At 45.9% G+C, this 286,600-nt stretch overlaps 3 protein-coding genes and 1 long non-coding RNA gene across 7 annotated transcripts; 2 read left to right on the plus strand and 2 right to left on the minus strand.

Moving 5' to 3' along the window:
* The first annotated feature begins 22,665 nt into the window (after positions 1-22,665).
* IGF2R (insulin like growth factor 2 receptor) lies at positions 22,666-143,446 on the plus strand. The gene is made up of 48 exons (XM_053591105.1): positions 22,666-22,991; positions 49,409-49,548; positions 60,451-60,575; positions 62,516-62,614; positions 66,942-67,074; positions 70,782-70,911; positions 73,092-73,197; positions 75,565-75,727; positions 75,941-76,106; positions 77,869-77,972; positions 86,878-87,042; positions 89,349-89,489; positions 90,691-90,834; positions 92,052-92,189; positions 92,775-92,922; positions 93,324-93,501; positions 93,948-94,063; positions 94,464-94,632; positions 95,895-96,074; positions 101,217-101,318; positions 102,562-102,663; positions 105,079-105,274; positions 106,349-106,519; positions 107,350-107,493; positions 107,607-107,782; positions 108,055-108,142; positions 108,592-108,807; positions 109,816-109,946; positions 110,203-110,300; positions 112,808-112,944; positions 114,294-114,484; positions 115,715-115,841; positions 116,257-116,376; positions 117,126-117,382; positions 117,659-117,877; positions 120,499-120,648; positions 123,163-123,324; positions 124,391-124,598; positions 124,963-125,109; positions 126,019-126,253; positions 127,208-127,344; positions 129,326-129,437; positions 130,419-130,565; positions 131,195-131,382; positions 133,860-134,046; positions 139,673-139,822; positions 140,726-140,795; positions 141,709-143,446. Exons 1-48 carry the CDS (start codon positions 22,843-22,845, stop codon positions 142,135-142,137), a joined length of 7,491 nt encoding a protein of 2,496 aa, XP_053447080.1. The 5' UTR covers positions 22,666-22,842; the 3' UTR covers positions 142,138-143,446.
* LOC128585800 (uncharacterized) lies at positions 53,698-56,257 on the minus strand. The gene is made up of 2 exons (XR_008380112.1): positions 55,555-56,257; positions 53,698-55,461 (listed from the first exon to the last, which is right to left on the minus strand). It is a non-coding gene; the product is annotated as an uncharacterized LOC128585800 (long non-coding RNA).
* Positions 143,447-149,165: 5,719 nt separating the features above from the next.
* On the plus strand, positions 149,166-181,414 carry SLC22A1 (solute carrier family 22 member 1). 3 transcript variants are annotated; one of them, XR_008380160.1, is made up of 13 exons: positions 149,166-149,685; positions 156,177-156,280; positions 157,973-158,127; positions 159,752-159,920; positions 161,361-161,475; positions 161,661-161,767; positions 164,978-165,192; positions 167,733-167,841; positions 178,752-178,864; positions 179,858-179,957; positions 180,862-180,931; positions 181,099-181,170; positions 181,271-181,414. XR_008380160.1 is itself a non-coding variant. In XM_053591430.1 (12 exons), exons 1-11 carry the CDS (start codon positions 149,275-149,277, stop codon positions 180,926-180,928), a joined length of 1,665 nt encoding a protein of 554 aa, XP_053447405.1. In that variant the 5' UTR covers positions 149,166-149,274; the 3' UTR covers positions 180,929-180,931; positions 181,271-181,414. The 3 variants fall into 3 exon arrangements, 2 of the variants coding, with proteins under 2 accessions (XP_053447405.1, XP_053447404.1); XM_053591430.1 differs by lacking the exon at positions 181,099-181,170; XM_053591429.1 differs by having other exon boundaries at positions 180,862-181,414.
* Positions 181,415-201,624: 20,210 nt separating this feature from the next.
* On the minus strand, positions 201,625-236,158 carry SLC22A2 (solute carrier family 22 member 2). Of its 2 annotated transcripts, XM_053592652.1 has the most exons (11): positions 235,231-236,129; positions 233,057-233,160; positions 228,498-228,652; positions 225,966-226,134; positions 223,679-223,793; positions 221,361-221,467; positions 219,878-220,092; positions 218,701-218,809; positions 217,518-217,630; positions 213,426-213,525; positions 201,625-203,817 (listed from the first exon to the last, which is right to left on the minus strand). In XM_053592652.1, the coding sequence occupies exons 1-11, from the start codon at positions 235,639-235,641 to the stop codon at positions 203,751-203,753; spliced, it is 1,665 nt and encodes a 554-aa protein (XP_053448627.1). In that variant the 5' UTR covers positions 235,642-236,129; the 3' UTR covers positions 201,625-203,750. The 2 variants fall into 2 exon arrangements, with proteins under 2 accessions (XP_053448627.1, XP_053448628.1); XM_053592653.1 differs by lacking the exon at positions 213,426-213,525 and having other exon boundaries at positions 235,231-236,158.
* Between the last annotated feature and the right edge of the window lie 50,442 nt (positions 236,159-286,600).

Raw genomic sequence — 286,600 nt, forward strand, 5'->3', positions numbered from 1 at the left:
CCTCATTCTTTCAAACGCATGGTTTGGCTTATAAATCTCTTTCAAAAACATTTTAGAGCAATTTTTGTGAAACCATGGATAAGTAAAAAATTCATGTTACTTTCGAATATGAGTCCATCATGGAATGAAGCACAGACAGCTTGAAGAATCAACAGAGTGTCTGGGAAGGACGTGGCCGATGAAGCACAGTACATCCACAGTTTGAGAATTTCTGTTCTTGAAAATGAGCCATGTGGGCGACCTGAGACCAAGGTGGATAATGAGTGAAAGCTGCAGTGGAAGTGAGTCCATCCCACTCTACACATCAATAGCAGGGTTGATGTTACTATTCCACAATACTGGACAATTCGAAATGTATCAGCAAGGGAAGGAAGCTGGATAGATGGGTTCCATGGGAATTAAACGAGCTCAGAAGAGAAATCATCGGAAGCTTGCCTTTATTTTCTGTCACAACATAAAGGCAAACCATTTCTACATCATATTGTTACACATAATCAAAAATGGATTCTTGGCTTGGTGCCCATAGCACAGTGGTTATGGTGTCGGCCACATACACTGAGGCTGGTGGGTTTGAACCCGGCCTGGGGCCTGCAAACAACCATGGCAACTGCAACAAAAAAATAGTCGGGCATTGTGGCGGGCGCCTGTAGTCCCAGCTATTTGGAAGGCTGACGCCACGGCACTCTACCGAGGGTGACATAGTGAAACTCTCTCTCAAACAAACAAACAAACAAACCCAAAATTTTACCCAGTGTGTTCCATGTGCAATATGCTCTAGGCCGCTAGAGGACTATTCACCCTGTTAGAGGACGAACCTGGTTTCTGTTTGGTGGGAGCTGAACCATTAGCCTACAGTTTGGACTTGGAGTGTTAGGTAGATAGTTAGGACCTCTGCTTCTAGGGGTGTACTGCCCCCACCTTGTTTCTGCCTCAAGCAGAATTGTCCCACCTTGGAAGAAAGAAAGGGAAGCCTGTCTTGTTGCTGCCCCATCTCAATCCTATCTTGAGTGACTGCCATACCCAGGTGGAGAAATTGATACCACCAACTCCAACACACCAACTCCAAAAGAATGCAGAGAACTCTCTAGCCCTCCGGCCAAACTGCATGGACACCATAGAATCTGGAAAGTTACTTAGGACAGCTTAGGAATTATCATGTCATTTTCTGTGCATTAAAGTGGTTCTATGTGACAATGATATCTGAACCAAAGGAGAGCCCATTCTGGGCACTGTAACCCAGACCATAACCAAGTCCTTTTCCTTCTGCTGCAACAAGGGGCCTGGTTATCATCTGTCATGTGTGTATCTTGCTCTGTAAACCTACATCTTGCTATTGTCTATGATCCTATCTTGTTACCCCACTCACTAAATTTCACCTCATTCTTGCCAGGCATGGTGGCTCACGCCTCTAATCCTCGCATTCTGAGAGGTTGAGGTGGAGGACTGCCTGAGTTCAGGGGTTCAAGACCAGTGTGAACACAGCAAGACTCCATTTCTATGAAAAATAGAAAAATTAGCTGGGCATTGGGGTGGGTGCCTATAGTCCCAGCTACTCAGGAGGCTGAGGGAAGAGGATTGCTGTAGCCCAGGAGTTTGAGGTTGCTATGAGCTAGGATGCCAGGGAGCTCTATCCAGGGAGAAAGAGTGAAACTCTGTGTGAAAGAAAGAAAGAGGCTCAGTGCCCATAGCTCTGCAGGTAGGGTGCCAGCCACATACACTGAGGCTGGCGGATTCGAGCCCAGCCCAGGCCTGCTAAACAATGACAACTGCAGCCAAAAATAGCTGGGCATTGTGGTGGGTGCCTGTAATCCCAGCTACTTGAGGGGCTGAGGCAAGAGAATCGCTTAAGCCCAAGAGTTTGAGGTTGCTGTGAGCTGTGACGCCATAGCACTCTACCGAGGGCGACATAGTGAGACTCTGTGAAAGAAAGAAAGAAAGAGAGAAAGAGAGAAAAAGAGAAAGAGAGAGAAACATAACTTCTGCCTCAAAACGACCTGGTAGGGAGTAATTGAGTCACTTCTAGAATCAGCACCACTGCTCGCAAACATTAGGGATGGATTTTAAAAATCCTGCCTAGGGGCTCGGCGCCTATAGCTCAAGCGGCTAAGGCACCAGCCACATACACCTGAGCTGGTGGGTTCGAATACAGCCCAGGCCCGCCAAACAACAATGATGCCTGCAACAACAACAAAAAAATAGCCGGTATTGTGGTGGGCACCTGTAGTCCCAGCCACTTGGGAGGTAGAGGCAGGAGAATCGCTTGAACTCAGAAGTTGGAGTTTGCTAAGAGCTGTGATGCCACAGTACTCTACACAGGGTAGAGTGGGTGGGCTCTGTCTCAAAAAAAAAAAAAATCCTGCCTAGGTAAATCCTTCCTTTTCTATTAGTAAGTAAAGAGCATTCTCTTAAGCTGTTACCAATTACCTGGCATTTTCATCATGAGCTATCCCTGTTCATCACACTCCCCAACTGTTTTAGAATTTTTACCCCTAATTTTAGATAATTCAGGTCATAATTCAGATAGTCACTATCTCAGTGGGATGGGAAGTTCTCAAAATGAAATTACTTTTAATTCATTTAAAATGCCACATCATGCAGCTGCTAAGAATGGAGAAGAGTAGAAAGGGAAGAGGAAAATTATCTAAACAAACAAGAGAAAGACGTCATCATTTTCAAAATATTGGGAATAATTGTAACAGGCTGCAGAGGCTAGCACTCGCTAGCACTCCTTACTTGCCCAGGCGGCATTATTTTTGCCTTTTTGACATTGTCATTTCTCTCATGCTTCTCCATTCTTTCCAGGGTGTTCACCACAACTGGGGTAGGAGGCTGGTGAATAGTAAAGGTGGATTGAATCCCTCGATTCTTCCCAGCAAGAATTTCACTGAGCACTTCCTGTATTGAGTTGAATCGATGTTTACTTTTGTAATTATATAGAGCACCCTTGACATAGTGACTCTATCCTCAAAAAGGACTCATATTTTATTTTATTTATTTTTATTTATTTTTTGAGATAGTGTCTTGCTCTGTTGCTCAGGCTGGAGTGCAATGGTGCTAACCCTGCTCGCTGTGTCCTTGATCTCTTGGGCTCACACAATCCTCTCACCTTAGTCTCCCAAGTAGCTGGGACTGCAGGTACACACACCACACTTGGCTAAATTTTTAATTATTTTCTTCCATGTGCATCTCACTAAGTTGCTCAAGCTGGTCTCAAACTCCTGCTCTCAAGCAATGTTCCCACCTTTGCCTCCCAAAGTGCTGGGTTTATAGGCCTGAGTCACAACACTCAGCCTAATGTTCAGTTTTATAATTGTAAGAAGCAACCTTGACATAAGTGACTCTATCCTAAAAAAGACTTCATCTTATATTTTAAAAGCCATCATGACAGTATGGACCTGACATTGGCCCAATTGATAAAGACTACACGTAACTAGATAAGGGTGTAACTTTTTACTGTCACCAGAGGACTCAAGGGCCATAAAAAGAGCCAGACTTCAACACTAGACAAACCATCTCCACAGCTGTCACTGTCTTGCTGTCACTTGTGATCAGCGCCCGGCATCTACCACCAAATGCTCTGCCCACATCCAGGACTCTTCCTGGTAAGATGCCAAGGGCCATGTGGATCAGCCCAGGGCACTTCAAGCCACGTCACTCTTCTTGGACTGGCTCGTCGGCCCCCTTTCCTGTCCCCTTCTCTAAAACTGATTTCATTTCGATTTAGCTGATAACTTTTCCTTTGTGCTGATGGAGGAGAACTTGATCTTGCCATGACTCAGTTGCCTCCAGTTTACACCAGGGTCTCGGGATACACTCAGTTAGCCCAGGATTCTCTCTACCCTCTCCCACTGTCGTTTCTGGTGTGGGGCAAGGTGCTTCCTCTCGTTCTCACCGCCTCCATTGAGGTACAGCAAACGAAAAATAAAATCCTCAGACCCCTGACAACTGAACAGACTCCCTCTTGGCCAAGGGGACCCCTGAGTTTTTTTATTTTTATTTATTTATTTATTTTTTTTTTGTAGAGACAGAGTCTCACTTTATGGCCCTTGGTAGAGTGCCGTGGCATCATACAGCTCACAGCAACCTCTAGCTCCTGGGCTTAAGCAATTCTCTTGCCTCAGCCTCCTGAGTAGCTGGGACTACAGGCGCCCGCCACAGCACCCGGCTATTTTTTGGTTGCAGTTTGGCCGGGGCTGGGTTTGAACCCACCACCCTCGGCATATGGGGCCGGCGCCCTACTCACTGAGCCACAGGCGCCACCGGGACCCCTGAGTTTTTAACCTTAAAACTGAACTTGAAAACAGATTCCCTTTTGAAGTCTACACAAATTGCAAACTGGACCTAAGGCCATACGAGTCATGCCTGCAAGCCATCAATTTGCTCAACAGATCACTTGAGTAAGTTGTGGCTTGCCCTCTGTTTTGTATAGACTTCCTTATCTTGAAACATTCCTTTCTACTGATTCCAAGCTTGTAAACAAAGCTTTATTTCTTCAAATCAAAGAACTCACCCACAACCTGTAAATCCCTGCTTCCAGCTATCCCACCTTTTCAAGCCAAACCAATGTATAGTTTCCATGTATTGCCTTATGTTGTTTTTTTGTTTTTTAGATAGTTTCATTTTGTTCCCCTTTGCAGAGTGCCATTGCGAAATAGTTCACAGCAACCTCAAACTCTTGGGTCTCCAACTCCTGAGCTCAGGCAATCCACCCACCTCAGACTCCCAGAGTGCTAGGATTACAAGCATGAGCCACTGTGTCCAGCCTTGACTTACGATTTTACATGAAATTCCTGTTTCTGGCTTGGCACTTGTAGCACAGTGGTTATGACACCAGCCACATGCACCAAGGCTGGCAGGTTCGGGCCCGGCCTGGGCCAGCTAAACAACAATGACAACTGCAGCAACAACAAAAAAATCCAGGCATTGCGGCTGGAGCCTGTAGCAAGTAGCTCTCCCAGGTACTTGGGAGGCTGAGGCAAGAGAATCTCTTAAGCCCAAGAGTTTGAGGTTGCTGTAAGCTGTGATGCCACAGCACTCTACTGAGGGTGACATAGTAAGACTCTGTCTCCAAAAAAAAAAAAAGAAAGAAAGAAATTCCTATTTCCCTAAAATGTATAAAACCAAACTGTAACCTGACCACCTTGGACTACTGACTGAAGGCTTTCTAGGTGTGATTCTTATAGCCACTTTTCTGTGAACAGTACCCAGTCATACAGGGCATCATTTATTGGGTCAATCTTACTGGTTTTGTCTCAGCCAGTTAGGGACCCCTGGACCCCCAGATATTTTAGGCATGTCCTTGCTGCCCTTCTCTGCCCCTTTGTAAAACTTCTCCTAAACCCAGCTACCAAGGCTCACCCTCTCAGGTTCCCAGAGGGGCACATCAATTCCTTAAGTGGGGGTCCATCAAAGTGGCTCATAGCTGTAATCCTAGCACTCTGGGAGGCCGAGGTGGGTGGATCGCCTGAATTTAGGAGTTGGAGACCAGCCTGAGCAACAGTGAGAACCCATCTCTAAAAATAGCTGGTGTCTGATTAAAATAAAATAGCTGGGCAGAGAGATGGAAGGAGGGAGGGGGGGGGGCCTTGGTGTGTGCCACACCTTTTGGGGGCAAGACACGATTGCAAGAGGGACTTTACCTAACAAATGCAATCAGTGTAACCTGGCTTATTGTACCCTCAATGAATCCCCAACAACAACAACAGCTGGGTGTTGTGGCCAGCACCTGTAGCCCTAGCTACTTGGGAGCCTGAGGCAAGAGAATTCAAGAGAATTGCTTGAACTCAAGAGTTGAGGTTGCTGTGAGTTAAGATACCATGGCACCCTACTCAGGTGAGAAAGTGGAACTCTGTCTCAAAAAAGAAAAACAAAAGAATGAAACTTTGTTGGGAAAAAAGAAGAAAGAAAGAGAGAAAGGAAATAAAGGAAAGGAAAGAGAGAGAGAGAGAGGAAGGAAGGGAGGGAGGGAAGGAAAGGAAATGAAATTCCTCAGGGATTGCAGCCTTGAGGGCCACATCTTGACAGCCTGGCTCCTCCATTCACCTGGGGTTTCCAGCAGGTGTTTCTGTTTACCAACTCGGTATTCAGCCTGGGGAGGGAGGAGGCTGGACGCTTTCCCAGGGACCCTCCTCATCAACACTCCCAATGATCTTCACTTTCCTTTTTTATGTTTATAGGATGAACCCTAACTTGTGGGTGGGAAGTATCTCTGCATCCTTATACGTTTCCACTCTGAAGGCAGTGCCCCATTCTTAGAAGTGTAACAGGCCCAGGGTATCCCAGGTGGAGTTAAACACTGGTTCCCTTGAAGCCCACCTTGGTCAAAGGTGAGTTTGTAATAGAGGTAACGGTCTGAAAGTGGAAAAAATGTTTTCTGTGCTGTCTCTTTAACCAGCCCCCTCCTTTTGGGAATCAAAACCTACATCCAAAGCCAGTAATCAGAGGGGCAGGTGGGTGTCCTTTGTATCACAAGAGATGGCTCAATAGAATTGTGTGGGCAGAGGGCCGCGCCTGTGGCTCAAAGGGGTAGGGCGCTGGCCCCATATGCCGGAGGTGGTGGGTTCAAACCCAGCCCTGGCCAAAAAAAAAAAAAGAATTGTGTGGGCAGAGCTCATGAGATCGTCTTAGCCAGAGATGGATGGATCAGAACCATAACTGTAGCAATAGCCTGAAGCTGAACCCCGCCTCCCCCTTTACAAGCTCTGTATTTCTGCTTAAAGTTAGGATGACAGCACTTTAAGACAAGAGTCTCCATCCTCATTTGCCTGCTCCCTGTCCTTCTCTGCAAACCACTTATCTTCATTCTTCGGCATCTCTGGGGACAAGGGCTGACCTTCCAGTAACAAGTTTCCCCCTCATCCTTCCCAGCCTCCCCTCCCCACCGGCACCTCTGTCTAGCTTCTTAGGCCCTTGGATAACAAATGGAAAGTTTTGAGGCATAGGCTCAGGTCAACTGAAACCAGCTGAGGGGTGGAAACACACTGCTGGGGCTCTGGCTGCCCAAGGCCTTGCTCTGTGCTTTCACGACCTCTCCCTGTCCTCTCTGAGCCACCTTCCTCCTCCACACTCTTCTGTGCCGCATAATCTCAGCTCAGGGAGCTGCAAACCTCCATAAATCTCTGTCTGGAACTTCACACCTGGCCCCAAGGCCAAAGGCTTGTGGGCCCAGCAGCCAAGCAGGAGCACTTTCTGGGGTCCGGGTGACCCCCCCAAGCCTGCTTCAGGGGAGGGACCCCAGTATAGAGTGTAGGATTCCGGCAGGGCTGGGGTGGAGAGCACAAGTCAAGGAGGAAAGCTCTGAAATCTGATTTATTTTGCAGTTTTTGGCCGGGGTCTGGTTTGAACCTGCCACCTCTGGTATATGGGGCCGGTGTCCTCCTCCTTTGAGCCATAGGCACCACCCTGATTCTTTTTTATTTTTATTTTTTTGAGACAGAGCCTCAAGCTGTTGCCCTGGGTAGAGTGCCGTGGCATCACAGCTCACAGCAACCTCCAACTCCTGGGCTTAAGCGATTCTCTTGCTTCAGCCTCCCGAGTAGCTGGGACTATAGGCACACACCACAAAGCCCAGCTATTTTTTGGTTGTAGTTGTCATTGTTGTTTGGTAGGCCCGGGCAGACCAGCTCTGGTGTATGTGGCTGGTGCCTTAGCCGCTTGAGCTACAATTACTGAGCCCTGAAATCTGATTCTAAACATGCCCAGAGGCTGTTTAGCTGGAGGGGAGAGCTGACTTCAGCCTCGGGTGGCCTTGGGGGCAGGAAGTAACAGCGCTGTGAGCTCTCTCTGACCTCCGTGTGGACTCTAGTGTCTGGGGTACCTTGTGCCACCAAGTCAGGGACTTTATTTCATCGTCCCCAGGACTGACCCTTGGAAACCAGCTCTGCATACTTGTGTCATGTATTTATCCCATTTCAGTCCATTCACCTTTTTCAACTTTTCAGCGTCATCTGCTTGTATTTCTGTTCGGTCAAAGACTAACCATGTCATATAAATCTTGATTAATGGCAACAAATAGCCAAAAAAAATAGATGTTTTATATTAATACAGTCGCACCCAGAATCCATTCATCTCCTGAACAGTCATCTCCTGGGGACGGCATCCAAGAAGGGTCCTGTTGGTAAATGATGACATGGTTAACAAAGCCTGCACAGTTAAAAGGGAAGGTGCCATTCATTCTTAAAATGTGTCCAATTTCTCTCTTCAGCCTAAAGCCAGTAAGTTCTAGGGTTGGGAAGCCCTGAGCCTGATTAGCCTCGGGAGAGGCCAGATGAGCTGTCTTCTTTATTCACTAAAATGGCAAGATTTGCTGGCAGGGTGCCAAGGGCAATGGGGGACACACTCCTGGTGCCTGGGTGCCACCTGCCTAGATTTTCTATCCCTTTGGTGGCAAAACTGCCCCTGCCGTGTGAACAATCACACCATCTGCATGGAGTCTGTGAGACAGTAAACATGAAGTAATAATCCGTATATAATTAGCACCCCTCCCCACCCCACCAGCCTTCTCTAACTTCTGTAACTGTGATCCCAACAGCATGCTCTTGGGAAACAGGAAATCATTGTAAGAACTGTTCAGTGATTGCACTGGAGTGATTTCACAAACTCTAGGATTGAATTGCTTAACAGCAAAACAAGCTTTCAAGGTGGAGATCAAAAGCAGAGCACAGGAACAGCCTTCAACTGTGGACTTTTTTTTTTTGTAGAGACAGAGTCTCACTGTGTTGCCCTTAGTAGAGTGCCATGGCATCATACAGCTCACAGCAAACTGCAGCTCTTGGGTTTAGGTGATCCTCTTGCCTCAGCCTCCTGAGTAGCTGGGACTACAGGCGCCTGACACAGCACCCAACTATTTTGTTTTTGTTGTTACAGTTTGGCCGGGGCCAGGTTTGAACCCACCACCCTTGGTATATGGGGCCAGTGCCCTACCCACTAAGCCACAGGCGCCACCCAACTTTTTACTTTTTAACCTAAAGAGATGGATTCTTTCCCGAGAGTATAGTAGGCCTGCTGTGGTGGGAGGACCATGTTCTTGCATGCTGAGCAGCTGTTGTCTTGAATAGGACTGTTGGCAGGACGTACTTAAACAGAGCCTTCAGGAAAGGGCATCATGAGACCCAAGGCACCCTCCCTGCTGATCATGGGGTTCTAATAAAGACGGCAAAAACAGTGAAGTGACTTGTGAATATGGGTGAGCTGTCAGGTGGTATCAGAAGCACGGATCAGCGGTTCTTAACCTCTGGGTCATGACCCACGGAACTGTATTAAAGGTTCGCGGCATTAGGAAGGCTGAGAACCACTGATCTAGATCCTCAGTTCCCAAACCTTTTGGTCTCGGGACCCCTTTGGACGCCTTAAGAATTACTGAGGGCGGAGACTTTACATCCTTCGTATTAACCTGGATGGACGTGGAAGACATTATTCTTAGTAAAGCATCACAAGAATGGAGAAGCATGAATCCTATGTACTCAATTTTGATATGAGGACAATTAATGACAATTAAGGTTATGGGGGGAAGCAGAAAGAGGGACGGAGGGAGGGGGTGGGGCCTTGGTGTGTGTCCCACTTTATGGGGGCAAGACATGATTGCAAGAGGGACTTTACCTAACAATTGCAATCAGTGTAACCTGGCTTATTGTACCCTCAATGAATCCCCAACAATAACAAAAAAAAAAAAAAAGAATTACTGAGGGCCCCAGAGAGCTTTGTTTTAAAAACACGTGGGTTATTCCATGTATCTATTGATATTTACCATATTGAAAAATAAAATGGAGAAGATATAAAACCACAGGAATACTCAAGCCCGCATGCCACTGGCAGAGCGATGACCTCCCCACACGTCGGGTTGCTTTGGGGAAACATCACCGTCCACACACGTGAATGAGGGTAAAGAAGGCAAAGGGAGCTCTTAAAGGCAAAGCTATAAAAATAGCTTCAACCTCACAGACACCTTGAAAGAGTCTCAGGGTGCCCCTGAGGGGTGCCTGGACCACAGTCAGAGAACAACTGACATAGGGAACTAGAAAGGACCTCTGTGTCCCTGCTGCATGTCTCGGATGACTGCGTGTTGCACACAGGGAGACCGGTCGTTTGTGCTGCATACTTTCAAATCCATAGCCTGAGGAGAGGTTCGCAGTGTCATATGGCAAAGAAGAGGAGTCCTATGGCATAGGGTTACAAACATGTCCCCCAGTGCAGGGTCACAGTAAGTTAGCAGCAAAGTTAAGGGGTAAGTTTACTTCTACTAATTGCCTACTTTTTATTTATTTAGTTTTTTGAGACGGGTCTTGCTCTATCCCCCAAGCTGGAGTACAATGGCATGATCATAGCTCACTGCAGTTTGAAGCAATCCTTCTGCTTCAGCCTCCCTGGGGACTACAGGCACATGCCACCACACTTAGCTAATTTTTTAAAATATTTGTAGAGATGGGGTTTTGCTATATTGCCCAGGCTGGCCTCAAGTGATCCTCCCACTTCAGCATCCCAAAGTGCTAGGATGACAGGCATGTGCCACCATACCTAGCATTCTTTTTTTTTTCTTTTTTTGTAGAGATAGAGTCTCACTTTACTGCCCTCGGTAGAGTGCCATGGCGTCACATGGCTCACAGCAACCTCCAGCTCTTGGGCTTATGCGATTCTCTTGCCTTAGCCTCCCCAGCAGCTGGGACTACAGGCGCCTGCCACAACGCCCGGCTATTTTTGCAGTTTGGCCAGGGCTGGGTTTGAACCCGCCACCCTCGGCATATGGGGCCAGCTCCCTACTCACTGAGCCACAGGCGCCGCCCTTTTTTTTTTTTTTTTTGAGAAAGTCTCACTTTGTTAACTTTGGCAGAGTGTTGTGGTGTCACAGGTCACAGCAACCTCAAACTCTTGGGCTCAAGTGATTCTCTTGCCTCAGCCTCCCAAGTAGCTGGGACTATAGGCACCCGCCACAACACCCGCCTATTTTTAGAGACAAGGTCTCGCTCTAACTCAGGCTGGTCTCCAACTTGTAAGCTCAGGCAATCTTCCTATCTCGGCCTCCAAAAGTGTTGGAATTATGGGTCTGAGCCACGGTGCTCTGCTCATACTTAGCATTCTTAATCTTTTTAATGTACTAAACAAATGGTCAGGTCATTGATACATAAAAAATAACAGTCACTGCCTGTGTACATTTCTCAAGCACTGCGTAGATATGGGGTGTATGAAAGTTCAGGTGCATGGCATGTGTTCAGGACAATGCTAGGTGAGTTGCATCTGTTAATTATCATTAACATTTGATAGATTAGGAAATTAGATTCTTAAGATTAGAAAATTAAGAAAGGCCTGGTACTGTGACTCACCTTTACAAAAATTAATATAATATATGGGCCCTGTCTTTGAGTTTACCAAGATAAATGCACAAAAATGGAAGATTACCTAATGATAAAAGGTGGTATACAGTAAGCGCCAAACAAAAGTTAGAGCTGAGGAGTGTCTTTGGCATCCAGAAGAGGAGACTCTGGAGCCCAAGCAGTTGAGCAGGCATTGCAGAGAAGGAGACTCTCATGCTGGGCTTCAAGGAAGGATGGACAGACTGGAGTTATAATCAGGAAACAGGATTTTGCTGTGATCTCAGTTCTGTCATTAACTGCTGTGTGAACTGGAGCCCATTACCAAACTTCCCGGAGCTGGAGGGCCACCACTCCAGCTCCGGGTGGCGGATCTCAGCTCTAGCTCACTGCCGGGCAGCTTATCCATTTGCACACTCATGATCCAAGCTGTTTTCCCGTGTTCTGCACAGCACCCCTGATGTGGGGCATGCAACCCTCAGCCACAGCACTACATCAATCAGCAAACACTTTTGGCAGGCTCCGAGTTGTCATTTTTGAGCTAAGTTGTTCTTCCTGAACCGCCCTTGAAGCCTGAAGACCTGGATCCAGCTCCAGAGCCCTCTGCTTCCTTGTACCACAGCTCCAGGCCAGTTGCTTTGGCCTCTTCTGAACCTCAGTTTGTTCATGTGTGAAGTGAAGGTAATGACACAGGGTTGCTGGGGAAGTTGACTGTCAATCACCCACTCCCATCCCTGGTGCACTGTAAGGGCTTGACAAACGAGAACTACAATTTATTTTCCATTTCTGGAATGATGTACATACGGCACAGTAGCTAGTAATACCAGTTATGAAATGTTATAGTGGCTTGGTTTATTTCTTTGTTTCAAATTTTATATCATAGAACTGGGTCACCATGGAAAGATAAAAAAGAAATAGGAAAGAATATTGGGGCCTGCTAACCTCCTCAGGGGGGCAGAGGGAGGAAGAGAGAGAGAAAATGAGACTAAGAGTGTTTTAACTTTAGACGGTATTTAGCACTTCTTGATTTTAACAAAAAACACAAGGCAGGACACAGTGGTTCACACCTGTAATCCCAGCACTTTGAGAGACTGAGGTAGGAGGATTACTTGAGGCCAGGAGTTTGAGACCTGCTTGCGCAACATAGCCAGACCTTGTCACTACAAAAAAAATTTAAAAATTAGCTAGGCTGGGTGGTGCACACCTGTCGTCCAGCTACTCAGACGGCTGAACTGGAAGGATCGCTTGAGCCTGGGAGTTGGAGGTTGCAGTGAGCTGTGATTATACCACTGCACTTCAGCCTGGATGACAGGAGACTCTGTCTCTAAAATAAATAAATAAAGGGCGGCACCTGTGGCTCAAAGGAGTAGGGTGCTGGCCCCATATACCGGAGGTGGTGGGTTCAAACCCGGCCCTGGCCAAAAAAAAAACTGCAAAAAATAAAAATAAATAAATAAATAAAATAATCGAAGAGAGAGGAAGAATTTTCACTGTCAATGGCATGTCATGTCAGAGGCACATGTATACAGGTAGTGTGATGATTGGAGAGCAGTGATCAACATTACCAAGTCCTGCTGGTAGAGCTTTCTAATTTGTGTGCTACAATCACACAGATTTTCCCATTTAGATCTCATAGCTACCATTTATTTATTTATTTTTGTTGCCCTGGATAGAGCGCTGTGGCATCATAACTCACAGCAACCTCAAACTCTTGGCCTCAAGTGATCCTCTTCCCTCAGCCTCCAGAGTAGCTGGGACTACAGGTTCCCATCAAAATGCCCAGCTAGGTTTTCTGTTTTTGGTAGAGATGGGATCCTCACTCTTGATCAGGCTGGTCTCAAACTCCTGAGCTCAGGCAATCCACCTGCCTCGGCCTCCCAGAGTGCTGGGATTACAGGCGTGAGCCATCTTGCCGGCCCAGTCATAATTACCTTTTGAATGAGGTTTTTTTTTTTTTTGAGACAGTTTCACTTTTGTTGCCCTCAGTAGAGTGCTGTGGTGTCACAGCTCACAGCAACCTCCAACTCTTGGGCTTAAGAGATTCTGTTGCCTCAGCCTCCCAAGGAGCTGAGACTATAGGCATCTGCCACAACGCCTGGCTATTTTTTGGTTGTAGTTATTATTGTTTGGCAGGCCCAGGCTGGATTCGAACCCATCAGTTCTGGTGTATGTGGCTGGCATCCTAGCTGCTGAGCTACAGGCACTAAGCCTTGAATGAGGTTTTCACTCAGTGTGTCTTTGTCTAAAATAACAGATGACCCGATTTAATCAAGAGGACCAGTAAGGCTTTTTGGCTTACATAATAAGCCCAGAGAAAGACCCCTCCTGGCCGGCCTGTCAAGTTTCTCTGAGGCTGGCAGGACAGCTGCTAGTCCTGGTGGGGCCTCTCAGCTTCCTTGTCCATGCAGGGGTCAGAGACAGGCTGGCCGGCTTCATGAGGCACAATTTTTTTTTTTTTGTAGAGACAGAGTCTCACTTTATGGCCCTCGGGTAGAGTGCTGTGGCCTCACACAGCTCACAGCAACCTCCAACTCCTGGGCTTAGGTGATTCTCTCGCCTCAGCCTCTCGAGTAGCTGGGACTACAGGCACCCGCCACAACGCCCAGCTATTTTTTTGTTGCAGTTAGGGTGGGGTTGGGTTTGAACCCACCACCTTCAGTATATGGGGCCAGCACCCTATCCACTGAGCCATAGGCACTGCCCCGAGGCAGCATTTTTTTTTCTTTTTAGAGACAGAGTCTCACTTTATCACCCTTGGTGGAGTGCTACGACAGCACAGCTCACAGCAACCTCCAACTTCTGGGTTTAGGCGATTCTCTTGCCTCAGCTTCCCCAGTAGCTGGGACTACAGGCGCCTGCCACAACGCCCGGCTATTTTTTTTCATTGCAGTTTGCCTGGGGCTGAGTTTGAACCCACCACCATCAGTATATGGGACCGGCGCCCTGCTCACTGAGCCACAGGTGCCACCCTGGAGGCAGCATTTTCTTAAGAGCAAGGATGCTGGTTTCTCAAGAGCTGTCAGTAATCCTCCAAACAGGGTTCACCCGCACAGAATGGTCTAGGGGGTACCTGTTTTTAGGCAACTTTGATTGACATGCACTAACTAAACAGTTGGGTAATGAGCAGGTGACCACAGTGTCCTCTACATAATGTCCATTTTCTAGAACAGGGGTTGGCATATTACAGCCCCTGGAACAAATCTGGCCTGCTGCCTGTCTTTGTTAAGTAAAGTTTTATTGGAACACAGCCACATAGCCATCATCTGATGTACTGTTTATAGCTATTGTCGTGCTAGGATAGCAAATTGAGTGCTTGTGACAGGCACCATGTGGCCCATAAACCCTAAAGTACCATCTACTCCTTTACAGAAAGTTGGTTGACCCTTGTTCAAGATGAAGAAAGTGAAGTTGAGGTTAAACGACCTGTCCAAAGTCAAAGAGATGGCTGAGTGTGGTGGCTCATGCCTGTAATCCCAGCCCTTTGGGAGGCTGAGACAGGTGGATCACTTGAGCTCAGGAGTTCCAAGACCAGCCTGAGCAAAAGCGAGACCTCATCTTTAATAAAAATAGACAAAAATTAGCCGAGCATGGTAGCAGGCACCTGTAGTCCAAGCTACTCAGGAGGGTGAGGGAAGAAAATTATTTGACCCATGAGTTTGAAGTTGCTGAGGGCTATGATGCCATAGAATTCAACCCTACAGCGACTGAGACTGTCTCAAAAAAAAAAAAAAAAAAAGAAAAAGTCAAAGAGATGATAGGCAGAGGCTGAATTCTCAGCCAAATGTTCACAGTTCTCTCTGTGAGCAGCAGCACTGGAAGAATTTCTTGGGATAGGCCTGTGTTTTTTGTGACATGTACCAATGCTGCCTATTATCTGGGGCAACACTGACAGGGTCTGCTGACATAAATGTCTATAATGACTAATTTAATTCTCAGGAACAACGATTCCACACACTGGTATAAAGGAATGGGGCATAAGAAAGTGGAAGGGTATTTTACAATTCATAATAAACATTTTGACACCGTATTTCTTATTTGTTTGTTTGTTTTGTTTTGAGGAGGAAGAAAGAGAAGTTGGGCTTCTTTGGGGCTCAAGTGATCCTCTTGCCTCAACCTCCTTGTAGCTGGGGCTACAAGTGCCCACCACAATGCCTGGCTAATTTTTCTTTTCTTTTTTTTTTTTTTTGAGACAGTCTTCAGTTGTTGCCCTGGGTAGAGTACTGTGGTATCACAGATCACAGCAACCTCAAACTCTTGGGCTTAAGAGTCTCTTGCCTCAGCCTTCCAAGTAGCTGGGACTACAGGTGCCCACCACAATGCCTGGCTGTTTTTTGGGTTTTATTGGTTGTAGTTGTCATTGTTGTTTGACAGGCTCTGGCTAGATTCAAACCCGCCAGCTCTGGTGTATGTGGCTGGTGTCCTAGCCACTTGAGCTATAGGCGCTGATTTTTCTTTTTTTTTTTTTTTTTTTGTGGTTTTTGGCCGGGGCTGGGTTTGAACCCGCCACCTCCGGCATATGGGACCAGCGCCCTACCCCTTTGAGCCACAGGCGCTGCCCGGCGCTGATTTTTCTACTTTTTTTTTTTTTTTTTTTGTAGAGACAGAGTCTCACTACTTTATGGCCCTCGGTAGAGTGCCTTGGCATCAAACAGCTCACAGCAACCTCCAACTCCTGGGCTTAAGTGATCCTCCTGCCTCAGCCTCCCGAGTAGCTGGGACTACAGGCACCCGCCAGTAGAGACAGGGTCTCGCTCTTGCTCAGGCTGCTCTTGAACTTCTGAGCTCCAGCAATCCACCCATTTCAGTCTCCTAGAGTGCTAAGATTACAGGCGTGAGCCACTGTGTCTGGCCTGCTATTTCATTTTAAAACCAAGTTCCCCCCACTTTTTTTTTGTTCTGGACACTCTTCCCTTTAAGACTCAGATCACCTCCTTTGGGATTCCTGTCAGATTCCTCTATCAGGTTAGAATTACAGGTGATTGTCTGTCTGCTTTAGATCCCTGCAGATAATTTCCTGCCTACTTACACCAATGAGTCATGAACCGTACATTTGTCTCTCCTCTTGACTTGTTATTCCCTCTAGCAGGAGACTTGCTTTCATTTCTTTATATTCCTTGTGCCTAGTATAGCATTGCCTCAGTCTGTTTATGCAGCTGTAACAGAATACCCAAGACTGGGTCATGTATAAAGGACAGGTGTTTGTTAGCTGACAGTTTTGGAGGCTGGGAAGTCCAAGAGCACGGTGGCAGCACCTGCTAAGGGCCCCCTTACTGCATCATCCCATGGCTGATGGCAGAACCAGAGAGAGTGGGAATCAGAGATCAGATGTGCAGCCTCTCAAGCTCTTTTTTTTTTTTGTGATTTTTTTGGCCAGGGCTGGGTTTGAACCTGCCACCTCCGGCATATGGGACCGGCGCCCTACTCCTTGAGCCACAGGTGCTGCCCTCAAGCTCTTTTATAATTGTCATTACTCCACTCATGACGGTGAAGCTCTCTTGACCAAAACACCTCCCATTAGGCCCTACCTCCCAACCCTTGCATTGAGGATTTGGTATCTAACATATGAACTTTGGGAAACATATTCAAACCATAGCAAGTGTCAATTAAAAAACAGATATTCAGCCCTCCCACACGGCCAGTTCACGAACTCTCTCTTAGGGAAGTTGTCAGCACAGAGAGCATAAAAATTTTTTAAAGAAAATATTCAGTGTATGTTTATTGAATTAACTTTACTATCTTCTCTTTGAATTATGCCTTTTGTAGAGAGCCTGTAGAGAAAGGTGGTACCCCAATAAGTCACCTTGCTTTTGTTGTAGTTTCATGAGAGAACTTACTCAAATGAAATCTTTTGCATACAAAGCTAATGTATTTTTAGTCTTGTACTCTTTGACTCAACTAATATAGAACATTACAAAATAAAGACACAGGCACATATCTTGAGTCAGATAATGGTTTGTTTAAAAGGACACTGTATATCTTTCCACTTTTCTTATTTACATGAGGTTGCCTTGCTCTCCAACTGGAGAATTTAAGCAAAGGGTGTCTCTAATTAATACGAAGATTTTCCTTCTACACTGCCAGCCTCAGACTGCCATCCCTGCTGCTGTTCCGGCCCAGCCTTCACTGTCACACGCGCTTCTCCTGACAAAACGCCACACAGTCTTCAGGAGGTAACTCATATAAACTTTCTGTTCCCTCCTGCCTCCTGTAAATCCCTTTCACTTTCTTTCTGTGTCTCTGCTGCCTTTCTGGCTTACTTTCTCTTCCCTGTAACTGTAATGCTGCCCATGGGAATTTTCCAAGATGAGGACACCTCCTTCCACACTTTCTTCTTATGATGTGAGCGGCTCTCGCCACTGAGAGCTGGGATCTAGGGTTCCTGTTTCTGACTCTGGGCAGGGCTGGTGGCTGCCCTGATCCCTGATGTATGACAAAACTAGTGTCCTGTGATGTGCTGTCACTTTTCTCACTCTTCCCTCTCTCTCCTCACCTGCCCTAGAGCCCAGCAGCCGTGTTTGAAGGAGCTTAGACCGCGTGCAGAGGCCACACGTGGAGGCTCTCTAGCCGAGGCGTCAGAAGGAGCTTAGACCGCGTGCAGAGGCCACATGTGGAGGCTCTCTAGCCGAGGCGTCAGAAGGAGCTTAGACCGCGTGCAGAGGCCACATGTGGAGGCTCTCTAACCGAGGCGTCAGAAGGAGCTTAGACCGCGTGCAGAGGCCACACGTGGAGGTTCTCTAACCGAGGCGTCAGAAGGAGCTTAGACCGCGTGCAGAGGCCACACGTGGAGGCTCTCTAACCGAGGCGTCAGAAGGAGCTTAGACCATGTGCAGAGGCCACATGTGGAGGCTCTCTAGCCGAGGCTTCAGAAGGAGCTTACACTGCGTGCAGAGGCCACACGTAGAGGTTCTCTAGCCAAGGTGTCAGCTGGCAGGAGCACCAACCAACAACCGTGGGAATGACAAAGCCTTTCCAGCCTTTGAGCTAAGGACCCAGAAGTCATGGGGCAGAAATAAGCAATTCTTACTGAGCCTTGACTAAATTTCTGACCCACAAAATCTAGTGAGAATTAATAAGAGGTGATTGCTGTTTTAAGCCATTGAATTAGGGGGTAATTTATTACACAACAATAAGTAAGGGGCCAAGAATCTCTTTTCTCTTTTGTTCTTTCCCTGGCAATTTCTTTCATCTGGCTGATGTCCAGTTACCCTCTCATCGCCTCCCTCCCAAGGTCAACTTTCCTGTCTTTGCAAGTTCCCCCGTGATTACTCTCTCTCACGTTCAGTGTTGTGTTACCACTTGCCTGCTGGGAACCTCCTCTTGGGATACTTCTCTGTCTTGCACAGAAAGACACTCAGCATCTTTCTGCTCAAACTCACTTCTCCTCTTCTGTTCTTTCTGTGCTTAGCACAGAAACTTTGATCATCACAATACCTTCTTTTCTGTCTGTCCCATCCAACATGTTTCTAAGTGTTACCCTGAGCCAGTTGATATGATTTTGGCTCCGAGTAACACAAAAAGCCAGGTCAACATGGTGTGGCAGTTTGAGTCCAATCAGGAGCTACAGACAGCGGAATGTTAATATAAGTAGTCATGACCTATGATCAAAGAGTAACAATAAGATATCAGGAAACTCTCTATACCCTTGAACTGAGGGAGAGGACTCAAGGAAGGACAGCTTAGAAGGGTTCAGATCTCATCAGACAGCAGACTGGCCAGGCTGAAGCTTCTCTGCAGTTGTGGTAGGTCACCCACTGTGGGCAGGTGTCAGTGCCTCCTGGTATGGTGTCCTGGAAGCATCAGGAGAACCTCTTCAGCAATGTTCCTCCAGAGGGTTTTATACTCAGAAAGTGTAATGTCATGCTGACATTAAAGGAGAACTATTTAAAATAATTCCTTTGTTTGTCAGAGAGCATATATTGAAGGGTGCATTTGGAGCTTAGAGGCAACAAATGAATAACATACATGGCTTAAGCAAATTTATTTATTTTGTCATAAACCAGAAATCCTATTCTAGGATTTTGATGAAGTGGTCAGCTGTGTTGTCCGTGATCCTGATTTTTCCATCTCATTCCCACTGTGTGGGCCCTGACTTCCCTCATAGTTACAAGGGGCTCTAGCAGTTGCAAAGGCCTTTTACAGACATTACTGCATCCAGTAAAAAAACAAATTAATATAAAAAAGGGAATTTCCTCCTTTGTATCTCTTTTTATTGGAGAGAAAGTATTTTGCAGAAGGTCTCAGGAAACTTCTCATCAAGTTCCATTGTCAGGGTTGGGTTGTGTGCCCTTGCCCTGGCTGGGAAAGGCTGGGAAGCATGAATCCTGCACCTGCAGCCCTGGGGTGGAGGGGAGCCCTGCCAGCACAGAAAGGCGTGGGTGCCTCGCGCCTCTGCCCCATGCCCTTCCCCATTCCTGTAGCCTTTGGTAGTCACCCAAGTGGGTGTCACAGCAACCTCAAACTTTTGGGCTTAAGCGATTCTCTTGCCTCAGCCTCCCAAAGTAGCTGGGACTACAGGCACCTGCCACAACGCCCGGCTATTTTTGTTATAGTTGTCATTGTTGTTCAGCTGGCCCAGGCTGGATTTGAACCCACCAGCCTCAGTGTATGTAGCTGGCACCATAACCACTGTGCTACAGGCACCGAGCCAGGGCTTTCTGATAATTTTAATGAAGTACCTTTCAGTCCATCCTGCAACCAGATGGATTTTCCTGAAGCGTCTCTGTGACCATCCCTCTCTCATGCTCCAAATCTCTCACTCAGGAGGCAGTGTGAGTTAGGAATATGGGCTTTGGTCTCAAATCATATAGTTCACATCTGTGCTCTGCCTCTTATTAACTGTGTGACCTTGAACAGGGTATTTAATTTCTTTTTTTCTTTTTTTGAACAGATTCTTACTTTGTGGCCCGTGGTAGAGTGCCGTGGTGTCACAGCTCATAGCAACCTCAAACTCTTGGGCTTAAGAGATTCTCTTGCCTCAGCCTCCCAAGTAGCTGGGACTACAGGTACCCACCACAATGCCCCGATATTTTTGTTGTTGTTATTGTCATTGTTGTTTACCAGGCCTGAGCCCGGTGCGAGGTTCGAACCCACCAGCCCTGGTGCATGTGGCCAGCGCCCTAACCACTGAGTTACAGGTGCTGAGCCAGGGTATTTAATTTCTTTATGCCTGAATTTTTCATCTTTTTTTTTTTTTTTTTTTTCCGTTTTTGGCTGGGGCTGGGTTCGAACCTACCACCTCCAGCATATGGGGCTGTCGCCCTACTCCTTTGAGCCACAGGCACCACCCAAATTTCTCATCTTTTAAAGAGGGTAATAAAATTACTTATCTTATGGGATTGCTCCGAAGAGTGAATGGCATAATTCCTGTGAATGGATCTGACGCATCTCGAGGATGTATCACTGCCAGCTGTTACTGTCTCCCACTTCATATCCAACCAAATCTAAGCTTCCTAGCTGATCATTTAAGATCCTCTCGGAGCTGACCACACTACTATTTTTCCACACTCACATTAGAACTGACTCTTTCCTAAACTGTGAGATCCTCGAAGGATTATATTTTACAAGCCCAGGATAAAGCACAATTCTGGGGGCAAAAGTAGGTGCTCTCTATTCCTAAATGACTTGTGCTCAGGCTAACATCCCTTGTACAGAAATACAGCTCTGTATCTTCCGACCTATGGCTTTGCAGTCGCTGGTGTTCTTGCCTGGACAGTCCTTTCTCTGGATATGCAGCTGGTTTTTGACCAATGGATACTGACCAATCTTCATCTCTTAGGCAATTTCAGTTCAGCATTCCTGATTTTATCTATGCCGGATTCTCTTTCGAACCAGTTGTAACACGTTATTAGTTCTCACACTGAGTTAAAGAATATCTTTGACACATGTTCATTTTACATCTGCATTGGAGTCACGACTGTATCCTCTTTTTAAATATTATTCCTTCGCAGTATTTTTTTGTGGCATCACTTTAGAAAGCAGAAAAATGCTAGTCTCTTCCTCCCCCCAAATTGGTACCTCTTGTATGGATCGTGTTTGGATTAAATGAGCCAAAGTCAGTGCCAGAACATGGGCAATCACCTGCTTTTTTTTGCAGTTTTTGGCTTGTGCTGGGTTTGAACCCACCACCTCCGACATATGGGGCTGGCGCCCTACCCCTTTGAGCCACAGGCGCCACCCTCGCAATCACCTGCTTAACAATAGAAAACTACTGTTGGTTCGGGGTTATTTGTAGGCATTAGTTTCCCAGCTTGGCCACATCTCAGAGATGTCCAGGCAAATTAAAGCACTGAAAACAGATGTTCCAGTTATTATTTTGTATCTTTCTCCCAAAAAAAGTTTTTTGTTTTTTTTTGGTAGAGACAGAGTCTCACTTTGTCACCCTCGGTAGAGTGCAGTGGCATCACAGCTCACAGCAACCTCCAACTCCTGGGCTTAGGCGGTTCTCTTGCCTCAGCCTCCCAAGTAGATGGGACTGCAGGCGCCTGCCACAACACCCAGCTATTTGTTGCAGTTTGCCGGGGGCCGGGTTCAAACCCGCCACCCTCGGTATATGGGGCCGGCGCCCTACCCACTGAGCCACAGGCACCGCCCAGAGTTCAAATCTTTTCAGTTTTCGGACGGGGCTGGGTTTGAACCCACCACCTTCGGTATATGGGGCCGGCGTCCTACTCCTTGAGCCACAGGCACCGCCCAAATCTTTTCATATTCATCTTTTTGCTTTCACTGAGCCTAGCACAGAGCCATTCACACAAACGGTGTGGGCTCAATGCGATCTGCAAACGGAATTAGAAACTTTGGGGACGGTCATTTGGTAGTTACCCTTGGGTCTGCTGTATACTGCGTGGGGCTATCTGTGCTGCGTTCCCCACGGTAGGAAGCTCATGCTTGGAAATAATATTCCCACGGAGGCCGTGGGAGGCTCTGACAGGCAGGATTCCGGGACCCGGCTCCACAGGGCAGGGAAGGCCTGGTCCCCTCCCCCCAACGGCCCGACGCAGCGCGGCCGCGGGAAGGCACCTACTGCCAGGCACTGGGAGCCAAGCTCCCTCTCTCCCTCCGGGCCGGCCGAGGCTGGGAAGTGCCCGTGCCACCACCCAGCCAGGTGCGGCGGGGAAACTGAGGTCGGGGATCTGCACCAAACGCAGTCTGCGTGGGGAGCCTCGGGCTTCCTCCGGCACCTGGCGCCGCTCCCCGCCAGCGCAGCGTCCCGTCCCGCGCCCGCCGCGCTCATGTGACCCGAGCCTGGGCGGGGACAGCCAGGCGGGGATCACCTGAACAAGGAAGTCACGTGAGCGGGGGGGGGTGGTTGACGAGGGGGCGGGGCCGGGCGGCGGTCACGTGACGCGGTTCCGGGGCCGCCGCTGTCGCCGCCGCGGCCGTGCCTGTCCAAGCCGCGCTCCTCTCGGTCTGCGGCTGCTGCCCGTTCCGGCTCCAGCGCCACCTCCGCCTCGGTGCTGGCGGCGCGACCCTGTCCCAGGCGCGGACCCCGCAGTCGCGCGCCGCTAGCCCAGTGCCCGCCGCGCAGCCCAGGCCCGGCGCGATGGGGGCCGCCGCCGGCCGGAGAGTCCACCTGGGGCCCGCGCCCGCCGGCCGCCCGCCGCGCTCCCTGCTGCTCCTGCAGCTGCTGCTGCTCGTCGCGGCCCCGGCAGCCGAGCAGGCCGAGGCCGGCGAGTTCCCCGAGTTGTGCAGGTGGGTGGCCCGCCTGGGCGCAGGCTTCTCTCGCGGTGGCCCGGGGCGCCCGCTGTGGTGGGGGGCAGGGAGCGCTCGGGGAGGCGCAGGGGTCCCCAGGTCGCCTCCAGTCCACGCTTGGGCCCGCCCGGTCCCGAGGGAAAGTTGCGAGCGCGCGTATTAGCCGAGAAGGGGAGAAAAGGGGTCCTGGGTGCGCTGGCTGGGGGCGCGGGAGGTCGCGCTGGCCTCCGGAGCCCCGTGCCCGGCCACTTGTGGCTGTCCCCAAGTCGGGGGCGGCTTTGTGTGCGAGCTGCTGGCCGTCCGACCCGTCCGGGGCACACGCTGCGGGCCAGCCCCGCGCCGGGTGCCGTCCGCCTCGCAGCGATGCTTCTGGGAAAGTTGGAGGAGGCAGGAACTGCAGCTTCGCTTTGTTACAACTGCGTGTCCTCGTCGAAGTGCCATCGGGGGTGCTTTGGTGAGGCCCCTCGTGTGGGAACATTCCCCAGTGGATCGGAGCCCACGGCGTGGGGTGTTTTGGTTTCTTTTGCTGATTGATTTCTTCCATGTGGGTTTTCATTTTCTCTCTAAAGTGTCTGTTGAGCAGTAGGTGACTGTCCCCTTTTTGATTGGAGGTGGGATGGCGGTCATTCTGCGTTGGCTTCAAGATTTTACTCTTTACTTATCCGAGCCCAACTTCCTTGAGTTGCTCACATGATGTCATTGTCTCCCCGGGGAGGATTATTCCAGTGGAGTCCAATGCTCTGGGAACTTGATTGTTTAATCATCACTGCCATCGAGGGCTGTTCATGTCCGACAACAGCTATGAGTCCCTGGCAGGGAACGTCCAAAACGTGGAATTTTCTGACTAACCTACGAGCCTTCTCTGGACGCATTAGGATGATGGGAAAATCTAGTTTTTATTTATTTTTTAAACTTTGGTTAAAAAAAAGCAAGATGGAAAGTTCCTTCCTTGATAATAGCATGTTACTTTTCAGAAAGAAGTGAAGTTTAGAATGCAGTGAGCTGAACTTTGAGTTCGTGGCAGAGCTTATGGGGTTCTCCTTTTCCCTTGCATCAGAGATAGCTTTCTTAGCACTTCTGTGTTCAGAACTTGGAGAAATTGTTACTCTGAGAATGAGGTTATCTCACAGTAGAAACTCTTCGCAAATACCTTATTCTTTATTTTCTTCCTTTTATCGGAAGGGAAAGGGCAGAAAGAGTTTATAACACAGTAGTTTATAGACTAGTTAGCTACTCTATGATACATGGTTACTCCACTAACTAGCACAGTGGTTCTCAACCTTCCTAATGCCACGAACCCGCTGAACTAGCATGGGGGGTGGTGGTGGGGATGTCAACAAGATCAGGTTGAGACGTTTAAAGGAGGATATTTTGTTTAATAGTTGCCACGACCAGAAGCATCCATAAGAAATTAACTCAGCTGGGCTGCTGGCGTTGAAATCATGGTCTAATTGATAAATTGAAATTCATGTCTTAATGAGGTTACAATTGGCCTCAGGGAGCTGGGTGAGGAGGCTCAAGCCCTTAACTGCAGCACTCTGGGAGGCCCAGGTGGGCAGATTGCTTGAGCTCTGGAGTTCAAGACCAGCCTCAGCAAGATCAAGAACCCCGGACTCTGCTAAAAATACAAAAATTAGCCAGGCATTGATTGTGGTGGGCACCTGTAGTCCCAGCTATTGGGCGGGGGTGGGGGTGGGGGAAGGAGAGGTGGCTGAGGCCTGAGAACCACTTGAGCCCAGGAGTTTGAGGTTGCGTGAGCTAGGCTGACACCATGGTACTCTTGCCCAGGGGACAGAGCAAGACTGTCTCAAAAAAAAAAAAAGTTGGCCTCAAGGGCAGACTGATATTCTGGCTGATTCAAGGGGCTCTGAACGTTCATGTTAGGTTAGTCACCTCAGCAGCTTGACCCTGTTCACTAACCTCATCTCCAGGTGGAACACAGCCTCTTGATCCAGTAGGAATTTCCTTAGTATCTTAACATATTTCTGGTGCAGACACGTGGTCATAGCTTAGCAAATCCTGAAGAGGGCTCTTAGGTTGATATGCATTGTTAGTATGATAAGATGTGCCCTCAGTAGTCTTAGATGATTTTTGATGTTGGTGTGTTTAGTTTTTCTGCCAGATTTCCTTGGGGCAGAAAGCTCACTGTCACTTCAGAGGTGGGTTTTGATACACCTCTTTTCTCTACCTGTGACTGTGCTGCGGTTGTAGACTTCTCTGGAGTCACGTGCATTCTCTACTTTAAACACAACTCCTGCAAAGTGAAGTTCTTTCTGTTTTTTCCTGTTTTAAATTGATACTTCTCCTTAAATACTTTTAAAGACTTCTCTTTCTTGGGAGGGGTCAATAATCTGTGTACTTTCAGGAGATAAAGCTGGCTAAAAGTACCTTAACTCTAGCACTGTGGGGCTCGGACTCGGGTGAGGGTCAGCAGGGAAGCTGCCTCTGTGTGGCCCACCAGCTGAGCTTCGTCTGTTGCTTTATTCAGCAGTGGCATTAGATTATGTCATAGGGATGTGAACTCTACTATAAACTGCGGGTACGAGGGATCTAGGTTGTGTGCTCCTTATGAGAATCTTATCTCCCCCACCCCATCTGAAAAATTGTCTTCCATAAAACTGGTCTCCGGTGCCAAAAAGGTTGGGGATCAATGCTCAAGCACATATTTGAGGAATGGGAACGTGAGCTGATCTTTTTCTTAATATGGTTTTGGCAAATAATCGCCAAAGCATGATGTATTAAGCTGTATTTTTATTCTATTCCTGGGCATCCATTTGCTGAAATGCCAATAACTTACCCACTACAACTATGAAAAGTGCACTCCTACAAGCCTTACCGTTTGTTTTCACATCTTGGTCACCTGGAAGCTGTCCTTAATGGACAGAAGGATCACTTTGCAAATGTCTGTAAGTTGGGTGTTTGAAATGCGGGAACACACTTTCCTGTTTTAAACTGTCTTGTTCATTGTGGTGCCTAGGGCCGTCTTCAGAAACCCATTATCCTTGCAAAGGTTTTGGAGTGCCCAGACACCATACAGCTTTAACTAGCACGTAAGCAATGAATTCTCACTGCTCTGAAAGATCCTTATTGCTCTGAGAGTTGGATTTCTGGGGGAACAACCTCTCCTCCCAAGTCTGTCTCCCTACAACTTAGGATACTGCAGGCCCTTAGGGCCAACAGGGGGAAGTCTGTACCTGCTTCTGGGGTGCCTACCAGGCACCTTGTGAACAAAGCTTCAGGGTGGCTCTGAGCGCCTCTGGATGGGCACAGTTCTTGGTGGCACTAGTTTTGGAGGGTGAAGGGCACAGAACCACTGCAGCACAGCTCTGACTGTGACATTGTGCATGGAGAGGCCTGCTCTCCACAAGTTGCACCTTGAACAGCAAGTACTACAAAGGTAAGTTTCCCAAAGTGTATCTGGCTTGAAGCAGCATTTCATTTTTTATTTTTCTGGGGGGAGACAGGCTCTTACTTTTTCACTCTGGGTAGAGTGCCGTGGCTTCATCATAGCTCACAGGAACTTCAAACTCCTGGGCTTAAGCAATGGCTCAGCCTCCTACACACACACAGTACCCTGCTAATTTTTTTATTTTAGTAGAGAGGTGGTCTCACTCTTGCTCACACTGTCATGGACTCCTGAGCTTAAGTGACCCTTCCACCTCGGCTTCCCAGAGTGCTAGGGTTACAGGCATGAGCCACTGGACCTGTCCTTGAAGCAGTGTGTTAAATAAACGCTTGTTTTTTAGGACCGACTCAGTAATATGTTTTTTAAGTGTTAAGTAGATTGCTGTGCTGGATGAGCCCTGTGCTATGGGAGAAGTTAGTGATTCTTACTCAGATAGTTCTCAGGAGATGATAAGCTAGTAGGAAGAATGTGTTTCCTGAGGCCAGTGTGATAGGCTGGGAGATGGGCTTGTCCAGAGGTCCTGGGGCGGAAAGGAGTGTCTGAAGGTCAGTGGGTCAGGACCAGTGAGAGCAAGAAGAGAGGGGATCCCCAGGGACAGGGATAGAGACCAGGGCATGCAAAACCATCACAAGTGACCAAAATACTCTTAGCGAGTCAGTAGCTTTACTTATTATTATAAGTTTCAAACTTAGTAAAAAGTACATATTACATGTTTTACATGCAAGTTTCTACCCTTACATAGGTGTTAACAAGATCCTTAATGGATTGGGTCTTAACAATTTATACCAATTATAAAAATAGTGCATTGGGCTGACTAGTTTTAGGCAGTTAAGCACTTTCAAATTTATACAGAACAAGTTTCCCCGAATTGTTTGAGTATAAATGCTGGAAAGTTTTTATTATATTGAGGACAAGAGAATAATGAAGGCAGCTGGGAGTTGAGGTTGGTTTAGTTACTTCTCAAAGGAGATTTTTTTCCTCCTGCAGTTTTTCCAAAGGAACAAGGCTTATGTGCCTAATTTGGGCCACATGTTCAACCTGGATCACAGGGTGAAAATGCACATCCATTTGTGTGTGCATTTCTTTCAACACTAAGTGTGTGTAGAAGCCCAAGATTGTTAATTACAGTTACTTTAGGCCTCATGCATTAATTCTTAGAAAAGCATCCTGACAAATTCCCCCGAAATGAATGCCTGATTGGGTTTCACATCTTTAATCAATGTTTTATGGAGAGAGGGATTTTTAAAAATGGGCCTGAGAAAAATAGTTTAGATGTTCTCTTCTCTGCTTTGATCTTGGCATGTGAACTGTTGTACTGGCAGAAAGAACTCCACGGGGTTCCAAATGGCCTCTCGTGGCAGGGAACAGCTCACCACTTCTCAGGGGCTGTTCTTTTTCTTCTTTGTATTGTCCCAGCTGTGAGATCTCTTGGGAATCCCCCAGCTGGTCATGGGTGGTTTATGGAGAGATGAAAATAGCTGCTGACTTTATGTGAATAACTGCCAAACTGTAACCCAACGTGGTTGCGCTGTCTCGCAGCCCCACCAGCATGGTGTGAGAGTCCCAGTAGTTCCACGTATTTGTCAACACTTGGTCTTGCCAGCCTTGGTTTTAGCCATCTTAGTGGGCTTGTAACGGTATCTCAGTATGGTTTAATCTTCATCTCCCTGCTGACTCGTGTTGCTGAACATGAAGGAACATCTTGTATTTATTGCAATGGCTGGTGGCAGTGAACCTCATCATGGACTTATTGACCATTTGGATATTTTCTGCTTTGTCTTTCAAAGATAATATTTTGCCTCTTGCACTTCGTAACATTTTTTTTGCTTTCCTTATTGAGCTTTAAAATAGTTCCTTATTTCTCTTGATACAAGTACTTTCTTGGATATGTAATATGCATTAATGAATATTTTCTTTCAGTCTTTCTTTGCCTTGTCCGTTCATTTTATTAGTGATATCCTTTTTTTTTTTTTTTTTTGGCCGGGGCTGGGTTTGAACCCGCCACCTCCGGCATATGGGACCGGCGCCCTACCTGCTGAGCCACAGGCGCCGCCCTAGTGATATCCTTTGAAGAACATATAGATGGATTTTTTTTTTTTTTTTTTTTGGATAGAAACAGGGCTGGTATGTTGCCCAGGCTGCTTGTCAAATCCTGGGCTCCAATGATTCTTGCATACTGGCCTCTCAGAGTGGTGGCTTATAGATGTGAGCCACTCTGCTCAGCCAAGAACAGATACTTTTTAAATCTGATGTACTTCAACTTACCATTTTTTTTAATGGCTTAATGGCTAAGAAATTTTAATGGCTTTTGTAGGCTAAGAAATTTTTTTTTTTTTTTTTTGAGACAGAGTCTCATTTTGTTGCCCTTGGTAGAGTGCTGTGGCGTTACAGCTCACAGCAACCTCCAACTCTTGGATTTAAGCAATTGTCTTGACTCAGCCTGCCAAGTAGCTGAGATTACAGGCCCCTGCCACAACACCCGGCTATTTTTTTGTTGCAGTTATCATTGTTGTTTAGCTGGCTCAGGCTGGGTTCGAACCCACCCGCCTTCGTGTATGTGGCCTGGCTAAGCAATTTTTGCTAAGAAATTTGCCCTAGAATTTCTCAACCTAAGCACTGTTGATATTCAGGCTGTATTATTTTTTGTTGTGGGGGCTGGTTGTCCCGTGCATTGAAAGATATTAATTAGCATTCCTGGCCTCTACCCATTAGATGCCAAAAGAACTCTCTAACCCCTCCACCTCAGTTGTAACAAATAAAAATTTCTCTAGATATTTCAAATGATGGTAGGTGGGGGAGCAAAATCTCGAGAACTACTGGCCTACCCCAAGGTCAGAATGATTTTCACTTGTGTTTGCTTCTCAAAGTTTTATATCTTTAGGGTGGCGCCTGTGGCTCAGTGAATAGGGTGCCAGCCCCATATACCGAGGGTGGCGGGTTCAAACCCAGCCCCAGCTGAACTGCAACAAAAAAATAGCCGGGCGTGGTGGCGCCTGTAGTCCCAGCTGCTTGGGAGGCTGAGGCAGGAGACTCACAGAAGCCCAAGAGCTGGAGGTTGCTGTGAGTCCTGTGACATCATGGCACTCTACCGAGGGCAGTAAAGTAAGACTCTATCTCTACAAAAAAAAAAAAAAAAGTTTTATAGCTTTAACTTTTATGTTTAGCCCTATGACCAGTTTTTTTAAATTTAATTTTTATGTTTGATGTGAAAAAAGTGAAAGTTTATTTTTTCTATGGGTATGTCTAGTTCTTTTTACTAATATTTTTATGTAATATTTTTGCAGTTTTTTGAGATTGGGCTGTGCTGTTCTTGACTGATTTTAACATAAAAAATGTTTGCCTTGTGGAAAGAGCTAATTAGTTTGCTTTTAATATTATTGTATGTGGTGGATATTTTCTGTTCCTTAAATTTTGGTAGAATGCACCAGTAAAACTGTCTTGGCCTGATGCCTTTGAGGAGGTAGAGTACTGTGGGAGAGGAGTTTTGATTATGGGTTTCAGTTTTATCTACTTTGTCTATTCAGATTTTCAATTGAGTCAATTTTGGTAATCTATGTTTTTCCTGGTAAATTATTATTTTAATTACACATTCATACTTAAATATATAACATGCTTCTATTTTATATTTCTGAGAATACTCTTTGTAGGTAAATAAAAATAATCCTGATATTTAATTTTGTACTTTTCTCCTTAATTATATTTACCAAAGATTTATTTACCTTTGATTAGTCTTTTCAAAAGAACTAGCGTTTTGTTTTGTTCACCATTTCTATCACCACTTTTTATTAATTTCTGCTGTCTTAGTAAATAGAAAAAGGGAAGGCCGAAGAGCCCAATAATATATCAATTTTCTGTTTCTAGTTTGAATAGAAACAGAAATCTTCTATCTTTTATTTTAAATTATTTTATACATATATAAGAGATGTCTTTTTTTTGAGACAGAGTCTCACTATGCAGCCCTGGGTACAGTGCTGTGGTGTCACAGCTCTTAGCAACCTCAAACTCTTGGGCTTAAGTGATTCTCTTGCTTCAGCCTGCCAAGTAACTGGGCCTACAGGTGCCCGCCACGATGCCCGGCTATTTTTTTTGTTGCAGTTGTCATTGTCGTTTAGCAGGTTTGAACCTGCCAGCCTCTGTACGTGGCCGGTACCCTAACTACTGAGCACAGGCACCAAGCCAAGAAATGTATTTAAAGCTATATGCTGCTTTCTTCTGAGTATTTTGCCACTGTTACAAGTTTGGACACATAGTTTTTTCATCTTTCAATTCTGTTTATTTCATTTTGGACCTAAAAGTTCTATTCATTTCAACTTCCTGGACCCTTAAGTGTTTAGACTCTTTTTCTTCCAGATAAATGGATTTTTTTCAGGTTATTTATTTTTTTCCACTGAGGCCAGTAAACGTGGTGGCATTTACTGACATTTCCTTTGTGGCCTAACACCTAGTCAAGTTGGGAGACTTCTGCGAAAAAATGATCTCTGTTTGGGTCAGAGTTTTTTTTTTTTTTGAGACAGGGTCTCATTCTGTCATCAGGCTAGTATGCTGTGGTGTCAACTTAGCTCACTGCAACCTCAGACTCTGGGGCTCAAGTGATCCTCCCACCTCAGCCCTGAGAACCGGGGACTAGAGGTGCCCGCCACTCCACCTGGCTTCTTTTTCTATTTTTCTGTAGTCAGGTCTTGCTCTTGCTCAGGCTCTGTCAAATGCATTCACTATGCGGCTGCTCAGCTTTTCTTTGTCCTCATTTGTTCTTTGTTCTGCTTGATTTGTTTATTGCTTTTATTCTTTGTGTCTGTGTTTTAGGAAGGCTTGCAGAAGGGGTCCTCTGCCCTGCCTCCCAGGTACCCGATGGCCCACTGTTCATAGGCTCTGCAGCTTCTCTGGTGTGTTTCCACAAGGTCTCTAGATGCTGTATAGTCACGGCCACTTGTTCTTTCTAGAGCTTTCCTTGTTTCTCTGAAGATATGTTGTACAGTTCTGCCCCTTCTTCCTGGGGCCCGGGTTCTTCTGTTGAGCATATCGTCTGGAGACCCTGGGCGTGTGTTTCCATGCGCACATACGGCGCCTCTTGTGCAGCTGTGCAGGGCAGGGTGGGAAGCTGCTGTTGGAACTTGCCTATAAATAATTTTGGGAGAGACTAGGGGACGGGCAGGGCATGCTCTGTGGCTGGACTTTGCCTCCTTGGTCCTTTCTGTCCTCCTGTACGTCACCCGAGTGTGTTTCTGCCAGGAGACGGCTGTTGGCAGCACGTGCCTGAGGCGGGAGGTCTGGATCATTGAGCTGGCTGGGTCATGTCTCTTCCTTGCTGTGGTTCTCATTTTCTTGTCCGAAACTGAGGAGAGGTGGTAGTTGGGTTTGGAAGTCACTGTCCTGGTTTTGAATCTGAACTCCAACCCTCCCAGGGCTCGAGCAAGTTACAGAACGACAAGGAACTCAATGATGGGAGGTATGGCATGGACCCCATGTCCTCCACCCTCCTTCCTGTGATGCATTCGGCCGAACCGTGAGCAAGAATGCTTCTCACCATCCCTGGGAAGCAAAGGGTGCCTCCTTGTTAATCTCCTGTAGGCATCAGGAAGACCTAGCCCACTTCTGGGGTGTCGGCAGTCCAGGCCTGTCCTCACTTAGGCCTTACCAGGCTTCCCTGGAGGGTGGGAAGGTGCTGGGTCCCAGGGTGTCTGTTGCAGGTGGGAATGAGGAATGAGAACACAGGCTGTATAACTTAAAAAAACACCATAAAACAAAAAACAGTCTGACTCCTGCTAGCAGGCTTTGAGGTCTCCAAAGCCATGCGGGCATCGGATGCCTGTTCTTGTGTCTGAGTTACCAGCAGGAAGGGGTGAGTCTGTGTGAGTCCTCTGCGTGGGCTGGGGGTGGGGGATTCCATTTCTCTGGTTCCTGTTGATGTGGAACGCGCCCCTCAGATCGGCTAGAGACCTCTGTGGCCTTTTCATCTTCCTTCTGTGAGCTTTGGGATCCCTTGGGGCAGCCATCGTTCAATGGGGTATGGAGGGCAAGTTCCTCTGGAGGAGAAGCAGACTCCTGCGAGTGGTGGCGAAGGTTAAGGAACATGTCAACAGTGAGGAGTGGCCTTTGCGGTTGGGGCGTTTAGGAGGTGTTCTTTCAGTCAGTGCTGTTCCCCCACGTCACTCTGGCCGTGCGTGGTGAGGAAACACGCCCCAGGAGTGTGAAGAGCGCCAGGAGCAGACTGGCCATTGGGTTTTGGGTATAAAATTAGTTTGTTGCCATCTGTATGGTCTCTGTAGTTATGAATTTTAAAACAGCAGTTTTGTACTTAAAAAACTCCCCCAACACTCCCAGCCTATAAATATAACAGCAAGCCGCCAGAATAGAAGTGCTAAAGAAGTGGGTTTCCTAGAAGTGCCAAGGGTGTGACTCTGGTGAGTCAGCCACAGTCTTCCTCTGAGGTTCCCTCCCACCTGGTGTCTGCAGAGGGAGAAGTTAGCACATGTCCTTGTTCTGTCTTTGTAGAGACGCCCTTTAAGGAGGCTGTGGGAGTTAGTGGCTTAGTGCACCTTACAGCCTGACTGAGGGACGGAACAGGGTCCAAGGGGTGGGGGGTATATGTGTGCTGTGAATCCTGTCCCCAGGCCTCTCTGTAAGAGTACTCCTCTCCTCACCTCCCCTTTCCCTCCCTTCCTCCCCACTCCTACTCTTTCCCCTCCCCTCCCCTCCCCTCCCCTCCTCCTCCCCTCCTCTTCCTTCTCCTTCCCTTCCCTTTTTCCTTTCTCACTCTCTTGCCCAGGCTGGAGTACCTTGGCATCAGCTTAGCTCACAGCAACCTCAAACTCTTGGGCTCAAGTGATACTCCTGCCTCAGCCTTCCAAGGAGCTGGGACTACAGGAGCCCACCACCATGCCTGGCTAATTTTTCCATTTTTAGTAGAGACAGGGTCTTGCTCTTGCTCAGGCTGGTCTCACTGCAACCTCAAACTCCTGAGCTCAAGCAGTCCTCCCACTTCGGCCTCCCAGAGTCTTAAGATTATAGGCATGAGCCATCTCACCTGGCCCTTTCTTTCTTTCTTGAGACAGTTTCTTGCTCTGTTGCTCAGGCTGGAGGGCATTGGTACAGTGGAGTGCAACCTTGAACTCCTGGGCTCAAGTGATCCTCCTGCCTCACCCTCCCAGGTAGCTGGGACTACAGGCACGTGCCACCATGAGTGGCTAATTTAAGAAATTTGCTTTGTAGAGGTGAGGTCTTGCTATGTTGGCCAGGCTGCTCTTGAACTCCTGGCCTGAGAGAACATTTTTAATAGGAGATCAGAGGAGATGAGTGAGTGACCCATGGACCCTGGTGGGGAGTGTGCCTGACCTGTGTGTGAGAAATGGCAGATGGAGGCCCTGGGAGGATGGAGGGAGGAGACGAGTGGCAGGGTACTAGCTGGGGGTTGGGCCTCAGAGGCCTTGGGCCTTTGGCTTTTACCCAGAGAGAGCCTGGGATTTCAACAGATTGAAGGGAATGTGGAAAATCTGATGGCTTAGATCTCCTCAGTGAACTAGGAAGCAAGATCATTAGTTAAGACAATTTAATACCCAGCTTTTTCTTTACAAGTCCCCTTGAAGTAGGTGACCTTTCACTGTGGCAATGTAGTGGAGATAGCACATGCCCTTGGGTAGGACGGGCCTCCTTCAAACACTGGCTTGGCCACTTGCTGAGGCAAGGTCACTGACCTCAGGAGGCTGTAGTTTCCGTGTCTGTGGGAGGTGGAGGGGTGTGCCGACCTTGAGAGTTGGCTGAGGTTGAGGGGAACGGTGTTCACGGAAGGGCATTCACACATTGACATTTTTATTTTATTTTATTTTATTTATTATTTTTTTTATTAAATCATAACTGTATACATTGATATGATCATGGGGCATCATACACTTGCTTCATAGACCATTTGACACATTTTTATCACAGTGGTTAACATAGCCTTTCCGGTGTTATCTCAGTTACTGTGCCAAAACCTTTACATTCTACATCTACCAAGTTTCGCAAATACCCCTGTTAAGATGCACCACGGGTGTGATCCCACCGATCCCCCTCACTCTACCCACCCATCCCTTTCCCACTTCCCCCTATTGTTAAGTTGTAACTGGGTTATAGCTTTCATGTGAGAGCCCCAAATTAGTTTCATAGTAGGGCTGAGTACATTGGGTACTTTTTCTTCCATTCTTGAGATACTTTACTAAGAAGAATATGTTCCAGCTCCATCCATGTAAACATGAAAGAGGTAAAGTCTCCATCTTTAAGGCTGCATAGTATTCCATGGTATACATATACCACAATTTATTAATCCATTCGTGGATCCATGGGCACTTGGGCTTTTTCCATGACTTAGCTATTATGAATTGGGCTGCAATAAACATTCTGGTACAAATATCTTTGTTATGTTGTGATTTTTTGGTCTTCTGGGTATATGCCCAGCAGAGGAATTACAGGATTGAATGGCAGATCTATTTTTAGATCTCTGAGTGTTCTCCATATATCTTTCCAGAAGGAATGTATTAATTTGCATTCCCACCAGCAGTGCAGAAGTGTTCCCTTTTCTCCGCATCCACGCCAACATCTCTGGTCTTGAGATTTTGTGATATAGGCTAGTCTCATTGGAGTTAGATGATATCTCAAAGTAGTTTTGATTTGCATTTCTCTGATGATTAAAGATGCTGAGCATTTTTTCATATGTCTGAAGGCCGTGCGCCTGTCTTCTTCAGAGAAGTTTCTCTTCAAATCCCTTGCCCAGCCTGCGATGGGATCCCTTGTTTTTTTCTTGCTGATGCATTTGAGTTCTCTGTGGATTCTGGTTATTAAACCTTTGTCAGAGATATACCCTGCAAATATCTTCTCCCATTCTGAGAGAGAATGCTTGCTTTGCTGTCTGCTTGCTTTGCTTACTGTGTTCTTAGCTGTGCAGAAGCTTTTTAGTTTGATAAGTCCCAGTAGTGTATTTTTGAAGCTGCTTCAATTGCCCGGGGGGTTCTCCTCATGAAATACTCACCCAGACCAATTTCTTCAAGGGTTTTCCCTGCATTCTCCTCTAGTATTTTTATAGTTTCATGTCTTAAGTTTAAATCTTTAATCCAATGAGAGTCTATCTTAGTTAATGGTGAAAGGTGTGGGTCCAATTTCAGTCTTCTGCAGGTTGCCAGCCAGTTCAGCCAGCACCATTTGTTAAATAGGGAATCTTTTCTCCACTGAATGTTTTTAATTGGCTTGTCAAAAATCAAATAGCGGTAAGTAGCTGGATTCATCTCTTGGTTCTCTATTCTGTTCCAGATATCTACTTCTCTGTTTTTGTGCCAATACCATGCTGTTTTGATCACTATCGATTTGTAGTAAAGTCTGAGGTCTGGTAGTGTGATTCTTCCTGTTTTGTTTTTATTTCTGAGTAATGTCTTGGCTATTCGAGGTTTTTTCTGATTCCATATAAAACGAAGTAATGTTTTTTCAAGATCTTTAAAATATGACAGTGGAGCTTTAATAGGGAGTGCGTTGAAATTATTATATTGCTTTGGGTAGTATGGACATTTTGATAATGTTGATTCTTCCTAGCCATGAGCATGGTATGTTTTTCCATTTGTTAACATTTTCAGCTATTTCTTTTCTTAGAGTTTCATAGTTCTCTTTATAGAGATCTTTCACGTCTTTTGTTAGGTAAATTCCCAAATATTTCATCTTCTTTACATTGACATGTTTAATCAGAGATCACAGGAGGTGAGTGAGTGACCCATGGACCCTGGTGGGAAACATGCCTGACCTGTGTGTGTGAGCAGTGTAAGCGCTGGGCACGTGGTCCCTCAAAGTCTGCGTTCCTTACTCTTGGACTGGAGGGAACAGGTTTGGCCCTGATGGACGGAGCCTTCTCTGTGTTTGCTTTTCCCATCTGGGCGGTGGGTTTTGCAGGGCTGCGTGTGTCTGTCCCACATTCGCCCCCAGTGTCTTCAGAGCAGAGACTTTCTCCTGTGTTACCTAATTGGCCTTTATGAAGAACGTGGCCTCATTGGCTGGCAGTCCAGACTTTAGAGGTCCATCTTTCCTGCAGTTAGAGCACTCAGTGGGGGGTTTTCTGGGACTTTGGCGGCTGGTGGCCGGGCAGAGTCAGGCACTGAATGTTAGGGTGACTGTTGAGCTAGGCTGACTTTTAAGGCGCTGAGACATCCACGTGGGGAGGAAGGGGTGTAGCCTGTATTATAATCCTTCCTTGTACATATGAGGAACACACGTGCTTCATAAAGTGTGAGAAATACAGATAGTTATTCTGATATTTAAAAAATCATCATGGAGCAGGCCTGCAGTCATCCGTCCTAGGGAGTCCTAGGAAGTAGCTGAGTGTGCGTGTGTGTCTGTCTGTCTGTCGGTGTGGCTCGGCCTCCCTGGTGGCCTTGCCCCACTGGCTCTGAGAAGACGCCCCAGGACTGGAGTCTGCCTCACTTTACCTTCCCAGTGCCTCCCTTCGTTATGTGACGTGTCTTTGCATGGGCCCAAGCCAATTCACCTTTTTGTTCTAAACTTAATTTTTAAGCAGTACCAATCCTTTTATCTATTCAGAGGAAAGCCTTAGACCATAGTCTCTCAATAGCTGTACTTTTCTGGGCGTTTCTTTTCCTCATGGTGACCTTGCCAGTTAGTTCAGTTTTATGTACAAGGAAGTTGGGGCAGAGAGACTGTGTGTGTCTCATAGTCTGTTGATCCATGGTGGGTGGATTCAGGCGTAGGCCTGTGGCTCTTTGCGGCTCCTTTCACAGGGAAGCCCTCTCCTCACCCCCTGTTCACAGGGCCCCTGTCGAACTCGCTCGGATGTAGCTCTAGGAACGTTGTGGAGCCCTGCTCTGGGACCTCAGGCTCTTGATGGCAACTTAGATGTCAAGATCATCTCAACTTCCAGACCCCGTATAACTATTGGGGAGAAACAGAGACTGAAGCTTGGCATGTCCACGCTTCTTCTTTCTTTTTTGCAGACCTGGTATCTTTGTCCACAGCTCTGTGGGTTTGTGAGAATAGGAAGTGAAGTACTTCCTATATAAGCTTTGTCAAGCTCATGTGCTCTCCTGGCTTCACGTTGGGGCACAGTCATCATGCCAAATCAAATGGTTTCTCTTTTAGAATCAGCAGCAGAAAGTTGTGGGCAGCAGTGCTTACATTGTGCGCTGACATCCGCTGCGTGTGTCCCCGTGGGAATCCTGCTTCCTCCGTGCTCTTCTTCCCTGCTGGCTGCTGCTTATTATTTTTAATGTCTTAGTTTAGGAGATTGGCCCAGATTTTTGAAGGTTAGTGGGCTGGATATATGAGCTGAGACTGTCTGATAAGGGACAGAGCGAGCCAGGAATTTGGGGAATATTCTGTCAGAGGACCTGGATGCATGCCCAAAGTAGGAAAATCTTGTTTAGATGATGAGGTTGGAAAGACTTCCATTCCCTCTCTCTCTCCAAAGTATTAGATTGGTTGCTTTATACACAGTCAGAAAAATATTCCTCTAGTTAGTGACCATGCACTGTACTTTGCTGTGTAACTTTAGCTCGTATATTCCCTATTGGTTTTTTTCAAGGAAAACAAATAACAGACTCATACATGCGTGCTTATTAATTTTATTATCAATTTCGTTTGTTCCTTTATCCTGCTTTATATGCTGGTAATCGTAGGCCAGTAGTACAATGTTTTATAACTGTGTGATGACGACCATCACCCCAAGACTCACAGAGAGTGAGGGAACTAAAATATATTACAAAAGAGGATGAGTGTGTATCAGTAGATGCAAAGGGACAGAATGATAGTCCTTGGAAATATTTTGTGTTGGAGGGAAGGAGCCCTATTTCCTAAGATATTTTTCTTTAAGGGATTGGGCGTATCTTTTTTTGAGAGAGTTTCACTCTGTTGTCCCAGTGTCGTCACAGCTCACAGCAACCTCAAACTCCTAGGCTAAAGTGATCTTCTTGCCTCAGCTTCCTGAATAGCTGGGACTACAGGTGCTTGCCACAGTGCCTGACTATTTTTTATGTTTTTAGTTGAGACAGAGTCTCAATCTTGCTCAGGCTGGTCTCAAACTCCTGAGTTCAAGCAGTCCACCCACCTTCACCTCCAAGCTAGGATTATAGGCGTGAGCCATCATGCCTGAACTATACCATACATTTTGATTCTAGAATTTTACAGACTTTAGTTCAGGTGTTAGCTATTTTTAAAATGAAAGAACTCCAAACTACATTTTGGAAGGCATTGTAGTTTTGCAGGCATTTGGTGATGACCTATAGAAAAACTTTTGAGAGGTGTGTCACCTTAAGATATTAGTGTCAGATAGTTTAAGAGTATTATATAGCTGTGTCCCTATGACTTTTTCTTTTGGACCAGCGTTTAGAACTAACGCAGTGGAGGTTGCTCTGCACTTCTCTCTGTTAGGCTCCGGGAATGCCAGGAGGTTGTGTTGGCTGGTTAGATTTGTGGCCTCATTGCTGCCCCTTGATTGGCTTCATCTTGACCAAGGGAGGTTTTAAATGTGGCGATCACGGGGACGGTGCTGGGAAAGCAGACACACCTTCCTGTCTCGGGCAGGGGACGGCCTGTTACTCGTGTGCCTCCTCCTGATTGGTAGTCTGCCAACACCTTGCAGGATATTATGAAATTTAAACCAAATGAGGTTAAAAATGGAGCCTCTGTGCTGCTGAACAGACGCGGACTGACGGCCGGACTTTAGGAGAGTTTCAGCAGAAGCAGTGAGATCACAGCCAGGAGCAAAATGGTATTAAGCCCTCTGTAAGGGCCGCGTTCAGACTGTGTGTTTAGTTTATGTGGTTAAATTGGTCATGTCTAGGGTGTATTTCAGCCACAGAATTCACTTTATTTATTTATTTTTATTACATCATAAACACGTAGATCATGTATAGATTAATGCGTTTATTTATTCTCAAGTCCTTCGGCTGGGCTGGTACTCCTGCCCCTCCCCCCTTCCCCACCAGGCCTGGACATTTTGGTTGTAGTAAGTGTCTGAGTTACCCAGGCCACTTGCAGTTGGGCTCTGCTGAGCTCAGTAGTCCGTTTGAAGGAGAGTGTGCATCTGCGGTGGGTGGGTAGGACACAGTTGCTGTGCTCCTTAGGGAACCTGCAGCCAGTTTGGGTACCATTGCGAGGCGGAGGCCGCGGTGGGCAGGATCAGGTGAGGGAGCTGACAGGCGTTCCCTGGAGACCAGGGTGTGGGGAACAGGGACTGCTGCACAAGGCCGTGCCACTGATCTTTGGCATTTCAGACTGTGCAAAGGGGAAAGCAGAACTGGCCTGAGAGTATAAAGCAGAAGTTTAAAATGCAGGGAAGAGCTCGAGCTGGGCAAAGCCTATGATCTGTTGTTCGGCAGGACTCGGTGTTGTCTGAATCTTCAAGCCGTTCCTGGCTTTCCTCGGCAGGGGTCCTCAGATGGGTCCAGCCACCCTGGGGAGTCTGCCTTTCTGTCTAAGTAGTGACCCAGTGACCCATGTAAGCTGTGACATTAAAAATGAGAAGGGAATTTCTACAGATACATCCATGGTTAGTGTAATGACATTGCGGTTAGTGACAGAGGGCATGTACATACCGCGGTGCTCCGGTCAGGTCAGAGTGGACCCAGAAATCCCTGTAGCCCAGTGATGTGTGGTGGTCACTGAGGCCAGGGCCGGGATAATGCTGTGGTGTGTGGCATTAGTCACGTGTTTTGGTGGTGTTGCTGATGACAAACCTGCTCTGCTAGTCATGGAAATGCCCAGCAACGGCCCAGCCTTCACCTTCCCTCGCCATTTGCTCACTGACCCGCAGAGCAGCCCCCAGTCCTGCAGGCTCCGCTCTCGGTGCCCACACACAGGGCATGTTCTCCGTGTGGTACCATTTGTTATCTTTCCTACCATATTTTTGCGGTACCTTTTCCATGTTTAGATACACAGACACTTCACACTGTGCTGCAGTACTCAGCACAGCAACAGGCTGTCCAGGTGTGTAGCCTGGGAGCAGCGGGCTAGACGTGCAGCCTGTGTGGGTGGTGGCTGTCCCATCCAGGTCTGTGTGAGCTCCGTGATGATAACACAGCTGTGAAATCACCTAATGACACCTGTCCCAGAATGTATCCGCATGTGACTGTCCAAAATTTTAGTTACCTGCAGTTACCTGCTGCCTGAAAATATTAACATGTTGCTGACCGGTCATGAGTTACCCTGAAAAATGAATAGTTTCTACGTAAAATTGCCAGTCAACAACGTGTTAAGATATTTTGAGAGAGAGGACACATTCACATAACTTAGTATGTTGTTATAATTGTTCTATTTTATTATTAGTTATTGTTTTTTTTTTTTTTTTTTGTAGAGACAGAGTCTCACTGTACTGCCCTCGGGTAGAGTGCCATGGCGTCACACGGCTCACAGCAACCTCTAACTCTTGGGCTCATGCGATTCTCTTGCCTCAGCCTCCCGAGCAGCTGGGACTACAGGCGCCCGCCACAACGCCTGGCTATTTTTTGGTTGCAGTTTGGCCGTGGCTGGGTTTGAACCCGCCACCCTCGGCATATGGGGCTGGCGCCCTACTCACTGAGCCACAGGCGCCGCCCAGTTATTATTGTTAATCTCTTACTGTGCTTAATTTATAAGTTAAACTTTTTTTTTTTGAGACAGAGTCTCACTATGTTGCCCCAGGTACAGTGCTGTGGCATCACAGCTCACAGCAACCTCCAACTTTTGGTCTTAAAAGTTGCCTCAGCCTCCCAAGCAGCTGGGACTACAGGTGCCCACCACAACACCTGGCTTTTTTTTGGCAGTTTTGGCCGGGGCTGGGTTTAACCCCCCGCCCCCAATGTGTGGGGTCAGCGCCCTACTCCTTGAGCCACAGGCGCCACCCTTGGCTATTGTTTTTGTTGTTGTTGTTGCATTTGTCGTTGTTTTAGCTGGCCTGGGCTGGATTAGAACCACCAGCCTCGGTGTATGTGGCTGGTGCCCTACCCACTGAGCAGTGGGCACCGCCCTGTAAGTTAAGCTTTATCATAGATAGGTATCCATAGGAAAACACATAGTATGTACCATGTGGAGTGTACGTGCTATCTGGTTTCAGACATCCACTGTGTCTGTTATTACAAGGAGCTATAAAGGAATGGCTTTATTTTTCTGTCTCATTACCATTTTTATCGACTCATCTTGTACTGTAGATGTTAGTAACACAGTATAAAGGAACTTGGAAATCTTTATGCCATATGGAATCTGTCATCCTACTGGAATTTATTGTGACAAAATTTAAACTCTAAGGTTTTGTGGGATGTTTTGCTAGTTTCAGTGTTGTAGTTGAAACTAAATATTTTCTGAAAAGTTAAAAACAATTTTTTAAATGGAAAATAAAGCACTTGATTTTAGGGTTCAGACTGACCTAACTTTATTCCTGCTTTTGTCACCTCATAATTGTGTGATGTTGGGCAGGATCTTAATCTTTCTGAGCCTTGGGATCTTGGGCTGCACAGGTGAGGTACGCGGTGGGGGGAGTTGAGACATGGCATCAAGCACTTGGCGGATTTGTCTTGGACGTCAGATCTGTGAGTTGTGCTGTGACTCCTTCTTAGTCCACGGCCCGTGTCTTCCTCAGCCCACCAGTAAATACACACACACACATTTTTTTTTTTTTTTAGAGACGGTCTCACTCTTTTGCCCAGGCTAGAGTGCCAAAGTGTCAGCCTAGCTCACAGCATTTCAAACTTCTGGGTTCAGGGGACCTTCCTGCCTCAGCCTTCTGAGTAGCAGAGACTACAGGCGGGTACCACAATACATGGCTAATTTTTGTGTTTTTAGTAGACACAGGGTCTCACTCTTGCTCAGGCTGTTGTCCAACTCCAGAGCTCGAAGATTTCTTCTTCCCCAAGCCCAGCACGCTGGGAATACAGGTGTAAGCCAGCAGGCCTTGGCCCGTCAATAAGCATTGATTCTGCACGTGCCAGCCCTTCTGGGAGGGAGGGCACGACTGTCCCACCTGAGAAGATGCTACCATGGGGTTGCCTGGAGTGTGGGGGACCCCGTGCCAGAGTTTGCAGCCTTGGCAGGCACCCGGTGTGTGTGCCTGGAATCCTCTGGTTTGCTTTGGGATGAATTTGGATCTTTTGAGAGTGGGAGAGGGACGTCCGGCTAACTGTGTTTTATGTTCTGAAAAACAAGGTAGAGTAACAAGGATTTTGCTTGCTTTTGCTACTTTGGAAACCAAGGTTCTTGCACAGTTTTACAACCAGAAGAGCATTTCTGTGATGGGGCTGTCTCCTTTGAGAATATTCATTGGATTTTACAAGGCTGGGACAATGAGCAGGGGTTCTGGGGGTGCTCTCCAGTTGACAGACTGCCTCCTTGAGTCTTTGCAGATCTCCCTTCTCTGGCTCTGTGTGTCCTGTCTGCTTCCTCCCAGGGAGACAGAATGAAGCAGGGAGCCAGTGGTTTTTAGCAGACCTGACAGAGGTAGGAGCGTTAAAGAAAATGCCTCCTGGCCCTCCTTACCTCCCAGGGAACCTGTGCGGAAGTTCCTTGTTATATAGCAGATATATTTCAGATATTTTGTGTGTGTGTGTGTGTTTTGGCAAGGACTTCATTTCCATGCAACTTGCAGATGGCTTCTCCTAGAGGCTTGTTTCTTGCTAAAATTTTAATATCAGTGCTTAGTTTTCTCTTGGGTCTACTATGTTGATCTCATTTTTTACTGGTCTTTTTTTTTTTTTTTCTTCTCTAAGTCTTGAGTCCTAAACTCAAAGGACTTAGTCTAGAATGTATCCTTGCCTGAACGGGCTCACTTGCCTGTCTGTTAAATGAGCCGTACTGTTGTGGAGAGTTTCCTGATTTTGGCCATATGTCTTCACTTCAGATAGAGAACTTTTAGTGGACAGACTTTGAGACAAACGTTTTATTCTTCCTCAAAGATTACGTTTTATTTAGTCTTTAATACTTTTATTGCTTCTGAAACCGTTCTCTGGTTCTCTAATATGATCATGGTGCTTTTAAACTTTACCCAGTTTTAAGAGTGATTTTAGCCTAGGCCATTCTGGTAGCTTGGCCTTTAATCTGGAAAGAAATCAAGAAATTATCTATTCAAACGTGTAATTTCTTAAAAAGTGCTATCAGATATTTATGAGTCTATTATGAAATAGTCTTTAAAAAATATTTGCTACTGGCAGAAGCACATCTAGGTGGTAATTTAACTGAGGTGCATGCCAAAGTACACACTAGTTTCTAGAATATGCTTCATGGATTTTCAGAGGGATTATTTCAACTGAATGACTGTTCCTTAACTGCTAATGGTACTAGATGCTGGATATGTTCATTTTAAAGCAAACGTAATGTGCATTGCTATCAGCATTTTTCAGGTACTGACAGCTCACCAGATGCCTCAGTAGTGCAGTTTGGAAACCTGCTATGATCACATCTTCATTTTTAAGAGATGTAAGAACTCTGAGATTCCGGGTTTGTGAGTGGCACTGGAGCCGCAGGCCTGGTGCCGTGTCTGTGCTAAGTGGTGAAATGTCAGCAGGCAGGTCCTTGTCCTCCCAACTCCTGTCACCACTTACATTTTGATGGATCTTGACAAGTATGAAATGCAAATACAGGCAAGACTACAGTCAAAGAGAGTGATTTTTCTCCCCCTGGGAATCCTGATTTCTAGATAATCAGGACAGGAGGACAGGGTCCCTCATTTTACTCTTTAGGTGTCTCTTTTTTTTGAGACAGAGCCTCAAGCTGTTGCCCTGGGTAGAGTGCGGTAGCATCACAGCTCACAGCAACCTCCAACTCCTGGGCTCAAGCGATTCTCCTGCCTCTGCCTCCCAAGTAGCTGGGACTACAGGCGCCCGCCACAACCCCCGGCTGTTTTTTGGTTGCAGCCGTCGTTGTTGTTTGGCGGGCCCGGGCTGGATTCGGACCCGCCAGCTCAGGTGTATGTGGCTGGCGCCTTAGCCGCTTGAGCCACGGGCGCCGAGCCTCTTTACGTGTCTTTTCTGCTCCTCAAACATGTATGCTCTTTATAGTCACCTTATTTAAATATCACCTGTGCAGAATCAGCGGTGGATTTTTGTTTCTAAGAAAAGCGTAGCATTTAGGTGCTGTGTGGGTTTCTTTAGCGTTGATTCCTACCAAGTTGAATCATTTTTAATGATTGTCTTTATCTGCCTCTATTACGTACTTAGGCTTGTGAAATACTTTGACAATGTGCTGCTGTGGTTTTAGGTTTGCTGTCTGGTGTCCTGGTTCTGAATAAGAGATGAACATTGTTCCTGAGTTGACCATAATTAGTAACAGAAAGGCTTTTTTTTTTTTCTTTTTAAGAAGGGAAGAGGAAAGTAAAGGAGAAGGGAAGGCAGTAACAGAGAAGCTTTAATAGTGCTCTGCAAATAAAAACACCGGCATAACATTTTGGAGAGAGGGTCATAGTAATCTTGAGTTCCCTTCATTTGCTTCAGGTATAAAATCAGAACTGTTGCCCTAATGCAGTGCCACTCACAAACCCAGTGCGGTGCCCCGCTGACCAGTCACTCCTCCGGCCACCGTGCCCTCCCCGATCTGAGAATGCGCCAGGTTCACTCCCACCTCCTGGAGCTTCTCCCTGCCGTGTTTTCCCCGGGGTGGCTCCTGTTTGTTGTTGACGTCTGAGGGAAGATACCCTGTTAGAAGCCTCCCCAACCTGCAGTCACTAGGCAATCATTTCCTATTGCGTTACGCTATTTTTCCATCAGAGCAGTTATATTTCAGTGGGGGGATTAACTGTGTTCCTGTCTATTTATTGTCTGTCTGCTCCACTGGAATACACACTCCAGGAGGGCGTAGGGACTGTCTGTCTGTCCTGTTGGTTGTTGTACTCTCCTGTGCCTTTCACAGAAATATTTTGCAACAAATGGAGGTTAATGAAGGGCACAGGAAACAAGCCTTCATTGATGATTTTTCTCTGTGCGTGTAATACTTGTATTTTCTCCTGTTGTTTGATCATCTTGACTGTAGGAAGTAAGTCAAGATGATCAAACAACACCGGGGCTGTCACCCTAAGGCCTGGCACTCCAGTACCCCAGCCTGTTTTTCAGGTTTGTACGAGTCAAGTGCCACCTTGCTTGACCGAGTATGTGTGCTTGTGTCTCTTGCATCTTGGCAGGTGGGGTCTGATTGGTCCCCAGAGTGAGGACTTTGTGGCTTCATTGCTGGATGGGGCTACCGGCCACTGGGAAGTGGGTTCTGGGTGGGGAGGGTGTGTTGTCTGATAGTTTTGTGCTGAGTCAGTGCCCCACGCCCATGGACAGCGTGCTGGGCAGCGGACTGCCAACGTCTGTAGGGGACGCTTTCTGTAGCTGGGTGAACTCAGATAAGCTTAAGCTGAGCACTCTCACCCAGGCCCTCCACAGCTCCAGCAGGCTTAGCCTCCCTGTTCTTGAATGAATGTTAATAAAGCATTTTTTTTCTTTCTTTGTCTTTTCTTTTTTTTTTTTTTTTGACAGAGTCTATCTCTCAGTCGCCTTGGGTAGAGTGCCTTGTTGTCATAGCTCACAGCAGCCTTAAACTCCTGGGCTCAGGTGATCCTCTTTATTTCAGCCTCCCTAGTAGCTGGGACTACAGGCACTTGCCAAAAGGCTTGGCTAGTTTTTCTATTTTTAGTAGAGATGGGGATCACCCTGTTGCTCAGTTAGTTCTGGAACTCCTGAGCTCAGGCAGTCCACCCACCTTGGACTCCCAGAGTCCTAGGGTTATAGGTGTGAGCCACCATGTTTGGCTGCCTTTTTTCCTTCCTTTCTTTTCTTTTCTTTTTTTTTTTTGAGACACAGTCTCACTTTGTCGCCCCTGGTAGAGTGCTCTCACATCATAGCTCACAGCAACCTCTAACTCTTTTTTTATTTTTGGGACAGAGTCTCACTATGTTACTCATGGTAGGGTGCTGTGGCACCACAGCTCACAGCAACTTCCAACTCTTGGGCTTAATTGATTCTCTTGCCTTAGACGCCTCAGACTCCAAGTAGCTGGGACTACAGGCGCTTGCCGCAATGCTCAGCTATTTTTTTGTTGCATTTGTCATTGTTGTTTAGCAGGCCTGGGCCAGGTTCAAACCCACCAGCCTTGGTGTATGTGGCTGGTGCCCTAGCTATGGGTGCTGAGCCAAGCAACCTCTAACTCTTGGGCTCAAGTGATTCTCTTGCCTCAGCCTCCCAAGTAGCTGGGATTATAGGTGCCCACCACAACGCCTGGCTATTTTTAGAGATGGGGGAACTCACTCTAACTCAGGCTGGTCTCAAACTCTTGAGCTCAGGTGATCCACCCACTTCGGCCTCCCAAAGTACTGGGATTACAGGCATGAGCCACCATGCCTGGCCCGATTTTTTTCATTTTAAAGGGACTTTTAGTTACTTTTCTCCTTTTACTGTTTCTGCTCTTGCTGAGGAAATGCTCCCCATTGTACAATGGACAGAGCATTTTCCCAGGTAAGAGTAGAGAGTCGAGAATAATTGCTTTGACAGAACCGATACTATTTTTCCTTAAGATTATGGATTGATTCGTTAGCACTTACTGCTTTCATTGTCAGAAATTTGAACAGTGAGTCTTTTTTTTGAGACAGTCTCACTTTCTCACCGTCTGTAGAGTGCTGTGGTGTCACAGCTCACAGCAACCTCAAACTCTTGGGCTTAAGCGATTCTTTTGCCTCAGCTTTCCAAGTAGTTGGGACCACAGGTGTCCGCTGCAATGCCTGGCTATTTTTTGGTTGTAGTTGTTATTGTTGTTTGGCAGGCCCAGGCTGGACTCGAACACGCCAGCTCTGGTGTATGTGGCTGGTGCCCTAGCTGCTGAGCTACAGGTGCCAAGCTGAACAGTGAGTTTTGATGCTTGATCTAGTGAATCAACCTAAAGTAAATTTTGGACTCACTGCACAGCCTTATCTTGTCAGTTCAGATCTCAACTGTGGTTGTAAAAGGTAAAACCAGACGTAGAACTGCCTTTGATGTCATAGCTAGTTTTGTTTTTTTTTTAATAAAATAGTTAAAAATTCTTTGACTTTTCAGTGTTTTATTGTGATTGGAAAGGTTATTATTATCTTATATGCAATATGATTCTTTTCTTTTCTTTTTTTTTTTTTTGAGATAAAGTCTCAAGCTGTTGCCCTGGGTAGAGTGCTGTGGTGTCACAGCTCACATCAACCTCCAATTCTTGGGCTTAAGTGATTCTCTTGCCTCAGCCTCTCAAGTAGCTGGGACTACAGGCGCCTGCCACAATGCTTGGCTATTTTTTGTGCCAGGCTGGATTTGAACCTGCCAGCTCCAATGTACGTGGCTGACACCCTAGCAGGTGCTGAGCCTGCAATATGATTCTTTTTTTTTTTTTTTTTTTCCACCCATTCCCTCCCTCCCCCCTCACTTCCCCCCTCCCTTTCCCTTCCTTGGCCCTTTCCTCATAGTCTTGTGCCATGGTTGGGTTATAGCCTTCATGTGAAAGCTATAATTTAGCTTCATAGTAGGGCTGAGTACATTGAATACTTTTTCTTCCATTCCTGAGATACTTTGCTAAGAAGAATATGTTCCAGCTCCATCCATGTAAACATGAAAGAGGTAAAGTCTCCATCTTTCTTTAAGGCTGCATAATGTTCCGTGGTATACATGTACCACAGTTTGCTCGTCCATTCGTGGGTCGATGGGCACTTGGGCTTCTTCCATGACTTAGCAATTATGAATTGGGCTGCAATAAACATTCTGATATAGATGTCCTTGTTATATTGTGATTTTTTTTTGGTCTTCTGGGTATAAACCTAATAAAGGAATTATAGGATTGAATGGCAGGTCTATTTTTAGGTCTCTAAGTGTTCTCCAAACATCCTTCCAGAATGAACGTATTAGTGGGCATTCCCACCAGCAGTGTAGAAGTGTGCCCTTTCCTCCACATCCACGCCAACATCTCTGGTTTTGGGATTTTGTCATATGGGCTACTCTTACTGGGGTTAGGTGATATCTCAAAGTAGTTTTGATTTGCATTTCTCTGATGATTAAGGATGATGAGCTTTTTTTCATGTGTCTGTAGATCGTGCGTCTGTCTTCCTTTGTCACTCTAGGGTGCTGTGGCATTACAGCTCACAGCAACCTTAAACTCTAGGGCTTGAGCCAGCGGTTTTCAACCTGTGGGTCGCAACCCCTTTGTAATAATGAAAATACATCCTACATATCGGATATTTACATTACGATTCATAACAGTAGCAAAATTATAGTTATGAAGTAGCAACAAAAATTATTTTATGATTGGTGGTCACTACAACATGAACTGTATTAAAGAATCGCGGCATTAGGAAGGTTTAGAACCACTGGCTGAAGCGATTCTTTTGCCTCAGTCTCCCAAGTAGCTGGGACTACAGGTGCTTGCCACAATGCCCAGCTGATTTTTTTTTTTTTTTTTGGTTGTAGTTGTCATTGTTGCTTGGCAGGCCCGGACTGGGTTCGAACCCGCCAGCTGCAGTGTATGTGGCTGGCGGCCTAGCCACTGAGCTATACGCGCCCAGCCTGAATTGATATTCTGAAATTAACGGTAGGCTTGTATATATTTTTTATAGACAGGAGTATTGCGATCATAGCTCACGTTTTTTCTTTCTTTTTTTTTGTAGAGACAGAGTTTCACGTTATTGCCCTCGGTAGAGTGCCGTGGTGTCACACAGCTCACAGCAACCTCTAACTCCTGGGCTTAGGCAATTCTCCTGCCTCAGCCTCCCGAGTAGCTGGGACTACAGGCGCCTGCCACAACACCCGGCTATTTTTTTGTTGCAGTTTGGCCGGGGCTGGGTTATATTTTGATGATCATTGAGTCCTGAGGTGGCTTTAGAGTGGCTTTGACTGGGTGTGTGTGTGGGGGGGTCATATTTAGTCGTTTCTATGTTGAGTTCTTATCAACTTAATATAACTGACTTTAGTGGTTTTGGCTAAAGAAAGTGTTTTCTAGTTTGTGGTAGTTTTAAACAAATGTCATTAGAATATAAAATTTGAGAGAGGTTTAATTACTGGCAAATCAGTGACAGTGAAAAGCTCTTCTTCTTCCTTTCTAGTTATACATGGGAAGCTGTTGATACCCAAAATAACATACTTTATAAAATCAGCGTCTGTGGAAGTGTGAATATTACCCAGTGTGGACCATCAAGTGCCGTTTGTATGCACAATGTGAAGACAGACGTCTACCATTCAGTGGGTAAGTAGTAACTTAAGTTACTGGGTGGGTGAAGTGGTCCCCAACTTTGCAAAAATGACTTTGTGTATAGCTGTATGTATGTAGCTATATTTGTGTACTCAATTATATACATTTATGATACATAATATACATGTCTATTTTGTGTTTCATAATAGTTGAAAATGGTAACAATTTGAATGTCCAACATGACATAAAATTAGGTTACTTCCATCCCATGGATACTATGCAGCGGGTCATTGTGAAGAATTATGTAGAGGTGTATGTGATGTAGAAAGATGTTCCCCGGGTGGTTCTACCTCCTCTCCCACGTTTTTCTGAAACCCCCTTTCCCCCTATTTCCTTGGTGTCCCCTCCCCCATCTCCCTTGTACCTTCTGTGGTCGTTTGATTCTCAGGCTGTGTATCTTTGCAAATGATCCCTCGTGTTAGGCTCTTATTAACAGTTAAATAACCTGAGAAGAATCTCAGGGAGGAAAGTGCAACCTTTCTTTTCCTAGGTTTCATCTCATTTCCCCAAGTGTACCCCTTCTGGTCAGGATCCCTCTGCCGTGTCCTTTGGTGAGGAAGGTGTGTCCAAGTAGGTCGGCAGCCTTGCTGGGTTATGGGGAGAGGGGTAGGGCAGGTGCCTGGAGGAGGACAGAGCAGAGGTGGAGGCAGCGCCGTGGTCCTTGGTGACTTGTGACCCAGGCACTTGGAACGGTGAGGTTTGCTCTTGGTGGATAGTCACAAGGTGGAGAGAGTGTGTGACCAGGGCAGGTATGGAACCTAGAAGAGGACGCTGGATAGGGGGGATGTGGCAGGGGCAGCTTCCTGTAGTGGTTCCGTCTCTAGTTTCGACTGGAAATTCCTATACCCAGTGTAGAGGGCTATTTAGAAAGCAGCACTATTTATACAGCAGTGCTGGCTCTTGACAGTTGAGGCCCAGCCCCAGTCTGATCTTCTATCCACACAGAGACTGTCCAGACTGAAAACACTGGCCAAGAACATTTGAGGCCCAGGATAGAGACCTGAGAAAGCACCAGCTCGTTCTGAATTCTCAAGTTGGACAAATGCTATTATTTGGTAATAATATACTTAGGGAATTTATAGGTGAGATCGCCAGTGACCTCATTGTTATCATTTAACAATTCAGACAGAGAGTGGCCATGAGTGAGGGTGTTGGCCAGTATTACTCAGGTTTTTAGAAAGAGGAAAAGGTTTTCTTCTTGACAAAGGAAGTGTGTCTTATAGCGTGTGGTAATAGCGCAGTATAGTGTAGTTAATAGAACATAGACTAATGCCACATACAGGCCAGTTACTAGGAGGAGGAGCTGGAAGATCGGCCTCACTGGACACAATTTGAGTATAACCAAGTTCTGTAGACTTTGAAAACAAGGAAGGAGAGTCAGTATTTTCTGATAAGTAGCGGATCCATCACAGATTTTTTTTTTTGGTGGTCATGTGGGAGGTGTTAATGTGATGGAAGGTGTCTTTAGAAAGTTGACTCCGTGGAATAGGAAAGGTTTTTTCAAAGAGAGAAACCAAAGGTAACTAGATGAGTCAAGGCTAAGTTACAGTTTAAGTTGATGATAATATAAATTGGCAGTTTCCAATCTCAGTTTTACTCCTGGACACACAGCAGGTACCTTTCCTAGAGCTTCAGGCTTCCAGGAGTGATGATACTTTCAGAACTACCAGTAACACTCCATTTCGTCATCAAGAAAGCAAATTGTATGAGTGAATGAGAGTGATGTTAACATTCGCATAGGGATAATCTTGAATCACATCTAATTTTGCTGATTTATATATACGGTAAAAATAAGTTTGTTGTGCATTTGTGTGCCAGGTTTAATGTTTTTAAGTAAAATATCTCACATAATTTATTCAGTTGCCTTACCTTATAAATGAAGAAACTAAAGCATAGGCTGGGCGCCCATCGCACAGTGGTTATGGCACCAGCCACATACACCGAGGCTGGCAGGTTCGAATCTGGCCCAGGCCAGTAAACAATGACAACTGCAACGAAAAATAGCCAGGTGTTGTGGTGGGCACCTGTAGTCCCAGCTACTTGGGAGGCTGAGGCAAGAGAATTGCTTAAGTCTAAGAGTTTGAAGTTGCTGTGAGCTGTGATACCACGGCACTCTACAAAGGGTGAGATAGTGAGACTCTGTCTCAAAAAAAAAAAAAAAAAGAAAGAAACTAAAGCATAAAATGGGTAAGCATCTTTCCAGAGGTTATGTGGCTGTGGATTTGAATGCTGACAGGCCATCTCCAGAGCCTGTATACTTATTCATGGCTGTGTATGAGCATCTGGGTCACATCTGACAGGTAGAGAGCTAAAGTAGGAATGAGGATGGGAAATCTGAGTGTGTGGCCCTTAGAGGACAATTGAGAAACTAACTTCTTATAAACTTGCTAGAAAGGAAAAAATGTGGCCTGGTATGGTGATTCATGCCTATAATCCCAGCACTCTGGGCTGTTGTGGTAGCTGGATCGCTTGAGCTCAGGAGTTTGAGACTAGCTTGAGCAAAAACGAGACCCCGTCTCTACTTAAAAGAAAAAAAAAGGAAAAATAGCTGGGCCTGGGTGTGGTGGCTCATGCCTATAATCTTAGCATTCTGGGAGGCCAAGGCAGGTAGATCCATTGAGCTGAGGAGTTCGAGACCAGGCCGAGCAAGAGTGAGACCCCACCTTTAATAAAAAAATGAAAAAAACTGAGACAAGAGGATTGCTTGAGCCCAGGAATTTAAGGTTGCTGTGAGCTGTCATGCCACAGCATTCTACCAACAGTGACAGAGTGAGACTCTGTCTCACAAAAAAAAAAAAAAGTAGCTGGGCTTTGTGGCGGGCATCTGTAGTCCCAGCTACTTAGGAGGCTGAAGCAAGGGGATCACTGGAGCCCAACAATTTGAGGTTTCTGTGAGCTATGCTGCCATGGTACTCTTTCCAGGGAACAGAGTGAGGTTGTCTCAAAAAAAAAAAAAAAAAAAAAAAGAAAAAGGAAAAAAATGTGAACTTTCAAGATAACCACAAAAACTGGAGCTCCCAATAAATAGAGGAAATGGAGAACTGGTATAGAAATAGCTCCAAATACGTGTACATGTGGGAACGTGAGCAGAAACAAAAATGTTGAGTGTAATTAGCTATTGTCTGTTAGAAAACAAAATTAGACCGTTCCTTCCTATCATATACGGAAATAACAGATCAGTTAAAATTTGGCAGTAAAAAGACAATAGAACATTGGGGAAAATGTAGTAAAATGTCATCTGGAGACTTCCTTAGAGAAATAGGGAAACCATAAGTAAGAATGGGAATATTTCTGCCTGAGTACATGTTAATGACAAAAGGCCGTCCCAATGACAAAAGACATCTGCTAGACTGAGAAAAACCATTTCCAGCATATGTGCCAATATGGTATTATGGTTAGAGCTTTCCTTGAAAATTGATAAGAAAGAAAAACAACCTGGGAGACTCTAAGAACAGGCAATTCACAAAAAAAGAAATGCAGCTGGTCAGTACAACTTCACTAGTAAGCCAGGGGCTAAGGCAAATCAAATAAAGATGCTATCTCGTTTTTCTTTGATTGAATTGGCAGAAATTTAAGTGTTTGAATCATAGAATGTCGGCTTAGAGCCTGGAAATGGGCACATTTATATATATTGCCAGAGGAAGGGGAATTGTCCTTGTGAATTTTTTATAGTGCCCTCAAAGGCAGTTTTTGTGCTAAGAAAAATATTCCCGGAGTGCTGGTATTACAGGTGTGAGCTGCTACTACACCCAGCCCCTTATGATTTTCTTAATAACATTTTATTTTTCCTTGATTTATTGTAAGAATATAGTATACAATGCATATAAACATATAAAACGTGTTAATCAAGTGTTTAGATTATCAGCAAGGATTCTGGCCAACAATAGGCTACTGATAGTTAAATTTTAGAGGAATAAAAGTTATACTCAGAGATTTGACAGTATGAGTATGACTAAGGGTCAACTATTTATAAAATGTATGAATCATTTTAAAATGTGTTCAAGATAAGATTAAGTTATAAATGGGACCAAATACGCACAGACTCCATAAAAATGGTTGCTAAAATGTGTGAGATTCATATATATAATATTATTTGCCTAAGTAGAAACTAATGCATGATTTTTAAAATTTAAAATAATGTACTTGTTTTTGACACAGAGTCTCACTATGTCACCCTTGGTGGAGTGCTGTGTTGTCACAGCTCACAGCAACCTCCAGCTCTTGGGCTTAAGTGATTCTCTTGCCTCAGCTTCCTGAATATCTGGGACCACAGGCGCCCACCACAATGCCCGGCTATTTTTTGTTGCAATTCTCATTGCTGTTTTAGTTGGCCGGGGTTGGGTTCAAACCCCTCATCCTCAATATATGGGGCTGGCACCCTATCTACTGAGCCATAGGGGCCCAGTAATGTACTTTTTTTTTTTGTATAGACAGAGTCTCACTTTATCGCTCTCGGTAGAGTGCCGTGGTGTCACACAGCTCACAGCAACCTCCAACTCCTGGGCTTAGGCGATTCTCTTGCCTCAGCCTCTGGGGTAGCTGGGACTACAGGCACCTACCACAATGCCCGACTATTTCCTTGTTGCAGTTTGGCTGGGGCCGGGCTTGAACCCGCCACCCTCGGTATATGGGTCCGGCGTCCTACCCACTGAGCCACAGGTGCCGCCCCAGTAATGTACTATTTTTTAAACCTAATTTAAGGTGTGAAAAAAACCCCCAAAAAACCACATGGCGCCTGTGGCTCAAAGAGTAGGTAGGGCACCGACCCCATATACCGGAGGTGGTGGATTCAAACTGCAAAACAACAACAAACAATCAAATAATCATAAGGAAGAGAAAATACATTTACTAAGTGCAAATGGAAGACATCATAACAGTTTCCACCATTGTCTTCACATTGAGTAGGCTGAGGAAAGGGAGAGGAGAGGTTGGTTTTTCTGTCTCCAGGGGTTGGAGAAGAGAAAGAAAATCTGTGACCGAGAGGACTCCGGTCGATGGTCAGCCATATTTGATTTGCCTTTTTTGAGTCCTTCAGATGTCTGAATTAACAACTGAAAAACTTTAGTATGGCAATAATTCTTATAAATGTAACAGTTTAACATTGTAAATATGATAAACTTAACATTTTCTTAGTCTAATACTATGTCACAAGATTAAATCAGTATAAACTTTGGAGTTCATATTAAACATTGCAATATACCTACCAAATATGTTGATATTCCTTCTAACATCCCAAATATCAGTTCTTTGGTTTTAGACTTCTTTTTTGATACCGTCTCACTCTGTCACCCAGAGTAGAGTACAGTTGCATCCATTAGCCTATCTCATAGCAACCTCAAACTCCTGGGTTCAAGTAATCTTCCTTCTTTAGCCTCCCAAATAGCTGAGAGTACAGGTTGCCGAGGTCTCTAACTCAGGCTGGTCTTGAATTTCTGAGCTCCAAGCGATCTTTCCGCTTCAGCCTTGCAGAGTGCTAGGATTACAGGCATGAGCACTGTGCCTGGCCAGTCCTATAGTTTTAATGTGATCTGAAGATAGGCCCTGTGAGTTACGAGGGACCCTGGGGAGTTTTTATAGAAGGAGTCATCCTGTGGGAGGACAGGAGGAGCGTTACCGGATCCCACAGGTTGAGAGAGCTGTGGCCTGCGAAGCTGTCTGGTCTCAGTCCTGCGGAGGTCTCCCATCTCAGTTGAGCACGCTGGCTGGTTTTCCAACGCAGTTGAGGGCTGGCTCCCAGCTCAGTTGATGAGCACCCGCATCGTCTCCCAGCACATTGGAGTGTTCTGCGCAGTCTCCTAGCGCATTTGAGCTCCAGCTCGCCTGGTCTCCCAGCCCATTTGAGCGCCCCCGCGTTGTCTGCCAGAGCATTGGAGCGCCCCTGTGCGGTGCACCAGCGCATTTGAGCACCTCGGGCCGTCTCCCAGTTCATTTGAGCTCCCTCTGGCGTGAACTCCTAGCGCATTTGAGCGCCCAGCACGGTCCACCAGCGCATTTGAGCACCTCGGGCGGTCTCCCAGTTCATTTGAGCTCCAGCTGGCGCGGCCTCCCAGCGCATTTGAGCGCCCAGCGCGGTCCACCAGCGCCTTTGAGCGCCTCCGGAGGTCCACCAGCGCATGTTGAGCCCCTCGCGCAGTCTCCCAGTTCATTTGACCTCCAGCTGGCGCGGCCTCCCAGCGCATTTGAGCCTCCAGCGTGGTCCACCAGCGCATTTGAGCGCCTCGGAAGGTCCACCAGCGCATTTTTAGCCCCTCGCGCAGTCTCCCAGTTCATTTGAGCTCCAGCTGGCGCGGCCTCCCAGCGCATTTGAGCGCCCAGCGCGGTCCACCAGCGCCTTTGAGCCCCTCGCGCGGTCTCCCAGTTCATTTGAGCTCCAGTTCGTATGGTCTCTTAGTGCATTTGAACCCCCCGTGTTGTCTCCCAGCGCATTTGAGCTCCCCCATGGCGTCCGCCAGCGCATTTGGGCGCCTCGCGTGGTCTCCCAGCCCATTTGCGCGCCCCCTGTAGTCTCCCAGCGTTGCCTTGTGCCTTCTGCCAGTGCATTTGAGCGTCTTGCATGGTCTCCCAGTGTATTTTGAGTGCCATGCACAGTGTCCAAATGCATTTGAGCTCTAGCTTGCGCGGTCTCCCAGTGCTGTCTCCTAGTGTAGCCTCGTAGGGTGTCTCTGCGCATTTGAGCGTAGCCTTTGTAGAGCAGTTCAGTGCTGCCTGGCGGTATTTCCCAGTACAACTGAGTGCAGCTTAGCGCTGCTTAGTATACTGCAGTGGGGGTGGGGAGGGCAGGGGCCACGCCCCTGTGGGCGGGGCTGCAGGGAGCTGTTAACTGTTCTCTGTCTGTGGGGTGCTGTCTGTGGGCAGCTGTCCACGGTTCACTCTCCATGGGGCACTGTCTACGGGCAGCTGTCTACTGTCTGCTCTCCGGGAGTGCGGTCCATAGGACGCAGTCCACAGGGTTCTGTGTTTGGTCACAGAGCCTCAGCAGTGCTTCTGTGCACTTTTGGCCAAACAGGTTAGGGAAAAGATTTTAGTAAAAGACCTTGCGTGTTTGAGGAAGAGAAGGAAGGTCCAGGCAGACCATGGTGCGTTCAGGCAGGTAGGAAAGAGGAGCCACTGTACTTAGTGTCAGCCTGGTGCCCTGAGGCAGCCCTGAGCATGGTCCCCTCTCACTGGCTTCTCATTTTCATCCTCTGTCATTCTTCTCCACCCCCCACCTGTAGGACTTGAGGTGTAATGATGGACGTCATCATTAGTCTGCGGACTAATCTTTTTTCGTTTTTCTTGACAATAACCACCGTCTGACCGTGTGTTTCCTCTTCGCCCTTTCACATTTTAAACTCTAATCCTCCCCTTCAAAATCTATGTATGTAATTAACTTTACAAAGACGTACATCGTAATATGTGTAACTTTTTAGGACTTCAGTAATAACAGTGATGTTGCTAAAAATCAACCATATTTTTGCCTTTTACTGTGGTTTATTTCTAACTGTTACAGTACATTATTGTATGGATTTACCAAAGTTAACTTCTCTCTTCTTTTGATGGGCCTTTATGTTGTTTCCAGCGTTTTGCTATTATGAAGAGTGTTCAGTACTTGTTCATGTTTTCATGTTTTCTGTTGTGTGTGTTCTAGATGTGTGTGATTTTCTCTTGTGTGTGTATCTAAAAGTGGAATAGGTGGTCATAGAGTACATGAATATACAATTGTAGCACATAATGTCATGCTGACTTAAATAGCCAACACAGGAGAGCTCTGACCCATCTGAGCTCCAACACTTGGTATTTAGATGGTATACCATATAATTCTTCGATCACCAATGATATCAAACATCTCTTTTATATTTATTCTTCTATTTGATCACGTCTTGTCCATTGAATTATCTATTGCATTGTACCTTTTTTAACCTAACCCTTTCTGGAAGTTTTAGAATTTTCTCTTTGCCTTTGATATTAAAATTCAGCATAATGTAGCCAGACTCGGTGGCTCACAACTGTAATCCTGCTACTCTGGAAGGCCGAGGTGGGTGGATTGCCTGAGCCCAGGAGTTTGAGATCAGCCTGAGCAAGATCAAGACCCTTTCTCTACTAAAAATAGAAAAACTAGCCAGGTGTAGTGGCAGGTGCATGTAGTCCCAGCTACTTGGGAGGCTGAGGCAACGAGATAACTTGAGCCCAAGAGGTTGAGGTTGGTGGGAGCTGTGATGATGCCGCAGCACTCTACCAAGGTTGACAGAGTGAGACTCAGCCTAAAAAAAAGAAAAAAAATCAACATAATGTGACTAGATGTGAGTTTTTCTTTATCTCTTTGTGTGGTATGCTGTATGCCCTTTCAGAGAGGTCATTCATCTTCCTTTATTTCCTGGAATTACATGTAAATTGTTTTTTGTCCTTGTATAAATGTGTGAAGATGTTCTTGATGTCTGTTCTTTGTATCTCCCGGTTTATATATATTTTTTTCCTTTAAACTGTTTTTGTATGAATATAAAATTTTTTTTTTTTTTTTAGAGACAGAGTCTCACTTTATCGCCCTCGGTAGAGTGCTGTGGTGTCACAGCTCACAGCAACCTCCAACTCCTGGGCTTAGGTGATTCTCTTGCCTCAGCCTCCCGAGTAGCTGGGACCACAGGTGCCCGCCATACCGCCCAGCTATTTTTTGTTGCAGTTTTGGCTGGGGCCAGGTTCAAACTTGCCATCCTCGGTATATGGGGCCAGAGCCCTACCCACTGAGCAACAGGCACTACCCGGAATATAAAATTGTAAATAGAGCTAGTAAACCTTATAATCTTCCCTGCCCCCAAATTAGTAGAAGTCTTTTATTGCCTTATAATAAAAGTGGCACACCTCTTGTTTGGGCAGCTGGATGACTCTTAGGTCTTTTTCTTCACTGTGGTGAACTGTTTCTTCTTCAGATACCAACCAATAATTTTCTGATTTTTTTTTTTTTTTTTTGAGACAGTTTCACTTTGTCACTCTTGATAGAGTGCCAGCAACCTCAAACTCTTGGGCTCAAGTGATTCTCTAGCCTCAGCCTCCCCAAGTAGCTGGGGCTATAGTAGGAGCCTGCCATAATGCCCAGCTATTTTTGGAGATGAAGTCTCTCTCTGGCTCAGACTGGTCAGGCAATCCACCTGCCTCGGCCTCCCAAGTGCTAGGATTACAGGCGTGAGCCACCATGCCCATCCCTTCTGATATATATATTTTTAAACTGTTGTGACTTACTGACTTTGAAACAAACTGAATGTTAATTCCTTCAAGAATTTAGCTCATCATCCTGGGCTCAATATACTCAGCAAGCAACACTTGGCCTCCTGTAAACCCTTCGGATGTATTTTTCACCCAAGAAATTTCAGATTTTTAACCAGCGACCCATTCTCTTGGGTAATGATATTGATGGGAAGTGAACATACACGGACCTCGAGGATCTTGTCATGGAAGCTCAGCAGAATACCCTTGTCCATGTTCAGCATGTGCCTGCAGACATCATAAATCATAGCTGGTTCCTTTGAGTTTTTCCACCATTTATCAACTCCAGACCTCTTTGTTTTCTTCCCAAGGAGACTGAGTTCTGCATTGACGTGATTGAAGTCCTTCCGCAAGTTTCCTCTGGGGCCCTTCACAATAACTGTGTGTCCTCTCAGAACCCTGTCCTTGTTTCCTGGAACGTCAACAGTTGGCTTGTCGAGAGCCGCCCTCTTCTCACAGTCGATACAGCAGAGAGCTCAGTCTTTCCTTGTAGTTAAGGTTTTTGTAAGAGATTTTTTTTTTTTTTTTTTTGTAGAGACAGAGTCTCACTGCACCGCCCTCGGGCAGAGTGCCGTTGTGTCACACGGCTCACAGCAACCTCCAACTCCTGGGCTTACGCAATTCTCTTGCCTCAGCCTCCCCAGCAGCTGGGACTACAGGTGCCTGCCACAAAACAATTTTTTTGTTGCAGTTTGGCCGGGGCTGGGTTTGAACCCGCCACCCTCGGCATATGGGGCCGGCGCCCTACTCACTGAGCCACAGGCGCCGCCCTGAGACTTTTTTTTTTTTTTTTTAACGTTAAGATTTCTGCCATGTAAAAGTTTGGATTTTGATGTTTATATCTTTAATCTATTGAAAGTTGATTTTTGTGTACAGTGACAGGTGGAGGTCCAATTTATCTTTGCCCACGTGGGCGATCATTTTGTTTCCAGTTCCATTTACTTGATGGCTTTTTCTTTTCCCACCCATCTGTTACTACTACGTGAATCAAAAGTTTGACGCACCTAGGTGTCTCTGTGCTCAGTCCTTTAGTCTGTTGGTCTCAGTTCTGGTCTGTCAGTTTATTCCAGGGCCAACCCCCATCATAATAATTTTATATAGCCTTTTTAGTCTGGATTATTAATGTTCCAGACAAACCAAGATATCACTCTACTTACGGTCATTTCTAAAGAATTTTGCTTTTATGCCTTGTGTGATGGTACGTATTAAAGAGTTTTAGGAGCTAAATTAATACATTCTGGTTAATGTTTTTGAAGATCATACTGGTGCAAGGTGGATGGGGTAGGGGATTCTGAGAGATGAGACTAGAGTGGGGCAAAAGGGACCAATGCAGAGGCTAGAGCCCGAGTGCAGGCGGGGATGGTGGTGGCTTTGGTGGTGGTAGAGAAATGTGGATGGATGGAGCTTCCTGATGTACGTTCTGAAGGTAACAGTCCAGGGAAAGACCGTACTCAAGGTGAGGCAGTGGGTCGGGCTTGAATAGCTGGGTAGGTGGGGAGGCCGCGTCTGAGATAATGAATTCTGGGTAGGGACAATTTTGTAAGGTTATAAACTTTCAGATAAATTATAGTGTCACTTTCACTTTGCTTTTTCTTGGAAATAGCTGTACGGTTATGTATATTTTATAGTTTTTGTTCATTGTCTTCATTCTCCAAATAGGTGACTCTCATCTGAGAAGTGCGACTACATCTATTCTGGAATTCAACACAACAGAGAACTGTGAGCCGCTACGCGCAAATCACAAACTCCAGAGTAGCATCACTTTCCTGTGTGGGAAAACCTTGGTGAGTCCACAGTTGCTTTCTGTTTTTCTTTTGTTAAAAATGTTTGCCCCTTGGGTGTTGTTGCTTTAGCGGTGTTTCAGGAATAAGTGAGAAAAATTAAAAACACAAACAGAAACCTCAACCAAATTACTATCACCCTCAAGAACCAAAAAGTAAACAAATCCCAAATTTAGTTACAACTTCTAACTGTAACTGAGCCACATGCTGCGTAAGACTATAATTTAGAGTGATTAGTGTGTAAAAACTCAGTGTATTTTTTAATGTTTATGTACAGGCATAGTTGTTTTTTCTTTTTTTTTCCTTTCTTGCCGGGCATGTCCAGCTCATGCCTCTAATCTCAGTGACTTAGGAGGCTAAGGCAGGAGGATTGCTTGAACTATTGCACTCCAGTTTGGGCAGTGGAGCAAGATACCGTCTCTTAAAAACAACAACAACAAATCCTCCTAGCATTCCATTTTGATAGTTTTGAAGTCAATGTGTTAGTTTTTTTTAAAAAGTATTTTTTAAATTGAAAAAATAAAAAGAGGGCGGTGCCTGTGGCTCAAAGGAGTAGGGTGTGGGCCCCGTATGCTGGAGGTGGCGGGTTCAAACCCGGCTCTGGCCAAAAACTGCAAAATAAATAAATAAATAAATAAAATAAAAAATAAATAAAAAGGTATTTTTTCTTTTCCCATTTACAGTGAATTGGAGAGATCCAAATCTAAGCTTTTAGGACATTACTTGGTTTTTTTTTTGAGGGACATCATTGTGTCAACTGTAAAGGATTATGTTTGTTCTGATGTTAAGTATATTGTGTGTGATTTGTTGATCTTAATCTTTAGTTTTTAGAAAGAGATGTGCAGTAAATAATTGCTAGCTTTTAGGAGAAGCAATTGTTACACAAGTCGAATGTTCTTGAATCACAGTAAGAACCCAAGTGTTTAGGAAAGTCAGGGTGCTGCCAAATTCCTTAAAAACATCATTTTAGAATTTGGGCCTGTGGCCTTTGCATCTTCAGGTCTATAAGGTCTCATGAGAAGAACTTTGGAAATAGAACTAATATTGTTCATTTTGGATCAGCTTATTAATTACACTGTCATACACTTTGAAATCGTAAAAAAAGTCTGTTTGCAGCAGCATGAAATTGAAAGGTTCATGCTATATAGCTGCTGTTGTAACTAATTCCTTGAAGAATTCTGTGTTTGCCATGCAAGAAACAGACCTGAAGGAGAGTTCCCTAGATTTGCTCGTGGAAATGCAGAGGTTAATTTCTGCTGTGCTGTGAGTCACCCGTTGATGCTATGACTGACCAGCTTGGAGTCTACTCTGGGGGAGGATAGCAGGAGGCATTGCCCTCGAGGGTGGGCCCCTGCAGTGAGGCTGGTACTTTAATCCTGTGATCTGGTGGGGGCATTTACTGGGTTGGGTGCAGATGGGCTGCTCCTGAGGCCTCTTCACATGAAGGATGAGGTCACATTTTCTGGATTGGATTTTTTTTTTTTTGCAGTTTTGGCTGGGGCCGGGCCTGAACCCACCACCCCTGGTATATGGGGCCAGTGCCCTACTCCTTGAGCCACAGGGACCGCCCTCTGGATTGGATTTTGTTGGAATTTGGTTAAGAGAACATTTAGAGTGTGAGAGTAGAGTGACTCTGAGGATCACTTCCTGTGAACTTACCGTTCTTAAGTAGTTGGGCAGTGGAACAGTTTTGGACTAGTTGCACTAAAATTCCAACATGATTTCATGAAGTTTTGTCTCAAAATTTTTGGTCTGGGAACCTCTCGACGGCCTCCTTTAACTAACACAGCTGTGTTCCTCTGCCCCTCTCCCTGCCCCACCCTTCTTGTAGCTGCCTTTTTTTTTTTTTTTTAAATTTCAGTAGTCTTTACTGTGTCTTAATTTTAAAAAGAAACTTTACAATATGCAGTATGGTAACTTATCTTAAATTTTCTTTTAAATAGGGAACTCCTGAATTTGTAACTGCAACAGAATGCGTGCACTACTTTGAGTGGAGGACCTCTGCAGCCTGCAAGAAAGATATATTTAAAGCTAATAAGGAGGTAACAAGGAAACTTGAAGGTTTTGTGCTTACGAGGTAAACGATGGACCTTTTAGATTTGAAAGACACAGCCTGACCTTTTGGAATGAAAATCTTTTTTAGTTTTCAAACTCCATTTGAGTAGAGATGCCATGTGATTTAATTGTTAAAACTTTTCTGGGTGTTGTTTTTTTTTTTTTTTTTTTACAGAGTCTTACTTTATCGCCCTCAGTAGAGAGCTGTGATGTCACAGCTCACAGCAACCTCCAACTCCTGGGCTTAGGCGATTCTCTTGCCTCAGCCTCCCAAGTAGCTGGGACTACAGGTGCCCGCCACAACGCCCAGCTATTTTTTTGTTGCAGTTTGGCCAGGGCTGGGTTTGAACCTACCACCCTTGGTATATGGGGCTGGCACCTTGCCCAATGAACCACAGGTGCCACCGGTGGTTCTTATTTTTAGGACAGGGCCTTTAAAATATCACAAGATACAATTTTTGGTCAGATTGGAAATAAGAGTTGCTCACCTATATAAGGCAAGTTGGTTCTTCTTGGTTTCTGGTGGTGGGTGATTCAGTAAAGGAGCTGAATGACATGATGGGACTTGGGTTTAGATTATTCTCCCTGTCTTTGGAATCCATCGGTTTCTGACCTTGACTGTGTTATCTTCCCCTGCACCTGGCTTCCTGCCTGTGGCAGCCTGCTCTGATAAGTCTCCTCTGCCTCCCTCCCTGTTTTTAATTGTTTGATGTCTCTCCTCAGTCCCGAGTGGCTTCTGGCTGAATTGTGAACCCAGGCGACACACACGCATATAGAACATGTGTACAAACACACCTGTTTATTGTGTACAATGTGATGTTTTGAAATGTGTAGACATTGTAGAATGGCTAAATCGAGCTAATTAACATGCATTAGTTTTGTGTTTTGAGAACACTTAAAATCTGCTTTCTTGGTGATTTTCAGGAATGCAGTACATTCTTAGTAGCTGTGGACCCCATGTTGTGTAACGGAGCTCCTGGTCAGTCCTTCCCAGCCTGGACCTCTGTGGTTGCTCTATCCCTGGCTGTCTCTGGTCTGGGGCAGAGCGACAGTACTCCGGCTTTTCCCCTGCTACTCCCCAGATCTCAGAGGTGGTCTTTGTGTTCACAGTCTTGGTTGGTTGATTATTCTCTTTTCTCCATTACTTTTCTGCTGTTAAGGATTGAGTTGAAAGATTCTCCCAGGATACAGGAACTCACAAACAATAGCGTTACTGGTGGCCTAATACCATGTAGTTTAAGAAAGGCAAAGAGAGGATGTTTGTTCTTTAAAAATCCAATCAAATCAACTTAGGAATAATTGTCCTTGATTTTTTTTTTTTTTTTAAGAGACAGAGTCTCACTGTGTTGCCCTCCGTAGAGTGTGGTGGCATCGCAGTCCACAGCAACCGCCAGCTCTTGGGCTTAGGTGATTCTCTTGCTTCAGCCTCCGGAGTAGCTGGGACTACAGGTGCCCGTCATAATGCCCGGCTTTTTTTTTTTTTGTTGCAGTTTTGGCTGGGGCCAGGTTCCAACCCACCACCCTTGGTATATGGGGATAGCGCCCTACTCACTGAGCCACAGGCACCACCCTGTTCCTGATTTTTCAAACATGGTCATCTATAAACAAGACGGTCTCATGTGAAAGTGGTGGAGTCAAGTGTCGCCTTAGGGAAAAGAGCAAAAGGACTGCTCTGTGAGAGCAGAGTGCAGCATGGAGAGTTAAGCCTGGTAATTAGGAGGCGGCGTCCAGTTTAAACTGTTTGAAGACATTCTGTTAGTGATGGGGAAGCATCTGAGCTGGAGCCCTCCCGTGACCCCCTCCGCTGAGTCTGAGTTGCTTCCTGTGGGGGAGGCTGGCGCCCGTCCCTGGCTCTCCTGTTATTAGACCCCCGACCTCCTTCCCTTGGCCCTGTAGCTCACGGGCCAATTCCTGCCTGCGGGCTTTTTTTTCTTGGTTCTGCCAGAACCAAGAATGGTTTTGACATTTTTTCCCCTAGGTTGTTTTATTAAAAAGAAATGAATATGCAGCAGAGACCAGTGTGATCCACAAAGTCTGAAATATATACCGGTGGGGTCCCTTACAGGGAACCTGTGCTGATCTCTGTTCTAGATTGTGTTTTGGGGTGGGAGATGGAGGTACAGTCTGTTTTTCTCAAAACAGGGACATTTAATTTCTCTCAGTAGCTGATCTAAAGATGCGTGAGGCGTGTTTAATTTGTCCTCAGCGTCTCTTCAGGTGTGGATGGCAGCTGGGCTCCTTTGTTCAGTTGTCTTTCATTGAGACCTCATTGAGGATTAAGCAGGAGGAATTGCATAAGTTTGAAGTGATTCTTGATTTCTGGAGTCCCTGGCTTCTGTTAGGTTCTGGACCTTGTCCTAACTTGGTTAGTCCTGCCCTGGTGACGAAGCTGTTGTTTTGTTTATTTTTGTCAGTGGGGGGCATCGCAGCCTGACATTCACATTCAGGGGCTCAGTTTTTTTCTGCCTCAGGGATACATGAATTAGATGGAAAAGAACTTACGAGCATAATGACTAGGAAAAATGTAGTGTGTCACCACCGCAGATCTTAGTAAAGCGTGTGAACTTTCTGTATGATTTGTTGTCTCCTTATAAGCTGTGGGATGGTAACTTTTAAAGATGTATTGAACGTTTTACGTACAATGCTCATCATTCCTTAAAAAAAGAAATCCAGTTCTTGTTTAGTTTAGTATCAATGTGGTCTTAATTTCCACACCTCACTGATGTTTCCTCATTTCTTTTATTAGTTTCGCTCTGTCAAATTTAGAATGATTTTGGGGGGTAAATTTAACTTGGTTGTCCTGATCAACACCTTTAAAACTGTGTTGTAATGCTGTTCAGTGGATGATGGTAAGGGATTTTAGGACAATTGCTTTATTAAAGCACCGTATAAATGCAATGGGAGGTTGCACAGTTCAAAGCTGGCCTGTTCGTGGTCTCACCGGAGTTGTGTAAGTCCGATTAACGGACACAAAATGCTGTCCGCCCCTTCCTCACCGGCTGCTGGATTCCTGGCCTGGTTCATGTCCCCAGAGCTGTGCGGGAAGTGGGAGGACAGGCTCTCGGAGCCTGGACTGTTTCTCAGGCCATGACTGCAGTTCCCAAGGCCAGGAAGATGGCCGGGACTTGGCTGTCCCGGGCTGGTGCGCTGGCCTTGCCGTCTCAGTGTCTTGGTGGCTCTGTCCCCTCTTGCTCCTTTTTCTGCCACAGGCTTGTGTGTGGCCGGCTCGAGAGCCGATCCTCATCCTACCCAGTCAGCTTGCGCCCCTCTTGAGTTCGTGTTTTTATACAGTCTTGCTGTGGGATGACAAGCTCTTTTGATTTGTGGATTATGGACATGTGTGGTTGTAGCCCAGCTGCAGTCCTCCTCTTCCTTGGATTGCCTTTCTGTGGGAATGTGGCAGGAGGCTTGTGCTGCGAGCCCTGGAGGCCACCCCCGCCCTTCCTAGAAGAGAGGCTCTGGTGACGGAGAAGCATCTTAGGCCAGGGCTGATTTTGCCTTGAGGACACGGCTGAAATGAATTTAAGGCTATAAGAGACGTGTAAGTGGTTTGATCGACTCTGTTAGCTCTCTGTGAAAAAGGTTAGTGGGTGAGAGCATTTCCGCAGTTTTGATAAACATCTTTCTAAGAAAAATTGAAAGCTAAATATTAAGCAGTTCACTTTTATATGTAGACTCACCTGTGAATTGCTTCATTCTAAAAAAAGAGACAATTTTTAGGAAATAGATCTGTGGAAAGTAATAAAATTACATTGAAATGATAGAAAACACAGATGTTTAGAATATTCATTGGAAGGGGTTGCTATTGTGTCATTTTGGAAATAAAATTTATGGGGGTGTTCCAAATAAAGTCAGGACAGGAGTTGATGTTCACTCGGCGACCTGGATCTTTTTCCTCTCGGGTACATCTTTGATCTTGAATACTTTGCCTTCAGAACTGGCAGAACTCTTAAAGCATCAACTGTAATGACAGGTTCCTTGACATTTGTAAAAGAGACTCCTGGGGATGAGAGAGTGGCTGTAGAAGGATTGACTGGTAAGGACGGATTAAGAGTCTGTCTTAAGAAGAACTCATCTTCTCATTAGGATTTGCTGTGACTGAGCTTCTGTTAGGTTCTGGACCTTGTCCTAAGCCTTGGTTAGTCCTGCCATGGTGACAAAGCTGTGGCTTTATTTTTGTCACTGGGGGGCATCGTGGCCTGATAGGCCCTAAGGAATGGAGACCAGTGTTGTATGACCTTGGTCCTGGGCTTTTTGATCCGCCAGTCCTAGGACGTATGTTGAAGCCTAGCCTTTCCTCTTGTTCTCTTCCAGGTGCCGTGCTATGCATTTGATGAGAAGTTGAGGAAGCATGACCTAAACCCACTCATCAAGCTGAGCGGGGGCTACTTGGTGGATGACTCCGACCCGGACTCTTCTCTGTTTATCAACATCTGCAGAAACATAGGTAGGAGCCTGTGAGAGGTAGGGGATGGTGGTGGTGAAGGATTCTTACAAGGCTTCACTATCTTTGTCCTTCTGCCCTTTTGTGTCTTGGGACATCCATTGCATGGATGGGGCTGGCTCAGAAAGTGTTTGTCCTGAAAGATGTTCTGTTTGGACAGCCCACTCCTCAACCGCCTGTAAATTCTGATTCCATGTCTGTGCTCCCTGTCCCCATCCCCCCTTAAATTCCATCCAAACTATTGGTCCATGATGAGAGTTTCTCTGCCACACATTCCAGGTTTCAGAGCATGCGGAAGGGTTGGTCCAGCCTCCTGTGTGTACAGAATTCTGTGGCTTTAAGTTACAGGCTTGGTCCTTGGTCATGATGCATATTTTGGCTGAAGTCAGCTTCTTCCCTGGCTTTCTCTATAGATGCCAGAGGAAGTGCAAGAAGCTTTAGACTCCTTGGTAAATTAACGAAAGGCTGTACATAAACAGGGCCATGGTAAGTTTCACTAAGCCTTTAAGCTAGCTTTTAGCTAGTTAGGTTTCTGTTATTTATTTATTTTTTTTTTTTTTGAGGCAGAGTCATTTAGTCACCCTGGGGGTTAGTGCTGTGGCGTCACAGCTCACAGCAACCTCAAACTCTTGGGCTCAAGGGATCCTCTTCCTTTAGCTTCCCAAGTAGCTGGGACTACAGATGACGCCACAGTGCCCAGCTACTTTTGGAGCTGGGGTCTCTCTTCCCTTAGCCTCCCAAGTAGCTGGGACTACAGGTGCTGCCACAATGACCAGCTACTTTTGGAGCTGGGGTCTCCCTCTAGCTCAGGCTGGTCTCAAACACCTTAGGCAATCCATCTGCCTTGGCCTCCCAGCTAAGCTACCCTGTTTCCCCGAAAATAAAACATCCTCCGAAAATAAGACCTACTTACAGGAAAGATAAGACGTCCCCTGAAAATAAGACCTAGCGCATCTTTGGGAGCACACCTTAAAATAAGACACTGTCTTATTTTCGGGGAAACAGGGTAGGTTTCTAAAAACTAACTTCACAGTTCCTTAAGGGCTGTGGATTGTTAGTCCTGTTGACTAGGACTTGTCTTTTTGTAGTACTAGCCACGAGTAAATTTTGCTGGTGCTAAACTAATACAAAGATCATTTTTAGTGTTTTCCTTATATTTCTAATAGTACCTAATGCTTGTATTTATTTATTTAAGTCTTGTTTTATTTATTTATTTATTTTTTTGCATGACAGAATCTTTTTTTTTTTTTGTAGAGACAGTCTCACTTTATGGCCCTCGGTAGAGTGCCGTGGCCTCACACAGCTCACAGCCACCTCCAACTCCTGGGCTTAAGCGATTCTCTTGCCTCAGCCTCCCAAGTAGCTGGGACTACAGGTGCCCGCCACAACGCCCGGCTATTTTTTGGTTGCAGTTCAGCCGGGGCTGGGTTTGAACCCGCCACCCTCGGTATATGGGGCCGGCGCCTTACCGACTGAGCCACAGGCGCCGCGCGCGACAGAATCTTAAAGCTGCTGCCCTGGGTAGAGTGCCCTGGCATCACAGCTCACAGCAACCTCCAACCGTTGGGCTCAAGTGACCCTCTTATCTCAGTTTTTCTATTTTTAGTAAAGATGGGGTCTTGCTTTTGTTCAGGCTGATCTTGAACCTGTGAAATCAATCTACCCGCCTTGGCCTACCAGAGTGCTAGGATTACAGGTGTGAGTCACCATGCCTGCCAGTACCTAATGCTTTGTCTTTAGAAAAGTTTAGAAAAAAATCTTTTTTTTTTTTTTTTTTTTAAGACAGAGCCTCAAGCTGTCGCCCTGGGTAGAGTGCCATAGCACCATAGCTCACAGCAACTCAAACTCCTGGGCTCAAGTGATTCTCCTGCCTCTGCCTCCCAAGTAGCTGAGACTACAGGCACCTGCCACAATGCCCAACTATTTTTTTGGTTGTAGCCATTGTTGTTTGGCAGGTCCGGACTGGATTTGAACCCGCCACCTCAGGTGAATGTGGCTGGCACCTTAGCCGCTTGAGCCACAGGTGCCGAGCCAAAAAAAAAATCTTAAGAATAAACCCAAGGCAGGGTGGTATTGCTGGGTATGTAAATTATTCTTTAAACTGTACTGATACATTATGTATCATCTTGTTTGTGTATTTCTGTTTTTTCTTTTTTTTCCCAGACTATTCTATCTCTGCATAGTATATTATTTCTAAATAGTTAAACATAGTAATTATACCCCACACATGGCTCAGCAGAAGTGACTGGTGATAATTGTAGGTTTTTTTGTGTGTCAGGATACTGTGTTATTCTTTTATTCTCCAAGGGCAGCCTTCCTTGTTCTTTTGGGAAGAGACTGATATTATAGATAAAATCTTTGTCTTAAATTGGTCTATAACTCAGGCTTGGTTATAAAGTTGAAATATCTTGTAGATTATTAAATTCTGAAATAATAAGCTATTTTGATTTGGAAAACATTTAGACTTCTGGTCTTTTATTATTTTGAAGATTATCTGAATTTGCTGGCTGTATAAGCATTTTTCTTTCAAATTTACTGGCAATTGGAGTTGAATTGCATGATTTTGATTCATGCTAGAAGTGTCCCAGGTTTTGCTTATTCTCCATCACCAGGAAATTGCTCTGAACCTCAATCCGAGTTTGAATGGGACTCGCAGAACCTCACGTGCGGTCTTAGGTTTGCTGCCATGTGCTTACCTCCGACACTCAGCGCACTTGCGTTATGTTTTGCCTTCAGTAGAGCAGACAGTTGTCCTGTTTAACACTGTGTCCCCGTGAGGGTACAGTAGATGTTAATTGTGGAACAAACAGCCCATTAAGTGAAAGGTCATAATACTACCTCACGTGTGAGGACTGGGGCGTCCAAGGTTTGCTTCCCTGTTGGTTAGCTCATGACTCCTCACCATAGAAGGTATAATAACCCAACCTTCTCCCCCGTTGATGCGGCAGTTAAATCCCAAGGTGGGGTGGCATTATTCAGTCACTCATTCATGGAGAAAAAGTTTTTGAATCCCTTCTCTGTGCAAGGCTCTAATTTAGGTGCTGGATTCTCGCGTTGGAGTCAAGTAGGTGAGGATTCATAGTGAGCAAGCAAACCCATGGTGTCCCATGTCAGTGATCGGGCCTGGTAAACACACCACAGGTGCAGAGCCCTGCTGGAGCCCTTGGCTGCGGGCAGTCTGTGATGCCTGGGTGTGTTCTAGGCTTGTTGGTGAGTGCTCTTCTTTAATCCTTACCCAAACCTATGAGGCTGCACACTGGCAACTGGGTAGCGTTGTAGTTAGACCAAAGTTATGGAGGTGGTAAGTGGTCCGTCTGGGGTGATAACCCAGAACTGTGGGTTTATTCCACTAATATTCTGATCTTTCCACTGCTCTGCAGAGCATTTTCTGTTCTCTTTGTATCTTGAAAGGTGATAGTGCTAAGGTTAGTGCACGTTAAGAAGGTGGGTTCATTCCTCAACTGCAGCTGACGTAAAAATCTCTGTTTACGTCAAGGGCACCCCTTCTACACCAGTGCAGAGCTGGCACTTTGCATTCTGTGACCCTGACCTTGGTTTGGAGGTTAATTGCTTACCCAGGGTATCAGAATGGTTACATACAGAGACTTTTAAAAATTTAATCATTTGTTTAAGGGAACCCCAGACCTGAGGTATGTGATTACCATTCCTGACACTTAGTCTGACTTAATGCAATGTATGATGTTTTACAGACTTACTACGGGACCCAAGTTCACAGCTGCATGCCTGTCCGCTTGGCACTGCCGCCTGCTTGGTGAGAGGAGACCAGGCTTTTGACGTTGGCCAACCCAAGGAGGGGCTGAAGCTAGTGGGCAAGGACAGGTCAGTTGGAGACCTCACTGCTGTTGGAATTTTTTTTTTTTCTTTTGAGACAGAGTCTCACTTTGTTGCCCTCGGTAAGGTGCCATGGTGTCACAGCTCACAGCAACCTCCATCTCTTGGGCTTAGGTGATTCTCTGGCTTCAGCCTCCCGAGTAGCTGGAACCACAGGCACCCACCACAATGCCTGGCTATTTTTTGTTGCAATTTGGCTGGGGCCAGGTTTGAACCCACTACCCTCGGGATATGGGGCCAGCACCCTACTCACTGAGCCACAGGCGCCACCGTGCTGTTGGAATTTTTAATCCTCAACAAGAAACTGACTTCTAGGGAGTCGCAACAGCATCTTTTTCCAGCAGGGTTCAGATGGTCACTGTAAAATGCCTACTTTCCATGTGCTTGTAAGATCATTGGTCAGTCTGCTCACTTTCTAGTCACTTGTCTCTTTAGCAATAAAAATATCTGCCATGACCCAGTCCCTAGTGCACATATAATTGCCTCTGATAGTTGTCATTCTGTGGCACCCGTGAAAATGATTTTCTGTCTTTGGGGACAGGAAGAGGCAGTTTGTCAGTAACCTTCCAGGGTGCAGAGTTACCTCCTGCGTTGGGTGTGGTGGGCACCCTGGTCCCCAGTGGGGCTAGCATGCTTCTCCTCTGAGCTGTACTGTCTACGTCCATCTTCCTTTTCTCCAGCACGTTGTACGTGATCTTGTCCTGAGCGTAGAGCAAGGACTCTGATTTCCAACCCATCCTAGGGGCCTTTGGTAGATGTCTTGTTGGGCTTTGCTCTAGTCTGGAGCTAGTGTCGTGTGTGGCTGGTTGTAGAAAATGGTATGCAATTATAGATTGCCCTTTGCCCTCTGCCCAGGAAAGCACAGGAGCATAATGTAAATTGAGAAGCGCTTGGAATCTTCTGTGTTGTGTTCCGTAAGGAATACTAGAGACTAGTGCCTTAAATCACAGAAGTTCGTTTCCTCGTGGTCTGTGAGACTAGAGGTCTGAGATCTCGGTGTTGCCAGAGTTGGTTTCTTCTGAGAGCTCTCTCCTTGACTTGTTAGTCAGCCATCTGCACCCTGGCTGTTCCCACGGCCTTCCCCCTGTGTGGGTCTGTGTCCTAATCTCCTCTGATAAGGGCTTCAGTCCTATGGCTTAATTGTCCACTCATGTGACTTCACAGTATTATTATTTATTTTACTTATCTCTTTAAAGGCCTTATGTCCACATAAGTCACATGCTGAAGAACGGCTTAGGGCAGGGGTCCTCAAACTGCGGCCCGTGGGCCACATGAGGCGGTGTGATTGTATTTATTCCTGTTTTGTTTTTTTACTTCAAAATAAGATATGTTCAGTGTGCGTAGGAATTTGTTCATAGTTTTTTTTTTAAAACTATAGTCTGGCCCTCCAGTGGTCTGAGGGACAGTGAACTGGCCCCCTGTTTAAAAAGTTTGAGGACGCCTGGCTTAGGGTTTCAACGTCTAAGTTAAAAAATGGAAAGGGGGTGATGCTAAAGTTAGCGTATTTCAAGGAGAAGGTAAAACAATTCAGTCTATCCCAGTGTCCTAATAAGTGACAGATGGGTAATTCTTAATACCAATGATTGAATGAGTAAAGATTCAGTAAAATGTGGGGTACTGACTGAACAAAGCCTGAGCTTGGGCTGGGAGAAAACGCAGGTCATCTGTTTTCAGCTGTCCTGTCTGGGCAGCCAAGGAGCAGGGCGCCTCCCACAGTGAGCGAGGTAGGCCCTGTGGCTGGTGCCTGGGGGTGAAGGAGGACCCTGGTCTGTGACTGCTGTGTATCTTTAGGTTAAATGAAAAGACCTTTGGCTTGCCCTTAGAAAGTGTTGTTTAAGGAGGGAAATGACCTTATAGCCTCTTGAGCAAAAGTGGGCCTCGCCTGTCCATCTGTGTTTGTTTTGTTAGCTTATTTACAACCCTTTTGTTTGTTTTACTCAAACAGCCTTTCTTCGTCTTTCAAATAGAATGTTCACTGAAGTTTACTTTAAAATTTTTTTTTTTTTATTTAAATCAAAATAAAGGTGTTTTATTCTGAAACTGCTTTTATATTTAAGTGTTTCTTCTGTTACCTTTCTCTCTGAATGTGCTGTAAGCTCAGGGCAGCATCCCCCGTGGAATACCATTTTTACCATTGTGACGCTCTTTTCTCAATGCGGATCTCACAGGCTTGTTCTGAGTTATGCGAAGGAAGAGGCAGAAAAGCCTGACTTTTGTGATGGCCACAGCCCAGCGGTGACTGTTACGTTTGTTTGCCCATCAGAGCGGAGAGAAGTAAGTGACTTGTCTCCTGGAACTTGGTCGTAGGGGAGTTCACCAAGGGTTGCCAGGGTCAGGAGGGTGGGCCTGGACTTGGGAATGGGGGTGCTGTTAAGAGGGCCACCAGTGGGCTCTCTGGAGGAGGCTGGCTGCGGGAGGGCAGTTTGATTCTTGCTTTTTGCTTTTTTCCACCAACCTTGAGGGGCCTCTGTACATACTATGGTGGTGTAGGACAGTGTCCTAGCCTGCCTGCAATGATTTTATTTTTGTAGTTAGGTTGATTTTAGCAAATAGGATATAGTTGGGAGACCCTGAGTATAATTTCTCAAGCTAAGCCAGTCCCTTCCTCCCTGCCTGCCTTCGTCCTGCAGGCCGGCACTGGCACTCAGGGCAGATTTATTGCTCTGTCTCTGACTGTTTATTAAATCTCCAGCACTGTTGTAAACTCCCTGAGGAGAGCTGCTAAGTCTTCTGGTTCTTGACGGATCATGACCCAGTCTGTTTGCCCTTTGGTGGAGTCTGTTTGCTGTTGAAGGGTTTTTTTCAGGGGGCATCCTCCTGGGGAAGGAAGGGGCCCTCTTTCCTTTAATTTACCTCTGCTCTTGGTAACAGAATGAAGTGGGTGGGACTGAATTCTTTTCCCAGAGAACCACACTTCCCTCCTCCAAAACAAATGTGGAATTTGCTCTGATTTCAGGCTGGCAGTGAGCCAGTGGTGGGGGGGTGCGGGATACGGGGACAGCAGTGCAGTGGAGGTTCAGCGTCCCTTTCTGTGTCCGTGGGTGGCCAGCTTAGTGAAGCCCTGACGAGCTGATACTGCTTCTGAATAAGAATGTTGAGGAATATTTATGCTCTGCATGTACCTACACATGTGAATTGGAATCTTTTTAGTCTAGTGAGATGTTCTAAATTGATAGTGGTTTTAGTAGTTTCCTCTTATTTTCAGTTCTATATTTGGTAAGAATCACTTTACACTATGATGATTAAGAGAATGGAGAGTGTCCCTCCTATTTTTCTCCAAGGGGTGTGAGACACTTCTTGGTGTTAGAAGGGGAGGCTGATTTGTTATTAGTGAGCTAATAACAAATTGTTACTGGGTTGTTTCCTGTGGAGCATGAGTGTTCACTGGGCAGAACTCGTGCAGCGCGTGCTGGGAGCCCTGTGATACATTTATTTAAGCATTTATGTCAGTTCATTCAGTGCTTTTAGGAGCTGATATTTAGTAAATATTCAGCTCGTTATATAGATCTTTTTAAAAAAGCTTTATTGAATTTACATACTGTAAAATTTACCTCTTTTAGAGTTCACTGTTTATTAGTGTCTTTACAGAATTGTGCAGCCATAGCCACCATCTGGTTTTAGAACATCCCTCACCCCAGAAGGAAACCTCATGCCCATTAACAGTCTCTTCCCATTCCAACCACGAGTCTTCTCTCTGCCTCTCTGGATTTGCCTGTTCATGTGAATGGAATCCTACAGCCTGTGGCTGTCTGTGCCTGGCTTCTCTCACTGAGCACTCTGCTCTGCTCCCAGTCTGTCGGCCTGCGCTGAGCCAGGGTTAGAAGCCTTGATTTTGAGTCAGACAGAACAGTCAGAGCTGGGCTTGCAGCTCTGCAGCATATAATTGTGTGTGACCTATTTGTAAACCTGGCACTTTGTACTATGCCTGGCACGTGGCAGGTGCCCAGTCAATGCTGATGGGATGAACGGTGCCCAGAGGCGGCACAGAGAGCCATTTCTCCCGAGGATGATCAACACCCTCTGCAGTTCCCACACAGATGAGTGTCAGGACTGTGGCTTGTGAAGGCAGCTCTCTGCAGCAAGTGGCACAGTCTATGCTTATGGTTGGACGATGCCCTGGCTTCACCCAGGAGCAGATTTGGGTACAGTGGTGGCACCTTGGGACTCTGTTGACATGTAACTCTTAGGAAAAGAGTTCTGTGTGGACTTACAGGGTGATCTTCACCTAGCGCTGGTTAAAGTACTTAACTTTCGTGGAAGGGAGCAAATGAACCATGCACCCAATGACCCAGGTCACTTGTTGGGGTCATAATGATTGTCAGATGCTGCGGACTCCAGGGTATGCTGCCTACTAAAACTTGTCTCCCTAGAGATGACTGAAAGGACCTGGAGTTATAAGTCAAGTGTAAGAAAGTAAAAGTTAAGAAAAAATTAAAAATGATTAAAATAAAAGGAAGCAAAAGCAAATGCAGTTGTTGTAAGTCAAATAATCTTAAAGTATTATGGGAAATTATGATTCAGAAAAACAGGAATAGCCCAATATAGAGCAACCTCTCTTTGAGCTTTCTAGAAGCCTGGAAAATCTGCATTTCCACCGCATTTACAAAGTTTACTTTGTTCCTTTCAAATCGTTCTTCATAGGGCACCATTCCCAAACTCACTGCTAAATCCAATTGCCGCTACGAAGTTGAGTGGATTACTGAGTACGCCTGCCACAGAGACTATCTGGAAAGTAAAACCTGCTCCCTGAGCAGTGAGCAGCAGGACGTGGCCATTGACCTGAGGCCCCTGGTCCTGGGCAAAGGTGAGCGGGCTCCTCCTGCTCTGCACCCTCCCTGCACAGCCCGGGAGGCTGGGGGCGGGACAGTGGGGCTGAGTGACCCATGCTGCCTGGTGAGGACCGCCACTGGGGCTGGTGCTGCACAAACAGGATCCCGCATGGACTCAAGTGACTGTCGATTCTAACATCTGTTCACCTAATAAGGGAGCCTCTTCTCGTTTGTTTCCCTTTCTTTAGGTTTATACTATGATTCAGATGGAAAAGAATACACGTTTTATTTGAACATCTGTGGAGAAAATGAAACACACATCTGCAATAAGAAAGATGCTGCGGTTTGCCAAATTAAGAAGACCGATTCCACTCAAGTCAAAGTAGCAGGACGCTACCAGCACCAAACCCTCCGGTGGGTAGCAAGCCCCACATGACTTCACGTGCAGTGACAGTGTCTCAAAAGTGTGGCTGCGTGCTAGCAGCCCTGGCCTCCCCCAGAAGCACGTTAACACATACATGTCCTTAGATGCTGAACACGTTCTTGTCAAGCACCGCTCCCTCCCCTCCTCCGCTTCCTCTTCCCATTTTCCATAGAGCACTGGGCACTTGGGAGCCGCATTCCTTCCCATTTCTCTTAGCAAGTTGCCCTTTGTTGCTAAATGGTTGGTGGGCTGTTTTTCCTAACCTTACAATAATAGTGCTTCTGTTAGAACCATTCGCTTTACAAACTATTGTTTGTAAGAACTATACTGTAGGAAACCTGTTTAATTAATTTACAGTCAATATGGTTTTATATTTTAAAATTTGTTTTTGAGGAGTTTTGATTTTTCTCTGGCAATCTGAGAATCTGAAATGCCATTAATATTATATAAATATAAGTTTTATTTGTTTTGTAGTTTTTGGCTGGGGCTGGGTTTGAACCCACCACCTCTGGCATATGGGGTCGGCGCCCTACTCTGTTGAGCTGCAGGCGCCACCCTATATAAAAGTTTTTTTTTTTTTTTGTAGAGACAGAGTCTCACTTTATTGCCCTCTGTAGAGTGCAATGGCCTCACACAGCTCACAGCAACCTCCAACTCCTGGGCTTAAGCGATTCTCTTGCCTCAGCCTCCTGAGTAGCTGGGACTACAGGCGCCCGCCACAATGCCTGGCTATTTTTTGGTTGCAGTTTGGCCGGGGCCGGGTTTGAACCCACCACCCTCAGTATGTGGGGCTGGCGCCTTACCGATTGAGCCACAGGCGCTGCGCTATATAAAAGTTTCAAACAACTTAACTACCTTACCTTGGTAGTTAACCTTCTTAAGAGCAGCAGTATGGAAATGCATTTTTTTTTGTTTTTTTTTTTTTTTTTTTGAGACAGAGTCTCACCCAGTCACCTGGGTTGGATACAGTGGCATCATAGCTCATAGAAACCTCAAACTCTTAGGCTCAACAGCTCCTCTTGCTTCAGCCTTCTGAGTAGCTGGGACTACAGGTGCCCACTACCACGCCTGGGTATTTTTTCTATTTTTAGTACAGACAGGGTCTCGCTTTTGCTTAGGCTGGTCTTCAACTCCTGAGCTCAAGCAATCCACTTGCCTCAGCCTCCGAAAGTTCTAGGATTACTGCCGTGAGCCACTCTGCCCGGCTGGAAATTCGATTTTCTGAAAATGTGTTATCGACACATTTTATGTGTTATGATTCAAAAAACAGGAACAGAAAAATGTAAAAACCCAACAGCCTATCTTGAGCTTTCAGAAGTGTGGAATATCTACAGTTAAGCTGTATTTAAAAATTTTTTCCTTCACTCCTTTCATAGTGTGTGGGATTAGTACTGTCCTGGATCCCTCGGTAAGATTGTTTTTATGACTGCTGATAGAAGGGCGAATTCTTGGGTATTTATTTTGTACAAAATTTAAAAGTAAGAGCAAGAGAGAAGTCTCCGTGCCCACAGCCAAACTTTTGGCATTTTCTTCCAGCCAGTTATACTTTGAAGCCAGAGGATGACAAGTCCGTACATTTGGAACTCATTTCCTCTAGATGTTTTCTCCCAGCTGGCTAGAGAGAGCTTGCTGTTTTATGTCAGTAGTGATTTTTTGATAGTATGTGAAAGGCTTAATGCAGACTTTAAAAAAAAATTTAAAGTTTCTTTCTTAGTTCTACCAATGTTTGTATATGTCATCACAAACATCTAGATACTCTGATGGAGACCTCACCTTGATATATTCCGGAGGCGACGAGTGCAGCTCAGGCTTTCAGCGGATGAGCGTCATCAACTTTGAGTGCAGCGAGACTGCAGGTGAGTGTGCACTGGAGTTCATCTCCCGTTTGCCTTGGTGTGTGTGTACGCACACATTCTTGGAGTGGACTACTCATTTGAGAAGGCAGATGTCCTCAGACCAGCTACCTCTAGTCCCCAGGCTAGCTTTTTCTGCTGGAGTAACCCCCCCCCCCCCCACCCCGCCCCAACGACACACACATCCTGTTTCCATTTTCCTCTGCTGCTGTGTTAGTTTTGGGAATGGGCCCAGCACTAAGCTTGCTGGGAAGGAGTTTCTGTGTTGAATTTTGACACACACTGAAGCAAGGATGGGTCTGCAGAGATGGAGTGGCCCCTTCTTTTATGTACCAAGTATCAAGATAATTTTTTCACAAAGTGGTAGCCTGCAGAGAGTCAGATCTGGGGATCGTAAGATGTTATGGGCACACTGATATTAAAGGTGGCCTGTGCTTCTCTAAGTGATTAGGAGAATTGTCCTTGAACCAGCATGGCACTGGGATTTCCAATCGTAGTGATGCCCTCTGTGTCTTGACGATTTTAGACACAGTTGCGCCTGTAGAGGGATTCTGTCGTCATCAGAGACACATCTCATCCTTTGCTCCCCAGACTGTGACCCAGGCAGCCTTGCATGCTGCCCAGCCTCTGCACAGAGATCTTGTTCCTGAGCTGGGCCTGGTTCTCAGCCCCCGGCTGTGTGTAAGAGGCCCACACGCACATGGCTGCCCCGCTGCTGAGAGTCTTTCCTTCTGTTTGTTTTTCAGTTTCTGTGTGGCAGCACTCTGGATGGTTTGGTCAGGGGGCTGGTTCTTATGTGGCTCACTATAGGGTTGTGATGCTTCCTGAGCTCCGTCTGCTTCGGGGAGACGGCAGGGGCTGGTGTGATTGCAGCATCTGGCTCTAGTGCACTTCCTAGCAAGCAAGCAAATCTGCGCCCAGGGTGATGCAGCCAGGAAGGCCCTTCCCCAGTGACTGACCCTGGCGCACCTGTCCCTAGGGTGCTGTCATTCTTGGGGTCCACTATTGCTGTCTTCTGCAGGTGGACGCTGCTCTTCTGCCGAAATCCGTTTGCTGGCTTCTTGCCACTTTCACAATACACACACTTACTACCTATTTGCTTAGGGCCTGTGAGGTCTGAGGGTGCCATATGACAAGGTACTCTGGATATTCATAGTCTGGAGACAGGTTGTGAGAAGGAGTGGGGTGGTCAAAGCTCAGGGCCATGAGTGTTGGAATAGAGCTACTGCTTGGTGTTGCCCTGCCCACCCTTTTCCTAGGAGGGGCCCAAGGTCAGCTGGGCTGGGGCAGTTAGTGTGGAGGAGGTGCGGCTTGAGCCACAGGTTGCACAGGGGTGATCCAGGGTGACTGTGGCCTCCTGGACTGGAGGTGCTCAAAGATGAAAACCACAGTGGCTGAAGGTAGGTCAGAGGCGGGGCGTTTGTCCTGCAGAAGGGCTGGACACTGTATGGAAATCAGAGTGAAGTCCCAAGGGTTTTAGCAGGGGTGTGATGTGTTCTGATCTGTGAATGAGAAAAACCAGTTTGGCCTCCGGATACGGCTCTTGTGTGGTTTGAACATTCCCTGCCCCACCCCACTGGGGTTCTCCATTGCACCCCTTGTCTTGGTCTCAGCCTGTTTTTAGGGGACAGCCTCTGAATTACACCCCTCCTGCTCGTGTTCCCTGTTCTGGGAAGTGCGGCCGCAGGCCCCCCGTTGTTCTGGCTTCGTGCTCCCCAGCTGGCTCTTCTGTGCCCCCTGCTGACTCTGTTGCCCTGTTGCAGCCTGAGTCTCCCTCCAACCTTGTCATGACCCGCTTTGGCCCTGTTCTGTTCAGGGCTTTTTATAAATGATTTGGCTGACATCTGTGTGAGTGTGCTGATCTCATTTCGGGATGCTGGGAAGATAGAGTAATAATCCAAAAAGATCGCAATGGATGAGGAGGCTAAGAGAAGGGTGTACAAGTCCTGGGCTCATGGGGGAGAGGTTCAGGCATTTGAAGGGTTGTGCCCAGGACCAGGCAGCTAAAGCCCAAATAAACTGAGCCTTGAAAAAATGCTGAAAGCACCCCAACCCCCCCCCCAAACTTTTAATATTATAAAAAATTTTGAAACATACAAGTAGAAAGAACATTACAGTGAAAAATGTATATATGTGTATATGCCCACTCAGAAGCTAGATTTGTTTCATATAAACTGTACATCATCGATGGATCAAAACCCCACACCCTAATGCCAAAAAAGATGTAAATTCAGAACTGTTCCTGTACCTCACAGAGTTGACAATATACTCTAATGTCAAAAAAGAATCTGTGTTTTACTATGATCGTAACAAGGAGCCTAGACAGATAGATGTGGGGGTTTTACGGCAGGTTTTGGAGGCTACTGTCAGGCAGGCATTGAATTTTAAAATATTTATGATCCCTTCCAACTCTGTGATTCAGTACGCCATCTTAGGGAGCAAACTGTATGCTATAAAATTAGTTTTGTTCAAATAAAAATTTAAGAGTTTTTAGAGAAAATCCCTTGGTGGATTCTATGTATTTGATAGATGTAATGTGTTTTTTTTTTTTTTTTTTTTTTTTTTTGAGACAGAGTCTCATTATTTCACCCTCTGCAGAGTGCCATGACGTCACAGCTCACAGCAACCTCTGACACTTGGGCTTTAGCGATTCTCTTACCTCAGCCTCCCAAGTAGCTGGGACTACAGTCATTCGCCACAATGCCCAGCTATTTTTTGTTGCAGTTGTCATTGTTGTTTAGCTGTCCTAGGCCAAGTTTGAACCTGCCACCCTTGGTGTATGTGGCTGGTGCCACGGGCATCGAGCCGATGTATTGTACTTTTGAATGTCAGCCGGTATTAGTATGGTGTGTAATACAATGTAACATGGTTTATAGGTAAGTTGGGTTGCTAGGAATTATTTATGTCTATGAATCTAAAGTTCACGCATTTTTAAGACACCAAAGTCCATATGTTATTTTGGCTATAATATTTTTTACTATTTGTTTCAATAACTTAAATCTAGTTTGTTTTGAAGTGACGCCTTATTATTGGTGATCCTTTCAAATAAAGACATTAGATAATTTTAGGGGGAAGAGTAAAATATATTAGTGTAGGTTAGTAAAAAGGCTACCCACAAAATTTTTTTTTTTTTTTTTTTTTTGAGACAGAGTCTCAAGCTGTTGCCCTGGGTAGAGTGCTGTGGCGTCACAGCTCACAGCAACATCAAACTCTTAGGCTTAAGCCATTCTCTTCCCTCAGCCTCCCAAGTAGTTGGGCCTACAGGTCCCCGCCACAATGCCTGGCTATTTTTTTTGTTGCAGTTGTCGTTGTTTAGCAGGCCCGGTTCGGGTTTGAACCCCCCAGCCTTGGTGTATGTGGCCGGCACTCTACTCACTGAGCTATGGTCACCGCCTAACCACAGATTCAAACCTTTTTTTTTTTTTTTTTTTTTTAAATTTTATTTGTTTTATTTTTTATTTTTATTTTTTTTTTTATTGTTGGGGATTCATTGAGGGTACAATAAGCCAGTTACACTGATTGCAATTGTTAGGTAAAGTCCCTCTTGCAATCGTGTCTTGTCCCCATAAAGTGTGACACACACTAAGGCCCCACCCCCCTCCCTCCATCCCTCTTTCTGCTTCCCCCCATAACCTTAATTGTCATTAATTGTCCTCATATCAAGATTGAGTACATAGGATTCATGCTTCTCCATTCTTGTGATGCTTTACTAAGAATAATGTCTTCCACTTCCATCCAGGTTAATACGAAGGATGTAAAGTCTCCATTTTTTTTAATGGCTGAATAGTATTCCATGGTATACATATACCACAGCTTGTTAATCCATTCCTGGGTTGGTAGGCATTTAGGCTGTTTCCACATTTTGGCGATTGTAAATTGAGCTGCAATAAACAGTCTAGCACAAGTGTCCTTATGATAAAAGGATTTTTTTCCTTCTGGGTAGATGCCCAGTAATGGGATTGCAGGATCAAATGGGAGGTCTAGCTTGAGTGCTTTGAGGTTTCTCCATACTTCCTTCCAGAAAGGTTGTACTAGTTTGCAGTCCCACCAGCAGTATAAAAGTGTTCCCTTCTCTCCACATCCACGCCAGCATCTGCAGTTTTGAGATTTTGTGATGTGGGCCATTCTCACTGGGGTTAGATGATATCTCAGGGTTGTTTTGATTTGCATTTCTCTAATATATAGAGATGATGAACATTTTTTCATGTGTTTGTTAGCCATTCGTCTGTCATCTTTAGAAAAGGTTCTATTCATGTCTCTTGCCCATTGATATATGGGATTGTTGGCTTTTTTCATGTGGATTAATTTGAGTTCTCTATAGATCCTAGTTATCAAGCTTTTGTCTGATTGAAAATATGCAAATGTCCTTTCCCATTGTGTAGGTTGTCTCTTTGCTTTGGTTATTGTCTCCTTAGCTGTACAGAAGCTTTTCAGTTTAATGAAGTCCCATTTGTTTATTTTTGTTGTTGTTGCAATTGCCATGGCAGTCTTCTTCATGAAGTCTTCCCCCAGGCCAATATCTTCCAGTGTTTTTCCTATGCTTTCTTGGAGGATTTTTATTGTTTCATGCCTTAAATTTAAGTCCTTTATCCATCTTGAATCAATTTTTGTGAGTGGGGAAAGGTGTGGGTCCAGTTTCAGTCTTTTACATGTAGACATCCAGTTCTCCCAACACCATTTATTGAATAGGGAGTCTTTCCCCCAAGGTAAGTTCTTGTTTGGTTTATCGAAGATTAGGTGGTTGTAAGATGTTAGTTTCATTTCTTGGTGTTCAATTCGATTCCAAGTGTCTATGTCTCTGTTTTTGTGCCAGTACCATGCTGTCTTGAGCACTATGGCTTTGTAGTACAGACTAAAATCTGGTATGCTGATGCCCCCAGCTTTATTTTTGTTACAGAGAAATGCCTTAGCTATACGGGGTTTTTTCCGGTTCCATACAAAATGCAGAATCATTTTTTCCAAATCTTGAAAGTACGATGTAGGTACTTTAATAGGAATGGTATTGAATAGGTAGATTGCTTTGGGAAGTATAGACATTTTAACAATGTTGATTCTTCCCATCCATGAGCATGGTATGTTCTTCCATTTGTTAATATCCTCTGCTATTTCCTTTCTGAGGATTTCATAGTTTTCTTTATAGAGGTCCTTCACCTCCTTCGTTAAGTATATTCCTAGGTATTTCATTTTCTTTGAAACTATGGTGAAGGGAGTTGGTGTCCTTAATTAGCTTCTCATCTTGACTGTTATTGGTGTATACAAAGGCTACTGACTTGTGGACATTGATTTTATATCCTGAAACATTACTGTATTTTTTGATGACTTCTAGGAGTCTTGTGGTTGAGTCTTTGGGGTTCTCTAAGTATAAGATCATGTCATCAGCAAAGAGGGAGAGTTTGACCTCCTCTGCTCCCATTTGGATTCCCTTTATTTCCTTGTCTTGCCTAATTGTATTGGCTAGAACTTCCAGCACTATGTTGAATAGTAAAGGTGACAGAGGACCAGCTTGTCTGGTTCCAGTTCTAAGAGGAAAAGCTTTCAGTTTTACTCCATTCAGTAAAATATTGGCTGTGGGTTTGTCATAGATAGCTTCAATCAGTTTTAGAAATGTGCCACCTATGCCTATACTCTTCAGTGTTCTAATTAGAAAAGGATGCTGGATTTTATCAAATGCTTTTTCTGCATCTATTGAGAGGATCATGTGATCTTTATTTTTGCCTCTGTTAATATGGTGGATAACGTTTATGGACTTGCGTATGTTAAACCAGCCTTGCATCCCTGGGATGACACAGATTCAAACCTTGAATGGCTCAGTCCATTAAAAGTTTATTTTCTTCAGTTCAGTGCAAGTCCTCGGCTAGAGGTGGGCGACTCTGCTCCATGTGGTCTTTCGGGGACTTAAGCTCTTTCCATCCTGTGTTCTTCCACCTATTGGCTTGGCCTCCAAGGGCTCTGCAGAATGGAAACAGCAATTATTATTTTTATTTTTTAAATGGGCCGGAACTAAATCACTTAGCTCAGCCTGAAAGGCAGGGGAGGCTGGGAAATGGAGCTTAGCTATGTGCCTAGAGAGGGCGAGTGAAGCCAGTTTGGTAATAGGCAGCATTGTCTTCAGCACAGAGTAGTGGAGGGGTGGGTGCTGCTGCCTGCTCCGTAGGCATAGAGCTTCTTGGTGCCTTGCCCTTTAGTTGGGCCATGAGGCCAGGTAGGAAAGCAGTGTGTGGGGGATAAACTGGAGGCTGGGGAGCCAGGCTGGTGCCTCGGGGATTGTGTGAGGGAGAGTTTGTGCAGACCTCATACTGGTGGTGTTGATGGATGGAGAGATACCACAGGCCCCAGGAATCCTTTCTGAAGGCAGAGTCCCTTTGGGAGAGGGGAGTGTATCTGACTCCTCTGAGGAATTAAATAAGAATACATGTAGGGTGCATGCGCATGGTTATTTACAGCAGACTCCGCCTCAGATGCAAAGCCAGCTCAAAAGGAGGGATGAGTATCCAGGATCATTCATGGTATTACTTAGTTGTAAATAATTCAAATTTATCTGGTAAAAGAAAAACAGTTACTTCAAGTTTGCTAAAACACCTATCTTGTCTTGGTAGTGAAGCAGGAATCTGATAGGACTAAACTAGTTGGGTGGGTTGAAAAGAGGTGGATGGTACTGAGCTGCTGCAGCACAAGCTCTCGGGCTCAGCAGAGGGAGGTGAAGTTAAGGTATTCTTAAAGCAAATAGCTTGGACTGCTTATTTAAAACAAACCCACCAATCAAAAAACAGAGGGAAAAAAAATAGAAAACCTGCTCGCTACAATGTAGCAGGGAGGTTTTGCCTTGTGGTTATGAGCATGGCTGAGGCCAGACTATCTGGGTTTGATTCGTAGATACTCTACTTTTTTAGTAATGAAACCATAGACAAATTATTTAGCTGCCCTAAATCTATAAAATAAGGCTAAAATTGTACTTGTGTCATAGGGTTTTGAGGATCAAATATGTCACTTAGGGATATGTTCTGAGAGGTGCGTCTATAGGTAATTTTGTCATTGCATGGACATTACTGAAGGTGCTTCTGCAAACCCAGGTGGCACAGCCCGCTGCGCCAGACCGTGTGATATCACATGCTGTTCTTAAGCTACAGGGCTGTATGGCATGTGACTGTACCCAAATCTGTAGGCAGTTGGAACACAGCTGTGAGTTTTGAGTGTCTAAACTTATCTGAATTTAGAAAAGGCACAGCAAAAATACAGCTTTATACTCTTACAGACCAACATCGTGTGTGTGGTTTATCATTGATGAAATGTTAGCTCTGTGCACGCATGGCCGTATCTGTCCTTAACATACCTAAAACAGAGCCTGTTCTCTGCAGCCCTCACGTAGCTGAGATGCTTAGTGTAGTGCCTGGCTCAGACGGTGCTTGGTCTAAGTCAGCTACTGTTGCTGGCATTATAATATTAAAGATTTAGTAGAAATTACAGTTAATCACTTGCTGTTGGTACGAAGTCTCACTTCCCTTTCCCTTAGACAGTGGTTCTCAACCTTTTGTTTTGTGGCAACGAAAATAAATTTTATGATTGGGGATCACCACAACGTGAGGAACTGTAATTGAAGGGCCGTGGCATTAGGAAGGTTGAGAACCGCTGCCTTCGAACATTTAACAACTCAGGACATCAAACCGCAAGGAGGTCCCTCACGTGGGAGGTCCAGACAAGGATTATTAAACCATCAAGGGTGGGAAAAGGTTCTTTGTGGAAAGGCGAGGAGACAGGATTTCCAGCAGGGGAAAGTCAGCCAAGTCTGCCAAATCCCAGGCTGGGTGGGAGGGCAGGAGGCCCTGAAGAGCTGGTTTTCAGAGGGGAGCTGAGCTGTTCCAGCAGAGGATGGGATGTCTGTGGATCTCATTCTAGGTCAGTGGTTCTCAACCTTCCTAATGCTGCGAGCCTTTAATACAGTTCCTGTGAGTCGCGACCTACAGGTTGAGAACCGCTGTTCAGGTGGAAAAGAGGATGGTTGATGTGAGGAGGGTGTTACAACCAGATGCACTGAGTAGTCATGAGAATGCCATTGCCATTTGGAGGTGTGTCACCACATCGCAGGGCTGGAACAGGACCTTGGCACATCAGCTGGGCTGACTGGAGATGTTCTTGCTCTTTTGCTTTCACTTTAGGGGTATGTCTTGCTAAGGGTCACATCTTAAGTCAGTGATACTCTTGGAACTCTGCCCTCCTCTCTGTGAATCCCTGTTCCCACCCAGACATGTCTTTGATCCTCCTGGGCCCCGACTACAGAGTCCTGCTGGCCGCTGGCACGTTCCCTTGTGCCTGCTCTTTTCTTATCGGGGAGTGAGTTCTAAGCAGCTTTCCATCCAGCCTACTTGACGCGGCTCTGCCAAGATGAAAAGGATGCAGGCCCTGCCATTCAGGGCTTATGTCTTAGCATCTGAAACTCAGTAAAAGCCCTTATAAATCCCTGACCCCAAGGGCTTCTGAGAAATCCGGATTGAATTCTTACTATTTATTTTTTTAAGACAGAGTCTTACTCTGTGGCCTAGGCTAGAGTGCTGTGGCATTAGCCTAGCTCATGGCAACCTCAAATTCCTGGGTTCAAGCGATCCTCCTTCCTCAGCCTCCTGAGTAGCTGGAATTACAGGCACCCACCACAATGCCTGGCTAGTTTTTCTGTTTTTTTTTTTTTTTTTTTTTTTTAATAGAGACAGGGTCTTGCTCAGGCTGGTCTCAAACTCCTGAGCTCAGTTAATCCATCTGCCTCAGTCTCAGCGAGTACTAGGATTACAGGTGTGAGCCACTGTACCCTGCCGACTTGGCAGTCTTAGCAGAACAGTGAGTCGGCCCTGTTGATTGATTTTTTCCCTTGGGTTTGGTCATGTAATGGAGTTTTTTTTTTTCCTGTTGAATTGTACAGATCACGATGGGAAAGGGTCTCCTGTGTTCACTGGAGAGGTCGACTGCACCTACTTCTTCACGTGGGACACGAAACATGCTTGTGTCAAAGAGAAGGAAGACCTCCTCTGCAGTGCCACCGACGGCAGACAGCGCTACGACCTGTCTGTGCTGGCCCGACACTCAGGTAGTGCTCTCCTTGACAGGGGCCTCTGTGTGTTCACGGGACACTTTCTCATGAATGAGATGCTTTTGGAGATGCTGTTTCTTTGGCTGTCAGCTAGTTGGGTTACAGCCCCCACTCCTCTTTCCCCTTTCCACGGGGTTGAATGAAGTATTAGAAGAGCATGTCATTGGGTAGTGGAATACTTGAACTTGATACCAGCATTACCATTTTCTAGTTGTGTTTCCTTGGGCTAATCTTACCACAATTTAGTGAAAACTACCTCAGCACTTTCTTTCTTTTTTTTTTTAAATAGAGTCTCACTATGTCACCCTTGGTAGCGTGCTATGGTGTCACAACTCAGAGAGTTTGAACTCTTGGACTCAAATGATTCTCCTGCCTCAGCCTCCCAGGTAGCTGGGACTACAGGCGCCCGTCATAACACCTGGCTATTTTTTGTTGTAGTTCTCATTCTTGGTTAGCTGGCCTGGGCCAGGTTGGAACCCGCCAACTTCAGTGTATGTGGCTGACAGGTGCCAAGCCAACTTTATTTATTTTTTAAACTTCAGCTCGTACGTCAGCCTTCCAGGAGGTGGTATTCCCATTTAACACCTGTCAGGCTGAGGTGGAGCTGGGGTTCAGCTCAAATCTTTTGTCTTTGTCTTGCTACCTTTTTCGCATCTGTGAAATGAGGTCCGCATTCCCTGCCCCTCATTGTTCTGTGAGGACCGCGCACCCTTGGGCTGCTGTTCAGGGCTGCCAGGTGGAGGCTACCTGCAGTGACCTTGGCAGCAGGAGGTGCTGCCCTCAGGTGCTTGGAATTTAGCAGGAAACAGAGAAGATGGAATAAGAAGTAAGAATGGGAACTTCTGACAAGGATAGCTCATCTTGGAGGGAGGGTCTGGTTTTACCCTTTCAGCAGCCCTGGAATTAGGTGTTTAGGGGCCAGTTACCTCTCCGTAAGGTGAACTTGTCCCCAAGGCAGAGAGACTGTGACAGGGTTGCTGCTCATGTCCCCTTAGTCCCATGTAGTTTGGAAAGGACAGTGTTGAGAGGAGGAATCCCTCAGATTTTTCTGAGCCCTATCCACAGGAACTCTCCTGAGAATTCTCACCCCCTGGTTAAATTCTGATGCATGTGCTGATGAAGAAATTGGTTGGTTTTCTGTGAAGTGGGCAGAACTCTGGCCTGGGAATCAGAGCCCTTTCAAGGACTATGCATCCCTTGATGTGGGCTACCCATGTGGGCTGCCCTCCAAGCCTGAGCACCAGCAGCAGGCCCAGCAGTCATAGTAGGACCCCTCGGTCAACTTTTTTTTTTTTTAAATGTCACTGTGCACAAGACATAACTTAAGATCTGTGAGTGACTAAGAGATGTTTATTCACTCAAAGACCTTTGACCCAAATCTGGTTCTCTGGGAATCTGAAATATTTTGTAGCATTTGCGTGTAGATAACCCCAGCCCCAAGGAAGCCCTGAGAGGGGAGATAAAGCCCTTTCCTACTTCCTAGACAAGTCCCATTTTAGGACTTTACTCCCTGCCCCCCAGTGCTGGCCCACGCTTTCCACATCTAGGGCCAGTCCCTGTTAGATGCATTGTCTTGCATGGTCTCGTGTAGGCTGTTCACATTCGAATATAGTTCTCTGTAAGTGTGGTCTCGCCGCTCAGGAGTTTTGGGGGTTTTGCCTTCCAAACCCCAGTCTCAACATGCACAGGAGCATTTTCACATGAGGACATGTACGTTTATCTCTTCACGTCCTCCCCCACAAAGTCCTGGTTCCTGCCATGGCCCCAACAGGGTGTGTGTGAGGGTGTGGCTCCCTCACCTCGCCCAGCACCTGCGCACCTTGACTGGCCTCGTGAGCTCAGTGACCTTCCGTGGTACCAGGTGTCGCCCCGCAGTCCCTCTGCATCTGTGCACGGGTTGAAGGGGTCGAAGCCTGTGTGTTGTCTGTGACCTGCTTCTCTGCCGGGTCCCGGGACATGGGCTGGCTTCCTTGTGGTTGTTAGGTTCTGATTTTATGTTATGGGACCTGGGAGAATTCTGCTGTTCAATTCTCTATCCCCCCATTGAGACTACTTTTCTGATGAAGTACTGGGGTGTTGTTTCTGTCACATTAAATGAGAAATCTGAGAATCTCCGAATTTCTGGGCCTTCAGCCTGCCCCAGTTCCAGAAGCCTGTTTGCTGGGGGTTGAGTCTCCAGCCCGTGGAGCTCTAAGCCCTTGACCTTGGGCTTCCACCATTTAAGTGTGACTCACAGAGAAGTCATCATCGCCTTTGGCTAAAAGAAACTTTTTTTCTTTTTTTTTTTTTTTTTTTTGTCGCAGAACCAGAACAGAATTGGGAAGCCGTGGATGGCAGCCAGACGGAAACAGAAAAGAAGCATTTTTTCATTAATATCTGTCACAGAGTGCTGCAGGAGGGCAAGGCAAGAGGCTGTCCCGAGGAGGCAGCGGTGTGTGCAGTAGGTGAGTGGTGCCTGAGGGAAGGTCTGGGGGAGACTCTCCGGGAAGCATGCAGTGCCCTGTTTGGAGTGAGCTAGAAAATTCTCCCGTGGTTTTTCTATTATGTGGGTTCAGCATAGAAAGGTTAAAGGATTTTTTAAATGACTTAAATGTTGGTGACTGCTTGATGCACTCTGCAGTTGGCCGAAGTCTCCTGCATTTGGCTAAAGCCATAACTGGGAGCAGGAAGGGCCATGTTGGAAAGTACTTTGTCATCTTTTCAGTTTCTGGCCTGACAAATAACATTGCCAGTCCTTGTGAAGCCGATTTTGATTCTTTAAACGTTACTGCCTGGAGTTGTTCACAAGTGGACTCTCTGCTGTAGCCTTTGTGAAAGAGTGCTTGATCCCCAGGCCCCTTTGCTCTGTCTAACTGCTTGGGTCCCATAGATGTCTTATGGAGACTTCTCGAAGACTTAGCATGTTTGTTGTTTTTCATTTAAGACACACCTTGAAAATGCCAGGCAGTGAGAGTATTGAGAATGTTATGTTACAAACATTCAATAAGGAATTATGAGCCTGGGCTGGATATTTAGGGATTATCCCAATATTCAAAGCAGGTTCAGACATGCCCTTGTCTTTACTTAAGAGTTTTGGAAGAGGGTTTTAATACTTCATAGTAAAGATCAACTGAACCAAGAGGTAAGCGGCCACTTTGCTCAGGCTGCTGACCAGGTTTAGTTTCCGCTTTGGTCATGAGACAAACTCTGACCTTGGCTTTCAAAGGACTCTGTGTCCCAGGGTAGCCGAGGCCCTGAAAGTGGGGCATCGTGTCACTGCACAATGGCGATGATGCATGGGTGGCTTTTGGGTCCCTTGGAGGGCCTTGGATATTATTCATGGCACTTTCCTGCTAAACCTACAGATGACCTTGAAGGCCTCAGTGCATCTGTCACTGCCCATATGTGACACTCAGGGAAACTCACACCTATAATCCCAGCAATTTAGGACTGAGTTTGAGACCAGCCTTGGCAACAAAGTGAGACGGCTCCTGTCCCCCATCTCTACAAAAGTAATAATAAGCAAAAGAAAACCCAGTGATGGCTGCAGTGGGCTAGGTGGCTGGAGAGGGCTGTGGAGCATCAGTCTGGGCTGGTGTTCCCCCACGGTTCGTGTCATTTTTAACCATGTCTTCTACTTCCCTTCCTTCACTTTGTCTTTTACAGATAAGAATGGAAGTAAAAATCTGGGAAAATTTATTTCTTCTCCTATAAAAGAGAAAGGAAACATTCATCTTTCTTATTCAGATGGCGATGATTGTGGTCATGGCAAGAAAATAAAAACTAATATCTTACTTGTGTGCAAGCCAGGTAAAAATTAGAAGGATGGAATCTTCCAGTGGGTTTGCCAGGGGTCCTGCGTTCTCCACTTGCACGTTCCTCATGCGTCACTGCAAGGTCATGGGCTGGCTGGGGAGCTGCTGAGATTCGCTGGTTCCTCAGCATTTTGGGTTCCATACTGTCTGGTGGTAGAGATGTATCAGTTGGATTCCCCCCCCCCCCCCCATCTCCCACCCCAAATCAACCCTGAGACGCAGAAACCAGGTGGGTCCAAAGGAAGCTGGGAATCTTGGTGTGGTATCCTCTTCCTAAGGAGTGATGCGGGGTCACTCACGTGGCTTGCTTCACTTCCTCCAAAAAAAGGGGAAAAAAATCATAAATGGTTTCAAAATTTTGCCCGTGATCTTGTCATTTAAACACAATGCTAATTCTCGTTTCCCATATTTTAGGCATATGGTGTTATTACTAAGTCAACATTGTGTGTATTCACCCATTTATAATGTTCCTCAAAATGTGGTATTTCGTTAACGCTCTTCTGTGTTTCAGAGTTCTATTTATAATGTTTGGAGACTTCCTTGTTGGTCGCAGTGTGGTTTTAATGTTTTTAAATATTTTTCCCTATTGTTGGATTGCTGGTGTGTTTCCAGCATTGGTATTGTGTTTTCACAGACCCTCTCTCTGCCTCTTCTTGCGATAATTTCCTTTGGATAAGTTCCCACTCTAAGGTCAAAGGCTCGGAGCATTTCTATTTTGCTTTTTTTTACTCATGGTAAAATATATATAACATTTGCTATTTTTAAAAATCATGATAAAATACACATAACATAAAATTCACTGTTGCAGTTGTTTCTCAAGTCCACAGTTCAGTGGCATTAAAAACCCTCCGGTTGGGGCGGCACATGTGGCTCAAAGGAGTAGGGCGCTGGCCCCATAGGCCAGAGGCGGCGGGTTCAAACCCAGCTCTGGCCAAAAACTGCAAAAAAACCCAAAAAACCCTCCCGTTGTGCAGTCACTACCACCGTCTGTCTCCAGACCTTTTCCATCTTCCTAAACTGACGCTCTCAGCCCCCATCACACGCTAACTCCTCGCTGCCCCTGAATCCACCATCCCATTGTCTATCTCCACAGATAAGTGGACCGTCCTGGTATTTATTTGTAGGACCATTTTTTGACCTTCCTTGTGTTTCCTGCTGCCCCTTTTTAAGAACTGATTGAGTCGTGATTTCTTTTTTCTTCTCCATTGACAGGTGATCTAGAAAGTGCTCCAGTGTTGAGAACTTCTGCGGCCGATGGCTGCTTCTATGAGTTTGAGTGGCACACGGCTGCCGCCTGTGCGCTGGCGAAGGTGGAAGGAGAGAATTGCACCGTCTTCGACTCCCAGGCAGGTGTGTGTCTGAGCAGCCCCTCTGTGGGGTGGTGTGGCTTGCAACCACTGGAGGTGTTTTTCCTAAACATTCTCTGTGAGGGTTTAGTATTTTATGAATGCCAGTTTACCAAAATTTTGAAAATCTGATGCTTGGGTTTATTTGAGATATTGAAAATACTATCTTGATCACTGTTGATGTAGGTTTGCTGAATGCCAAACCTTACCAGCACAAGGGAATAAATCACGTCTGAAAAGGCTTGTTGTATGAACTCTAGCCATGAAAGCTACCTTGGAGGGACTTTATAGGAAAGACATTACATGGTGGTCATCCTACTTTGAACACACAGGTGGTTTATTCGACTGGCAATTCGGGGCTTGGCATAGGGTTTTAGACTAAGGCAGTAAAAGGGAACGGCAGTGTTGACTCTGCCTCCCAGGGAAACATTGGTAATTGTGGCTTTGGTGGCCTGCAGAGGACAGTGTCTTCCTGCCAGTGTGAAGCTTTCGGGAAGAATTGTTCTCTTTGAAACTGTGGGGCAAGGTCACCCTGTTGGTTGAGTTCTGACCGACATTATCTACTTCTGTTGTTTGTGTTCTCACTCAGGGTTTTCTTTTGATTTGTCACCTCTCACAAAGAAAACTGGTGCCTATAAAGTTGAGACCAAGCAGTATGAATATTACATAAACGTTTGTGGTGCCTTATCTGTGGACTCCTGTCAGCCGGACTCTGGGGCCTGTCAGATATCCAAAAGGCAAGTCGGTTTTCAGTTTGGGGTTTGTTATTAGGTGTTTTGTGTTAACTAATATTTTATTCAGGAATAGGTGTGTTCTCTTCTAAGGTCATTGCCTTATGACAAGCATTGAAACATTGATAAAACCTGACCTAAAAACTGGTAGAGTTCAATTTCCCAGAAAAGGAGCAAGCTGCATCCTTGGGACGGAAGAGTTGGTTTGTGTCCTACCTTACTTGGATGGGCGGTGCCCTCCCCCGCAGCTGGAGAGCAGAGGGGCCCCTGGGGTCTGCACCCAGGTGTCTGGGCGCGGCCTGGTGACTACGCACACCGCTCACTGGCCCTCCGGTCAGAGCCACAGCCTCGGAATGTTCGTGCTCATCTGGGCTTTGCTGAGAGAAATTTGTGTGTGTTTATTTTAGTGATAAGAGGACCTGGAACTTGGGCCTGAGTAATGGCAAACTCTCGTATTATGACGGGATGATCCAGTTGAACTACAAAGACGGCACGCCCTATAACAATGAAAGGCGCACGCCGAGATCCACCCTGATCACTTTCCTTTGTGATCGAGAGGCTGGAGTAGGCTTCCCTGAGTATCAGGTAGGAAGCCGGACACCATCACCACCCCACCACCCGCTGTGAGCCCCTGTAGACCCTTCATTTAGATACAGAGCTATTTTTATTCTGGGTTTCTGGCCAAATCATCACCATAATTAGTCCTTTTTAGACTTGCCAGGGCTTAGAGGCAGTGTTTGCCTTTTAGCTGCTTATTTGGTAGGCTGTACGCCTCAACAATAGCCCACAAGCCTGCTGGTTTGGGTACAAAGATGCAAAGGCATCAAGCATCCTTTATCCCCACATAACAAAGACTAAATCTCCATCTTAATTTGTTACTGGGCAATCTGCCTTTCCATAGAGGCTTACTTTAGCTTTCCTTCACATGGTTTTTGTTTGAAACAACACCCTTGTTGTTCTGAGTGCCCAGGGTGTGTGAAGTGTCTGCCGCTAGTTGCACAAGTCCCCATTCTCTCCTGTCTTGTGATTAGGAAGAGGATAACTCTACCTACAACTTCCGGTGGTACACCAGCTATGCCTGCCCAGAGGAGCCGCTGGAGTGCGTGGTGACTGACCCCTCCACGCTGGAGCAGTATGACCTCTCCAGGTGAGGGGTCAGCTGTTCTGATCTCTGGTTCTTTGCAGGTGCTGAGGTCGTGGACAGTTTCAGTGAGCACGTGGCTGAGCTGGTGATGGAGGCGCAGGGCTGAGACAGATGCTTTAAGCAGCATGAATTCTAATAATGGCCTGCTGGCCTTTGTCGCATCAGCTGTCTTTGCCATGGCAAAGCTTCTGTCTTCAGCTTTGTCATTTACTGTTAGTATAGAGATGTGGGGGCAGGTTTAGGGACCGCTGCGCGCTGAGGGTAGTGAAGGTCAGGCCAGCCACACTCTCAGAGTTTCACTGGGGGGAACGTGTTTCTTCTGGTATCTTCCCTACGTAGAAATTAATTTTCATACTGAAATGTGTAAGTCCTTCAAGGCATACATTTTGCTTTGAAATTTTAGTCTAGCACGATCTGAAGGTGGGCGTGGAGGAAACTGGTTCGCCATGGACACCTCAGGGGAGCATGTCACCTGGAGGAAGTACTACCTAAACGTGTGTCGGCCGCTGAGCCCGGTGCCTGGCTGTGACCGGTACGCGTCGGCGTGCCAGATGAAGTACAGAAAAGATCAGGTGAGCCGTCTGCCCTGCCCATCTCGTCTCATCCGCCCTCCTCAGTACCTGGTTACTGGGTGGAGGCAGCTAGCTACTCTTGGATGCCCAGATCAAAGCTGGCCTGGCCTCCCCAGAGAAAGCCCTCCGAGCAAGGGGGTGGGGCCTCCCTGAAAACTGATCTGCCTTCCAGGCAGATGTATATGATAGTCAAATCATTGTTCAGATTTAAAACTTGGGAATCGCCCTGGTTTTAGTGACCTCTAATCACGTGAAAGGTGAAGAAGCGTGATGGCTGTCTCTAGCCTGAATCCAAAAGTGTTTTTGAGTGCTTTAGCAGGTAGATAAATTAGGGGAAGAACCTGCTTCAGGTGAGTTCCTGTGAGTGGGCGAGCCCTGTGCGTGAGTTCTCACTTAGGGAGCTGGGCCACACTTCCCCACTGCTCTGATGCAGTCGCTGCCAGGCCTGTGCTGTCTTGTGGCTGTTGCACACAGTGGATTTTACACATGTCCATGTGCTCCAGATGTTGGCTTCTGTAAAACAGCATGTGAGAAATGTACTTTTCCTGGCATATGTTAATTGTGGCTTGGGAATTTTTTTAAAGGCAGATGGCAAGATCACTCTGGGGTTAAGAATTGAGCTTCTGGTTGGGTGCACCTGTATGCAAGTGTTGTTCTCGGAGCAATGGCCTCAAAGTATAGCCAGTCCTCACTTCTCACAGAATCTGTATCTGTGAAGGTGCCTACTTGCTAACATTTGCAGCCCCCATATTGGTACGTGGAGTGCTTGCCGAGTCATTCTTGGATGTGCATAGCAGCCCAGTACGTGTGTTCCTAGTTGAGGCTGAACAAGGCAATGCTCTGCCCTATCATTTTGGCCTCACGGCAAGGTGACCAGAGGATGGAGAGGGTGGGGCCAGGCAGTGCAGGGCAGAGCTTTGCTTCTGGGACCAGTGGGATGGGTTCTGAATTCCTACTCTGGCTCCAGTTAGTGGGGTGGCCTCAGGTGAGTTACTTAACACTTCTGAGCCTTTTTTTCCCTACTGTAAAATAAAGAAAATAGAATCTGTCAGCATGAGTTGTTTCTAGGATTGAGGATGATAGCCTTCAGGAGATTGTGTGTGTTACACAGTCCCCACTGAAATAGTGGTTCAGTGTTTGACAGTTTTTTGCTGCAGCTTCTGCTGCAGATCGTAACTACCATCAACGATGACTCAACTATTAGTAATGAAAAAGTCAGTTGTTTTCAGAGAGAAAAGACTAACAAAGCAATTTTGGTGCAGGATTCCTTTGCCGAAACAGTCTCCATCAGTAACCTGGGAATGGCCAAGACAGGCCCTGTGATTGAGGATAGCGGCAGCCTCCTTCTGGAGTACGTGAACGGCTCTGCCTGCACCACCAGCGACGGCAGGCTGACCACCTACACCACCAGGATCCACCTCGTCTGCTCCCGGGGCAGCCTGGTAAGGCACTGCTGGCCACGGCCGCAGTTGCTCTGGGTTCTCTTTTGATTGGGCACCACCTAGTAGGTCTCCTCACAGTGGTGACCGTCTCCTGGGGTGGATGGAGGAGTTATGTTGGTCTTTATTCTGCTTACGGCCAATGCGTGGTGAGAACGGCAGCAGGCAGGTGGGGTGTAAGTGGCAGCTCTGTGGCTGTGGTTTCTGAAGTGCAAACCTCATCTGCCACCAGAGGAGTTTGAGCCTTTGGTGTGCTATACACTGTTTGTATATATGTCCTTTAGATGTGGGTTTTCTCTTTGAGGTGGACAGACACCGTCTTGCTCTTAGTTCTTGTGAGTGGATGATCTGAGGATGGTAGTGAAACAGGTCTGAGAAGGTGGTTTGGTCCTGGGGGTGTCAAGGGAAAACTTCCCCTTTGTCTTCTGGAAGTTTGCTGAAGACTGACCGACAGAAGGTAGATTAGGAGGAGACGAGGCGTACATGGTGTTATTTTAATGTAGCTGTGTGCGTAGCTCAGGGGAGTGACCACCCGGTAACCCAGCACAGCACAGAAGCTTATAGAGAGAGTGGGGACGTGGAGAACTTAGATAATTCTTTTGAGGGGCCACAGATGATTACTAGGGACTTGTCAGTGATTTGCTTTGGAATTTGAGTGAGGTCAAGATGCAGGTATTATCTTGTGAGAAAGTCCCTCCACATGTGGTTGGGACTTTTCTTCCTGTTTTCTGTAATGTGACAGACAAAATGAGGTTTGGGACAGGGAGCTGCGCCCACACTTCCCAGGCCGTCAAGGGCCCGATGCCTGGAAGCCAAGCCCTCCCCCAACCCCCTCCAATATGGGTTCAAGCAGAACAGGCACCATTGAGGCCACCGGAGAAGGCCTACAGCTAACTGCCTTTGTGGACTCGGGCAGGGGAGAGCCCCACCCCTAGGCTCCCCGCTGCTGCCTGGCCATGCCCCCAGTGGTCTCCCTGGAGACCTGAGACCTCCCCCACCCTCTAAGCTTCACTGGGAACATGCCAGCTATGAGCTGCTGTTGCACCTGGATCTGGGTGGAGCCCCTGCAGCCCCAGTACCTATGACCATGACCCAGATAGCTTTGCCCAGCTCCCACTGCCACTGCCATGGGGAGACCCAGGCAGAGAGGTCCCCCACAATGCCAGCCTCCGTGAGAGGGACTCACCCAACAACTCTGCCTCCTACCCCTGGCTTTCAACATTGGACTGGGAGCAACACACCACTCTACGCAAAGATTATCCAGCATAGTCCACAGGCTAGACTGTGACAAGCACAGGGGAATGGGATGAAACAGAGCAGCTGCATTACAGGCTCTCAGTGCATCCGCCCCTCACCTTCTGGGTACGTCTTCTGGGGTAGGACACTGAAGCGCCACCCAGAGACCTTGCTGCCTCTTCCTCACTAAGAGCTCCAGCAAAGAAGAAGGTACCCTGCAAACCTATTGCCCTGAGCTGAGAGAAGAGGTTTTAGATGAAAAGAAATTAGCAAAATAATTCTAACAACATGAAAAAACGAGCTAGTTTAACATCAACAAAAGATCATAACAGAGCTACAGTAATAGACCCCAGCCAAAAGAAAATTGTGGAAATGTCAGCAATGGAATTCAGACTATGAATGGGACCAAAGAGAAAGTTCTATCAGCTGCAAGATGAAAGGGACAACTAACCTACCCGGAACACCCAGCAGGCTGACAGCAGACTTCCCGGCTAGGGACTGAGCCCCATTTTTAGTCCTTTCTTTTAAACCTCCCTCTAAGTTGTCTGCAAGCATTTTTAGTCATCTTAAACAGAAGAATTGCCAGCCAAGAATTTTGTATCTTGCAAAATTATGTTTCATAAATGATGGAGAAACAAGGACTTTCCCAGCCAGGCTCATTTCTCTCCATGTCTGATCTTCCTGGCATCAATAATGAGAAAATATAACGTAACATTGAGTGTGATTTAACTACAGGATAAATCATTGCTTATGTATCCTACTCATTGACTACTTATAATTGGATCAACCAGAAATAGAAGAGAAAGGACTCAAATAAGTTTGATCAGAAAGGAGAAAGATAGGACAACTGATAACACTGAAATACAAGGTACAATCTGCGGATACTACAAAAACTTCAACTAGGAAATATGGAGGAAATGGACCAATTCCTGGCAATGCACAATCTCCCACGCCTGAGTCAGGAAGAAACAGAAATCCTGAATAGACTGATAACAAGCAGCGAGGTTGAAGCAGTAATAAAAAATAAAACCAAGTTTCAGGAATGGGATGGAAGGCAATTGTGTTGTTTTGGAAAGCAATATTTTTGGTCAGGTGAGGAAAGTCCAGAGAGAGTCCCTCCCGGTGCTTGGGGTAAGGGGGAAGGAACACGGTGGGGTTCAGAGGACCCAGAGGCAGCGCCTCAAGCCTCTCAGCAACGTGCCAGTCTTTGGGGTATCACTTTCTGAGCCCCAGTAGCCTAAACCCTGAGGTCCATAGATGAGGAAGCTGAAGGTTTTTGTGGCTCCGGCCATGGGTGAAAATGAAGGACGTGTATAAAATGAAATAGGAATAAAATAGGACTAAGAAATGGAGGCTGAGAAGTAGAGGAAGTGATCGGGCCACTCTTGGCCCTGAGATCCTCAGCCTGCCTGGGGAGCAAACTGCATAAAAATGCTTTGGGCTCGTTCTGTACGGACTCAATTGCTTCTCTTTTTAAGCCATGTTAAAATATATACGACATAAAATTGACCACTTTTGGCTTAGAGACATGAAGCACATTTATAGTGTTATACATCGATCACCAGTATCCATTTCCAGAACTTTTTTATTATCTCAAAACCAATTGCTTTATTACATGGAGTTTTAGGTTTATACAAGGGTCATGCATTTTTGGGAAACTACCAAATGGTGAGGGAAATCTAGAGTGGAACTACTGGAAGTCACATTCGTTAGCAGCTAAATCATTCACAGCCCACTTGGTTAAGGGTTTGTCTCAGCCTCCTCCAGCTTCCCTGAAGTCAACTGGCTGAGTCCCTCTGGAACCAGCTTGCAGCCCCCAGCTACTGTGTCATTTGGTGACATACTATTTTTAATAAGAGCTGCTTTCTTTAGAGTCCAAAAAGAGCTCTCTTGTCCACTGAAGAATCACGAGGTCCCTGGATTTGGAAAGGGAGCCTTACTTGTCACGGGGGCTGCATCTTGCAGGCTGGGAAGTCACAGACAGAAGCTGAGAGTGAGTCCTTGGAGGGAGGGGTAAAGAGACAGGAATTTGTAATTTGTGCTAAGTGGGGTGGGGCCGAGAGTCTGTCAGTTGCAGGTGGAGTCCTGAGTATTTATGGAAGGAGAAGCAAGCCCATGGGTACTTGGGCTTCATACCACCTCACAGGTCTCATGCTCAAAAAACAGTGGTATTTCCATGATCCGCAGGCGAAGATTTTGTCCCCGTGATGTGAAAGGTGACATGGAGGACCCAGAGGCCTCTGTGTGCAGCAGCTTCAGTAGACTGGTCAGAGCCAGTCTGTGGTCTCTTATTAGGAAGGAATGCTGGTCAGTTGTGTCAAAACTGCAAAAGTCTAGTATATTGGGGGACAGGGGAACAAAAACCTCAAAAGTCAGGAGGCAGTCAGAGATTATTATCTGTTTAGGCCTCGGGGAGGAAAGGCTGAGGGCAGTTAACCATGTGCGTACCTCCCATCCCGGCGTGGCCAGGAACTAAAGTTTTAAGGTTTCTCTGGGGTCCCCTTGGCCAAGAGGGGGTCTGGTCTGTTCAATCAGGTGTATTGAATTAGGGTTTTATTTTTATTTCTCTTGGGCAGGGGAGTGAGATGATGAGCTGGCCGAGCAGGGTCTGTGCTCTGTCAGGGCGGTGCGCTGGCCTGAGTTTGTGCACACAGGTCTTCGGCTCCCCTGAGCTTGGGCTGCCCTCTCTTCTCAGCCCCAGGAAGGGAATCCTGGGTTCTTTAGTTCCACAGCTGTGTGCCCAGGTTACCCCTTTCAGCCTCTGCTTCCTGGAACATCCTGGGACCACTGCCTCTGGGCAGCCTCTTACCTCTCTCTGGGTTTTTGTTGCCTCTGGGTACTGGGTATTTCCAGAAAGTTCTTGGACCCTTAGTTTTGGTTTTCTTGGCTTATCTATTTATTTTTTTGCTTTTCTGTGATACTTTAGTTTTCAGAGTAATGTCACATTGTTACTGTATCTCTGAGGGTTTATGGGGAGTGGCGCAGGGCGTGGATCTAAGACATACTGAGGGACTTGCTCATAGTTTTGCAAATCACAGAACTTTGGCAGGTTAGAGCTTGGTTACTGACAAGAGCGTTGTCCGGTGGAAGGAGCAGGTGTGTTTTTATTCTGGGAAGTGCTGCTGAAGCTGGCAAATGGGGCCTTCAGGTCAGAGATCCCTGGTGAATAAGGGTCTGGGCTCAGGCCATATGACTGTCGTTCCTTAACCTGTGACCCTGGGCACGTGTCTGGTCTTCCCTGTGCCTCAGTTTTTTCATCTGTAGGTTGTGGGTGCCTATCGGACCTGGTTCATGGGATGGCAGGAGGCGTAGTTAAGAGAAGCCCTAACAGAACTGTCAGGGTGGTGAACACTCCTGCTGTGTGACCTGCGTCCCCATAATGGGTGGTGCTGCACAGAAAGGGGGCACAGTGCACTGGGGGTGGAACTGGACAGATTGTGACTTGGAACAGAGCTGTGCAACCTGAACCCGGTCAGTGAGGAAGACAAGAGCGCCACCCAGACGTCCTCCTGTCACTTGTTATTTTCAGCACCTCTCCTGATGGCTGGCATCATAGGTCAGATTGCCTGATTCTGAGCTGATGTCAGCAGAGTCACACATACTGTAGCCCTTTTACATCTGGCATAGAGTGTTTCTCGAAAGCATGAGCAAGTCTGGACCCCAGGACTACCATTTACTGCTGGCACCATCTCTGAATTTCCTAACATTCACGCCTAAGAGATGATGCCTCCTGGGGATGATGAGAACTTTAGGTTATAATTAGATGGTGCGCATTAAGCGCTCAGCTTATTAGACAGACCCACGCTAAACACTCAGTAGACTTCAGCTGCTTGTTTCTCAGACTGGCATTCTTCTGGCTAGACCAGGCTCTGTTAGCATGTTAACTCTTCTCCGGATTTGACCTTTCAGAACAGCCATCCCATCTTTTCTATCAACTGGGAGTGTGTGGTCAGTTTCCTGTGGAATACAGAAGCTGCCTGTCCTGTTCGGACGACGACAGATACAAACCAGGTGTGTGTGTCCTGGCCCAGCCCTCTCCGGCCCGGTGTCCCAGCCCTGAACTGAGCCCCACCTCTGCTTCCGGAGCCAGTTACTGTGTCACTGTCCCCTGTACCCTCTCCCCATTTCTCTCCCCAACCCCCTCTGAGATAGATCCTGGGGCTGAGAAGCAGGCCTCTCAGTTTACACCCTTCCCACCTCACTGTGGTTTTCTTTCTTTTACATACTATGTCCCTTCCTTGGGGTCGTGGCATCTGGTGGGCTCTGGGGGTTCTGGAACACTGCAAGGGTCTGCCGGGCTGGTGGGTCACTCTACACCTAGACCCCTTCAGTGCCTGGCAACTAGTGGTAAAGCCTGCAGGTGTCGATGTTGTCCTGCCTACAGGATAAGGCCTTTGTGCTCTAACACGACCTACCCAGAGGCTAGAACCCGCAGGTTTAATGTGCTACTCGAGACTCGGTGCTCTACTGTGCCTGGAGCCTGCTGCAGCCGCAGCTCCAGCCCCTGCTCTCAGCCTGGCCCACGCCCTTCCCTGGGGGTGCCCCCTGCAGAGCGTGGCACCATGCTGCTCTGCCATGCTCTCTGACTCCCCAGGGGGCGAGTGGTGGCACCTGCTTCCCTCCCTCCTGCTTCGCCCCTGCTAGGCTGAGAGCTCTTTGCAGCAGAGTACGTGGCTCATGCATAGGCATGACCTCTGCGTGGGGTCAGTGAGGGCGGTAGGATGCCGGCCGCCGCTCCCTGGACAGTGCTGCTGGGGCTACTGCCTGCAGCTGGTGGATGCAGGAGGCCCGGGGCAGAATTAAGCACACGGAGAAGAGCAGGGATCATGCCAGTTACCTGATCGCATTTCGTTAGGAATTATTTCCTTTAAGTGAATAACTGAGGCCCAAAACAGAACACGAGATTTCTTAAGATGTTCGTTTTCTTTAAAAAATTAATTACGGGTCTCTTGGTTCCCACCTCACTTTCTCCTTAGGGGTTAGCACGGCTTCTTGTTGAGGTACTAACAGTATCCTGACAAGGTGAGGTAAATTCAGGTAACTTCAGTGTCTTTGAGTCAGGAATTACACTTGGTGTGTTCAGATGCTGTGTTGGAAAGGGCTGCTGAGCACTCGTGGAGCCGCATTTTTGATGGAGATTTCTAAAGTAAATGGGGAAGCCTCTCTTGTGTAGCACATGTGTGTGGGTCTCTGGAGGTGCCTGTGTCTGTGGAATTGCTTGACCATGTCTCTTCCCCCTTCTTGTCTCCTGTAGACTTGCTCCATCAGGGATCCCAACAGTGGATTTGTGTTTAATCTTAACCCGCTAAACAGCTCGCAAGGATACGTGGTCTGGGGCATTGGGAAGATGTTTGTGGTAAGAACAATACAGTGAATTTCCAATTTGCTTTGAGACAAGGAGAGAGAGCACTAAAGCCACCTGCAGTGGTGACAGGGGAGGCAGGTGTCCTCGGGACTTGCCTGGGGCACTGCAATGGCGGCTTTCACTTGGGAGGAGGCCAGCAAATCCAGATTTAGGGGGGAAATAAAGTAAAACCATCACCCCCATCTTGGTACAATTCCTACCTGGGCACTGTCATTCTTTGAATAGTCAGTTATTTTTGATCTGTTGCTATATGTGAAGCAGTTGTCCCCAGAGCAGCAGCATCGGTGTCACCTGGGAACTTATTAGAAATACAGATTCTTGGGCCTCTTTCTGGACCTCATGAGTCAGAAGCTGAACCTCTAGTCAAGAGGAGATGAGAATTGCATTACTCTGTAAAAGGGAAATGGCCTGGATGGCTGTGCTCTAGAATTTCTTTCTCAGCACTTGCTTCATGCGATGGCGTGTCTGGAGCTATAAGGCAGAAAAATCTCCAAATTAATGCCATTCTGTTACAAACTAAGCACCACTAGAAAGAGAAAACTTTCTTTTAAAAAAATCTTGATTTAAGTGTGTTTAAATTTTTGTAACAAAATTCACGTTGGAACAAGAGATTAAGCTTTGAAAATAGGAGGATGGGATGAGAATGTCTCACAAAAATTTGACACACAAGAGAACTGTGTAGGTAAAATAACTGCAGAGGGGCATACGGCTCGTCCCCAGCCCAGGCGAACATCCAAGCAGACCTGACCCTTTGCAGCACTTGGGCCGTGTCCCCCTTCCCTGAAGTCCTCCAGTGTCTTTTTCAGGGATTTTTCCATTTCATAATGTGTTTGATAAGGGTCTCTGTGTTGAAGTTAATGGTAGTACTGTTCTGTCTACCAGATAGAGACTGCAGAGCTTGCTTTACGCCAGGTGTGTATGACAGGTGTGCAACAGCTGGAGCATGTTTGGCTGCCTAGACTAGTATAGAGGCAGGAACCTCCCTGAGGCCTGCAGAGAACGCAGTAGGAGAGATGACCATGAACCCCATAGAGAACATTCTGGAAGCAGGCACTAGCAGGGCAGTTAGGAGATGGCATGTTGTAGACACGAGAGACCAGCTCTGGGTAGCAAAAGTAGAAACAGAGTTGATGGGAAGGGGTACAGGCTCCCAGGAGGGGGGCCACCAGTGTGCTGCTGGGCATTTCCCCCCACACCGTCCCTCTGGGCTTGGCTACCCCTGGATACTCCCTGGTGCCCCCCCATGCTGCTGGAGCTGCGAGGTGGGACACCCCCAGGGGGCCTGAACCAACCAGATTGCAGTGGGTGCCCTGCTGGGCAGGGCACAGTCCAGGCCCCTCTCAATTTGTTCTCAGTGTGCAGGCAGGATCTTGAAGGAGGGAACCGGAATCTGCTTTTGATTTCCAGGGTCAAGGACCCCAGACGCAGCCAGGCAACCGTAGGAGCACTTGGGTGGGTCTAGTTCTCATTGACCATTTCTTAAGTAGGAAACCTTAGTCTTTAAGAAAAAAAACTTTCTGTTTTATTTATTGGTTTATTTTTTAAGTCTCCCTGGGTAGAGTGTGGTGGCGTTATAGCTTATAGCAACTTCAAACTCCTGAGCTAAAGAGGTTCTCTTGCCTCCGCCTCCTAAGTAGCTGGGACTACAGGCACCTGCCACAATGCCCAGCTAGTTTTTCTAGTTTTAGTAGAGATGGGGTCTCACTCTTGGCTTAGGCTGGTCTTGAACCCCTGACCTGGAACAATCCACCCACCTCAGCCTCCCAGAGTGCTAGGATTACAGGCGTGAGCTACGTCACCTGGCAGAAAATACTTTTTGTATATAGTCCTGAACTCCTCTCATAGTCCATTAACACTGAACGGATGGAAGTCTCGCTTTTCTGTATCTGCCTAACAAAAAGCACGTTTTGCTTCATTTTCACAACTACAGTAAACTCCCTTGCTTCTTAATGGAATGATAGATACCAAGACCTTTCAGAAATACTGGAGCACCACTTTGTATTTACCTATGATTAGTATGATTTTCATTGTATGTGCTTTCTCTAATATTAAAGTAAAATTATTTTAAAATTATGGCCTATATACCGTATATTCTCTCTATTATATATGGCACATTATTTTATGCATTTGTAGATGCAGGACTGTGCTCGCTTCTGCCAGCACATATACTAACATTGTAGGTGCAGGACTGTATAAATAAACTGATGTACGCTGAACCTCAGGGGCCGTTTATTATAGGTATTGCTATTAGGACTTTGGGTTTGGGCCTTAGCTGTCCAGACGTGGGAAGGTGGCAGGCTGACTAATAAACGTGTAAGCTGGTGGGGTTTTGAGTTGCTGGGGATTTTGTGTGTGGTGGGCCCTGCGCCTAAAGTCATTTGTGTGGCTCTTGCTATCTGGCCGCAGTTCAACGTCTGTGGCACGATGCCCACGTGTGGGGCCATCAATGGGAAGCCAGCTTCTGGCTGTGAGGTGGACACCCAGACGGAAGACCTGAAGAACCTGAAGCCCGAGAGGCCAGTGGGATTTGAGAAAAGCCTCCAGGTGTCCACTGAGGGCTTCATAACACTGACCTACAAAGGGCCTCGTCCTGCTGTCCCAGGTGAGCTCAGAGCCACGTTGTTTCTACGGCTAGAGGGCGTCTGGGCGGTTCTTTGGCTGACAGCTGCCCCCTTTCTGACCACATGGCGTGAATTTCCCCACTGCGGTCTGTGCCACCCACCTGGGTGCAGGAGCCGCCTCTGGGTCTTCCTGCTTTTGCCCTCGAGGGACACAGGAGTCCCGGTTATCTGTAGCTTCACTTTCCAAGGTCAAATGTGGTCTGAAAGTATTAAGTTACTGTGAGAGACTGAGAGAGACCACATTCACATTTTACTATAACATATTATGATTTTTGTATTTTATTATTGGTTAACGTCTTGCTTTGCCTAATTTATAAATTAAACTTCATCACAGATATGTATGTATATGAAAGACATAGTCTGTGTAGGGTTTGTGATTTTAGGCACCCACTGGGACGCTTGGACCGTGTCCTCCACAGATAACGGGAGGTTACTATTATCTGTACTCAACAAGTGATATTTTTAAGTGTTAGATTATGTCACTTCTCAGCTCAAAGCCTTCTGGTGGCTCCATGGCATGCCTAGAGTAGAAGCCAGCTCTCGCCAGGTGGCTGAAGGACTCCTTGAAGGCTCTGGTGGGGTCACTGCTGTGCCTCCTGCTCCCTCCTGTAGGCCTCCCACTTCTGAAATGTTCGAAGCCTGCCCTCCCCTCCTGAGCTTTTGAGCTCGTATCCACTGTAACCAACACACCTGAGGGCAAGGGTTCTTTTTCTTTCACTCCTATAGGGAGTAGGAACTTAGTAGGTATTTGTTGAATTAACCAGTGAGTGAGAGTTACAGTTACATTGTTTTCTAATGTGTGGATTGATAAACTGACGGGGGATTTAAATATGTTCTGGAAGAGTGAGAATGCCAAGACGTCAGGTGTGTGGTACAAACCCACCCTGACAGGTTGCCATTGCAGTGAGCGTGGCCCCTCTGGCCCCTGACCCAGACCTCACACCCCAGTGTGTTGGTGTCAGTGGGTGCCCGTGAAGCTGTCCCTGTGGTGGTGGGGGTGGGTTGGGCTGTGAAAACTGCTCTGTCTCTTAAAATTGGGCCTTTTTGCTCCACAGGTGCCACGAATGCTTTTATCATCCGCTTTATTTGCAATGATGATGTTTACCCAGGAACCCCTAAGTTCCTGCATCAAGACATTGACTCTGGACGAGGGATCCGAAACACTTACTTTGAGTTTGAAACTGCGTTGGCCTGTGTTCCTTCACGAGTGGACTGCCAAGTCACCGGTAGGGCCATCCGGTCTAAGACGTAATGGGCTGGTCAAAAGAAGTGTGTGTGTGAATGTCTGTGCAGGTTGTATATGTGTGTTGTACGTTTTGTTTTATAGGGAGCATGGTGTTTGGGTTATGTATTTTCTTTGAATGATGCCTAGAACTGTAATGTTTTTCTTGAAAAGACTCTGGGTATACAGTCGAGAGTTGTAAGGTGTGTTTTTTTTTTTGTATGTTTTTTTATTGTTGGGGTACAGAGAACCAGGTCATACTGATCGCGTTTGTTAGGTAAAGTCCCTCTTAGAATTGTGTCCTTCCTCCAAAGCTGTTAGTTATGTTTGGGGATCAGATGCTCCTTAAGAATGGAAAAGAAAACTCACAGGGGGAAACATGCTCATGACATGGCAAGAGCTATTTATTTGAGGAGAAAAATAAGAAAAAGGCATTGGAACGCCATAAGCCATTCCCCTGAAGCTGAACAGTGTCCCCAGGACCACTGATATCTGTGGGTTGGCTCTGCTCTTCCATGGCAGTGGGGCTTCCTTGTGAAGGGCAGGTTTTTTTTCTTCTTCCTATTTCAAAGAGACGTGGAGTCTTGCTGTGATGCCCAGGCTGGCTTGAACTCCTGGACTTTAGGTGATCCTTCTGCCCCAGCCTGTCAAGCAGCTGGGACTGAGGGCGCACACCACCTTGCCTGGCTGTGATGGCAGTTTTGAAGGCAAAGCCTGTCTGCCTCCTGTGGGTTTGCAGTTAGGAAGGTCAAGATCACGCCCCAGCAGCCTTCACTGAAAGCCTCCAGAGCTTACAAGGAGGTGGGTTTCCAGCATGTTTGTCTTGTATTTCAGACCTGGCTGGAAATGAGTATGATCTGAGTGGCCTGAGCTCCATCAGGAAGCCTTGGACTGCTGTGGACACCACAGCTGATGGGAAGAAGAGAACTTTCTACCTGAGTGTTTGCAATTCTCTCCCTTACATCCCCGGATGCCACGGTGAGCTCTCTTTTTACGTTTACGTTTACGTTTCTTCATACTGTTTTTGGCTCCAGGCCCCCCTCCTTTCCCTCACATGCCTCACCCCAAAACCATGTCTCCTGTTCTTCCAGGCAGCGCTGTGGGGTCTTGTTTAGTATCAGAAGACAATAGCTGGAACCTGGGTGTGGTACAGATCAGTCCTCAAGTGGCAGCGAATGGATCCTTGAGTGTTGTGTATGTCAACGGTGACAAGTGCGGGACCCAGCGCTTCTCCACCAGGATAATGTTTGAGTGTGCTCAGATATCGGTGTGTGTTCAGACCAGCAATGAGTTTTTTGGCTATCGGCCATTTCCATTTTTGGTTTTCTTAAATCTCTGCGTAAACCTTGCTTTGTTTTTCTCTGACTTTCTGACCATCCCTGGGATTTGACCAGAATGTGCTTGTTTCCCCAAGTCTTTGATGTTTCAGAACTGCTCTATATTTTGCTTGTGGAGGTTGAAGATTAGATAATTAATTATGGCTATAATTAAAAAAAAAAAAGAATGGGAAACAAAGCAAGCCGTCGGTGTCTGTTCCAGGGCTCACCGATATTTCAGCTTCTGGATGACTGTGAGTTCGTGTTTGTCTGGAGGACCGTGGAAGCCTGCCCGGTGGTCAGAGTGGAAGGTGAGACCTGGGTGACCCATCTGTGAGTCTTCATGGGTATTTTCATCCCAGATTGGAAGCCTATGATAACGGCACAGGTGGGATCATGAAACACTTTGTAGAGGCTGGGTAAATTCTTATCCTTGAGTTCTTTGCAGTCTAGTATGTTTCTTATTTTACCAGTAACATTTTCCTTGTGCAGCTCAATTGATGTGATTTTGGCTTTTCATGCTTGAAAACACTGATACGGAAGATTTCGTTTTGTTTGACGAAGTGGGTCGTTGTCCTGGGACTGAGTCTTTTCTAAAAAGCTATTTGCCAGACCAATTGTATTACATATAAATAAAATCACATGGAAACGGTTTATAATGCCCATTTGAGGACAGTCCCTACCAGATTAAAAACTATACAGCTTCTTGCCTGGAAGTGTGTTGTGGGTGTAACTGCTGGCACCCGTGGTGTTCTTGAAGGAGACAACTGCCAGGTGAAGGACCCCAGGCACCGCAGCCTGTATGACCTGAAGCCCCTGGCCCTCAGTGACAACATCGTGAGTGCCGGCGAGTACAACTATTACTTCCGGGTCTGCGGGCAGCTTTCCTCGGGCGTCTGCCCCACCAGCGACAGGTCTAAGGTGGTCTCCTCGTGCCAGGAAAAGCCCGGACCACAAGGATTTCAGAAAGTGGCAGGTACCATTGTTTTTCTTTCTACTTTTTAAATTAAAAATTTTAAATGGTATGCTGAAGATGTCTTTTCTCTTGAGTAGAAAGAATGAGCCTTCTAGTAAAACAACACATTTCTGAGTTCACTTTTTGTTTTTTTCTTTCTTACTGTTTGAGGCAGAGTCTCACTCTTCCTCCCTCTTTTGCCCAGGCATCGTGAGTGCGGTGGCATCAGCCTAGCTCACAGCACCCTCCAACTCCGGGGCTTGAGCCATCCCTTGGCCTCAGCCTCCTGAGGAGCTGGGACACAGTAGCCTAATCTTTCTATTTTTTTTTTTTTTTTTTTTTTTTTTGTAGAGATGAGGGTCTCGCTCTTGCTTAGGCTGTTCTCAAACTCCTTAGCTCAAGTGACCGTCCCACCTCAGCCTCCCAGAGTGCTAGGATTACAGGTGTGAGCCCCCACACCTGGCCTTCACTTGCTTTTCTTGAGCAGAATGCGTACTGAAGAATTTTGTTAAGAGTGTGTTTATTTTATTTTTAGGTAGCCATACCAGTTGCTGATTCTAAGGCTGCACTTCTTTTCTTTATGGCAATATTAGGACATGCTAAACTAGCCAGTGACAGGTATTTTGAGGTAGCACTTTGCTAGTGCCTTTGGCTGTAAAAGTTCCGGGGCAGACTATTGCTCATTGATACTACCTCAGCAGCTGGGCAGGATTTTAATGCATTTCATAACTTACTTGAAATGGAGTTGAAGTTGCTGAGGTGAGTAACATGGGTGGCCTCATTAGCCACAGAGGAAGTGATATGCCCTTAGCTACTCAGGCTGAGAGTGCTGATACGCCATTATGCCCCTGGTTAGCCTGTCACCGTGCAACCTTGATCAAGGGAGGCCTGGCTGTATCCTCTCTGTAGTGTAGCAGTGTGACCAGGAGGGAGCTCAGTGCTGAGAGGCTGGGATGTGTCTTAGAGTAATGCTCGGCCACCCGGGGCCCCTTGAACTAAACTTAGTTTAATGTGCTTCTTCCGTAACAGGTCTCTTCACTCAGAAGCTGACTTACGTAAATGGGTTGTTAAAAATAAACTACACCGGGGGCGACACGTGCCATAAGGTATACCAGCGCTCCACGACCATCTTTTTCTACTGTGACCGCAGCACCCAGAAGGTGAGTGGATGCGGCCACCCTGCCTCCGGCTGCTGTTGTCTTTGTGAAATCAGCCTGCCCTCAGATCTCAAGAAATCTCCTGGTTAATTTAGTTTAAAATGCATTATAGATGTAAAATATGTTGAAACTTTTATCAGTTTGTATCGATTTCACTGGACAGAACTATTCCTGTCTTCATCCTTAAAATTGAAAGTATAAACTAACCAAAGTCTCCCATTCTCGTTTTTATGTGGATTTTCCATCTTAACTTTTTTAGCCAGTATTTCTGAAGGAGACTTCAGATTGTTCCTACTTGTTTGAGTGGCGGACGCAGTATGCCTGCCCACCCTTCGATCTGACCGAGTGTTCTTTCAAGTAAGTTGGTGTATACGTTGCCTTTTTGGGGCAGCCTGCCTCGTCGGGATGTTGCTTTAGTAATTAGTGATCAGGGGATTAGATCAATCAGTCTGGTTCCCTAATGTTAAAATGAGGAGTTAGGTCAGTTGACCTCCAGGCCCTTCACAGCTTGGAGATGCCCTGGTTGTTTTGCATTGAGATATAAAGTAGGTGGGCAGTGATTGGAGCTGGCACGTAACCCAGGAGCTCCCATGCGTGTGTGCTTCACACGTGCAGACAGGGCCACTGGGCCCAGCATGGCGTGTAGCTCCTGTGATGGGGGGTTCTCTCGGAACTCTGCATCTATGGGGATTCGTAGCTCTGAGGGTCTGCATTTTGCAGGAACACACTGACAGTTCCAACGTGTGACGAGCCACACAAACAGCCACTTAGCCTCTATGTAAAATGCATCCTTTCTGTGTCTCCGTCCAGTCTTTGTCCTGCTATGTCTATTCTTTATGTGGGTGAAATCTTAATTTAAGTTTTAGTAACATGTGTATGAGTAAGTGTGTACATTTAAAAATGTGTGCTTACTTGCCGTCATCATTGCAGCATTTCCTTCTCCAGTGAATGTTCCCTAAACACTTCACCTGAGACAGATCCGTGCCCCACTCCCCAGCAGGGACCTGGCCCCCCTCCTCCTCCCGCTGCCTTTGGAGGCTGCATTTGGTTTTCTGATTCTTACATACAAGGGGTAAAATTTTGATTTCCTTTACATAGAAAGCTTTTTGCCTGTAAGTATTTTTGTGCCAAATTTTTAAAAGTAGAATTAAATCTAAGAAGACTTTTCATCATCAGTTACATTAAAAGGTAGCACACATGAATGTAATTAATGGAGAGCACAAAAATGTGTGATGTGAAATTTCCCCTCCCGACTGCTCACCTCAGCCGCCTCCTGCTTCTTACCACATCTTCTTGGGGCGCTTTGTGGGGCACTCTGTAAGGCTCAGGGGTACATACCTACCACCTGTCAGCCCTGGCATCTGCCGACTGCTTTAGAAGGTGAAGACTGACCTTCAGTGAGCAGTGTAATTTCATATTAATCTGGGGGGAAAAAAGGTGAAAGTGGTGACCCTCAGAAGGGGCCGGCCTCCTGCTGGGTGAGCTGAGGGCATCGGCTTGTGTGCGCCAAAGCTGTTTTCTTATTCTGTCATCTCTTGGTGTCCCTTCTTTTCTCTCTGCCCGCCCCAGTCTGGGCACCCTTCTTCCTGCTCCTGCCATCTCCCCGATCTCTCCCCACACATTCAACTGGTTCCTCACGCTAACTGGAGCAGCCCTGTTCAGATAGGAGCCTGGCCCTGTCAGCCTTTGGCTGAAACCTTCAATGCGGTGATCACCCATCTCATTGGGAACTACAGGCTGATGTTCCTGCTGTGACCAGAGGCCCTGTTCACCTCTGCCCCCACCCTCTATCTGCCCCCTGTTGCTCTAAACGGTCCAGGCTGGAGTCGCAGAGATAAGATCAGCAGTCAGAATTGTGGAGAAGCAGAGAGCTGTAGCTCGCTCAGGCAAACGGCCCTTAATTTTATTTCTTGCCAGCTTATATACTTTTAACAACACTAAGTTCTGCACGTACACACACATACACATTCTAATAATAAAACTAGTTGGCAGTAAATGGTCTGTACGATAAGACGGCAAAGAAACCGTACAGAGCAACCACAAAAACTTAGTCGTTTGTGAAAACAGGTGCACCCTGCAACTGAGATGCACATTAACTTATCTTGTTTTTCACTTCCAAGGTCCCTTTTAGGACATTCCAGAGACATCCAGACTCTGCCTTTAGGGCCTGCCTCCTACATGATTTAGCTTTCTAATCACTTTGGAGGGTCTTAAAGGAACATCCCTTCATATGGACTCTGAGAAAGCTTCTTCAAACATAAGTCAAAGGCACTCGAAGTCACATTGAGGTTATACTCCTTGCTCCTGGGAAGGCGCCCCGCCCCGCCCCGCCCCAGGCCCTCTGCTGGCTCTGTTCTTCCAGGATGCTCTGGGTGGTTAGCCGTTCCATCCCTCTCAGAGTGCGTTCACCTGCTCCCCATTAATGTTGTAACTGGTACATGGTTGGTTCTCAGTCACTGATCCGTGTATGGGGTTTTGTTTAGTTAGTGAACCATTAGCTAGAGCAGAAAGGCCACCACAAGCCCATTGTTTTTTTCCAGTGACCATGGGTGGCCTCAGGGCTGGACAGCAGGGGCCTGTGGTGGGGCGTGCCTGAGTGTCTGCGCTGCTCACACCTGCCACCACACTGAGCACGGACAGCACACACCTTTCAGATCTGGTTTCTTGTTAAGACTTAACTTTGTTAAAGTGAGTCTTAGAGTTTCTGACCTGGAAGTTGTGTTGTTGCTGACTCTGGATGTGTGTGTGTGAGAGAAAGGAGCCTAAAGTTCTGTCGTGGGGTAAGACCTGGTTCACGAAGCCAGAGCACGCTCAGCACACCTGGCACGTGGCCAGGGCTGACCACAGTATCCTCCTCCCTCCAGAGATGCGGCTGGCAACTCTTTTGACCTCTCGTCCCTGTCACAGTACAGTGACAACTGGGAAGCCATCACCAGTACGGGGTCCTCGGAGCACTACCTCATCAACGTCTGCAAGTCTCTGTCCCCACAGCCTGGCACTGGTGAGAGGGGCGCTGAGGGTAACATGGTTCTGAACTTACCAGGGAAGGTGAAGGATGGAGTAGGAAGCGCGTTCTTCATGGGCGCTTCACTCTCTGCACCATGTCAGGGGTTTGGCCGAGGAGCAGCAGGAGGAGGAGGGACTTGAGGGGTTTTTTTGTTTGTTTGTTAGTTTTTTGAGACAGAGTCTCACTATGTAGGCCTCAGTAGAGTGCCGTGGCGTCACAGCTCACAGCAACCTCAAAACTCTTGGGCTTAAGTGATTCTCTTGCCTCAGCCTCCCAAGTAGCTGGGACTACAGGCACCAGCCACCACACCCGGCTATTTTTTGTTGTTGTTGTTGTCATCATTGTTGTTTAGCAGGTCCGGGCTGGGCTTGCACCCACCACCCCCAGTATATGTGGCTGGTGCCCTAACCACTGAACTATGGGCACCGAGCCTATTTTTTTTTTTTTTTAATTAATTTGTTTTTAAATTTCAGGCTAATTTCAGCTTAACAACCAGGTCAACTATTTGAATTTGTTAGGTAGAGTCCTTCTGACTTGAGAGTCTTAATGATCGGTCCCTGGTGTGGCCCGGGACTCCACTGGGAACATCATAACCATTTCTGAACATGGAGGGTGGAGGTAGATGGAAATTACAGTGGTGGGAAATAACCCTCTGGAGCAGGTAGGATGTCCTGGTGCACGCCTCGGTGTTTGTTTAGAGTAGTGTTGGTGGCCCTTTCATGACACGGGGACAGCAGGCTCAGACCCTTAGTGCCAGACTAGAGGCCCGTTGTGGGCCGAGAGCAGTCCTCAGTGATCTTGGTGCCCCTCGTGGCCTCTCAGAGTCCTGAACATGAGACATCCCATTTTTGTTACCCACCCACATCCTGTGTTGTGTGCGTCCTGTGTGGGTTCAGATTGTGGGCCCACTTCCCCTTGCTTGCTGAATCTTGCTGGGTAAATTATGACACTGTGGTTTACACCAGTGGTGTGGGACTGTGTCTTTCCATGGGGCAGATGACACAGATGGTTCAGGGACTGGGAAATGGGCAGAGTATTTGGTGACTTCTCTAGTAAAGAGGGTATAGGAATGTGGGCCGTTTAAATGGTCCCATTGGCTTACTCTAGGAATTTCAGCTCCATCAGGTGTGGGGCTCTGGAATGATTTTAAACTGTCACATCTTAGATTCCCCACCACACTCAAGGCCTGTCCTCAATCTGCTGTGGTAGAGTGACCTTTAAATGAGTGAGAACTAATAGATGTGTCATTGTCATCTGACTTGTGTGAAAGAAATAGTGGATGTTTTGGGGCCACAGACAGAAGCGCTGTGGCCAGTTTGACATCTCACCTTGCTGTATTGCAGCGCCCTGCCCTCCAGAAGCCGCTGCATGTTTCCAGGGTGGCGCCCAGCCTGTGAACCTGGGCAGGGTGAGAGATGGACCTCAGTGGACAGATGGCGTGATTGTCCTGAAGTATGTCGATGGTGACTTGTGCCCAGACGGTATTCGGAAAAAGTCAACCACCATCCGATTCACCTGCAGCGAGAGCCAAGTGGTAAGGGGCAGCCCTGCTGCAGCTGTGGGAGTGGCACAAACCCGGCAGTCAGAGAGACCCATGTCCTCATGAGAGAGTTTGAGAGGTTGCGGTGACCCGGCTTAACAGAGGCTGAGAGCCCAGAGTCACACCTCAGCCTGTTGCTCCCGGGACACTTCCTCTCTGGCTTCTTAGAGGCTCCATGGGGTGGTTCTAGCCTCAGAATTACTCAGATTCCCAAAGGCTGTAGAGGACACTGATGCTGGATAGCACGTCCTCTGTCTTCAGGGAGGCAGCTTGGGAAGAGTGAGAAGGTCAGACAGACCTGGGCAGAGGGAGCACCTCCATTCCCTGGCCCTGTAACCTGGTTACTCACGCACTCCTCATTGGTCACTGTCGTGCCAGTTGTGGGGTATCCAGAGAAGAGGTAGGGGTGCCAGGTGTCACCGTGGCAGGTGGACAGTCAGTGGGCGTGAATCTTCCCTGCTGGGTTGGGGTGTGGAAAGCAGGTGCTAATGGTGTCCGTGCGGTGAGATTGAGTGAGCCCTGTGTACAGGTGTGATTGGGATAGTAGCTTTCTTCTTGGGAGGAGCGTGCAGAGAGCCCTGGCCCACATGTGGAGCCCTTGGGCCCTGGCACCTCAGCCCCTGTGGCTCTCGTCCCTGGCTGAGCAGGCAGGATCATGCTGAGGACAGAGGGCTGCCCCACCACTTGGGGTTTGTGGGGCAGTGTGGGGTGCTCTGTACCGGGGCCCAGGCTTATTGGTGGGGGCGCAGAGCTGTTTGGGTTTACCTGGGAAGGAGGGTGCCACTGAGCGAATCGTACTGATCGATAGCATTCTTGGCCCGAGAAGTAGAGGGATGCATACGGCTGCGAACGAGGAGCTCTGCTAGCGTGGCTTTGTGTCGTGACCACATAGTATATGTTAGCTCGTGAGTTTTCAGAATCCTCTCTGCCATCTTCCCTCTCCTGTCTCCCAGGAACCTTCCACCTGGCCACCTCTCTCCACCTGCCCCGTGCCTCAGTCTGAGGGGCCTTCCTGGGCCCTGTGGGGGCTGCACCCCCGGTGGTACCCTAGGAGCACATCCTCACCCTTTGCTGTCCTCATCTGTATCTGGTCCCCAGAATACACTGAGTCAGAAATAATCTCCCGTGCTCATGGCTTCCCACAGAGCAGCTTCCCTCTGTGGAGGGAGGTTAGGAGAGATGCCAGGTTGCCATCCCCTGAGACCGGTCTGTGCTTGATTGCAGAACTCCAGGCCCATGTTCATCAGCGCTGTGGAAGACTGTGAGTACACCTTCTCCTGGCCCACAGCCGCTGCCTGTCCTGTGAGGAGCAATGCACATGATGACTGCCAGGTCACTAACCCCAGCACAGGTGAGAGTCGGTGCCCTGGTCAAGCCCAGCTCAGGTGAGGGGACGGCAGGCATCCTGGGCAGAAGTGTGTGGTGGGACTGGCGTTTCTCTGAATGGGCTGGGACACTTCTGTCCTCTCTGCTAGGTGCCCAGAAAGGCCCGTGGAACATTCCTGTACTAGAGGGGTGTTTTTGGGGAGTCCTAGTAGCTGCAGCACTGTGTTCCCAGTAGAGGAGGTGCTGTGAGCCACCATCTTTGGTGGGGAGGTCCACTGTCTTATGAATTAATTTGGGGACACTCGTGAGACACACTAGCTGGTTAGACATGGCAGCGTCAGTGAGTCAGGCAATGAGTCGTGGCAAGACTCAGAAGTCCTGACACTGATGGAATCCACGTGTGGGCCCACTGGGGTCACTGTGTTCCCTCAACCCTATAGGACACCTGTTTGATCTGAGCTCCTTAAGTGGCAGAACAGGATTCACAGCCGCCTACAGTGAGAAGGGACTTGTCTACATGAGTGTCTGTGGGGAGAATGAAAAGTGCTCTCCTGGCGTGGGTGAGTACCTGGGTTTCTGGAGTAGTGTCTGGCTGTCTCTTCCCTGGGCTGCCCTTGGCCTGACCATGTGGTGAGCAGAGCTAGAATCAGACTCCTTCATCTCCTGCAGCAGTCAGCTGGTGTCAGGGATACTCGGCTGGACATGTGATGAAATTTTAAAGGTGTAATGTTGGCCAAAACCATCTTGGACATGTGAAACTACAAGTGTTAGCTGTGAAATCGATAGTCTGGATTCTCAGAAAGTTCTCACCAGCGGATTCGCCATTGAGTCCATGACGGCTCTTTTCTCCACTGGTCCTTGTTGGCCATTGAGTCCTTGACGGCTCTTTTCTCCACTGGTCCTTGTTGGCCATTGAGTCCTTGACGGCTCATTTCTCCACTGGTCCTTGTTGGCCATTGAGTCCATGACGGCTCTTTTCTCCACTGGTCCTTGTTGGCCATTGAGTCCTTGACGGCTCATTTCTCCACTGGTCCTTGTTTGCCATTGAGTCCTTGACGGCTCTTTTCTCCACTTGTCCTTTTTGGCCATTGAGTCCTTGACGGCTCTTTTCTCCACTGGTCCTTTTTGGCCATTGAGTCCTTGACGGCTCTTTTCTCCACTGGTCCTTGTTGGCCATTGAGTCCTTGACGGCTCTTTTCTCCACTGGTCCTTGTATGCCATTGAGTCCTTGACGGCTCTTTTCTCTACTTGTCCTTTTTGGCCATTGAGTTCTTGACGGCTCTTTTCTCCACTCTTCCTTGTGGTGCAGGGGCCTGCTTCGGTCAGACCAGGATCAGCGTGGGCAAGGCCAGCAAGCGGCTGACCTATGTGGACCAGGTCCTACAGCTGGTATATGAGGATGGATCCCCTTGTCCCTCCAAATCTGGCCTGAGCTACAAGAGTGTGATCAGCTTTGTGTGCAGACCCGAGGCTGGGCCCACCAATAGACCCATGCTCATCTCCCTAGATAAGCAGACGTGCACACTCTTCTTCTCCTGGCACACACCGCTGGCGTGCGAGCGTCCAGTGAGTCCGAAGATGGTGTGGGTGGCATCAGTGGCACCATGCCCTGCCGCTGGGTTCATCAGTGGACCTTGTCCACTCCTCTTGTCCACTCCTCTTGTCCCAGTGTCTAAAGCTGACCAGCAGTGCCTGGTACCCTGTGATGAAGCATTTTGAGACATTAACCTACCCTTAGTGCTGTGTTGTTTTTGTTGTTCGGCTTTTAAATTCTTATATGACTTAGTGGTGATTAAGAAAATTTTTTTGGCAACTTTAATGCAGCTTTTTTCTATGTAACAGACAGAATGTTCCGTGAGGAATGGAAGCTCTATCATTGACTTGTCGCCTCTCATTCACCGCACTGGTGGCTATGAAGCTTATGACGAGAGTGAGGATGATGCCTCCGATACCGCCCCTGATTTTTACATCAACATATGCCAGCCGCTGAACCCCATGAATGGGGTGCCATGTCCTGCTGGAGCTGCTGTGTGCAAAGTTCCTATCAACGGTCCCCCCATAGTAAGTGCGGGCAATCCAGGGCAGAGATGATTTTTGTAAGACTTTCAACGGTAACCTCAGATTGTGCTGCTTTCTTTCAAAGGAGAGTTGCTCAGGTAGAGAGAAAATGGAGAAATGAGCAAGGACTGGGCACTCTGGACACTTCCAGGAAGAGGGTAACATAAAGGTTTGTGCATGGAACCACCAGGTGGTAATGGCAGCCAGAAAGTTTGTGTGTGGTAACCATCACCAGGTGGTAATGGCAGCCAGAGCGTCTCTGAGCCGTGTCGAAGATGAGAACACATGTGTAGACACTTCTTTTGTGTGACCCATTAGAAGCCTCAGGGCTGATTCTAATCAAGAGAAATTTTTAGGTAAAGTGGCAAGAAAGCACATTGGCATATCCCAGTTTCTCTGTCTGAAGGCTTGTCTTGTGCAATTAAAACACTTATGAAACACAAGCTCTTTCCTTGGTCATACACCATAACGAAGGGCAAAAGCCGCTTTGCTGATAGCTGAATATTCTGCAAATATGGAAAGCTTTGGCTTTTTGCTGCCATATTTTGATGTAGATTTGGATCTTTAAACATTATCTCCATGAGTTTTTATTAGTATTTTGTTAAATCTTTGGTGTGTTTTAGTACTTGGAAACATATCTTGAAAGTTGTCTGTGTTCATATCTATGGTTATGGTATGAGTTTTTTTCCTTTCTTTTTCTTTTTTTTTTTTTTTTTTTTGAGACAGAGCTTCAAGCTGTCACCCTGGGTAGAGTGCTATGGCATCACAGCTCACAGCAACCTCCAGCTCCTGGGCTCCAAGCGATTCTTCTGCCTCTGCCTCCCAAGTGGCTGGGACTACAGGCACCTGCCACAATGCCCGACTATTTTTGGTTGCGGCCATCATTGTTGTTTGGCGGGCCTGGGCTGGATTCGACCCACCAGCTCAGGTGTATGTGGCTGGTGCCTTAGAGGCTTGAGCCACAGGCGCTGAGCCAGTTTTGTTTTTTCTTTTTATAATTTTTTTTTGTTTGTTTTTTTTTGAGACAGAGTCTCACTCTGTGCCCTGAGTAGAGTGGCATGGCGCCATAGCTCATCGCAACCTCAAACTATTGGGCTTCAACAATCCTCTTGCCTTAGCCTCCCAACTAGCAGTGACTACAGGCGTACAGCGCTAGGTTGGCCAATTTTTTCTGTTTTTAGTAGAGACTTGGTCTCGGTTTTGCTCAGGCTGGTTTCACCCTCCACTCAACCAATCCACTTACCTTGGCCTCCCAGAATGCTAGGATTACAGGGATGAGCCACCATGCTTGGCCTTATGATTTTCCTTTTTTTAAAGACAGAGTTTTGCTCTGTTGCTCAGGCTAGAGGGCAATGGCCTGTCATACCTCATTGTAATCTGGAATTCCTAGACTCAAGCCATCCTCCCTCCTCAGCCTCCATGTAGCTGGGGCCACAGGTGTGAGCCACCGTGTAGCCACGGTGTGCCTTTGACAGAGATGGGAAGCCTCTGGTAACGTCCTCTCCAGCAGTAGGGGTTGGGGACCTCCATTGCGAGTCCTTTTCTGGGAGGTCTGATCTGTATTTTCCTACTTAGCCAACTCTGATCGGGTTTGAGAAATTGTGGTAAGTTCTTTATTGGAGAGGGTGTTGTGTGTCCTGTGCTCTGCATGTGCCCCATGCTGATGAGTGCAGAGGACTCTGCTGAGGGCACAGTCATGGGGAAGACACTTGTGTGTGAGCACTCATCACACACGCCCTTCCTGGCTACCCGCCTTTCTTCCATTTGTTTACTCAGAAGTATTTACTGACCTAGCTACCATGTGTCAGATGCTGCCCTAAGCAATGAAAACCAACAGCGAGCACCACCTGTCCCTGTCCCTGAGGACACACCCAGCAGCACCAGGAGGTGGGGGGCTAGTGGGAGGGGCTGGGGTAGCATGTTTCTCGGGTTCCTGCCTTCTACCTTCCACCAGCAGTTGATAAAGGACTGGGTAGCCTGGTTTTGATTTTTTTTTTTTTTTTTTTTTTGAGAGAGAGTCTCACTAGCCCTTGGTAGAGTGCCGTGGCATCACAGCTTGGTGTCACAGCTCACAGCAACCTCAAACTCTTGGGCTTAAGCGATTCTCTTGCCTCAGCCTCCCAAGTAGCTGTGACTACAGGTGCCTGTCACAACACCCGGCTATTTTTTTGTTGCAGTTGTCATTGTTGTTTAGCAGGCCCGGGCTGGGTTTGAACCTGGCAGCCTTGGTGTATGTGGCTGACGCCATAACCACTGTGCTCCCCCGCCGAGCCTGTCTTTTTGCTTTAAGAGACAGGGTCTTACTATGTTAACACAGATAAGAGAGAAAGTCCTAGTGCCTGGAATCTTTGAAAATTGAATACGTGTAGAAATAGAACCACCTTACTTAGAACTAACTATAATCTAAGGGTCAAAACTAATAGACAAAGTAGGGAGGAAGTTCTTTTGTAGTATCTTAATGTCCAGAAGTTTTACTTGAGTTGGTATTAAGTCAATTTTTTGGATGCTGCTCATTTTTAGAATCGATTCGGTTTGGATTTCACAATTCTGTATTAGCTCTTATTCCGATAATCATGGGAATAGCTAATTTCCTGAAACACTCTTTGTTCTTGTTCTTTACTTAGGATATTGGCCGAGTCTCAGGACCTCCAATACTCAATCCGATAGCAAAAGAAGTTTACTTGAATTTTGAAAGCAACACTCCCTGCCTAGCAGACAAGCATTTCAACTATACCTCACTCATCGCTTTTCACTGCAAGAGAGGCGTGAGCATGGTGAGTGCCCTGCCCGTGGCGGTCTGGGGTCTGGGTGCTGGAATGCAGCCGCGTGAGCCAAGGCTGGAAAACCAGGCAGCACACTTCAGGTCCAGGAAGTCCTCATTCACACCTCTGCTCACATAGCGTGGGATATCGAGGTGTGTTTCAGCAGTTTAGGACTCCGTTCTGTAGAGGACTGAGTGGGCTTACCCTGAGTGAGCAGCACTCGGAGTCTTGTTACAACTTAAAACTAGGGAGCACTGGAGCGCAGAAATGGCTTTCAGCTTTGCTGCCATGTGCAAGTGTCAGGACTTTCTTTTTTTCCTGTGATATTGCAGATTTTATTCTTACTGGGAAATCAGTCAGGCTTATGGGCAGCTATAATCATTCAGGACATAGCCCGATATTCAGAAGTTAGCAAGGACCTCTGGAATCAAAATAACTTTGACAAAGTAGTACTTTTATTTGTAAGAAGCTTATTGACTTCTAATTTATGTGCACTTTATGTATAATGTGAGTGCCCATTGTAACGAGCACCATTTTGCTATAAAGAGCTTTTGCATGTGTTACCTCATTACCCTCTCTGAATAGGAGATGAATTACAGGCGTCCTCAAACTGCGGCCCGCGGGCCACATGAAGCGATGTGAATTGTATTTGTTCCTGTTTTGTTTTTTACTTCAAAATAAGATATGTGCAGTGTGCATAGGAATTTGTTCTTTTTTTTTTTAAACTATAGCCCGGCCCTTGAATGGTCTGAGGGACAGTGAATTTGCCCCCTGTTTAAAAAGTTTGAGGACGCCTGAATTAGTAGGTTATGGCCCCCACCCAACAGTGACTCAGAGCAACTGGGTGGCGGGGGGAGTCCCTTGCTCCACAGCCCCTCTCTGTGCTTCTGACGTCTCTGAAGCTTGGAAACTCGTAAATCCTTTGACGTGAAGGAGGCTGTTTATGCTGCTATTTGTCCTACTTAACGTGCATATTCATGTATCTTGTTGTAGAAATACTGATGTGCTTTGATTACAGGGTCTGGGGTGCCTGTGTTTTACATAGTAGAAATGATACACCCTATATTGCCTCTTAAAATCCTAAAGATGGATTCCAAGGCCCATCTGCCCCAAGGAATTCAGGAGATGGATTATGATCCATTATGTCTTATAATTCCAGTGAAGACAACTTTCTTTTTTATTATTATCATTATTATTATTATTAAATCATAGCTGTGTACATTAATGCGATCATGAGACACCATACACTGGTTTTATAGACCGTTTGACACATTTTCATCACACTGGTTAACATAGCCTTCCTGGCATTTTCTTAGTTATTGTGTTAAGACATTTACCTTCTACATTTACTAAGTTTCACATATACCCTTGTAAGATGCACCGCAGGTGTAATCCCACCAATCACCCTCCCTCTGCCCCCCCTTCCCCCTTCTCCCTTCCCTTAGGTTAGACAACTTTCTTGATATTTTGGCCTGCAGCAGGTTTGTAGAGCCAGCCCCCAAGCCTGCTTGACATGGGTCTGTGGACAGTGTCACAAAGTGACCTGGCAGCTAACTGGCAGTGAGAAAAGCATAGTAACAGGAAAGGAAAAAACCGCTGCCATCTAGGAGCTCCGTACAGAGGCCGGAGGCCCCGCAGAGCCCTTGGACACTGCCGGTTCTGAAAATTTGTGTGTAATGATAATCTGAGTTGTCGAGGACAGGTGGAACTGTGTTGTCAGCTCCCTGTGTTCCTGTGCACATCCGCACTTTCATATGGGCGCGTCTGTGCTTTTGCGCACACCCAGGATGAGGCCATTTGGACTTGGCCTTTGGAAGAGCTTCTGTTTCCAGCAGCACTTCATTCTTTCAAGCAGATTCTTCAGTTCTCCTGAACACCTGCCTCTGTGTGTCCCGCTCATGCGGCCAGGGAAAGACCACCAAGCCCAGCGTGGGGCAAGTTAACTACACTGAGTTTAGTTAATTCTCTGCAGCTCTGCATTGAGGGTGACCAGTATTTACTTGATTTTGGAAATGAGGCATCTCGCACTGAATGTGAGTTCTGGTTGTAGGAGTGTTGGACAGGTTTCCTCCCTGTGGTCTTCAATGGAAGTACTTTTACCACTTGTATCACAGAAAAACAGCTGCTCAGTATATTTCTGTGCAGCCACCTTGCGGCTTTGCTGCTGTTGCAGAGGGAGGGAGCAGATACATTGATTGGCCTGAGGAGCATCTGGCCATGTGGCACCTGGCCCCTTAAATGCCCCAGGTTATAGAAACAGCAGCGTGACAACCCTGGCTGTGCTGGGAGCGCCTGCTTCCTTCCTTTGAACCTGCAGCACAGATGTCGCAGGCCTCTCTATTTCTTCTTAAGTAAAGGAGTTCACCAGGGGGTCCCTGAGGCATGGGGCAGGGTCCTAGGGGCCATTTGTGCCACCAGGACAGTGCCGCTGTTGAGTGTCCCTCCCCTGCCGTGGGGGGAGTACAGTGGGTGGCTGCTGTCCCTGTGCTGTGGGGTTTTTGAAGCCCATGCTCTTCTGAACAACAGGGGATGCCTAAGCTGTTAAGGACCAGTGAGTGTGACTTTGTGTTCGAGTGGGAGACGCCAGTCGTCTGTCCTGATGAAGTGAGGACTGAGGGCTGCTCTGTAACAGACGAGCAGCTGCTGTACAGCTTCAACCTGTCCAGCCTTTCCAAGAACACCTTTAAGGTAGGTAAGGCTGTGCCCAAGCCTCGCCATCACTGGTGTGCTCCAGCACCCCTGTGACCTGGTGAGCACCACCATGGGGCTGCCGGGAGCATTTCAGGTGATGTGGCATCTGTGGCCATCAGAGTGGCCACCTTGGCAGCCCCGTGGGTGGTGGCTCTCGTGTGGGTTGTACAGGGTGACCTGTCAGGAAGGTTTCTGCCCTGGGGGGGCATAGCAGTACTTGGTGTTGGGCTCACAGGTCAGCACGTTTCTGTGCTTCAGACTTTGTGAGGATCAAGTGATCCAATGAAGCATCATGCAGACTCTTCATATCAGATGAGAACAGACAGGGTGGCTCAGGGACACTTGTGTAACACACCCATCACATCAGAGCCAGGTGGAGGATGGCCAGCAGAAATCCACAATCCTTTTGTCTCCAGCCCACAGAGGTGTGCACCCCATACTCAAGAAGCATCTGGATGTGTCACTTGGTGTTATGCTGGAGCCCCAGCACTCATGTCTGTGGACTGTGGGTCACGTCAAGGTCATGGTCTCTGTGGCTGGAGCCTCTGACTCCCTGAGCCTGGGGATCCAGATGTGGTCAGGTCGTGCCAGTGTCTGGACCAGGCCGCGTGATCCCAGTGCCAGTCTGCGTGTGGCAGCTCTGAGTTTCTGGCTCTTGTGAAGGAGACCCCTGCCCAGTAGATGCCCTCCCGACAGGTGTACAGCAGATGGTGGCCTGCAGAGGGTAGAGTGGGTGAGGAGGGCAAGGTCCTTGTGGGGGCGTGTCCTCGTGGAGCATCTGCTCTGGTCCCTGAGGCACTCAGTCTCACAATGCCCCATTGCACAGGCAAGGAAATGTGGGCCTCAGGATGGACAGGACAGCCAGGGCAGTGTGGGCTGCCTGGGCTGCTGGGCAGAGGAGGAGGGGCGGAAGGGGTGAGTGAGCATGGCTCTGGTGAGACACAGGAGCCTCTGCTTTGCCACAGGAGACTCCTGCATGAACTGCGGTGACAGTTCTCTTTCCACCTGGAGATCCAGGTGCTGTCACCCTGCTTGCAGCCACGCGTGATATTTGTCTGTCCAGGTGACTCAAGACTCCCGCACATATAGCGTGGGGGTATGTACCCCAGCAGCTGGGCCGGACCAAGGAGGCTGTAAGGACGGTGGCGTCTGCCTGCTTTCGGGGAGCAAGGGGGTGTCGTTTGGACGGGTGGCGTCCATGAAGCTGGACTACAGGCACCAGGACGAGGCGGTCATTTTAAATTACATGAATGGTGATAACTGCCCTCCAGGTAAATATCTGCAGTGGGATAAGTTTTAAATTCCTAGTAAATGTGAAATTAGACTAGCAGCAGAAGGAAACTGAGGAACCACGCTGCAAACTCCCTGAATGCCGAAACCTTGGATCTGATGCTAAGCGTTACATGACCCTCCCGGTGGGGACACTTGTGCTTTTACTCATGCTCTGCTCTGCCAGTTGTTTGTTAACTTGAGCAGGCGAGTCTCATTTGCCACTTAGATAGGTGAGTCCTGGTTGTCACGTGGGTGGTATAGGACAGACAGCTTCCTTTGGGAACATGTTAGGTGGCTGTGGCTGGGAAGCACTGCTGGGGCAGCGCCAGTACCCAGGTTACTTAGATCATGTTCTTCTTTCAGAAACTGAGCAGGGGGACCCCTGTGTCTTCCCCTTCGTATTCAACGGAAAGAGCTACGACCAGTGTGTTGTGGAAGGAAGGTCGAGGCTGTGGTGCAGCACCACTGCCAACTACGACAGGGACCACGAGTGGGGGTTCTGCAGACACTGTGAGTAGGACAGCTCTGTGTCCAGGGTGGTCTGGTGCGGTAGACCCTGCATCTTCTCTAGGCTGGATTCATACGGAGACCTTTGAGGATGTCCACGTCAAGGGCAGGTGTCCTATGCCATAAAACCTTCTCCTGTGAGGGCTCTTTCCCACAGAGAAGCGCTGTAATCGCTCAAACCATATCTATAGACCGGCCCGGCCACTCAGTAGCTGGTGGGACCTGTGTCCATATATTGGCTTTCAGCCCTGGTGGTTCAAATTCATGTCTCAGCAAAGTGACTGCCCACTGTGGGTCTGCAGGGTGGCTGGTGAGTGTCCAGGAGAACCAGGGGACCCGCTCATGACTGCTCTGTGGCAGGTGGGGAGGGCTGAACTTGGTGCCTTTGCTCCTGTGGTGCTGAGAGAGGAGCAGCGTGAGAATCAGCTAGCACATGGTACAAGATGAGACTAGAGCGTGAAAGACCACGCGATCCCTGTAAACAACCAGGAACCAAAGTGGGACGGTTTAAGGAACTATAGGCAGCAGATTTACAAGACTGACTGTGATTGTCTGGGCAAAACTATTTTGATATTGTTCCTGGTTCATTGAATGGCACTCAGGTTTTTAGATAATTATAGGTATTGGGTTGTTATTGGTACATTGATGGAGCATTGGTACCTGTCTACGGGGAACTGTGCCAATACCATGGGGTTATTCAAATGTACAGGGAGAGGTCATGACCCAGGGGGCTGAATCTATTTGGAGTTGAGGTATCCGTGAATGGCACAGAGTGTTAGGTGGCGAGGGCTGTGCATGGGAACGGGAAGGTGCTGAGTCGAGTCAGCGGTGCCCACCGGGCAGAGTGGGGGACAGGACTGGGAGATGAGGCTCAGACATAGGTGGGGCTAACCCTTACTGCGCCTTCTTCAGCAAATAGCCACCGGACATCAACGATCATATTTAAGTGTGACGAAGATGAGGACATTGGGAGGCCACAAGTCTTCAGTGAAGTTCGTGGCTGTGAGGTGACATTTGAGTGGAAGACAAAAGTTGTCTGCCCTCCAAAGAAGATGGAGTGCAAATTCATTCGGAAGCACAAGACCTATGACTTACGGCAGCTGTCCTCCCTCACCGGGTCCTGGTCCTTGGCCCATGAGGGGGCCGTGTGAGTACCCTTCCCACACATTAGACGTAGGGCTGGGGGCTGGCAGTGGCTTTTATCGAAATGTCTGTCGTGGTACGTGAGGAGTGGTCTGACGTTGGCGGAGGTGAGGGGAGTTTGGGTGAACAGAAATGGAGGCTTCAGGGCGGCGCCTGTGGCTCAGTGAGTAAGGCGCCGGCCCCATATGCTGAGGGTGGCGGGTTCAAACCCAGCCCCAGCCAAACTGCAACAAAAAAATAGCTGGGTATTGTGGCGGGCGCCTGTAGTCCCAGCTACCCGGGAGGCTGAGGCAAGAGAATCGCGTAAGCCCAAGAGTTAGAGGTTGCTGTGAACCGTGTGACGCCACGGCACTCTACCCGAGGGCGGTGCAGTGAGACTCTGTCTCTACAAAAAAAAAAAAAAAGAAGAAATGGAGGCTTCAGAACCAGAAGCTGCTGGGTTGGCTGGCTGAGGCAGGTTTTCCCTCTGTGTGTCATAGCTTGGATGTGTGGGAAGGTGTGTTGGTTTTCTTTGGCAAGAATTCCTTAGGTGTTGCTGGCTGGGGCAGTTACTTGTCCTGACTGCCCTATGTGGGAAGAGCCCACTCTGCCAGGCACTCCCAAAGGGCATCACTGCAGAGCAGGGGGGTGAACTTGGAGGGTTACATAGCTCTAAGTCAGGTAGACAGCTAGCCAGGATTGGGGTCATGCCTGCCAGGACTCCAGAGCCCTCTTTCTGCTGCAATGTGGAACGGGCACACACCCTCCCCTCCACCCTACCCCCGACCTGGTTAGGGAGCCACTTCCTTAGTGATTACTTACTCTTCGTCCTTTTCTTATTGGGAAAGCTATTTTAGTGCTATGTTCAAGGATGGGATGGAGCACTTGGTTATTAGAACTGTTAAACTTTTTCCTAAAAGAGCCACACCTCAAGACTTAACTTGCATTCCTCTCCCTGTCCCTTTCTGTCATTTTATAGGTACTATATAAATTTGTGCCAGAAAGTATATAAAGGGCCCCTTGAGTGTTCTGAAAGAGCCAGCATTTGCAGAAAGAGCCCCACTGGTGAGGTCCAGGTCTTGGGACTTGTTCACACGCAGAAGTTGGATGTCGTAGGTAAGGCCTTTGGGTCCTTCTCCTTGGTGCACAGAGCCGTTTGAATTGGGAAGGTGAGGGTGTTCTGGTGAGCTCTACGCAGGTTTTGGTGGAAATCTCAAGATAGTACTGATACTCCCAGTTACCATCTCTCAGGTATTTTGACAGCTCCTGGAACATTAGGGTAAGTGCTGCCTTGTGTTGTCTGAGACCAGGGTTCCCACCCGGTTTGCAGGAGCTGAGCTGTCTTGCGAAGGCATTTCTATCTAGGAGAAGGCTAGAACATTCAGAGCCCTGTGAGGTGCGTGTTCTAGCTGTAGATCCAGTGCCTAAATTGACCCATACAGAAGTTTGTTTGAAAGCCAGACGGGCACAAGGACTTGGTGAAGGGGTACATTCTTGTAATATCTTAACAATTTCAAAAATGATAATGATCCTTTTTAATAATTTTAATACAAAATTCATCTTATACTTCATTGTTAAGTGAAAGATATTCTTTTTCATTACTTAAAGTAGGAAAACAGAATTTTCTCAGCTTAAGGACAACTAGGCTGTGTTGGAGGGACCAATAAAAGAAGAAGTTCACCTTTGCCTACTAGGCTGGAGTGGGATTGCCCAAGTTATCCTGATGTAACCACAGGATGACTTCAGTAGGTTGAGATGTTGAAATAGAGAAGGGGGATTCTGAGGAATCTACTGTCATCCTTGATAAAGAGCAAACCCAGAACCTGTGGGTATATAGCAGGCAAGCATCCTCATAAGGCTGGAGGTAGTGGCCAGACCCCCAGCCTGAGATCGGCCGTGCCTTTGGACGTTTGGAGGTTGGTTACTGGGGCCATTCCCCGCTTCACCCAAGAAGGGTTGAGGTCACCGAGGATGTGGCTACTTCCCCTGTGATCTCAGAGTTGTATATGGACATCTGGCCAGTCTTCACCCCCATTTCTCATAGCCAGCTGTAAAAGAGTAAAATATTTAAGGCTCCACTAACAGTTTGAGGCAGGAGGAGCACGGGATAACCTGGAACTGGGTAATCTGACTTACTGGTGGTGACTTGGCAGCCTCCTTTTCTGCTCTGAGTACCATCCTGTGAGTTAGGTGTGCCCAGTAGGAAGAGTTTGTAGTTTTACCCGGGACCAGCATTTGACATCCTGAGTTCCTGGTGACTAGAACTAGAAACAATCTTTTTACTCTTAAGCTTCAGTGGGACACCATCTGAGGACAGCCACTGGGACCCTAGCATTCATTTAGGGAACAGCAGCCCACCCTGGGGGTGAGGAGATAGACTGCTGTAGGAACTAACATTTCGAGCAATTGTGCTTTATCCCTGTTTCATCCTGGTCTGTTTCACAGCCGAGGCATAGCAGGCCAGCCTGTCACCTGGACAGGCCTCGCAGTCTCTTGGCAGTGGCACAGAGTCAAAGCCTGGGGCCACACTGCCCCTGTGATACACGCATATTGAAGAGTGTGCCACTTTTCTCTTAGGCCCTGCATGGTGGAGGGCTTAGGTTTTTTTTTTTTGTTTGTTTGTTTTTTTAATGCGACCCCCTCAAAAGCCGACGGAGCTTGACCTAGGGCCAGAAGACCTGAGAACGCCAGAGTTGGCCTCCACCTCTGGCTTTTCACTTTTTCCAGTCCCTGCCTGTTGCTATTGGGATGCTCGTGTGAGGGGCCCTGTCTGGAAAGCACTTGAAGTGGTATAGAACTTGTGTGGGATTGGAGCAGTGCTGCCTGCTGCCATTGGCTACGGTGCTGCACCCTGTGCTATGCTTGGGGCACTGTCCTTGTTCTGCACATCTGGGCTGTGCAATTTGGCCGCCCCGAGTTGCAGAGTGGGAGGTACAGGTCTGACCCCAAGTCTTGCTGTTGTCCTGAGGGTGCTGAGAGCAAGTCGATAGCCTTTGGAGAGTCCAGAGCTCCTGGCCCTTCAAGTGGATTTTTACTCCAACATTGAGGCCTTTAATGCACAAAAAGTGACGTCCGTGCACCTGTTTGTGTGTTTCAGATGACAAAGTGATTGTCACTTACTCCAAAGGTTATCCATGTGGTGACAAGAACGCATCCACTGTGATAGAACTGACCTGCTCGAAGACGGTGGGCATGCCTGCCTTCAAGAGGTCAGGGGGCTGGGGCTCAGGGTGGGGCTGTGCAGGGGCCCCTCCGAGGGGGGTGTGGCACCAGGTTTTCACAGTGCGGAGGTGGGGGAGAGTGGCTGCTCACACGAGAGCGGTTCCCTGGTAAGGTGCTGTTGTGTGGGTCACTACAAAAGTTCTGATACTGTGTTTTGGTGCGTTATTTTACTTTCAAGAAACACAGTTGATGGCATCCTTTCTGATTTTACCCGGGCAGTTTTCGACTTGCTCAGCTTCCTGGTGTTGCTGGGAAGGTTTCATTTGTTTCCATCCTTGTAGATTTAGATTTTACTTTTCTTGATTTCTGTGTATCTCACAACTTTTGTAATGACTTGTTCTGGGCTAATGCAACTTGCAGCCTTGCCTGCCTTAGAAAGCCCTCTCTTGGTCCAGGTATAGCACTGTCAGTGCTGGCTGGGAAGCACTCAGCTGCCCTCAGCTGCCCTCTGGCTTTGAGTGTCATAACAGAACCGAAGGTGTGTGATTGGCCACCCAAGGCCAGGTGTTTAAGCAGACTGGGACCTGCTTGGCAGTAGAATTCTCCAGGCAAATTTGTCTCAGCCCATGCCAGTGGGCTTTGGCCAACAGGGGGAGCACTCGAGCTGGGAACAAATGGATTCCTTCCCGAAGCTGGACTTGGAAAGGGGGAAACCCAGAAACTGTCAAAGGATTTATTGATGTAGGAGTCTGGGAAGCTTATTAAAAAAAAAAATCTGAAAATCTAGGATCAAAATTCTTCAGGTATTAAATGTTGCAGTATCTAAATCTTTAAAAATTTGTCCTAAATGCTTACTCGTTGCTTTTTCATATCACTGAGGTCTGAAACAGAGTGACATCACCGTGCTAGCCCAAGTGCGGCGTCTGGAAGCTCTGACCAGCCCTGGGGCCGTCAGGGAGGTCACTTTAGCCGTGCTGCGGCCCTCTGGCATCAGCTGGCAGGTGACTAAGTACCACTTCTCTCTCCAGATTTGACATCGACAGCTGCACTTACTACTTCAGCTGGGACTCCCGGGCCGCCTGCGCCGTGAAGCCCCAGGAGGTGCACATGGTAAATGGTACGATCGTCAACCCTGCGGATGGCAGGAGCATCAGCCTCGGGGATATTTATTTTAAGTAAGTGAAACATTTTCCGTTTGAGCATGGAAATACTGAAAATTAAACCCACAGTTCAGAGCTTTCCGTGTCGCGGGTATCACGAGAAAAACAGGTCTGTGTGTTTTAGTTACTGTTGCTGGGGCGAGCATCCTATTTTGCCTAAATTGAGGAAAAACATTTTAACACCAAAGATGGTGAATTCTCCCAAGTGTAAAAATAAAGTCCCCCCTCCTCCCTCCCTTCACGATAAGCCCAGGGCCTGAAGCCAAAGCTTTCTGAACATGTGTTTGAGCAGGAATCTTTTGGGCTTATCAGAAAAAAACATTTTTTCTTACCAGTGTCATTAGGGCTGATCTTGGGGTCTGGTGGCCAAGGTTGACTGGGTGTGCCTGCCTGGTCACACATAGGTGGTGTGAGGGCCATGTGGTGCTGGACACAGCATCTCCAGAAAGGGGCAGGAATGGTCAGAGAACAGAACCACGGGGGGTGAAGGTTGCGATGGAAGTTGGTGCCCTTGGAGTCCCTGGGAAAATAGCTGTCCCTGCTTGGGAGAGGGAACATCTGGAGTTATTTTTAAGGACTGGGTTTATGTAACAAAATGCCTTCTTAAAGGGTTCGAGTGAGTGTGATCTCTTCTATCTCTTCAGGCTATTCAGAGCCTCTGGGGACATGAGAAGCAACGGGGACAACTACCTATATGAAATCCAGCTTTCCACCATCACGAGCTCCCGGAACCCGGCGTGCTCTGGGGCCAACATATGCCAGGTTAAGCCCAATGATCAGCGCTTTAGTCGGAAAGTTGGGACCTCTGATCAAACCAAGTACTACATTCAAGGTAACTGTTTCTTCCCATTAATATTCCACATTTAACTTCTTTTAAAAATTTCACCAACACACTCCTATTCAGATCAATTTTAAAACAAAAACCTGGTCTCATTCTGTGCCGTTTCGATGTGCATTTCGTTAAGACAGATCAGACAGTGAACATCAGACTTGGGTATTTCACTGCTGGCAAATTACACCTCAGTGAACACATGCGCACACAACATTAGAACTGGTTTCAACCGAAGGTTCTGAGGTTGGGGTGGAGTCAGGTATGCTCGGTCAGAATTACCTTTGCTTTGGTCTTGGACATGACACTTCCTTATTTGAATCTTCAAATAATATTAGAGAAGGGTAAGAGATTTCATATTCCTCAAAAGGATGAGAGGAGCACGTTGTGAGACCGCAGCCTACGTGGAGGAATAGTAGGGGACGAAGGTTTCCTGCTGCTGCTGATAGAGTGTGGCCTCCTGTTCCTCCTTGTTCCAAAAGGCAGTTTTTGTTTTAAACCCAACTAGCTTTTCGCTGTAAATGAGCACCACTTGAAATTTGATTTTGAACCATGTAAATATAGTAACTTTATCTTAGTAATAAGCTAAGCGTGTCTGAAAATCCCCCCAGCCAAGTTTGATGTAAGAGGGCTGCTGGGAGGGTCCTGCGGGGGCAGGAGGAGGCCGCTTCCTGCCCAAAGTTGCGGCCAAGAAGCAGCATGTGCCCCCGGGCTCTGGAGACGATGTTGCCGCAGTGCCCAGCGGAGGGGCAGCGGGAGGTGGTCAGCGTCACCGCTCCCTGCCCGGCTCTGTGCTGGCCGTGGCAGATCTGCTCATAACACCCACAGCCTGTGTCACCTTGCGGGAGTGCATTCCGCTTTCCGTGCCTGGAATGGCCTCCTTCACTTTCAAATCCCATGTGGAGGAGTGAGCACCTTGTGCTAGAGTCACATGCTGCTCGTCACTTGCTGTTGTGGTCTTGCTGCTGCCTCAGGGTCTGGCCTGGAGGAAATGCTGGGTGATGTTTGTTGACTGACTAAAGCATGGCTTTAAAAGCCTTCAGGGTGCCCTGCCATGCAGAGAAGGAGAGTCTGAGTTCTGCTCACACAGAGGATGGTTGACGGGCCCCAGCTGCTGGTCCTGCCAGTGCATGTGGCTCCAGCCATCCAGTGATTCATGGACCCCAAAGTCATCCTGTAGCCTGGTGGCTTTATACATGCTGTTCCTTGCACAGAGGGCCTCTTCCTCCCCCCTTCCCTACACTGCCTCATGTGTCTGCAGTAGCGTTCGGGCTCCACAGCATGGCTCTGCTGCATTGTCTGGTTAGGAGTAAGAAGCTCCTCGTCCACAGGTGTGTGATGAGGAGACCTTCTAGAATCCCCACTTCCAGGATGCCTGCCTGCACACATGTGCACACGTACATCTATTTATGCTTAATAAAATCTTTTCACTTTCTTCATTCACCAGCTCCAGGAAGTAGGTTTAATTTGAAGATCTCTTGGCTCGTTTTGAAGAAATGTGGTTTAAATCTCTTTATGAGTCTCACCATCGTTCCTCTGACAGGGCAGGAACAGAGAGCCGAGAAGCCCTGTCTCTAGCCATGGGGTGGAGCTGCCACAGTGGCCCTCACGAGCTTAGCGATTTGCTCCTCCACAACAGTTCCACAGAAGGGTCCGGTTCCTGCCTTGGCCCATCCCAAGCCCGAACTTGGGCCTGTTCCCAGGCTGAGCTGTGCTTCTCTGTCTCTGGACTCTCCTCTGTTTGTGGTCACGGCCGTCCACGCTGCTGTCTGTGTTCCTGGCACCTGGGGTGGTGGCTGACCACAAAGAGTTCAAGCCAACTACCATGTCTGATGGCAGCAAGTCCGTGCAAGGCTCAGCTCCAAGTTCAAGGCCTTCCCCTCCCTAAAGCCTCCTCAGATTCACTGGACTCAACAGAACTCACTAGAAGCTGTTATACTCAATGGTTATGATTTATTACACCAGAAAAACATAGATTAAAATCAACCAAGGGGAGATGCATGTAGGGCAGAGTCTAGGAGGAACTTGAACGCAGAGCCTCTGTTGGCCTGTTCCCGTGGAGCCAGGACGTGTTCTATTCCCAGCACTGATGTGAGACAGTGCGCACGGAGTGTTCAGCCACAGGGGCTGCTCACTGGAGCCCCGGTGTCCAGGGTTTTATTGGGGCTCAATTGCAGAGATGTTATTGGCTGGTCCCAAGTATTACATGTCCTATCAGCTGAGGACAAGGGCCAGACTCCTTTTACGACAAGGTTAAATTCTTTACTACACTTTGACTTAGCCAGGAGCTCTGCAAATGGGCATCGAGTGGCCTTTTTAAGCAGTAAAGACAGCGCATGTGGGATAGCTGATAAGGCTTCCTTACCTCTGACGTTAAGTCTTTGCAAACTTTTTTACCAACGATGTAGAAGTGACCTCAGGCTGTCGTTAAAGTCAATGGCAACTGTGGTTGTGTGTGTGTGTTCTTTCCTTTTTGACAGATGGTGATCTGGATGTTGTGTTTGCCTCTTCCTCTAAATGTGGAAAAGATAAGACAAAGTCTGTCTCGTCCACCATCTTCTTCCACTGTGACCCACTGGTGAAGGACGGAGTCCCCGAGTTCAGCCACGAGACCGCCGACTGCCAGTACCTGTTCTCCTGGTACACTTCGGCTGTGTGTCCTCTGAGGTGAGTGCAGCCTGCCGGCACATCGCCTCAGGAGCGTGTGTGTAGGTGTGTGGCCTCTCCCCCACAGCGTCTTACCGCGAGATACTCAAACCTGCCCAAAAAGGAGAGAAAATTATAGTCAGACCCCACACAGCCAGCTCCCAGGGCCAGGGACGGTCGATACCCTGCTCTTTGTTTGTCCACCCCCGTGTCACCACTGCCTAGCACCCCCAGCAGGTTGGCTGGGCTCCTCTGTGTGCGTGGTGACCCGGGCAGGGTCCAGTTGGGGCCCCTCCTGCTCCAGCCTCCCCGCCCTCTCCCCACCCCCTCCTTCACTGGGGTCAGCTGGTTCTCATCTGTGTATTCCCAGAATACCTTTTCTGTCCTAATATAAACTATTCGTGAGGTAAACCTCACTTTGATTTGAGTGAACTATTTTCTGTGTTTGAGTGAATGAGAAACTTACCCTACAGATCCTGAAAATCAGCAGCAGGCCAGGGCTCCTGGGCAGCAGCTCAGCTCTGCTCTGCAGGAAGGTGGCAGCTCCGCGTGGCCGAGTCTCCCAGCCATTCCCTCCTCTGCCCAGCTCTGTGCTGTTGGCTCCTGCCATGTCACACAGACTTTTCGTTCTCTGTCCTAAGACTTTAATATCAAGAGAAAAACAAATTCCTAACACGCGGTTGGTTCCTTCATTTTCTGAAAAAGGGATCCTAAGGTCAGCATACCATACTGGCTGGGATAATGGGGAGATTCAGTTCACATATTTTAGGTCTTAAATGACTGTTCATTTTCTTTTACCTATAGGTACTAGCTCAATAAGAAACACTCAGCTTTGTCCCAGTTTTCCAGGGCTGGGGGTGTAAGGAGCTGAGCTGCACAGTCACAGAAAGAGAGTTTTGGGAATGGTACCAAAATGGTGAAAAGAGACTTTTCACCGATGTTTTTTTCTGCTTTTGAATACCAGGGGTGCCAAAAAAAAAAAAAAAAAAAAAAGCATGCATTGTAAGAGATACTGTCTCTGTGTTCCTTCTCCATTGCCTTGTTCAGCGTGTCTGGATGCAGAGGGTGACCACTTGGAGCACCTTTTTGTAATTGTGGAAGTCAAATGTAACTTGTATTCATCCTTTGTTACCAGTGTATATTGAGTATTAACAGTTTTAATACAGTCTTTTTCCTTTCTTAAATTGTGTATACATTTTTGGCACCCGCTGTTATTTGTGGAGTTCTGGTGAGGCCATTACAAAATAAGTTTTAAAAGTGCAGTTCTTCGCGGAAGAAGCAAAATGTGAATTTTAACCCTGCCTCCCACCTCAGCAGCTGGTTTTCTGTGTCTGTTCGGAGGAAACCAGACCAGCCTGAGATTTTGTCTGTGTTGGAAATTTGGGAGTCAGACTTTATGTGAATAGGAAAGGCACAGTTGGGGACCAGTGTATGGGACTTGGGGGTTTTCCTTTTCCTCTAAAACCAGAAAAGAGGTTGTATAGGAGACCTTGCTTTTCATGACATTCAAATGTCAGAAATGGGAGGTGCTTAAATGCCTTAATGTGTTGATAAAGCAATAAAGATTTTTTAAAAGGAAAACAAGTTAAAACAAGCAGCAAAACCTCCACCCATTAGGGGCAGTGACAGATTGCCTACTTCATGTTGGGACGGATGAGGGGAGGATTCTGCTGGGCGCGGCCACTCACGAGCACGGCATGGGATAGTGCCTGCGATGACTCTTCTTTATCAAAGTCTTGCACGTTTTAAAATACAGTAGAACCTCCACAGCTGACCACTGCCTAAAGTTGCCCCTTTTCATAGACTGGACATGTACTACGCACACATCAGCACAGCAGGCCTGGTGCCTTACGACGACCACCTCTCTGTGTTAACCAGCTTCCTACGGTCCCTTGGGTGGTCAATTCACAGAGGTTCTACTGTAATATAAATATAGCAGATTAGTAGTAATTGTCACCCTAATAGATGACCATTTTTAGTTCTTTGGGCTGTTTTTACTGGAATTTACTTCACTATTTTAAATTAAGGTTTTATATTCCATCTGTTGCTCTTTGATGCTAGAGAGCTCTCCTACCCCACCCCCCTTCTGCTTCCCAACCGTGGTTACTTCACAATTTTTGGTTAAAGCAATAATCAGTGTTTATATACTTCTGATTACGTAAAATAATGAAACAACTTCCACAAAGTTAAAAAACATACATTTCTAGATGGAATGGGCCTGCCACGTGCCCGGCAGAGTTACCGCCAGGACAAAAATGACATTCGTGGTCGTGAAATACCAGAATAGCCCCGCCTACTGAGAAGACAGTCAGAGGGAAGCTAGTTTGTTGCATTAAAAAATAAGAAAAAGTAAAACATTACATTTTCACTTAATGTCCATAGGTTCTCTCAGTGTGTGCTGCACCTTTTGGGGGCAAGACACAATTGTAAGAGTGACTTTACCTAACAAATGCAATCAGTGCAACCTGGTTTCTTGTACCCTCAATGAATCTCCAACAATTATTAAAAAAAAAAATGTTGTCCATAGGTTCTTGGAAACTGCGACTTTAAGAGAACCTTTTTTTCCCTCATCAACATTGTAACAAAACCCTGGAAGGAAAGGAAAGCCATTACAAAGGAAATCACCCTGATTTAGTTTGGAGTTGCAGTTTCCAAGAACCTGTGGACATTAGGCGGGCGCGGACTGTGCTGGGTGACATCCGTGTGCCTGTAGGCTTAGTGGGTGGGAATCAGAGGCTCTGTTTCTTAGGATAACAGCATTATATGAAAATGAGATTATTTTCTTGAAAGAAAGAAAGGATGGAAGAAAAAGGTAAACTTCCTTATTGTTTGGAAAACATTAATTACAGACCTTTTGTCTTAGTACCGCATGCCAAAATTTCAAGAATAACCACTGAAATAATGAAACATAGTATACACCTTCCAGAACAGTACAGAAGAAGAGAAATTAAAAAACCTGAAGTCTCAAAGACGTCAAAAAGGATAGAGCCTAACAAAATCAATGTGAGGTGGTGGAAATAGATCTAAATATATCAATAATTGTAAACGTAAATGGACTAAGCCTGCCAATGATAAGACAGATGGTCAAATTGGATTTTAAAAACAGCTTACTTGGAACATGCCTTAAACAAGAACACAGAAAAGATCAAAGGTCAAAGGAGAAGAAAAGGTACGCCTGGCAAGTAAAGCAGAAGAAAGCTGCACTTACATTAATACCAGGTAAGACGTTAAGGAAAAACTCTGGGGATAAAGAAGGTCATTATACTTTATAAAAGGGTCAATTTACTAGGAAGACAGCAAGAATCCTAAAGTTATGTCAATCTAATAAAAAAAGCTTCAATGTGGAAAGCAGAAATTGGCAAACCACACACCGGAGGAAATGATAAAAATCTCCATCTCTTAATGATTGCTGGGTCAAGGAGACAAAAAGGAAAGGTTTTTGCAGAGTTGGGACAACACAGGGAAAGGCTGGATTTAATAGACACACTCAGAACACTGTTTCCAGCTACTAGGAACTATTTTCTCAAGCTCACATGGAGCCTTTACAAAACTTTGTCAAAATTAACCATGAAATAGTCAAGTCTCAACAACTTCCTAAACATTGATACCAAATTAATTATGTGACTGGTGCAATTAAGTTAGGAACAGGGAACATGATCCCGGAATTTCAGTATGGTCTTGGTCTCTGCGATAGGAAGAATGAATCCACAGACCACAGGATCAGTGCTAAGTCAGGATTTATTTATAGAAATCAAAAATTACAACAACTACAAAAACCAAGAGAACCCAGGAGGGGAACAAGCTTTCCTGCTCCTTCCTGGAGGTCTGCCTTTGGGCTCTCTGCTCAGGGGTTTATATAGTGGCAGGGAGGGAGGTTGTTCTGTTGGGGGTGTGAGTCCTGTCAGTTACAGCCAGCTGTCCAGTGAACTCTCAGGCCTTGGAAACTGATAGGAAATCCACCAGTCAGAAGTGGGAGTGGAGGAGACAGTAAGGCACCATCCATGAAACTGACCAGTCAGAAGCCACTGGAGGAGACAGCAAGGCCCCATCTGCTCAGAAGTACAAGTGGAGGAGACAGCATGGCACCAGCATCTCCCCCGCCACCGGTGTCCCGCCCTTGCAGCAAACTGGTTCCTGCTCCTCTGTCCCCAGGAGCATCAACACCTCCAGGGCTAAGGCAGCAGGTCATGGTGCTGCCTTGTCCTGCATCAAACAGATGATAGCTGTAAAGTATAGGCACATTTGGAAACTTAAAACATGTTTCTAAATAATCCATGGTTTAAAGAAGAAATCAAAGGTACAAGTTAAAATACACTGAGAAGCGGGTCATGGTGAGGATCTCTTGGGATGCATCTGAGGTGTTCGTGAGTGGCCCAAGCTGGTTCTGGGTGCCTTGGTTCCTGGCTTGGAGGGGAGAGGGTCTGCAGAACCTGCAGCACATCTGTGTGGCTTGGGAGCGTGTCCCCCAGCAAAGGTCAGCAGTGTGAGCCGAGGTAGCCCCGAACACCCAGCACTGTTGTTAATCATCTTTCTCACGCTGTAAACAAGATCACTTAGCAGACTTCTGACTCAGTTCCCCTTACATGCCCAAGTTGCTGGTTGGTTGGTTGGTTACCCTCTGATCCAATTGCCTGGAGTCAGGCCTGTCCTAAATAAGTACGTTTCTAGATGCGCAGCCAGCAGCCTCGGTGTCCGGCGTCATTATGGTGAGGCTTGTTGGGGTGGCCTCTCTTTATCCTGAGCAGCATGTTTGTATTTTTCTCATCGCTGTTCTCTGCCTTCTCTGGGTGGGGAAGAATTTCTGTTACATGATTTTGTTTTTGTGCATGTGTGGCTCCAAATGACAGAGGGCTGAAAAGATCAGAAGTGTCAAGTCATGTCATGTGCGTGGTCCTCTGGGCAGAAAGGGAAGTCTGTCCGGTTGTTTCTCATTTTGTGTTATTTTCACAACTGTCCTTGACCGTTAAATGTCATGAAAATATACTGTTATCCCCTAAGTATACAGTCCAGTGCTTCGGGGTTGGAGGGAAGGGAATTGTGAACTGGTCCTATATTCCAGAGTTGGTGTGTTCCCACTAGTGCCCACCCGGGACATAACAGGCTTGGAGAAAAGTGGCATGGTGGGGTCTAGGCCCAGGGTTGTCCTGGGTTGTCCTGTGGCCATACCCTCAGCCCCTGTAGGGTGTTGAGGCTGTGTCTCAAATGGAGTAGCTGGCACCTGGGCTGTGTTCACTGCCTCTTCCCAGAGTAAGTTCAGAGAGAAGAAGGGGGTCTTGGCAGCCAGAGAGGAGTGTGGCCAGCAGGTTCCTCAGAGTTTTCACTCCAGAAAGGCCTTTGCCCACCCTGGAGAGTCCCAGACCGAGGGGCTGTCTCTCAGGCTCATCATGTCCCAAATGTAACAGCTTTCCATGACTTGTGAAGTGTGTTTTCTAGTCTGTCTTCCAATACCCCTGCCTTCAGACTCATCAGGAGGTTTTGTTCCCCTTTTCCATGTCAAGCTGATCTCATTTTACCGGGCTGGACTGAGAGTCTCGTGTCTGTAAAGGCAAAGCTCTCCAAGTTCCTGGGGACTTCGTTCCTGGGGGACGTGGCTGTGGCAGTAATACTGCCCAGTGACATGGCGTCCTTTCTTGTGACTTCCTTCCAGGATGGGTTTCGATGGCGAGAATTCTGGGGATTCTCAGGGGCACAAGGGGCTCTCAGAGCGGAGCCAGGCCGTCGGTGCGGTCCTCAGCCTGCTCCTGGTGGCGCTCACCGGCTGCCTGCTGGCCCTGCTGCTGTATAAGAAGGAAAGAAGGTGAGGAGGGACGTGCTGAGGCCAGGGTGGGTGTCAGGACACGTGTTGCAAAGTCACACCTTGGGCTCAGAATTTTTTCTTTTTGAGCCCAACAGCAGCAAAAGTCTTAAGGATCTTAGTTTGAAATGCTGTATGGAAGCATTTTCAGAAGTTTTTTTTTTTTTATTGTTGGGGATTCATTGAGGGTACAATAAGCCAGTTACACTGATTGCAATTGTTAGGTAAAGTCCCTCTTGCAATCATGCGAAGTTTTGTTTTTTAAATGTCTGCTTTTCTGTGACAAGGGTGCACTGCTTGACAGAGGCTAAGGTGCAGCACGCACACCATGTGGTGGAGTCTTGTGCCTGAGGATTGGTAGAACAACACACACTGCCGTTCACTGGCAGGGTTCCTGCTGCTCTGCTGACCCCTCTTCCTTTCCCACATCATAAAAGCAAGCATTTATTAAAGTGCTGGCCGAGTGTTGGGTGTGTGCTGCCCTTTTTTCTCTACTTCACCTGGTGGAAGACTCACCACACATCATGGGACGGTCAAGTAGATTTTCATGTTCCCTCCCCATGGTGGCTCTGGAGCCAGGTGCCCCGTGTCGGTGGCTCTGGCCTGGGAGCAGGAGCTGGCCAGATGAGCCATGGGCAGGTGAGAGAGGTGGCTGAGAGAGGTGGCTGAGAAGAACTGGCCCTGGCCATCCACACCCAAAAACACAGACTCGGGGCAGAGGGTCTGGGGTGCAGGGAAGGACATGTCACACACATCTGTTGTCACTGTTATTCATAACGCCTGTTAACTTGCAGGGCTGTGTTTGTAGGACACATGTCACCATTGCCACTGGCCCCTTGGAGGAGGTCACAGCTCGCGGGGTGGGTTCTGTCCCCCACGCAGTAATTATGTAGTCCTCTGTTACAGGGAAACGGTGATGAATAAACTGACCATCTGCTGCAGAAGAAGTTCAAACGTGTCCTACAAATACTCAAAGGTAATTTTCTCGAAGGCTGTGTTAACCAGTTTGATGAAAACATTTCAAATTGTGTATAAAACAAGCACATTGTACCCCATGATTGCATTAATGTGCACGGCTATGATTTTTTTTTCTCCTGCATCTCTGGGTGCCTGTCTCCTGCTCCACCAGCGCTGTCTGTGTCAGGCTAGCATCAGTGGAGCTGAGAACAGTGGACCAGTGACTGGAAATCTAGAAGGGAAAATATTACCTGCATCTTTGATTGTGCTTGCAACTGCATTTCATTGGAGTATTTAATGTTTAGGTTGTTTCCACTGTTTTTGGGCTATTTACAAAAAAACAAAGTAATGAAGATGTTTGTGCATCTAGCCTTTCATGATCTTTTTCAGATACATTTCTGGGAAAAAAGGTATTATGTAGGTCAAAGGACATAAATACGTTGGTGACACTTGATAGGTATTGCCAGATTGCTTTCTAAAATTAGACTTTTTGGCATGAGTGTGTCTTCCCTCCACACTGTGTGTCCCACCCCTGTGGGCACCTTGAGAGTGATGAGTAAGTCAGAGGAGCCCCTTCTCCCCTGGTACTGCTGGCTTGTCATCGGCCCACTCTCCCGGTTCCGGCTGTTCTGAACACCACCTGTGTGGCCCTGCCCCTGGCTGTGAGGACCCTGCTGAAGGGCCCCGCTGCTGCAACCCTCCTGCTTGGTTCAGTCCTAGTCACAACAAGCAGGAGTTGCCAGCCCTCACCTTTCTCCCCTGATGGGGACCTGGGAACCAGAGACAGTGACGGTGGTGGGCAGTCGGTCAGTTCCCCAGCTTCCACCAGTGGAGAGGGTCCTTTCCTTAGGAAGAGTTGTGCCTGGAGCTGACATGAGCAGAATGGGGATCTGTAATAGGGCTCACATGGTCTCTGCTGTCATCCCTGGCAGGTGAACAAAGAAGAAGAGACAGATGAGAATGAGACGGAGTGGCTGATGGAAGAGATCCAGCTGCCAACGCCAAGACCAGGGAAGGACGGGCAGGAAAACGGCCATCTTACCACCAAGTCTGTGAAGGCCGAGGCCCTCAGCTCCCTGCATGGGGATGACCAGGACAGCGAGGATGAGGTTCTGACCATCCCAGAGGTGAAAGTTCACTCGGGCAGGGGTGCTGGGGCAGAAAACTCCCATCTAGCAAGCAATGCACAGAGGAAGGACCCTGGAGAGTGGGTGGACGATCGGGCAGACGATCGGGCAGGGTTGATCAAGGGAGAGAAGGCGAGAAGAGGCAAGCCCAAGTCTGCCCAGCAGACAGCCACGGCCCCCGCCAAGCTGGTGTCCTTCCATGACGACAGCGACGAGGACCTCTTACACATCTGACTCCGCAGTGCCTGCAGGACGTGGAGCCGGGGACAGCCAAGCACACCTCCAACCAAATAAGACTTCAACTCGATGATGCTTCAGTAATTTTGCCTTTAACAAAAACTGTCTCAAAAGGGAAGAGTTTTCGTGCTGGAGGAGAGGGTGAGGGAGGTCAGGCCCTGCTCCTGCTCGAGTGTTTACAGTCATTGGAGTAAGGTCTGGCTCAGCTGGCACCGGGCGGCGCCTCGTCCCCGGGGTTCTGCCTCAAGTCCTCATTTGAAAGCATAAGGCCAGACACATCTCAGAACAGAGCTGTACTTGGGAAAAAAACTCTTGCTGCTTTAGGCCCTATAGGGTATTTGACCATTATATTTAGCATTTTAATTCTCTCTCCCTATTTATTGACTTTGACAATTACTCAGGTTTGAGAAAAAGGAAAAACACTTAGCAACAGTTTCTTCCTGCCGGCAGGGTGTCACGTGCCAGGTTTCCCACTCTGAGAAGGGAGGCTGTCAGTGTGCTGAGTTCTCATCTGTCTCTCTTCTCTTGCTGTCTGTATCTTAGGGCACACGCGTGTGCGTGCACAGGGTCCCCGAGTGCCTAGGTTTGGAGGGTTCACCTGCTCTGTGTTTTCAGTCGGGAATGGCTGCAGCTTCGCAGGGCACCGGCAGCCCGAGGTGTACGGAGCAGCTTTGTCAGTATTGCTTTCACCGGCTGGTGAATTCAGACAACCCACCCAAAGATTGATTTTTTTTTGTGTGTGTGTGTGAGGGTCGAGTTCAGATGTCAGAGAAAATAACTTTTTTTCCATATTTGGGGTATAGGTCTCATCTCTTTAGGTTCTCATGATACCACCTTTACTGTGCTTATGTTTTTAAGAAACAAGTGTTTATCGACCATTCGACCTATACGAAGCCTTAATTTGCACAGTGTGTGACTTACAGAAATTGCATGAGTAAGGATGGGCCGAATTTCGCCCCTGGCGTTGCACTTGGATTTGTGCGTGGAGGGAGGCCAAGGTGGCCACTCAGAGTGTTGCAAGAGGGGAAGGCCGTGCTGGGGTTCTGCCACAAGCTGCCCGCTCCCTTCTTGAAGTGTTTAATGAGTGACTTTTCTCACATTATGGAATTGTATATAGACGCGATGGTATTCATATACTGAAAAGCAAACCGCACTACAGAATCACTTGGTTTGTAACGGTTTGGCTGGCTTATTTGATTGCAACATGAGTGTATTTTCTAAAATTGATTTTTCTCTTCATTTTTTTCCAATCAACTTTACTGTAATATAAATTATTCAACAATTTCAATAAAAGATAAATTATTAACTGAGTGTTGGAGTGTTTTCTCCCCCCTTCCCCCACCCCTGGATAGTGAGAAGTTTTAAAGCTAGTTGCCAGAATCCCTGCCTGGCTTTTGTCCCTGTTATGTTACAAAAGTGTTTGAATTTGGTGTTGAGGCTGACCCATTATAAAATGGCACTTCAGTTTTTCTCTGGAGACGTCCCACTTGCAGGTATTAACTCTGTGTCCAGTCTTCCTCCCCTCAGCTTTACCTACATCTGACTTCTTAACTCCAAGCAGACCTTGGGGTATGTCCTGTTTCCCAAAACAATGGCCAAGGATTCCAGAGACACGACAAAGCATCCTTGTGTGCAACCGGATCTATCATGGAGGAGGGTTGTGTTTTTTGAGTGAGTTAAATGGAGTCTTCTATCTTAAATTACTGTTTAGAAACTGGGAGCCTCCCTGAAAGCAGAAAGTGACTAGAATATTAAACCCAGACTTTTTAGAGGAGTCAGTATTCTTTCCTCCACCTCATTTTTAATTATCCAACTGGGAGTTTTTTTTTTTTTTTTCTAAAGTAAAGATTTTATAAGATTGCCTTGAGGTAGAGGTTCTGAGGTCTTGTTAAGTTTACATTATAACCAAAGTCACTGGTCCTTAGCCATTGTATTGGGGGCTGATCTCTAAGCCATGCGCACCTCCAGAGAAGGTCAGGGAGACCCCTACTGGTAAAAAGAGACCTTCACAGGGACCTGCTGGCCCCCTGGGTGAGCTGAGCTCCGTGTCAGGGGGTGTGTTCTTTAGGGCTAGCTTGTGTCTGGCCCTCAGAGGGGAAGAAGCAATGACAGGCCATGTGAGCACATTTGCTTTGATTCCTTCCTTAAGACCCTACATAGTTTCTAGCTTCTGGGGAAAAAAAAAATAGGGTCATCGTCCTTGCCAGCTATTGTTACAGGTATTTTTAGGAAAACATATCCTAACAGCAAATAGAAATTAGAATCTTTTCAAAGAAATAATTTTATTGATAAGAGTATACCCCTAAAAAAGTGTACCTTTGACATTTAGTTTCCTTTTAACCAAGTTTCCTGTGCCCCTTGAATTTTGAAACTGTCCACTGAATGGCAGAGACACAGAATAAGAAAGGGGGTGTGTCTCAGGACCATGCAGGAAAATCCATGCCAAGGAGAGCCACCTTGAAGAGGAAACCTGTCTCTTGACTGTGAAGGTATTCCTGTGTTTCATCAACTACAGAAATAATACATCACCCAACACAATTCCTTTTGGAAGGATGACTGCCATCTTGGTCTTAAAAGGAACTATTTCGGGCTAGTCAGCCTGTCGCTCTCTGTACTAGTTAAAGGACTGTGGACACGCTGATCTCACCTCTCACATGGCCTGGATCACAAGGGGCCCATCTGTGTGGTATGGACAAGACTGACTCTTTTTTTTTGGAGACAGAGCCTCAAGCTATCGGCCTGAGTAGAGTGCCGTGGCATCACAGCTCACAGCAACCTCCAGCTCCTGGGCTTAAGCGATTCTCTTACCTCAGCCTCCCAAGTAGCTAGGACTTACAGGCGCCCATCACAACACCTGGCTCTTTTTTGATTAGTTGTCGTCATTTGGCAGGCCCAGGCTGGATTTGAACCCACCAGCTCTGGTGTATGTGGCGGGTGCCTGTGGCACCACCAGAGACCCGCTTTCCTAAAATCCCTTTACACATCTCTGAAGACTCCCCCTGGCTCCCTGAGCTGCACTCCTGCCTTTCTTGTTCTTCCAGCTCTACTCTGCTGACTTGGAATTAGTTGGTTAGCCTCTCTCGCCCTCCACATTTACTTGCGGTTTGTTCCGGATGCTCTTCTGTGAGAACCGAGTGAACAGCCAGTCAGGTAATGCCCTTTTCAGCACAGATCTGGAGGATGGTGGATTGCATACAGTACCATCCCACCTTGGCTTGCTCGCTCTGAAAGTCTCTTCCTTTAGCCTCCGTGACCTTGATGTACGGCGTTACCCTCATCGCCCCACTCAGACACGCCCTCCTCACCTGCCCACTGCTCTGCTTTACCTGGTGGCTGTGGACTCTGCTGTTCAGTAGTTACTGGGAGAAGACCCTCAGGGCTTGGTGGAAATCATCCTTGAACTTCTTGTTGGCACAGTTAAGGATTGTCATATAGCAGCGCTTCCCAAAGTGTGCCCCATGGCATACTTGTTCTGTATGATTTTAACAGATGTTCTGCGAAAGTGAAAAGGCCCTAAGTTTGGGAAATGCTGGATTGAAGTGAAAGGGCCTTTCCTGCTAAGAGACCTCTCAAACTCTTTAAAAAAGAGACTGCTAAGTACACATGGAACAGTAGGGATGTGGCCAGGGAGCCTCCTGATGATATAATCACATTTCCTAAACATTGGCCCGTGTCCCTCGGGAACTTAGTGGATTGAGGGCCATTGCCAGAAATGCTGATGGGTGGCAAGAGCCTGTTGCCTTTCTCCGAGTCCTGGGCAAGCAGCCCTCCGCTCTTTGAGATACTCTCCTCCTTTCTCCCTTTTATATGTGAGATGCAAATGCGTCAACGCTTGCTAATGTATCTTGTTTTCACAGGGTTTCCAGCCCAGAATGGAAGAAATCCAACCATAAGTCTTTTCCTATCACAGTTGTCAATATCCAGATATGGGGCCTAAAGTAGACTTTCAGGACCGTTTTTTGGAGCACATGACGGCGTAAAAAAAGAATGAATTTTCTGCATCACATTTTTAATAACTCCCTGGAATGGCTGGTGAAGGGAGGATGTAGGGGAAACCAAGAAGTTCCTCCACCGGGCCCCTCCTGGAGGCTGTGCATCCTGAGGGCAGGCCCTGGGCCTTTGGTCTGTGGACTTGTTCAGGAGGCTGCCCAGACGAAGTACCACAGACTGCCACTCCCAGCTCTGGAGGCCAGAAGAACAAAACCGAGACCTGGGCAGGGCTGGGTCCCTCTGCAGCTGTGAGAGAGAATCTATTCCAGCTTGCTGGACCGTGGTGATCCCCTCCTGGCAGGCACGGAGGTTCTAAATGGGCCTCCTAGGGGCCTGGTGAGGAAGGCTTTTCCAGCCTGCAGGGGCCTGAGTGCAGCCCCACTGAGGTGGGAAGGGTGCCCAGGCTGCTGGCCCCTCACACCCAGGTTTCCGGTGGGTGGTCGGCCCAGCCTCCAGTAACTAATTTGAAGAACCACTGCTGATTTTTTTCAAGTATGCATTTCTCACAGCCCTGCTGTCATGATCCTTAGAACAGGGACTTCCAGCCCTGTGTGCTGATGGCCCCCTCGCTGGGAACATCCTCTGGAATATCTGGGTAGCACGGTGGTCTTGCCCTCGAGCCGGGTTCTTCCTCCATATTTCCCACTCGCCTCACCTGTGCTCCAGCTCCTGTGGCTGGCTTGGTCCCCATCTCCACCCTGGTGGCCTGGGGAGGTCTTGAGGCCTGGAACAGACAAGGGATAGCCACTGGAATTTGCATCTAGTTGGACATTTGGTGAATCGGGTTCCAGATGAGTTTTGGAAAACTAATCAGTAGTGATGGGCTTTGAGTGACGTGAGGGCCTGAGACCTGGCCTGGAGCCAGCATCGTGACCTTGGCAAGCAACCCTCTTCTTGGGTCTTAGTTTCTCATCTGCCATGTGTGGGAACTCACGACGTCCATCAGGTCATGAGTGGCTCAGCGAGGCACCTGGTCCGCTGTTCCAGAGGCTCAGAGAGGACGGTGGGAGTGGCCACCTAGCAGTATTGATTGCCTGACATGTGCAGCCATCCCTCTGTGGACCTGAGCCATGGGACTGGGAGGGCAAAGGAGGGGTGCAGGGGCAAGAGGGCCTTCTGTTCCCCAGTCCAGTAAAACAAGAGGGTCCAAGCCTCCAGGCAACTCCTGCCCAGAGCAGGGGCAACTGCTTTTCTCCAGAGTATGCGAGCAGCGGGCACCGGGCCTGGCCGCTTGGGGGTGGGGCCAGGGAGGGAGCCTGATTTCTCCACAGCATGTGTTGAGAGCAGGACCTTTGCCCTGGCTGCTTTGCAAACACAAGCAGGGCACTCGTGTTGGGGGTGGGCTGACTCTGGGTGTGCTCCACGACCTTCCTTTGGGGAGCGCTTCACACCCCCCTCTGGGGCCATGCTCAGTCCCCTGGGAAGCAACTGAGCATTTCCAGAGAAGAAAACCCACAAGGAGGGTTTGGGGAGATGCAGCATCCTTGGGTGGGGTGTGCTTTGGAGCTCATTAACCCATGGGCCGCTGGGCTGGGGCCCCAGCTGCCAGTGCCCACCAAGCAGGGAGATGAGAATCTCTGCAGCAAAGGGGACACCTGGCACTTGGGCCCCTGTTCACCTGTCCTCCTAGTGTCACAAGACTTCTTAGGGCTAAGGCCAAGGGCAGGGCACCCTTGGCTGCTTTCTGTCATAGCCCACTGGGTCTTTCACCTGTGCAGAGGTGGCTCCCTGGCTTACCTCCTGAGAACTGAGGCTAGTTCAGAGTCAGGCCAGGAGAGGCCTGCCCAGGGTGGCACTGGCACCAGCTAAAGTCCGGGGGTTCTGGAAAGCCTGGCTGTCCAGAAGTGAGCAGAAGATTGGGTTAGCACTGGATAGCTCTGTGTAGGGGCATGGACAGGCCTCAGGTCTCCAGGAAGCTGCCATTGTATAGCTGGGCACATAGGGCGGACATCACCTGCCCAGACCCTGCAGAGAGGGCTGCAGCACAAACAAACACAGCAGTACCACAGCCACCCCCTGGGCCCTGCCACTGCTCTGTGACTCCCAGGAGCCCCAGGCCTTCCTGTTCACTGCGGCAGAACCATGTCACCAAGAACTGAGCAGCAGTTCAGCATGAGCATTCCTAGTCTCCCGGCCCCGTGGACAGGAGGGTAGCTGCAGTACAGCTGAGTGCTGTCATCTGGATGTCATGCCTGCGGCCTCATGGCAGGGCTTGTCTGGAGAAAGATACACTCCTGAGCTAGAATAATGTTGGCAGGATTCAGTCCCTGCTGTTGTAGGACTGAGGGTCTCAGTTCCCACTGGGTAGTCATATGGAGCTGCCCAGCTCCCTGCCATGTAGGCCTTCCCCCTGGGGTTGCTGGTTCCATTGAACTGATCAAGGGAAAGAAACTCCCAGCAAGGTAGACGTTATAATCTGTGACATAATCACAATATGTCGTCCACGATACTGGCTGTTCACAAGCAAGTCACAGAAACTGCCACATTGAGCTGAGCGGCGGGGTCAGAGGTCGGCCTGCCTTTCTTCTTGCCCCCTTCACCTTGGAAGGTGCATGTTGAACTGAGGGGCCAGTTTGGGGTCCTTGGGGCCCTGTGCTCACTGCTGTCACAGCCCAGGTGATTGATCCTTTGCACGTCTGTCTCCTCCACTGGACGGTAAGGTGCTTGGAGCTGAGGACTGTCACATTTCTATGTCCCAGGGACAGGAGTGTGGGTCGTCGGGGCTTGAGGAGCCTGTGACTGCCAAGCAACCTGTTTGCCCTTCTTTGTTTGTCTGGCGTTTGAGTTCCTCAGTAGATAATCTCCCAGGGGAGCCCTGAAGAGACTGCGGGGTGGGGTGGGAGGCTGCCACCCTGCTCTCGGCCCTGGCCCTGCGGGGGACTCTGGCTTTCTCAGGGTTTGGGCCTTGCCGGTGGGCTCTCCTGGCAAAGCACAGAGAAGGCAGGCGGCCTCATGCCTTCCACCCCCGCTCTGAGGCCGGTGCTGCGGGTGAAAGATTATTTCTAGTTGGATATATTCCAGCCTTATCGTACTTGGCCAGCCATTTGATTTCAAAACACCCCTTTTCAAAGATCTTTAAGTGAGACGTTGCACCGGCCACTGTAGCCAGAGCAGGGCTGGCCCCGCTGAGGCTGCTGACCCATCATGCCTACCGTGGATGACATTCTGCAGCAGGTTGGGGAATTTGGCCGGTTCCAGAAGCAAGCCTTCCTGACCCTATGTCCACTCTCGGCGGCCTTGGCACCCATCTATGTGGGCATCGTCTTCCTGGGCTTCACCCCTGACCACCACTGTCGCAGCCCTGGAGTGGCCGAGCTGAGCCAGCGCTGCGGCTGGAGCCCCGCGGAGGAGCTGAACTACACGGTGCCTGGCCCGGGAGCCGTGGGTGAGGCCTTCCCTGGCCAGTGCAGGCGCTACCAGGTGGACTGGAACCAGAGCACCCTGGGCTGCGTAGACCCCCTGGCCGGCCTGGCTGCCAACAGGAGCCTCCTGCCGCTGGGCCCCTGTGAGCACGGCTGGGTGTACGACACGCCCGGCTCCTCCATCGTTACAGAGGTGAGAGCCCATCAATGAGATGAGAACAGGCTCTGCATTTTGAGTAACATGGGGGTTCAGCACAGACGAAATGGACAGCAAACCCTACATGACTCAGTGTCTCATCAGGGAGGAGGGAGGAGGGCCGTGCTTGTCCTGCGCGTGGCGGTGTCTGGCTGTGCCATGCATGCTCTGCATTCTTGTCTGGTTTGATCTTCCACAAACTCTGGGGGTTTGAGGAGGACCCTGAGGCCCAGAGGGTCCAGGAGACACCATCCTGCAGGGAGGCTAGGGGTCCTCTCCTCCCGCCCCTTGGGCCTCTCCTACATGCCAAACCCACATTGCACTGGCTACCCACTCTTAATATTGTGGGGCCCCCCATCCTACACTTGAGAGTGATGCTGGGTGAGCTTAACGGTGGTTCTAGGGGGCTGGGAATCGCCCTGGCTTTGAAGTCAGACCGTCCGATCCCAGCCATGCCCCTCCCTCACTGAGCGACACCAGGTAGCTGCTGTGCTTCTCTGAGCCCCTGGTGTCCTTGTAGGTGGGGGAAGATGTAACCTCCCATGGGCTGGGGGTGCTCGGCCAAGGCCTGTGAATCTTCACACAGCATGCGGTTCCCTTTGGCCTGTGGGACAGATCAATGGCATTGAAGGGGCCTTGCTTGGGAGGTTAATTGGTTATTAGAGCCTTTTGCTTTGAGAATCCTTTAGGAAGAAGTGCTGCCAGGGTTTTTTCCATCATGCGGCCTTGTGAAAGTGTTGTACTGTGACCAATGTGGGCGCCTGATCAACTAGCGAAGCCACCGGCCAAAGCAGCTTGGGTTTGGTGTGGGCGCCCCCAAACTGAAACACCAGGCCGCGGGCCCTCCCCCATCCTTCCCAACTGTCCACCACCCCATGCTCCCCCAGGCTTGGGGGGGTCTCGTGGGTTTCCTTGCATCCTCTTTTCCCTTTCCTTAGTGGCTTCAAGTGGTGACATGTCTAGGGCTATTTCTGGAGGAAAGCCCAAGGTCCTCTCCCACTCCTGGCCCAATCAGTGCTCTTGGTGGGCAGATGAGGTAGTGGTGTGACCTGATTTACATGCTGCTGAACAGACATCTGCTCAGGGCATCCTCCAATGACAGACAACAAATTCGGTGACTCACCTTCCGGCATTCCCACTGGACAGGTGAATATTCTTGAAAGCAGGGCAAGAAGGGGATGTATTTGTTCTCTGGGACAGAAACTTCATGAAAGGATAAGATGACAATGTTCACCCCTCCACTCACCACCAATGCACTCAGCAAGCATGTTCTAAGCCTCCCTCTGTCCAGCAAGCGTGATGCTGCAAGGGAAGGAGGCCATGAGGTTCCTCCCAGAGGTTCTCAAACTTTTTAAACAGGGGGCCAGTTCACTGTCCCTCAGACCGTTGGAGGGCCAGACTATAGTTTAAAAAACAAAGCTATGAACAAATTCCTATGCACACTGCACATATCTTATTTTGAAGTAAAAAAACAAAACAGGAACAAATACAGTCACACCGCCTCATGTGGCCTGCGGGCCGTAGTTTGAGGACCCCTGCTTCAAGGCAGTCTCACGAGTGGGAGTGCGGTGGTGAGAGTGAGCCCAGCGTCCAGTTAATGTGGTGAGTGCTGTGAGCAGGGTGCGGAGGGACCAGTGGGAGGGAAAGATCTCAGCTGTTGAGCTGCTCCTGGGTGTCTTCCTGGAGGAGGTGGCATTTGAGCTGAGCCTTAGGTGGTATTTTGACAGGCAAGGAGAGGAAACAGGTGGTGGTGGGGAAATTCTAGGTCTGGGGAGAGTTTGAACTGAGGTTCAAGGTAGAGGCGCTTTTGTTCCACTCAGGAACAGGGAGTTGTCAAACTGATTGGAATCGGGGTCCTGTAGAGAAGTCACAGGTAGAGGGTTGATGGCATCTCACCTGGGGCCAGCCCACAGAGTCCTTAGTACAGGACTGCCAGATAAAATGCAAGATGCCCAGCCACACTTGAATTTCAGATAATACCGTTTTATAGGATAATCGCATCCCAGCTGTTGCATCACATTTAATGCTGGTCACTGTGACTAGGGATGCAAATATTGCATGGAACATACAGTTTAAAAAAACCCTTGTTTATCTGAAGTTCAGATTTAACTGGCCACCCTGTTTTTATTTGCTAACTCTGGAAAAGACCTTAGTCTTATTTAGGCAGAGGAGGAAGACTCTCCCTGCTGGGTCTCATGAATGGGGAAGGCAGGGCAGTGGGGAACTGGAGCTTCAGGACAGGTAGGGAGGCTTGTGAGGAGGCCATGAAAAGAGCCCTCCTGGGAATGTGGATGTCAAGGTTGTCATGAGCATAAAAGGAAGAAATGGCGTAAAAGGTGCAGACATTGCCCAGGCTAGGGAGAAGGACCGGCTTGGTGGAGGGCTCTGGCCTGGGGGTGGGGGATGGGAGAGCAGAGTGCTGAGAGCCGGGCTGGGAACCCAGCAGAGGCAGTCATGTGGGCAGGTGGAGGAGCCTGAAGAGGTGACCAGCAGTGGCAGCAGGAATGGGGGTAGGGACAGCCTCAAGGAACCCAAGAAGGTCTTAGGATGGCTTGGATGTGACAGCTAAAGAGGAGGCTTTATTTTTTTATTTTATTTTTTTAAATTTCGGGTTATTATGAAGGTACAATGAGATCATGATATTTATTTATTTATTTTTTTTTTGTAGAGGCAGAGTCTCACTTTATGGCCCTCGGTAGAGTGCCGTGGCCTCACACAGCTCACAGCAACCTCCAACTCCTGGGCTTAAGTGATTCTCTTGCCTCAGCCTCCCGAGCAGCTGGAACTACAGGCGCCCGCCACAACGCCCGGCTATTTTTTGGTTGCAGTTTGGCCGGGGCCGGGTTTGAACCCGCCACCCTCGGTATATGGGGCCGGCGCCCTACCGACTGAGCCACAGGCGCCGCCCTAGGTCATGATATTTAAATTTGTTAGGTAGAGTGCCTCTTGTAGTTGTGTCCTGCACCCCAAAGGTGTGCCACACATCCCTGCCTGTGTTCCTTAGGTGGGAGCACACCAATAAACCACACGCCCCAAGGAGGGGACTTTACATGACCCCAAGGCGTAGAGCCTTGCTGAGGATTTTGAGGATCCTGGTTTCATTGACAGAGATCTTGAAGAGGTTTTAGGAGAGAGTTCACTCTGGGCCATGCTGAGTTTGCGGGGTGGCGGTACTCAAAGGCGATCAGAAGCTTGGGTCGGTGGGCAGGAGGGCAGCAGGTGGGAATTGCCCCCCACTCCAGTTGCCTCTTCCCACTGCTTCCCGGCTCCTCAACCCAAAATGAATATTAATGTAGGAGAATTAATATTTGTGATTTGTTTATTGCTGCAGAACTAATTTTTAACTTGGCTTTCCTTTGGACATTGGAACTGGCTTAAAGGCGAATGCGCTAACTTGTTTGAACACCAACTTTTACTCCCAGCCCAAAGTTTAGGAGCTGAGGTCATGAGGTCCATTGGGAGGGACTGTGGATGTCCCCTGACTTCTGACTCACCTATCAAGAGGTTGGGGGCTATCGGCTTTGCACACAGTCCTGGGGCTAGTTGGCAGTCGGGGCATTTCAGGGAGAGTGGCAGGAACACCTTATAGAGACACTTGCAGATGTTAGAAAGAAAACCGAAGAACTAAAAACAAATACAATATTGGCCAAGGAGGGAATAAGCTGAGGCCCAGGGGTGACGGGTTCATGCCTCTCCCTGTGCCTCTCCTGCAGCAGACACAGATCATTGTCTTGGTGATGTGGGTGGAGCCTGCAAAGAAACAGTTGGGCAGTCGGACATATGGCCCTTGGCACAGCCAGATAACCCCAGGAAAGAGCTGTCCCCACACGCTCTGATGCTGAGCACCAGTGAAGCAGACCCAAGCAAGCCCAGGCTAAGGAATTGTACCTGGGCCTGGGCACCTGGGAGAAGCACCGTGGAGCAGGTGTGTTTGAAGCTGGATTTTAAAGGAAATAAATATTGGGATTGGTGGAGAGAATGAGAGTGACACTGAGCAGCAGCTTGTCACCCACCCCCACAGCTGAACCACCCAAGGGCACAAGTCTGAATTAGTGCAGGAGACAGTTAACAGGAGTTGACACACCAGTCTTTGACAACCAGGAGGCAATGCAGACTTTTACCTGTATTTCAGGGTAAAAGCACTCATGTCAAGGAACTAAGCCTCTGATCAGACAGAACCCAGCCTGGCCGAGGTCAGAGTCCCTGAGGCTCTGAGGAGTTGGCCCCAGAGTGGGGACAGGGGTGTGGCTCAAACTGGCAACTTTAAGAGTTTTGGGGGAGCAGATAACAAACCTCAGTCTTTTTAAATGAAATGGTTGATGATTTACCAAAGTAGTTTTCAGATGATGGATCACCTTTGATGTTCACAGAGCCCTTGAGTGTGATGGAAAATCAGGGGCCGTGTGCTATTTCAGATTGGGAAACTGAGGCCCAGAACTGCTAGGGGACTGGTGGCCGTCACAGCCCACATAGGTGCAGCTATGAATCCGAAGTAGATAGAGCCGTGCAGAGAGGTGGGGCAGGGAAGAAAAGATGTGTCCCTGACACCACCCAGAAGGGGCCTCAGTCCGTCCCCTCCAGCCTCTGCTCTGTCTGCAGTGCAGCCTTCTTTCTGCTCCGTCAGCTCTGATGAGAGCCTCTCCTATAAGAACAGGTGTGTGCCTGATGCTCTGTCCCAGGGAAGGGGGGGCTCTCCAGATACCCCTCCCTGCTCTTCTTCCTCAAAGGCCTCTAACCCCATGAGCACCTGCCTTCTCCAAAACCCCAGACAGAGCAGGCCCTTCCCCAGCAGGCCACAACCTGTCTTTCCCTCTGTTTTCTCCCCTGGGTCCCTCCCCTATCCTGTCTCTTGGCCCATGGGACTGCCAAGTCTCTTTCTACCCACATACCATGCAGGGATGCCAGCTGCCTTCAAGACACCCTGACTGTCTCTGCTCCCCTCTTTTCGAGTTGTCACAGCTCCAACAGTGGCAATGGCATGTTTGTAATTATTGGCAGAATTTATTTAATTAAATATATAATAATTAATATGATGAAGGATCTTTGATCAATTCTGGAAAACACATTTCTTTTGCTACATTTCTGTTTTTGGAACATTGCTTGGCTCTATTCCTTGTTAGAAAACTTAACTAGCAGCCACGTCTCTTTTGAGGATGGGTTCACGCCCCTCCCCTGTGCCTCATTCCCTTTACCAAAGACATTTTGTCCTTTGATAACCAACTATCAAGGGCAAGGCACTTGACAACAACCTCCTTAATTAATACATGATAAAACGATACAAGGCTTTAGGAATACAGTCACCCTTGCACAACATGGGGGGTGGGGTGCCAGGCACCTGTTTCTCATGTGGTTGAAAATCCACGTGTAACTTTGACCCTCCAAATTCTTAACTGCAAATAGCCGGCTGTGTGCCTTACTGATAACATCAATTAAACATACATGGATTATATGCTGTATTATGAAAGTACACTAAAGAAAAGAAAATGTAGCCAGGTGCAGAGGCTCACTCCTGTAATCCCAGCACTCTGGGAGGCAGGTGGATGACTTGAGCTCAGGCGTTCATGATCAGCCTCAGCAAGAGCAACACTTGTCTCTATTAAAAATAGAAAACTAGGCTCGGCACCCGTGGCTCAAGCGGCTAAGGCGCCAGCCACATACACCTGAGCTGGCGGGTTTGAATCCAGCCTGGGGCCCGCCAAACAACAATGACAGCTGCAACCAAAAAATAGCTGGGCGTTGTGGTGGGTGCCTGTAGTCCCAGCTACTTGGGAGGCGGAGGCAGGAGAATCGCTTAAGCCCAGGAGTTGGAGGTTATTGTGAGCCGTGTGATGCCACGGCACTCTACTCAGGGCAACAGCCTGAGGCTCTGTCTCAAAAAAAAAAAAAAAATAGAAAAATAGCTGGGCATTGTGGCTGGTGCCTATAGTCCCAACTACGTGAGAGGCTGAGGCAAGAGGATTGCTTGGGCCCAAGAATTTGAGGTTGCTGTGAGCTGTGACGCCACAGCACTCTACCCAGGGTGACAGAGTGACTCTGTTTCAAAAAAAAGAAGAAGAAAGGAAAAAAAGACTGTGCAAGAAAATCATAAGAAGAAAAAATAGACTCGCTGTTGATGAAGTGGAAGTGTGCGCCACAGAGGTCTTCATCGCCTTCGCCTTCGTGTTGAGAGGGCTAGAGAGGAGGAGGCAGGGGAGGGGCGATGTTGCTGTTTCAGGGGCAGCAGAAGAGGTTGGAAGAGATGGAAGGAGCCGGGCACGCTCGGAGAAAACACTCCACACCTCAGTGGCCTGTGCAGTCAGACCTGTGTTGTCCAAGGCTCAACCGTATGTTGATATTTACAAAGTGATTCTCCAGAGAAAGCTCCTTGAGAGCCCCGGGATGCCAAGTTTGGTGAAAGGCATCCCCTTGGCCTGGAGGAGGATGGAGAGGTGTGGCACTGACTCACACTCTCTTCTCTTTGTGGTTCCTCCCGCATGGTGTGACTGCAGTTCAACATGGTGTGTGCTGACGCCTGGAAGCTGGACCTCTTCCAGGCCTGCGTGAACCTGGGCTTCTTCCTCGGCTCCCTGGCCATGGGCTACATTGCAGACCGGTATGTAAAGGCTGGTCTCATGAGATGTGCCCTCAGTGCCCTGAGGAGAGGGGGCTCTGGAGGACAGTGGTGCGAGAACATGGCCAGCTGGAGCTCCTTGCAGACACAAGCAGGGATGGGTGATAGCAGCTCACGCTCTGGGCCACTGGAGGATTCAGGAGGGAGGAAGGAACCCTGCTGAGCTCAGAGGGCAGGGGGAGTGCTCAGAGCTGCCTGCAGGTTGGACAGGTGGGGGAGGCTGAGAGGAGGGTGGGCAAAGCCAGGCTTTATGCTTCGAGCAAGTGTAGGGTTGGGGTGGGAGCATGTGGGTTGGGAGTGGGATTTCTGCTGCTGCTGTTTGGAGGGGAACGGGGTAGGGGGCAGGAGTCCAGCTCAGCTGTGTGAGGTGATGTGTTGGGAGTGGCCCGCAGCGTGCATGTGCAGAGATACCTGGGCGGTGGTTGGGTGTGTGAGTTGAGCTCAGGAGAGAGCTCTGGGCTGGGACTTGCCATCAATAGCTGGTGTTTAAGGTGATGTGTGGTGTCTGAGACAGGCTAGGAGTGGGGGTGGGGGGAGCTTCAGCTTGTGGCAGCCGGTAGGGAAGAAGGTGCCAGCAAAGGACACTTAGATGAAATGGCAGCAAGACGGAAGGGCAGCTCTTCTCTGGGGGCTGTGAACATGAGGAGGGGTGCTCAGACTCTGGGGATGTGGAGGCCATGGGTGCCCGATACAATAGAAAAACGGAGATGAGAAGTGGATTCGTGTGTGTGGCCAGCTCTTTACTCAAGCTGGCTGTGGGGGACAGCAGAGTGGGCACAGCTGGGGTGTCCAGGGTGGGGACAAGCCGTGGTGGAGGGAACTGGAGGATTCAGGAGGGGGGAAGGAACCCTGCTGAGCTCAGAGGGCAGGGCGGTCTCCATGGGAGACAAGGGTAGCTGAGGGCAGCACATCTTGGTCAGGACTGGACACTCGGGGGAGCAGTTTCCCTGTGTCCATAGGCGATGAGGGCCCTTACAGGCCGGTGTGGGGCGGTGCTGGGAAGTGGGGAAGGCCTGAGGCAAGAGAACAAGAAGCAGATGAGTGAAGCGGGTTTGGGGACAGGCAGAGAGGACAGGGCAGGCCCTGCCAGGCCAGCCAGGAGATGAGTTCGCCCGGTTTCCTCATGACTTTCCAAGAACGTGGGATGTCTTTGAAAAGGTGAAGCCCACATTGTGTGATGCTGGTGTGGGACTTCAGCAAACAAACTGTCCATTTCATTGAGGCAAAAAGGAGGAGAAAGACGATCTTTGTTCATTGCACTAGTGGGGCTGAATATTTTCACAGAAAGGCTTCTATGACCTTGTAAGAGAAACTGTGTGAGGGAAGAACTGTTTTTTTGCATGCCCCGTTTACTCCAGTTACGAATAACATGATCTATTAAATAGTAAGGTCCAGGAGAGGACAGAGTGGGGACAGGAGAGGCTGCAGGCCAACCTCCTCCTGAGAGCAGCCAGGACTCCTCACAGGGACTGGCAGGAGCTGCAGAGATTTGGGGGAACACTGGCCGGGGTAGTGCTGTCCCGACAGCCCCCTCGGGACAACAGTTGTCCCTCAAAACCTCAGTTGTCCCCCAGGACAGCAGTGATCCCTCGGACAGCTGTGTGATGGGCCTCCCACAGGGACCCTCGGCATCCCATCGTGCCTCTGACCCCTTCCCATCTCCTGTCTCTGTAGTTTCGGCCGCAAGCTGTGTCTCCTGAGCACTGTGCTGGTGAATGCCATCGCGGGGGTGCTCATGGCCCTGGCGCCCAACTACGTGTCCATGCTGCTCTTCCGTCTGCTGCAGGGGCTGGTCAGCAAGGGCAGCTGGATGGCTGGCTACACTCTGAGTAACTATGCCCGGGCCCCAGGCTGCCTGGATTTTAGTGAATGGCAGAGGTCAGGTGGCAGGTGGAGTGGGAGGGGCTTCTGGGGAATCCCTCAGTAGCACTGGTAACTGGGACGCTGCTGTGTGATTCGGGCAGAGAGGTGATCACTTAGTTTGGCGCTTCCACCTCAACTAATCTGTTTGGGAAATGAAACATTGGTGGTGGGAGGGGGTGCAGGAAGCAGAGACAGGTGGGAAAACATTTTATCACCTTAAATTCTTAAAAGAAATTTCTCACAAGAAATAAAACAAACTCCATTGGTCTGAACGGTATTCCAGGGTTAGGAAAGAAAACCTAAGATGAAATAAGAGGAGAGATAAACATTGTGATTTTTTAAAAGGTTGAAATGTAAGTAGTTCTATTATCCTCTTTTTTTTCTTTTCCCTTTCCCTTTCTTTTTCTTTTCTTTTCTTTCTTTTTTTTTTTTTTTGAGGCAGAGTCTCACTCTGTTGCCCCAGGCTAGAGTGCTGGGGCGTCACAACTCACAGAAACCTCAAACTCCTGGATTCATGTGATCCTTTTGCCGCAGCCTCCCTAGTAGCTGGGACTACAAGTGCCTGCCATGATGCCTGACTAATTGTTCTATTTCTGGTAGAGACAGGGTCTCCCTCTTTCTCAGGCTGGTCTTGAACTCCTGAGCTCAAGCAATCCACCTGCCTCAGCCTCCCAGATGGCTAGGATTACAGGTGTGAGCCACTGGGCCCAGCCTGTTAGCCTATTTCCCCTTTCAAATATTCCATGAAGGGTGATAGGAAACAAAACATCCTTCTTGGAGGAAAGTTGTTCTCTCCTAAGTCACCTGTACTCCCCCAAGCCCAGGGATGGGGACCCAGACAGCAGTGAGGATGATCCATGTTCCTGTTCATTTGCGGAAAAGAGAAAAGCAACAGCCATGTCTCATCACCTTTGAAGACAACATCCTCGCACTTGGCATCACTTTTCTGAGACATAGTTTGCTAGGGACAAGAGAACACACAGTTCCTGCCTTTAGAAGCTGTGAGCTCACTGGCTCGGTCCAGTGGGTTGAGCCTATACACAGAGGCGGGCTGGGATTCACCTGGCTCAGAGCAACCCCTCCACCCTCAGCTCTCCTATCCCCTCCCTGTGTCACTTTCTGTCCCCCACAGCACACATCCCATCATCACACAGCACAGAGTTCACCCACCGTGATACAGATCGCCTGCCCTTTCTCTCCTATGTCTGAAGCATTTGCACACCTAGAACAGGGCCAGGACCTGACCCAGCTCTCAAAGACATTTGCTAAATTAGTGAACACCGGGGTCCTAAAAGGTTTCCTTGCTCAGTCTGGAGCTTCTGGAGACAGGCTCTGGGGGACAGGGGCAGTGGGCTGAGTCCTGAGGAATGGGGAGAAGACAGAAGGGGCAAGTCAAGAACTGCCAGGGGACAGAGCAGGCTGGGGAGCCCTTGGAGCCTCCAGCCGACTGGGGAGGGGACACAGGGAAGACAGTGGCACTTGAGCATGGCGTAGTTTAGGGAAGGACACAGGACACAGGAGAGAATTCTGAGGGCAGGTGGGCAGGGGTGAGACGTGAGGCCCACATGACGACCCTATGTCCTGTTGCAGTCACAGAGTTTGTTGGCTTGGGCTACAGAAGGACAGTGGCAATCCTGTACCAGATGAACTTCACGGTGGGGCTGGTGCTCCTGGCGGGACTGGCCTACGCCATCCGTCACTGGCGCTGGCTGCAGCTGGCCGTCTCCCTGCCCACCTTCCTCTTCCTGCTCTACTACTGGTAAGGCCTTTCCTCCGGCCAGTGGCCACTCTCTGCTCCACTCTGCGTCCTCGCACGGCGCCAGGCATGAGGCCTAGGGCTGCCCCGGAGCCCAGTGCTTCTCCTGCTTCCCTTGTGCCAGTTGGGTTTTTCCTCCTTATGTGGGGAGCTCACCTCAGACAGAGGCTCTTTAAACTCATGTTTTCTATAGGTAAAGGCAAGCCATGCTAAAAGCTGCACAAAAATTCTGAAAAATGCAGGCTGGCTGTGCATCGTGGGGCCTCAGAATGTGCACCTTCTGGACACACTTGGCCAAGCTGAACGCGAGAGATGGGCCTGGGTGGGTCAGCCTTGCTCCCGGCGGGTCAGCTTTGCTCCTGGTGAAGGAGGCAGCTTTCCTGTGTTCAGTGGCCTGAGGATATCTGGGGATAATCTATGAAAAAAGTGGCCAGGAGGTTGAGAAGTTGGGAGGAGTTTTACCCCTGACAGCCCCTGGAGTGTCCCGCAGTGCTGCTGACCTTAGGTCACCCCGTGGTCCTCTCTGTCCTCTTCCTTTTCCCCTGCTCTCTGTCTTCCCCTCCCACGTTTTTATTATTATAGTAAAATTGGTATTATCATCACAGTCCTGAAATACTCTCACCTAGCCACATATTCATATTAATAGCAGGCATTTGACTTTGGTTGAATGAATGAATGTCAGGACTACTGGATATAGTGTCCTCCGCATAATGGGCACCCTGGGCCATCGCAGCTCAGAGCCAGAACAAATGAGGTGTTATCTCACTAACTGTTGACACAGATCTGCTTCTCTTGGGGGGAGGAAGGCGGGACCACAGACAGAAAGCTCTCATCCTGGTACCTTTTGTCACTGTTGTGCTGAGAGCTAATCTCATCTGTGGGTAACGCTGGAGTTAACCCAATCTCTCTAAACAAAATCTGGCCTCTAAGAGTTGTACTTGACAGAGGAGCCTGTGCCCTCCTTGTCAGGGTGAAACAAGCCCCCCGCGCCCCTCAGTGGGAAGTGAACCCCCTGCCAGGTGAAGTCTTGATGGTCAGGCAGGATGAGGCCATGTCTGTGAGTTTTCAGAAGACCTTTATGCCAGAGTCCCAGTCTTTTCAGTCCTGACAGTCTTGTTCCATTTGAAATAAATAGCGTGGCATTGATCTGATTTTAAAAGAAAGTAAATTCATCTTATTTTGTATGCAGGGCGCACAGTGCTTCCCTTGTGGTCTTTAAATCTTATCAGTAAGGCCCTAAGATAGGAGTGACCCACAGAGCTCCCCCATGGGCCATGTGGCCAGCGCACAACAGCCTTGGATGTTCACCCACCGGCTGCTTGAGGAATTTCAGTCCTGCGTGAGGATGGCAGGCCACCCTGACCAATAGCATCACTCTCCTCAGGGCTTAAAGTCAGGTGAATTCTGGCAAAAAAGCCACGTAGTGCTGAACCGTGTCTGCAGGTGCGTACCGGAATCCCCTCGATGGCTGTTATCACAAAAGAGAAACACTCAAGCGATAAAGATAATGGAACACATCGCCCAAAAGAATGGGAGACTGCCTCCTGATGACTTAAAGGTGACAAAGGCAGGAAGGGGCTTCCTCATGCCACTGAATCTGGGGGGTGGGTTCATGATTCAGAAGATGCCTCTGGGGCCAGCTGGGAGGCAGTAGGGTCCTTGGCTCTGGTGCTCCTGGAGGTTCCCAGGGACACTCCACTCACTGCATCTGGGACGGTGTTAATGCTCTGGCCACCCCGCCAGGTGCTCTCTCTTGAAGAGGATGTCACAGAGAAGCTGAGCCCCTCCTTTGCAGACCTGTTCCGCACCCCTGGCCTGAGGAAGCACACCTTCATCCTGATGTACCTATGGTGAGCCCATCCCCTGCACACTTCCCAGGGCTGTGGCGGGTTTTCCCAGACAGCGGGGTGCAAATTCAAGACAGTGGAATAATTCAAATGGGAAAAGAGAAGGGTGAAAGGGGATTTTAATATGCTGTTGAATAGCCAAAGAATTATTTCTTCCTGGGCGGTGCCTGTGGCTCAATGAGTAGGGTGCCAGCCCCATATGCCGAGGGTGGCGGGTTCAAACCCAGCCCCGGCCAAACTGCAACAACAACAAAAATAAATAAATAAAAGAAAAATCTTTAAAAAAAAGAAATTTCTTTAAAAAAAAAAAAGAATTATTTCTTCCTTGAGAATTGGCTAATGGGGAAAAGGCTTCTTTTTAGTAAGAAGGAGGGGAGGTCAACAGTGAGATGGGCGAAAGATGATAAAGGGGTTCTGAGGCTGGTTCAGCCCACGCCGTCTCACTGCTGGAAACAGCCAAGCTGTGACTCGCTGTCAGAAGACGAGTGACAGCTCAGTGGCTCCTGGTGCTTTCAAGGAGGACGTTTCTTCCTTCACCTCTAAAGACCAATGGCCCCTACCTGTGCATTTATCACCCACCAGTCAAAAACTCACCCACATACCCCTGTGTGCTCTGGGTTCTGCGTCCTCTCCCAGAATCCTCCTCTGTGCCCTCAGGAGACACTGGGTCAGCTCCTCAACAGAAGGGCTTTCTCCTTAACCTGCACCCTGGACCTTCTCTCTCCCACAACACTGGTCTGCACTTGCACAGAAGGTTTGACTGGAACAGAGCTGGAGCTAGTAGGGCATGCCCGGCATGTAGCAGCCCCTCGGTAAATGTTTGCTGGAAGTTGAATGGAGAACCAGTGCTCCACAGACTCCATCCAGACTGGTTGCCAGGCTCCCTGGGCCCTGTCCTGACTCCCCGTCCCCCACCTGCCTCAGTATTTGTCCAGGGGTCCTGGGCCCATCGGCATGCTGGCCCCGAGCCTTTGCAGACAGCCCCTTACCTGGCAGATTTTCACAGACACTCAGTATTCCATTCAGTGACACCCTTGGGGTGGAGGCCCGGACCATAACTGAGGAAATATCATTTGCTGGGGGACCCTGCTTAGTCCCTGCCTCTCCAAGAGACTCCTCTGTGCTCTAACCACCCACCACGGACCTTTGGTGAATTCCGTCAGCTCTGTCTTGATGACATCTCCTGATCTGCCCACAGCTCGGCGCCCTTGTGGGGCCTGGTGTATCATCTCCTGCCCACGTGTCTGCAGGTGCCTTCCAGCGAGTCCCTGGCTGTCACCCTGCCCCTCAGGCAACACTGCACAAAGGTGGCATAGCAGGCCCTTGCTGCTAGACAGACCTACCTCTCCCCTGCTCATGCCCCCATGGGCTTCCTAATCCACCAAGGACAAAGCCAAATGCTTTTTGGTGCCTATAAGCCCTTCCCCAGGTCTGTCCCTGGACACCTTTCCTGCCATCCTACCACTTTCCTCGCTGCAACTCCAAGGCCTGTGTGACCTCCAAAAAGGCCTTAATCTCTCTGTGACTCGGTTTCCTTGTCAGCAGTGGGAGTCATAGTACACATCTCCTGGGTGTGCTGGGAGAATTAGTGAGGTCATCTGTGTGAGGACTCAGACCGGGGTCTGGGGACAGTACAGGAGATGCTCAAGCACCAGTTGTCACCTTCCTTTATTTTAATATGTGCGTGCAATTCAGGGATCTGCCCAGAGGTGGCAGTCCTGCACATTCGTAACCTGGTCTGTGGCCAGGACAAACGGACGCCTTCCTCTTACCGCAGTCTCGCTCCCTGTAGTAGGTGAGTGTTTCTGTTTAATTGGCTAAGCGGCCTGGTTGGGGGTGGGGGCTACTCAGGTTTCGCTAAACCCACTAAGCTGCAGGCAAGTGCCCTCCTTCTTGTTCTCTTGACCCTTTGGGCTAGTCAGGAATTATTTAGAACTAGAGATTCCCAGGGCTTCTCTGTGCAAGGAGGACTATTAGTTAGAAATAGCACCTGTGATCTCAGCTTTGACGCTCATAGGCAGCTTGCATGCTGGGGTAAGAATAACTTATTATCCAACAAAATCTTTTCTCACAGTATAAACACCAATATGATTATGAAAGGTTTTATGCTTCCAAAGTGTCCCCAAAAAGTGACACATGGATGCTCTACATTTTGGCTGGAGTGAGAGTGGTTTAGCTGGGCCTCACTGAGCAGGGCTGCACGGTCTGTGATGTTGCTGGGTTTTCTTCCAATGTGCGTTTCCGGGGCGGGATTGGGTGCACGAAGAGCACCCACCTACCATGTGGGGGAGGGAGCGCTCTGTGCACTTGGAAAGACTCAGCTCTGTGGGGCTCTGGATGACTTTGAAAGGTGGTGCTGATGATGATGACGATGGTGACGGTGACAGTAAGAGCTCGTCTTTACTGAGCATGTACCATGGGGCGCAACTACTGTAGGCACTTTTGTCCACGAACTCAGTGAGTATTCATGACGAACTGATGTGGTAGGTGCTATGTTGTTACTATTCCACGGAAGGATGAGGGAACTGGCTTGGTGCCCGTAGCTCAGTGAGTAGGGCTTCGGCCACATACACTGAGGCTGGCGTGTTTGAGCCCGGCCTGGGCCTGCTAAACAACAATGACAACTGCAACCAAAAAAATAGCCAGACATTGTGGCAGGTGCCTATAGTCCCAGCTACTCGGGAGGCTAAGGCAAGAGAATAGCTTAAGCCCAAGAGTTTGAGGTTGCTGTGAGCTGTAATGCCACAGCACTCTGCTGAGGGAGGGTGACTTAGTGAGACTCTGTCTCAAAAAAAAAAAAAGGATGACGGAACTGAGGCCCAGAGAAGTTAGTTAACCTGCTCAAGGTCACACAGCTCACCAAGCAGTCTTACATCTGAACCTTCTCTCTGACCTACTGCCACCTCCCTCTACCTCCTGTGGCGCTAGGTGAGGTTGTGTGTGAAGTGCCTGGTGCAGGGCCAGACACCTAAGCATACAGCAAACAGCAGGAGATGTGGGGGTGTCTCCTAGTAGTCACACTCTCACATCTGTCATGAAGGACATTTCCCGTCTAGGACACTCTTCCCGACTTGCGGTCCCCCCTCCTCATATCGCTCTAGGACATTCTGTACCACGTGACACACTGCTTCTCTCCAGCTGGTGGGAGAATTCTTGGTAACTCTCTGCTCTTCCGCAGACCTTGCCTTTGACTGGAACTCCCTGTTTGCTCAGGTTCTCCTGCTCTGTGGTCTATCAGGGCCTCATCATATACATGGGTGCCACCAGTGGGAACCTCTACCTGGATTTCTTTTACTCTGCTCTGGTTGAATTCCCTGCAGCCTTCGTCATTCTCGTCACCATTGACCGTGTCGGCCGTCGCTACCCGTTGGCTGTGTCACATCTGGTGGCAGGCGCAGCTTGCACCATCATGATTTTCATCCCACATGGTGAGTTGTCCACGTTCATCATTTTCCAAGAATTCAAATCCTGGAAATGGTGTTGTCGCTCTTTAATAAGCCTTAGTCTTCAACTCTTTTTTAAATTTTAAACTGAGGTGTAACATACATGTGATGAACAAATTAGAAGCGTCCAACTCAGTCGATGTTGGTATGTGTACACACCTGGGCAGCACGCCCTGGGCAAAGACACAGACCACGTCCAGCACCTCAGAAGGCTCTGTCCTTCCCCTTCACCATCAGTAGTCCCCAGCCCCAGCCCTTGCTAACATCACTACTATCCTGACCTCTGTCTCTGCAGATCATTTATGACTGTTCTTGAACTTCAGATAAATGGAACCATAGCAAATGTACATTTTTTGGTCTCTAATCGCTCCTCATTGCACCTGTGAGATTCATCTATGTTTTCACATGAGAGTGTAGTTTGTACTTTTTAGAAATTATTATGTGACTCGGCACCTGTAGCTCAAGCAGCTAAGGCGCCAGCCACATACACCTGAGCTGGCGGGTTCAAATGCAGCCCAGGACTGCCAAACAACAATGACGGCTGCAACCAAAAAAATAGCCGGGTGTTGTGGTGGGCATCTGTAGTCCCAGCTACTCGGGAGGTGGAGGCAGGACAATGGCTTGAGCCCAGGAGTTGGAGGTTGCTGTGAGCTGTGATGCCACGGCACTCTACCTAGGGCAACAGCTTGAGGCTCTGTCTCCAAAAAAAATATTATTATGCCACATTCATCATGGTGTGAATATCCTACTTTGTAACCATTCCACTGTTGACTGTCACTTGCACAGTTTCCAGCATGTGCCGCCCCTTGGAATTGGATCCATTCCCGCACTTGTCTCTTTGGTCGGTAGACACCTTCCTTTCTTGGGTACACGTCCGTGAGCGCGTTTGCCTGTCAGAGGGAGGCAGAGGTTCAGCTGTAGCAGACAGCGCCATTTCCCACTCCCCAGTAACATGGGAGAGTTTCGATTGCCCGACGTCTTCCCTGACCCTTCTCTTGGCAATGGTGGCCATTTTGGTGGGTGTATACTTTTGTCTGTGGTTCTTACAAACCCAGATAAACCAGGCTGAATTTAAAGAGGTTAACTCTCTTCAGTTTTCATTTGGGTACACACATTTCCTTTCACATTCATTGTTTCTGGAAATGTTGCTAAATAAATACAAAGGCAGATTTGCTACTATCTCAGTTCTTATTGCCTGTGCAGGGACCGCCCTTGTGGTTCAGTGAGTCACTCTGGCAGGCTCTCGAGCAGGGCCTGGTGGAAATGTCCCGGGGAACCTGTGTTCTCAAGACCGAGGCTGTACAGAACAGGCTGGAAATACAGAGGTAGGGAAAGAACCGAGAGGATAGGAAAGGGGGCAGAGTGGATCAGAAACAGATTTTTCTCGTTTTCTCTCCCATCTCCCTATTTCTGGAATCTAGGGCAAGATGTGTCAAATGGGAAGACTTTAAAAAGGGGACAGCAGTAGGGCGATGCCTGTGGCTCAAAGGAGTAGGGCGCTGGCCCCATATGCTGGAGGTGGCGGGTTCAGACCCAGCCCCGGCCAGAAACTGCAAAAAAAAAAAAAAGTGACAGCAGTGAGTACCAATAAAGGGGGTGACGGAGGTCTGAGCCTGTTCAGTCCTTACCTGGGCAGTACTCAGGCATCGTCCCCTCCCCCAGGAGCTCCACTAGCCTCTCAGTCCTATCCCGTCACACAAAGTCATTCGCACTCCCCAGGGAGTGCCCTAGGACCTTTTATACTTCTGGGTTCTAAGATCTCAGCAGTGGGCAAAGCAGAAAAAGATCCTGCCCCACGGAGCTAACATTCTAGAGAGAAAGAGAGAAAAAAGAGAAGGATCAGGAGTGACAGGTGTGAATTCTTTCTCCAGTGGGTAGGGGAGGCCTCAGGAGACCTAAGTGAAGTAGGAATGAGCTGTGTACAAATCCAGGCAGTGTTCCAGGTGTGAGGACGTCAGGGTGGGGGAGACTGTAGCACTGGAGGAACAACTTGGAATCCTTGGGATTAGCTGGCAGGGAGTGGGCAGGGTGTGGAGTTAGCTGGGAGAGAGCCAGGCATGGACTTTATTCTTTGGAAATCACTGCTCTGAGCAGGGGGCTGACTTGACCTGACTTCAGTTTTAAATGGACACCACTGACTGCTGTAACAAGTGGCTCCAGGGGTGCAGAGGGGAGACAGGGCCAGTTCTCTGGGGTCAGGGGTGCTAAGGACACTACTACATAATAATCAAAAAGCCACTTGTTAATAAATTCCATGGTACCAGTGGACATTGGACATATATCATTTCTAAGTCTCATGTATAGTTATTTCCACTCTACAACTAAGGAAACCAAGCTGAGATGAAAAATCTTGTTCTTTCCTCTGCATGGTGGAGTCCTCTCAAATATGTCCAGAGTCTCTCAGTTTACTGATTCTAAGATAAAAGGTCAGCTAAGGCAGCTTCTGGGACTAGCAGCTTAGCAATCAGGTCCTACCCACATGGCATGGTCTCCCACTGACACACTCTCTCCATGCTCCCTTCCAGACCTACACTGGTTAAATGTCATTGTAGCCTGCATTGGCCGAATGGGAATCACCATTGTGGTCCAAATGATCTGCCTAGTGAACGCGGAGCTGTACCCCACCTTCATCAGGTGAGTACTTGGAAGGGCTCTCCTGGGAGCTGTGTACCGGCCAGGCTTTGTGAGGATCAGCATTCCTCCCAAGACACCCCTGAGGGTTGGCTGATCAGTCTACAAGCCACATGGCATTGATAGTTAGGAATTCATGCTCAGATAGAGGGGCTGGACATCAAAGACGGGTCCACCCCTAAACAGCAGAAAATATGAAATGACAGAGAAGTCAGGTTGTGCTCAGTCGAGAGGGCATGTGCAGGAAAAGAGGTCACTAACACAGAGAAAGGAGCCCTGGGCGGAGAGGTAGGAGGCTGGAGGCCTGAGTTCTAACCCTGTCCTTAGAGCTAACTCGTCACGCAAACTCCAGAAGCTTCATCAACACCTGGAACCTCATTTTCTTCCACGGCACACGTGGGAGTGAGGCACACAGTGTTTCTAGACCTGAGAATCGGTTTAGCTCTTATCTTTGTTCCTGAGCATTATGTGAATTATCCCACTTAGCATACGGGGCAGCTGAGGTGTAGCAAGGCAGAGAGATAATTCAATGGTCATACCGCTAGAAAGCAACAGAGCTGGATTCAGAACAACATGTTTGTGGCCCGAGGGCCTGTGTTTTTGGCATCACAGCACATTACTGCTCTGTAAACTAAGGAACTTAAACACAAATTATAGTAAAATACATACTACAACATAATATTTGAAGCATGCACTCCAGCAGTTAAGGCCATTCACACCATGTGCTGCCAATCTCCAGAGCTCTTCACTGTGCAGAAACAAAACTCTGTACCCCAAACAACTTCCCATATGCTCCACCCTTTGTCTGACTACAGCCTCTGGAAAGTACGTATTTCTGTCCCTATAGTTTTACCTTTCCCAGAGTGGCTTGTAAATGAAATAAAATGTCGCGTAGTGTTCTGTGTCTGGCTTCTTTCCCTGAGCACAATGGGAGTCACCCACCTTGTCCCACTTGTCAATATTTTGCTACTGCTGAGGACTATATTTCAATGTGTGAATGGACCACAATTTGTTTATCCCAGGGGTGAGGAACCTGTGGCTTTAAGGCCCTCAAGTGCAGCCTTTTGACTGAATCTCAATTACACAAAACAAATTCTTTCATTTTTATTAATACATTTTTGTTTATCTTTTATCTTTTTATTTAATTTTTAAAGTGAACATATTTAAAATATCAAAGAATAAAATAATTGTCCATGAAATAATCCTCCCAGATTGACCAGCATGATTAGAACATTAGTGAGTGTGAAGGGCTAAAGTGATGGTTGCTATGCTCATGATTTAGTCCTAACTTCCCCCACCTCATGGGCCCCATTACAGCCTGAGGCTGGTTGGTTGGCAAGAGTTTATGGGGCAAAGTACACCAGTCAGTTACCGGCTTTTGACAACAGTACACTGTGTTTATGTTTGAAGCGGAATTTGTGAATAGTTGCACAATGTTTTTTAACTCTGTCTGCTTAACTGTCCATCATGTCAATGATGACCAAGAGAACACTGAAGTAAGAAAATAGATATTTTAACAAGGATTGGGAATAACAATATTATCTTGTTTCTGCTAAAGATAAGATGATTTGCTTGCTTTATGATTCTGCAATATCAACATTAAAGAAATTCGATGCTCATCAACATCTTTATGCTCATAAAGACCACACATAATACAAGTTGCAGAGGGGCGAAAGCTTGTATCACAGAAATTAAAAGATGAAAAGCAGAAGGAAAGACAATTCTTTCAAGCAGCAATAGACTTGGAATAATGCCACTGACGCAACTTATAAAGTAGCTTATATACAACAACAACAAAAAAGTAGCTTATATACTTGGAGAAAAAGGAAAGCTGTTAAGTGGTGTAGAAATTGTGAAAGAATGCATTGTTAAAGTTGGAGGATGCTTAGACGCTGTTAATGTTTCGGGGTACAAACAACTGCTTTTTTCAAGGAGAACCATACCAGATGGGCAGCATGAATTAGCCTTCAACTTAATGGAACAACTGATGCAGTACTTCAAAATGAAAATACATATTACACAGTTGTTTTGGATAAATTGACTGATACTACTGATTCGGCCCAGGTTGTTTTTTTTTTTTTGCAGTTTTTGGCTGGGGCTGGGGGTGCCGCCCAACAATGTACCTTTTTAAGTATACCTAATTGAAGTTTCTTGAATGTGGCCTTATTTGATTACAGCTAAATTAATGTGGCTTCCAACATGGTTTGACCACACACCAGTTGAGGTACATTTTTCCAGGTTGGAGTGATCACAGAGCTGTCATAACGTTCAGGTACAAGTCTTTGAGTGGACACACGTTTTCATTTCTGTTGGGTAGAAACTTAAGAGTAGGGTTGCCGAGCCACATGGTAAGGGAGTGTTTTTGAGAAAAGTCAAACTGTTTTCAAAGTGGCTGCTGTATTCCGGCTCCCGCACCTGCCAGGTGGGAGAGCTCCAGTTGCTCCACGTCCTCAGTGGTGGTTGGGATCATCAGCTTTCTAAAAGTTGTTCTGGGAGGCAGTGGTATTATCGGGACTTCACTCGTTCATAATTACTAAGAATGTTGAGTGTTTTGCATGCACTTACTGCCTTCTGTATTTTATTTATTTATTTATTTATTTATGACAGAGTCTCACTATGTTGCCTTCAGTAAAGTGCTGTGGTGTCACAGCTCACAGCAACCTCAAACTCTTAGACTTAAGCAATTCTCTTGCTTCAGCCTCCCAAGTGACTGGGACTACAGGTACCCGCCAAAACTTAGTTTTATTTATTTATTTTTTTTTGAGACAGAGCCTCAAGCTATCACCCTGGGTAGAGTGCCCTGATGTCACTGCTCACAGCAACCTCAAACTCCTGGGCTTAAGCTATTCTCTTGCCTCAGCCACCCAAGTAGCTGGGATTACAAGTGCCTTCCACAACGCCCGTCAATTTTTTGGTTGTAGTTATTGTTTGGCAGGCCTGGGCCGGATTTGAACCCACCAGCTCTGGCGTACGTGGCTGGTGCCTTAGCCGCTTGAGCTACAGGCACTACCCCAAAACTTAGTTTTAAATGAAGATAATTTTAATTATAAAAGTAACCACTTTATTTAAATTTTAAAAATAGCCATTATTTTAACTTGGCCCTTGTTAGAATTTGGCATATCACCGTAAACTCGTTTTTTCCTCCGTTTAAACTGTTTCTTCTTCCTTTCTCATCACACCTCACACCTGCAGGAGGCCAGAAGATGTGAGCATAACCCCAATTTTCTCTTTCCTGCCAGTTCTGCCTAATGGCCTTAGATTCTCATTTGTAAAAAATTACTTGGACTGAGTACAAGGAGATGAAAGCAAATTAAAACAAAAACTCTATATTTGGCAGTTCTGAGCCTGGAGTCTAAAACAGCTGGGCCAAATAATTCCATTGTCTTGGCCACTGGACCCAAGAGACTGACTCAAAATGTAAACCGCCAATGGTACTGAGCGCCTGGCTCTCTATGGAGAAAGGCTAAGTAACCCACTCCGAGGAGCCCTGCACCACTCACTGTATACAGTGCCGGCGAAACAAGGTTCCCCGTGACAGAGAGGGAAGCTGGACATCCAGGGAGAGCTCAGGTGAGGCAGTCATGCAAGTCCCAGTGTTTTTAATCGATTGACTAAATCCTAATCCACAAGAAGGGACGATTTCTATTATTTTGTTACTCTTTTTTTTTTGTAGAGACAAAGTCTCACTTTATCACCCTTGGTAGAGTGCCGTGGCGTCACAGCTCACAGCAACCGCCAGCTCTAGGGCTTAGGTGATTCTCTTATCTCAGCCTCCCGAGTAGCTGGGACTACAGGCGCCCACCACAACACCCAGCTATATTTTGTTACTTTTTAATCACTCCAAATTCAAACGATTTCTATTTCAACCCTTTTGGCCTTGGGAAGGTTCATGGGAAGCTTCAGTGTTGGATAACTAGCCTCCTCTGACATGAGCAGCTTGTGCTGTAAGAGCATTCACTAGGTGTCAATACCTGCTGCCTGGTTTAAAAATGATTTCTTTTTTATCTCCTCACTATATTTGAGTGTCTTTTTTTAATGGTAAATGAATTTTATTTATTTTTATTTGAACCAGGAAAACTATTATTGATATTATTATTTAGCCAACTATAACACATTTTTCTACAAATTTCTGCATGATGAGCTTCTTGAAAACAGGGACCACGTTATTCTTCTCTGCATCTTATGAAACTGCTCTCTAACTGTACTGATCAATCGCTGAATGAGTAAAGTACAGTAAACCTCCATTGTTGACCACCTCCCTACACTGACCACCTCCCTAAGTTGACCTAATTTTCATACTGGAATGCAGCACATGTACTCAATGGAAGTTACTTATGTTTGTCACCTTTGCATGTTGACCGTTTTGTTACAGAGGTTCTGCTGTGTTACAAAAACCTGCATTTTAAATCTGGGACCAAGTTACCTACTTCTCCCAGCTTCTTTGTGTTTATTGATATTTCTTCCTTTTTAATATTTATTTTCTTAAAAGAGTAAAAAATAATGGTGTCTTTTCTTGCTTCTCTAGCTAGTAGGAGAATGAGAAAAAAATGCAAATGCCATTTTTAAAACTAGGTTAACCCGCAAAGACAACATACAAGAAGAAGGGCTGCCTAATGCCATGAGGTCTACAGGGGCCTGAGAAGATTCCAGAAAAGGCACCTCTGACAGCAAGTTGTAGACCAGGCCAGTAGTTTTCCTAAGTAGAGAGCACACCTTGAAGGGGGCAGTCAACTATCTCCTATTTGGAGGAACAGAATGGGTGTGTGGGCTAGAGGTGTAAGTTCCCTCCCCTGACATCACGTGGCTGGAGGTGAAGTGGACAGCCCAGGCTGTAAGAGAAAACAGGAAGGGAGGTCCAGACAGCCGCCACTGAGAGTCGGGAGGAGAGCAGTTCCACACTGTCAGCCCCTGTCCAGACAGCCGCCACTGAGAGTGGGGGCGGAGAGCAGTTCCACACCTATCAGCCCCTGGTACATCCTGAATGAGGAAGCTTAAAGCACCTAACCGTGTACAACCTTGGTCACAAAGAGAATTTCTATAAGCCCAGAACATGGTCTGGCCCCTTCTTCACAAACCCTTCTGAAAATGGTTGATATAGGAAGAAATCACAGTATTAAAAGATGAATTACAAACAAACAACACCTCACTCAGGAGCTGTAGAACCATAAAAACAAAAAAGGAGGAAAGAGCAGGAAAAGCAAAAGGCAAATGTCGTCCCAGAGCAGATGAGCCTTGTAACCAAACAAACCACCGAAGAATGAAAAATATTAATAATACGTCATCTCTATAAAATAAGAGTCTGGAGCAGAGACGTAAGTTCCTGGGGGATTATGTGGCAAGAAAATAGAAGTTGAAATTGGCTCAGGAAGGAAACAAAAAAGAAAACTTAACTTGAGAAATAAAAATTCTTGCATTTAAGAAATGAAAACCAATTTGAAAGCAGTACAGAGGAGAGTATAGTGAGGGAACACCCAGACCAGGCTAAGAGCTGCAAAGCAAAAAGAAAACAAGGAAAGGGTTTATAAGAGAATATACACAGAGGGTGCAAAAAAATGTATACACATTTTAAGAAAGGAAAAATTGTATTAAAATTGTAATAGTCATCGTGTTTGACTTCTACAATTAAAAGAGATGTAAGATACAATATATACAATAACAAACATTATTGGTATATATTGAGTATTACAATAGTAATAGTTTTTTCTTTCTTAAAATGTATATAAATTTTTTTGGCATGGTGTGTGTGTGTATATATATATGTATATGTATATATGTTCACCAATATACAATATATATCCCAAAGAAGAGAATTGAAAACTTAAAGAAAACATCTGAAAATAAAAGATTGCTTGAATCTATAAATTAAAAGGACATGTGTAACAGGAAAATGTTACCCAGTGAACAAAATTGACATGTTTTCACTAAGTTACTAAACTTCAAAGATATGAAAAGACTAATCAGGCAATCAGGCTGAAAGTTACAGTCATTCATATACAGAGAAAATCAAATTAGTATCATTCAGTGAAGACAGTAAAACAATGCCTGCAATGACCTCAAGAAAATAAAGCGCAACACAGTGAATTCTATTGAGCCAAACTCTTATTCCTATAGAAAAGCAATTGTTAATTATTTAAAAATATTGCAAAGGCTGTTTCCTATGAACCTTTCCCAAAATAGTTGTCCTAAAATAACCTAGAAAAATACTCAGTTAACATAGTTAATACAGTGAATGGAATAATATGTCAAAATTATTGATGATAATCATTGAATTTTAGACTAAAAGAAATGCTCTTTTGACTATAAAACAGAATGTAAGTTTCATAAATCTGACAATAAAGAAATGTTATAACTAACCAAGATTGAAAATAGAAGGAAGAGGGAATGCTGGAGATGGTGTAATATACTGATTTCCTCAAATAAGTATGCCATCAGAAACTGACAATTTAAGTAATATTATAGGTATATTTGAAGATATAGAGGCAAACACTAAAAATAATGATATTAAGCAGGGCATGGAAGAATTGGTTTGAGGAGGAAGTAGAAATATGCTAATTTTATAATTATTTCATCACAGGAAATTAATATCTAAAGGAATAAAATATTAATTGTGGGTGGCGCCTGTGGCTCAAGGAGTGGGGCCCCAGTCCCATATGCCGGAGGTGGCAGGTTCAAACCCAGCCCCAGCCAAAAACCACAAAAAAAAAAAATATATATTAATTGTATTACATGAAGTTATAAAGGTAATCATTTGAATAAAAATATAACCTTTCCAAATTATCAGGAAAAAATATACCTAACTAACACATTGCAAAAGAAAAGAAACCAGAAACAATAAAAAGCAAGACATAAAAACTAAGGATAGAACTAAGACCAAATATTTCTGACATTTCTTAGCTCCTCTGGTGGAAAAGAAGAAGACAGTTCCCTAACTTGATTACAAAGCAAAACCCAGAATATGCTGCATATTTGAAGTACAACTTTTCCTCAGAGAGATTAAAAAAATGAAGAAGGCACAAAAGTATACTAGTCAAATGCAAACAAAAAATATGAGTCAAAATCTTATTTAAATTGAATTTATGGAAAAAAATGTAAGGAATAAAACAAAGAAATCCTTAAATAATAATAATAATAATAAAAGAAATCTGTGCTGCACCTGTGGCTCAGTGGGTAGGGCCCCAGCCCCATATACCAAGGGCGGTGGGTTTAAACCCAGCCCCAGCCAGCTAAAACAGCAGTGGCAACTGCAACAAAAAATAGCCAGGCGTCGTGGCAGGTGCCTATAGTCCCAGCTTCTCAGGAGGCTGAGGCAAAAGAATGGCTTAAGCCCAAGAATTGGAGGTTGCTGTGAGCTCTGATGCCATGGCTGGCACTCTACAGAGGGCAACACAGTAAGACTATGTCTCAAAAAAAAAAAAAGGAAATCTATCATGGTTTCAAAGGGGAATTTTACAGAACATTTAATAAAAAGAAAATGCCAATGGTAGTCAAACTGCTCTAAATCATAGGCAAAGGAGGATATTTTCCAAAATTTTAAAATAAAGTTAGCATAGTATCAGTACCAAATAACAACAAAGACAAAGGAAATAAGGAAACCGTAGACAAATATTATCTAAGAATATTAATTTTTAAATTCTAAATAATATCAATCAGTGGAGCACATTAAAATAATAATATACCATGTCTAAGATGAGTTCTCCAGGAGTATAAAGATGGCTCAATATTAGAAAATTCAATAGTGTAATTCATGCTAATAAATCAGAAGAGAAAAATCATACTATTATCTTCATAGATATCAAAAGACATTCAATAACATTCAAATTCTATTCTTGTTTTAATATTGTCTAAGAGATGATATAGCCAATTAAAATGAGGTCATTGAGGAAGGGGTTGGGAAAGAAATATAAATTTAGTAATTTTATAAGCATTTATTGTAGGGAGTAAGAAAAATACACAAATGGTTGTAACAGTAGAACCTTAAGAGTAAGACCTTTAAGATATTTTCTGATTTATTGTTCCTCATTTAACCATGTTTTTGAAATAAAGCTCAAGATTATTTTTAGAAATACGAAATCCAGCACTATATAAGATAAAATTTACAATGGCTGGCTTGCAATCAAAAATTACCAGGAATATGAAGAAGCAGGAAAAGAGAACCTATCTCAAGAGAAATGAATCAATTCAACTGACCCAGAAGTGACACAGAATAAGTGTGCAAGAAACATTAGAACAGTTATTATAGGTATATTCTGTATGTTCAAGAACCTAGAAGAAAGATCAAACAAACATGTTAAATAAAGACATGGAAATATATTAAGCTGCTAGAGGTGAAGATACAACGTTTGAGATGAAAACTGTACCACGTGAGTTAACAGCAGATTCAACATTATAAAAGAGATTAGTAAACTTGAATACAGCTATAGAAACTATCAAGAATAAAACACAGAGAGAATCAATGAGCTGTGAGATAATCCCAGTACATGTAATTGGAGTCTGTAAAGGAGAACAGACATTAACAAGGAGACAGAAAAAATATTTGAAGAAATAATGGCCAAAATTTCTGCAAATTTGATAAAAAAAACATGTGCACAGATTGAAGAATCTCAATAGTTTCCAAATATAAAAATCATAAAAAAAGGCACATTATAAAACCATTAAGCATTCTGACAAAAAAGACCTATCACCAACAGGAGGAAAGACAAGAAATGACAGCAAATTTTTCATTAGAAACAATGCAAACAAGAAGATGGTGGAACAACTTTTTGTAGGTACTGAAAGAAAAAAACAAAAACCTACCAACTTAGAATTCTTGACCCCACAAAAATATCTTTCAAAAACAGATAGAAAATGAAGACTTTTTCAAACATATAAAACCTGAATTTATTACCAGCAGATCTACATTCCAGGCAGTATCAGTCTTTAAAGTCATTTAGAAAGAAGGAAAACTATTAGATGAAAATATGTGTCTATACTCTTAAAAATATGAAGAACACTAAAAATGGTAACTACATTGGGCAAATAGAAATAGTTATTTTTTCTGTTTATTTACTTTAAAAGACAATTAACTGTTTTAAGCAAAGTTAAGCAAACTTTTTCTGTTATGAGCCAGATAGCAAATGTTTAATTTCATGGGTCACATATGGTCTCTGTTGCATATTCTTCTTTATTTATAAGAAAACCTTTAAACATGTAAAAACCATTCTTAATTTAAAGTCCATAACAATGCTGGATTTGACCTGTGGGCTGTAGCATGCCAAACAAAGCAAAAATAATGTGTTATACAAAGGCTGGGAGGGAAGAAATGTTGTGAACTATTGTAAGGTTCACATACAATCCATGAATGTTGTAATATCATTTGAAGGTAGACTGTGATGAGTTAAAGGTGTGTGCTTTAAACCTAAAGCAAAAGTTAAAAAACATAATAGTTATAGGTATTAAATCAACAAAGCAGATAAAATGGAATCACTTATAACACTCAATTTATAAGGAGGCAGAAAAAGAGGAAAAGGGTAACAAAAGACAAAGGGACCAAGAAGAAAATAAATAGCAAGATGATATATTTAAACCCAATCATATCAGCAACAATAAGAAATATAAATGGTCTAAATACCCCAGTCAAAAAGGCAGAGATTGTCAGATTGGACAAAAAAGGTAAGACCCAACTATATGCTCTCTACAAGTAACTCACTTTAAATACAAGGGGAAAGATAGTTTAAAAGTAAAAGAAAGGAAAAGGATATTCCATACTAACATGAATCAAAAGAAAGTTAAAGAGGCTATACTCTTATCAGACAGAATAGATTTCAGAGTAAAGAATATTCCTAGGGATGAAGAGGGTCATTTTCTGTAGATGGTTTCTCTACATGTTTCCCTTCTAGCTGTCTTTGTCCTCCATTCCTTAATGCCTCCTATTAACACTTCCTGATCTCTTCATGAATATCTGGTCCCTTAGTGAAGTTCTTTCCCTTCCAGCTCTTAACATCTGCTCTGAGCAATTTATCAGTGGAAAGAGTGACTGATCAGAGTTTAAATCTCATCCTCCCAGGAACATTCTCCTCTCAGCAGAGACCAAAGCTTTCACAGGAAAGAAACTTAAAGTTAGAATTTCAATAATCAGCCTTGTCTTCTTCAACAATTCCCAATTTAGCACCAGACTGTCTTTATCAACACTGTAAATCCCCCACCCCCCTAAAGATGTCAGTGCTAGAAGCTAGAATCCACTCCCCACCCTCCTTGGGAAGCTATGCTTAAGGACTATTACCCTGCACAAAGCATCTTTTCTCTGGATCACATGAACAAGGAACCACATTCATTGACACACTAGCTTAACCAAGAGCTTCAGTGGGTCCTTCATTATAATTAGTCCCCCTTCCTTTCCTTTCTTCCCACATATCGCCCCTAAGGTTCATTTCCTGGCCATCAAGGTGATGACTTAGTCAGTCAGTCTCTGGTACAGATTAGTTAAAAGATCCCTCCTGGCTTGACTGTACTCCCAGGCTCCTAGGGCTGGGATGAGCCCTGATCCTACTAGAGCCAGTCACCCCTAGACATTGTGCTTTCCTCACAGGTGATAACAGGTCATGGCCCTGGGACAGGAGTGAGGTAAGAGTGAGATGTAGAGCAGGTCACACAGGTTATTGTTATCTTCCTCTGACTTGTGGCATTTTTTCCAAAATTACATACTGAGAGCTCAAATTTTGGATATGTAAAGTGGAAGGCTCTCTTTTTCAGTTGCAAGGGCAATGGGTGGCTCAGGCCAACTTTCACTCTAGCCCCAATGGCCCTCTGGGTTCCTAAGCCCTGGACACCCAACAGCTAGCTGTGGTTTGGGGCATTGTGTCTGCCCTAGGATCAGGTTAACATCTGGAAAAGTGAATCACAGACATGTAATCATTTTTGTCTCTGTATTTTATCAGGAATCTCGGAGTGATGGTGTGTTCCTCCCTGTGTGACGTGGGTGGGATCATAACCCCCTTCCTAGTCTTTAGGCTGATGGTGGTGTGGCAGGCCTTGCCCCTTACTTTGTTTGGTAAGACTTTGTGGATCGTTTTTTATTTCTCCTTTCCTGCCTGGCAGTGAGCTCAGTGGGTGGCACAGCATGAGTACTCAGTAGCTGTTTGCTGAGTGAAAGGAATGGTGCCCACAGCAAGTTTACAGAAGGCAAGGATGGTGTGTGCTCTTCACTTGTTTCCTGGCTCATTCTGTCTTGCTTTATGGGAAAGATAAAATGCCATTCCTAGGAAGTGGGTCAGAAATTTACATCCTATACCTCTGGAATCCAACAATTCATCCTAAGAACAGAATTTGAGAGACCTTTTGATTTAATCTCCTGCTTTCTTATAAATTTGATCACCAATTCTTACACATTTAACATATAATTGCCGGGATCTTGAAGGTACTAAATTTTCACCGTTCTTCTGCATCTGGATCTTAACAACTGAGAACAGACACAATGAGACAAATGTGAAGCAATGTTCTGTATTTGCTTGGTTATTGATGGAGATGGACTAGAAAAGGAAGAGGGGACTCTCTCCCCAGACTCAGGCCAGGGGACCTCCAAGACCTTCCCTCCACACTTGGTGGAAGACAAAAATGGCTGGTCATGTGCAGAGACCTGCCATTTCTGGGCACAGGTGAATGAAAGGGGGAGATAAGAGGAGGAGAGAGAAAGGGTGGTGAGAAAAAGGGAAATAGAGAGAGTAACAAAAGGGGCTCGCACTGGTCACGTGCGCGTGTTGACTGCCTCTGTACGTTATCCTATGTATCTGTGCCTGCATCAGCAAGTCCCCCACTACTTACACATCACTCACATCTATAGAAGTAACATGAAGGCCTTTTCTTACTCTGGCATTTCCTCAGTTATTCTATTGTTTTAATTTTCTTTTCTAAATGTTCCTGAGAACTATTTTTTTAAATAGTGTCTTTCCCACCTGTGTTGTCTAGCAGTAATCACTTCTGTAGATGATATTGGCTATGTTGGCTGTGTTCTAATGGCTCCATTTGCAATCCGTTTCCTCTGAAGGGGTATTAGGCTTGGCTGCCGGGGGAATGACGCTGCTTCTTCCAGAGACCAAGGGGGTCGCTTTGCCAGAGACCATCAAGGATGCTGAGAACCTCCAGAGGTGAGGCCTCATCACTCCCCTGTCATCCTCGCTCTTACTGCCCTGCTGGGGGAGGCACAGTGCTCTGGCTCCAAGCCCTACACCCTCATTCATCCTCTGTTCTCGACAATCCTCTTTGCACTTTACAATAATTACCTATCTCCTAGGCAGTCTTCTCCACTATACTAATTCTATAAACAGCAGCACAGTTTGCTGCCGGAGAGACTTTCAGCAGGAGACGTCAGGGAAAGTCAGGGAATGGGTGCAGTCATACCCTAGCTTCGTAGAGTCTTCACCGTGTGTAGGTATTCTCGCCCACTCTTCCCAAAACATTGTGTGGCAGCTACTGTGGTTATCATAACCCTTCTACAGGTGAAGGGAATAATGACAGGTGCCCTCAAGTCACCAGACTCCAAGCAGATTGCTGACCAGAAGGCGGCTTTGTCAGGTAGCAGCAGAACCGTGCCGTACCCCAGGGCTTGCAGATGTGTCCTGTGCAGGCCCGGACGGGAACATCCCAGGCCCTGAGGCCACGGCTCAGTCCTGCCCCTGACTCAGAGAAGCAGCAGACAGTACATAAAGAAAGGGGTGTGTCTGGAGTCCAGTAAAATTTCATTTGTAAACACTGAAATTTGAATTTCATCTAACTTTTTAAAGTGTCCTAACATTTTTCATTTTGATTTTTTTCAGCTATTTCAAAATATAGAAAAGCATTCTTAGGCTCGTGGGCTGTACACAAATAAGTTGTAAGCCCAATCTGGGCCCAGGCTGTAGCGTGCAAGCCCCTTTTCTTCTTTAGTCCTGCTAACCTTGCTTTCTTTTTGTTTTGAGACTTAGTCCTGCATAAGATTTTGTAACAGTTTATCAACATATTGGTTCCTTATTTACTTATTTTAACTTCGACTTTTGATTTTGGTTGCTACAGGAAAGCAAAGCCCAAAGAAAACACGATTTACCTTGAGATTCAAACGTCAGAGCATCCGGGCAAATGAGAGGTACTTTGCTGGGGACAGAGTGTCAGAGGATGGAAACGGAGTGACCCTCTGCAGAGACCCTTAGAAGCCCTTACTCCTCTGTTTCCAGCCTCTGACTTGCCTACCAACAACAACCCTGAAGAATTGTTTAAATGGGCTTTGTCTTAATTCAGTTTCTTACTTTTAAGTCCTCCAAAGCCCTGGCGATCCTTCATCTGTTCGTCCACTCTAGTGAGAGTGGTTTGTACTCTTGGGATCAGGTACTTAATTATCTAATGTATTTTGAAGAATCACTACTGGTTTTCAAGAAAAAGTATTGTTTCCTTTACTCCCTGAAAGAGAATGCCTTTGCATTTGAAGGTGTCTGCATTGGCAAAAGCACGTTGGCCTGTGGATGGCTTGGACAGTAGCTGCCCTCCACGTCTGTGGGTCCCACAGTTGTTGATTCAACCAACCACAGACGGAAAATGTTCAGAATAAAAAGGATGATTACACCTGCACTGACCATGTCCGGGTTTTGTTCCTTGTCATTATTCCCCAAACAACACAACAGCTATTTACATAATGTTTACATTATATCAGGTGTCATAAATAATCTAGTGTGATTTAAGGTATGTGGATGATGTGAGTAGCTATGGTAATATGCAAATACTACACCATTTTATATAAGGGGCTTGAGTATCTGATGATTTTAGTACTTGAGGGGGCTACTGGGACCAAGCTCTAAAATGGTGGCTCTGCCAGCAAACTGTGTCCTGGTCACATTTACACACACGTGGTGGAATAAGACATGATCGTCTTTCAAAGACCAGAGCACTATGGTCATTTTAGGGAAGAAGTTTCTGCCACCTGTGTTCCAGGAATATTGTTCCCTTTCTCAGTCATGGTTTTGATACTTGTTGGTCCTAGAAGGTGAACGCATGTGCCAGCTGTGAGATATCACAGTAAACACATCAGAAAGAGTTCATTTTACGATCAGCTATGTGCTTCTTGAACCCTATGCAGTGATTTTGTTACTGAACAACACACAAAAAATTATTTTAAAATTTCTTTACTTGTGAAACAAACCACAAGATAACATCATATCCAGTCTTCAAAGTACATCTAGGGGGAAAAAAGTCTCTCATGCGAATTGGAGGCATGATGAAGCACACGTGGTCATTATCTCAACACTTCTGGCCTGATCTAGCTAAGGTCAGCAATGGCCACAGGCCACAGAGACTTGAGGTCATGGAATCTTATACTGAGCAGCACTTTGAGAAACCTGTCTTTGCTTTTGGTCAAAAAACGAGGGTGTGGGACAGAGAGGCCTTGTCTTCCTAACTTGCGGTCGAGCAGACTGGAGCTAGCACTTCATTCCAGCTTCTTTGAAGCAAAGCCCTTACCCTGTACCTACACTTTCTGACTATAATGATATGTTCTTTACTGGTAAGAAATATGAAAAGTGTAAGCTTTGAGTCATTGAGTCATACTTTTGAAATGTGTTTGAAAAATGTCTTCTTAGAATCCTTCTGAGGAAGGCTTTAAACAAAGAAGGAACATCATTAAAAACAGCGGCGACTGCCCCAGATTCTCGCTGCCCTGTGGATATGGGAAGAGGCTAGAGCTCTTCGCAGGATGTACCCTTTCTCACTCATGGTTTTGATTCTTGTTGGGAGGCTGTGCTTCCTCGCAGGATGCGGCCCAGCTCCGTGGCAGCTCAGAACACACCGTGGTGTGGGTCCCAGTATGGTTTGTAGGAACAGCCAGGGAGTGGGTCTGAGGAGCACTTGCTCCCAGGGGTGTCTGCTGGTGCTCTCCCAAAGGAGGGAGGCTTATTCCAGAGAACCAGTTCTCACAGAGCCCACTGGACAGTAAGTGTATTTTACTGTCTCCTGCTGTGTCATGAAGGTGACTGTGGCGAACCCACAGGGGATGGGGTTCTTGTGGCTCGCTGCGCATGAGACCCATTATTGAGACAAGGGTTTGCTGCAGGAGATGCGTCTGTGGGAGGAGCAGCAGGACTGCCTCGATCTGCCTCCCTAGGTCAGGGGCTTTCTGGAGGTGAAATGAATAATGCTTGAGGGGACTGACAGGGGTGAACCTTATTACAGGTGTTTGGGGTGCATGCAGGGCACCCCAGCGCAGTGCAGAATCATGCAGGAACATTATATCCCATGAACAAAAAATAGTGATTAAGTCTCCCAGGGAGGGATTTTAGCATTCCAGTGAGCTAGGGGTTAAGACTGTCACTCAGCCTGTGTGCAAGTTCAGTGTGTCCTTGGGCACAACCTATGGGGGCCTGTTGCTTGTCTTCTCGGGACACACAGGTGGTGTAAGGCTCCGCAGTTATTTCATGGCCACAAGGGGATTCCACCATTCCTGGGAAAGAAACTCAGAAGGGAAAGCATCAGTGTGACAGGAAGTTCCAACCTTCTGGTTAACAATTCTTTTCTGGAGGGGGTGGTGAGGAGAAAGAGTCACACTTTCCACTCCTCGTATTTATATCAAGGCAAGGAATTTCTACCTTGCTCCCAAGAAGGAAAAGTTCTGAAAGAATTATACTAGCTTCCTTGACCATCTCATTTCCTTACATGTATGTGCTAAGCAGAGAGCCTAGATATTCTGATAGAAACTTACCTACTATTCTGATAAACTTACCTTCGTCTTCCGTTGGTTGATCCGTGTTTTGGTTTCTGATGTCAGTGCGAAGTTAGCAAAAATAGTTGCAAATTCACTTTGATAAGATCTGAATCTAAATTTCTTTCCATACCAAGTTTGCAGCCAATCTAAGTTTTTGTTCTTAAAAGTTTTTTGCTCGTTCGTGTAATGTACTCCTTCACTATTCATAGGTTCAACTATGTTTGGTTGTAGATGACTAAAATGTATTGGAGTTGTGGGTCAGAAGCAGTTTTGGAATTTTTAGCTTCAACATTTCCGTCTTATTCCTGGACATCACAGCCAGTACCTAGTCTGAGTCTTCCCTGCACCCTTGAATTGTTTGTGGCCTCTGTCTGGCTGAATGAAAGAGAGGAAAATGAAGATACTAAAGCTTTAGTTAATAATAGAATTTAGACATGTGGTTTGATGGAATGAATTCAAGCATGATATACCAAAGTTAACAAAAGGATCATTTGATAAGAAAATGTCATAGATGAGAAGGTAAGTTGATCGTTAAGATAAAGAAACAAATTTATTTTCACATAAGAACATGATACCCAAGGGTTTATGAGATCAGTCTAAAGAGAGATATCAGCATCCTGACTTTAAAGGTCCCCGGGTCCCCACTCAGGGGCTGTGGCTGCCTCTGGGGAGAGCACCTGTTCCAGTGCCCGCACTCCTGGAACCCAGATTTTACTGTCCAACACATAATTCTTTAAAAAAAAAAAATTAGGATTCCAAGAAGGGTTGCTGTGACTCGGCCTAATGACAAGAAACATGCAAAGTTCAGAAAAGGCAGGGCAATGTTTTTGCCAAAGAGGAAGAAGGAAGGACTCACAGCAGCATCTGAGTAGTGCTAAGAAACAGAGAGGACTAAACATGGGCGGCTCCCAGGGGTCACGCAGAGGCACGGTCAACGTCTCACGGACAGTGATCACAGTCAGTCAGAACAAGCTGAGCCTCGTAAAAATTCACAAGCCCATGATAATACTCAGAAGGAACCAATAATAGGAAGGACACCAAGAAATAAGCACACATGAGTTTCCAATAAAACGCACACGTGTTCTGTTAATTGAGCAGCACAACTTATGTGAGTCCTCCACTTAAGGATAGACAGGCCCACAGGCCACATGTGGCGGTGTGATTGTATTTGTTCCCATTTTGTTTTTTTACTTCAAAATAAGACATGTGCACTGTGCATAGGAATTTGTTCATAGTTTTTTTTTTTTATAACTATAGTCCGGCCCTCCAACGGTCTGAGGGACAGTGAACTGGCCCCCTGTTTAAAAAGTTTGAGGACGCCTGGATTAACAACATAAGTAAGAAACAGATATAGAAAGGGAAACAAAGTGTTTATCATGTGGTTCGATAATTTTAAATTAAAATATGTTGGCTGCCCAGAATGAGGGTAACCTGAAAACCACAGTCAAATCTTTCAGAGGCTCAGTCCAAATCAAAGATGACAGACTTGGAATAGAGGAAGTGGACCTGCGTGGTTCCACCTGGGAAAAGTGACCTGCAGGGTGTGAGGTTGGCTGATAGCAGGGACAGAGGGACCCACGGACCTCCCCACCATGACTCTCAGACTCAGGTTCAACCATTGCCCAGCTAGCCATGAAGAGTGTCTTGGGCAGAAGTACTCACAGAACTGTAGCACTTTGAAATATTTAAAAATCAATCAAAACGGTATTTATTTATTTATTTTTTATTGTTAAATCATAGCTGTGTACATTAGTGCAATCAAGGGGTACAGTGTGCTGGTTTCATATACAATCTGAAATATTCTCATCAAAGTGTTCAACGTAGCCTTCATGGCATTTTCTTAGTTATTGTATGTAGACATTTGTACTCTGCCTTCAGTAAGTTTTGCCTGTACCCATTCTAAGATGCGCCATAGGTGTGGCCCCACCCATTACCTCCCTCCACCCTAACCTCCCCCTCCCTTCCCCTTCCTTGGCTCTTTCCTTTTAAGACAGAGTGTTACTTTGCCCCCCTCAGTAGAGTGCCGTGGTGTCACAGTTTACAGCAACCTCAAACTGTTGGGCTCAGGCGATTCTCCTGCCTCAGCCTCCTGAGTAGCTGGGACTACAGATGCCCACCACGATGCCCGGCTAGTTTTTCTATTTTTAGTAGAGATGGGGTCTCAGTCTTGCTCAGCGTGGTCTCCTCAGGTCAAGCAATCTCCCCTCCTCAGCCTCCCAGAGTGCTGATGTTTCCTCAGGGTGGCCGTCAGCTCCCAGGCTCCTTGTGATGCTCATTCCCCTTCAGGGCTGCCCGCTGTGAAGTGCCTTCTTGTCTCCCTCTTTGCTGTAGAGGAGTGTGTTCAATTAGTTTCTGCTACAGTGTGAACTCTGAGGCTCAGGAATAGACTCTGCCTGGTTCTCCGCGGTATCCTCATGCCCAGGACAGAGCTTGCACATGTTAGGCACTCACTGAGCATTGGTCAAATCAACACTGCTGAGAATGTCCATAAAAGATCTGTTTTGCTTTTACCCAGCACATTTTCATAATTTTTCTCATACATTGCAAATGGCAAAGGTTTATCTGTAAGAAACATTGACACTATGGTTGGAAAACCAGAAACTTTCAAGTCCCATTTACCCACTCGTGCGGGCTGCCAGAATCCCCCCTTCATCTCTAACAGGTTCTCATGTTTTGAGACGACGAGAAGGAAATACAAGGGAAATATTTCAAGGCATTGGACTGGGAAAAGATTCTATGAGTATGGTCTCAAAAACATAGGCAACAAAAGCCAAAATAAACAAATGGGATTATATCAAACTACAAAGCTTCTGCACATCAAAGGAAACAATCAACGGAGTGAAAAGGAATGGGAGGAAATCTGGGCAAGCCATGCAGCTAATAAAGGGTTAATGTTCAAAATGTATAAGGAACTCAAACAACTCTTTCCGCAGCAAGAAAACAACTTGATTTAAAAATGGGCAAAGGACCTGAACAGACATTTCTCAAAAGGAGACACACACCAGCCTAACAGGTATAGAAAAAATGCTCAACATCACTAATCAAGGAAGAAGTGGGAAGCAAACCCACGATGAAGCGCGGCTTTATCACATCAGCTTCTCTTAGCTTCCACGGTTGGGGTGGCTGTTATCAAACAGACAACAAATAACCAATGTTGGTGAGGGTGTGGTGGACAGGGAATGGTTGCAGGCTATGGGAATGTAAACTAGTACGGCTGCTATGGAGGACAGCCAGGGGCCCTCACAAAACTGCAGAGAAACTCAGTGTGATCTGGAAATCTCACCACAGGGGACGTATCCAAAGGAAAGGAAACCAGTTTACTGAAGAGACATCGGCATCCCCATACTTACTGCTGAACTATTTACAAAAACCAGGACATGGAATTAACCTAGGTGTTTAACAACAGATGAATGAATAAACACGATGTGATAGGCATGTGTGCACACGTGCGTGCATACACAATGAAATACTACTCAGCTATAAAAAAGTGAAATCCTGTCATTCATGCTATGGATGGAACTGGAGGACATTGTTAGGTGAAATGAGCCAGGGACGCACCATGTTCTCACTTGGATGTGGAAGCTAAGAAAAGTGATCTGACAGAAATAAAAAGCAGAACAGAGGGGACTAGAGGCTGGGAAGGGGAAAGGCAAGAAATTTGTGAGGGCCACTAAATTACAGCTGGGAACAGTACGTTCTAGTGTTCGCCACCACTGTAGGATGGCTAAACAATAATAGATTACACAGTTTTAGTAAATAGTAGAAGGAACATATTGAATGTTCCCAACACAAAGAAATATGTTTAAAAAGATGGACATGCTAATTACCCTGATGTGATCACTACACATATGTATTGAAACATCATTATGTACCCCATGAACACTACAATTAATATATATCAATTTAAAAAATTTTATAGCTGGGCATTGTGGCAGGTGCCTGTAGTCCCAGCTACTCAGGAGGCTGAGGCAAGAGAATCGCCTAAGCCCAAGAGCTGGAGGTTGATGCCACGGCACTCTACTGGGGGACAAAGTGAGAGTCTGTCTCTAAAAAAAGAAAAAAAAAAGTTTTTTAAAAAAGAAACTTAACAACTTAATTGTTATTGTAATAGGCCAAAACACTTAAGCAGGCATTTCACAGAAATGAGACTACAATGGCAAATATGCAGGTGAAAAAATGTTCAACCTCCTTAGTAATCAAGGAAATGCAAATGAAGACCACAAGGAGATACAAATGTTACACTCACTAATTGGCAAAAAGCAAGAAGCATGATAATACCCAACTGGTACAATGATACCAAATATTAGTGAAGATGTGAATTGACAGAGAATTTTTGATACTGTGGGTGGGAATGTAAATTGATACACTTTCAAAAATACTTGAGAATTCTATTATATGGTGAACATTTCCACAGCTTATGACCAAATAATTCTATTTCCAGGTGTGTTCTCTACAGAAACCTGTCCAGAGGCCCTGGGACATACCCGGAAATGTTTAGAGGTGCCTTGTTTATAAAGCACACAAAAAAGGAAACAACCCCAGTTTCAATCACAGGAGGGTGGGCATGTAAATTGCACTGAAATGAATCTTGTGATGGCCCTGGGATGGCACATTACATGTTAGTATAAGAGAGTGTCTGGCGCGCTCTGCAACAGAGCAGAGGAAACACAGACTGTGCTTGGTCTCAGGAGCAGAACTGGACACCACTGTAGCCTGTTCTGCAGGTGGACAATTCGGGAAGTCTCTGCTCCCCACGGTGGAATTTAGCAACCAGTGATCAAAAGGTGCTTCAGAGAAGACCACACACAATACACTATTTTTACAAATTTCAAAAATATGTTTATTCTGGAGGAGACGGGTGTGAACCATTGTCATATGCAATAATGTACATAACAAATCTCAAAATAATTATGCTGAGTCAAAGAAAAAAGAATCTTCATTCAGAGATACATAGATGAGTGTGCTTGTGCAATGGGTGTGGGGCAATGCTTGGTTCCATTGTATTTTCTAGAAAATGCCAGTTTTCCAACGAAGGTCAGATATCTTTATATTCAGAGGGGGCATTGAGGAGTATCAGGCATAGACAGTCCCTAGGGAGGTTGGTGGGAGGATGAGTGGATGGGGGGCAGAAATAGATTGGCTCGTAGTTGAGATAACAGGAAGGAGGAAGGGGAGTCGGTCCTGCCAGGCCAGTCAGCAGATGGAGAGAAGCCTCCTTTGTGTCTCTTGACCTTGAATGTCCTTCAATTCAAAATATTCTTTATACCAGGGACTCATATTTTGGGGTGAAATTTCCTTAGCTCCTTTCGTGGGTAGGATTACCAGGGGGCACGAGAAGGAAACTTTCTGGGATGGTGGACAAGTTCATCATCTTGACTTGGTAAGGGTGGTAAGGCATTCAGAAGTACACACATGTGTCTCGCCTATCAAAGCACAGGCTTTAAGTGTGTGCAGTTTATGATTGTACCTGAATTTCACCTGAGAAAAGCTGTTTAAAAAGCTAAGTAAACTAAAGAGTATTTTCATTCAGAGATACATAGATGGGTGTGCTTGTGCAATGGGTGTGTGACAAAAATCAAGAGCAAGGACACAGTATAGACAAAGTCTGCAAGTGTTATTCCCTTTCAAGTGGTGGGAGGGTGGAGGACGACGATGAACAAAGGACTAACCCGTTTGTTTGCCACGTACATGCTTTCCTGTGCATTGAATGTTACCTAACAAGTTTTTTTAAATTCATATATTACTGCAAATTGGAAAAATGCCAAAATTATAAAGAAGAAAATTAAAAATGATCCCTACCTGCAATCTTAAATCTATTTCCATTTTTACCTTTTTGAACAAACTGCTTCCAAAATGCCATACGCTTTTTTCTTTCTTTCTGAAAGTATTTTTAATGTCCTTGTGTTAGTCACCTAAATGGGGCTCGACCACCTGTCACTGCAGCCAAATACAGAGACAGAGAAAGATCCAAACAAACTTTATAAGCAGAAAAGTCAGCAATTCCGGATAACAGTGAGAGTAGCCCCTCAAATCTGTTCTGCCTTGGTTAAACTCACAGCAGTTTTTATACGAAAATACGAGAACAAAGGCATCTGGAGAATTGCGATCTGATCTGAAGTGATGCCAAAGCGACTTGCTCTCTACCAACACTTGCACCTGCTTTAATGTTTTGTGAATATGTTATGTACAGTAGTGATCGTATCTTGCTCTAAGACATGGAGGATCTCAGGACCTGCAGAGCTGTCTCTGGACATCTGTCCTCATACTAAATGTCCCCAGGCTGCTGAGCATGCTGGATTGGTTTCTGGTTTGTTTTATGTTAGGTGGTTATGGAATCATTCTCATTGCTAGACTTGTCTTAAATTCCTCATTTAACTTCTGTCCCTCAGCCACACAGGGGCTTCCTCCCCAGCCCACCGCCCTGCTGACTCCCCTCTGGGGCTGCTGTCTCTGAGAGGCACACTTTCTCCTCCCCAGCCCACTGCCCTGCTGACTCCCCTCTGAGGCTGCTGTCTCTTGACACACTTTCTCCCTTGTCTGCTAAAAGCTAAATATCAGCTCCCCAGAGACGCGTGTCCCCACTAAGCAGGCAGGACTGGGCTCTGACTCTGGGAACCCAGAACTCTTTCCTCCTGTTCCCAGGGCACACTGATTGCACTGTGCTGTCACCACCGGGCTCCCTGCCTCGGTTCTCTCTGTGGAAACAAAACCCACATCCATCATGTTTGTCCTGTCCCAGTGCCCAGTGCAACACTGGAGTTGTTATTCAACAGACAACGCCCACGGCGCGGTGCGGTGGCTGCAGTCTGACTGTAGCAACACCACGCAGTGCTGTTCCAGTTAAGCGTCATAGTTTGTTGTTTTGGAATTGTGGCTCTGCAGGATTATGAACTCCAGGAGGTCAGGGCCTCTGCTTCACTCCTGGTGTCTGTGAGCCTGACATAAAATAGTTGCCAAACATCCATTTTTTGGAGTAAATACCTTATGATTTTCCTGGGGATGAGAGATGGCTTACTGACAATGGGTAAGCAAAGTGCAAATGCAAATTTTTTCAGAATTCTTCTTACCAAGATCTAAAGATAATATATGTTTTCCTCATTGGCAGTCAAATCCATAAGAAAGCATGTCTGGGACTGAGCCATCAGTGTGGGACTCACAGCAGGTGCCTGGCCTTGACACTCACTGCTTTTTAGGAGCCTCTGGGCACACAAGTGCTTGGGTTCTGGACAGTGACCACCAGTTTCCATAACACAGGCAGATTAGCTTATGGAATAATGTCCGCTGCCCCCACATATCACTCCACAGCAGAGTTCTTGGATTCTGGGTCAGGCTGAAGGGTCTGAAGGGAGATTGCTTGTTGTCACAGAAGAACGGCCATAGACCCCAGGGGACGGGTTGTGGGGAGGGAGGAAGGCAGCCTGGAACATGGGAACCTGGAAGATGGGTACCTCAGTCTCCCCAGGACTAGTCCTGGTGGAAGGGGTGTCCTTGGGTGTGCTGTGATTCAGGAAAAGCATTCATGGCACAAGACTCGTTACAGTCTAGACTAGCCAGGGAAGGTGTAGAGTGAGGTGACATTTAAACCACACAGACCTGAAAATTACAGCAGCTGGAGAGGACTGGACAGAGGCAGCCTCTCATTCCACATCTCCTTGCCTTGAAGAAATTGTTGCCAATGACATCAAAATGTCATCTTGGGCCCAACACTCATTTATCTGATGACAAAAAGTGGAGTCAAATTGTTTTGGAAAAGATGTCTTTGCCAAGTCACTTTTGATTCCAGAACTTAATGGAGGTCACTCGGGTTGGCTGGAGTCCTTGTTAATCATGGGTCTCATGCTACGATTTACCAAACAAGGACAGGGGAAGAGAGTTTTATTCTTGGGGTTTAGTCGGATGGTGTTTTATCCTACACTATCCTCTTCAGTGAGGCTTGTGGGAGAGAAATAAAGACAATTCTGTTTTATTTAAACATCAGAACCGGCCAAGGAGAAGCTCACAAAACCAGTCCGTACTTGGGCCACTCATGGGACCCCCCAACCCCTGCCATGTCTCCCTGAGTGAGAACATTCCAGAAACTCTCCCACCCTCTGTGTTATAGGCTGACCAGGGGTCAGTTGGATTTTCTCCCAAATCTGTTTTTCCTCATTTAACTTGGCATTGTAATTACCAAATCTGCTTAGTTATTATGTAATATAAATGTGAAAATGAGTTACATTTTATAATTAGTGCAAATTAAATGCTTTCTTAGTAGTCAATAAATCATTTAAAATGTTACCTAACTAAACATGGGTGAATCAAATGTAAAGAAAAATGTACTATAAAAATCCAGGATTTTGACTCAGCGCCTGTAGCTCAGTAGCTAGGATGCCAGCCACATACACTGGAGCTGGTGGGTTCATATCCAGCTTAGGCCTGCCAAAAAACAATGACAACTACAACCAAAAAATAGATGGGCATTGTGGCAGGCTCCTGTAGTCCCAGCTTCTTGGGAGGCCGAGGCAAGAGAATCGCTTAAGTTTGAGATTGCTGTGAGCTGTAATGCCATGGCATTTTACCAAGGGCAACAAAGTGAGACACTGTCTCAAAAAAAAAAAAAAAAATCCAGGATTTGGATTCAGAACGTTTCAGAATGTTTTAAGCTCTAGCTCTACTTAAAAAAAAAATTAAATTACAAGTCATAACTAGTGAATTGTGAATGTGGTATATTCAAAAAGCAGCTTGGAGAACTTCTGTTTGAAGAACTATTTTTATAGATCTTTATTCCTCATCAAAGGCTAATAATTATTTGTTTTAGGTTAAATTAAAATAATGCTAATTTTGATAAATGGCCGTTGGCTGTAAGGGATTCTCCCGAGCTTGTCTTGTACACTACGGGTAGTCTCCTGGATTTCCATTCACAAGTCACCTCCCAGACTCTCAGGAGTGGGGACCTGCTGGGATTACCTTGCTTTGGATACACCCCGAGGCCTGGGGTCCTAGGTAGATGGTAACCCCAGCCCCATCTTGGGCTGTGGGTGGCAGCCCCTGGGCCACATTCACAGACACCACAGCCTACACAAAAGACATTCCATAAATGTTAGTTTTTTTATCCTTCTTTCTAAATTGCCACTTTTTTATCTAACTATTTGCCTGTTTGTCTGCCTATAAAAATTGAGATTTGATTCCAGGCACACAGACAGTGAAATTCAGACTTTAGAAAGTTGATGATACTGTGTTCTCTACTCTTATCTTTTTTTATTCCAATGCTTCTTCGGGTTATAGAGGTAGAATTATTCTAGGGGCTCAGCATACTTTCTCCATGAAGGGCCAGGTGGTTAAATATTTCAGGATTCATAGTTCAGAGTGTTTCTGCAGTGACTACTCGAGTCTACTGCTATAGCTTGAACAAAGCCATAAATGACACAGAAATGATAGCTGTGGCTGTGTTCCAGTAAAACTTTACTTAAATAGGGGCAGGCTGGATTTTACCTATAGGCTGTAGTTTGCCAACCTCTGTGTTTATAGCAACAGTTCTTTTTTTTTTTTTATATTTTATTTTATTTTTATTGTTGGGGATTCATTGAGGGTACAATAAGCCAGGTTACTCTGATTGCAATTGTTAGGTAAAGTCCCTCTTGCAATCATGTCTTGCCCCCATAAAGTGTGACACACACCAAGGCCCCACCCCCCTCCCTCCGTCCCTCTTTCTGCTTCCCCCCCCATAACCTTAATTGTCATTAATTGTCCTCATATCAAAATTGAGTACATAGGATTCATGCTTCTCCATTCTTGTGATGTTTTACTAAGAATAATGTCTTCCACTTCCATCCAGGTTAATATGAAGGATGTAAAGTCTCCATTTTTTTTAATGGCTGAATAGTATTCCATGGTATACATATAGCACAGCTTGTTAATCCATTCCTGGGTTGGTGGGCATTTAGGCTGTTTCCACATTTTGGCGATTGTAAATTGAGCTGCAATAAACAGTCTAGTACAAGTGTCCTTATGATAAAAGGATTTTTTTCCTTCTGGGTAGATGCCCAGTAATGGGATTGCAGGATCAAATGGGAGGTCAGGCTTGAGTGCTTTGAGGTTTCTCCAGACTTCCTTCCAAAAAGGTTGTACTAGTTTGCAGTCCCACCAGCAGTGTAAAAGTGTTCCCGTCTCTCCACATCCACGCCAGCATCTGCAGTTTTGAGATTTTGTGATGTGGGCCATTCTCACTGGGGTTAGATGATATCTCAGGGTTGTTTTGATTTGCATTTCTCTAATATATAGAGATGATGAACATTTTTTCATGTGTTTGTTAGCCATTCGTCTGTCATCTTTAGAGAAGGTTCTATTCATGTCTCTTGCCCATTGATATATGGGATTGTTGGCTTTTTTCATGTGGATTAATTTGAGTTCTCTATAGATCCTAGTTATCAAGCTTTTGTCTGATTGAAAATATGCAAATATCCTTTCCCATTGTGTAGGTTGTCTCTTTGCTTTGGTTATTGTTTCCTTAGCTGTACAGAAGCTTTTCAGTTTAATGAAGTCCCATTTGTTTATTTTTGTTGTTGCAATTGCCATGGCAGTCTTCTTCATGAAGTCTTTCCCCAGGCCAATATCTTCCAGTGTTTTTCCTATGCTTTCTTTGAGGATTTTTATTGTTTCATGCCTTAAATTTAAGTCCTTTATCCATCTTGAATCAATTTTTGTGAATGGGGAAAGGTGTGGGTCCAGTTTCAGTCTTTTACATGTAGACATCCAGTTCTCCCAACACCATTTATTGAATAGGGAGTCTTTCCCCCAATGTATGTTCTTGTTTGTTTATCGAAGATTAGGTGGTTGTAAGATGTTAGTTTCATTTCTTGGTGTTCAATTCGATTCCAAGTGTCTATGTCTCTGTTTTTGTGCCAGTACCATGCTGTCTTGAGCACTATGGCTTTGTAAAACAGACTAAAATCTGGTATGCTGATGCCCCCAGCTTTATTTTTATTACTAAGAACTGCCTTAGGTATATGGGGTTTTTTCCGGTTCCATACAAAACGCAGAATCATTTTTTCCAAATCTTGAAAGTATGATGTTGGTATTTTGATAGGAATGGCATTGAATAGGTAGATTGCTTTGGGAAGTATAGACATTTTAACAATGTTGGTTCTTCCCATCCATGAGCATGGTATGTTCTTCCATTTGTTAATATCCTCTGCTATTTCCTTTCTGAGGATTTCATAGTTTTCTTTATAGAGGTCCTTCACCTCCTTCGTTAGGTATATTCCTAGGTATTTCATTTTCTTTGAAACTATGGTGAAGGGAGTTGTGTCCTTAATTAGCTTCTCATCTTGACTGTTATTGGTGTATACAAAGGCTACTGCCTTGTGGACATTGATTTTATATCCTGAGACATTACTGTATTTTTTGATGACTTCTAGGAGTCTGTGGTTGAGTCTTTGGGGTTCTCTAAGTATAAGATCATGTCGTCAGCAAAGAGGGAGAGTTTGACCTCCTCTGCTCCCATTAGGATTCCCTTTATTTCCTTGTCTTGCCTAATTGTATTGGCTAGAACTTCCAGCACTACGTTCAATAGTAAAGGTGACAGAGGACAACCTTGTCTGGTTCCAGTTCTAAGAGGAAAAGCTTTCAGTTTTACTCCATTCAGTAAAATATTGGCTGCGGGTTTGTCATAGATAGCTTCAATCAGTTTTAGAAATGTACCACCTATGCCTATACTCTTCAGTGTTCTAATTAGAAAAGGATGCTGGATTTTATCAAATGCTTTTTCTGCATCTATTGAGAGGATCATGTGGTCTTTATTTTTGCCTCTGTTAATATGGTGGATAACGTTTATGGACTTGCGTATGTTAAACCAGCCTTGCATCCCTGGGATGAAGCCTACTTGATCATGATGAATGACTTTTTTGATGATAAGCTGTAATCTATTGGCTAGGATTTTGTTGAGAATTTTTGCATCTGTATTCATGAGTGAGATTGGTCTGAAATTCTCCTTTTTGTTTGGGTCTTTTCCTGGTTTTGGTATCAGGGTGATGTTTGCTTCATAGAATGTGTTGGGGAAGATTCCTTCTTCCTCAATTTTTTCGAATAATTTCTGCAGTACAGGAATAAGCTCTTCCTTGAAGGTTTGATAGAATTCTGGTGTGAAGCCATCTGGACCAGGGCATTTTTTGGTTGGAAGATTTTTTTATTGTTTCTTTGATCTCAGTGCTTGAAATTGGTCTGTTCAGGAGCTCTATTTCTTCCTGGCTGAGTCTAGGGAGAGGGTGTGATTCCAAATATTGATCCATTTCCTTCACATTGTCAAATTTCTGGGCAGAGAGTTTCTGGTAGTATTCAGAGATGATCTCTTGTATCTCTGTGGGATCAGTTGTTATTTCCCCTTTATCATTTCTGATTGAGGTTACTAGAGATTTTACTTTTCTATTCCTCGTTAGTCTGGCCAATGGTTTATCTATTTTATTTATTTTTTCAAAAAACCAACTCCTTGTTTCATTAATTTTCTGAATGATTCTTTTGTTTTCAATTTCATTGATCTCTGATTTGATTTTGGATATTTCTTTTCTTGTACTGAGTTTAGGCTTAGATTGTTCTTCTTTTTCCAATTCCATAAGATCTCTTGTGAGATTGTTGATGTGCTCTCTTTCTGTTTTTCGAATGTAGGCATCTAAAGTGATGAATTTTCCTCTCAAAACTGGTTTTGCAGTATCCCACAGGTTTTGGTAGCTTGTGTCTTCATTGTTGTTATGCTCAAGGAAGTTAATGATTTCCTGTTTTATTTCTTCCTGCACCCATCTGTTATTCAACAGAAGATTGTTTAATTTCCATGCCTTTGGGTGGGGTCGAGCGTTTTTGTTAGAGTTGAGTTCCACCTTTAGTGCCTTATGGTCTGAGAAGATACAAGGTAAAATTTCAATTCTTTTGATTCTGTTGATATTTGTTTTGTGTCCCAGGATATGATCAATTTTGGAGAATGTTCCATGGGGTGATGAGAAGAATGTATATTCTTTATCTTTGGGGTGGAATGTTCTATATGCATCTATCAAGCACAGTTGTTCTAGGGTCTCATTTAAATCTCTTATATCTCTGTTTAATTTCTGTTTAGAGGATCTGTCCAGCTCTGTAAGAGGAGTGTTAAAGTCCCCTGTTATGATGGTATTATCAGATATCATATTGCTAAGACTGAGTAAGGTCTGTTTCAAGAATCTGGGAGCATTTGAATTGGGTGCATAAATATTTAGAATTGAAATGTCTTCTTGTTGTAGTTTTCCCTTGACCAATATAAAGTGACCATCTTTGTCTTTTTTGACTTTAGTTGCTTTAAATCCACATGTATCTGAAAATAAGATTGCAACTCCTCTTTTCTTCTGAATTCCATTTGCCTGAAAAATTGTCTTCCAACCCTTGACTCGGAGCTTTAATTTGTCTTTTGAAGCCAGGTGTGTTTCTTGCAGACAGCAAATGGATGGCTTGTGTTTTTTAATCCAGTCAGCCAATCTATGTTTCTTCAGTGGGGAATTTAAGCCATTAACATTTATTGAGATAATTGATAAGTGTGGTAGTATTCTATTCGTCTTATTTTGTGAGAGTCCATTGCTTAGTTTTATCTTTTGCATCAGTGTGGAGGTTAGGTTCTGTCCTTTAATTTCTGTGTTCTTACTTTGGTGCTGATCCATTGTGGTGGTCAGTGTGCAGAACAGGTTGAAGTATTTCCTGTAGAGCTGGTCTTGTTGTGGCGAATTTCCTCAATGTTTGTATATCCGTAAATGATTTGATTTCTCCGTCAATTTTGAAGCTTAGCTTAGCAGGGTACAGAATTTTCGGCTGACAATTGTTCTGTTTAAGTAGATTAAAGGTAGATAACCATTGTCTTCTTGCTTGGAAAGTTTCATTAGAGAAGTCTGTGGTCACTCTGATGGATTTGCCCCTGTAGGTCAACTGGTGCTTCCTCCTGGCAGCTTGCAGAATCTTTTCTTTTGTCTTGACTTTGGACAGGTTCATCACAATGTGTCTTGGGGGAGCTTGGTTAGAGTTGAGGCAACCTGGGGTCCGATAGCCCTCTGAAAGCAGTGTGTCAGAATCTTTGGTGATATTTGGGAAATTTTCTTTTATAATATTCTCTAGTATGGCTTCCATTCCTCTGGGGCATTCTTCTTCCCCTTCTGGAATTCCTATAACTCGTATGTTGGAACGCTTCATAAAGTCCCATAATTCTGACAGTGAACGTTCTGCTTTCTCTCTCTTCTTTTCTGCCTCTTTTACTATCTGAGTTATCTCAAGAACTTTGTCTTCTACCTCTGAAATTCTTTCTTCTGCATGGTCTAACCTGTTGCTGATACTTTCCATTGCATCTTTAAGTTCCCTAATTGTTTCAGTTCCTTCAGGTCTGCTATATCCTTTTTATATTCTTCATATCGTTCATCTCTTATTTGATTCTGTTTTTGGATTTCCTTTTGGTTATTTTCCACTTTATTAGCAGTTTCCTTCATTGTTTCCATCATTTCTTTCATTGTTTTCAACATGTGTATTCTAAATTCCCTTTCTGTCATTCCTAACATTTCTTTACAGGTGGAATCCTCTGCAGTAGCTACCTCATGGTCCCTTGGCGGGGTTGTTCTGGACTGGTTCTTCATGTTGCCTGGAGTTTTCTGCTGATTCTTCCTCATGAGTGATTTCTTTTATTTGTTTCCTTGCCCTAATTTTCCTTTCACTTCCTCTTGCTCTTTAAGTTCTTGTGCCTGTGGACTAAGAGTTACAGGACCAGAAGGGTGAGAAGGTTGAAGAGCAAAAAAGGGATGAAAGAAAGGAGGACCGAGTGATAAGAAAAACAAAGAAAAATAGAGAAAGGAGAGGGGGTGGGTAAAAGGAATATTGAGAAAAAGAAGAGAGGCACAGAAAGAGGGAGACAGAGCAATATAGGTGTACAGTAGGGTACTTTGACACAACCTTAAAAAAAACCTACCTTCTGGGGGTGCCCAGTTGGGTGGTTACCTTGAGGTTAGCAGCTCTTTGCTAACCTGATAAGACACAGTACCCCACCTCCACTAAGTAGAGAGGAAAGACAAAAATGCTATAAATCAAACCAAAACAAGCAAACAGAAAACTTTACGGGATAAAATTGGGTGAAAAACCAAATAATAGCAGTAGAAACACTAGCAAAAATGAAGTTCTAATTATTGAAAAAGACAGCAATGGGAAATTATGACTAAACTAGAAAAATTGAGAAAGAAAAAGATCTGTATGGAAAAGGTTGAACTTAAAAAACAAAACAACATCAACAATATCAAAATAAAAAAACCAACCAAACCAAAAAAAAAAAAAAAAACAAAAACAAAAGCAAAAACACAACCAAAAACAAAGCAGTTTGTATATGTTACTGAATATTGACTGGGCAACACGTGGTCTTCTGGGGTATGAGATGCTAATCACAGTCTGATACGACTGGAGGCTGCTGATTTCTCAAACCCCAGCAGGTAGACACCCTAAATCTCTCTTCAGCCCACTTAAAAGGCACTTTGAACTTGTAAACTTGCTGAGCAGAAGCTTTCCCAGGGAAGTACTTGTCGCTGGAATCACTGCTGAAGTGGCTATCCACTTACCCAGTGTGCCAAAACTGGTCTCACTCTGCCACTGAGGGTTAGGGCTGCAAGGCGGCTCAGACCCTGCCCTCAGGCTACTTGGTCGCTGGGTTACCAGTTCCCACACAATTCTAGCTCTGCGACCCTGAGGGCAGAGCTTGCCAGGGCAGATCGCTCACAATGGCTCCCTGTGACCCACAGCCAAACACTATTAGCTCCGTCTGGCTCAGCGGCTCAGACTGGGGCCCTAGACAACAGCCAAAGTTCTCCGCACTCCCGCTCAGGCTCTCCCCAAGGCAGTTCAACTGAGTGCCAAGTCCAAAGACACCAAAATTGTTCACAGGTAAGGCCTTTCTGGTTTGCAGTCTCGCTGCTACTGAACTTACAGTTGCGGGCGGGTTTAGACGGATTGAACACACGCGACCACTTGCCGGTTTTCCACTGTTTTAGTCCTCCTCTTGGGGTCCAGAAGTCTCTCGCTGACTCACTGTGTCCTCGCAGGGGTGATGATAGGCAGATCCCACCAGCCAGAGATGCCTGGAGTCCTATCTCCCCAGACTCACGGTGCCCAGATGTAAGGAAGCTGTTACACGGCCCATAGCAACAGTTCTTAAATGGGTGACAGATTGGCAAGGTCTGTTAAAGTGTGTACAAATTTTGGCTATGTATTTTTCTGGGGAGAAGAACCCTAGTTTTCTTCAGATTTCAAAGGTAACATGATTAATAGCTTTAAGTCATTTTGCTATAGAGAAATAGCTTTTCCTGGGCTCTTATGGCATTTAATTTTTTTAAATATTACATTTATTTTTAATTTTTTATCTCTTAAAAGTTTATCTTGAAATAATTATAGGTTCTATAGAGAGGTGCTGGGCACCCTTCACATAGGTACCCCTAGTGGTTACAGCTTACGTAATTATAGTACAATATCCAAATCTGGAAACTGACATTGGTGAAGTATGTGAATCTAGTTCTATGTTATTTTATCATGTGTAGATTTGTGTAATCACTACCATAACCAACTAGTAATCTGTTTTCCATATCTACAGTTTTTTGTTTCAAGAATGACATTTTTTTCCTCTTAATTTTTTTTATTAAATCATAACTGCATACATTAATGCATTTATGGGGTACAGTGTGCTGATTTTATATATAATTTGGAATGCTTACATCAAACTGGTTAACAGCCTTCAACTCACTCACTCACTTCTTGTGTTAAGACATTTATATTCTTAATTAAGACATTTATCCTCTTAATAGATTTGACATATACCCTTGCAATGTGCACCATAAAAAGAATGACCTTTTGAGATTAGCTTTTGTCACTCAGCATAATGCTCTTGCAATTCGTGTACGCTACGCTATCAAAACTATGTATTGATAGTTTGTTCATTTTTCTTGCTGAGTAGTATTCCTTGATGTATGTGTACCACAATTTGCTTAACCATTTATCTCTTGTGGGGTGATGTGGTTTGCATGTTTGGTCTTTCTAAACCTCATGTTGAAATTTATCCCCAGTGTTGAAGGTGGAGCCTGGGTGAAAGGTGCTTGGGTTGTGGGGACGGATCCCTCATAAATGGCGTGGGGCCTTCCTCTCATTTTCATTAGCTTGTGTGACTGCTGATGAAAAGAATCTCACATCCCTCCTCTCTCTCTTTGTTCCTCTCTGGCTGTGTGACATGCCTGCTCCCCCTTCAGCTTCTGTTTTGATTGGAAGCTCCCTGAAGTCCTCACCAGAAGCAAATTCTGGGGCCATGCTTCTTGTTCAGCCTGCAGAACCATGAGCCAAATAAACGTCTTTTCTTTATAATTAACCCAGCGTTAGGCATTCCTTTCCAGCAGTTTAAAACAAACTAACACAAGAGGCATTTAATTTGAGGGTCAAGAATTTCAGATTCATTTGCGTGGACTCTGTATCTCCATCTCAATTCTCAGAGTTTCCTCCTTCCCACCAGTTGTGTGACTTTCATTTAAAAGACACAACTAGGCTATGCATTCACCTATGCTCCAAGTCTATAACCCACAGCATCAATTTATGAGTTTGCTTTCCCCTGGTGTTTGCCCTTGCCTCCATAAATCTGATGAATTTCTTCTAGGGCCATTATAGGGATCTCTCTCCTTTTCTGAGAATGCCTCCACTTGATATTTTAAAGACTTCAAGTTCTTATTTTGTTTTTGCAATTTCTGGAGTAGAATCAGAACAAGCCAGCCTTATCCTAGAGTTTTTGTGATTATAATTTCCAGAGCAGTGGTAGTGATGGAATTAAACCATCACTTGGCCCTCCAAAGTCTTGCTTTGAACAGGCACTTCATGTCAAGTAATCACAGCTTATACATTAAGTAACTGTTTGGCCACTGCATACCATGGATAGATACTATCAATATCCCATCCTCACTGACAACAAAGTTATCAGTGTGTTTGATCCTGCTTCCCTCATTTAACAAACCCCAGATCCCCACTTTTTGGGCATCTAGTCTCTGCATCTACTCACAGTACCAAGCAGAGTATTAATTGGTAATGAATCAGTAAAACAGAAACAATTCTAGGTGTTTCAAATAGAGGCAATTTAATGTAGGCACTTGTTTACAAAATCATTGATAGAGTAGAAAAGATGAAAATACGCTAGAGAGAGAAAATGGTTTATGCATAAAGACCAAGATGTGGTAGTTGGTCCTGCTGGAGCCCAAGAGCTGTTGGTGCAGTGCACTGTAGCTGTTAGAACAACACCAGTGCCATTGAGCAGGACCAGGCCTCCATCCTCTGATTCTAGACACCAGCTGCTATAACTGCAGTTGCTTGACACCTCTTCAAGATACTAGGAAAATGGCTTCTGCCCTTCCTATCTCTGGCCAGTGCTACTCATTGGTGGAGGCTTAAGGGAAGTCAGGTGGTAAAGCGCCTGGGAAATGTAGTTTTTCAGGTTTTACCACTTTGTGCCAAAGAAGAGAACAAAGAAGGATAGGCAGGCATTCTTTCTCAGGAAGCCATTGGAAGATGTGCTTCTTGAAAATAAGAGAAAAAAAACAGGAAAGAGATGACCTTGGAAGTAGGAGGCAGGGGATTCAACACAAGAGGAGGCACTGGGAATGATCAGGAAGGTGGAAAATATGAGAAGGGAACCCAAGAGTGATGTTTTTTAATGTGCTGAGACTTACTGCTCTGTCAGTTTTGGGGAAAATTAATGGTGAATATATGGGGAGAAAACCAAAGCAATAAAAACCAAGGTTCTGGAGAAAGAAATGTTGTGAATGAAAGGCCACATAATCATGGTACACTATATGGCTCATTGTGATAACAGCCATAATGAGCTGATCGTTCAGTGTCTGACTTAATAAAAATGTGACAACACAAAGTTTAAAGGGAAGAGAAAAGCCATATGTTAGGATACGGGGAAAGGTGAAGAGAGCTAAATTTTCATCTTTTATATTAAAAATTCAATAGACAGATAATATTTAAAACTAAAATATAAAAAAATGTCAACATAAAGAAGTTATATAGATATGTAGAAAAATCTCAGAAAAAGAAAGTTAAATAGTTAAAAAATTTCTCCGAGGAATTGGTAGATGTGGATAGGGCAAGGAAATTTTGTTTTCCTTATAAGCCTTATAGTATTTAGCTTTTAAAAATGTATTTACTACAGGGGCTGGGCCCAGTGGCTCGCGTCTGTAATCCTAACACTCTGAGAGGCCAAGGTGGGTGGATTGCCTGAGCTCACAGCTTTGAGACCAGCCTGAGCCAGAGTGAGATCCTGTCTCTGAAAATAACCAGGGGTTGTGGCAGGCACCTGTAGTCCCAGCTACTTGGGAGACTGAGACAAGAGAATAGCTTGAGCCCAAGCATTTGAGGTTGCATTGAGCTGTGACAACACAGCACTCTACCAAGGTTGACTAAGTGAGACTCTGTCTCAAAAAAAAAAAATGTATTTACTATTTTACTTTGATAAAATGTTAACATAATTTTAAAGTCCACAAATGTTGAGATATTTTTTCCAGACTAAAAAATTATCATCTATGATTTATATTGCCACCAATGTTCTTTTGACCTCTTCTGAAGCTACGTTGTCAAAATCACACATTTGTACTTATCCAGTCTCAACACAGAAGGACTTGTGATTATTCAAGTTGTATTCGTAATTCTTCCATTTGAGGTTCCCTTCAGGTCTAATTCAGATAATAATCAATGTATTTTAAAATTTCCTCACCTATGATACTGAAAGGCCTATTTAAAGTTCTTTATATACATTCTGAATGACTCAATATTGTGCTGGGTGTTTTATTTCTTTAAGAAAAAAAGACTCTGTCTCCCAACTTTATTGTTTGTCAGATATTTTCTATTCTGTTTCACTAGCCACAGTTCCCCTGTGTATTCTGGTTTGATATCACTGTGGGAAAAGAAATCAAATTAAAGAACACAAATATGGCAAAAAATTCCAGCAAACAAATGGCCATTGTCCTAGGAATGCTGAGAATAGAGTGAGCTGGAAGAGCTTGGCAGGATCCGGCCCCATAGGAGTATTCTTACACAGCAGGACAACAAACTCCACTGGCGTTGGTCTCCTGGGTAAGGAAGATTGGATAGAACGGGCTTTGTGATGAGTGAAGAAAACTCTGTTTACAACCACAGTGTCACCAAAGCAAGGCCATGGCATGAGGAATGGTCTCTCTTCTTAGTTTAATGGAATGTCTACCGTCTTAACTTGGAGGTAAATCATCTTTTCTTTATTTTTCCTTGGTCTGCAATAAGAAATAAAAATAGAGGGGAGAGAAAGAAATTATGAGGAGGCTGAAAACTGAAGTAAAGTGGGTAATAAATAACATCATCTCATCCAGGATTCATCTTATAATGTGCTCTGGGTGGTGCTGCTCATAAGAAAGTGGGCAGAGCTTGTTGAATAACTAAAGTGGTTGAGGTCATTCCTATAATTCTCTTCTAGAATTGGAATTGGCCTAAATAAGTTCCTTTTTTTAGGGCATTCCACCCTTCTATTGTAATAGAGAATATAAATAAAGTCTAAATTTAATTCTATACCATCAGTACAAGATGATGATTTTAAAATCTAGACATTGCTATCATCAGGTCTGCCAATAGAATCTGAGAAATAACTTTTGCCTATGTTTATTTACTTTTCTTTCTTTCTTTCTTTTTTTTTTTTTTATAGAGACAGAGTCTCACTTTATGGCCCTGGGTAGAGTGCCGTGGCATCACACAGCTCACAGCAACCTCCAACTCCTGGGCTTAAGCGATTCTCTTGCCTCAGCCTCCCAAGTAGCTGGGACTACAGGCGCCCGTCACAACGCCTGGCTATTTTTTGGTTGCAGTTCAGCCGGGGCTGGGTTTGAACCTGCCACCCTTGGTATATGGGGCCGGCGCCTTACCGACTGAGCCACAGGTGCTGCCCCTGTTTATTTACTTTTCAACAGTTTAGGAAGTGAAGATCGCAACTAAAGCATTCGTGCAATTTGTATGTTTTCTCTACACCTTGTTTTTGTGAATGCCAAGATATTGCTGATAGTCATTGTAGAAATACTACTTCCTTCATTTTGTTGTTCCCAACCACGTCCTCTGGACCTGTTCCTATTTATAGTAATATTGGATCAGGCATAGGCTGCTTCTGGACACCTAGCTCCTCAAGGTTTCTCCTCCACCTGGAGGTGGCTGGTTCTGCCTAAGCTTCTGGACCAGTCCAGTCTGAGATGTGGTACAGCAGAGGCTCACACAAGTCATCCTGTGACTTGGGGGTTCCCTCAGACTCCAGGTGGAGGGGTACAGTCAAGTCAGCTGAGCTCTCACGTTCCCTACAACAACAGCAGCAGCAACCATAGCAGTAACAGAAGTAACAGCGATAACAACAGCAACAGCTACGGCAGCATCAGTGACAGCAAAAGCTGTAACAATAACAAAAGCAACAGCATCATAATCAACAGTAACACCAGCAGAAGCAACAACAGTAACTGCAATAGCAACAGCAGCAACAGTAACAACAGCAGTAGCCTCAAGAGGAGCAACAACAAAGCCAGCAACAGTGACAATGATAGCAATAGCAAGAGCCGCAGGAACAACTCGGGACAGCGTCATAGTCAGTAACAGTGACAACAGCAGCAGTAGCAGCAGCATCAACGATGTCAGCAATAGTAACAGCAGTAAGAGCAGCAACGATGTCATCCATAGCAACAGCAACAACAGCAACATCAGGAACAGCAGTAGCAACAACAGCAGTAATGACAGTAATAGTAAGAGCAGCAACAATGTCACCAGTAGCAGCAGCAACAGCAATAGCAACAGCATCATGATCAAGAACAGCAGCAACAGCATCAACACCCATAGCAATAGCAACAGCAGCAGCAACAGCAGCAATAGCAACAGCAGCAGCAACCACAGCAATAGCAACAGCAGCAACAACCACAGCAATAGCAACAGCAGCAACAGCAGCAACAACCACAGCAGCAGCAACAGCAGCAACAACCACAGCAATAGCAACAGCAGCAACAACCGCAGCAATAGCAACAGCAGCAACAACCGCAGCAATAGCAACAGCAGCAACAACCGCAGCAATAGCAACAGCAGCAACAACCGCAGCAATAGCAACAGCAGCAGCAACCGCAGCAATAGCAACAGCAGCAGCAACCACAGCAATAGCAACAGCAGCAGCAACAGCAGCAACAACCACAGCAATAGCAACAGCAGCAACAACCACAGCAATAGCAACAGCAGCAACAACCACAGCAATAGCAACAGCAGCAACAACCACAGCAACAGCAACAGCAACAGCAATAGCAACAGCAGCAACAACCACAGCAATAGCAACAGCAGCAACAACCACAGCAATAGCAACAGCAGCAGCAACAGCAGCAACAACCACAGCAATAGCAACAGCAGCAACAACCACAGCAATAGCAACAGCAGCAACAACCACAGCAGCAGCAACAGCAGCAACAACCACAGCAATAGCAACAGCAGCAGCAACCGCAGCAATAGTAACAGCAGCAACAACCACAGCAACAGCAACAGCAATAGCAACAGCAGCAACAACCACAGCAATAGCAACAGCAGCAACAACCACAGCAATAGCAACAGCAGCAGCAACAGCAGCAACAACCACAGCAATAGCAACAGCAGCAACAACCGCAGCAATAGCAACAGCAGCAACAACCGCAGCAATAGCAACAGCAGCAACAACCGCAGCAACAACCGCAGCAATAGCAACAGCAGCAGCAACAACCACAGCAATAGCAACAGCAGCAACAACCACAGCAATAGCAACAGCAGCAACAACCACAGCAATAGCAACAGCAGCAACAACCACAGCAACAGCAACAGCAATAGCAACAGCAGCAACAACCACAGCAATAGCAATAGCAGCAACAACCACAGCAATAGCAACAGCAGCAGCAACAGCAGCAACAACCACAGCAATAGCAACAGCAGCAGCAACCGCAGCAATAGCAACAGCAGCAACAACCGCAGCAATAGCAACAGCAGCAACAACCGCAGCAATAGCAACAGCAGCAGCAACAGCAGCAACAACCACAGCAATAGCAACAGCAGCAACAACCACAGCAACAGCAACAGCAACAGCAATAGCAACAGCAGCAACAACCACAGCAATAGCAACAGCAGCAACAACCACAGCAATAGCAACAGCAGCAACAACCGCAGCAATAGCAACAGCAGCAGCAACCGCAGCAATAGCAACAGCAGCAACAACCACAGCAATAGCAACAGCAGCAGCAACAACCACAGCAATAGCAACAGCAGCAACAACCACAGCAATAGCAACAGCAGCAGCAACAGCAGCAACAACCACAGCAATAGCAACAGCAGCAACAACCACAGCAATAGCAACAGCAGCAGCAACAACCACAGCAATAGCAACAGCAGCAACAACCAGAGCAATAGCAACAGCAGCAGCAACAACCACAGCAATAGCAACAGCAGCAACAACCACAGCAATAGCAACAGCAGCAACAACCACAGCAATAGCAACAGCAGCAGCAACAGCAGCAACAACAGCAGCAACAACCGCAGCAATAGCAACAGCAGCAGCAACAGCAGCAACAACCGCAGCAACAGCAACAGCAGCAGCAACCACAGCAATAGCAGCAACAGCAACAGCAGCAGCAACCGCAGCAATAGCAACAGCAGCAGCAACAGCAGCAACAACAGCAGCAACAACCGCAGCAATAGCAACAATAGCAACAGCAGCAGCAATAGCAACAGCAGCAACAACCGCAGCAACAGCAACAGCAGCAGCAACCGCAGCAATAGCAACAGCAGCAACAACCGCAGCAATGGCAACAGCAGCAACCGCAGCAATAGCAACAGCAGCAACAACCGCAGCAACAGCAACAGCAGCAGCAACAGCAGTAACAACCGCAGCAATGGCAACAGCAGCAACCGCAGCAATAGCAACAGCAGCAACAACCACAGCAACAGCAACAGCAGTAACAACCGCAGCAATGGCAACAGCAGCAACCACAGCAACAGCAACAGCAGCAACAACCGCAGCAATGGCAACAGCAGCAACAACCGCAGCAATGGAACAGCAGCAACAACCACAGCAACAGCAACAGCAACAGCAGTAACAACCGCAGCAATGGCAACAGCAGCAACCGCAGCAACAGCAACAGCAGCAACAACCGCAGCAATGGCAACAGCAGCAACCGCAGCAATAGCAACAGCAGCAACAACCACAGCAACAGCAACAGCAACAGCAGTAACAACCGCAGCAATGGCAACAGCAGCAACCGCAGCAACAGCAACAGCAGCAACAACCACAGCAATAGCAACAGCAGCAACAACCACAGCAATAGCAACAGCAGCAACAACCACAGCAACAGCAACAGCAGCAACAACCGCAGCAACAACCGCAGCAATAGCAACAGCAGCAACAACCACAGCAATAGCAACAGCAGCAACAACCACAGCAACAGCAACAGCAGCAACAACCGCAGCAACAACCGCAGCAATAGCAACAGCAGCAGCAACAGCAGCAACAACCACAGCAATAGCAATGGCAATAGTAACATCAGCCACAACAACAGCGGCAGCAACAACAGCAATAGCAGAAGCAACAATGTCAGCAACAGCAGCAATAGGATTAGCGACAACATCATGATCAACAGCAGTCATAGTGGTAACAGCAGTAGCAGTAACAACACCTGCACTAGCAACAACAGCAGCAACAGTAGCCATAGCAACAGCAACATCAGCAGCAGCAGCAGCAGCAGCAGCAGCAGCGATACAGTGGGTCAGCAAGAGCAGCGACAGCAGCCAGCCAGCATTAGCAGCAACAGTAACAGCAGCAATGAAAACATTAGCAACAACAGTTACAAGAACAGCAGCAGCAACAGTACCAACAATAACAATGGCAACAACAATAGCACAGCAAAGTCAGCAGCCTCACCGGCCACTGCAGACTGACTATTGACTAAATGCTTGGCTCTGCACTGGGGGATTCACTGCATTTTCCCATGTGAGAGCCCAGCCCTCTGCCGGTGAGGAAGCACGTGAGCCGTGGAATCTGGCTGCCAGGAATGAAACCTGGGCTTTGTCACTTACTACGTGGCTTTAAGCAAGTCCTCTCATATTTCTGGCCTGGATTTTTTTTTTTTCAGTTGCCATGGGATTAATAATAATACATATTTTACAGGGCCATTTCAAGGATTCTGTGAGGGAATACAGGCATACCTTGGAAATATTTCAGATCTGATTTCAGACCACCACAATAAAGCAAATTTTGCGATAGAGTCACCCAAAATTTGATTTCCCAGTGCATATTATAAAAGGTGTGTTTACATTACACAATAGTCTATTAAGTGTACAACAGCATAATGTCTTTAAATGTGTCTACCTTAGCTTTTGAATCCTTTGTTGTTAAAGAGCGCAAACAATCATCAGTTTTTAGCAAGTCATCTTTTTGCTGCTGGGGATTTTGTCTTGATGTTGATGGCTAGTGGCAAACTATGGTGGTGGTTGCTAAAGGTTGAGGTAGCTGTGGCAATTTCTTAAGACAAAATGAGAAGACAACAACATCCATCGACTCTTCCTTTCATGAAAGACTTCTCTGTAGCATGCAACGCTGTTTGACAGCAACTTACTCATTGTAGAACTTCTTTCAAAACTGGAGTCAGTCCTCTCAGACTGTACCACTTTTTATCAACAAAGTTTGTGCAACACTCATGATCCTTTATGGTCATTTCTACAGTGCTCACGGCATGTTTATCCTGTTTCTTTGCTCATCCATACGAAGCAACTCCTCATCTGTTCAAGTTTTATCCTAACACCGCAACAATTCAGTCACATCTTCAGGCTCCACTTCAATTCTGGTTCTCTTGCTATTTCCTCCACATCTGCAGTTACTTCCTTCACTGAAGTCTAGAACACCTCGAAGTCATCCAAGTCATGAGGCTTGGGATCAACTCCTGCCAAACTCCTGTAAATATTGATATTTTGACTCCTCCCACAAATCATGAACATTCTTAATGCATCTAGAGTGGTGAATCCGTGCCAGAAGCCTTCAATTTGCCTGGCCCAGATCCATCAGAGGAATCACCATCGATGGCAGCTATAGTCTTATGGAATGTATTTCTAAAATAATAAGACTTGAAAGTTGAAATTAAAGCATTGCTAGATCCATGGGCTGCAGAGTGGATGTTGTATAAGTATATTGCCAGTGAACAGTAATATTTTGAAAAGAATCTTTTTTTCTGAGCAGTAGGTCTCAACACTGGGCTTGAAATATTCAGTAAACCATGCTATAAACTAATGTGCTGTCATCTAGGCTTTCCTGTTCCATTTACAGAACACAGGCAACGTTGATTTAGCATAATATATAAGGGCCCTAGGATTTTCAGAATGGCAAAAGAACATTGGCTTCAACATGAAGTCACTGGCTGCATTAGCTCTTAACAGGAGAGTCAGCCTGTCTTTTGAAGCTTTGAAGCCAGGAGTTGACTTCTCTCTAGCTATGAAAGTCCTAAATGGCATCTTCTTCCCATAGAAGCCTGTTTTGTCTACAGTGAACATCTATTATTTCACGTGGCCATTATCTTAGTTAGAACTTCTATCAGGGTTCTCAACGACCATGTTGGGGATCGAACGACCCTTTCCCCTTTCTTAGATCTAAGACCATCGGAAAACACAGAGACACTGCTCCTCCTGTGTGGGGGTCACCACTACATGAGGAGCTGAATTAAAGGGTCACAGCTGAGAACCACTGTGATGATAACTTGCAGTGGCTTCTCCGCCAGCACCTCACCTTCACCTTGCACTTCTATATAAGGGAGTCGGCTTCTTTCCTTCAACCTCATGAACCAACCTCTGCAAGCTCAGATTTTTCTTCTGCAGCTTCTTTACCTCTCTCAGCTTTCATAGAATTGAAGAGAGTCCGGGCCTTGTTCAGGGTTAGGTTTTGTCTTAAAGAAATGGTGTGGCTGGTTTGATCTACTCAGCACACTGAAAGTCTCTCCACGTCAGCAAGAAGGCTGGTTTGCTCTCTTACCGTTTGTATGTTTATTCACTAGAGTGGCACTTTCAATTTCCTCAAGACCCTTTCCTGTACATTCTGAGCTTGGCTCACTTTGGCACACGTGGTCTAGCTCTCGGCCTATCTCACCTTTCAATGTGTCTTCCTCCCTGAGCTTAATCGTTTCTAGCTTTTGATTTGAAGTGAGAGATGTGTGACCCTTCCTTTCACTTGAACATTAGGATGCCATTGTAGGGTTAATAATTGGCCTAATTATCGTTACATTTCAGGGATTAGGGAGGCTGAGGAGTGGGAGAGAGATGGGGCGCGGCCGGCAGTGAGAACACAGGCCACATTCATAGTGTGCTTGCCCTTTTATGTTGGACGTGGTTTGCGATGCCCCAAAAGATTATAAAAGTAACATCACAGATCACTGTAACAAATACAGTAATAGTGGGAAAGCTTGATACACTGTGAGCATTACGATGCGGGGCTGCCATAAGCCTTCGCTTTACAAAGCACAGTAAAGGAGTCGTGCCTGTGAGCGGGAGGGCTGGACGGCGCCAGCTGAGCGCTGGTGGCGAGTGTGGGCTGCTCTATCCTCATTTCACAGAGAAGGAAAGGGGCTCAGGAGGCGAGAGTGGCATAGGGTGTGAGCCACACAGGTGCTGCTCATCACTAGGATAGGCCGGGCCCCCTCAGGGACCCCCAGGCTCTCGGCCCGCCCCGTCCTTTTCTGCCGGCTCTTGCCGGTGTCCACTCTGTTGTAACGGGTCAGCTCTCCGTGCCAACTGTGGTCTGCCAGACAGCCTCGCATCCCCCAGGCTGCACCTCCGCCCTCCGTCTGCAGCAGGCCCCTCTCCCCACCGTCCCCACCCGCCCTGTCTGAGTCTCGCCTCCCGCCATCCTCCAGCCTCACTCACACCGGTCTTCTACCTGAGAACGATGAACTGGGTTATGTAATACAAAAAAAAAAAAAAAGTGCAGCTCTTCATAGGACCATCTGTAGATCACATGAACAGGAAGAATATAGAAGAAGAAGAGGGACGCTCTTTGAACTACCTCTTTAGCCTGCTTTGAACCATTCTGACGAGAATGTAGGACTCTGCCAACTATCGGGGCATGTGTGTGTCCCTGAGCTACACTTCTCTGTCTTAAATCAACTCAGATCGTATTTTATTTTATTTTTATTTATTTATTTATTTATTTTTGAGACAGAGCCTCAAGCTGTCACCCTGGGTAGAGTGCTGTGGCATCACAGCTCACAGCAACATCCAACTCCTGGGCTCAAGTGAGTCTCTTGCCTCTGCCTCTCAAGTAGCTGGGACTACAGGCTCCCGCCACAACACCCGGCTATTTTTTTTCAGGTGCAGCCATCATCATTGTTTGATGGGCCCGGGCTGGATTCAAACCCGTCAGCTCAGGTATATGTAGCTGGCTCCTTAGCCGCTTGAGCCACAGGCGCCGAGCCTCAGATCATATTTTAAAATTTGAATTTCAATAAATAGTGTACATATTTATTTCTCTGTTTTCTAGAACAACTATAAAAGCTTCTATGAACAATAACAGTGGCTCTTGGACACTTATTGTCAAGCATTTTATACATGTGACCTTATTAATGTGTTTAAAAAATCCCGTGATTGGATACAGTTGTACCCATTTATGGGTGAAGAAACTGAGGCTTGGAGGCCTTATGGCCACCCAGATGGTGAATGTGAGGACATCTGTCAGTCTCTACAGCCCTGCTCCTCACCAGGCTGTTACTGCTTGATGCTGGAGCTGCCTGGGGAAGGAACTTGAATTAGGATGCTGCTGCAGGAAGCCCAGCATTTATTCCACAAATGTTTGGTAAGCTCCTCCTGTGTGTGCCAGGTCTTGTGTTAAACTGGGGATGTAACAGTGAATAGAATTTCATCTCTTATCTTGGAGGGGGGGGGTGTCCATGTGCGTGGGAAGCCGCGCTGAGATGGGGCATGGGCTGGGGGATGGTTGGGCTAGATATGGGGTCTCAAACTCAAATGTCTGTGTGCACCAAGGAGACCATAGGATGTGCCAGACACAATCGGCAACAGTGGGGACTGTGGCCTGCACAGAGGGCATGCCCTCCAGAAAGCCGACCCTCACTCAACTCCTAAAAATCACCAAGAGGAAATACCTGCTCCGTGTTATCAAATCTTCTAACTTTTTAAGCAGATCCTGGAAACCCAGTTTATGTGGAATTTCCCACTTAAAAAAAAAATACTGTGTGAGCCAAACAAAGCATTTGAGAACTTGGTGTCCTGCAGGCTGCCAATGTGTGACCTCCGGCCAGATTCCAAGGCCTCTTCCAATCTAAAGCTCAAGTTCTAGGAAAAGCCCCAGACCACTGCAATTCAGCAACATTTTGCCCCAAAACTGAATATGAAAGTTTTGTAGAATGGATAAAATTCAGCTCAGCTTATGGCATCAATAGCTCCAAAATAGTGTAAGGACAAAATAAATAAAAACATCCAACCAAGCACAATTCCCAAACAAGCTGGGGTGGGTGGGTGTGTCACATAGGTTGTCTCTCTCTCTCTTTTTTTTTTAATATTTCCTTTCTGAAAAGGTTCATATGCTTGAAAAGTCAGAAATAACAAAAAGGGTATTGATCTTTTCTGTATGGGTTCCGGATTTGGGGAGTCTTATTTAGAAAGACCTTCTTCACTACAAAAGTATGAAGGAATTCTCCCGTAGCGTCTTCATTAATTTTTATTCTCTTGAATCTTTGATATAGTTTGCATTGACCTGGATGTGCTGTGTGAGGCGTGGAATCAATGTCATCTTTCTTTTCAACTGGCTACAGAGTTATTTCAAAACCTTTATCAAATAGTTCATTTTGGAATTTCAACCGCCTACCTCTGCATGTTTTCAGCTTCCTCTATGGTCTCAGGCAAAGCCATACCCCTGGTCTCTGGTAACAAGAGCACCAGTCCTCCAGCAACCAAGCCAACTACAGCTGAAAGGCAAACAGATGCAAATCCCATTAAGAGCTGAAGTACAGGTTCTATAATTAGAGCTCCCCTTATTTCTATTTTGAAAAATTGGGGGGGGGGGTGTTTCTATACTTATTTACAGATTCCTTTGCCATCTCCTTCCATCATAAATATTATACCAATTCCAAACTACAATGAATTATAATTCCTTATAGGGAAATGAAATACTTAACGTTTTGAGTCAAGGTTATTCCAGGCTAGAGGAAGGACATTGCCACCATATTAAGATACTTCAGAGTTAGAAAATAACTTTGAAAAAATTTAGCTGTATGAAAAGGAAGAACGTAGCCCTGCCAATATAAAGCAACTTAGTAATGAAAATAAGTCATAAACTTGGATCATTACCAGCAAATAAAAGTAATGAATCATGCGTTAGTACATAATGGCACTAAATAGTATATAGCCAGGCCTTTAGTTCAAACTCAGGTGTTCACTAAATTCTTGTTAATCCTTCTATCTGGCTATTATTTTTAATAATAAACACTTTAATGTTGTTTTTGTTTCTTTAAAATCCAATAAAAGTGTTGGTCTTTTAAAGGTATATTTTTATATGTTTTCTCTGTTACAATGCAGTGGTTTGGGGGCTTCAAAACGAGCATACAGGCCTCTATTTTTGCACCATTAAAACATGGCCTTAATGGAAGCCACAGAGCACAGTGGCTCAGAGCACAAGCTCGGGATGCTGGGGTCCCAGTCTGCCTCCCCCACATTACTGGTTTTAGGGCCATGGGGAGTTCTGCAATCTCCGTGCTGCTCCAGATTCCCCTGTGGAAAGTGGAATAACACAGGCTTGTTATGAGGCAGAAAGGAACTGATATTTGTCAAGCACTTAGAATAGTGCTGGCACACAGTATGAACTATGGAAGTGTTTGCTAAAATAATAACCTCTTAAAATCTCTCTAAACCTTCCAAGATTCACTTAACTTAAGCAAACAAGATGCACATTCAGCAAGCATCTAAACTCTGAAGTACAGGGATTACAACAAGTACAATAGATTAATCAAATTATCATTCATTGGATTTTCATATTTACAAAGCTGGGCCTAATTAACCAGGACAATCCTTATCCATTTTTTCCAGTGTTCTTTCCACCAGGGTTTTCCAATGGGTTAATTTTTAGATTTCTTCATGTTTAGGTTATATCAAGACCATAATATTAGTACACCAGAATTGTGTAGAAAGAAAAGGAAAGAAGTTAAAAAGCAAAACTAGCAGCTTTGATTTCTGCCAGCTACTCAGATTATAGGTTGGTGAGAGATGAAATTACCCACAAAAATAAAATTAGGATTGTCTTTGATTTTGTGATGTAGTTATAATCCTAAGAAATAGGATTTTTTTCCAGAGAAAGCTGAGGCCTGAACAAGGGTCCGCCCTGGTTCCTCTGGGTCTGGACTTTGCACTGATTTGTTAAGCAGTACTTAGACCAATGTGAGGTATCTATTTGCTTCCCAGAAGTGTCCCCCTGACTCACCTGTCACCCATTGTCCACCCAAGGGATGTAGCTGATATTGAGGTATCTCTGTGTCCTTGGTTCTCGGGGTGCTCTTGGCCAAAGAATGACCAGAGATCCCAAAGTAAGGCCAGTGTGAAACGAAGTTTATTGCGAAAGAGGAAGATAGGTTTATAGACTAAAAACACGAAATAGGTTTACAGAGAAAGATGTGTGTTGTTATAAAAAATGAATGAACCTCCATTGTTGCAACAAGTAAGGCTTTCGTTATGGCTGGAGGTTCAGTTTTATGCTGCTTGGGTTGGCCCTACTTCTTGGTTCAGAGATCTTTTTTAAACAGAGTCTTACTGCCCTTAGGGACCTCCCATTAGCTTCCCTGAGAGCCCATTATGGGGGTGTAGACCACAATGTAGATTTACGCTAATAACATGGTAATTAGCTGTAAGGCTGTTCCAGGTCACCTTCCAGACTCTGTTGGACCTGTTGCCTCTGCATCCATTTGCAGTTGGCAGTTTAATTCTGACTGGTAGTTGGCAGGGGGTTCCCTGCTCCCAAGGTGTAATAATCAATCAAGACAGGACTAAGGTAAAACAGGGCCTGGGGACCCTGCCCTTGCCCTTTTTCCCCAGGAGACCTGGATTTCTAGGTATCCTCTAACCTCTTCCTGGCAGAAAGGAGCCCAATGGCACCTCCTTAACCTGAAAAGGGGACTCTGGGGACAGACTCCTCAGCCAGTGTTAGGGGAGGAAGGAATCTGGGGCACGTACATCTTGTCAGCAGAGCCACTGTGGCCAAACCATGGTCATCACAGGATAAAGAGCTTGTGTTCTGACCACTCTGTCCATCTTGTTGATATTCGGCTGGAATGTGGAGGAATTCACTGGGGTGGTTTCAAGGTGTGTTCTCCCGTGGTTTGGAACTTTGGCAGATGTACAGCCCTGGAAAGTTCTCCCCTTGCAAATCCCCTGAGAAGAGGGAAGGAAGGCGCAGGAAGTGTTCCTGCTTGTGAGCACCCACACCAGGAGCGACGTGATGGGCTTCCCTGGGGGTGCATCTGGAGTGGGGTCTTTTCCTCTCCTCCCCCAGATTGAATGTCATGTGCCCAAGGGAAAGAGGGTTACATATTCCAAGTAAAAGCTGCTAAGAATGAGTCTTAATGGAGACTTGAAATGGATGTACTGACGGCTGGTTAACCAGGGAAGGTGAATATTGTACCCGTGAATCTGCAAAGAGCAGGTGCCCGTGGGGGCACACAGATGAATGGCTCTGTCTCAGGCCTGCAGCTGCAAGAACAGGCCACGGACATTGTCAGAAGTGCACAGGGTCCCCAGTGCCCTGTCACGGTTGCAGATGTCGTATTTAGTGCCCAGGGTCCCCAGTGCCCTGTCACGGTTGCAGATGTCGTATTTAGTGCCCAGGGTCCCCAGTGCCCTGTCACGGTTGCAGATGTCGTATTTAGTGCCCAGGGTCCCCAGTGCCCTGTCACGGTTGCAGATGTCGTATTTAGTGCCCAGGGTCCCCAGTGCCCTGTCACGGTTGCAGATTTCATGTTTATTGAGTGCCCCTGTGTGTCACCTGCTGATGACTAGCCTTGTCTCTGTCACCTTCTGTCCTCCTGGAAGGGAGGGAGGAAAGGAAGAGAGGCTCAATGCCACTTCCTTTCCCTTTGTCCCCTGGCTCCGCTGGCAGGGGCAGAGGGGAAATCAGTGCTGATGCTCCAGAGATCCACCTGCCCCCGGGGCCTACATGCAGGGGCCCCACTGCGCTGATGCATTTTTAAAATTAATGTGGGTCTTTGTTTCCTCTGGATCTTGAAATTGCCCTCTGAAAAACTGAAACTGCCTTTCTTTGAAGGAAGAAGTCAAGGGACACCATGTTTCACCACTTCTGGACACAGAGGAGGCAGAAGAGTCAGCTCTGTGGTGGAGACAGAGGAGAGGTGGCAATCGGTGTGGGGAGCGGTGGGGCCTGCGGAGAGTCCCGCCTTCTCAGTCTCTGACTTTTGTGCCTCTAAGGCAAGAGTCCCACACTTGAGTGTTAGCAATGACCAATAATATTGGGAATCCCGTACTGGTATTACTGGTCCGTATTATCAATACTAATAATATTACTAATGACTAGTAGTAATTGGTATTTACTAAGGGGTATGATGCATATTTTGAGGTGGAGAAATGAAGGTCCCCAGAAAATAGATTTTAGTTTAAAAATGTCTATGAGGATTTCTTTTTTTTTTTTTGTAGAGACAGAGTCTCACTGTACCACCCTCGGTAGAGTGCCGTGGCGTCACACGGCTCACAGCAACCTCTAACTCTTGGGCTTAGAGCAATTCTCCTGCCTCAGCCTCCCAAGCAGCTGGGACTACAGGCGCCCGCCACAACGCCCAGCTATTTTTTTTTTTTGTTGCAGTTTGGCCGGGGTTGGGTTTGAACCCGCCACCCTCGGCATATGGGGCTGGCGCCCTACTCACTGAGCCACAGGCGCTGCCCGTCTATGAGGATTTCTTACCAAAAACCACCAGTGGGAGCTCAAGCCAGATGTCGGTGAGCCGGTAGACAAGGAACGGCGTGATGATGCCAGCGATGTCACACACTGAGGAACAGACGAGGACGCCAAGATTCCTAAAATGCAGGGAACTGACTTAACTTGTTTATTTATCAAAGTGCAGTAGTTATGGAAACTACTAAAATCATGTAAGGCTATAATATAGGAACAGTAATAAAAGTGATTTCTATATAGATGTTTAGATTTTGCTGAAACTTAACCAGCCATTGTCCCCGAACTTCCTGCTGCTAACTGCTTTCTGCTCATCTCTGTGACCCAGGCAGGCTTTGTGACACCCCCCACTGCTTCCCCAGACGGCAGCCCTACTGCCACTCCCAGAACTGGAAACTTGCATTCTGTCCAGGGGCTGATCCTTTACTGATCCAAGGAGCCCCTCTGCAGGGACTCCTACTTACCAAGAAGACAATTTCTGTCTCCCAACTCTGTAAGTTCATCCCCAGCCAGTCAACAGGCTCCCTTCCCTAGCCTTCATTCACCAGACCTCCTTTAAAAATCTCAGTCTGCAAATTCTCAAGGAGATGGCTTTGAGAAATTCATCCCATCTCCTGTCACTGAGATATTACACTCCCCATCCTCTGGAGCTCCTGCTCTCTCAGTGTATCGGCCTTTATCTGGGTGGTGGGCAAGAGACCTGGGGGGGGGGTAGCATCATCTCCCACCGTGTCTCCAAATAAAGGATTCCCCAAATCATTAATACGTCTGAGATCTGAAAGACATTATTTACAGTATTTTCAATGTTTAAAAATGCTCTATGCACTCAATTCCATTCATTTTCTGGTTGTTCTTGTTTTACATAAACTTTAAGATTTTTAAGTGTGGGGAGAAGTGCAATTTTTTCTTTTTGCTTCTTTTGCTTGGTTTCCCTGGGCTGTCTCCATGGACCTGTCAGTGTGTTAGAATTGCTCTCTGCTGTAGCCATTTGGTAACCCCTATCTGTAGTTCAGCGTTTTCTGTTCTCAGCTCAGCTTCTGTATTTCACCCCAGCCTGTAAGTGGGACAGTGCTGGGCTCGGGGCTGCCTTTCTACCTTCTCACCTTCCCTTACACTGCGTTTTGGGGCGTAAGTGTCCTCTGACCACACCAGTTCTAGCCAGCCTCCCTCTTCATCCTGAGGAAAACACACTCACCGAATGAAAGTGGGGTACAGCTCAGCATTGACCAGGCAAACCATTTCGAAGGCCATGGTAATCCCCATTCTGCCCAGGCACGAGGCAGCGATTCTGAGCCACTGCAGATCTGAGGGGGAAAGCACACCTCCAACATGTGCCGACTGCAGGCGGCCCTTGCTTCTCAGCAGGGCTCCAGAGTGGGGCCACATTCCAGAATGGGACAAGAAAGCACAACCAGTAGGTCAATGCCAGCAAATCCTCGCGTTTGCTCTAACTTCACACAATTCTAATACTTGCTCTCTCTTGCTTTTTCAGAGCAGTTTTAGGTTCATAGCAAAATGGAAAGGAAGTCACCGAGATGTCCCATATGTTCTCTCCCCCAACATAGGCACAGTCCCCCCTCATTTTGTGCACCCCCAAGTGGTACATTTGTTACCATTGATAAGCCTGCACTAATCCATCCCAATAACCCCCAATCCACAGTTTGCACTAGGGTTTACTTGTGGTGTTATACATCCTGTGGATCAACAAACATATAATGACCTGTGTCTACTATTATAGGACCACATGGAATAGTTTCATTGCCCTAAAAATCCTCTGTGCTCTCTTAACTTCAGATCTCAATTGGTAATGACAACTGGTATAGACAACTTTACTCTATAGAGGTCACTCCAAAGAAATAGCAAAATGTGGGCACTTTTTAAAAAAATTACTAATCATGGCAGGACTGGAACAAATCCATATTGCCAAAGGGATTCTGTTATATAGGCTTTTGCTCCCTTTCATTGAGAAAGCATTTTTTTTTTTTGAAGGAAAGAAAGGAACTGAATAATTTTTTATTGATGACATTTACTTAAGTTTTCTCATTTATCCTGTAGGATGATGTAGGGAGGTCAAGGAAGCTGCTAAATAATATCTAGGAAGTACAAAGTGAGACTTTGACCCTGGGTCTGCTCGACCTGCAAGCCCAGCTCTGCTAGGCTGGCTCGATGGACTGAGCATGGGTCTCCAGAGATTTCAGATCACATCATAGAACAAGGGATGTAACTGTTCCTAAAGGTAGGTGGGCCATGTGGGTCTGCTCAGAAAGGTCCCAGACACTATCCTCTGACCTTCAGCTTGATCTGAATGATACATCACATGGTCTTCCCATCTAAGGGCCGTAGACAAGACCCTAGGTTGACCTGAAACTTACCATCAGGGATAAAAACTGAGGCCAGACAGGCCGCACCTGCCACCACATTTGATGCGGCCCAAGGATAACGGCGGCCAATGCGGTCAATGGTAAGGATGATGATAAAGGCGGATGGGAATTCAACCAAGGCAGAGTAGAAGAACTCCAGGTAGATATTGCCTCCTGCAAGCCCTATGTGCATAATGAGGCCCTGGTAGAGGGCAGAGCTTGTGAACCTGAGCAAAGAGAGGAGTTCAAGTCAAGCTGGGCACCAAGCACAAGCCACCAGAAGGAAGAAGCTTCTGGAGAAAGAGGAGTTGATTGAAGTTAACCTTTCCCATCGATTCACCCCCTATCCCACTAGCATTACAATATCTGACCCATCTCGGTGCTTGGCTGTGACCAAAGGACCTTGGGGAAAAATTAGGGTATCATTCCCTGACCAGACTGAAAGCAAAGAAGAACATCTTAATAGAGCAGTTCATTCAGTAAAACCATGCTGAGGTATCAGTGGTTAGGAATTACTTCTGTCTTTGAGGCCTTCTAATGCAGGTGAGACCACAAGGATCACCTACCTGATTCAAATTTCAGGAAACTACAAGACCAGCTCCTCGCTCCATGATTTCTCTTTCAACACAGTACAAGCAGCGTTTGGACAATATTGTTAACTTTGTTGACTAAAAATTATCATTATACATAGTAAAAAATACGAAGATAATCAACGAGGGTCACAGTTATTCAGCAAAGAAAAGAAGGAGAATGAGGCCAATGTCAACGCTTCCTTTTCCCTGGGTATTGTGAAGGCTGCTCACTTGACTGCTGGTGAGCTTGGCGTTTGTCAGCAATTGTAAATCTCCATTTCGTGGGTGCGAGTTGCAGCCTCGCTAAAGGCATGCCTTCCTCACTAGAGAAGCCAGGACTCAAAGAACAAAGGGCTCAAAGCTCTGAAAGCAACCTCTAGACAGCCACCCCAGTAAACACCACGTTGCTGGGTTGTGGAGCCAGTGGATTATTCTTGTTCTTTAATTACTTTATTTTTTTCTCCAGGTAAAAAATGAAAAAAGAAAGAAAAATCCCTGGCTTGTCAGTCTTGTACTACTGTAGAGATCTACACTCATCATTAATTAATCTCTACCAATAGCTCTTGATATGTTAGAATCACCTGAAGAATTGAAACTGTACTGGTCCCTGGGCCCTACCTTAGACCAATTAAATCAGTATTTCTGGAGATGGGAGTTTGACCTTGGTATGTTATAATCTCCAGGTGATTCTAGTGTGAAGTCAAGGCTGAGAATACCCTGATCTCTGCTCAGGGACTGTAAGTTGATTTCAACATTTGTCTGAGAAAAACTCGCTATATGTGAGTGGACAGACTGCTGTCCCCTGTTGGCACTAATAGTGGGATGAGGTCACGTGTGGAAAATGGTCTTTTCCCCTTCCTTAATGTGGCTGATTGTGATGAAAAGAATTTGGAAATATTTTTAAAGTGAAGAATATTCCTTACCAGTTGTACATCAAGATCAAAGTGCGTTTCCTAATCTGAGGGGTTCTGACCAAGTCAAAAAAGGAAGGATTCAACTTCTCCTCCACTTCCTCATCAGGTCTCAGGCTCTAAGGAAAGACATGGTAAGAACAGCTGTGTATTTAGTGACAGTGTCCCTTGGTGACGCAGGGAGTAACAATAATCTCTTACACCTATTGAGAATGTACCATGAGCCCAGCACTACACTAAGCCATTTACAGACTTTGTCTTATTTAATCTCTAAAAAAAATTCTAGAAGTTCTATTTCTTTCACTCTATTTTAGAGATGAGGAAGCTGGGACATGGAGAAATTAGATCATTCCTGGGGCCTGTCTGAAATGACGCTATGTGATGCACCATGGGGTAGAATCAGTACCCAGTCTCAGGCCAGCCTTGTGGGTTGAGGCTGAAGCAATACATCTGCCCACCTGGCAGGAGGCTGTGCCCTGGGACCTTGGCATTCATCACCTGGAGCTTGTTAGAAATAAGGCAGGAATAGAGTGATCTGAATTCGCATGTTTACAAGGTTCTCAGGTGGTTCCTGTGCATGAATGGTGATGACTGAGAACCCTGCTCGAGAAGAATGCAGGTAGGGGGAGGTGCGGCTGAGAGTTGCCACCCTTCCTCCCTCCTGAAGGGAAGGTATGAGAGTGTGAAATGATGGGGTGCTGAGGGGAGAAACCTTCAGCAAGACTTTGGCAATGACCAATTTGCCATCATCACCTGGACGTCATCTCTTTTGTGATGATGACCTGTGTGTGATTTATCTCCTGGCCGGTTGATGCAGGAATCTAACATCTGTGACTCAGGTGCTATGCGGTCAGTAGCAGGAAAGGACAGATGCCTCACCCACCCGGGAACCAGGGAGAAAGTGCAGGAAAAGGCCTCGGCGTCAAAAAGTCTCATTCTAAGTGTCATGAAATCTCAAGTTCTCACAGGTGACCTATCACAGATCCTCATTCAGAAATGAGTGACTCTTATTTTGACATAATTTTCTTTAAAATTTCAGAATATTACTAGGATGCATGTGTTTTGGTTACATAACGTGTTTGCTTTTGTACAATTTAAGTCAAAGCACAAGTGTGTCCTTCACCCAGAACATGCACACCACCTGTCGCGTGTGAATTAACCCGACCCTTCCACCTGACAGAATTTTCTTTCTTTTTTTCTGACATAATTTTCTAATCAGTTTGATTTTTTCTTTTCCAGCCCCTGTTAGATGAAAAGGCTTGAGGCCAAAGTGGCAAGGTCTACTAAAGGCAAACTCTAAACGCACCGCGAACGCCTCCGTAACTTGATTCTATTTCAGAAGGTACGGAATTGCTTAAAATCTTTTGGGATAATTTCCATCCAAACGTTCAAAATTCTAAGAAACTGCTTGTGTTTAAATAACTGTTCTCTCTTCCTGTTCTCCGTAACGGCAGATCAAGGTGAAAGGAGACCCCACGTGGGAACTTGACATCCGCAAGCCCTGCCTCGGCATCTGTGTGGCAGACAGTGAAACTGACTGGCCCTGGTGGCCAGGCACTGGGCAGCTCGCAGGCCAGACCCTGTGTTCTCCAAAGTGAGATTTACTGTCAGATCCTTTGGCATTGGCAGAAATGAAAGGACTGCTGTCCCCTGCCCAGAGGGGCCAGGCAGGAGAAATCCTGGAGCAAGGCTTAAAAGTGTAGAGTAGGAGTTAAGGAAAAATAACTTCTCAGACACTGGAAACTCTGGTTTGGGATTCAGGAATGTATTGATCTGCACATCGACTACGCTCAGGCGTCAGTCTGTTCAGCTTGGACCCTCTGGGGTGCAGGGGGGCCAGGTGCCAGCACCGCAGGCAAGAAGCCCAGGACAGGCTGCACCGGGGCCCACACACAATCGGCACGGAGGAGGCCACCCACGGGCTCCTGCGGAATTGTGGTGGGATCATCCTTCCTGAGAAATAAGTTCCTATTTCTATCCAAAAGACCAGTAAAAAAGAACTGCCCTGCTGATCTAAGAACTGACCGGAGGGTGCCGGACACACAGGTGAGCACGTCCTGAGTGGACAGGGCAGGGAGGGGTGGGCTGCGTGAGATAGAAACTCCTTGTTTGCCCCTTGGGGGAATTCTGGTTCCCTGTTAGTTTGACGTCCCACACCTGCTTCAAATATTCTCTCAGGGACCCACGAGTCTTAGTATATAAAATACTCTGTTGCATTTCCCTACACATTAGGCCAACATGCAAGCTGGTAGCAGCTCCTGTGGCTCGCCCGAGAACACTGTGTCCCCATGTCAACCCAGAGCTGCCCTTCTCACTGTCCCCTGGCTCACCTGAAGTGAGGCAGGCAGAGATTTTCCATTTTTCTTGGCGATGTGTTTAATGATCCTCATGGCTTTAGCATTTTTGTTCTGGGAGATCAGCCACCTTGGAGACTCGGGTATGCACCTAGGGAACCAGGTCAGTAGAGGTGAAAGTCTTACCTCCCACCCCCATTTTCACAGTCAGATTGCTCTGAGGATCTTACGCAGTGAAGTTCAGTTGGATCTACAAAGAGTAACGATCACCCAGGGGGACGGGGTTCTTTCCTTCCTCAAATGCCAACTTGCAGGCAGCCTTGTCCAGGAGGCCTTCAGGCCCCCTCCTCAGAGATCTCCAAGCAATGCGGCTGCCCACCTGGCGGGAGGCTGTGCCCGACCACAGGAAGCAGCTGCAGAGCAGGGTACAGCTGTGCCCTTGATGTTGTGCTCCACGCAGGAGACTCAGGGCAGCCAGAGTGGCCCTGGGCTTTGCAAAGGCTCAAGAATTGATGGAAGGTCGAGGAGTGGTGTTGGGAGTGTGCAGAACACCCTGGGAGCTCCTGCGTGCAGCTTGTCACCACACTCCGTCACTGCTGCCTCAATAGAATTTTGCTTATGAGTTTTCCTCTTGCTACCCACGAGTTCTGCCTTAATTCGGGCCCTTGTCCTGTTTTGCAAGGGTAACTGGGACAGTCTCTTCTCTGGTCTCCCTGCCTCCATTCTTCCTCTACTCACTTGCTTTCTACTCTGTGATCTTTCAGAAATGGAAAGCTCATGATGGGGCTTGTAAGATTGCAAATAAATTTGATTTGATTCTATTCAGTGAAAGTGGCAAGAGGGAGTGCCTCAGAGGTAGCAGAACTTGGGTAACAGCTGGCCTGTCTGTCATGCTGAAGCAGTAGGTCTTTACACTGCAGGGGAAAAGCATGGGAAGACTTTTACGCAGGACAGTGACCTGGTGGAGCTGGATGTCTGGAATGCAGCAGGAAGCACAGAGTAGAGGACAGTGAAGCGAATGTCAAGGAGACCAGTCCGGAGTTTATCACAGTAACCCACGCAGGAAATGAACGGTTTTCTAATGGGAAAATGAGATATGGGGTGGATTCGGAGGTATGGAGGAGGTGCAGATGGGTAGAAGGAGATGAGAGAGGGGAGATATAGGTCACTGTCAGAGTATTATGGGCTGAATGTTCTGTCCCCCAAAGTCATATGTTAATGTTTCCACCCCAACGTGTAATTTGGAGGCAGGACCCTAAGAAGGTAATTAGGTGAGGCTTTAAGGGTGGGCCCCATGATGTAATTAGTGTCCTTGTAAGAACAGGAAAAGAGGCCAGAGGGTTCTCCCTCTCCCTCCGCCATGCAAGTCCGCAGCCACAGCCCGGAAGCTGGCCTTTGCCAGGGGTGGACTCTGCCAGCACCTGCATCTCGGACTTTCCAGCCTCCGGACTGTGAGCAGTGCTTGTTTATAAGCACACAGTCTATGGTATTTTGTGATAGTAGCCCGGGCTGACTCAGACACAGAGTTTTATGGCCTTTGGACTAGGAAACGAGCTTCCTGGGGAGGGTTGCCACATTTAATTCTTAGGCAACACAATCCTGGGGAGAACAAGTGGCTATATCCAGGAGAAAGTAAGTAAATGGGTTTATTGCATGGGAGAGAGATTTGGTCTGATAATCCAGCATCCCACTTACTTTATTTCAGGCAAATTAGGGGTTTCAAATGGTTTTTGCTATTTTCTATATGCTTCCATTAGGCTGGGATGACAAATACTGTGTGTATTTTTCTTGCCTTGGTAACTCAGATTGATTGATATGGTCTGTCTGGAGGGCCAAGTTGGCCTTATCTGAGATGAGACTACTGTGATTGATTGGAGATGTCTGCCTCAGCCATGGGTATTGGAAAGTGGTGACACAAGGGCCATATTTTGCCTTCTCCATCCTAAGGGTTCCTCTTAGGAAGGATAGAACAGCAATAATGGTACCGTCAATCTTTTCAAAGGGTCTACTGTCCACATTGCACCACGGCTGCTAGACGCTAATTTAAACACCAAATAAAATGACATGGAAATGTAAGATCCAGGTCACAAAACCTTTAAGTCCAAAGAGAAAGGACATTTGATTTCTGGGGGCCGAGGGTGGGGGGTGGTGGAGACAGATCACAGCTTATGATTTTTGTCCCTGAAACATGGAATTAGGATTTCTGTGAAAAAGCCTGGAAAGCAAGCTAAACCTCAGAATCAGAAGAAAAGATCATCAAGGCAGCCTTTTTGGGAACATAAAATGTTTCCGTTTCCCTCCTTTTTGTTCCAAATGGACTTACCAGTAATAGAGTAAGAAGCAGAGGTTAGGCAGAGTAACTGCGAGCTGCAGCCACCTCCAGTGAGGGAGCACGTACGCCACCCCGGTTAGCACCAGGAGCCCAATGGTGTAGGCAACTTGGTAAAAAATCCCCACTGTTCTCCGATAGCTCAGCCCAACAAATTCTGTAACTGCAGAGAGACTCCGAATGGTCAATGCAATTCAGTATAACAGTGAATTGGCTAACATCAGGAAACTAGAATGCCAACTTTGAAAATCTAGTTCAAATGCTAGAATTTGCTATACAGCTTTCTGAATATTTTAAAATGTTCTTTGGTTCTTAACAAAGGTCAGAGAGTTAAGTTTGTGAGCTTATCCTAGAAAAAGTGCCACATACTCATTACTGAATTTCATGATGCTCACCAGTTGGTCAAGGGGAATACTTTAAAGGTGACCATAGTCATATTCAGCAATGAGGTATGATATACTTTTACTAGGATGAGTTCACGAACTTAATTGCCAGACCATGTATGACAACAACGCTGATGATTGTAAAAGAGTTCCTTGCTTTGAAAGATGGACTAGGTACTGGTGTCTGAGCATTGCATCTCAAGGGGAGTACCTTAAAGGTGACCGTGGTGATATTCAACAATGAGGCAGGCAGCACTTTTTCTAGGATGAGTTCGTTTTGTTATGATAATTGCTGTTGTATTCATTAACAAAATTTTACAATCCCATATTAGATAAGGTGAAAGGCCTGTCCATACAAGCAAAAACATTTGATTTATAGAATAATTTCAAAGACAAATGCAATTGTGTTTGCACATGCTAAATTTTGATGTAGCGTAAAAAGGCAGTGATAACTCAAGACCTGTATAAATGAATCAAACATTGAATTTAGATTGAAGGTATTTTTATGTACATGAAGACCTGAATTTTCTCTTACATTTTCTTTGCAATCCTATTTATGTAAATGGTTTGGAAACTTAGCAGAGGATTGGAATCAGATAGTACTACATTATAGGAACTGGCTTTTAAATTTCTAGGAATTTTGCAACCTGGTTGTTCAACCCATTGGTATCTTAAAATCAGACATGGTGGGAATATTTACACCTTGTAAACTTAAAAATTCTACAAATCAGGGATTTTTATTCTCAAAAAGCCAATTTGCCAGCATACTATTGCACATGGTCCAATGATCAACTTTATCTCATCCCCTGACTACCTCATGACAGACACGAGGCCCATGTATGTGGAATTAGGGGATAGTTGTCTTTATATGACAGACACACTAGAATTGAAGTTCATAATATTCTATAAGCCACAGTTTTTGCTTTAAATATTTGAAAAACATGTTAAAGACGTCAATTATTTATAAACCAAATGGAAATGCACCCTAAAGATATTTCCATTAATTACTGTGAATTATCCAAAGGTATTTTAAAGCACAGTTAATGATGTAAGTGCTCTATAAATAGAAATGTCTGTCTTTGAGTGGTGTTAGGGTCCAGGATAAGGTTCAGGTGGGAGAGTAGGAAGACGTGGAGCTGTGAGGTTTACATGGATATTCGGAGGGACAGGAGAAGAAATTAATTGGAGGAGGCTGACATTAACTGTTGTTGAGATTCACATTTACAAAATTAAATTCTACGTAATTCCCCATGCTATATTTCCTAGAAACCAAGTTAGTGTTTGAATAACTGCACATATTAATATCTTCTTTGACCAAACATTTATGAAATGCCTACTCTGGCAGGAGTGGTAGGTATTAAGCAGCTCTTTCTCTTATGGAATTTCCCAAATCAACTTTCCTCAGTAAAAAGCACCCATATTCTAGTTATCTCATGTGTAATGCGAGTTTTATTGTCCTTATTTTGATTTCAAAATGTCTGTTTCTCTGTGTATAGATTCTGTCTGAATGTAGTCAAAGGGAAAGTAATAGAGGTTAATTCCCAAAATGATGATTTTCCTTAATATTGCTATAAGCATGCTATGCTGTTAGAATTCAAATATTCTCTTATACTCCACAGAGCTTAACCAAAACTCTGGCTACTAATGAACAGGATGTAAATTATATTCCTAGTCCTACAAACAGGCTGGCTGAGTAATCTGTTGTCCACAGTATTTGCATCCTTGGTGTCTTTGTACATAAATTGAGGATAATCACAGTTTACCAACATAGATTTATGCAAAAATACTAAAGTCCTGCATAAATCTATGATTATCTCTCATAAAAGGATCTTCTTTATGAATAGGCCTGGTAGGTTAGATTTTTTTGTCTACAAAATCGACAAAACAAAAATTCCAAAAGAGTTGTATAAGAATCTGGGTGGCAAGATGTTTATCCTTGTTTCTGCCTTCATTGTTTTCTTTACAAGAGGAAGGCAGAATAGGTTGACTGAAATAATTTTAGAAATTCTTTTGATATGGAAAAAAAGATCTCTCCACACTGTCTTGAAGCTGGGTCTGTTTTCCCACAGAGCTGTCCTCCACCTGACTATTTTGGCAGCCTTTGCTCCTTTGCTCACATAGTTGCGGTCACGCACATTCTTACCCAGGATGTAGCCCATTAACCAGCCTGCCTTGCTGACCAGTCCTTGGATCAATCGAAAAATTAACATCCATGTATAGGTTGGGGAAACAGCCATGAGAACTCCAGATATAGCATTGATGAGGATTGTGATGAAGAGGCAGAGTTTACGGCCAAACCTGCAGGGAGAAAAACAAAGAGAGGGAACCAAATTAAAGTTGATTCATGAAGGGTGGAGAAAATTCATGGAAGTTATGGAAATCGAGACAAAAATCAGAGATTAACTCTAAATCATGGAAATACAGGAGCCACAGACTGGTAAAGACAGGAAGATCCGGCCTTCAGTCCCATTAGGACCTTACGTCAACATGCTACGTATAGATGTTAAGCCAGATGAGCCCCCTTCACTTCAGGGTTAAAGTCTTTTCTTAGTCCCACACTGTGGCAGGTATTCAGGGAGGGGGTAATTCTTCCAGGCCACCAGTGCTGTATGCCCCCTGGGCCTACCTAGGTCCAACATTGTCATTGGAGTGGCCGCCTTTGCACTAACAGTCTCAACCAACTGCCCACCCAAGAGAGATTTTACTCCAGAAAAAACAAAATTCAGTGTTCACTATTCATCCCTGTGTCCCTTCCCTTCCTTTCCTTCCTTCCTTCCCTCCCTCCCTTCCTCCCTCTCTCCCTTCCTCCCTCTCTCCCTTCCTTCCTTCCTTCCTTCCTTCCTTCCTTCCTTCCTTCCTTCCTTCCTTCCTTCCTTCCTTCCTTCCTTCCTTCCTTCCTTCCTTCCGTCTGTTTTGACAGAGTCTTACTCTGTTGCCCTGGGTAGAGTGCCACAGTGTCATCATAGTTCACAGCAACCTCAAACCCTTGGCTTCAAGTGATCCTCTTGCCTTAGCCTCCAGAGTAGCTGGGACTACAGGTGCCCACCATCACACCCCATTACGTTTTTAGTAGAGACAGGGTCTCTCACTGGCTCAGGCTGGTCTCGAAGTCCTGAGCTCAAACCATCCATCCGCCTCAGCCTCCCAGAGTGCTAGGATTATAGGTGTGAGCCACCGAGCCCGCCACACCCTCATGCCTTTTTAACACTGCTTTGAGACTTGGTGTGTCTCCATGGAAACCGTCTTGGGCGTCACATGTTACCATTCTCCGGGGCCTGTGTCTGGAGCCTGCCGGGAGACAGCCTGCACATATTTGATTTGAGGGAATTAGGTCAGACTCAGAGAGTTGTTCCAATACATAGAATAAAGGAAAAAAATTGGCAACCTGAGTTGAATTGTGGCTTTACTACTTACTGTGATGATGGGCAAGTTATTTGACTTCATTTAATTTCTTTATCTGAAAAAGACCCCATTGACCCAGCTGAAAAGAGCATTCAGTGAGATGGGACAGGTAAGGAGCTCGGCACCCAGCTCCTCTCTCCTCTCCTTCTTCCACTGTTTACTAAGGCGGCTTAGCTCAGAGATCTCACCTGGGGTACATTTACTTTCACATTTTCATCATGTCCTGGTTTTTTCCCTAAAAGACACTCAAATCTACTCTTAGTAGATATTTTTAAAATTTTCATGAACAGCAGTGTTTTATTTAATCTTATTTTCCCACTTTAATCTGAATTAGTACCTTTTGTCATTAGCATTGCTCATTCTAATAGTGGCTAAGCAGTTTTAATTGATGCTCTTATTATTAGGCCATTATATTCTAGTGAAGATTTCAAACACTAACCATTCCAAAAATAATCTACAACATGATTAATAATTATTTTGGAGTATCAGTTTTAAATCTGAAATTTAAAGATCAGTCACATTAAACTGCTAAACTTCTTCAAAGCCTTAAAATTCTGTTTTAATCATGTAATTGTCAGTCAATGACTTCCCATCTTAAATATATAACCCCTGTGCCTTTAATTCAAAGCCTTCCAAGGTCACATCTCAAGTTAACTTTCTAGTCTTTCTTCCTACATTCTCCCACCAAATCCTCTTCCTTCACCTTCTATAAACATGTGCTCAGGTGGTAATGCTTCAGCTTTCAGAGCTGATTCAGGCACCCAATAAAGCACCACAGTGATGCTCCCGCCCATAGGTGGACAAAAATCCTTTAGGTGATGAGAGGGAATATTGATCATTTGAAACACAGAGGAAGAAAACCAAATCCATCATGCAGAAAACCTTTATGGGGGACATGACCCAAATAAGGACACAGCGCTATATATATATACATTTTTTTTTTTTTTACATAAGGCATTGCTGAAGAAATTTGGGAGATGGAGGGTTACTGGTTTGAAAGTCTTCCTCTCCCCAATAGAGGCACTGCAGTGGTTGAATGAAAAACTGTTGGAAAGGAGAGAGGGACGGGCTTGGGGCTGCCACTTCCTTGTCCTTCAGCTACTTGCTACTCAGAACATGGTCCAGGACTGTCAGTGGGCGACCAGAGGGACGAACCAGCATCAGCTGGGAGCTGGTTAGAAATGCAGAGCCTCAGGCCCACCCCAGACCTGCCAGATCAGAGTTTTTCATAATATCCTCGTGGCTTTCCTTGAAAAGACAACCCCATCAGCTGTTAGAGCATAACATTCTTCATGGAAGGTTATGTGTTTTATTTCATATAAGTTTAATTTGTGGCTAAAATGGGTTTCCATGAAATTCTTGTCCCATTTTATAAAATCTGAAAATGGTAGGTGTAAGATATGCAAAGAAAATACCTGTATTTGAACCATATGGTGGTTGTCTTATAGAAGTAAGGGCAACAGACAGGCCAGCAAACTTCAGGCATTTAAGAAAATGGCATAGAGGTATGTAGACAGCCTTGTAGGAGGAACAGTGAATAATCAACTTTATAGAGATTTTAATAACAGGAACAAGACAGTGAAGTCATATGAGAAGGAGGATAATTGGAGATTATAACTCAGGAATGCACTGTCAAGGGGAAGTTATCACCGGTCTCCTACTCATTGAGTGGGACGGGAATAATTAATTTCTTTATCCCCCTGTGCACTGCTCAGTCCTCTGTGTGCACACATCCTTCCTGGTGATGTGGGCGTTAGGATCTCCACCTGATGGTGAAGGAGGGGGCCAGAGGGGAGCTGGGACTCTGGGCTGCCCTTGTTGATGTGTCTCTCTTGACTCAATGGTCCATCTCCAGACAGCCTTCCTCAAAGCTGCAGCAATAAAAATAAAGACAAATGACCTTCCTCTTCACCCAAGGGCCTCCCAGGGACGGCACTGGGAAGAGCCCTGGTGGGGAGGCTGAGCAGACTGCAGCACATGTGGGTGATGCCACTTTCACCCCTCTCCCGCCTGTGGCCAGAGCCTGATAGTAATTGTTAACACATTTGCAAGTTTTAACTCAGCCTGACAATGTAATCAGAGAAAATATTCTACTTAACATGTAATATTAACACTCAGAGGTTTGGGTCACACCAGAGGTGCAGTTGGGGCAACAGGCATAAAGTGTCTTTACCATTTATTTCAGATCTGTGTATTATACTTAAGCTTCATATAATTTGTATAGTTATATGTCACTATCTCACTAGGTGGCTGACGACGAAGGAGAGTAATACTGTCCAAAACGTTGAGCCTGGCACTCAATAAACCATGGGTGTCACAAAGCAAGCATGGGATTCCAAAGCACTGGATAAATAAATATAAGAAGAGCCTGGCTCAGCACCCACAGCTCAACGAGTAGGGCTCCAGTCACATACACTGAAGGTGGTGGGTTCGAGCCCAGCCTGGGCCTGCTAAACAACAATGACAACTGCAACCTAAAAATAGCTGGGTGCTGTGGCGGGTGCCTGTAGTCCCAGCTACTCAGTAGGCTGAGGCAAGGGAATTGCATAAGCCCAAGAGTTGGAGGTTGCTGTGAGCTGTGATGCCACAGCACTCTACCGAGGGCAACATAGACTCTATCTCCAAAAAAAGAAAAAAAAAAGAATCTGATCAGTATGAGTATTGGTCAGTACTGAATATTAGCCAGCTAAAGACAGACTCACAGCGAGGCCTTTCATCCGCTTTCTCTCTCCAGGAACACTGACCCTGTGGAGGTGGATGCGGCCTCCTTTGCTATAGACAGATCCAGGTTTACTTTCATTAGATGGCAGCTTAGGTTCTACACATGTAGTCACATCTGACTCCAGGATCCCAATTCAGGAATCCTCCAGTCCCATGGGCAATAGGGACATTGGGCACGGGACCTGGTGCCAGTGACTCCCAGGATCTGAGAGACAAGCAGGTGATGGGACAGAGCCCAGAACCGCCTGAAAGCCTATGAACAGGTGCCTAAGCTGGGAATTACAAAAGGGATTAGATCACCTGTTCCTCTGCCCTCTGACCCTAAGCTGCTGGACAGCCCACAGGAAAGTCACTGCTTGTTACCGAAACAGCTATGGTTTCAGAGAATTGGACGATAAAGACATGAGGTGTGATGGCCAAAGTGGCAAAAGAAATCTAAGATTGTAAAAACAGTTGACGTGAAGGCCAGGAGTTTGCGACGTGTGTTTTGGGAAAGTGGTATTCAGGCAGGGGCAGGTACATCTGAGTTTTTCCAAACCTGTGGGGTGGTTTAAATCCCAGCACAGACGCTTCACCCACCTGTCTGCTATGTAGCCGATACCCATAGAGCCGATAAAAAATCCTATGTTCACTGATGACTGAAACAGGTCCAGCATCCAGGAATTGGCACACACCAGGTCAAACTGCCGGCGTGTGAGATGTGTTCCGAGTGAGGAGAAAGAGGGAAAAAAATCCTGTTAGGGTCCTGTTGGACACAGCTCAGCCCAGGGAAACATGTTAAATATTACTTGAGTGGCTAAGTGGCAATAAACCAAGCACTTTTTGTCCATGTTAATTATTTTCTTTACCTAACCAAAAAATTTGCCCTCCATCTGGTGGTTTGTCATTAGGCTAAAGTATTGTGTTGGCTAAATCAGCTGGAATTGAATCATTACTCCACTTCAGACAAATTCATTTTTTTCCCTTTCTAACTTGGATATCAGAGGCAAATAAGGGTGCTGACAGATACAGAGGCTGCCATGCGGAAGTTGGGCTGGGTAGCGTCTCTTTGCTGTTAACAGCAGGAGGATTAAGAGTGCCCCACCGGGCGGCGCCTGTGGCTCAGTCGGTAAGGCGCCGGCCCCATATACCGAGGGTGGTGGGTTCAAACCCGGCCCCGGCCAAACTGCAACCAAAAAATAGCCGGGCGTTGTGGCGGGCGCCTGTAGTCCCAGCTGCTTGGGAGGCTGAGGCAAGAGAATCGCTTAAGCCCAGGAGTTGGAGGTTGCTGTGAGCCGTGTGACGCCACGGCACTCTACCGAGGGCCATAAAGTGAGACTCTGTCTCTACAAAAAAAAAAAAAAAAGAGTGCCCCACCAACAGCTCTCATTTGCTACCATCTGGACTAAGCGGAGGTGGTCAGGGGAGCAGGTACCAGCCACATCCAGCCTCCAGGGCTAACTCTGCTAAGTGACTCCCATGTGGCCTAGGGCAGAACTTTCTCTGCTCTGGGCCTCCAGCTCCCTCATCTCTGCATGAAGGGATGACATTAGCTGTGTCAAGAGCCTCCTAAATTTAGGTGGTGTGAGTGTCCACATTCCCCATATCTATCTATCTACTTTAGATCCTCCAAACAGGCTCCTTTAAATGTCTGTCCACGCAAAACATCCGAGCTTGTTAGACTAAGCTTGTTAAACTAAGCGAAGCAACTGGATTTCTCAGTATTTTCAAATAATTTCATCCTCCTGTTTGGCTCTGCTTTCAATAAAAGCAAGCCTTCATTTAAAAAAAAAAATTCTATTTATTGGCTGAGCAGGGTGGCTCACGCCTGTAATCTTAGCACTCTGGAAGGCTGAGATGGGTGGATTGCCTAAGCTCAGGAGTTCAAGACCAACCTGAGCAAAAGCGAGACCCTGTCTCTACTAAAAATAGAAAAAATCAGCCAGGCGATGTGGTGGGCACCTGTAGTCCTAGCTACTTGAAAGGCTAAGACAAGAGGAATCACTTGATCCCAGGAGTTTGAGGTTGCTGTGTGTCATGACACCATGGTTCTCTACCCAGCGCAACAGAGTAAGACTCTGTCTCTGAAAAAGCAAAAACATCATATTTATTGAAATAGACTTCACAATTAGTTTTTAATATAAAAATAATAATAGTGCCATAGCATAAATCCAGTCCCCAAATGGTTTAATATGGACTTTTGATCATGGTAAGGAGAAAAAAGATAGCCACTGAGGTACAAGGACATGGCGCCATACAGTAAGGTGCAATTCTTGAAACTTCCGCCCCTTGGTGGGGGTGGGGGGAGGAGCAGAGGGACAGGGAGGGCTTCCAGGAAAAGAAGAGGCTTGGTTGTGTGCCCTTTCCTGGAGCCCTTTCCGGGACTTCTGAATGCACTTTTGCTCATTTCTTCTACCCTGTTTCCCCGAAAATAAGACGTCCCCTGAAAATAAGACCTAGCGCATCTTTGGGAGCACACCTTAAAATAAGACACCGTCTTATTTTCAGGGAAACAGGGTAGTTTATGCTGAGACATGCATAAACTAGAATCATTGCTGTCAGAATTTGAGGAACCTAATTTTTACTTGTAACTAATCCACACACTCTCCAGACCAAGGAGAAGCTGCATGCTTTCCTTGAGAAACCAGGATTTTGTAAGCTCCCTAGAGTCCAAGAAGCGTGTCCAGGCACAGCCATAAGTAAGAGCCAGGCCTTCCTGGGTTTTCCTGGAAGCTCAATTATCTGCTCTGCGTGGGAGGCCCAAGCTCACTCACCTCGGTGACGATGGAGGAGCCGGGCGTGTCGTACACCCAGCCGTGCTCACAGGGGCCCAGCGGCAGGTGGCTCCTGTTGGTGGCCAGGCTGGCCAGGGGGTCCAGGCAGCCCAGGGTGCTCTGGTTCCAGTCTACCTGGTAGCGCCTGCACTGGCCGGGGAAGGCCTCGCCCGCGGCCCCAGGGCCAGGCACCGTGTAGTTCAGCTCCTCCGCGGGGCTCCAGCCACAGCGCTGGCTCAGCTCGGCTACCCCAGGGCTGTGACAGTGGTGGTCGGGGGTGAAGCCCAGGAAGACGACGCCCACGTAGATGGGTGCAAAGGCTGCAGAGAGCAGAGACAGGAGGAAAAATGTTTGTTTCTGGAAAAAGTGGAATCCCCCTATGTGCTCCAGCACGTCGTCCACGGAGGGCATGGTTTCCCAGGCTGGTAGTCCCCTGCTATCCCCTGAGCCGTCCCGAGTGCTGCTGAGAGCGGCTGCAGCCAGTTCAGCACAGATCGTGGCCAAAAGTCGACAGGTGAGAGTTGACCTCAGGAGGAGCCCTTGCTCAGGCTTCAAAGGGTGCAGCTGTCCAGCGGTGAGTGTCTTGCTCTGCTCCCAAAGTGTCCTGAGCACGCTTCCAGGCAGGATGTCGCTTTTATTGTAACGTTTTCTTCCCTGAGCTTGTGGTCAGCTCACACCGACACCACAAATAGCTCTTTCTCTGTGTCACGGGGGTGGGGGAATCTGAGCACTTTCACGCATCACAGCTGGTTAATCTTGCCCTGTGCCCCAAGTGTCCGGGAACCTAATATACTCCTATCTGCCTGCCCCGCCCCATGTCTCAAGGACACCGAGCAGAAAGCCCACGTGTTGGGCTGCCCAGGGGGGTGAGGCAGGGACTGAGGTCAGAGCCCTTGTCAAGCCTCAAACTGGTCTGCAAGGGCCACCGCTGGGCTCATTCTCCAAATGTCCAGAGTGCTCAGCATGAGTGCCGTGACTGTTTGTTTTGATTTCTCCTGGCTTTTAAAATTCTGCTTTTCAAAAGTGTTCTTGCTTTGATCTGACATTTTTGCCTTGCAAGCCTTAAGCTTCCTTCTCCCTGACCCATTTGTGAGGAAAGTATAAAGTCTCACCTTCAAGACAGGTCAGGTGTAAATGCAAGCAGGGTGTGTGCACGCTACTATCTTTCTGTTCTAGATTTTTCCATCTGTGCTCTGTTGGGGCTCAGAAAATGATACCCCCAAGTGAAGGCCTCAGCAGCAAAGTCCCTCTCTGACCTTCTGCCCTCCTGTCTCTAGCCCCTCACTCTCCCTGAGTCCAGCCACAGAAATAGAGTCCTTCCCCAAAGTGGTCATAAAACCAGAAGCCCCTTTCCCAAAGCCAGCCATGGAGGCTACAAGTATCCCTGTAACCTGCCCTTCTGTGTCCCAGCCGGGAGGAAGGAGTGCTGTGCAGGGCGTCCAGGAGGGATCTGCTCGCACAGGCCCGCTGCCTGCCCTCTGTCTGGCAGGGTTAGCTCATGCCCTTTTTGTCCAATCACAGCTCTGCGGCTGTCCATTCCTCACTGAACCTGAGCTTAGAAATGAACAGTCTTCGCTGCGCCTTTCGGTTCTTCATGCTGAAGGCTTGTGCATCACAGAAAGTTATAAGCAAGTCAATTTGCTGTGCTTTCCTCTTGTTAACCAGCCATTTGTCATGACAGCGTTGCTGGTCATAACCCTTATGATGAGGAGGGAAGGGCTCACCCCTTTCTACCCTCACAGAATTTCTTTTTGGGAAGGTGTTGGGAGTGTCTGCATTCAAGGGCAACAGGTGGTCTGTCTTTTCTTGTGGACAAAAGGACCCTCAGTGCCTTGTGACTGCCAAGGAGAGAGGGTGACCTGCTGGCACATCTGTGTAACACAGCGCTGGAAATTCAATCCAGGTTTTTTCTTCTTCTGTTTCCTATTACATAGTCAGTGGGCACAATAGTCTGGTCTAAAAGCAGTGACTCCTAGGAGGCTTCCTCCTTGCTGCAGCTGCAAGCTTTTGTTTTTCTTAAAAAAGCAAAAAGCAGGGCCCCAGTGAGACCATCTGCTAACCTGTACCACCACTGAGTCGGGCTGCAGAGGCCACTGCCAGCACTGTTAGCCATGACTGAGTGAGGGGATGAGAGCAGTCTGGGGACTTCTTGCTCACAGCCAGGGTTGTGAGTGACCCAGCAGAAGCTGGGGCTGGTCTGTGTGTCAACAGGCCCCTGCATAGCCCCGCCCCTCCTCCATGCTCAGGGAGGGGCTCTTGACTAGTTCAAAAGAGACTGAAGATGTCAAACCTTTCTGCACCCTTGGTGCCTGGGGACGTTCTGACTGCCTCTTGCTGGGAAATGTATAGAAACTGCCCTCACGTCTGAGTTATGGACACGCTGTCTCACATGGTGAATTGGGGCCAGAGGGGCTTCACTGGTGGAGGGGAAGTGATGTTGGAATTCTTGTGATGAATGATCTGCTAAGGACGCATTCAGACCTCAGCTCGCTTATAGCCATTTGCTTGCGGTCATTCCATGGACACACAGAGAACCCACCACACACCTGCCACAAAATTCAATCCCGTTAGGTGACAGACGTGCATCTACAGCCCAAGAGAACCTTCAGAGAGTAGGAGTGTAGGGGCAGAGCTAACTCAACGCTTAGGATCGAGTCCTGACTGTCTCCGAGGAATTGTCCCTTCATTTGTGGGAGTGTACACATGCTCAGAAGTGTGCCCCGAGGATATCCGACCCAGTGCCAAATGATCATTTAATCCATATAATCTGATAATTCTTGTAATTAATGTCGGAAATATTTCTCAATCTTTTATCAGGTTCTTTTACAATGTAAATAAACACTTTCACCTGCAGAAACCCACCTTCTGGACTGGGCTGCTTTCTTCACAGAGTGTGGGAAGCCAGTGGAGACAGGAAGAAGGCCCTGTAAATGTTTCATGGGGAACTATTAGAGAATGAAAGAGAAAAATCTTTTCTTTAAAACTTTTATTGCCACAGTTCTAAGCAATTGTAAGGAATTAGCGATCAATTTCCTCCTTGATCAAGTTATTATTTCTTAAGACTTTATTCAGGGCATTAAGGAAAACAGCATTTGTCACCCCCTATCTGCTTATGATAAGGGATATCAGCACAGGTGTGTGTGAGCCAGAGGCAAAGGGAACATGTCGGGCTAACATTAATTAATTCCAAACTGATTTAAAAACACCAAACAGGTATCTGAAACAGATCTTTTGATTCACAGCAAAGCTGTGAGCACACCACCAGAAGTGGTGATCTGATTAAAGAGGAGAGTCCATCACGTTCACATTTCTTTGTGACTTCAGACCGGAGTAGGGTGCAGTGGAGGAAAGAGAAGGGAAACTCCTTAGAAAATTTGATGATTTCAGATCAAGAAAAGGAAATTAGCAGAATAAGCCTGAGATATTCCATTGGGCCGGAAAACAAGAAAGCTGAGACTACTGGTCACATCAACAGGATAAGGGAGTCACCTGAGGATGGTTCCACTGGCCTAAGGTATGATGATTTGGATATAAAAAAGGATGGATATAAAAAAACACATAAATCTATTTTTAAAAATCTATGATCCTCGGGGGACAGTATCTCATGAAAAAAAAAAGTATGAGTTCATGTGTTTTTTAAATCCCATGAAATAATCTCAGTGTCATTCTTCAATGGATGTTAAATGAAGTGGGTGAAATGCTGATGAGGAATTTCATACTGGAGGGCCAGGCTGACATTGTCACTGAGAGTGGGATGGCCTGACTCTGGCCACATGCTGCAGTGCCATCAATAGTGCAGAGCACACACCCTCTTTTTTTTCTTTTTTTGAGACAGAGTCTCATTATGTTGCCCTCGGTAGAGTGCTGTGTCTTCACAGCTCATAGCAACCTCAAACTCTTGGGCTTAAGCGATTCTCTTGCATCAGCCACCAAGTAGCTGGGACTACAGGCACCCACCACAGTGCCTGGCTATTTTTTTGTTGTAGTTGTCATTGTTGTTTGGCAGGCTCGGGCTGGTTTCTAACTCTCCAGCCTCGGTATATGTGGCTGGCGCCCTAACCGCTGAGCTACAGGCCCCGAGCCAGCACATACCTTCTTACGTGAGCCTGACTCCAATCAAGCCTTGAAATTCTGTCAGTTTACAGGTTGTGCCAGAGACAAAGTAGTAAATGATCATGTAAGGAAGCAATCAGCCAAACCCAGAATTCAAGATATTCCTTGAATGACTCGGTTTCTCCAAGGAATCAGTGAGACTTCAGAGCCATGAAGCCAAACACAGTGTGTGAACTGTTTAGATCTAACTGTAAAATTGATCTTTGAGATAATCAGGGAAATTTTAATGTGGACTGTATTTTAGAGAATTATTTATAATTTTGTTAGGTGTGATCATAGTAGTATGGTCGTGCTTTGGAAAACGAGGTCTAATGAATTAGAATGCATCATACTGAAGTATTGATGGATGAAATGGCACATTGCTATCTTTTTAGAAATGCTTCTTCAAAGAATAGATACAGATGGTGAAAACCAGAATGGAAAAATTAAAGCTACGAAATTGTATCTGCCACTTGCTCCAAAGGTCCTAGCAGTGAACCTCCCTGGGCCTCCTGATTCTGCTGCTTCGGGTGGCACCCTTGGCTGGCTTTCAAGTGCTTTTCTTACTTTATTACTTTCAAAACACCTTCCAAAGTCTAGCCACTCGTTTTTTTTTTTTTTTTTTTTCTGCCTAATTATTTTTTACTGGACAAGTTGGTGTCAGTGAAACAGGATTTGCTAGAATGACCCTGGCTCTGGGAAACACGTGGCTTGAAAAGAGAAAGGATAAAAGGGTGAGGAGTGAAGAACCTTTGATTCCTTGGCAGCCCCATGGTCACCCACGGTGTGGAGTTGCAGCTGTGCCATGCTCAGTTACTAAAGGTTTAAATTGAGAGAAGAATCTAACCCATCCAACCCAATTCAGGATATTCCCTGAAGGGGAGAATAGGTGGGAGCTGGGTCCCTGGATGCATAATGAAACACAAACTAATGTTATATATAATAGCTCAAATGAAATTACAAGAGATTTTAATTGCAGGTCAGACCTTGATGGTAGACCAAGGTCAGATTTCAGTGGCTCTGAGCTTTATTCAGTAGTCTCAAAGCCACCCTCCCACAGGAAAAATAACACAAGGACAATAGTATCTGATCTCTGCTCCCCAGAAGGTAGTCCAGGTAGGAGGGTGGACAAAACCCCAAACGGTCACAGCCAGGGGGTGGAGTGTGAAAGAAATGCTCATTTTGTAGATGAGTATCTTCAGCTTCCTGAGGGGCCTTTATTAACATGGAGAGTAACTAATAGTAAAGTAAAAATAAAATCCTAACACCACCCCCAACAAATTGAACGAACTCCTCTTGGCTAATGAGACCCCAGAAATATTTTAACATTCAGTTTCCCTGCCATGATGGGATGAAAAGTTGATCACACCTCAGTCCACCCCCTCCCTTGCTATCATTTACCAAATTATTCCTTGAAGTTGAACAGAAAGTGGCCTTAGAGAAATAAAGAATGGTCAGTTTGCTCCATCACTGACTTCATCCATCCCTGGACTCCAGTCTCTCTGGTTTTGGCACGGCAGCCGACCAATTTCACCTCACAGGCCTTCCTCCCCGAGTTCTCTTTTCCACAGACTGGATCTGGCTGGTTGATGGGGTCTGCACACAGGATCCTTCTGGGTCCTTTGCTTTACCTTTTGACAGGGCCTAATTTTAATGCATTTGAATGTTAAGTCTCCACCTCAAAGTGAACATGGGATATGTGTAACATACATGTTTCCTTACCATGCAGGGATGTGACCCCTTCATTGATACTCATAGCCCCTTCTGTATCCTGTTGAAGACGTATATTTAGCGACCTGTTTAGCATAAAACTGTCTCATCTTTGCTCCAGCGAGATGCCTGTTTTTGGTCTCCACCAAAGGCTCCACCTCCCAGCCTGCAGACTGAAACTTTCTTAAGAAATAAAGCTCTCCTCTCCGAATTTATGGACTTTGTGATTTTAAGGCAACATAATTCAGAAGTAGCATCTTTGGTTTTGAATCTGCCTAGTGGAAGAGTGTGTTTAGGTTGCTGCTGGACCCATAGCTCGCTAGGGACCAACCACAGGTGGCCGTGAGAGATCCAGACATACAGCAGGTTATTCCGAGGGATCAGCCTGCCTGGTGGACTGGATAAAAGCCACTAGGAAGGGGGACCGTCGTGTCCTCCTATGAGTGCCACGTTGAGCACCCCAGGTGAAGCAGCTGACATGCTTCATGTGCCAGGCATGTGGGTGACTTTATGAGGATGGGGCAGCCACCTGCCGTGTCTGTTTCCTGGCTCATGGTAAGTGTGGTGGGTAAGGAGATGCCCCAGGTACACATCTCCCAGGTAAGGAGGCCCCTTTCACATAGATGCCCCAGGTACAATCTTATGGTTGCAAAACCGAAGGACAATCCTACAAGTGTCATCTAATTTGCTGTCTCGCCTTCTCCTCACGGGTCTTTCAGATGCTCATAAAAATGTCTGGTTACGTCACAAGAAAATGGGAAAACATTAAAAGAAGGACTCTTTGCCAAAAGGTGGAAACTTTTTAGTGGTTATTAAGAAATAAGGTGAATAAAGCAAATAGTGATAGGAGCAAACAAAGAGAAATAAGAAAGGGGAGAGTCACAGGACTTGTCCCAGCAGGGGGACATCTCTAGATGGTTACTGAGAAATGAGACAAATAAAATGGACATTGATGGGAATTGTTAAATCAAAGTAAATTCTGGCTTGAGAAACCCTGAACTCCCTCGTGTTGGAGCCCTTCCAGACAGCCCCCAGCTGACTAGCAGGAAGGTGGCCTGAAGCCTAACTTAGGAGACCACATCTGCAGCAACAGCTGAGTTCCGCTCAGCCAGTCCCAGTGCCGCAGTTCAGCTGCTCTCGGGCGACCAACCCGCCCAACCACGTTCAAATCAGGCAGATGTGGAGCTATAAACAGTCGGAGGTTTCTATACCTCCCTTCTGTTTTTTGCACATCACTTTCCTTTTTCTGCCTATAAATTTCCTCAGCCAGGCAGCAGCATGGTCCCGCTGAACCTGCCGTGACTCTGAGGGCTGCTGGATTCATGAATTGTTTTTTCTCTCTTGCTCAATTAAACTCTGTTACATTTAATTTGTCTAATGTTTTTCTTTTAACAGGTCAAAACAAAGGTCTTAATACAATGCTAGCAAAGGGTGATGAGGCCAAAGGGACCCCTTGCTGGTTCCCCAACATTAAAGGACTCCAAACCAGTCTGCTCTATTTACCCTAGTTTGGAGAAATTTAAAAAGCCAGAAGACAGACAGTGCTTAGAGCGAGAACCTGGCCAGCAATCACTTGGGGAATGGTCAGGCAAGTTAATCAAGATGAAGACCCATGAAACAGTAGGCTCCCTGGTCTTGCCCCCAACCATTAGTGAAATCCTGACTCAGCCACAGTTAGATTGACAGGACATAAAAATGTAAGAGCCGATCGTATTAAAAGGAAAACTTTAAGCAAATTAAATTTGATGAAACTTATTTGAGCAAAGAGCAAGTCATGAACTGGCAGTCCCCAGAAGCAGAATGGGTTCTGAGGACCCTGGGGTGGTTGGAGAGGATTTGTGGACAGAAAGAGAAGACTAATGGACAGAGACCAGGAGTGAGGCCCAGAAACAGTGGGATCGGTCATAGTTCAGCATCTGCTCTGTTTGAACACAGTTTGCACAGCTGGCTGCTCCGAGTGGCTGAAGTGTGGCTGCTGGGACTGGCTGAGACTTGGCATTGGTATTGAGAGCAGGTTAGTGTTTATACCTCCAGTTAGGTTATAGTTCACTATGTACAGACAAACCATTAGGCCACACTTACAGTGCGTAAGAGGGTGGCTCTGGGCAGCCTAATGAACACGTTATGGAAGTTGGAATATTTAAATAAGTTTCCGTGAGAAGTTGTGTTTCATGTGTGAGTGTTTTGTGGGACTGATTTTACCCTGGGAGCAGTTCTCTATCTCATACTGTAAACCTGCTGACAATGACCTGATAAGAGTTCACAGTGAGGGATGTAAGGACTGATAGGACGAAGGGGAAAGTTTTGGGATGGCCAGTCTGTTTGAACAGGCTTCATGTGAAGTGGTTGCATCTTACCAACTGTACTATGAGGATGGGCGTGGTTAGGGTACAAGCTTAGTGGGTGCTCTGTGGGTGCTTAGTGGGACCAGAAAAGAATTTCCTTAGACTAAGATTAGGATGTAAAGGAATACATTTATTTTATCTTAGAGAAAGGGAGTGAGAGAGGACATAGGGTGGGGAAAGAAAGAGAGAGAGCGAAAAGAGAGGGAAGGCATGGTATCCCAAAGAAAGAAAGGAGACTGGCCCCACGCATGGTCACAGTTGCTGAATTTAAGGGGGACGAAAGAAAAAGGTAATTGAAGCCAAATTCATAAGCTATTGTGGATATGCACGTTGCATCTTATTTTCCTCCTGCAAGGTTGGAGACAGACATTTTACAGACGTGTTTCCAATCTTGAGGCCCAAAGTTCATGGTCTTTGTTCTCTGGGACACTCAGGAACCCCTGAGGCTATAGAAACCAATTCTGAAAGAAAGATGATGAAGTAAGAGAAAGAATTTACATTTTCTTTCTGTCTGCTCAAGGGTTTGTGAAAAGGGAACTCCACAGGAGTGAGGGGGGGCCTGCTAGTAAGTCTGCTAAGCAGAGCAAGAAGGCCAGCAGAGAAAGATTGGTTTTCGTCCTTACTGAAAAAATAGTCTTCTGTTATTTCACTATGAAGATTGACCATCTATTATGGGTGTTAGATGAGACCAGGGAGTTTCTGTCTACCTCGTATTGTCATAGGGAAGGCAGGAAAGACCCTCTTCCAGCAGTACTTACTGGGCTGCTAACTGGGAGCCAGTGGAATTGTCCCAGCCCACAGAGTGCAGAGCCCAGCTGAGGGCCTGCAGGGACAGATTCTCAGCGTGACACAGCCCCATGGCACTGCCTGTGAGCACCTTCTAACAATGACTGCTGGAAATCCCATTGGAGGGATTGAAGCTATACCTTTGATACTAGGACATAAAATGATCTTAAAACCTGAAATACTCACCATGTCTTGGGGGGTGGCAATGCCCAGAAAGGTTCCTCAATAAGATGGAAACAGTTAGTGCAGGATTGTGCAGTTAGTGCAGGAATGCAGCGCCTCGTGAACAGGGAGCCCTGACTCTGTATCGTGTGGGAGCTGCGGCACTCGGTCGTCACATGGACACCGCCTTATAAACATCTCTCCACTGAATGGCACAGAGCTGCCAGGCCCAAGGATGGCAGTTCCAAATGGAACGGACAACCTGGAAGGCCACCACTCTGAAGATAGTAGGAAAAATGAGCTAGGTGGGCTGACCTGCATACTGTTTTCCTAGTGTGATGGAAGAGTTGCACAGTGGTCAGGGCCCCTGTGGTTGAGTTTTTACTGGCTCATGGGCAGAGCCTGGTGGCCTGGGCACCAGACAGAAGGGCTATGGAAATCCTATGGAAATCACGGCAGGAATTTGATGGGCGCATGGAAGCAGTGTGTGTTAAAGAACCTCTTTCAGGTTCTGACAGTGATTAAAATAAGCAGGCAGATGTCCCAATGTCCCCATGTTTAGGCGGCCTTCTGGGCCCTTGGAATGTGCAGCAGGGCAGAGAAGGACTGAGTCTACACGTGTTCTTCTGGCATCCTTGGAGGCATAAAATGCCAGTAACGACTATTCTGTCTGCCATCAAAAGAGAGATGGCCAACAGCTACGGGGTACCCATGGGAAGAAAGATCAGACCATGGTTCGAACTTGGAACTTTCAGTCCCAGCCCCAGTCTGGAAAGAGAAGAGGGGCTGGAGATTGAATTAATAATCCATCCTGCCTGTGTGATGAAGCTGCCGTGTGGGGCTCCCCGAGCTTCTGGGTTGGTGAATGTGAGCAGGTGTCTGGGGATGCTCCCCGCCCCTCCCCCTTATTTTGCCCTGGGCATCTCCTCTTCTGGCTGTTTATTGGTATATCCTTTGATACATCCTTATAATACACTGGTAAGTGTACGTGAACTGTTTCCCTGAGTTGCTCTGGCAAATGAACCAAACCAGCGGAGGGGGATATGGGAACCCCCCTGTTTATAGCTGGTCAGTCAGAACTTCTGGAGGCCCAGAACTGGGAGTTGTAGTTGGCATCTATCTTGAGGGACTGCGCTCTTGACCTCTAGGACTAGTTTCTGCCACCAGGTAGGTAGTGAAAAAGCCTAACGTGATATCAGATTCCCCTCGTTACATTGCTTCACATGAGTATGAAATGTTTGTGTACTCCATATATATGAACGATCCTTGCTCCACACTGTTTTAGAAGTCCTTTTATTAGAACAAAACTCAAATTCTCCACCAGGACATACCAGGGGGACTAAGGGAGAAGGGGGTAGGGATGAGGAGAGGAGGTGGCACAGCAGGCCTGCATGCTGCTGAAGACTGCAGTCAGAGCAGGCTCAGAAAGTCTCTGACACGCAAGTCACCCCTGTCAGTCTAGAACCACTTAGTCTTCCTCCCCACCACTTAGTGACCTTCATCACCTCACTCTCAGCAAAGAATGGGAAAGGAGGGATGCGGGATGAATGGGCAGGACAACCACGATGGGGAGGGGCGCAGGGCTTCCCCAGGCACCTGCTTAAATTCAGCAACCCAGAAGCTCGAGGAGCCCCACACTGCTGAGACCTTTATGGCGGCTTCATCACACAGGCAGGGCGGATTATCAAGTCAACTTCCAGCCTCTCTTCTGTTTCCAGAGTGGGGAGCTTGAAAGTTTCAAGCTTAGGATCATGGCTCAGTCTTTCTGCTCATGGGTGACCAGCCCTCACGCAGGAGTCCACAAGAGTCACCTCATTAGGCAAAAGACATTCCAAGGATTCAGAGTTCAGTGTCAGGAATTTGGGTCCCAGACCAAATGTCAGAACAGAAGATGGATGCAACTGGCACACCCCCCTGTCCCCCCCACCGGCCACTCGTGAAATCACAGGGCTGTGGGGGCTCTGGGCAGAGAGCACGGGGACCAAGTATGTATTTCTTATATCTCAAGAACACCTGCTGGTCTCTGGCAAGAAATCCCTTCCAGCAGAATGACATACTACTCAAAAGAGGCTGTCATGTCACTAGGATCCTACTCAATAATTAAGAATGAGTTCAATCCATCTTTATGAAAGTGTCTCCCAAGGTGAGACCACTCAGATGTGCAGCTCCCATCCCACCTTGTCAGGCTCCAAAGGCAGAAGTGGTTTTGGCAAATGCGTGATTTCCCCCTTGCAGGGACCCGGAATAACTGCGCTAAGAAGCAAGGTTATCTCCTGCTCTGAGCCACTTTCTATTTGATTCCTCTCATTACATAGTATCGTAATATGTGGCCTCCTCATTTGCTCCTTGTAGAATTAGGTTGTGAGTTACAGCCATGACAATTTTCAGTAGCGTTGACATGTCTTATTAGAACGTATTGAATGAAACCACAAGAAGCTTGTGATTGTTCTTATTTTCTTATGAAAAATAAAAACCATAGGATCTGTTTGCATTGTTTTTTTAAACCTGAAATATTTGGTGTAACAAGTGGGAACCTAGTCACACTCATTCACATGGTATAATAGGCTATTTGACAAAAATTTAAATGAGTTACCAGAGTAATAGCTCACTACCAATTTTAGGCAATAAAACTAAATTCCACTGGATTTTAAAATTCTGTAAATGATTCACTGATCCCCAAACTAGGGACATAAAAGTCTTTAGTCAGCTGCAGTGCTAAAAGGGTTTGTGTCAGCACCTTGCTCTATACTATAACAAAACAAGTATTAAGCTAAAAAAGAATCTATACTTTGTCCCAGATGGGTATAACTGGTTCTGTTATGAGTTGTAATGAGATAAAATTCTCATTCATAAATAAAAGGGAATAAACTAATCTCTAGGGATTGTTGAAACATGATAACTAAGGACTTAGTGATTTGCTAGAGGTGTATCCCAGGTCTTTTATGCCAAGCACAGATATTGAGCTCTGTAACACTTAGGCTATCCATCTCTCATCACTGCACAAATATAATTTTTTTTCTTCTTTCAAAAGGCTCTTACTTTAATGTAGGTGGAGCTGAGCTGGTTTGTGAGATGTATAGTTTCTGTATAGTTACCTATGTCCCCTTCATCTTGTTACTCTCACAAAGAGAAAAAAATTATCAGTCATATCACTGACATAACTAATTCTTCCATAAATTCCTCATTTTCCTAAGACAGGCAAGTTCATGTAGAAGACAGTAAAAGAGAGCTGTTGTGCAGGTGATCAAAGCGTTTTATTTGGGATTTCCTCAAGCTCAAGTTTCAGAGTTTGGATTTATTTGATCCAGGAATCGATAGATCAGGCAGCCCATGGGCATCATTTTCATAGGATTGGAAGTAAATTAGGGGGTCAGCAAGCCATATTCATTTACCCAGTGCAAGAAAGAAAGAAACCCAATGTGAAGAAAATATTGTGTAATTGAGAATTTAAAAAAACAAACATTTTAACCTCTTTTCTTCATGTTAATTTAGAAGATGAAATACAGATGGTTCCAGACTTACAATTGTTCAACTTACAATTTTTCAACTTTATCATGGTGCAAGAGCCATACATTCAGTAGAAAACATACTTTAAGTACCCATATATACATTCTTTTTTTCAATTTCAGTCCTGTATTCCATAAACTCCATGAAATATTCAGCATTTTGCTATAAAACAAGACAGGCTTTATTTTAGATGATCGTTCCCAACAGTAGGCTAATGTAAATGTTTTGGGCATGTTTAAGGTAGGCTAGGCTAAGCTATGATGTTTGATGGGTTAGGTTTATTAAATTTATTTTTATCTTAACGATATTTTTAACTTAAAATGGGTTTACTTGGATATAACCCCATCATAAGTTGAGGAGGATCTGTAATTCATTTTTTAAAGGAAAGAATTAATTTGTGCTGAAGCTGAAATAAACAAGTGTGGGAATGAAAAATAAAAAACCCTACCCAAATGAGAATAAGCAGGTGTATTTATTCTGAATTAGCCATAGCAGGGAAGTCCACCACTGTTTTGTGTGTTTTTGCAGAGACTCAAAGGCAGGGAGAAGAGTGGGAAAGCTTCACACAGGGAGAACAGGGAAGGCTTCGGGTATGTTCTGACTGGAGGGCAGTGGCAGGAGGACACTGGAACCGGCCAATTAGAAAAGGGGCATTTATCTTGATTGCTTGGGAGTGCGTATTTCACTTTCAATAGTTGGTCCTAAGCTGGAAGTAGGGACACAAACTGAGGACACCATCAGTTATTAAGCAAATTCAAACCATTTGGGGTTGTTTGTGCAGTGATTGCTATTTAGTTCCCTACACTGTTTGGCCTGATTGTACAGAGTTGTGACTTTACATTTGATATGATCTACTCATTGTTTGTTGGGTGATAAATAAGCTTCAGCTACTCAATACAAAAAAACCAAACCAGCATTGGCCGAGGAGGAGCGTTCCATCTAGAAACAGGATAGGGGAAGCCATTCCAGAGAATGACAGCCTGTGATACCAGGTCTGGGGAGGTGAGCTTCTGGCCTCATCAGCAAAAATTCAAAGCTCAGGGCAGAGAGAATCTGCAGAGACAACTCTCTCCTGGACTCTCCAAGATGCTGGGTTGCTAGATGCAACCAGTAATCAAATGTACCTGGTTAAGTAGAAAAACAGCCCCATCGGTGGAAGGGAGAAGGCCAGTGGGAATTCTCACGAAAATTCTTTAACCATTGTCCCTTCAGATATTGTTTCTGCCTCATTCTTTCAACTATCTCTGAACTGGAAGCTCTTCATTAATAAGTTGGAACTTTTCATTCTTTCCTCCATTTCTTGGAACTTTTCATCTATATTTCCCACACCTTTATTTCTCTGTGTTGAAGTCTGTGCTACAGTCTCAGATGTATTTTCAATTCACAGGTTTTCTCTTCTGTTGTCTTTGCCTTATACTCTAGCTTGTCTATGGCTTTTTATTATAATGGGTCAATTGGTATCTGGTGCTTCTTCAGTATTTTTGTTCTTTTAAAGATAATTTTGTATTCTTTTTTTTATTGTTAAATCATAGCTGTGTACATTAGTGCAATCGCCTGTACCCATTCTAAGATGCACCATAGATGTGGCCCCACCCATTACCCTCCTTCCACTAAAACCTCCCCCCTCCCTTCCCCTTCCTTGGCCCTTCCCCATAGTCTTGTGCTATAGTTGGGTTATAGTCTTCATGTGAAAGCTATAATTTAGCTTCATAGTAGGGCTGAGTACATTGGATACTTTTTCTTCCATTCCTGACATACTTTGCTAAGAACAATATGTTTCAGCTCCATCCATGTAAACATGAAAGAGGTAAAGTCTCCATCTTTTTTTAAGGCTGCATAGTATTCCATGGTATACATGTACCACGATTTGCTAGTCCATTCGTGGGTCGATGGGCACTTGGGCTTCTTCTATAACTTAGCAATTATGAATTGGGCTGCAATAAACATTCTGGTACAGATGTCTTTGTTATATTGTGACTTTTGGTCTTCTGGGTATAAACCTAGTAAAGGAATTATAGGATTGAATGGCAGGTCTATTTTTAGGTCTCTAAGTGTTCTCCAGACATCCTTCCAGAAGGAACGTATTAGTGGGCATTCCCACCAGCAGTGTAGAAGTGTGCCCTTTCCTCCACATCCACGCCAACATTTCTGGTTTTGGGATTTTGTTATGTGGGCTACTCTTACTGGGGTTAGGTGATATCTCCAAGTAGTTTTGATTTTGCATTTCTCTGATGATTAAAGATGATGAGCTTTTTTTCATGTGTTTGTAGATCTTGCGTCAGTCTTCTTTAGAGAAGTTTCTCTTCAAGTCCCTTGCCCACCCTGAGATGGGGTCACGTGTTCTTTTCTTGTTAATACATTTGAGTTCTCTGTGGATTCTGGTTATTAGACCTTTATCGGAAGTATAACCTGCAAATATTTTCTCCCAGTCTGAGGGCTATCTGCTTTCTTTACTCACTATGTTCTTGGCTGTGCAGAAGCTTTTTAGTTTGATCAGGTCCCAGTAGTGTATTTTTGACACTGCTTCAATTGCATGGGGAGTCCTCCTCATAAAATATTCACCCAGGCCAATTCCTTCAAGAGTTTTCCGTGCACTTTCTTCAAGTATTTTTATAGTTTCATGTCTTAAGTTTAAATCTTTTATCCAGTGAGAGTCTATCTTAGTTAATGGTCAAAGGTGTGTGTCCAGTTTCAATCTTCTACAGGTTGCCAGCCAGTTTACCCAGCACCATTTGCTAAATAGGGAATCTTTTCCCCACTGAATGTTTTTAATTGGCTTGTCAAAGATCAAATAATGGTAAGTAGCTGGATCCATCTCTTGGTTCTCTATTCTGTTCCAGACATTTACTTCTCTGCTTTTGTGCCAGTACCATGCTGTTTTGATCACTATGGATTTATAGTATAGTCTCAGGTCTGGTAGCGTGATTCCTCCTGCTTTGTTTTTATTGCTCAGTAATGTTTTGGCTATTCGAGGTTTTTTTCTGATTCCATATAAAACAAAGTATTATTTTTTCAAGATCTTTAAAGTATGACAATGGAGCTTTAATAGGAATTGCATTAAAATTATATATTGCTTTGGGCAGTATGGACATTTTAACAATGTTGATTCTTCCCAGCCATGAGCATGGTGTGTTTTTCCATCTGTTAACATCTTCGGCTATTTCTTTTCTTAGAGTTTCATAGTTCTCTTTGTAGAGATCTTTCACGTCCTTTGTTAGGTATACTCCCAAATATTTCATCTTCTTTGGCACTACTGTGAAAGGAATAGAGTCCTTGACTGTTTGTTTGGCTTGGTTATTGTTGGTATATATAAAGGCTACAGATTTATGGGTGTTGATTTTGTAGCCTGAGACATTGCTATATTCCTTGATCACTTCTAAAAGTTTTGTAGTAGAATCCCTAGTGTTTTCCAGATATATGATCATATCATCTGTGAAGAGTGAAAGTTTGATCTCTTCTGCCCATATGTGGATACCCTTGATCGCCTTTTCTTCCCTAATTGCAATGGCTAAAACTTCCATTACAATGTTAAAGAGCAATGGAGACAATGGGCAACCTTGCCTGGTTCCTGATCTAAGTGGAAATGATTTCAATTTAACTCCATTCAATACGATATTGGCTGTGGGTTTGCTGTAGATGGCCTCTATTAGTTTAAGAAATGTCCCTTCTATACCAATTTTCTTAAGTGCTCTGATCATGAAGGATGCTGGATATTATCAAAAGCTTTTTCTGCATCAATTGAAAGAATCATATGGTCTTTATTTTTAAGTTTGTTTATGTGTTGAATTACATTTATAGATTTACGTATATGGAACCAGCCTTGAGACCCTGGGATAAATCCGACTTGGTCATGGTGTATAATTTTTTTGATGTGTTGTTGGATTCTGTTTGTTAGGATCTTATTGAGTATTTTAGCATCTATATTCATTAGTCATATTGGTCTATAATTTTCTTTTCTTGTTGGGTCTTTCCCTAGTTTGGGGATCAAGGTGATGTTTGCTTCGTAGAATGTGCTGGGTAATATTCCTTCTTTTTCTATGTTTTGGAAGAGGTTTAGTAGTATAGGTACTAGTACTTCTTTAAATGTTTGGTAGAATTCTGACGTAAAGCCATCTGGTCCTGGGCTTTTCTTTTTAGGGAGATTTTGTATAGTTGATGGTATTTCAGAACTTGATAGATGCCTGTTCAACATGTCCACTTCGTTCTGGCTAAGTCTTGGTAGGTGGCGTGCTTCCAGGTATTGGTCGATTTCTTTCAGATTTTCATATTTCTGAGAGTAGAGTTTCTTGTAGTATTTGTTAAGGATTTTTTGAATTTCTGAGGGGTCTGTTGTTATTTCATCGTTACCATTTCTGATTGATGAAATTAGAGATTTTACTCTTTTTTTCCTGGTTAGGTTGGCCAAAGGTTTATCTATTTTATTGATCTTTTCAAAAAACCAGCTTTTGGATTTATTGATCTGTTGTATAATTCTTTTGTTTTCAATTTCATTTAATTCTGCTCTGATTTTGGTTATTTCTTTTCTTCTGCTGCGTTTGGGGTTGAAGTGTTCTTCTTTCTCCAGTTGCTTGAGATGTTCCATTAAGTTATTGACTTCCTCTCTTTCCGTTTTCTTGAGGAAGGCTTGCAGTGCTATAAATTTCCCTCTTAGGACTGCCTTTGCAGTATCCCAGAGGTTCTGGTAATTCGTGTTTTGATTGTTGTTTTGTTCCAAAAATATGGTGATTTCCTTCTTAATCTCGTCTATAACCATGTATCCTTCAGCATAAGGTTGTTTAGCTTCCATGTTTTTGTATGGGTATGCAGGTTCCTGTTGTTATTTAGTTCAACTTTTATTCCATGATGGTCTGAGAAGATGCAAGGAATAATTTCTATTTTTTTAAATTTGCTGAGGTTAGATTTGTGGCCTAGGATGTGGTTGATTTTGGAGTATGTTCCGTGGGCTGATGAGAAGAATGTGTATTCAGTTTTGTTGGGATGAAATGTTCTGTAGATGTCTGTTAAGTTCAGATATTGAATGGTTGAGTTTAAATCTAAAATTTCTTTGCTTAGCTTCTTTTTGGAGGATCTATCCAGGACTGCTAAAGGGGTGTTAAAATCTCCAACTACTATGGAAGTGGAGGAAATAGAGTTGCTCATGTCTGTTAGAGTTTCTCTTATAAATTGAGGTGCGTTGTGGTTGGGTGCATAAATATTAATAATTGAGATCTCATCATATTGAGTATTACCTTTAACAAATATGAAGTGTCCATCCTTATCCTTAATTATTTTGGTTGGTTTAAAGCCTCTTGCGTCTGCGAACAGGATGGCAATGCCTGCTTTTTTCTGCTTTCCATTTGCCTGGAATATAGATGACCATCCCTTTACCTTGAGTCTATATCTGTCTTTTAATATAAGATGCGATTCTTGGATGCAGCAGATATCTGGCTTGAGTTTTTGTATCCACACCGCCAACCTATGCCTCTTTAGAGGACAATTTAAACCATTCACATTAATTGAGAGTATTGATAAGCCTTTCGAGAGACCAGTGGACATTTTTAATCCTTTTGCGACTGTGGAAGTTGGAATTTGATCAAAAATTTTTTGGGTGGCTTTACTTTTGTGGTGGAGAATTACGCTGGTCTTTATGGAGGGTAGGTCTAAGAATGTCCTGGAGAGCTGGTTTAGTTGTGGCAAATTTCTTCAACATGTGAATGTTGTTGAAGTATTTAATTTCTCCATCATAAATGAAGCTCAGTTTAGCTGGGTACAGGATCCTGGGTTGAAAGTTAGTTTGTTTTAGGAGATTAAAAGTCGATGACCATCCTCTTCTAGCTTGAAAGGTTTCAGCAGAGAGATCTGCAGTTATTCTGATAGTCTTCCCCTTGTAGGTAATGGTTTTCTTTCATCTGGCAGCTTTCAGAATTTTCTCCTTCATATTAACTTTAGTGAAATTGATTATGATGTGTCTGGGGATGTCTTATTTGGGTTGAGTCATGCTGGAGTTCTGAAACTGTCTGCTATCTGAATTTCGGAATCTCTTGGCATGTCTGGAAAGTTCTCCTTCATAATCTCATGGAGAAGAGACTCTGTGCCTTGTGAGGCTACTTCGTCACTTTCGGGAATCCCTATAAGACGAATATTGGTTTTCTTCAAGTTATCCGAGAGCTCTCTGAGAGAGTGGTCTGTTTTTGCTCTCCATTTCTCTTCTTCTTTGAGGGTTTGGAGCGTTCGAAAGCTTTGTCTTCAATGTCAGAAATCCTTTCTTCTGCTTGCTCCATTCTGTTACTGAGGGATTCTACTGTGTTTCTCAGATCTTTGAAGGATGCAACTTCTTGTCTCAATGTGTTGAAATCTTTGGTCATTTGGTCTTTGAATCCATTTAATTCTTGAGATAACTTTTGAAATTCTAATTCGATCTTATTTGCTATCCAGATCCTGAATTCAATTTCTGACATCTCAGCTATTTGTTTGTGCATGGGGTCTTGTGCTGTTTCTGCCCCATTGATCCTTGGGGGAGTTGATCTACTCTGATTATTCATATTTCCTGAGTTTTTCTGTTGATTTTGCCTCATGATTGTTTTTCACTGTTGCCTCTGGCCGTCCTCAGAGTTGGGGAGGTGTCTCTCCAAGATTAGACCCCAGCGGGATCACTCTATTGTTGCTGGATCTTTGTAGGGAGTGACCCTGTGTAGTTCCTCTGGGGCTGCTCTAGCTAGGGAGTTCTGGTTGTGGAAGCAGCTCCGGTTTATGACACACCCGGATCCAGCAACAGGGCTGGGGGTGGTGCGTATGGTTCTGGGAGTGCCAGGCACCCAGTGACTTTGGCACAGAGAGCCTAAGGCTCCAGCAGTCTCTGGCCAGGAGAAGAGCTCTGCGCAGAGGCAGGGAGGGCTCCAAAGGGCACATAGCTACCAGAGTCCCTGTCCAGATGAATGGGCTAGTGTGGAAGCTGGGAGGACACAGGAGGGAGGATGCAGGGTTGCATGGCTCCTGCAGTTCCTGGTCAGGGAATGTGGAGGCCCGGTGGGTGCGGGTCACCGGTTGGGGGTTGCTGCACAGCTCTTATGGAGGTCTGGGCAGCACCAAGCCCAGGAGTTTGAGGTTGCTATAAGCTGTGACATCACGGCACTCCACCCAGGGCAACAGCCCAAGGCTCCAGTGTGCCAAAACCGTCTCACTCTGCCCCTAAGGATTAAGGCTGTAAAGCAGCTCAGTCCTTGCCTTTAGGCTGCTCAGTCAGTAGGTTACTATGACCCGCCTAATCCTTGCTCTGAGACCCTGAGGGCAGAGCTTGCAGGGGCAGTTCTTTCACAATGGCTTCCTGCACCCAGCTCAGTGGCTCAGTCTGGGGCCCCAGACAATGCCCAAAGTTCTCCACACTCCTGCTCAAGCTCTCCCCAAGGCAGTTCAACTGAGTGCCAAGTCGAAGAACACCGAAACAGTTCACAGGTAAGGCCTTTCCGGTTTGCAGTCTCACTGCTGCTTGTACTTACGGTTGCCGGCGTGATTAGGTCGATGGAACACACGCAACCACTTGCCAGTTTTCCACTGTTTTTGTCCTCCTCTTGGGGTCCAGAAGTCCCTTGCTGGCTCCCTGTAGCCTCAAAGGGATGATTATAGGCAGATCCCACCGGCCAGAGATGCCTGGAGTCTTGTCTCCCCAGACTCGCTGTTCCCAGTTGCAAGGAAGCTGTTACTCTCTGCCATCTTTAATCCGATCTCAGATAATTTTGTATTCTTATATTACACATTCAATGCTTCCTTCATATACCTAAATGATTAAAACAGGTCCACTTAGAAATCTCTTTCAATTTCCTTTATTTATGTATTCCTGGGGATGGGTTATCTCCAACCCTTAGCTTTATTTTGGGAACTCAGTTTCAGCTGCTCATTGCACATAGGTGTGAAGCCACAATTTCTATTCCCCCCGGGCATTAATCTCCAGCATCAAGGGCTTCTCTGCACACCTTGGGCCGATCGTGTTGGAAGTCAGGAGCCATCTGTGTGATTTCAGGTTCCTTCCGTTCTCTGACACTGAGGGACAGGCCTTTCTTGTCTTTGCGTTCTCCATCCAGCAGTGATGTAGCCCTCAGTTCTCTGCAGGAGGAATTGCTGGGTGTGCTAAGTTTGCTGGTGGTGTTGGCCCCGTCACACAGGGCCTTATGACGCACCTACTGTGGCAAGGCAGCAGGTATAGAAATAACCAAGGCACAGATTCCCCTCAAGAGGCTTACGGTCCAGAGGGCACACAGACAAATGAACCAACATCTATAATCAAACACAAGAAGCATCACAGGATTCTATGGAAGTCCCAAGGAGAGGCATCTGACACAAGCTGTTCCAGAAAGGGGTGTCCAACCTTTTTGTCTTTTCCTGCCCCCCATCAGAAGAAGGAAAGTTGTATTAGGCCACACGTTAAATACAAAACACTTTGGGAGATAGTAATTTTCAAAGTATTTGATTTCTTCTGACTTTTTTGTAGGATTTTTACTGTATTATTCATTCAATGACCAGAAGATCTATAGTGTTACTCTTAAGTACCATGTGACATAATGTGGAATAATGAAGTTTATTATTTCACTGCATGAAATTCAAGTTAAGTAGGGTAGTCATATCTTCAACAACTGCCTTTTTGATATTGATATAAAAATGAAAGCAAGAAAATATAGTTGTATTAATAAATAAATACACAAACATAATGAAAGCTGATGAGCAAAAAAAAAGGTCCATGCATAATTGTCATGATGTCTGACACGGATATAAGCAAAATAGGCCTCAAATAATCCATATGTGGCCCCCAGGCTGCAGGTTGGACACCCTGCTAGAGGAAATGTGGGGAGAGTGTCAGCAAAGAAAATACAAATTCTTCTAAATACAGTCTCTGTTGGAAAGGCCAATGAGAAAGAGGATGGGAGGTGGGTGGCGTTTTTAGCTTTATTTTCTTTGTAAAGTCTATGTGTAGGCCCAGCAAGCACAGTAATGCACGGACACCCGTGCTCTGCTCCCTGCAGTCGGGGCTTTTGTGAGCTGTGTGTTTTCTTTCAATACCAAAGAAAATATCTGATTCATTTATTCGGCACACCATTATTAAGGTAGATTTCCAAAAGATTAATTTTTTGGGGGGTGGACAGAGTCTCATTCTATTGCTCAGGTTAGAATGCAGTGGTGTCATCATAGCTCACAGCAACCTCAGACGCCTGGGCTCGATTGCCCCTTTTACCTCAGCCTCCTGAGCAGCTGGGACTACAGGTGCCTGCCAAAATGCCTGGCTAATTTTTCTATTTTTAGTAGAAATGGGGTCTTGCTCTTGCTCAGGCTGGTCTTGAACTTCTGAGCTCAAGGGATCCTCTCGTCTTAGTCTCCCAGAGTGCTGGGATGATAGATGTGAGCCACTACTCCTGGTCCAAAAGATTAATTTTGCTGCTAGAATATAGGTTATACCCTACAAGACTGTGCATCATTGCCACTGACCACTGTAAAACTGAGAAGTGTATTACCAGTGTCTTAGGAAGCCTTCTTTATTCAGTTGGCTTTTATTTTTTTAAACATTAAAAATATACTTACTATCCACGTATTTTTGATAAGGTATAAATTAAATTATTTATGTTGAGGACAAAGGATCTGGAATGGAAGAAATGTATTAAACTCCCCTATAGGATGTTTTAATAGGATGTTATCTTGTTGAAAATGGGGTCCATCTAGTTGAAACCAGGATTTCTCATCCTCAGCTCAGTTTTGCACCAGATAACTCTTTGTTGGGGGTATTCTGGGCATCATGGATGTTTAACAGCATCTCCAGTCTCTAGCCATGTGATGCTGTAACACCCACCCCCAAATCATGATGAGACCTACTAGTCCAAATCCTTTATTTTAGAGAGAAGAAACTGAGACCTGGAGAGGGGTGATGATGGACCTTACACACACAGCCAGTGAGAAGCAGACCCTGGGTCACTACCCTGACTGCTGCCTTCATAGGGCTCTTTCTGCAAAATGAACAGCAGCAAAACCTGCTGGCTAATGTTAGTTGGCCTCTCAATCCTATTTGCATTGGAACCTTGGGCTCAGACCTTCAAAACAACTCAGCCTCTATTGAAAAAGAAACTTGGCAAGTTTGTACTGTTTGAGTTGTCTCCAATTTACTTAAGAACCAAGATTTTTGTGAAATTTCAATGATACTCATTGAGTTGATTCTAAGTAACCAAAATGTTTCTTCCAAGCTCACACTTTCTTTTTGAGAAAGTGTCTGTTTCTCTTCCCTTCTCCTTATGAATAAACAAATCCCTTGAGCTAGTCCCAGAGGACTTTTGTACACTGGATCATTCTTCAGGGGGCTGGTGTTTGGGTGACCTTATGCTTGCCAAACACCAAATAAATCTGTACACAGCTTTTTGTTCATTTGATAATTGAGTGTAAAATATGCAAAGTTAAATCATGAAAAATCCAGTTTTATTTGAGTTCTTTTCTTCTGGCCAGTACACTCAGAGGTCTTGGGGGAAAGCTGGTATTTTTGAAACACTGTGGTCCAGCATTTGCCTCTTATTCATCGTGTTGACAAACAAGTGCAGGAGAGAGCAAAGGGTGAATTAAAGCAGGCTCCAGAATGTTCTTCCTCAGGGATAGTGGCTCTTTCTGATTGGCAAGAGGCCCCCCCACCTCCAGGTTGCTCAGGTCACCTGGCAGGCCCGCCCTACGTTCTGACACTTTGCAGAGCTGCTGCCTTTGAGTGCAAAGACTTGTGGTCAGTAAAGACTGCTGGAACCAGCAAATGGCCAGTGACATTCGAGCCCGACTCAATTTATGTCAGTGTGCCAGTGACGAAGTTCACACCTTGCTTCTCCCTCAGCGCTGCCAGGTGTCTGTCTAACGGCACAAATGCTCCTGAAGGCCACAGCAGGTGCTTCTCCCTGTCACAATAAGCTGCAGTCCCCAGAGATTACCCCTGGAATGCTGCTGACGCCATACGGAGGCTCAACACCCTTCCTGGCTTACACTCAGCAAAAGCAGCACCGCAGCTGCCGGCTGAGGATAAGAGGAGCTGCAATTCCTCACGGCGAGTCTGGTTCCAGCCAGGTGATGATTTAGCTGCTGGATTTGTGCGCAACCTGGAAACATCCACAGTCTGGTTGAAGTCTGGGGTGGAAACAAAGTCAAGCTGATGGATGAAAGAAATACGGCCTGCTCAGGATGTCTAGAGGCCTTGGAGTTATGATCTTTCTTCTGAGTTGCTATTTCTTCTGCACCGTCCCAGGATTGTGGTTCATCATAAATCTGGCATTTCCAGTAAAAGTGCAGCCCACGTAAGACAAGCCCTGTGCCCCATCCTTCCTCATGTGTAGCACTTGTGTGGTGGCCCTATGGATGAGCAGAGAGACCAGGGACAGCGAGCGAAAACCCTGCCTTCCCAGCACTGAGCCTGCGTTTGAGTTGGAGTTGCAGCTCAGCATCCGGGGTGCATTTTGCTCACAACTCTGCAGAGACCTGACTTGGTATTTACTCTGTGTGAGAGCTGGGAGTGCCCAGCTTTCCGATTTGTGCATGCCAGCCCTACACCTCTTCCTCAGAATCTGGCTAACACTCCGAGTCACTTGCCAAGATTCCAGAACTGTGGTTAGCTCGGACACAGTCACAGGGTCCCAAACTTGTAAGTCAACTGCTTTATCTCAGGGTTAAAGGAATTGAATCCCAGATGGCCCAAGGTAACCATTTAGGGTCTCACCACAAATTTCCTTGGGGGTAGCACTGCTATCCTCTGTCCCACACCACACAGCCTGACCATTCTTGCATGCCTTTATACCAAGACAAATGAAGACAAACCCCCAAACTCATAATTAAGACAACAGTGTGAAAATACAAAAAATGCTTAGTTATAAAAATTTCACTGTGGACCAGGATTTAGAGAATGCAAATGTGGGTAACATGAAGTATTTTCCAGAGACTGGCCAGCAGGACCCTTGCCCAGTCTCTGAGAATGTAACAGTGAGGATCCTGGGGCCCCAGCCGGCCGTCTCGGGACAGGCCATCTGGGGACACACCATCTCTCTCACAGTCTGGGGTTCTGCCTGCATGTTCCATGGGCCATTCTGATGATGCTTGTCAGGCTTTGAAAGCACAGGACCAGATGTCACCAGGGCCAGTTAAATGCATAGGCAGCTGAGCAGCTGGTCCCTCTGCTGGGCAGAGCGTGGCAGACACTGTGGGGACTGTACAGGGGCCTCACTATAGGAACTGATGGGTTTGGCACCTGCACTGCCACACGGCAGCCAGTGGCCACAGGTCTCTGTTGAGTCCTGAAATGTGGCCAGTGCAGCTGAGGAACTGCATTTGCAGTTTTATGGAACTCTAACGCATTTGAATTTAAAGTGACACAGCCCCGTGTGGCTGGCGACTACTGCACTGGACAAACACGGTCAGAAAACCCCCTCACCTGGGCTCTTCCCTGCGGCGGGCAGCTGCTCACTGTAGACAGTGGCTGACACTGCTGGGCTGTGTCAGCCACACTGAGGGTCTCCTCACCCACGGGACTCCAGTTTGCCAGTCACCCCTGCTGTCCACCCGCAGCACCCCCTGCCTCAAGTCACCTTAACTTTGGAATGCCCACATCTTGGTGTCATCTGCGCTCCTAATCCCTAGGTTGAATTCTATGCACGCCGAGGGAGGAGCCAAAGGATAGCAAATCCCATGCTTGGCTGTGCCCCCTTCTCCCTTGGAGCCCCCTCCGGCCTGCACCTGGTGGAGCCCAGCAGCTGCCCGGCCCTGGTGGGCTCCCTGCCTCAGCAGCCAGGTGCTATGTCTTCCTTCATGAAGGCGGCAAGAAGTGGGCCACAGGTGCTATCGCTTATTTTTCCCTGGAGCTCTGCTTACCAAGTTTACATGGGTGGTGAAAGCCAGTGTGGACAAACATTAAATTATGTAAGGCACAGCTTCTTAGTATATACTCCTACAAAGCACTGTTTTCGCCAAACTGGGTCCATTTTAGCTCCAACTAAAACCAGACTCTCGCTCATCTTCTTTTTGATTATTTACCAGAAAAATCTCAATTTCATGTTTTTTCTCTTGAAAACTTTCTTCTTAAACTTTTTTTGGCTGCTACCAATGTTCTTTTCTTTTTTATTTTATTTTATTATTATTTCTTTTTTATTGTTGGGGATTCATTGAGGGTACAAGAAACCAGGTTACACTGATTGCATTTGTTAGGTAAAGTCCCTCTTACAGTCGTGTCTTGCCCCCAGAAGGTGTGGCACACACCAAGACCCCACCCCACTCCCTCCTTCCCTCTCTCTGCTCTTCCTTTCCCCACCCCTCCTTCCTTCTTTTTCTTTCTTTCTTTTTTTTATTTTTATTTTATTTATTTATTTATTTTTTATTGTTGGGGATTCATTGAGGGTACAATAAGCCAGGTTACACTGATTGCAATTGTTAGGTAAAGTCCCTCTTGCAATCATGTCTTGCCCCCATAAAGTGTGACAGACACCAAGGCCCCACCCACCTCCCTCCTTCCCTCTTTCTGTTTCCCCCCCATAACCATAATTGTCATTAATTGTCCTCATATCAAAATTGAGTACATAGGATTCATGCTTCTCCATTCTTGTGATGCTTTACTAAGAATAATGTCTTCCACTTCCATCCAGGTTAATACAAAGGCTGCAAAATCTCCATTTTTTTAAATGGCTGAATAGTATTCCATGGTGTACATATACCACAGCTTGTTAATCCATTCCTGGGTTGGTGGGCATTTAGGCTGTTTCCACATTTTGGCGATTGTAAATTGAGCTGCAATAAACAGTCTAGTACAAGTGTCCTTATGATAAAAGGATTTTTTTCCTTCTGGGTAGATGCCTAGTAATGGGATTGCAGGATCAAATGGGAGGTCTAGCTTGAGTGCTTTGAGGTTTCTCCATACTTCCTGCCAGAAAGGTGTATTAGTTTGCAGTCCCATGGCTGCTACCAATTTTCAACAGGCAACCAATCAAGTAGCAAAAGAGCTGGTGTTAGTGTTGGTGTTGTTGTTTTTAAGTCTGAAATATTTCCATCAACAGCCTTTAAAAAACAAAAGAGCTCAGATTTTTAACTTTTGGAAAGGATTTTTAAAGCAAGCTTGCAAGATGACACTTCCGAACACTTAGTTAGTAGCAATTTCATTCTTCCAATTGCTTAGGCCCCAAAGTTTGATGTCAGTCCTAACTCCAGTCTCTCTGGTAGACATACACAGCCCAGCAGCTCCACCTGCACCAAGTGTGCAGAGCTGGACACCTGTCCCCACCTTCTCAGCCACCTCCCTGCTCACCCAGTTAATGTGAGAGACCCTCCTCTGTCTCCTTGCTTCAGCGGGGGCTTTTACAGTTCCCACCCAGCAGCCAGAGGACCCCACTCTCCCTTGGTGGCTCTCCTGCCACTCTGCACGATCTAAATCCCTTCCCCACCTGTACCCACCACGGCTCATCCACACACTCCCTTCTTCACCCCACCCTGGCCTCTTTCCTGTCATCCAGCACCCCCTGCACATCCCTGGTGCTGGAACTCTGTCCCCAGTGTTTTCACAATCAGTCCCTTACTTTCCTTCAGAACGTTACCCAGTGCTCATCTCAGCAGGGATTTCCTGAATTATTTTCCTTTAAGTTACCACATCCTCCTACCCTAAGACACGATGTACATGCATACGACCTTCTAGAGTGTGATTGCTTCTCTTTATTGAAGAAAAACTTATTTAGATAACCTGGAAGTTAAACCATGATGAAGAGGCTCCCCGAATTTATTAGGCACAGAAAGAGTGTGTTCAGGTTCTGAGTGGCCGCGATTATGGAGGAACGTACAAAGAAAACTAGTACTCTGAGCAGGAGAATACCTTGTTCTTAGTAACAGCCGAGGGAGTTTCCTGGTTACGTGGAACAAACAATTCAGACACATCAAGAAAAGAGAATCAAGTTAAGAAGTTAAGAATCAAGTTATACTGGAGGGAATATTGCTTTTCTAGACCTTCAAGATAAATCCTAGTGTCAAGCCATTAACAGCAGAGTTAGAACCAGAAAAATTACAGGAGCTGATGAAAATGTTCAAGGAGAAGGTTATTACCCCAGCTGAGCAAACAGATGTACCTTTTCCAGGGCAGAAAGGAGAGCTGCATGTCCAGCCCGAAACTGGGGAAATTAGATCTCAGAAAGAAAGGTGGTAGGAACTGTTTATAGTTTAGAGGAGGACTGCTAAGGAAGCAGATTTCAGAACCAAAACCCAACACTTCCTGCAATCTCACTGAGAACAAATCGTTAGTTAAGAAAACATTGTTGCTGCAACATATGGGGCTAAATTTTTAGGTTCTGCACCTCTGTGTTTTTAATAGCAAAGTTTAGTCCTTAGAAAGACCCATAAAGAATTTCCTTCCAAATGTACCCAGCTTGATCACATAGAAAATTCCATTTACCAATGTTCCTGTTGCCAGACTAAGGGGTCCGTCTGCCCGCTACCTGAGCCAATCAGCGGAGAAGTGGAGAGAGCAACAGCTTTACTTTTATTTACAGAAAAGACAGCAATTCCAGAGAGCAGTGGGGATATCTCCCCAAAGAACTGCTCTGCCCCCGTTCCCCTTTACTTTTATTCTCCCAGTAAAAGTCAACATTATGAATGTTGTTACTCATCACAGCACATGACAGATGCCTTCTCCTGGGTTACAACGTCACACAACACCTTCCTATCTTCTAAGCACTTTTACTCTAGACTAAATTTACAGTTAGTCAGCACTGCACTGGGGACACAGAGCACCCTGGGTCCTTACTGGTACCGTGGAGTCCAGTCTCCCAACTTATCTATGACCAGAGGCTTGGAAGGGAATGAACAGTCTTTTTTTTTTTTGAGATACAGTCTCCCTATGTCACTCTCTGTAGAGTGTTGTAGTGTCACAGCTCACAGCAACCTCTAACTCTTGGGCTTAAGCAATTCTCTTGCCTCAGCCTCTCAAGTAGCTGGGACTACAGGCGCCTTCCACAATGCCTGGCTATTTTTTTTTTGTTGCAGTTGTCATTGTTGTTTTGCAGGCCCAGGCCAGGTTCGAACCCACCAGCCTCAGTGCATGTAGTTGGCGCCATAACCACTGTGCTACAGGCCGAAGCCTGTGAATGAACAACCTTCAGAGGTCACACATGAGCTCGTCCAGCCTTGTTAGGGCCTGACCAGCAGTGCCCTGCAGGAAATGGCTGTTCACGTAAACAATGGCTGCCGAGATTCCTTTCATAACCCTCTCATGACTTATCTAGACCATTTACAGCATGCTTAGACTTTCTGCTTTGCCCTATACTTCCTCTTAAATAACCAGACGTTTTAGTCTAAGGCAAACATTTACCATATAAGATTCTTTCTAGTACAAAATTATTCTATTACCAAAAAGTACATCCGACCCTCCTTATAAACTTGCATATCGAATTCTTTCTTATTTCTAGTAATTTAATAATATGCATTAACTACAGTGTCAATTGTTAGCAATCCTAATTTTCAGCAGAAACCTAGGAAGTAAGCAATTTTTAACCATTAATCATGTGCCAACAATCCATGAATAAATACTTCATAATTTCCAGAAACAGGCTGACTCTCTAACAGGGTAACTCTTTAATATGGGACAGGACATTTTTACTAACAGACTCAAATAATTTTTGTATCTCTGAAACAAGAAGGCGAAAATATATGAACTTATATTCAGCAGTGAATGTCCTGGCATTATCTGGAAATGATCTAATACTCCATTTAGATCATGAAATCACCCATCATTTAATTTAGCAGAGCAAAATGCTAAGGGTGTAGTTACTAAAGATATTTAAGAAACCTTCCCAAGTAAACATATTATAAAACAACCATTATCAAACATTCATTTACAAACTTTTATCCATCCACATCTACCCAATCCATTCATTCTTAACAATTAGGGCTGGGAATTTTCAAGATACATCAGCCAAACAGCCATCATCCCAAGCTAAATTTGCTATCAATCAATTGCACATTACTGCATGCTGGGCATGTATCATACAAGTAAGAGCCTAAAAGCTAAATGCATTGTATTTTGCTGATAACTCAGAATACATTCTGTGGAATACATTCCATTCCACAAACCAACAATATTAACTAGTCCCCAGTAAGTCATGTGACTTTGAATATCATTTGGACTTATTTGCATAATTTATGAGTACTTTATTTATAAGCCAATTTGGTACCATGGACAATATACAAACAAACATGTGTCCATAAATGGAACAGGCTAAAATGTATCTGTCCCACAGAGCTGAAGCCCTTACTAAATTTTAAAGAAAACAGGGTAGTAAATTTACATTTTAAGCAGAAAGAATTCAAGCTTTTCATTGAAGGAGTTTGGCTGTGTTAGAAGAGCATTAAAATGTATGCCAATAACATAAATCATAGGGATTTATCACAGGATTTTATAAGAAAACATACAGATAAGCCAGGAGAAAATTTAGACACTTTTTCAAAATAACCAGCCAAGAGTGAGAACAGGGAGTGAAGGATAAAGCAGAGGTGGCAAAAAAGGTGTGGAAGACAGCAGCAGGAAGAGGGGCCAGTGAAGAAGGGCCTTCCACAGTTCTGTAACAGTGTTGTTTTCAGTCTCACAGGTGCTAATCCCCCCTTTTCAGTGGCCCTTTGAAATCTTCCCTTTCAGTGGAAGAAGGGCCTTCCCCAGTTCTGTAACAGTGTTGTTCTCAGTCTCACAGGTGCTAATCCCCCTTTTATTCATAAAGGCAATCACTCAATTTGGAATTATTTGCTCTAAGAGAAGCAATGGTAGCCTCTTGATTCCATTTAGAACTTTCAAAGTGCCAATTGAAAAAAAGCCTTCCCATTGTCTCTGGGAGATATCTTATTTGTTCTAATTGTGCAGAGGCAAGTTTGGAATTTTGAAGGAACCCCATTTTTCCAACAAAGTTTAAGATTAACCTGGGTAATTTTTGTGCAGAGACCTAGCCAATTACAACTCCCTGGACCATACTTTGTTCCTAATGCCAGATGAACTGTGGGAGGGCGACTGATAAGCAGGGAAAAATTAAAAATATGGACCACCCATTATCCTGATCTGATGAAGGCATCCCTTCCAGTGTCCTTAGTGTGACCTTCTCTACAAAATTCCATAGACCAGTCAAGTTCAACAGGGAAGCCTAAACCCAGGGGTCCTCTTTGGGGTCCATAGGGAAAGAACTGTCTGGGAGGGATCCCCAAGTCTAACCTCAGGATTGAAAGGATGAGTCCCTCTGAGATCCAGATGGAGGGAAGCTATGGGGAAGGAGTAATGTTTCTAATACCTCAAGTAAAGTGTGGGAGATCTGAATTTGAGAGGATTAATGGATGGAGGCCTTCCTGGCCCTGCTGAGAAGACAGTTGAGCTCAAGGATCTCTTGCAGGCACCGATGCTTTGGTTCTGGACTCCTGGGAGAAGAGGGGGGAGGTTACTTTGAATCCCACTTCTGACACCAAGAATGTGAATAAAATTTCTCAGGAAAGGAATTTGGAAGTGATGAACAATTTACAAGGTAGGGGATGCAGCAGTCAGTGTAAAAGGATGGTATGCTCCAGAGAACAAAGGGAAAGCTTGGGTTTTACAGCAAAAATTCTAGCTCAGATCCCCAGTCAGGGCTTTTTATGCAAATAAGTAAACCTTACTGAGTTCTGATTGGTCAATACAGCTGAGCCTCGATTGGTTAATACAGCTGAGCCCTGATTGGCCAACTCAGGAGATTCCAAGACTGGTAGATTCAGGTGAGCATTGAAGTCCCAAAGTTGTTTCCCCCATTTTAGGTCTTTTGCACTTCTGTAAGAATTTTAGAACTGGCTTGTAGAATTACAGAAAAACCTTTTGGAATTTTGATAGCGATTGTGCAGAATGTATAGATCAATTTAGTGAGAGTTAATGTTTTAACAATATTGAGAATTCTGACGTATGAAAATGGTATATCTTTCTATTTATTTTGGTCTTCTTAATTTTCCTCCTCATTTTTTCTTTGTTTTTATTTTGTCTTAATTTTGAAAAGTATTTTTCTGGTTATAGAATTTTACATTGACAGGCTTTTTCCCCCCTTTGGGTACTTTAAAGATGTTGCATCGTAACTTTTTCACTTACATTGTTTCCAACAAGAGATTTGCCATCATACATATCTTTGTTCCTTTGTATCAATTATATATTTTTTCTTTGGCTATTTTTCCAGATTCTCTTTATCCATGGTTTGTAAAATTTGATTATAAAGTGCCTTGGTGTAATTTTTAATGTTTCTTGTGCTCAGAGTCAATATACATCTTAGACCTGTAAGTTAACAGTTTTGACCAACTTCAGAAAAATTTAATCCATTATTCTTTAAAATAGTTTTTCTGTTGTCCCCTTTTCTATTCTTTAAGAATGCCAAATATACATACATGTATCTGGTCATTTGGAGCTATCCCATGGCTCACTGATAATTATGTCATTTTTTAAAGTTCTTAGTAATTAATTTTGTGTAGTTTCTATTACTATGTTTTTAAAGTCATTAATCTTTTCTTCTACAATGTCTAAATAGCCGTTAATTCACATCCAGTATGTTTTGCCTAACAATTTGTAGTTTTCTTCTCTAAGAATATGATTTATGTCTATTTGACTTCTTGAACATCTAGAATACAGTTACGTAATTCTTTTTTTTTTTTTTTCTTTTTTTTTATTGTTGGGGATTCATTGAGGGTACAGTAAGCCAGTTACACTGATTGCAATTGTTAGGTAAAGTCCCTCTTGCAATCATGTCTTGCCCCCATAAAGTGTGACACACACTAAGGCCCCACCCCCCTCCCTCCCTCCCTCTTTCTGCTTCCCCCCCATAACCTTAATTGTCATTAATTGTCCTCATATCAAGATTGAGTACATAGGATTCATGCTTCTCCATTCTTGTGATGCTTTACTAAGAATAATGTCTTCCACTTCCATCCAGGTTAATACGAAGGATGTAAAGTCTCCATTTTTTTTAATGGCTGAATAGTATTCCATGGTATACATATACCACAGCTTGTTAATCCATTCCTGGGTCGGTGGGCATTTAGGCTGTTTCCACATTTTCGCGATTGTAAATTGAGCTGCAATAAACAGTCTAGTACAAGTGTCCTTATGATAAAAGGATTTTTTTCCTTCTGGGTAGATGCCCAGTAATGGGATTGCAGGATCGAATGGGAGGTCTAGGTTGAGTGCTTTGAGGTTTCTCCATACTTCCTTCCAGAAAGGTTGTACTAGTTTGCAGTCCCACCAGCAGTGTAAAAGTGTTCCCTTCTCTCCACATCCACGCCAGCATCTGCAGTTTTGAGATTTTGTGATGTGGGCCATTCTCTCTGGGGTTAGATGATATCTCAGGGATGTTTTGATTTGCATTTCTCTAATATATAGAGATGATGAACATTTTTTCATGTGTTTGTTAGCCATTCGTCTGTCGTCTATAGAGAAAGTTCTATTCATGTCTCTTGCCCATTGATATAAGGGATTGTTGGCTTTTTTCATGTGGATTAATTTGAGTTCTCTATAGATCCTGGTTATCAAGCTTTTGTCTGATTGAAAATATGCAAATATCCTTTCCCATTGTGTGGGTTGTCTCTTTGCTTTGGTTATCGTCACCTTAGCTGTACAGAAGCTTTTCAGTTTAATGAAGTCCCATTTGTTTATTTTTGTTGTTGTTGCAATTGCCATGGCAGTCTTCTTCATGAAGTCTTCCCCCAGGCCAATATCTTCCAGTGTTTTTCCTATGCTTTCTTTGAGGATTTTTATTGTTTCATGCCTTAAATTTAAGTCCTTTATCCATCTTGAATCAATTTTTGTGAGTGGGGAAAGGTGTGGGTCCAGTTTCAGTCTTTTACACGCAGACATCCAATTCTCCCAACACCATTTATTGAATAGGGAGTCTTTCCCCCAAGGTAAGTTCTTGTTTGGTTTATCGAAGATTAGGTGGTTGTAAGATGTTAGTTTCATTTCTTGGTGTTCAATTCGATTCCAAGTGTCTATGTCTCTGTTTTTGTGCCAGTACCATGCTGTCTTGAGCACTATGGCTTTGTAGTACAGACTAAAATCTGGTATGCTGATGCCCCCAGGTTTATTTTTGTTACAGAGAACTGCCTTAGCTATACGGGGTTTTTTCCGGTTCCATACAAAACGCAGAATCATTTTTTCCAAATCTTGAAAGTACGATGTAGGTACTTTGATAGGAATGGCATTGAATAGGTAGATTGCTTTGGGAAGTATAGACATTTTAACAATGTTGATTCTTCCCATCCATGAGCATGGTATGTTCTTCCATTTGTTAATATCCTCTGCTATTTCCTTTCTGAGGAGTTCATAGTTTTCTTTATAGAGGTCCTTCACCTCCTTCGTTAGGTATATTCCTAGGTATTTCATTTTCTTTGAGACTATGGTGAAGGGAGTTGTGTCCTTAATTAGCTTCTCCTCTTGACTGTTATTGGTGTATACAAAGGCTACTGACTTGTGGACATTGATTTTATATCCTGAAACATTACTGTATTTTTTGATGACTTCTAGGAGTCTTGTGGTTGAGTCTTTGGGGTTCTCTAAGTATAAGATCATGTCGTCAGCAAAGAGGGAGAGTTTGACCTCCTCTGCTCCCATTCGGATTCCCTTTATTTCCTTGTCTTGCCTAATTGTATTGGCTAGAACTTCTAGCACTATGTTGAATAGTAAAGGTGACAGAGGACAACCTTGTCTGGTTCCAGTTCTAAGAGGAAAAGCTTTCAGTTTTACTCCATTCAGTAAAATATTGGCTGTGGGTTTGTCATAGATAGCTTCAATCAGTTTTAGAAATGTGCCACCTATGCCTATACTCTTCAGTGTTCTAATTAGAAAAGGATGCTGGATTTTATCAAATGCTTTTTCTGCATCTATTGAGAGGATCATGTGATCTTTATTTTTGCCTCTGTTAATATGGTGGATAACGTTTATGGACTTGCGTATGTTGAACCAGCCTTGCATCCCTGGGATGAAGCCTGCTTGATCATGATGAATGACTTTTTTGATGATAAGCTGTAATCTATTGGCTATGATTTTGTTGAGAATTTTTCCCAGTTACGTAATTCTAATAACTGTTTTATGCCCTTTTCTGCTAATTCAAACATTTGTATCAGTTTTAGGTTGGTTTTGATTGGTTGGTTTTTCTTCTCTTATAAATATTTTCCTATTTCTTTTCATGCTTGGTGAATTTTATTTTGTTTGGTTCTGGGTATTTTTGTATATTTATAAATGTTCTTGAGCTTTCTTCTAACATGTAGTTAAATTACTTGGAAGAGTTTAATCCTTTTGGTTCTTACTTTAAAGAATATTTAGTTAGGGCCAGGCCTGGTGGCTCATGCCTGTAGTCCTAGCACTCTGGGAGACTGAGGCAGGTGGATCATCTGAGCTCAGGAGTTTGAGACCAGTATAAGCAAGAGTGAGACCTCATCTCTAAAAAATAGCCTAGAGTTGTGGTGAGTACCTATAGTCCTAGATACTTGGGAGGCTGAGGCAAGAGTATCACTTGAGCCCAACAATTTGAGGTTGCTATGAGCTATGATGCCACAGCACTCCACCAAGAATGACAATGCAAGACTTGGTCTTAAAAAAAAAAAAATATATATATATATATATATATATATAAACATAATTTATGTATGTATGTATATATATAACGTTTCCTAGCTTGCTGGTAGAAATAGGCACTATCGGGCCCAATGTGAGTACCAGGCACTCTTCTCGCTAATTCCCTAAGAGTTCTTTCCCCAGCCTCAACTCACTTCCTCACATGCACCTGCTTATCAGTGCTCTGCTGAGTTCCTGAGATGGGTGTGCCACAGATCTCAGAAATTCTCTCCTTGCAACTCTGTCTCCTCTGATACTTTAATCTGCAAACTCTTGGCACCTTGGACTCTCAGACTCTCAGCTCTGTTTATTCAACAGGGCTCTGTTTATCCAGGAGTCCACTAAATTCTCCCTTCAGGGTGTCACCTGAATTTCCTTTCCCTGCACCATGGCCTGGAACCTCTCTCATGGCAGTAATCATGGGGCTCACTTTGTTTAATCCACAGCTGTCAAGGTTACTGCCCTTCACTGCCTGAAAAAGAACTAAGTTTTCCCTTTCCTTCCTTCCTTCCCTCCCCTCCCCTTCCCTTCCTTTCTCTTCCCTTGAGGCTGGGAACTCCTGGCCTCAAGTCACCCTTCTACTTTAATCTCCCAAATAGCTGAACTAGTTTTTACTTCTTTCTAACAAACATATATGCATGTGACTATGCTTTTACATTGCAAACATACAACAAACATTTTTTGCAAGTATAATTGATCCTAATTTTTATTCTGCAACTGAAAAGATGAGTAACTCATAGTTTTTATTTACTGGGTGAATCACACCTGCCAGGCAATGAGCACTTTAGAGAATTCCTGACTTTGTTTTTCTGTCACTCATGCGCACTCAGAGACCTCTTTTCCTATCCCCTTTTCAGTGGAGTTCCTCTTTGCTCCCATCAAGGATCCATTTGAAATTGTATTAAGTTCACTCCTTAAAATGTCAGCTTTTTTTCTCTTGAGAATTTTACAAACTGACTTTTCCTTAAGGGACCATATTTCTAGTGTTAAAAATCTAAGTATAAAGTAATACAACTTCTTTTAAAAACTCAGCAGGAGGTCCTTAGTCATGGAAATATTTATATATTTTAAATAAATGTCCAATAAATGCTCTAAGCAAATGGTAGATGTCCATACAAGGTCCTCCCGTGTATCTGGCGCATCAGCACACGGAGGTCATGACGGCAGGAACAGGAGCAGAAAAACTGTGCCCACACAGAAATAGCCTGTTCTTTGCCAGAAGGGACAACAGGCAAAGCTGGTACTTTTGGAAGCTACACATTTGTGCCAATGATTTCTTCCCAGCTTATTTTTGGCTTTTTTATTTTAAGGAATTTTGACCTACAAAGGTGCTCAATACTTAAATGGACAGATATTTTTCTTTTATTTTTTTCCATTGCTTTCATAATTTGACACCCTCCTTACTGAGAGGAGATAAAGTTTTTTTTTTGGCGGGGGCTGGGTTTGAACCCGCCACCTCCAGCATATGGGACCAGCGCCCTACTCCTTGAGCCACAGGCACCGCCGAGAGGAGATAAAGTTTTTAACAAATATTATTGTTTTTAAGGGGTTATTTTCTCTATGTCATTATTTAATTCATATGGAATTTATCATGAGTATGAGATAAGACAGTAATTTTTTCCCAAAATGTTAAACATTTTTTCTCAGATCATTGCTTTAAAAAATACTCATTCCCTGGAGTTGGATAACATTCTCCTTAGTAAAGTATCACAAGAATTAACTAATATGAAACAGTACCCCGTTTCCCCCGAAAATAAGACATCCTCCGAAAATAAGACCTACTTACAGGAAAGATAAGACGTCCCCTGAAAATAAGACCTAGCGCATCTTTGGGAGCACACCTTAAAATAAGACACTGTCTTATTTTCGGGGAAACAGGGTAGATGAACAAATACAGGCCCACGCAAAAATAAAACAAACAAAAAACACAATTAAACTCAAGTGGGGGGTGGAGAAGGGTGGCAAAGGGGAGAGGGAGGAGGTAAGAGGATTGGTGAGCTCTCACCTAACAGGTACAAGGTAGGGGTCTATGGCACACCTCCTGGGTGAGGGCCACAACTACAACTTGCACTTCACCTAACAAACACAAATAAAGTAACCTAATTGTCTATACCCTGTATTAATCTGAAGTAAAAAAATAAAAATAAAAATACTCTCCCCACCAATTTGTGATGCCATTTTTTATAAAATATGTATTTCTGGTATATTCTCGTCTTTTTTTTTTTTTTAATTTTTTGAGACAGAGTCTCATTATGTCGCCCTCAGTAGAGTGCTATCGCATCACAGCTCACAGCAACTTCCAGCTCTTGGGCTTAAGTGATTCTCTTGCCTCAGCCTGCCAAGTAGCTGGGATACAGGCGCCACCACAACGCCTGGCTGTTTTTTGTTGTTGTTGCAGCCATCATCGTTGTTTACCTGGCCCAGTCCAGGTTCAAAACTGCCAGCCCTGCTATATGTGGCTGGTGCTGTAAACACTGTGCTACAGGTGCTGAGCCAATTTCTGGTACATTCTAAGACCCATTTATAGGTTCTCAGCTCTGCTCTGTTTATTTTTGTGTCTCATTTTATACCTCTGTGATGGGACTCTAAATTATCTTAACTTTAATGTATCTTTTCAAATCTGATAGAAAAGAGCTTCTGCAGAAAAGACGAATACTATTCCTCTTCAGTGATGGTTCTCATCTGTTAAGTCTTCCAGATAAAATTTCTGCTAACTTTTTTCACTTCTAAAAAAATGTCATTAAAATTTTCCTTGGGATTAAGTAAAACATCTAAATTATTTAGGGAAAGAACTGCTACTTTAATCTTCCCAACCTTCTCATCCAGAAATTTTTCACCTTATTTCAATTAAAATTTATTTTAATTATTTCAATTCATGCAACTCTTTAACGTCACTCAGTAAATATAGACGCATTGTGTATGTATCCTGTGAGTTATTTATTTCTTCACTTTTTAGAAATGAGGTCTTGCTCTGTTGCCCAGGCTGGAGTGTAGTGGCATCATAATAGCTCACTATAACCTCTAATTACAGGGCTTAAGGAATCCTCCCACATCAGCCTCCCCAGTAACTGGGACTATAGGCACATCCCACAGGGTCTCACTATGTTGCCCACACTGGTCTCAAACTCCTGGTCCTAAGTGAGCCTCTTGCCTCAGCCTCCCAAGTAGCTGGGACTACAGGTGTGAGCCATTGTACCCAGCTCCCTGGGCATTTTTGAAATTATATTTTCCCAAGATACTTGTTTTGGTTGTGGCTATGAATTTTATATTTTGTGACTGATCTTTTTTGGTTAGTAGAAAAAATATTAATGTCTGTAAATTTTCCATGAGATCACCTTACTGGTTTCCTATAGTTTTCAGTTGACTTTGTATAGTGCTTTATCAATAGGTCATTTGAAACTTAATATTTTCTTGATGTACGATTGTGTTTGATAATATAAGGAAGTCCTATGAAATGCTGAATTGGGGAGGGGGAGAACACAAATTTCCAAAATACCCTCATTATGTGATGTATTTTGCTATACAATCTCAGCATTCCTTAGAGATGAATAGAACTTTAGATATATCAAATCTAATGCTTTAATTTTCAGAGAGAGATAGTATGTGCCGTGAACTTGTTGTAATAGTAGATTTCGGGGGATAAGGAAACCTTAGTGACTACGTGATAATGAGCAGTCATTGAAATTCCAATATGTTGTAGTAATGTTACACTTTTGTGACCTACAACTTTCCCCATTGGTGATCTCAGCATAGCCCCCTTTTGCTTAGAAGGGCACACTTTATTTCAGAGCAGAGGCAGAAAGGAAGGTTCCACATAGCTCCCCCACCTGCAGTTTGTCTAAGCCAGTGGTTCTCAACCTTCCTAATGCCAGGATGTATTTTCACTGTTACAAAGGGGTCGCAACCCACAGGTTGAGAACCCCCAGTCTAAGCCACCTTCTAAGTACACATCGTGTGGGTGCTGTTGCAAGCCCGAAGCTCAGGGGGCATCTCCAGTGGGCCAGAACAAACAGACTAAGCCCCTGAATGGAAACTATCTGCAGTTGAGTCACATTTGTCTTGGGGGTTAGGCGTGGAGGGTTGGAACTCGGAACTCCACAGGAACATTTAGGAACTTGTATCCCTAAAGCCGCCTAAAAGTCCTTGAAGAGCTCTGTGAGAGTATGCTATTAATATTTTTATTCCAACAGGAAGGGCTGTTACCCAAATTCCCTGGAGGGATCCAGCTTTGCAGAGAGCTGATGTGAGCCCAGGGTTTAGGGACAGATGACATAGACTTTTCTCCTTGTCTGCCACCAGCCTGAAATAAGTCTGCCTCTCTTTGCCCCACTCTGCTCCTATTGCGGTTTGGAAGCCCTCAGAGGAGCCCCCTCTGCATAGTGCAGCTAGCTTGCTTCCCCCAGGCTCAGGTGTCCCTTAAGCCCCCAGATGACTGAGGACAATTCCTGAAGGTGGTGAGGGACTGCAATTTCTTATTCATAGGAAAGGTCATTAGCTTATTCAACAAATATAGCATGAGCATTTTATGTGCCCAAGACTGAGAGTTGCAAAAGATATGGAAACCTCGTCTCAGAACACAGGCCGCCCTGGAACCTAAGTGCAGGTGAGGGGGTGGGATAGGCGTCCATGTTCAGCAGAAGCTAGGTGTGAATCACACAGAGCCATTCGAAGGTAACCTCTATGTTCTCTAAGTACAGTGGCCCTTGTGTGTATCATACGTGAATATCATGAAGGAGTGGAAAAATAATGGGACATACCAGAAGATGGGGGCAGGAATCTCTGTGATCTTGGGTGATCTTTTCCCCTCATCTGTAATATGAAAATAGCCACATCTTCATCACAATGTTATTGAAACAATTATTGAGAAAATGCATGTGTAAGATTTTTATAAATAGAAAGTCCTGTACAAATATAGGTTTGGGCAGTAAGCTTTAGTAGAAAAATTGTAGTTACAATTCACCAGAACTTGCTGTCATGGTAATGTGATGCTAATGGTCATTTGTAATAAACAGATAGCATTGTAAGTACTTGTGATAATTTTTCTAACTAAAGAATTAAATTATGATTAAATATATGTTTTATTAACTTTCAGAGCATAGGCAGATAACTTCTGCTTTGCCAGTGTTAAGAAAAAAACCCACTCTCCAAAATAGCACACATTAGTTAAACAAACCATTGGTTTGAGGGTTTAGAGGGGAGACGGTGACAATTTTGATAGCTGGTGGATTTGGGCCTGGTATATGCAAACTATATGCACAGATGCCTACAGGCTCTGAAGTCTTTTAGGTAGGATTAACCAGGAAGTCTTATCGGGAGAGGTGGGTTTGGGCATTACTTTTAAAGCAGGCAGAGCCAGGAGGAAGCCTGAGTTAGAGACTCTTACCAGGAGTTTTACACTTTCCTTTTTGGGGCATCCAAGCCAGCCATTGGCAAGATAGAGTCACTGTTCTGGTGACAAATTTGTTCCCTAAGCATTTAGGAACATAGATACCCCTTATAGATACACAGGTGCCTGGCAATCTGCACCATTGCTGGCTTTTATTATTAAGCAGGGAGAAAAAAGTGTTTTCCAACGAAAGCAGAGAACTCGATGTATGATTTTCAGTCACAGCCAGTGTCTAGCGCTTCCTACTTAAAAATTTCAAAAGTTTAGAGACTTGTTTCATGGAGACTCAGCCTCAGGGGAGCAAGGTCAAAGATCGGCTTGTCACGGAGATCTGTCATAGCCACAGTCTGTACCTCAAAATACTTTTTTTCTTGCTTAGAATATGGTGAAAAGGTCAATATCACCCATTAGTGAACAAGGGCATCTGGAGTGTGCAGTGATCGTACACTTGCACACCAGTTGAGTTTTTACTGAATGCCCGTTTTGCCTCTCACTAGACCATGAACTCTCCAAGGACAGGAGCTGTGTCTCATTTGTTTGCATATTTGGTCTCCGGCACTGAGCCTGAAATAGGGAAGTTTTCAGTAAAAGTATGAGTGGATAACAGCACTCCTCCAGGATAAGGAGAACATAGAAGAAATAAATACAAGGTGCCTTTTCTGTCTGTTATGAGATGGTGAAAACTGATCCTTGCTTTGTAAAATATTTTCTGCAGCTTTATCGAGGTATCATTGACAAATTAAAATTGTATGCAGTTAAGGTGCAACGTGATGATACGCACATACATTGTGAAATGATTGCTATGATCAAGCTAGTTAATATATCCATCACCTCACATAGTTAGGACTTTTTTTTTTTTTTTGGTTATAATACTTAAGGTCTAATCTTTTAGCAAACTTCAAGTATGAACTACAGTATAATTAACCATAGTCACTGTGCTGCACCTGAGATCTTCAGAATTTATTCTTTCTGGGTAACTACAACTTTGTACTCTTGGACCAACACTCCCCACCCCCACCCCGGGGGGCCTGGAAACTGTCTCTCTACTGTCTGCTGCTAGGAGTTCACCTTTTCTGGATTCCACATGTAAGTGAGACTGTGCAGTGTTTGTCTTTCTGTGTCTGGCTCATTTCACACAGCACAGCGGCCTCCAGGTTCCACCATGTTGTCACCAGTGGCAGCCTCTCCTTTCTAAACGCTGAATAATGTTCTTGTGTGTGTGCGCGTGCCACGTTGTCCACCTGCATGGGTCTGTCTGGCTCTCCTGTGAGTAACAGCGGCTATTGCGGCAGTGAACACCTGGGTGCGGAGGATCTTCTTGAGACCGTGACTCCACGTGCCCTGGCTGTGTAACGGGAAGCGGCGCGTGGGACTCGGCTAGCGCTGCAGATGGGTCCAGGCTGGTGGGTGAGGAGCAGAGGTTCCCGCCACCCAGCGTCTGCCCGCAGGACCCCGAGGCGCTGAGCGCGTGGCGGGGGGGTGCACCTCTGATCACGCACGCAGCTGGTCGTGAACTTGGCCCCAGGAGGCTGAGCTGCCGACTCCACCTGGTGGCGGCTGCAGAGCGCTCCGAGCCGGGCCGGGCTGGGTGCAGGGTGAGCACTGCGGGGCGGGCCAGGGGAGACCGGGAGGCGCAGCTCTGCAAAGCTGCGGGGCTGAAGGCCAAGTTTCCGCGATCCCACCCCCTCCTCCTGCTGCTGCCTGACCTGTTATGCACGCTCCAAACCTGGAAGGGCGGCTGCAGGTGGCCTCCCACATCCCCAGGAGGTTCAGAGCGAGGCGGCCAAGGCGACCCCTAATCTCAGACCTTCTGCAGTCAGGCAAGCCCGAGCTGTTTCTGCCTTCCATGGGCCTGGGGCTCTGGTGTTGACGCGGCCCATTCAGGCACGAGCTGAGCCCCTGCTGGCTGTGCGTCCACAGAGAATATGAGCAGTGGCACAGGCGGCCCAGGACAGGTGGGGCGATGAGGTCGCCCAGGGAATAAAGGGGCGGAGTGGGACCAGGGCGCGCCAGGAGCCTTTGCGCTCCACCACAGCCGCTAAACTTCCAGAATCTGACGGTCCTGCAGCCACCGCCTCGCAAGCGTCTGCTCACAATTCCAGCATTTGGCAGGTGCGGCTTGGTCTACGTGGCAGCTTTGACAGCGGCTTATTTTTGTCATGTTGAGTGACTGACAGAAAGAAAAAGGAGAGGATCTGAAGGTTTATTGAGGTGTTTCTAGAACAAGCAAAACACTCCCTGCATCTCAGTGGGCAAGGCAAGCCAGAGAATTGAGATGCCCCAGCACGGGGAGGGGGGTTTTCTAAAGAAAACACAGGCTGTTCTTTTTATAAACCAGGTACTTAGGTTGTGTTGGGTTGTCCATTCGGCTTGTGTTTGCGGGACTTGGTTACGGGAGAAGAGAGCGCCATCGGTATGGAGCTGAAGCAGATAAGAAAAAAAAACAAAAAAACCCAAGATGTCTAGGTAGGGGACAGAAAGAAAAGTGTGGGTTGAGGAGGAGACAGACTCCAAGAGGGGGCGGGGTATCCCTTTAATGAAAAGTACAACTATCCTTGAGCAGCCAGATTTTTGCTTTGCTCAACCCCAAAGGGCAGCGGACTCTTTGAGTCATTTAACAAACATCCTCCTACCCATGTCATTTACCAGGACTGTGTTAACCTGAAACGAAGCAACGCAGCCATTGTTGCCTTTGCCTGTAATTAACAAAACTCAGGAAACACACAATGCTGTAAAAATATTTTTTAAAGAGCAAAAGTCACCAAGTGTATCTCCATTAGGAGTCCAGAACAAACCAGAGTGCACGCGTATGTGGGTGCTGCCCCAGGGATGCACAGGGTGATCACATGCACACGTGTACACGCATTCACACCATGCACACGCACATCCAGAGTGCACGCGTATGTGGGTGCTGCCCCAGGGATGCACAGGGTGATCACACGCACATGTGTACACACGCATTCACACCATACACACACATCCATGCACACACATATATCCCCCACATCCACATTCACAGTTACAGGGTGGCTGAATTGTCCCCTCCCCACAATTCATATGCTGATCCCAATCCCTAGTATCTCAGATTGTGACTGTGTCTGGAAATAGGGCCGCAGATGAGGCTGCCCAGGTGACTGACAATCCAATGAGACTGGTGTCCTTTAAGAAGAGAACATCTGATCATCCTGTGTGTGCCTCTAAATAGACTTCCATTTCAATGGGACAGATTTCCAGGGGGAAGATTGCTGGATCAAAGGTAAGGATTTTTAATAATAACTGTCAATATAGTGACAATCTCTGAGAAACTGAGCTTCACTTGGGGAAACTGAGGAACTGAGAGAAGTTAGATTTCTTTGGCGGATTTCGGCAGGGCAGGGAATGCAGGCCTAATAGCCCAAAGATGATAGAATCTTCTCCAGTAGGCACTTCGGCTAGCGAAGCTTCCCTGTGATTCTACCCCACCCACCCCGGCTGTCAGAATTTACCAGCCCTGCCCTCAACACCCCTCAGCACAGCAGCAGGCTGTGGCTTCAATGCAGACTCTGCCAGGCACAGTGCTGGGCACCGGGTCCAATCTGAAGGCGCTCACCTCCTAAAAAACAGCAAATCCATCATTACATTACAGAAAGTGCCAAGTGCTTGGGCACGGCAGGGGAGGGCATTGTGGGGACAGACTGGGCTTACCAGAAGTGTGACATGTGACCCTGCTCTGGAAGGGCAGGCAGGTGCTAGCCGGGTAAAGGAGAGGGCAGCATGTGGAGGACAGAGTGAGCTGGCGGGAAGAGGTGTGGTCCATGTGGGAAACACTGAGTCCACACCCACAAGTTTCTGGGTCTGGGGGTGTGGGGATGTAGGGGTTTAGGAGTGTGTGGAGCTCAGCCTCCTGCCAAGTCTCACTCCCACCTGCCCAGCCAGCCCCCCATGCAGCAGGCCCCGCCTGTCTGGCCCTTTACTCCTGCACTGTGCTGGCCACCGCTTGGCTCCCACCTAGCCCACCAGGCCCTCTTTGCCCCTGCCACTTAGCTTGTACTCCCAGAACAACCAGCCTAGTACCTGGCACTTTTTAAGGGGTTATCAGTGTCCAGTGCTGACCATCAGAAACATCCATCCGGTGAAGCCAGTTTCAGGCCTCCTGTTCCCCGACTAGACTGCTGCCCACCGGGGAGGTGTGTGCCGGGTACCTGCAGAGCCCCTGGCTGTGCGCCAACCAGGGGTGAGATGCAGCGGCACCCTGTACTCTGCTCTTCCTGAACGTCCTTCATGCTATTCTGAGTTTTTTTGGGGGGGGGGGGCGGGGGGGACGCACAAGCAAATTTCTCCTCCTGTTTTTGTGTTTTGCAAAGTAGAGTAATTTAATTTCTAGCTTTCTCAGCCATAGGATGGGGGTGATTGAGCAATACCACACCCACACAAGAGGAAAGGAGCTTTCCCCACATGCTCTCTTCCCTCAAAGGTGCAAAGTGATTAAATGCTGGTTAACTGAGTACTTTCCCACCCCATTCTCTCCTGAGCTTGTAAGAATTTCCTTTGGGGCGGGGCCTGTGGCTCAAAGGAGTAGGGCGCCAGCTCTATATGCCAGAGGTAGTGGGTTCAAACCCGGCCCTGGCCAAAAAAAAAAAAGAATTTCCCTTGGTATTTGGCTGAGGGAGATCTTAGGTGGATCTGGCATGCATTTCAAAAACACCTGGAGGCCTGGCACTGCTACTCTGGAGGACACAGGTGTCTCAGACAAGCCCACTGGGGGATCCTCTGTGTTCCAGATCCTTCCTGGAGCCATGTGGGCAACAGCTGGGCTTCCAGCATCTTAAGGGTGTTGGGAACAGAGTTGTGCTCATTTGCCACCCTGCCTGTGATGGATGAGAGTAGCTGAGACCCACCCAGACTGTTGAAACAAAACTGACCTGGGCATTTCTGAGGTCTTTCCTTTAAAGACCTACTAAATTTGTCATCAAAGCTAATCTCTTTAGTTAGTATTTTGCAGTCTAAACAAAATTTGTACTTTATTTAAAATTGAAATAACTAAAAATTCATATTTAGTAGAAGTAATAATAAAGAATAGGATGTTTATGCCAAGAAGGTTTGCCTGGGTTATGTGCTTTGAAACAAGAGTGCAGGCCTGCTCTGCATTACTGGACATCAGGGTCCCATTCTGTCCATAGGGGCAGCCCTGTGTAGCTGCAAATGGTGGGGGTGGCGGGAGTGGCTTCAAAGGCCCAACCAAGGATCTGCCTTAGAAAATGTCTAGCTCAGAGGATGTCAATCAATTCTGGACAGAGGTGATTTCTAAAACACTGTTACATCTGAAAGCCAGTCTCTAAGAGTGACTGCCCTATGTATAAGAGGCAAGTACCATCTGGTTAGATTCTGAAATCACTCCATGGGGTTTAAGTTGGTGCATTAAATCAATACAGGTTTCCCAGGAAACTGTGACAGGAGGGTGGAGTGGCCAATGTCACCAACCTTGGCAAGAAGAAGCTGGTGGCTGGGAACTGATCTCTGCTCTTCCCTGAACCAGCTTTGCAACCTTGGGTGGTCACCTACCCTCCAAGGCCTCTTCCTGTCAATGCTCTGGTTGATTCGTTTGGGAGTGTTACAGAGTATTAAGTGGAGAAGGGATTTGCTATTGAAAAATAGGGAAACATATTCCAGGCAGTCCCTGCTGTCTGACATGAGCTGGTCCCCTTTATCTCTATTAACATTGTTGGGCTATAATCTCTTGGAAACAGGTGGAACAATTCCGGAAAGGTTTATGCAGGAGGCAAGTCTTCACTTGAGTTTAGAGGAGCCTGAACAGAAAGAATGTCCAGGAAGGGGGTTGTGCTTATCTGGCTCCCAGTGGGCAGCAGCGGCTGGAATGGAGAGCAGGCGGGAGGGTTTGGGTGAAAAAAGAAAGGGTGAGAGACTAAGGTCATGGGGAAAATGTGTGAATTTGCTGAACTAGATAAAGCACAAGCTTGTTTGAAACAAGAGCAGTGGACTTGAATAAGAAATCTTCTGACCTGTCAGTTCCAGTTGGTTGCACTTCACAGATCAGGAAAATAAATTTTAAAACTAGAATGAATGACATAGAGTTGCCAGCAAGATACTCAAAAACAAACCAAAGCAACAAAGCAAAAAACCATCCTCTATTACCCCAAATTAAAAAAAAAAATGTATGGATACCAGAAATTGAGGAATCATTTGGGAATTTAGAGTAGAATAAATTTAGCTACACAAAAATGTAATGATGTTGTTCTCACACTCCTCCACCATTTTTACATAAATTACAAAAGCTGTCAAAGACCAGCACTGGGCTGTAACTTACTCATGTTACAGACAGAGAAACTGAGTCCTTGGAGATGGCATCACAACGTGCCCAACGTTCATGGCCTTTTAGTTTACGATACACTTCAATTCACTCTTTAAAAATAAAAGTCTTCGGGGGCCTACCACAGTTACTTATGAACCCTTTCCCCTGCTCCCCCTCTCCCCTTCTCTTCCTAAGATAAAGACATAAAGGATCTGGCTAGCCCCACCTCCTGAAGTTCAGCCAAAGGACCCAACCTTCAGGCGAGCTGTGAAATTCGCACATCCCCTGCAGCCCCATATAAAAGGGGTCTCTAACTGCCTCCACGCACAGATGCCATCTTTGCACTGCCCAGGCAGGTCACTGTCCTTCCAGTAAAGCTAACCTAAACTCCGGTGCTGTGCGGCCTCCTCTCTGGGTGCCACCACTTACTCAGTGGTTCTCAACCTTCCTAATGCTGTGACCCTTTAATACAGTTCCTCACCATAAAATTCTCCTGTCTGGTAGCACCACCCTGCCTGCCCAGCCTGGTCCCCTCCTACACAGCAGAACATAGCAGGCCGGCAAGCTGGGGGTGTCCAGGGTTCCTAAAGCCTCAGGCAAGGCCCAATAGAAAGTCAGTATAGCACACTGGGATTTGGAAACGTTTACTTTAGATTTCTTCCACAGATATCAAAGTGCTGTTTCAATAATTTTAAATTATCACCTATTAAAGAATGTAATGTTCTTACTCCAAATATTTGTATAGAAAAGTTCCAATCAGATATGCTTCTCTTCCCTATCTTTGGTCCTATAATTGTTTGTCTTAATCCCTTGGACGCCATCCTTCAACTGTGGTGGTCAGCACGTGTCTTCAGAATCTCATTAAGGGCCTATGCGTGTGGCTCCGTGTGCTGAGTAATCCAAGGAGGATTTCCATGGGCTTCAGATGGCTCATCTGTTCAATAAGGAGACTGAGCAGATTTGTTTAAACCTTTAATTCTAAAGGATTGAATTCTAAAGTTTCTAGAGCTTCTAGTATAATTCAGGATTTAAAGCTAACAAGCAAGTATAAAATAAAGGTCTTTTGCTATCACCTCCTTGGCTTTAGTGATCCCCTGCGAATAAAAATAAGACATCCTTTCTGAAAGATGTAAGCCAGTGGTTCTCAACCTTCCTAATGCCGCGACCCTTTAATACAGTTCCTCATGTTGTGAGGAACTAGAATGAATGATATAGAGTCAAGGGTGTTGGGAACACAGTCATGCTTTTTTGCCACCCCGTCTATGATGGATGAGGGCAGCTGAGACCCATCCACACTGTTGAGACAAAACTCCCCTGGACATTTTTGAGGTCTTTCCTTTAAAGAGGTACTAAATTTGTTTATCACAACAGCTGGGACTGCTGTTGGCAGATAGCCTTCTACTCTCAGGGCCTCCAGGGATTGTGATAGCTGCAGAAAACTGGCTTGCTGCCTCTTCCACGGGCAGTCCTCATGAAATGACTGGCTGATTGAAAAATCTGAAGTCTGACTCTTTGGCCCAACTCAGGATCACTGTGAAGGACCAGTGTAGCTCCTGAGGTTTCCGTCAGTCTTCCAGGGCCAGTGTTGGACCTGTCATGCAGCTCATTCTCCCTCTGCCTCTTTCCCCATCCTTCTCTTCCCTTTCTCAGGCATTAATCTCAAGGTCACTCCTGACAAGCACTTTGCATGCTGAATTCTTTCTCGGAGACTTTCCCAGATAACTCAATTTGCAACAGTTAGTAGTAGAAATGAGCCAAGAAAGATTGAAAAACATATGGTTTGGAGGTGGCATAATCGCTCATCCAGATGGTAAGGAAGACCTCACCACAGGTAGTAAGTGGAGTAGCTGGGTGAGGGAGTAGGTGGCGGGTGGAGGTAGCCACGAGTACACAGCAGTAGTCTAATGGTTAACGTTTTCTCTGGTGGTGAACTGGGGTGCTACAACAGTCAAGAGATGTGCTGAAATCAAGCCAATGTGATGTATTAGGCATTTAAGAGAAAAATGTAACAAAGACCTGGGGCTGATTAATAAGCACGTGAAAGCCTCCTCAGTAGCATATGAAGACTTTCCCATCTCCTCTAGAACAAGAGAAGATAGAGCTGAGGGTGAGGCCCAAATGTCAGAGTAGCTGAGCTGCAAAGGGAATTGTCAACCAAAGCAGGTCTGTCATACCAAAGTCAGGGCCCTCTGTGGGACACTTGGTATGGGGATAATAGGGACTGTATTCCTCCAAAAAATTTTTTTAATATATTTGCTTAACATAGATAAAATTCACCCTTATAATAATTTCAAAGTCTTTAACTTAGTGGTTTTCAGTATATTCAAAGTATTGTGCAACCACATCTAATTCCAGAATATTTCCATCACGTCCAAGGAAGTCATGTACCTCCCCTTCCCTTCCCCTCCCGTGCCCTGGAAACCACTAATTTACTGTCTCCACAGATTTATCTGTTTTGGGCATTACATATAAATGTAATCCTACAAACTAACGCATTCTGAGCATTTTGTGTCTAGCTTCTGTCACTTGCATGATCTACAGGTTCGTCTGTGTTACGGCATATATCAGGTCACTAAAATTTAACGCTCTATTTCCTTCTAAGAGAGTTTTGGCTCTAATATTTAGGTCTTTGATCCATTTTGAGCTCATTTTTGTATGTGATGTGAAGCAGAGGTACAAATACTCCATATTGTCTGTGTGTGGGTATTCTACTGTGGCAGCACCATTTGTTGAAAAGACTATTCTTTTCCCCTTGAATGAACTTGGAACCCTTAACAAAAATCGATTGAGTGTAGATGTCTGGGTTTCTGCACTTTGAGTTCTATCCCGGCAGTCTACACATTTATCCATATACCAGCATCACATGTCTTTGAAGACTGTAAATATATAGGAAGTTTTGAAACTAGAAAATGTGAGACCTCCAACTTTGTTCTTCTTTTTAAAGATTGTTTTGAGCATTCAGGGTTCCTTATATTTCTATATGAATTTTAGAATCAACTTGTTCATGTCTGCAAAATAAAAAAGTCATTGGAATTTTGATAGGGATTGCATGGAATCGGTAGATCAATTTGGGGAATATTACCTAAATATTAGGTCTCCCAATGCATGAAATGCTACATCTTTCCATTTGTTTAGGTCTATTTTATTATCTTTCAATTATGTTTTTGAGTTTTGCATCTTCTTAGTCAGATTTATTCCTGAATATTTTATTCGTTTGTTGCTACTGTCAAGTGGAATTGTTTTCTTAACATCATCTCTGGATCATTCCTTGCTGGTGTGTAGACATATAGCTGATATTTGCATATTGAAATTATATCCTACAACGTTTCTGAACTTACTTATTAGCTCTTATTGGTTTTTTATTTATATTTGCCTGTAAATTTTTTTGACAAATTTTCCCAGGTAATGACTTTGACCAGGGGGTAGGATACATGAATGCAAACATTTTGAGCCTGTCTTCCAGGGATCCACCAGACAGTGTAAAACAAGTAATTATAATTCTGTGAGAATGAAGTTTGTTCTGCTTCCTTGGGCATTAGAAATATAGGATGGGATTTCAAGGCTATCACTGAGCTGGGGCACGGGAGGTGGGATTAATTACATTAAAAAAGCATAAATTTTGCTTTTCTTACTGAGATTCAACTGTCTTTTTTTTTTAATTAAGCAATAATGAAAGCAATTTTATTAAATATTTTAGTTCATTTCTAGAGTTCTGAAAAGTTGATTGTGATAGTTTTATTGTCAGTTTCTTAATAGTTTTTGGGGTGGACTTTTGGGGTTTCTTACTCCATCATTTTCACAGACTTCAAGTTCCCACACGTTCTTAAATTTTCAAATTCCTCTAAATGCTATGAGTTTATAGAGGTGGCTTACTTTTTCTTCCTATAGTATTTCTCCCTACATATATTGGATGAGATTATTTGTAATTGGAAATGACATTTCACATCTTTTTCTGCCACTTTTAAGTGTAAATGAATATTTGGAATACATTTAGGTAAATAAATTTATGCACTTACATTCAAAATATTCATCGTAGCCACTGTCTTCAAAGAAAGGAATAGATCAAATTATTCATTTAGTTTAGTTTTTTTTTTTGTAGTTTTTGGCTGGGGCTGGGTTTGAACCTGTCACCTCCAGCATATGGGGCCGGCACCCTACCCCTTTGAGCCACGGGCACCGCCCAATTATTCATTTAATTATCAGACGAGAAATATTTTGTATGTACACCAAAATTAAAACAATGAGGAAAAAACAGCCACAGTTGCCCTGTACCTTCAAAGAGCCCTCGGAGCAGCCAGAAATGAGACACTCATCAATCAAAGCCATGAGAATTTACATGCTGTCAGAGGGAAGAGATGTGGGGAGGCCAGCAGGTCCCACTGCAGCACTGTGACCTGCCACCCCCACTGGAAGAGAGGGGGCAGGAAGGGCCCTCTGTCCACAACACCCAGAAAAGTCACTCTTTCCTCTGGCCCAGAGGCTGTGCCATCCTCTCTCTG

This window comes from Nycticebus coucang, chromosome 5 (assembly GCF_027406575.1).
Source record: "Nycticebus coucang isolate mNycCou1 chromosome 5, mNycCou1.pri, whole genome shotgun sequence".
NCBI classification, from domain to species: Eukaryota; Metazoa; Chordata; class Mammalia; order Primates; family Lorisidae; genus Nycticebus; species Nycticebus coucang.

Excerpts from the sequence above, each read along its gene's own strand:
- SLC22A1 (XM_053591429.1), top strand. The coding sequence starts at position 149,275 with ATGCCTACCGTGGATGACATTCTGCAGCAGGTTGGGGAATTTGGCCGG. Across the intron at positions 149,686-156,176 it reads GCTCCTCCATCGTTACAGAG|TTCAACATGGTGTGTGCTGA; the intron begins GTGAGAGCCCAT and ends GTGTGACTGCAG. Across the intron at positions 161,476-161,660 it reads TGCCTCCTGATGACTTAAAG|GTGCTCTCTCTTGAAGAGGA; the intron begins GTGACAAAGGCA and ends CCACCCCGCCAG.
- SLC22A2 (XM_053592652.1), bottom strand. The coding sequence starts at position 235,641 with ATGCCCTCCGTGGACGACGTGCTGGAGCACATAGGGGGATTCCACTTT. Across the intron at positions 226,135-228,497 it reads GTTAATGGGCTACATCCTGG|TTACAGAATTTGTTGGGCTG; the intron begins GTAAGAATGTGC and ends GTCTCTCTGCAG. Across the intron at positions 217,631-218,700 it reads CTGTACCCCACTTTCATTCG|GAATCTTGGCGTCCTCGTCT; the intron begins GTGAGTGTGTTT and ends CCTGCATTTTAG.
- IGF2R (XM_053591105.1), top strand. The coding sequence starts at position 22,843 with ATGGGGGCCGCCGCCGGCCGGAGAGTCCACCTGGGGCCCGCGCCCGCC. Across the intron at positions 106,520-107,349 it reads AGTGGACTGCCAAGTCACCG|ACCTGGCTGGAAATGAGTAT; the intron begins GTAGGGCCATCC and ends CTTGTATTTCAG. Across the intron at positions 110,301-112,807 it reads CTGACCGAGTGTTCTTTCAA|AGATGCGGCTGGCAACTCTT; the intron begins GTAAGTTGGTGT and ends TCCTCCCTCCAG.